The 288,358-nt window shown below is 45.0% G+C and overlaps 2 protein-coding genes and 1 non-coding gene across 3 annotated transcripts; 2 read left to right on the plus strand and 1 right to left on the minus strand.

The window, feature by feature from the left end:
* Window positions 1-30,854: 30,854 nt before the first annotated feature.
* On the minus strand, window positions 30,855-220,534 carry PHLPP1 (PH domain and leucine rich repeat protein phosphatase 1). Its single transcript, XM_066246453.1, has 17 exons — window positions 218,882-220,534; window positions 126,178-126,374; window positions 117,791-117,916; window positions 104,342-104,508; window positions 79,691-79,837; window positions 78,090-78,320; window positions 73,497-73,699; window positions 71,761-71,821; window positions 69,350-69,445; window positions 65,104-65,259; window positions 54,306-54,506; window positions 51,213-51,375; window positions 46,400-46,530; window positions 41,147-41,251; window positions 38,245-38,439; window positions 35,451-35,679; window positions 30,855-32,975 (listed from the first exon to the last, which is right to left on the minus strand). Exons 1-17 carry the CDS (start codon window positions 220,386-220,388, stop codon window positions 31,809-31,811), a joined length of 5,082 nt encoding a protein of 1,693 aa, XP_066102550.1. The 5' UTR covers window positions 220,389-220,534; the 3' UTR covers window positions 30,855-31,808.
* TRNAV-GAC (transfer RNA valine (anticodon GAC)) lies at window positions 79,043-79,118 on the plus strand. Its single transcript has one exon. It is a non-coding gene; the product is annotated as a tRNA-Val (tRNA).
* Window positions 134,389-136,982, plus strand: LOC136315563 (DNA topoisomerase 1-like). Its single transcript, XM_066247263.1, is given in 2 exon segments — window positions 134,389-136,134; window positions 136,136-136,982. Coding segments are annotated over 2 exon segments (1,563 nt in total). The 5' UTR covers window positions 134,389-135,357; the 3' UTR covers window positions 136,922-136,982.
* Window positions 220,535-288,358: the final 67,824 nt, after the last annotated feature.

The following is a 288,358-nucleotide window of genomic DNA, read 5'->3' on the forward strand; positions in this document are numbered from 1 at the left end:
ATGTCTCTTGTTGACACGAAGAAGGTTTTCATCACTCAGGCTGTGGTTGTTTTGCAGGTAAACCTGTTTGTTTGTGACATCTCTTTTTTTCCCCATCCCAAGCTATTTAACACGCCTTTCGCCCCGGTGGCGGCAGGTCTGTGTTCACCTGTCCGGTGCACCTTTATTCTTATTACCCCGGTGGCGGCAGGTCTGTGTTCACCTGTCCGGTGCACCTTTATTCTTATTACCCCGGTGGCGGCAGGTCTGTGTTCACCTGTCCGGTGCACCTTTATTCTTATTACCCCGGTGGCGGCAGGTCTGTTTTCACCTGTCCGGTGCACCTTTATTCTTATTACCCCGGTGGCGGCAGGTCTGTGTTCACCTGTCCGGTGCACCTTTATTCTTATTACCCCGGTGGCGGCAGGTCTGTTTTCACCTGTCCGGGTGCACCTTTATTCTTATTACCCCGGTGGCGGCAGGTCTGTTTTCACCTGTCCGGTGCACCTTTATTCTTATTACCCCGGTGGCGGCAGGTCTGTTTTCACCTGTCCGGTGCACCTTTATTCTTATTACTCCGGTGGCGGCAGGTCTGTGTTCACCTGTCCGGGTGCACCTTTATTCTTATTACTCCGGTGGCGGCAGGTCTGTGTTCACCTGTCCGGTGCACCTTTATTCTTATTACCCCGGTGGCGGCAGGTCTGTGTTCACCTGTCCGGTGCACCTTTATTCTTATTACCCCGGTGGCGGCAGGTCTGTGTTCACCTGTCCGGGTGCACCTTTATTCTTATTACCCCGGTGGCGGCAGGTTTGTGTTCACCTGTCCGGGTGCACCTTTATTCTTATTACCCCGGTGGCGGCAGGTCTGTGTTCACCTGTCCGGGTGCACCTTTATTCTTATTACCCCGGTGGCGGCAGGTCTGTTTTCACCTGTCCGGGTGCACCTTTATTCTTATTACTCCGGTGGCGGCAGGTTTGTTTTCACCTGTCCGGGTGCACCTTTATTTTTATTACTCCGGTGGCGGCAGGTCTGTGTTCACCTGTCCGGGTGCACCTTTATTCTTATTACCCCGGTGGCGGCAGGTCTGTGTTCACCTGTCCGGGTGCACCTTTATTCTTATTACCCCGGTGGCGGCAGGTCTGTGTTCACCTGTCCGGGTGCACCTTTATTCTTATTACTCCGGTGGCGGCAGGTTTGTTTTCACCTGTCCGGGTGCACCTTTATTTTTATTACTCCGGTGGCGGCAGGTTTGTTTTCACCTGTCCGGGTGCACCTTTATTTTTATTACTCCGGTGGCGGCAGGTCTGTTTTCACCTGTCCGGGTGCACCTTTATTTTCACTAATGTCGCTTGGGATGCCCTGCACCTTGAATCTGAAGAATCATGTCTTCTATTAACTCCCCAAAATAAAAGTAAAATAAAATAAGAAAGGAAAAAAAAGAAAGAAAAGAAAATCTCAGCCGTTACCACCTTGACGACTCCCACCCTCCTTTCTTTCTATCCACACTTGATAGCCATTCTTGGTCTGGGCTACACGTTTTCCTTCTCAGTCACGGGTTTGGTGGTGGTGGTGGGGGGACTGGGGCTGGCAATGGGTCCGGGGCTCCAAACAGCTGTCTTCCCCTGCCCCCTAGTGGCCTCGTGGCCAAACGTAAGAACACGCTTCCCAATTTCCTCGTTGCTTCTCTTCTTGCTGTTTTAATTATTGTTCATGAAAAAAAAGGAAAGATTTTCTTAAACTTGTCACAACCTCAAAGTTCTCTATGCTAAAAATGAAATGAATAAAGTGCACTTTTTATTGGAAAATACGTGTGCGGGCAGCGGCACCGTCCTGCACATGAAGAAGCTAGAATTTAGGAAGTGATTGCCTCTCGTTCCCCCACAGGCCATGTGGCCGTCCACCCCTGGCGCCAATGCTTCCTGGACAGCTGTTCCCCACTCGGGGACCCCTCGTTTGACAGCTCCCTCTGACCAGACGTGAAGAATGCTCCCTGTGTCCCCAGCTGCGTTCTACCGCGTGGAACTTCCCAGGTCAGACCTGGGCCCGCCTGTGCGTGACGTGGCCATCCAGTTTCCGGTCTGCTGCCCCGACCGGGGGCAGCCCCCTCCCCCTTCACACGTCTTGGCTCCCAGCCCCCTCCTCCTACCCGAGCTCTGGCATCCCGCGGGACTGACGGGGCCCCCCGAGAACGGGGTCCTGGACTTGAACATGGTGCTCACCATGTGGTCTGAGCCGCACCAGCCAGAGGCCACGCCAGCCACGTCCGTATGAATGCCACCAGGTCTGCATCAGCTCTCTGACCGAACACGGAGTCTGGTCGGCACCTGCTGCCCCCGATCACCTTCACGTCCAGTGACCGAGCCCGGCCTCTCTCCTTCCGTCCTCTTGACAATGGTTTCTGTTTGCAGGAGAGACATGGGAACCTCATTTTCATCCCTGTGTTCTTGTTTTTCTGCCTGGAGACTAGATCCTAACTTGACCACACAAGAGAAATTTCAACCCTAAGGAGTTTGATCACAGAGGAGAGGACTGCCTGGAGCAAAGAGCCAGGGGGCGTCCCTGGGGCCAACAAGCAAAAGCCATGACCTTCTCTGGCTGCCGGGGCCCTTGTGGTGGACGGGGAACTCACCTCACCACCCTCCAGTGAGAACTAAAGGAGGGAGGGGCTTCCCGGGGAGGCAGCAGCCTCCTAACATCGAGTGGACAGCTGGAGGATGCTGCTCAACTTGGGAAGCTTCCTGGTACCCACTGACTCTCAGGAAATCACTCCTCCTGTCACTAGCTGGTGGGGACCTCAGTTCACAAATGCTGTTGTGTGAGAAACGTGTGTGCTTTGCTTTCAGAGTCCTGCTATCCCTTCTGGTCATTTTTCAGGAGAGGTTTTACATACTTGACCTCATTCATTTTCCCTTGTTTTATTTATTTATTTTTAAGGATCACACCAGGAGTTAGTGACAGGGACTCAACATTTACACAAAACGAACCCCTTTAACCCCTTTTCTGTGCCCAGGTCAGGGGCAGTAAGCACATTCACACTGCTGGACCGTCCTCACCATCCTCTCAGGAATAGTTTCCATCTTCCCAAGCCAAAACTCTGTCCCCATTAAACACCCACCCCATTCTCCCTCCGCCGCGCCATCCTGCTTAAGCTTTAAAACAAAGAGATTCTCAGTGAGTTAGCTTTCTGGTACTTATTCTCACGGATGAGCATTCCTCTGTATCACAGAAATATTTGTCATTTTCTACGGGAATTTTCAGGGGGATAAACCAGTGCTGATCCCTCAGTGGGTAGGTGGAGAGAGCTCTCATCCCAAATGGGCAAAATCGCTCCTGCGTTTGCATGGAGAGACGATGGCGGCGTGCCGGGTGAGCTGTCCAAGAGAGAGAGACCGTGTCACAGAGCAGTGTGTGGAGCTCCAGTGTGGCAGAGAGGGTCCCTCTGAGCTGACAAATGGCAGTGGCGGGCACAGCTGTATCCTGCGGGCAGAGCCAGGGCCCTGAGTGCATTCATTGCCATGGGACTAGTCCCAAGACACACCTCCAGCTAAAGATCTCGAGTCCAGAAAATACAGACCATGGGTATTTCCCCCGTCACTGATGCTCAGCTGGGTGGGGCTCCTGCAGATTCGATACATGCCTTTCCTCCCTGCAAAGGCCCATGAGCCACCCCTGGGAACCAGCACCCTTGCTTAGAGCCCCTGGAGGCAGAGCCGTGTGCCTCAGATGCCATGAGATCACATGGGCAATAGCTGTCACTTCCAAACGCACAGGCACCTGGCTCACCCAAGACCCCAGAAGCGTCAAGGTGCCAGTAAACCTCAGTGGTATTTACTGAAACTGAACCCAAGGATGGACCTCCTGACACCCCCAAGGAATTCCCTGTTGCTCTGGCCAGGACGCGGAGCAGGGCTATCTGGCTACATCCCCAAGGGAAGGGACTGGGCTGACTGAGCGTGGGTTCTGGCGCCCCCATGGGCTCTCCGTGATGAGATCTCTGTGGGGTGTGAGACTTCGGAAACGGCGTGACAGCACGGCACATTCCAAGCTCCTGAGTTTAAAGACCATTTAAAAAAATACAGGTGCAGCTTGCCAACATTTTTGTTGGCCTACACACATTCTTCACCAAGTTTCGTCTCCTCTCCAGAACATCTCTTGGTACTGATGTCTAGGAAAATAACTGCAGAGTGCTCCCCTGTGGAGCAGGGCTTGTCACCCTCTCGTGGGCACGGGGAGTGCTCCCCTGCGGAGCAGGGCTCGTCACCCTCTCGTGGGCATGGGGAGTGCCCGGGGAGTGCTCCCCTGCAGAGCAGGGCTCATTACCCTCTCCTGGGCACGGGGAGTGCTCCCCTGCGGAGCAGGGCTCGTCACCCTCTTGTGGGCACGGGGAGTGCCCGGGGAGTGCTCCCCTGCAGAGCAGCGCTCGTCACCCTCTTGTGGGCACGGGGAGTGCCTGGGGAGTGCTCCCCTGCAGAGCAGGGCTCGTCACCCTCTCGTGGGCACGGGGAGTGCCCGGGGAGTGCTCCCCTGCAGAGCAGCGCTCGTCACCCTCTTGTGGGCACAGGGAGTGCCCGGGGAGTGCTCACCTGCAGAGCAGGGCTCGTCACCCTCTCGTGGGCACAGGGAGTGCCCGGGGAGTGCTCCCCTGCGGAGCAGGGCTCGTCACCCTCTCGTGGGCACAGGGAGTGCCCGGGGAGTGCTCCCCTGCAGAGCAGCGCTCGTCACCCTCTCGTGGGCACAGGGAGTGCCCGGGGAGTGCTCCCCTGCAGAGCAGCGCTCGTCACCCTCTCATGGGCACAGGGAGTGCCCGGGGAGTGCTCCCCTGCGGAGCAGGGCTCGTCACCCTCTCGTGGGCACGGGGAGTGCCCGGGGAGCTTGTGAAAATATAGACTCCAGTTGAGAGGGTGCGGGGTGGGGCCCGGGAGTCAGCATGTCGCAGACGTTCCCGGGCAGGACCAGCTGCAAAAGTACACAGGGCCCCCATCCAAAATAAAACATGCAAGGCCCTTTGTTTAAAAATTATGAAGCATTTCAGAATGATGAAAGCAGAGCATCACACTGGAGGGCGACCCTTCGAAGTGCAGAGTCCTTCTTCTGAGCAGGGGGACCCGTGGGACTGCTGAGGGCACACTGCTCCCAGGGGAGGCTGGTGGCCACCAGGGAGCAAGGCTGCAACACTGGGCTATCGGGGCTCCTCCCAGTGAGCCTTCGTTTCCTGTCGCTTCCTCGTGCTCCCTAAGCCACCCCAACCTCTGACCCCAGCATGTAATCCAGCCCCCAGTCCACAGAGTCTAAGTACAGAGGAGCAGCAGCCCCGCCCTGCCTCTGGTCCCAACACTGTGCCCTGCGCGTGGAGCATCACAAGAAGCGCGTGGGTCTCCAGACGAAGCCAACCGGAGCACAGAAGGGGGCTCTGCAACTGCGGGGCCCCGACTGAGCGCCCGCCACCTGGGGCTGAGAGCAGGCAGGGTGCTGTCACAGGAGATCCTTGGAAAGACCCCATTAGGGGCCAGAGCGTGCCCCCACCCAGTCCACATGCCCAAGTCCTAACCCTCGGTGCTATAGAGTATGGCCTTACGTGGAAACAGGGCTGCTGCCGGGTTCATTTGTTAGGATGAGCTCACATTAGGTTAGAGCGGGCCCTACATCCAATATGGCGGGCGTGCTAATGAAAAGAGCGACATTTGGGCTCAGAGACGTAGACACACAGGGAGAAGCTGGAATAGTCAAGGAAGGTTACTCCCCCCTACAGGTGTCAGAGGGAGGCGGCCCCGCGGACATCTGATCTCAGACTCCTGGACTCCAGAACTGGAAGAGAACAAATGCTGCTGTTTTCAGCCACCGCTGGTGGTGCCTTGCTGTGGCAGCCCTTGGAAAGGGCGTGAGTGTGACACAGTTCAGAAAGCCTGTGGTGGCGCAGGCCAGAATTCTGTGCTTTAACTCCCTTTCGGATTTATTTCTTGAGCACTGTCACCGAGATCTCTGCAGGCGGTGGGCGCTGGCATCAGAGCACTCCTCCAGGTCACCTCCCCGCGGAGCCGCCAGGAGGGCATGCCCCTCCTCCAGGTCACCTCCCCGCGGAGCCGCCAGGAGGGCATGCCCCTCCTCCAGGTCACCTCCCCGCGGAGCCGCCAGGAGGGCATGCCCCTCCTCCAGGTCACCTCCCCGCGGAGCCGCCAGGAGGGCATGCCCCTCCTCCAGGTCACCTCCCCGCGGAGCCGCCAGGAGGGCATGCCCCTCCTCCAGGTCACCTCCCGCGGAGCCGTCAGGAGGGCATGCCCCCCGGAGTCCGGACGCCCCAGGTCCCTGCCCCACGCACACAGGTCCTGTTGGCGAGAGAGCATGGACTCTGGCTGGAGGGTCTCCCCAGGGGACAGGAGCCGTGGAGTCCTGCACCCGTAGCTCAAGTCCTGCAGGCACGTGTTATGTGCTAATTCAGTGCTCTTGCAACCTGGGAGTGTGCTGGTTTGAGAAGTTGCACGTCTACAGGAAATAACACAGTGATTCATTTTTATGTTGAAAACTTTAGTATTTGACAGGCAGTCCATCAATATTGCCTTTGGTCCCCGGCTCTCGCCTCTAATGTTTAATTGTAATGTATTGTAGTCGCAATATGTTGAATCAATGGAGATGGAAAAATGAGACACTAAAAAAAACCAAAACAAAAAAGAAGTGGAGAAATGTATCCTCTGTGGTCAATATTAATCTTGCAAAGGATATTTTTTTCTGCAAGGAAGCCTGCCAAGAGCAGAGAAGACAATGAGGACAGTGATTCACCCGTCAGCAGCTGCAGGGTCAGAGGGGACAGACAGGCTCGTGCAACTGGTGAGGAGAAGAGAGCCAAGGAGTTGGCTGGAGGCCCCCGGAAATGCATCCTGTGTGACCACAGGGCGGTCAGGAGGACAGGGCTGGAGGCCATGCTGCTGAGGGAGGAGGGGCGCTCCCAGCTTCCCGCTTCCCACCTCCCACATCTTGGCTCCTGGCAGGGCGCCTACCCTTTCCTGGATTAGCTTCTACGCCACACATTACAGTCCATGTGCCCTCTAGGTCAACACCCTTTCTAAGACCTGACCATTCTTGACCCTCTGTGCTTCCACCGGGGTTGTCTTAATGTGACCTGTCTGTCAGAGCCAGGAGGACTGTGTGGAACCCCCTCCCTAAGAAGATTGGACCCCTGGGGTCACTGACCTGGGACCCCCAGCACTGAGCTCCCCAGACGAAGCAAGCTGAGCCTAGATAGATGCTGTCAGACAAAACCTCCCTAGATATCCTCAATTGTGTCCTGGAATTATCCCAGGTGTTTTATAATTCCTGCATGCCACCATTTCTAGCCCTTCAAAAACGATCTGAGTAAAGGAGGAGGGAGCTGTTTCTGTATTCACTTGACATTTGTGATTTGTCACGTGCCTACTATAGGTCTGGTCCAGTGGGTCGTATCTGGGACACTTCGTGAAGACAGACAAGTTTCTACTCTCGTAAAGCTTACCACCGAGTAAGGGGACGGTGAGCATAGAAATAAGTAATATCATTTCAGATCCTGACAAGGGATATGAAGAAATTAAACTGCAGGGACAGAGTACAGGGGACTCCGAAGGGGCCGCTTTAGTGTGGGTGGTCAGGAAGACCCTTCTGAGGGGTGGTGTCTGAGCCAAGACAGAACAGAGAGGGAGGCAGACAGGACATCGTCTAAGGACAAGCGTTAGGCGAGACAAGACCAACAAGTTCAGGTCTAAATAGGGACGCACAGGGCTTGTCGGGCAGGAAGGAAGCCAGTGTGCTGACTAGTGACACTCAATAGTGGTGATTTTGCCCCCTGGTGGCTACTTGGTGATGTCTGGAGACATATTTGTTGCCATAGCATGGGAGGGTGCTACTGGCAGCTAGTGGGTGGGGCTGGAGATGGTTCCACATACCCTGCAATGTGTAGCACAGCTGCCACAGGGAAGGGTTATCTGGACCAAAATGTCACTGGTGCTGAGGTTGAGAAGCCTGGGACTGGAAGGTGGGCGTGCAGGCAGGAGTAGAAAGGGCCCTACGTGGGGAGGCTTTTGGGTCACATCAGGCTATGCAGGCCCTCGTAAGGGTGTGGGTGCATTCTAGAGTGACAGAAGCCCACTGGGGACTTCTCCCTGGGAGCTTGGCATGGTCCTCTACATTCTGAGATGATGGTTCTGTTGGGAAGGTGATGGGAGTGGTACCACAGTGGAACCTGGTCCAGAAGCCCAAATAGAGAGACAACGGCAGCTTGGACAAGCAGGGGTGATGGGCAGAAGAGGGTGGTTGGGGACCTGTGTTCAGGACGAACTGGCTCTGTGGAGTGGGGAGGGAGAGCGGGATCAAAGGGTGACCCTTGCTATTTTGGCTGATGCAACTGGAGGGTGAACACCCTCTCCAAGACCTGACCATTCTTGACCCTCTGTGCTTCCATCAGGATTGTCTTAATGTGACCTGTCTGTCAGAGCCAGGAGGACTGTGTGGAACCCCCTCCCTAAGAATATTGGACCCCTGGGGTCACTGCAACTGTGACATCTTGTCATTAGAAAGACTAAGAGGGGGCCCATTTGGGGTAGAAAACCAGAAGTTCTGTTTTGGAGATGGAGTGAGTTTGTGACACGTAACAATACCCCCACACACATACACAGACCCACAGCAGACAGAGGGCCACCGCCGCCAGACACGTGGTATTTAAAGTAGATGAGCTGCACCAAAACCCACCAACAGTGAGCCAGTTTATACTAGACTACCTGCACAGTAACACCAAATTCCACATCATTCGGTTTGTGTAGAGACAGTTGGCTATGCTCTCATAATCTATGATTCTTAAAAGAATAACTTTTTTTTTTTTTCCCAAACAGGCAGAAGAACCATGTGATCTCAGAAGACGTCAACAGCTACAGGACGACCCAGCAGAAGCAGGTAAGTATCAGCGCTCAGAGAACTCAAACTTCTTGCTGGTGTTTCAGCTTGACCTACATGAAGCGATTGTTTCCCTTGGCGGGGATACTGTTACTCCACTTCTCCATGGACCACCTCCCAAAGCATCCCCTAAGGACCAGTCACTGTAGAGAGCATCCCTCTGTGAAGCCATCTTTGTTCCTGACCTGGGTGGCCACTCTTTTCTGTGCATTTGAGACCCTTGAAGTGAAGCCCTTCTCACGAGCTAGTGACTAATGTCACCTAACGCTCTTAATGAGTCACATGACTGTGAATGATGAACCCGGTTGGCAGACTAAGTAACTAGAGCACTGGGTGATTGAACTGCCACAGACATAGTCACCCAGCTAATCAAAGGCAGAGGCAGGATTTGAATTCAGGGCTGTCTGCCGCAGAACTTCTGCTCCTATTGTTCTCCCAAGGACTTTCTCCTTCACGAGCCTGTGAAGCCCTTAAGGGATAAAATATGACAAGCCAGGTTCATGGTGACCGCCAACTGTCCCGGGTTTGCATGCAAAGCACCACATCTCCGGAACTAGTCTTGACATTTGAAACTTGGCCATGAAATCACAGATGCTAGATTTTGGTCTTTAGGAATTCAAAACTCATGCTGTCGAAATCTGGTATTGACCACTAGCTACTTTGGGGAATACCGTATTTTGCAGAGAGGAAAAATAAAATCTCAGTTTCCCTTCTCAAGGCTGAGATATTTAACTCTTTAAGAATCAGCCCAAAGTTTAATCAGAATTTTCTTTTTGCAGAACTTCTTTTTTTTTTTTTACCTGGAAAGGTAAAGTACTTAGGGTACTTTTCCCTTTTGTAGCTGACGCTGTGACCTGGTCACTCCCCCACTTCGTATGGGGCTGTACCTACTCTAGCTCTGAGAGCCAGGGCCCCACCAACCCACAGCACAGATAGTCACAGCCTAGCTCCCTACCTCCTGCTCCAACTGCTCAGAAATTTGAATCAATATATATATATTTTTTTCCTGAAGTTGGAAACAGGGAGGCAGTCAGACAGACTCTCGCATGTGCCTGACCGGGATCTACCCAGCATGCCCACCAGGGGGCGATGCTCTGCCCATCTGGGGCATTGCTCTGTTGCAACCAGGGCCATTCTAGTGCCTGAGGCAGAGGCCATAGAGCCATCTTCAGCGCCCGGGCAAACTTTGCTTCAATGGAGCCCCGGCTGCGGGAGGGGAAGAGAGAGACAGAGAGGAAGGAGAGGGGGAGGGGTGGAGAAGCAGATGGGCACTTCTCCTGTGTGCCCTGGCCGGGAATCGAACCTAGGACTCCTGCACGCCAGGCTGATGCTCTACCACTGAGCCAACCGGCCAGGGCCTGAATCAATATATTGATTAAATTAATGGTTGAAATTATTTCATTACTAATAGAAGAGAAATTCACTGTGGCACTACTTATAATAGCGAAGTGCCAGATACCATTAACATAACCACCATTATTGATCTATTGGGCCTGATAGAATATTGCCAGCTTTTAAAAATGTTTTTGCAAAGAGCTTGTAATAACCAGGAAAGATGCTCAAAACATAATGGGAAGAAAAGGATTCTGAATGTAGCATAATCACAATTGCTTATTTAAAAAAAGAAAAGAAAAGAAAACAGTACTTAGCAAAAAGACCGGAAGGGAATAAAGCAATGTTAATGTGTCGGTGAGGTCATGCGTCATCTTTTTGCTTCATTAATGTTGCTGTCTTTTCCAACTGTGTGTGTGTGTGTGTTATTTTATAGTCAGGAAAAAAAAGTGCTGGTTATATTTTAGAGTGTGTCTGCGGCTTCTGGAGCAAGGGAAGGCTTTGTCTCGTCTCCAGCACTGGATAGAGACAGTCAGTCATGTCTAGTGCTAAATAAGAAGGGCACCAATTAAAATGCCAACCAGGCCGTGGTGTTCACAAAGTCGGTGCATCCTCTTATAAATACAGTGTGCTGGTTGCAGGGCGAGTCCCTGAAATACAGTGTTCGTAAGGCAGGGTCTCCCCTTCAAGGGGCTTACACAATAAGAGGTGTCCATTTGAGATCTCAAGGTGAGAAATTAATGTGTAAAAAAGGGTGGACCACATTCTTAAAAATGAATGCTTTTCTCGTATCACCTGTTGAAACCTTTCTCAGGACTAAACAATCAACCACATGTAAAAACGTGAGTGGGGTCCCAACACTTCTGCAAAGCTGAAAGGCTGCATGCAACACCCTCCCCCGTTCCCTCTCTAATGCCCTCCACAGAAGGTCAGGGAATATACTAGAACTTCCCCCCAAATGGCTTGTGCTGGAGCCTTCCCACAGAGTTATATTTCCTCCTATTAAAAAAAGCAGCTCCCTCTCCATCACACTCAACCGGTCTTTGCTTCCACAGTCATGCGACCTCTGCAGTGTGCCGTCTGTTTCTGGCATTCCCGGATCCTCCCCAAGCACAGACCAACCCCTGTCCCACTTGCTGTCCTGGGCAGCCTCCCCTTTCCTGGACTTCACTGGGGCAGCAAGGCCACCTCCTGTCACTGGCCATAGATCCACAGACGCCAAAACAATGAGTCCCAAAGCCTTTCTTCTCTCTCTAAAGCCGTTTTGGAAATCACATCTGTCCAGAACGAAAATGTCCTGAACTATCTGAAATGCTGATTGAATCCCTGAAGCACCTGTCCTGGTGAAATAGGCACTTACATGCCATGAAGTCACCCTTTAATTAAGCTCTGCTTGAGTCAGGAGTCATCAGGGGGATTTATCTACCGCCATAGGGCTGTCCCAGGAGAGTGGTGGAGATGGAACTGACTGGGTCACCCATCCACAGGGTTCAGGGGACTCGCCCACATTGTTCTCAGGATCCAGGGGCAGCACTGACTAGCTCCTGTTCTCAGGGAAGGCTCTGTCATGGGGGTCGTGAACCTCTGTTCTCAGTAAAAAAAAAAAAAAAAAAAAAAAATGTAGAGTCTGCAGTGTTTGTGTGTGTGAATTAATACATTACACCAGTGGTTCTCAAAGTGTGCGCCAGGACGCACTGGTGCACCCTAGAAGATTTCCAGGTGCATCCTATGGTATTTTTGGGGAACAGAGGTCTGGGGAATTGGCTGTAAGCTGACAGTCTGTCCAACCTCCCACCTCACTTGCTTGATTAGGTTGCAAAAGGCTGTTAAGCTGTGGTGCTGGATTGTTTACACTACCCCCCATGTTTCCCTGGAAAGACTGGAGGCAAGTTTCTTCTACCCTTTGTTTGGTGTCAAGTTGAGATGATATATATGGTTGGGGTTTTCTGCATTCAACATAATTAAGAGTAAAAAGAGAGAAATTCTTCAATGTATTGATGAGGAGATGCAAGTTTGCCTTTCAAATATATGCCCAAACATTGAAGAAATCGCTAGGACACATCAGGCTCATGTTTCTCATAAACACAAGAATGAAAAAACTTAACACATTTGAGCTGAGACCTGCTGAGTTTACTAAATTTTACTAACAATGTCTCTCTGAGAGAAGACAAGATGGCGATGGAGTAGGCAGACGTACCAACTCCCACCTCCCAGAACCAAAGTGGATTACAAACTAATTTTAAGAGCTATCATCTGGAAAAACCAACTTTGGACTAAACTAAGAGGACTCTTCAACCAAGGAACACTGAAGAAGCCACACCGAGACTGGTAGGAAAAGCAGAAACATGGAGAGGGCTGCCCAGCTCCTGGAGCAAATGGCAGCCGGGAGAGACTCGCATGGTGGGAAGTGACTTTAGCAGAGAGGGGAGGGTCCTGAACCCCAGCAACAAAGCCCCAGCCTGCAGCCCCAGAGCTTAGCTGGAAACAAGACAGGATACTGTTTGTGAGAAAGAGACTGATTTCTCAGACCCAGGATTTTTCTTAAAGGGACCGCACAGAAAACCTCTCTCACAACCACTCACCCGGGGCTCTTGGGGACGGGGAGAGAGGAGAGGACTGGAGTAGCAGGAAGAGAGTGTAATCTAGAAGGCACAGGGAGAAACATTTTGAGAGACAGCCACCCTAACCCCTGGGATGAGTCACTCCCCAAATCTGAAGTCAATATTTCCCCTGGAAACAGCAATACCAGCAAAGGGAAGCAGGACACCAGCCAAACAAGCTCTCCCATAGCACACACAGCAGAGTTGCTTAGAAGGAGGGAGCTTTCAGGACTACAGTAGTGAGTCTTAGGGTCTGAGCTGCAGCGCCCCCACCCACATGGCTGAGGGCTCGCCCGAGGGTGGAAACATGGTTCTGTTGGCAAGGGCGGAAGCTGGCTGGCCACCACTGGGCCCAGGTGTGAGCTCAGTCTTGCCTGGCTGGGAGGAGGGGGCATGCAAAAGTGGTCAAGCCCAGCTGTGGGCCGCCTGCAATCCAGACTGCGGGGGAAGGGCAGGAGCCCGGGAAGGAGCAGAGACCCGCCCTTGAGCAAGGGCACATGAGCACAGCCTTGCTCCGCCCACAGAACCGAGGCTTGTGGCCTGACTTGGGAGCCGGCTCCTCCTGCGGGGGTGGAGCCAAAAGCCCAGAATAGGCAGAGTCCTGCTACTGAGCATGGGCACGCAGTCCTGCCTGGCCTGTGGAGCCAAGGCTTGCAGCCATCCCACGAATGGGCTCCTCCTGCAAGGGCCAGGCAGAAGCCCAGAAACAGGTGGAGACCTGCAGCTGAGCAAAGGTGCTGGCCACTGCCCTCAAGGCCGAGCATAACGCCACCCATGGGGGCGGGGCGAAGGCCAAGGCCACCAAGGCTTGTACACCCGAGCATGTGATCACAGCCACTCCATGAAGGAAAGGCGGAAACCACAACAACAGCCCCAGTGGGCAGGCACTGGCAATACCCATACCCAAACACCCTAGGCAGCAACAGCAGAGGGAGTGGCGGGCCTGCAGACAGACCATACCTAGGGAACAGAGGCCACACCCAGTGGACTCCAGTGGCCCAAACCTTCTTTTACACAGACAAATGAGAAGGCAGAGAAATGCAACACAAATGAATCAAGAGAAATCCTCAGAAAAGGACCCGAATGAGTCAGATACAAACAAATTACCAGATGCAGAGTTTAAAATAATGATTGTTAGGATGCTCAAAGATATTAGAACAACAATAGATGGTCATTATGAACACCTAAATAAAGAGATAGCAAATATAAGAAAGGACATTGAAATAATAAAAAAGAATCAATAAGAAATGACAAATACAATATCAGAAATGAAGAACACAATGGAAGGAATTAAAAGCAGGATGGATGAAGCTGAGAATCAATTCAGCGAATTAGAGAACAAGATAAATGAAGGCATGGAAGCAGAGCAGAAAAAAGAAAAGCGACTCAAAAAGTCTGAGGAAACTCTAAGAGAGCTCTGTGACAACATGAAGAGAAATAACATTCTCATCATAGGGGTTCCTGAAGAATAAGAGAAAGAATAAGGGATAGAGACTTTGTTTAAGCATATCATAGCTGAAAATTTCCCTCAATTAAGGCAGGAAAACATCTCACATGTTCAGGAAGCACAGAGAACTCCATTAAAGAGAAACCCAAAGAAATCTACACCAAGACACATCATAATTAAAATACCAAAGCTAAGTGACAAAGAGAAAATATTAAAAGCTGCTAGAGAAAAAAAGACTATCACCTACAAAGGAGCCCCCATAAGGATAAATTCCGACTTCTCAACAGAAACACTTGAGGCCAGAAGAAAATGGCAAGAAATATTCAAAGTAATACAGAACAAGAGCCTACAACTAAGACTACTTTATCCAGTAAGGCTATTGTTTAAAATTGAAGGAGAAATAAAAAGCTTTACAGACAAAAAAAAACTCAAGAAATTCACTACAACCAAACAAAGGCTGCAAGAAATGCTAAGGGGCCTGTTGTAAACAGATCAAAGGAGAAAAAGAATATAGCAGAAGAGGAATACAATTTTAAGGAATAAAATGGCAATAAACAATTACATATCAATAATAACCTTAACTGTAAATGGATTAAATGATCCAATCAAAAGACATAGTGTAGCTGCTTGGATAAGAAAACAGGACCCATACATATGCTGTCTACAAAAGACACACCTTAAAACAAAAGATGCACATAGACTGAAGATAAAAGGATGGAAAAAAATATTTCACGCAAATAGAAATGAAAAAAAAGCTGGGGTAGCAATACATATATCAGACAAAATGGACTTTAAAACAAAGACTATAATAAGAGATAAAGAAGGTAACTACATAATGATAAAGGGAGTAATCCAACAGGAAGATATAACCATTATAAATATCTACACACCTAATATAGGAGCACCTAAATATATAAAGCAGACTTTGATGGATTTAAAGGGCGAGATCAACAACAATACTATAATAGTAGGGAATTTTAATACCCCACTAACATCACTAGATAGATCCTCAAGAAAGAAAATTAATAAAGAAACAGCAGACTTAAAGGACATACTAGATCAACTCGATTTAATAGATATCTTCAGAACCTTTCACCCTAAAGCAGCAGAATATACATTCTTTTCAAGTGCTCATGGTACATTCTCTAGAATAGACCACATATTAGGGCACAAAAGCGGTCTCAACAAATTTAAGAAGACTGAAATCATATCGAGCACTTTCTCTGACCACAAAGGCATGAAAACTAGAAATCAACCACAACAGGAAAACTGAAAAATACTCAAACACTTGGAAACTAAATAGCACGTTATTAAATAACAAATGGGTAAACAATGAGATCAAAGAATAAATTTAAAAATTCTTAGAAATGAACAATAATGAGCATACATCAACTCAAAATTTATGGGACACAGCAAAAGCAGTCTTTGAGAGGGAAGTTCATAGCATTACAGGCATACCTCAAGAAGCTAGAAAAAGCTCAAATAAACAACTTGACCCTACATCTAAAAGAACTAGAAAAAGAACAGCAAGTAAAGCCCAGAGCTAATAGAAGGAAGGAAAAAATAAAAATCAGAGCAGAAATAAATGACACAGAGGCTAAAGAAACAATACAGAGGATCAATGAAACCAAGAGCTGGTTCTTTGAAAAGGAAAACAAGATCGATGAAACTTTAACCAGACTCACCAAGAAAAAAAGAGAGAGGACTCAAATAAATAAAATTAGAAACAAGAGTGGAGAAATAACAACTGACACAACAGAGATACAAAATATTGTAAGAAAATACTATGAAGAATTGTACACCAAAAAACTAGACAACCTAGATGAAATGGAAAAATTCCTTGAAACATATAATCTTCCAAAAATTAATCTGGAAGAATCAGAAAACCTAAACAGACCAATTACAACAAATGAGATTGAAACAATTATCAAAAAACTCCCCCAAAAAGAAAAGTCCTGGGCCTGATGGCTTCACAAGTGAATTCTACCAAATATTCAAAGAAGAACTAACTCCTATCCTTCCCAAGCTATTTCAAAAAATTCAAGAGGAAGGAAGACTTCCAAGCTCCTTTTATGAGGCGAGCATAATTCTGATTTTAAAGCTAGGCAAAGACAACACAAAGAAAGAAAAGTATAGGCCAATATTCCTGATGAATTTAGATGCTAAAATCCTCAACAAAAGATTAGCAAACTGGATCCAGCAATATATGAAAAAAATCATACACCATGATCAAGTGGGATTTATTCTGGGGAGGCAAGGCTGGTACAATATTTGCAAATCAATCAATGTGATTCATCACATAAACAAAAGGAAGGAGAAAAACCACATGTTAATTTCAATAGATGCAGAAAAAGCATTTGATAAAATCCAGCACCCAGTCATGATCAAAACTCTCAGCAAAGTGGGAATACAGGGGACATACCTCAACATGATAAAGGCCATCTAGGACAAACCCACAGCCAACATCATACTCAATGTGCAAAAATTAAAAGCAATCCCCTTAAGATCAGGAACAAGGCAGGGGTGCCCCCTTTCACCACTCTTATTCAACATAGTTCTGGAAGTCCTAGCCACAGCAATCAGACAAGAAGAAGAAATAAAAGGCATCTGAATTGGAAAAGAAGAAGTAAAACTATCATTATTTGCAGATGATATGATATTGTATATAGAAAATCCTAAAGTCACAGTCAAAAAACTACTAGACCTGATAAATGAATTCAGCAAGGTGGCAGGATATAAAATTAATACTCAGAAATCAGAGGCATTTTTATACACTAACAATGAACTGTCAGAAAGAGAAATCAAGGAATCAATCCCCTTTACCATTGCAACCAAAAAAATAAAGTACCTGGGAATAAATTTAACCAGGGAGATTAAAGACTTGTACTCAGAAAATTATAAAACATTGATAAAAGAAATCAGGGAAGATACAAACAAGTGGAAGCATATACTGTGCTCATGGTTAAGAAGAATAAACATCATTAAAATGTCTGTATTACCCAAAGCAATTTATAAATTCAATGCAATACCGATTAAAATACCAATAACTTACTTCAAAGATATAGAACACATATTCCAAAATTTATACGGAACCAAAAGAGAACACAAATAGCCTCAGCAATATTGAAAAGGAAGAATAAAGTGGGAGGTATCACAACACTTCCGGATATCAAGTTATACTATAAGGCCATTGTACTCAAAACAGCTGGTACTGGCATAAGAACAGGCATATAGATAAATGGAACAGAACTGAGAACCCAGAAATAAACCCACACCTTTATGGACAACTGATATTTGACAAAGGAGATAAGAGCATACATTGGAGTAAAGACAGCCTCTTCAACAAATGGTGTTGGGAAACTTGGACAGCTACCTGCAAAAAAATGAAACTAGACCACCAACTTACACCATTCACAAAATTCAACTCAAAATGGATAAAAGACTTAAATGTAAGCCGTGAAACCATAAGCATCTTAGAAGAAAACATAGGCAGTAAGCTCTCTGACATCTCTCGCAGCAATATATTTGTCAATTTGTTTCCACAGGCAAGTGAAATAAAAGTCAGGATAAACAAATGCGACTATATCAAACTAAAAAGCTTCTGCACAGCTAAAGACAATAAGAACAGAATAAAAAGACAAACTACACAATGGGAAAATATATTTGACAATGCATTTGATAAGGGGTTAATACCCAAAATTTATAAAGAACTTGTAAAACTTAATACCAGGAAGATAAACAATCCAATCCAAAAATGGGCAAAAGAAATGAATAGACATTTCTCCAAAGAGGACATACAGATGGCCAATAGGCATATGAAAAAATGCTCAACATCACTAATCATTAGAGAAATGCAAATTAAAACCACAATGAGATATCACCTCACACCAGTCAGAATGGGCTCATCAACAAAACAACACAGAATAAGTGCTGGCGAGAATGTGGAGAAAAGGGAACCCTCCTACACTGCTGGTGGGAATGCAGACTGGTGCAGCCACTGTGGAAAACAGTATGGAGATTCCTCAAAAAATTAAAAATCAAACTGCCTTTTGACCCGGCTATCCCACTGTTAGGAATATACCCCAAGAACCTCATAGCATTGTATGAAAAGAAGAAATGCACCCCCATGTTTATGGCAGCATTGTTCACAGTAGCGAAGATCTGGAAACAGCCCAAGTGTCCATCAGTGGACGAGTGGATTAAAAAGCTTTGGTATATATATACTATGGAATACTACTCAGCCATAAGAAATGATGACATCAGATGATTTACAACAACATGGATGGACCTTGATAACATTATACGGAGCAAAATAAGTAAATCAGAAAAAACTAAGAACTATATGATTCCATACATAGGTGGGATATAAAAATGAGACTCAGAGACATGGATAAGAGTGTGAGGGTTATGGGGTGGGAGGGGGCAAGAGAGGGAGGTGGTTGGGGGAGGGGAGGGGCACAAAGAAAACCAGTTAGAAGGTGACGAAAGACAATTGGACTTTGGGTGATGGGAATGCAGCATAAGCAAATGTCAAAATAACCTAGAGCTGTTTTCTCTGAACATACATACCCTGATTTATCAATGTCACCCCATTAAAATTAATTAAAAAAAAAAAGAATTTGTCTCAGGTCTAATTCAGGCAGTTAGAAGAATAGTATAAGGATGCTAATTCTGCTTCTCAGGCCACATCCTGCAAGAAAATTGGCGATTTGGCTCCTCTGATTTTGCCAATTGGATTTAAAAAAATAGGTCAGGAATGCCCTGAAATGGAACTAACAATACAAGGGCATAAATTTAAAGGACTTTTAGATACTGGGGCTGATGTATCTGTTATTGCTAAGCTACAGTGGCTTCCTTCCTGGCCCACTCATGCAGCAGCCACAGAATTACAAGGTATAGGGCAGAGTAAATCCCCTCAACAAAGTTCTAGTTTTTTACATTGGGAAGATTAAGAAGGTCATTCAGGATTTTTTAAGCCTTATGCACTCCCTGGATGGCCAGTTAATTTGTGGGGTAGAGATGTTTTGAAAAATATGGGAGCGTTGCTTGTCAGTCCTAATGGTTTAGTCAGTCCTCAGATGCTTGATTGGGGATTTTGCCCACCAAGGGACTAGGGAAAGAACAGCGAGGAATTCTCACCCCCATAGAAGTGGCACCCAATACCAGAAGGTGTGGAATAGGATATCAAATTTTAGCATAGGGGCCTTGGTAGCTCCTGCTACTCCAATAATGCATTGTGCAGACCCAATTAGTTGGAAATCAGATAATCCTGTATGGGTAGACCAATGGCCCCTTTCTCAGGAGAAACTTAGGGCAACTGCTCAATTGGTACAAGAGCAGCTACAGCTTGGGCACATTGAACCATCTAAAAGCCCATATAATACATTTCCATATTTTGATCTTGTTGCCGCCTTGATTATCAAGGGGCATAGGCAATCCTTACAACTTATAGGTTTTGAGCCTCAAAATTATTGTTGTTCCTTTTTTCAAAGGATCTACAACAATGGCTCTGGGAAACTTCCACTAAATGGCAAATCACTTTTGCAAATCAATGGACAACTTTATACTGAAACAGTCAACTTAAAATCAGCTCAAAGACTAGAATTATATGCCATTATCATGGCTTTTTAGCATTTGCCATATTTCTCCTTTAATCTATATACAGACAGCAAATATTTACTTATGGTTGTTTCCACTAAAAAGACTGCTGTCTTGGCCCTGGCCGGTTGGCTCAGTGGTAGAGAGTCGGCCTGGCGTGCAGGAGTCCCAGGTTTGATTCCTGGCCAGGGCACACAGGAGAAGCGCCCATCTGCTTCTCCACCCCTCCCCCTCTCCTTCCTCTCTGTCTCTCTCTTCCCCTCCCGCAGCCGAGGCTCCATTGGAGCAAAAGTTTGCCGGGAGCTGGGGATGGCTCTGTGGCCTCTGCCTCAGGCGCTAGAATGGCTCTGATTGCTGCCTCAGGCGCTAGAATGGCTCTGATTGCGGCAGAGTGAAGCCCCCAGATGGGCAGAGCATCGCCCCCTGGTGGGCGTGCTGGGTGGATCCTGGTTGGGAGCATGTGGGAGTCTGTCTGACTGCCTCCCTGTTTCCAACTTTAGAAAAAAAAAAAAAAGACTGCTGTCTTAGGGACAACTGTGGATGAACTATTTCAGCAGTTCCTCCTTCTTCAAAGACTTGTATGTCAACATAGAGCTCCATGTTTTATAGGACATACTCAAGCTCACTCCATGCTCCCTGGAGCTTTAGCACAAAGGGAATGCCTTTGTTGATCAAGCTACCCAAAAGAAAATTATTTGGAGCAACCATGACAGATTGAACAATTCAGTCTCATACTATTCATCACCAGAACGCTGCAGCCCTGTGTAAACAGCTTCAACTTTCTTGGGAAGCAGCACGGCAGATTGGTAAATCCTGTCCAAGGGGTCCTATACTACAATCTGTCCCTTCATTTGGAGTTAACCCTCAAGGACTCCTACCAGGACAACTTTGGCAAATGGAGGTTACTCATATACCTTCATTTGGCAAACAGTCCTATGTCCACGTTACAGTGGATACTTATTCTGGATTTATATACATAGTAACCTCTGCCAGAACAGGAGAGGCTGCTAAGCAGGTTATAGCTCATTGTCTGTATGCATTGTTCTATTATTGGATTTCCTAAACTGGTTAAAACTGATAATGCTCTTGCATATGTAGCAAAAGCATTTACTGTATTTTGTCAAACCTTTCGAATTATGGGTATTTCTTAAAATCGTTAAAGTCAAGGTATTATTAAAGCATACCAAGCAAATATTTTAAGGTCAATTTAAAAAAATTTAAAAGGGGGAGTCATATCCTGGAACTCCTACGGGTCTACCATATCATGCTTTTTACTTAAAAAAAAAATTAAATTTCTTTTAAATGCTGATGAACAGGAGATGCCAAATCTTTTTCTCCTGCAAACTACTACCTTCTTTATTTGATCCAGCTAATAACACTGCTTTGTCTTTTTCCAAATAGCTCCAGATATATGGAAAAGCTTTATATAGGCGGATGGGGATCCTCAAACCCCTCAGCGAGATCTTCTGAGCATGGCTTTTAAGGTACCAAAAGGCAGAAAAAGCCCAATAGAGATCAGGTGAACTACCAGCTTTTAGGATATGCCCTTAAAGGTTCCAACGCCCCAAAGAAGTCTCATAGGATTCCATCTGGGTCCTGCTTCAATAGTGAAAAGGAAGGTCATTGAGCTAAAGCCTGCCAGGCTTACATGCCTTTGCTGTGCGGAAAAAGGGACACTGGAAGGTAGGCTTCCCTCTTGCTCCTCTAAGGGAGGGTTCCAGCCCTGCTCCAGCCACCTATGACCTAACCCTACCCAGAATGCTGGGGTTTGCCACTGAAGGCTGAAGGTGCCCAGGGCCGTCGGCCCCATCTACGACACTGTGGACGAGCCTAGGGCATTTCTTTCAAGAAGCAGGTAAACTGATCTCAATTGCACAAGGGCCACTTAACTATGTCTTGCCTAAATAGTCAGGTTTCTTATTCTTCCCTCAAGATCTCTGTTGTGGGTGTTGATAGTCCTATTTTCTGCTGCTTTGTTTAATATATAGTGTTTCCTTTATTCCTTCTACCTCAATGCCCCACTCATATTTCAGGCTGGGACCTACTCCTAATTTAGAGCTCTCTCTCCCCCTTTTGCCAACTTCTATTGTGAATTTACCTTTGCCACCCAGCTTAGTGTATCCCAAGGTTCTCTTTACCAAGCCACAGTCACAGAGCTCCAGGGAAAAGCACCCTGTTCTCATCTCTTCAGGCAGAGAACAAAGGCTTCATCTCCACACATGCTGCAGATGGCTTTTCCAGTCTACCTAAATCATTACCAGCTAGAAGCAGCGGTCATTGGGACTTGGATGTGAGCTGAAAAGTATAGAATTGTGACAATTTCAGTGCCATGTGGACTTTTTCTGGACTCCTCCTCCTTGTGATAGCTCCTAATGGACTGAACTGGGGTTGGGTTGCATTTGCAGGGATTTGGAATGGTGTTGGTGCCAACTTGGACTTGGTGAACATGTTAAGAACACTACTCTTTTATGGATTCTTGTTGTATTGGCCAAGAGTTTGCTTAAAGGCTTTAATCACTGTAAAAAAAATATATATATATGACTGGATAAAGAAGATGTGGCACATATACACTATGGTATACTACTCAGCCATAAGAAATGATGACATCGGATCATTTACAACAAAATGGTGGGATCTTGATAACATTATACAAAGTGAAATAAGTAAATCAGAAAAAAACAAGAACTGCATGATTTCATACATTGGTGGGACATAAAAACGAGACTAAGAGACATGGACAAGAGTGTGGTGGTTATGGGGAGGAGGGAAGGAGGGGGAGGGGAAGGGGCACAAAGAAAACTAGATAGAAGGTGACGGAGGACAATCTGACTTTGGGTGATGGGTATGCAACATAATTGAATGACAAGATAACCTGGACATGTTTTCTTTGAATATATGTACCCTGATTTATTGATGTCACCCATTAAAATTAATTAATTTTTATTAAAATTAATAAAAATTTATGTATAAAAAAGAATGTCTCTCTCTCTATATAAAAAGATAACTTTTTTGTCATTTTTAAATTTTTTAACACCTCTTTTTTATGAATTCTAAAAAGCATAACAAAAAATATAGCATAAAAATGTTTTTTAATGTCAGAATAAATTTAATTTTGTTGTATTTATTTTGTTTAATTACCATAAAAGCACGTTCAGACTTTATATTTTGTTTCTTTTAATATTTGACTTAATTATTATAACATATTTCTCAGAAATTTGTATATAGTGCGCCTACAATTTGTAGGATTTTAAATGCGCTCCAACTTCAAAAAGTTTGAGAACCACTGCCTTACACACATGTCCCACATGGTGAAGATGGTCTCATCATGAAGTGGTTAAAAATGTCAGCCAGTCGATTCCTGGCCAGGGCACACAGGAGAAGCACCCATTTGCTTCTCCACCCCTCCGCCGCACCTTCCTCTCTGTCTCTCTCTTCCCTTCCCGCAGCCAAGGCTCCATTGGAGCAAAAATGGCCCGGGCGCTGGGGATGGCTCTGTGGCCTCTGCCTCAGGTGCTAGAGTGGCTCTGGTCGCAACATGGCGACACCCAGGATGGGCAGAGCATCACCCCCTGGTGGGCAGAGCGTCGCCCCATGGTGGGCGTGCCGGGTGGATCCCGGTCGGGCGCATGCGGGAGTCTGTCTGGCTGTCTCTCCCTGTTTCCAGCTTCAGAAAAATGCAAAAGAAAATACAAAAATAAATAAATAAATAAATAAATAAATAAATAAATAAATAAATAAATAAAATGTCAGCCAGGCCTGACCAGGCGGTGGCGCAGTGGATAGAACATCAGACTGGGATGCGGAAGACCCAGGTTCGAGACCCCAAGTTCGCCAGCTTGAGTGTGGGCTCATCTGGTTTGAGCAAAGCTCACCAGCTTGGACCCAAGGTCGCTGGCTCGAGCAAGGGGTTACTCTGTCTGCTGAAGGTCCGCAGTGAAGGCACATATGAGAAAGCAATCAATGAACAACTAAGGTGTTACCACAAAAAACTGATGATTGATGCTTCTCATCTCTCTCCGTTCCTGTCTGTCTGTCCTTATCTATCTCTCTCTCTCTGACTCTCTCTCTGTCCCTGTTAAAAAAAAAAAAAAAAAAAAAAAAGTCAGCCAGCCCGGGCGCAGACCCCTGCGCTGACACTTCCTGGCAGTGACCTTGGGCTGATCCTTTGGACCCTCTGAGCCTCAGCTTCTTGTACCAATCAGGGTGAGAAGTTGCCAGCCCCCCATAGTAGTGTCAAGACTAAGGGACTCACTACTACAGGTAAGCCTTTAGGGCGGTGTCCGCCACTCTCAGCAGTGCCGGAACTTTAACTCTTACAACGCCCCGCATGCAGACCAACGTGAAGGCAAACTCTGACGTTCCTCTTCCACACCCAGTGCTCCCTCTGGTGTGTCTTGTGGGCTGGACACAGGGGCCCAGGAGACCCCGGCACTCACCACGGCTCTCAGCCAGCTTTGTCCACTCACCTTCCCCCGGGGTCTTGCAACTGGTCCTCGTGGGAACTTCCTCAGTCCGGACACCTCTAGCTCGTTTGCTGAGAAGAGTCCTGCTTGCAGAGAAAACCCCGGTAGGGTGCCTGTTCCAATTTGCCTTTGGCTCTGGGAAGAAGATCAAAGCCACAAACACCCGGGGCCTGGCCGCTGTGGGGAGGGGGGCACAGATGCAGGGAAAGTATAATACAGCTACTTTCCCAGACTGAGGTTTCCGTGTGTCGTTGGGGAACTCCTGCGGGGGCTCAGAACGCGTTGCCCAAGATGCACCTCTGTGGTGTGCAGATAATGTTGAGCTAAAGGCAAACCAAGACCCTGTGGGCTCAAGAGAACCCCCACCCCACGTCACCCCACTACCCTCGAAGAATTGAATTAGGGGCCTTACTCACAATAAGAATCATCAGAGAGATATCCTCTTCTGACTTACCTCTGTGGCAGGGCAAATTTTTAATTACTAAACATCTGCTCTTATAGAATCCTGCAAGGACCCTTCGAAGCTCCCAAAGCACCTTCCACCTTAGCCCTAATGCAGGTCAGGTACACCCATGTTCCCTTTCTGTCTCTGAGCCTCTTCATGTAGGTGGGGGAGGTCTGTTTCCGCCTTGCAGGTGGGGTTCCCATATGTGCATATGTAATTAGACTTGGTTATTTCCCTTGTTCATCGGTCCCCCCTGTAGGTTTCATTATTAGACCAGCCGAAAGCACTTTGAAGGTAGAGGAAAGTCCCCCCCTGCCCACATTTGCTTAATATTTATTGATCGTGGAGTCTGTATGACAAATGACCTGTCCTGGGCCCGATAAGCAATTTCAGAGAGAGATACAGTGAAATGCTTCAACAGTCGAAGTCATTCCCAGTCGCTTAGCATACCCAGAGACCAAGGTGAGGCCAGGGAGGAGGGGGGGGTTGGGGGCTTAACAGGACATTTTCCACTGCTCCAAAGAACTAGATTTATTAACTTGAACCACAGGACATTGTGGACAGGCAACCGATTTTTTAGTCTACCTAAACAAACACTGAAAATGACTCTGTCTCTTACCTGTACCGATGACGTTGAATGGCCTCCCAACAGCAGGACTCAAAGAGCAAGGGGCGGGTCTCCCCTCACGGGAGAGAAGGGGGTTCTGCAGACAGGGGACACCGGAATCCTCCATGCCATCCTTCAGCTACTGCCACCGTCAACGAAGTCATAAAGGTGACCTTTTGCCCCTGCTGCTTATGTCTATTTCCCCACTGGTTCAGAGCCCGGGGCAAGCAGAGGGAGGTTCCGGATGTGGACTGCCCAACGCCCACAGTCCCTCTGGGGCTGCCTGCTCTCACAAACCCCCTGCTGGAAAGTCTCTCCCTGCAGAGCCTGCTTCTCACATGCCACTCTTGGTCTCCTAACCCTCTTCCTAACTCCTTCACCGCTGAAACCATCATGCTCCCTACAAATAGTTGATTCATTGCCTCCGTCCTTCCTTAGGAAGGCTCAGGAAGGGAAATGAAGAACCTGGTGACAGATGACTGGTTCTGCCTGCTTGTTCAGGAGTTAGTGGGGAGCAGCCGACATGGGGGGCAATAAGCAAGCACCCCCATGGGGAGTCCTGGGAGTTAACGAGGAGCAACTGGCAGGATGTGGGTCCCTGTCCCTTCTTTGTTCCCTGGGGGTGGGAAGCCCTGTTGTCCCTCAGGAGTCACAGACAAGTATGAAGGCCACTGGGGGACAGGAAGAACTTCACACAGCACTGATGGGTTCTCAGTGACCACACTGCAGGGCTGGGATTTAGAGATTCTGAACTTGGGGCTGACCCATTGGCCATCTCAGACTGTGTGCCCGGCTATGCCCTGCCCCTCCCTGCCCCCCACGTTCTCGGTCACCTGCCTCTCCGTGGTGGATCATCACTGACTGAGATGTGGTTCCTGACTCGTCTGCACGCTCTCTGCCCACCCCTTCAGCAGGGCGGAGCTCACCCTGTTCACGGAGGACCCTTTCTCTTTGCAGCTCGGGGAAGAAGCTGCGAAAGACCACTCAACAGAGCGACATGGTTTGGGTTCTGCCGTGAAGCAGGAGCTCGGCGACCTCTTGAGACCGGTTCTGCCCTCTGAGGCTCAGCTGGGACGGGAGTGGATGGCCGGCCCGGGCCACGCTGCTGTGCTGTCCTGCGTGGGCCTTTCCTCCCCCACTCACACCCGCTCGGCCTTTGAAGACGTGTCAGAGATGGAGAACGGGCAGGACAAGCCCCACACATCACAATCCAAGAAATACCCAAGATGCACGTTTGAAGAGTGGAGGAGTCATAGCAATGTTGCCTTACATGTCAAGGACATGTAGACAGCATTGTAATCCATGCCTAAAGAAATTTCTAGAAAAAAAACCCTGATGGGTTTACCTGTGAGATAGGATGGTTGCAGGGTACTTCCTCTCCTGAAGAAGGATGCTTGAATGTGCTGAGGGAGGCAAGGGTGTGACACACAGTTTATTTCGATGAACTATTTTTAACCCACTAACATGCTCTAGGAAAAGGAATATTCCAGTAGTTCTTAAAATGAATTGCATAGATGAAAAAAAACCCCACAAAATATTTTGGGTGCATGGTCTATTCCTGGCTTCCAGGGCAAGTTCTACTGATTTAAGAACCTCCCAATGCTAACCGTGGAACAGTTTTCTTAAACTCAGAAAAGCAAATGACCTCTAAAATGAGCCAAAAAAATAAAAAGTCAACATCTGGAGGGGCAACATTTGGGAAACGTACCTTTGGTGTAATTTCAACGGTTCTTTCCATTGGTAAGATTAGTAATTAGGGAAAAGGACAAGTTCATTGGAATAAGACCTAAGAAATAGTAATGAATAGAACATACTTGAAATTTCACTCTGAAAACAGTTCCCTTCCATGCCTTCAGAGAGGTATGCTAATGGGAATAGTTTTAGTCGTAAGCAGATGGGAGAAAATTCTTCAAGTGTCTGCCGTTCCCCCCTTTGAACAGGATGGAACACTGTGTTTCTGGTCTGGGATAAAATGAGGGCACTAATGAAGCGGAGCCCAACAAAAACAGTGCTTGTTTTGGGGCACTTCAATTCAGGGCAGGGGATGGCATGACTTCCTACTTGACAACACAGCCCAGAAGATGAAAGGCACCCTCAGGAACCCATTCTCCCATCAACCTCTGTCTTCTAGAAGAAAGGGGACAACATGCACCCCTCCTCCAAGCCCCTCACCCTCGGGACACTTTTCTAAGTGGTCAGGGCAATGGGCTTGCCAAATTAAGTCTGACCTTGGCTGCAGTTTTGGTATTTGGGTGGTGGTGAGGAAATAAAAACAATTTCAGAGTAATCTTTCAAACACACAGCCATTGGAATCAGCTCACGACCAATGAATAATAGTGAAATGGGACAAAATTTGCATTTCCACAAAAGGTATGTTGAGGGTGGATTTAAAGAAAATGGAATTCAATGGCAAGAAAAGAAATGAGAAAAGCTTATTTTCTTGACCATTACTGCATGTTTCTCTCTCTCTCTTTTGAACAATTCAATAGATGTTTCCCTAAGCATTTTCAATCTAAAAAGGTACTTCTGCTGTGTTCCCAATTATCTTCTTTCTGGCCACCCTTAATGCTTCATTTACAACAATGACAAAAATACTTCCACCTACGTGAGGCTTTGCTATCTACAGATTGCCTCAAACGCATGACCTGGTTTACTCACTGGGGAGGCAGATGGAGCAGATAGTATATTATAAGAACGCTATCTCCCGATGGGTTGGGATGAATTCACAGTGCCTTGCATGAGCAGTCACAGGGGAGTCACACGATCGAATGGGAACTGTTCACTGGGCAGTGCCAGGAATGAGCTGTCAGGTGTTGACTTGGAAGATTCAAAGCACAGTGCAGATTTTTATGTATTTACTTCCTACCATGGGGAGTGGGGCACTGGATGGGTCTTGGGGATACTGACCTCTCTCCCAGGTCAATGCAATGACTCTGGTCTGCGTGTCAATTTCTCCTGGGAGAACAGTGCCCATCCCGGGAACCAGTGGCCATCCATTGTACCACCTCACGAGGCAGACCTCCACAGGTGCAATGACGCACTGCCTCCTCCACAGGGTAGGATTGCTTTCCCACCAGTAACGTAAACTTGGTTTCTTCTGGAAGCCCAGAGGAAGGATGAAGAAGGATCAAGCATTAAGGCAACTTCTACCCAGAGTCTAACCTCACCAGCAGGTGGTGCTGTGACAAAAGCAATCAAGAGAAACAAGGCCACACAGGTTGAGTGTCCAGGCTCCGGAACTGGCCACGGTGCCCTCTTCAAAGGCAGCATTCTGTGGGTACACATGCGGTCAACCTGGCACCGGACAACGTCTGGGTCCTCAACTGGGAGCTGAGGTCGCCAGCAAGGCTGCAAGCCTTCTCAGCGCTTCTGAAAGCTTCTGCTCCAACCTCTCCCGGCCTTTCCTGGCTACCTGCTCCTCCCAGCAGGCGGCGTGCCAGTCTCGCTCGCTCATATTCACTCTGGGGAGAGCCCTTGGCTGCGGGATCTTCAAACACTAAGCACTTTGCAGTTTACACGTATCATCTGATGCTACGGTGATGGGAAGAGAAAAGAAACTCCTCAGAAATTAACTGGGGGGCTCCCACCAAGAGCAAGGAGACTGGAAGTGTCTCCGCCTCTTTGGCCATGTAAACACTCCCGTTCTCTTCAGCCACAGGCCTATCGACCCCAAGTTCCCAAAGGGCAAAGTTTTGTCCTTCAACTCCACAGTCCTTCTATGTCAGGTATGTTCAGTGTGACTTAACGGTACAGTAAACAGAGAAACAGCACTAAATGAGCTGGTGGGCCATGGCACCGAGCCGCACCTGGTCTCCGCCATCAGCCACAGAAGTTAGGAAATGAGGGAGGTCTCCATGGGGCACTGGACGGTCCCATTCACTTCCCCCTGCACAGAGCGCAGCTGTGGGACCCGCTGTGGGCTCCTCCAAACACTGCTGCCTCAGCTGGCCACAATCAGGCAAGTGCTGACCCCTCTGGTGGGCAGCTACAGAAAAAGCCACACTGCTGGGCAGGTGTGCCCCACCTCAGGCAGCACACAGGGGGTTGAAGAACTGCAGACATCAGAGGGGTTGAAGAACTGCAGACATCAGAGAACCGGCCCAGTCTTCAGGTGTGAAACCCGGCGCCAGCAAGGGCTGAGGGAGGCAGGTGCCGGAGGGGCGCTGGGCTCAGGGAGGCTGATGTGGCTCAGCTCTCGGTCTAGAGCCCAGAGCTCAGCCTGCGCTCAACAGGCCTGTTCATTGCTTACTGATGCCTTACTGGGCCGAGAAGAGCTCAATCTACTTTCACGGCCCTCGTGGTTTTCAAAGAGCATGCCGTGCAGGTAAGAAGACACAGAATGAAGCATGGATGTGACCAAGACAAGGCCAGTCCACGGATCTGGCCACCAAACACAGGACCAACAGCCCATTACCACGTCTACAAGCTGAGAGATATTCATCGGAATCACTCAAGGGCAGACCTGAAGGAAGAGAGGAGACAGGTCTATCTGGGAAGCTGGTCCACGTGAGACAGAGAAGACCAACAGGATCTTCAACACTTAGTGCACGTGCAGGGGCGGGGCTATAGGGCGTATTAGGGGCCAGCAGTCAGCTAGGAATACTGGGTTTCCTGGGGGTCTCCATGGCACTGCCATTACTTGCCCCAGCAGTGGAGAGTCAGCCAAGCAGCTTCTGCTTTTCAACTGTTCAACTAAAGGTATATGAAATAAAGGTGCCTTAACTTGTTCTTGTGCTCAAGGGGCCCGAGAGAATCGGAGATGGGGATGGACTTGTGAGAGTTTTTCAGGAACTTCCTCAATGTAACCTCTGCCTGTCCCCCCCCCCTTTTTTTTGTATTTTCTCTGAAGCTGGAAACGGGGAGAGACAGTCAGACAGACTCCCGCATGCGCCCGACTGGGATCCACCTGGCACGCCCACCAGGGAGCGATGCTCTGCCCCTCCAGGGCGTCGCTCTGTCGTGACCAGAGCCACTCTAGCGCCTGAGGCAGAGGCCACAGAGCCATCCTCAGCGCCAGGCCATCTTTGCTCCAATGGAGCCTTGGCTGCGGGAGGGGAAGAGAGAGACAGAGAGGAAGGGGGGGGTGGAGAAGCAAATGGGCACTTCTCCTATGTGCCCTGGCCGGGAATCGAACCCAGGTCCCCCCGCACGCCAGGCCGACGCTCTACTGCTGAGCCAACCGGCCAGGGCTGCCTGCCCCCCTTTGAACACCTCGCCTACACAGTAATAAATGTTTATAGAAGGGCTGTAAGATCGACTGACTGTTCCCATCACTAGTCCCAAGGTCGAGGACCACCTCAGTCAATGGGGTTTAACCTGTTGGTTGTCTTTTTTCCCTTCAAAAAGAAATCAAAGCCCAGAAATCTGAAAACACCAACGTTCCACCTAGTCACTTCCAACCCAACCTGTTGTGACTGTCGTCTGCAAGACACATCTGGCCACTGAGACAAAAGAGGATGGGTGTGGTACTTGTAAAGTCGGTATTTATTATAACAAAAATTATGACATGTTCATGTGGGCATTCTGCTTGAATATAACTCTTGGTGTGTAAATGCTCTAGCTGCACTCGACCCAGTCATGCTGATTGTGGCAGCAGTAAGGGACACAATGGGAAAGTGTCTGCAAAGGTTGAGGGGCCGGGTGGGGGCGGGAGAGGGAGGGGAGGCTCAGAGGCCCCTTTGGCTGCACTTCATGAACTAGGGATGGGTTAGGAGGTGGGCGGGGTGGGAAGGCTCCTCAGAGGGGTGGGAGATGTCAGTTGTTTAGACTGTGTCCTTAACGCCAAAGCTACAAAACATCTGAAGCATCACTATACAACACTGAGCTATTTACAATAAAAATTTCTCAATCAACTGTTCTCTCAGAGAAAATTAGTGAATCCCAGTGACTTAAGTCACCTGACAGAGTAAAGCAACTCCTAGGAGTTAGTCTCCATATTCTACAAATGTCTATCATTTTCAAGACAAAAACAAAACAAAACAAAACAAAAAAACCTTCCCCCCCCGCCCCCTCACCCAGAATTACAATATTATTAAATCATTTAGCACTGGCAGCCTGTCCTGCCTTCCAAACAAACAAAAACAATAAAAAGACATTTTAAAAAATATTACATTATCATTAACTGTTTCTCTATAATATATTAAACCTTTTGTTCTTTGTCTTTACACATCTGATATGTTAGGAAAAGAAGTTAACAAATTTAAATCATATCGGTAAAGCATCACTAGAAGAAAAGTGGTAATTATTTTAAAAATCACCAACAGGAAGAACCTACAGGCTAGCTGGAAAGACAGGTGGGGAGAGTCAGCGAGAAGGGCGTGGAGTAAACCCCTGGTTTAATGCGAGCCTGTGAGACTCTGCAACGCAGTCTTTCACGGTTCCTTTATTCCAAGGCGCACCAGGCGGTCATGGTCAAGGTCAAGGTCATAGCGGCGTGTCGCAGTAGTCTGGCAACGGCTCCGCGGGGCACAGCCATGGGGGCTGCGCGTGCGGCTGTGCGTGAGGCTGCGCGGGAGGCGCCTGCTGCTGCTGGTGGTGCTTCATAATCTCCTTGACCTCCTCCTCCAGCTCGGGCGGGATGATGAACTGATCCTCGGGGTCTGGCTGGGCCGGTGCGGCGAAGTAACCCCCAGGCTTGCGGAGAGGCGCGTCGGTTGCGACCTCTATCACATTGTGGCTCCTCTCCTGCGGCGCCACGGAGCCGTTCGCCCTGCGGCGCCCGATGGTCCCCACGGCGGCCAAGTCCGCCTTCCTGGGCAGCCCCAGCTCGTCCTCGTTGGCGCTGATGACGATGCCCTCGTCGCTGGCCTCGGCCGGCACGTGCAGCAGGGGCTGCTGCTTGTCCCTGTCCTTGGCGCGGCCGCAGTGGATGTCTACCTCCACCTCCACACGGCTGCCGTTGCTAAAGACGCCTTCGATGGGCTCCTCGTCGTCGCTGTCCAGGCCGTTGTCGGAGAAGGCGCTGGAGAAGGTGGCGCTGGACAGCTGGCGCTGGAAGGAGCTGGACAGGCAGGCGGGGTGCAGCAGGCAGCGTGGCTCGCTGGGGTAGGCGGGGCCGCTCTCGCCCAGCGCCCCGGGCGCCGGCTCGTCCGAGGCGGTGGAGCCCACCTCGCTGCTCATCTCTGACGTGGACAGTTCACTGCTGATCTCCGAGGCCATGCCGCTGCTGGACGACGGCATGCCTAGCCCGTCCGCCGGCCGGTCCTTGATCACCATGCTGACGGACGGGGGGAAGATGCCCGGGCTGGGCGGCGGCACGGCCCCACCGGCGCCCAGCTCGCAGCAGCAAAAGCTGTCCTCGGCCACGCTGAGCTGCACCACCACGGCGCTGATGCTATCGTGGCAGCCGTAGCTCTGCGCCAGCGTACACAGCTTCTTGGCGGCGGCCAGGGCGTCGGGCACATTGCGCACGGCCGCCACAGCCTCCTCAATGGACAGGCTGTCCCACAGGCCCTTACTGCCCAGGATGAAGAACTCGTCCTGGGGGGTCAGGGCTACAGACTGCACGTGGGGCCGGGGCACCACACTGGGGTGGAGGAACGTGTAGCCCAGGATGCGGGTGGACTCGGTCACTCCGTTCACCTTGCCGTCCTGGAAGAGGGGGGTTTCCAAGCAGACATTAACACGGAGCACAGGCGGCGACCTCCCTCGGGCCTCCTGCCTGGGCACCCCAGCGCTTGTGTGCCACAAAGCGAGGGACTGCTCACCCTATGATGAGTGGTCAGTGGACACCTGAAAAAGGAGGGACTAAAGGGGCCATGGTCACACTGGGTTCTAAAGCAAACCACCATCTAGCCCGACGCAGCGACACTGGTCACTGTCATCTCCTGTAACCCGCGGAGAGGAAGGGCCTTCCTGCAACAACCCAGTCCTGAGTCCTGAACAGACACGCGAGGCAGGTATGGTCCAAAGTAATGCCCCCAATCTTAGCACTACTCCCCAACAGTACATCAACCACAGGCCCAGAGGAGACACTGTTTTTAAGAAGGTAAAAAAACCCAAAACTGGTGCAGAGCATCTTGGTGTGACTCACTGGGTCGGAATGCCCGTGCTGAGAGGTGGACGCTAAGGCAGAGGGGCCAGTTCCCACCCCTTCCCAGAACCCACGCTGCTGGTGACAAAGTCCCCTGGCTTTAGTTCACTCGGCTACATGCCACTGCGATCACGAGCCCAAGTTTCAGCCCCTTTGTGGGTACAAGACCTTTGCCCGGAACCGGAGGGGAGGAGGGGCTGGCCCCAACCAAGTACCAGCTCGGTTCTTCGTTCAAGCCGAGGGTCTCAGGTCTGTAACTTGCCTCCTCACGCCCCTCCTTTCAACGGCTTTTCCAGGGAAGCTCCATTCGGACAAACGCAACTTTCCACGTGTGTCTGGGACTAGGCAACAGAGACAGTCCCGCACTCTCCCTGGAAGCCAGAGTTTCTTCCGGAGGGCAGCTGTCCCTTTTCCCTCCCCACCTCCTTCCTTCACCTTCACGCAGGGTGGGCCCAGGTGTCTGCTTGGTGTTCTCAGGGAGCCTGCTGCGACCCTGAACCACCCTGCCATGACACACTCACAAGCAGGCAGAGTTCTTAGAAGGAAAGTGACTAAAACGGGGCTTCAAGCATGATTTTCAGCTCCCTTGAGTCTACTAATCTAATGTAATTTGTTGCTCCTTGAAGTGGGTATTTGGCAAAACTGACCCTTGCTGAGCTGCCCAGCCTTTTAGATCTCGCTGCATCAGGACCAAAGCTCACATGTCTGTGTCAGGGGTGCGTCTGCGCGGGCACATGTGTGTGTTGGGGTGTACCTCAAGTTAGAGAAGTAACAAAACCAAAGGGGGTCAAGAATCAGCAATGCAGACAAAAGTGAGGAGGAGGAGGAGAAGGAGAGACAGAGAAAATAGGAGAAAATTTCTGAAGCACAAACACGGGTGCATTTATGTAGCAGAAATCGTTAACCTTTGCATTGTGTAATGTGGGGTGTCTGACCCAATCCACGCTGCCCCACCTTAGCCTCTGCTCCATGACATCGTGTCTACTACCTAATGTAACCTTCTCTGCTCCCAGAACAGAGGCAGGCAGCCGAAATCGACACAGAGACTCCTTTGCACAGTGACCCCAAGCCTTCATCTACCTCCTTGTGGTCCTTAGCAAAGCCTGTCTGGTCTCAGCAGACCTCTTCTCTCCTGCGCTGCCAACTTTCACTGCTGCTTCCCTGAGCTGCACAGGCCTGTGGGCTTCATCGTCCATACAAGACTGGAAACCTCCGGGGGGCAGATGTGTCTGTGGGGGTCACTTCTGTATCCCCCGCCCCCTCAGCTGCCAGGTGCTGATACGGTGTGATGAGCTGGTGACTGGGGCAGGGCAGGGCTGTGAGAGCCCACGCGGAAGGTGAGCTGCTGGGAGTCGTTATCATGCGTATGACTTGTGCCAGGCTTTCTCAGCAGGGCACTACTGACATGTTGGGCCAAGTCATTCTTTATTGTGGGCTGTCCTGTGCATTCTAGGATTCTCAGCAGTGTCCCTGCCCCTACATGCCCAAAGCACTCTCTGCCCCAGTTGTGACAACGAAAATATGTCCAGCCATTGCGAAATGTCCTGAGGGGGCAAAATCACCCTCGGCTGAAAAACATTCACTGCGTGACTCAAAAGGAACAGGAGGTATGACCCCAAATAACAGCTTGTTCATTTCCACTGATACAGTAGCCTTGACGACAGGACAGATCTATTACTGTTCTCACTTCACAGATGAGGAAACTGAGGCTTGTGAAGTTTTCACTGGCAGAGCGAGGATATGGATAGCAGCAGTGGAATCTAAGGGGAGGAGCCATCACCCACCAACCAAACCAGTGCCCCTGTGAGGACCAGCGGGACAGGACTGTGGAGCACAGGGCACAGACCCTGACCCTGAACAGTGTATTATTCTGAGCATCATCATGTCTTCACACCTATCATACACAGAATTTGCTTTGTGACACTAGGAATCTGGGATCTGAATTTTAAATAACTTCAAAGAGCATTCTTTGGAGGGACATGCTCCCTGGCCCTGCCCTCCTTCCATCCTAGAAACACTCTCTCTCTCCTCACCTCAGTGATGATGGCCTTGTGCTGTTTAATTCTCTTCAGTTCCTCCTCGCAGCTCATGACGTACGACCTGGACAGCGGCAGCGGCTTCCCGTTCCGACAGAGAACTGTCTGGCACTTGCCCACGTTAGCAGAGGTCAAGGTGAAGGACCCTCCGGGGTCCACTGGGTCATGCTTGATATGACAGAGGACAGCAGCACCTCCAAGTTTCTGCCCAGCAGTTCCAAGTTTCCTGAAATCCAAAGAGAGGGTGTCACCGCCCCTCGTGGCCTGTCGTGTGTCAGCTTTGTGACAACAGAGGACTGTGCCGCTGAACAGGGCAAGGAGACGGATGCTGGGGCTCGAGTCGGCCTCTTCACCCACGTGGGTGCCACTCCACTTTTGGGGGGGCAGGAGCCCATGGGGCCTGGCACATACCCACACGGGCGGATGTCTGCTCACCACGGGGTGAAGGGCCACTTGTCCACTGCAAGGCCCAGGAGCTGATGTGGCATACAAGAGCCCCTGTCCTGCTGGGCCCAGCCTGCTCTGCCCATCTCAGCGCCCTGCAGAGACAGTGGGCAAGTGACCACTGGAAGCTCTCCCCGCTCCTCTCTCGGCCCTCTGCTCCCAGGAGAGGGACTGAAGGGACCACTTCCTTAGGAGCAGGTGCAGACACATTTACACACCAACACACAGACCCTCGCATCACCTGACCCCCCTGTCCCCCTGCAACACGGATCTCTGCTGGGAGGAGCTCTGACGTATTGGACCATCGTGTTCTTGCTCTAGACGGTGAAGACCTGCTGGACCAGTGATGCCAATGCTAGAATGGTCACAGGAAAGACATTCTAGCAATCAAGCTCCAAAGTGCTTTCATTTGTGACCATCCATCCACAGATCCACTGAATAATACACAAAGCACCAGCCATTCCCAACGATCAGGGGGAGCTCAGAACTGCTATCACAAGCCCCATGGATGGTGGTGCCAGCCAGACCCCTGCTGGACCTGGGTGCACAGGAGCACATGGTTAAGATAGACAGACAGACGCCTGTGTATAGGGCGGACCCCTCAAGTACTGTCAGCTCCTGTCTCCTGTCTCAGTCAGGCAGGTGACCACACTAGCGATGGGAGCCAGGGCTGCCTATGAGCCCATGTCCTACACGAAGAACGTACAATTCTTCCAAGGACCGGAAAGATCACCACATCCCATATCCTGTTAACAAGGAGGGAGAGTCAGAGGCCCACGAATGACTGTGAGGGCCCACGAATGACCGTGAAGCAGTCTGGGTCGCACACCCGACTCCTGGACACCCACAGCCGGATGCGGCTCGCAGCCCTGCCTCACGGTGCTACTTTCTTCCTGCAAAGGCACAGCGATGCTGAGCTGGGCAGAAACAGGGTGGGCTGTGGGAGGGGCAGCTGGTTATGAGAGTTCAAGGTTACCATCCAGTGCTGGAGGGTCTATGACAAGTAGGCCTCTTGGGGGGGTGTGAAGGGTGTGTGTGTGTGCATGTGAGGGTGTCAGTGTGCAAGTGTGCATATGTTATCTCTCTGCTTTTCTGCTAGGACAAGATGGGAGTGAACGAAGAAAAGCAGGCAGATGTCCCCGGCAGCTGGAATGTTCTCTGGAGTCCCACTGCCCGAGGTCAAACTCTGGCTGCACCTTCTCAAGACTCTTAGAGCAACATGTCTCCACTCTCTGTACCTAAGCTTCCCACCAGTGATGTAAGAACAGTACCACTGCCTATCTCACTGGGTACATTTAGAGCATTCAATAAGGTATGCTGAAGGATGGCCAGTACATAGAAAAGACTCACGAAATAGTAGCTACGAGCAGGACTGACCTGGACATGCCCACTGAGACTCTGAAAGACAGAGGTGAGGCTTGCGGCAAGGAGCCTCCCTGGGCTTGCCCTGCCGGCTCCTCAAGAGCTCCTCATGACCCAGGGGAACTTGAAAGGCTTCTCTGGACCAGCATTCCTTAGCAGATCCTTTTTCTACCCCTATTCCAAAGACACTTCCTCTGGAAGACTATCAAGGGAGAGAAAAAGGAGAAAAAGACAGTCCTTGTTCCCATGACCTTTCCAGCACTCTCCACTTAGTGGTCCCTCATAAGCAAGTGTTTGCAGGACAATGTGAACAGACACACTGTCTTTAAGGCCTCCAAAGCCATTAAAGTGACAAAAGAATGAGCAAACCTTTGAATGAGGGAATGCTTATAACATTCAGCCCTAAGAGTTACAAACACTCCAGAATTTCTATGGTGACCTGAGCTCTAGACAACAGCCCAGGAACTCTGCCGGTAGCACTGGCCTGAACACTTCACAAGGGGCAAAACAGTGCGTGAAGAACGCTTTCACTCGCAGCCTAGCAGCTGACCATCCTCCGTTTACAAAGGACTGTATGGTCGCAAACCAGGGGCAGCTTTCCCTGGGTGAACATCCTGCGGTAGGCACCGTCCACGTCAAAGAGGAGTCCACCCACCCAAAAGGTCTGATGCGCCCCTGGAGCGGGCAGGATTTGGGGGGGAGGGCGAAGCGTGCTGTAAACAGTCGTGCAAACCTGAAACTGTGACATGCCCGTGAGGTCCGGTTCTAACAGAAGCAAAATCCCTGTCGTTGACGTGGCCTACGACAAAGCTGTCAACACACCAGCATGTCTCAGGTGGCACGGAGCCTATCCCTGGCGCTGGGGCAAAACCCAGTTGCCTGACTGCACCTCACATGCCCGTACCCCACAGCAAAGCTTGGAGGTTACTAGGCGCCTGGTTTTCTAACCAGAGGGCAAACACACCGACAGGGACAGCCGGGTTACCTTTGCATCACAATGAACGTGTTGACCATGTACTCTTCCTCATTCTTGGTCTTCTGCAGCTCTTCCGCCAGGATGTCGCTCATGGTGCACTGCAGAAGGTAGGGTACTTCCACGTTGCGGTCCCCGTCAAACACACCGTACAGTGCCTCCCGGCTGTCGCAGAAGTTATTCACCGACAGGGCGGCCACACACAGCCTGCCAGGCAAGAAAGTGTCAGTGCTGAGCAGGAGCCTTCAGCGGCCACGGCAACTCACCCAGTCTCCCCCGGAGCTGTCTGCCCGTCCCAACTCCGGGACTCCAGATGGGCTGAGAACAGGTTGCTGGACCCCAGTGAATTCACAGCCACTAACGGTCTGTGAGCAAAGGAGAATGACCAACACACATTTACGCTTCACACATGGCTTCCTGCGCGCTTATCTTCAGATGACATTATTTTTTAATTGGCAGCAAAAAGAGAGAGAGACACGGAAAATAACATGGTTACGAATCCCTGTGTCCATATTCATTCACAAACAGTAATTAAAATAAAGTGCCAACTAAGACCCTGGATAAACATGAAAAAATGTTGGAAAAGTATAAACACACGAAAGGCCTCACATTCTAAGGCCGTCACATATGTAACTCAGGGGATGGATCCTGACGACAACCGTACGAGGACAGGCAGTGTTTTCAGTGCCATCCCCCAGACGAGAAACAGCAGCCCAGAGAGGTTGAGCAACTGCCCCAGGTCACACAGCCAGTGAGCATGGTGCCCAGGTGCACAGCCAGGAAGTCTGGCTCTTGGGTCAGTCCTGTCCAACGCCTGCCTCCATTTATTAAGAAAAATAAGGCATCCCTAGTTATTTGGCAATTAATGGCAAAGTAAAATTTAATAATAGAATATCAAATCATCTTATAATTCTGTCTTCCTTCCCTAAGCTCCCCTTATGAGTCAAAATGGGGGGGAGTTGAAAAAAAAAAAAGAAAATGATGTGTTTTTTTAAAAAGTATAGTAGCGAATTTTCCTTTCTGCCAAAGCTTCCTGTTTGCTTTTCAGTCTAAGGAAGAATTTAATTTGTCCAAGCAAAGCGCCCAGCTTGGCTTTCCCCAAAGGATTCACAGTGACCCAACAAGGAGGCAGCACAGCGTCCCCAGGGCAGGAGAGACAGAGAAGGGAGCACGCACATGTCCCCAGGCTTAGAGGCAGGGACAGCCACAGTTCTGGCCTTCCCCCCAGAGGGCAAGCACCCAAGCTCCTTGTTTACATAACCCTCTAGCTGCAAGTCAGAAAGTTTTAGCTTCCGCCGGCAAAACCACAGGTAAGAGAGCAAGGGACACAGAGCGAGGGCCGGGGTGGCGTGGGCCTCGGAGATACGGGTCGCGTGCTTAGCTTTGACTGGGGTGGCGCTGTGCAGGTGGGTTCCTGTCAGGACGGTCCAACTATCTGGGTGCTTATCCTGTGCGTGTTCCTCCGTGCCAGTGCTGTACTGCATGCAACCACGTCTCCCACAAGGTAAGGGTGGAAGGAGAGACCACACAAACAGGAGGTTAACTGGTCACTGCTTGATTATTACCGACAAGCGGATAACACATTTTAATATGCAGAAATGTACAAACACCAGCTTGGATTTCCCACTGACGTTCATGCATTCGAAAGCAGTTTCCCCCAGGGTGACTGAGAGTAAGATGAAGGTCTTTTAATTTAAGAAGAAAGATCTCTAGGAAGGAACTTCAAGTGCTCCAAAGAATGTACAGCTTCTTCCCCTCTCCCCACAATACAAGGACACACACAGTGCCAAGGACATGGTGATGCAGTAGCCGGGGCCCAGGAGCCCCCGGGGCCGTGCCTGCGACAGGCTGCTGAGACTTGAGGAGGCTTCTCTCTCAGCACAATGCCAGGTCACACCCCCTCAGGCAGACAAGGTCCCTGTGTCAGGTCCACAACATGCCCCAATCCAGTTTCGACCCAAAGAAAAGCGACAGTCAACATGGCGACCACCATTCCACCTTCTATTTTCCATGAAGGGTAGGTGGTCAGCTCGTCAGTGGGTCTCAACCCTGGGCGCACATGAGAATTGCCTGGTGGTGGTTCTAAAACATTGATTGTTAATGGGCCTCACTTGGGGATTTTTTTTTTTTAATTTTGTCATTGGACTAATCAGTGACTGCCATGGTTAGATCGCTCTCTACTTTCGGTCCCGCCCCTGTTCTCAACGTGCTGTCCTTGTACTTTAGTTAATTAATTATGACTTCTAATTTATAAGATGCTTTACTTCTCCAGCACTAATTATCAGCATCTCTCGACAGAAAAGCAAGCAAGCCTGAAGAGCTAGTTTACGATTCTCAGGAAAATCAACATCCGCATCTGAGACAGGGAAGGCTGGTGAAAATGGGAAGAAAAAGAAATTCAGACGAACACATCCTGCTGGCAAAGACAAGCAGCTGACGTTATAGAAAACAGACATCAAACTCCTGCCAAGCTAATTTAGATCGCAGAAATCGCTCCACAGAACAGTCGGCCAATAAATGTAAGTGATCTCAACTATAGACAATCAGGGGTACTTCTTTCATATGATCCCGTTTTGCTAGGTAAACAGGCTTCAGAGAAAGAGAAAGGGGCTTTTCAAAAAGAGCAGGGATGCATTTCAATACTCAGGCCTTCTCCAAACACTGGAGGCTCACATAGATATAATGTGTCAGTTACACTGTATCCTAGCAACATCTCTCCCAAAGAGAGAGTATGTGATGCCAAGCGGGGCTGGGCTTAATGTTCAAACCTAAGTCATGAGGTGGCCTCTCTTTGGGGAATCATGCTCAAAGAAATATCACACGAGGCAAGTGTGCGCCGGTCCCAGCTCCCTTCTGCCCACGAGGGCAGGGAAACGGGCAGTAGGGCTCTGACTCCCAAGCTGCACCCACTCACTTGTTTTTCACCCCCGAAGCTTCCGTGTACCCGTGGCTCCACACAGCTGGGGCTCCAGATGCATCTCCTGCCGACGGCTGATCAATCTTGAAACAGCGGATATTACTAACAAGAGAAAAAGAAGGGACAGGAACCATTAAAACCCAACATGTATAAGTCGCTCCCTCTATCTGAGAAATGAAAAACATCTGCTAAAGCCCTCTGTCCTTAACCATTTCTCACTGGGTTTATGAGGGTCTAAACTATTGAACAATAACTAGCTACTCCTATTCACAACCAAAGTGAAGGGTTGGCCAGGGCCTGACAATCAGTTTTCATCAGCATTCTATGTCAGTGATGAGCAGCTTCCACACCAACCGCACTGGATGGCTGCTCGCCCCTGGAATGAGAAGGACCACCTTTCGGCCTTGGCACGAGAAAAAGAACTCTTAACTATTAAATTAGGTGCATTCTTACAACATGAATGCCCAGATTTAAAAAGGTCAAAACCAAAGGCACAATTATATCGTGTCTGGACGATGTAAGAGACTTCTGCAACATTCATCCTCAAAACCAATTTCTGCCCACACCTCCCCTTGAAATACTTTACAGATACTACTGCGCACTTGCCGTTCTCTGAAGCTTCCGATTCTTCCCTCACTTGCACAGCCATGTGTGGCTAAGACTGACACAGTAAAATTTCGGAGGAAATGAGGAGTACTTCAATAACGTACATGTTGACTACGTATATCTAGACCGGGAGACAAGCTCTCATCTCACCTCCACTTCTATATGCCATAATTGGTCCAATAGGGCCCACAGCAGAAATACGAAAACGATAAACTCCCAAACGTGGTTTGTTAAAAACCAGCCTACTAGAGAGCATTCAGTGTCCCCCAGACAGGAAGTCATACAGATGTGAAGGAGGTTTTTAAAAAGGCTGGCAGCCACATGGTGAATTAAAATTTTTTTATTTATAAATTACCACTAGCACCCCCACCCCCAACCCCGCTGCCCAATCACTGAAACAGGAGAAAAAGCCTATGTCTAATCTCTTAATTTAAACACTTGTCATGATCCCAAGAATTTTAATTATCTGCTGGGATTCATACTGAATACCTCTCCTAAGGACCATTCACTCCAAGAAGTAAATCAATATAGAATTGTATTTACCTCTAGAAATAGCTGGTAGCAATTCCTTTGGAATTTAAAAACATTTTGTTAAAGCAAAGTTTCTACTTTTCATTACCAGCAAACATTCACTTGCCCCTTTATCCTAAAAAGCTGAAAAACATTAAAAATCATAAATGGTGCCAACAGAAAATCTCAAAATCAAACTAATACCTCATTTTACATAGGGCTATATATACCAGGGGTAGTCAACCTTTTTATAGCTACCACCCACTTTGTATCTCTGTTAGTAGTAAAATTTTCTAACCGCCCACCAGTTCCACAGTAATGGTGATTCATAAAGTAGGGGAGTAACTTTACTTTATAAAATTTATAAAGCAGAGTTATAGCAAGTTAAAGCATATAATAATAATTACTTACCAAGTACTTTATGTCAAATTTTCGCTAAGTTTGGCAGAATAAATCTTTATAGAACAACTTACTATAGTTAAATCTATCTTTTTATTTATATTTTGGTTGCTCCGCTACTGCCCACCATGAAAGCTGGAACGCCCAGTAGTGGGCAGTAGGGACCAGGTTGACTACCACTGATACATACCTATCCTCTTTGCAAAGTTTTCAATCCTTCCAGTAAGAGAAGAACTGAAAAAGATGGGCTACCATTATTTGCTTTCTGTGACCTGGTGCCAAATTTTACCCACGTACCATGCTAAGTAAGGCAATGTCTTCTTAAGGCATGCCTAAAGACTCCACTACATCTGTGCTCCCTTTCTGAATTCTAGGGGCAAACTGAAGGCTCATTTCTAAAGATGTTTCCACTTTTTACAGAACAAAGAAATAATTCCATTTCTTACTCTGATTATTAAAGACTACACCATCCTTCAGCAACCCCATAACGCTTCCCTGTGAACCAGCAATGTCTCATTCTCTGCCTAACCGCACACTGGCTGGCTGAGCAGCAGCCTGAAGCGACCTGAACCTGGACCCGCGCGCATCTCCAAGTGAGTCCGAGATCCTGAGTCCGGACCCGCGTGCATCTCCGAGTGAGTCCAAGACCCTGAGCCTTGACCCGCGCGCATCTCTGAGTGAGTCCGAGACCCTGAGCCTGGACCCGCGTGCGCATTTCCCAGTGAGTCTGAGACCCTGAGCCTGGACCCGCGCGCGCATCTCCCAGTGAGTCCGAGACCCTGAGCCCGGACCCGGGTGCATCTCCGAGTGAGTCCAAGACCCTGAGCCTGGACCCGCGCACGCATCTCCCAGTGAGTTCGAGACCCTGAGCCCGGACCCGCGTGCATCTCCGAGTGAGTCCAAGACCCTGAGCCCGGACCTGCGCGCGCATCTCCCAGTGAGTCTGAGACCCTGAGCCTGGACCCGCGCTCGCATTTCCCAGTGAGTCTGAGACCCTGAGCCTGGACCCGCGCGCATCTCTGAGTGAATCCAAGACCCTGAGCCTGGACCGGCGCGCGCATCTCCCAGTGAGTCTGAGACCACCCGGGAGCCGGAGCTCAGTCACATGGGAGGTGCACGGTGCACTCGCCCTGGCGCACGTAGGCACGTAGGACGAGTAGGCCAACCCTCTCTAAGTGCAAGCAATCCACTGGTATGGACACTCGCCCGACTTAATAAATGGCCACAGTCTTCTAGGCGTTAAACAGAAGGTAAGGCTTTTATGTAAAAGTATTTTGATTTCATTGTCTGTTACTTTTTCTTTTTTAACTTGAGCGCACATCTATGCCTCACTTCAGTGGCTCAGGCTACTCCAGTAGCACCGCTCATTACAGTGAATTTAACAAATACATTTGCTCTTATGCCTATATCGCAGTGGGTCTGTCTTTCTATCTAACTATCTACCTACCTACCTACCTATGGCTTTCCATTTTTTTTTCCTAATTAAATCATGGGCATTTTCCATCATTTTACATTGATTCTAAATAAAATTAGAAATGTCCTGATGACTATTTCTGTGCCCAGAATAAACACATTTTTAAAATTAATTTTTGGAATAAATTTGTGTCAGAGAAAACCTTGGTCTTAGTATGGGAATATTTTTAGAAGCTTGACACACAGGGTTGGTGACTTAAGAAAAGTGACATTTGTGTACCCCAGGAGTACCAACTTGAGGGAGAATATCGTCACCATTTAAATCATTAATATTTCCTTGAGTTACTAATCAAGTTGAACACGATCTTTTCCTGTAACTATCTGTATTTCTTTTGTTAAATATTAGTATCTTTCACTTATTTTGTTTGAGCACTTTTCTTACTGACACATGAGAACATTTTCTATTAAATATTAAAACTTTTATTTTCATATTTCTGCTAATGTTTCTTCTTAGTCTGTCCTCCCTTTTAGAGTTGCTCTTGGTGGCTTTTGGAATAGAGATTTAAGCCTTTTGTGCATTACAAGTATTTTCATATATTAAATATATATAACAGAAATATCAAAACCAATCTACATATATTGATTTCTCTTCTTGTGAGCACCCCTCCCTTCCTTTTCTGGCCTAAAAAGTCCTCTTCTGGCTTGTAAATATATTCATATGATTTCTTCTTACTTTTAAAAATTATTTCGTTTTATAGCTTTAACTCTTTAACTTGGCTGGAATTTATTTCAATGTGAGATAAGAATTCAACTTTTATTTTTCTCCGAATAGGTAGTTGCATTTACTAATGAATTTTGATATATTTAACACAGAATTTCATATCATATTTGTAAAACTACTTGAAAGGCACCTGTGTACACATGAAATGCATTTTGATAACCCATGGGCTCTTAACCCTGAGGTGCCCGTTTGAGAGTGTGTGGGCCTCCTCCACGCCGTGTCGGTGAGGGACCTGGGCTTTGGGCAGACTGGGGGCCCAGGCCGAGGTGTTACACACAGACTGATAAACAGTGGAGAGAGCCCTGGTCCCCGGACACTTCCCTAGGGACACTCTATTAGGCCGTATTCATTAGTTATATGTCAAAATCTATGTTCTCAATAAGTATTGAATACTTAAAATATCAACAAACAGGTACAGATTAGGCCAATGCCATCCAGGAATCACCTTAAATGCTTTTCAAATTTTGGTTTTGCACTAAAGGTTAGGACCAAAAATAGTATTAATACTACTACTTCTTTTCAAAATTCTTCTCTTCTTTTACTATTTTTTCTGAGATAACAGAAGATGATTTTCAGCAACAGATATTATAGCAGGGTTTAAGCATATAAGGCATACATAATGACTAATGGCTGTCAGTGTCTAAGACTGTCACTTAAAGATACACAGCCAAAAAGTCCAAAAATTCAGAATAGTTTAAAGAAGAAAATTAAGACCACCATAAAATAGAGAATAACAGTATCTTAACATTTTTTTGTCCTTTTGGGCATTTTTGTAGGTGTGCACAAACTCACACATGCACATATACCCCCCCCCCAATACATAGAAATTTATTTTGCTAAACGTGTAATTATACTAGACAAATTTCTCCATTATACAGTGGAGACCTTCTGAGTTAGTAACATAACTGTGCAACATTGTTTTTAGTGGCTACATAATATTCAACTGTGGAGCATAATTTAATTCTACTGATATACATTTAGAGTTCTCCATAGTGTTCTCCTATAAAGACATCTTTTCTAATAAGGGTTACCTTCAGTATTTTACATAGAGAGCTTGAACCTAATTCTCCATCAACTTAAAGAATAAGACAATATCAACGAACTCTTTCCCAAAACACGAAGAGAACTTCACAGGATCTCCCTATCCCATGCTCCCAGCCCCATTATTCGCCTCTCCCCAAATCCTCCTAAACCATCTGCACCCCACAGCACCCCAGTCATCATGACCAAGAGGACAGTTTGTGCCTCGGTCATCTGTCACTCTCCCATCTTTACCTCCCATTTTCCACCGTGTATTCATTATTCTTGCTTCTTTTTCTTTAGATAGTTTCTAAAAGAAGTTTCTGAAAGGACATGTGAGTGTCCAATGATCAGAATTTTTTTGGACCCCCCATTTTTGGTAGACTACAGACTTGCATATCACGTCCAATGTGTGCAGACGACGCCTAAACATCCATGGAAGCTGTTCAAGGTCTCCCCTTGGATGGAAGCCTATTGTCAGCGAACACGGATAGGGGTACAGTACCTCCCAAAACACTTACTTTAGCAGTTCCAGGGTTTTGTGATCGAGGGCCAGCCGGGGGTTCCCGGTCAGGTCCAGTTCTTGCAGTTTGGGGGGCAGGTTCTCTGGTAAGGTGACTTCACTTAGCTCGTTACAGCTCAGGTCCACGCACTGAAGAAATAGGGGGGACAAGGAGGTGGTCAGGAGGTGTTAGGCACCCACGCTTCGCAGAGCCTGTCCGGCTGCTCACCACTCTCCGCTGCTCAAATGCAGGAAAGGAAGCTTGTCTGCTATTCAGCCGCAGGCTGAGAGGCAGTTTGTTAAATGCAGTTTAAATTTTACTCTCTTTGAATAAGGCAAAAAAAAAAGAAATTAAAATCTCTGGTCTTTATTCTCCTATCTTTATCTTTTTAAGTTCATCTCTACATTTAAAAATTAAGCATTAACTGAAAAATCCTAAGAACAGACTTTCTTACTGCTGCCAATCTCTGCACCTGCTGTGGCCCTGAGTGTTATACAGCGGGTCCTCGGGGGATGACACAGTTCTGTTTCTACGACAGTGACGTGACCCGAATTTTGGTGTAGTCAAAACACACCCTAGTCTAAGTCACTTGCCTATCCTAACACAGCTGTAAAATCATAATCTAGAACATAAAAACACAACAAAGCCACAGATAAAGGAAAAGGACCTAAATATAGCTTACTGTACCCTGTACTGCAGTAACAGAAAAAATGACTCTCATCTCAATTCCTTTAAGTTTTTATGGGAGCAAGCATTGTAAACTCAAAACATCGTTATGTCGAGACTGTTGTAACCTGTGGACCCCCCCCCCCCCCCCCCCGTAGTTACAATATCAGAATGGAACTTCTTAAAGCAAATAAACAAAACTCTTTTAAAATGAAGAAAAGGCAGAGAACAAATACTCAAAATGAGAAGATAGGTCAAAAGCAGCAGAATAGCCCTGGCTGGTTGGCTCAGTGGTAGAGCATCGGCCTGGCGTGTGGAAGTCCCAGGTTTGATTCCTGGTCAGGGCACACAGGCGGAGAAGCGCCCATCTGTTTCTCCACCCCTCCCCCTCTCCTTCCTCTCTCTCTCTCTCTTCCCCTCTCCCTCTCCTTCCTCTCTCTCTCTCTTCCCCTCCCACAGTTAAGGCTCCATTGGAGCAAAGTTGGCCCAGGTGCTGAGGATGGCTCTATGGCCTCTGCCTTAGGCGCTAGAATGGCTCTGGTTGCAACAGAGAGATGCCCCAGATGGGCAGAGCATCGCCCCCTGGTGGGCATGCCAGGTGGATCCCGGTTGGGCACAATGCAGGAGTTTGACTGCCTCCCCACTTCTAACTTTGGAAAAATAAAAAAAGATAAAAAAAATAAAAAGGAGCAGAATAAGGAATCAACCAGAGAGAGGCGAGCATCTGGGCCTATCTGTGACACACAATAGAAAAGGCACGAGTCAGATAAGGACCCTGCCCACCATGACTCTCTTAGAAAACAAGCACAGAAAAGGGCAGCACACTGACCAGCACAGCAATTTCGTGGTATTTGTGAGTGGGAATAACACCTCCTTTCTCACAAATCCATGTAAGGTGTAAACAAGGTCAGCCCTAACACGAGGTGCTGCACTTCTGCTCTGGGAAGGACCCCAGCAGGAGGGCCCTATGCAGGGTGAGAACAAGAGCGAGTGCTGATGTTTCCTGGTGAGGAGCCTGTGGACCCACAACTCAGCAGGACGGAGTGGAGAGCATGCAGTTATCCGGCCTGAATTGGCACCTTCCTTATAATATTGTAAAAGTGCCTAAAGAGCCTATTAAATATCTTAAGGTAGTTTAAAAGCAAATGGTATCCAAGAATTTCAGAACCTTAAAAGTAGCCCAAATCATCTTTATTTGGAAAAATTCTTAAATTCTTTTTTTTTTTTTGTATTTTTCTGAAGCTGGAAACGGGGAGAGACAGTCAGACAGACTCCCGCATGCGCCCGACCAGGATCCACCTGGCACGCCCACCAGGAGGCGAAGCTCTGCCCACCAGGGGGTGATGCTCTGCCCCTCGGGGCCTCGCTCTGCCGCAAGCGACCAGAGCCACTCTAGCGCCTGGGGCAGAGGCCCAAGGAGCCATCCCCAGCGCCCGGGCCATCTTTGCTCCAATGGAGCCTTAGCTGCAGGAGGGGAAGAGAGACAGAGAGGAAGGAGGGGGAGGGGGTGGAGAAGCAAATGGGCGCTTCTATGTGCCCTGGCCGGGAATCGAACCTGGGTCCCCTGCACGCCAGGCCGACGCTCTACCGCTGAGCCAACCGGCCAGGGCTGGAAAAATTCTTAAAAGAACTTAAATCTATAATGGATTGGGGAGAGCTGTAGACGGGTTAAAAGGAGAACCTATATTTTTGGAGAAATATATTTTTAACTGACTAAACAATAAGCTGTTTTCTTTCATACTCTTGTTCTCAAACAGTAGCAGTGATACAAAGTTATATTGTAATTTTGAATAATTACTTATTATTACAAGAGCATTATAACCCCACTATAAAAAGTTAGACAGAAAAGCTTAGAAAACTTACCCCTAAATTTAGGACCCTAACATGATCAATGCTAGTGTTCTATTTTTAAGTTAAAAACTTTAAAAAATCATAAATGTAGGTACAATGTCACTGCATGTTCATTTATTCCATATCTTCATTCCCATCACCTTTCTTTTTTTTTTTTTTTTTTCATTTTTCTGAAGCTGGAAATAGGGAGAGACAGCCAGACAGACTCCCGCATGCGCCCGACCGGGATCCACCCGGCACGCCCACCATGGGGCGATGCTCTGCCCATCCTGTGTTGCGACCAGAGCCACTCTAGCACCTGAGGCAGAGGCCACCGAGCCATCCCCAGTGCCCGGGCCATCTTTGCTCCAATGGAGCCTTGGCTGCGGGAGGGGAAGACAGAGACAGAAAGTGCGGCAGAGGGGTGGAGAAGCAAATGGGCGCTTCTCCTGTGTGCCCTGGCCAGGAATCGAACCTGGGTCCTCCGCACGCTAGGCCAACACTCTACTGCTGAGCCACCCGGCCAGGGCCCATCACCTTTCTTTAATCACCTTAGTAATTTGAGTACAACAATTCACTTTACCTAAACATTCATAACAGGGAAATGGTCACCTTTCTGTTTTGTTTACCCAATTTCAAATAATGGTTGCATGAACAGTGAGCTGGACTTCAATGAAAAGTTGATACTGGTTAATAATGGTTTATGTTGTCAGCAGAGTTAGCATCCATCACAGATAAGACAAGTGGCACAAGTATAATCTACTGGATGACTCTGACACGAGCGTCAGGACTGGCAGTGTGGGTCACTCAGAGCACATGTGGTCGACAGGAATAAATTCAGAGGTCAGAGTACACGTTATAGGAAAAGATTAAAGACATTTTAGAACACCACTAAATCTTAAAAAAATTGGTTGGCAACAGATTTTATAATGCGGCCTGGAGATTCAAACTCAGAATTCTGCAAATGTAAGATTGCTCATTCTTTAAATTAGCAAATTATAAGATGAGTTCAATAGGGTATTTACTCATCGAGATAATCCTGGCGATGGTACAGCAGGTCTTCTCAGAGATGGTGCTAATGCACTAACCCCTGCCCAGGCCCATTTGGTCACCTCCATTAGCCTGTGTCAACATGCCCCCACCCTGGAGGACGGTGACGCTTCCCAGCTTTGCTCTCAGTCCCCCTTCCCTCTGACCCACTCCCCACATGCTGTCCTCAGGGCGCTCTCTGCTGTGGTTTATTCCATCTGATCACATGCCAGCTTCACACTCCTCCGGCCCTTCAACCTGCCACCAGACTCCTTCGGTATGTCAAAGTAGGTACACCTCAGCCAGGTAAATGTATAAAATCTACTGTCGTAAAAAATTATGCATGCTATTTAAAGCATCTTCAAATGTCTGATATATCAAGAGTGTGTGTGTGTGTGTATGTGTGTGTGTGTGTGTAAAATCAGCAAGCGCCTGCCAAGGGAGGCACGGCTAAGTAGGACAACTTTTGTTCCTTATTAGGAGACCAGAATATGCTTCTCGTCCACACCCGTTGTTACTTTTTATTAAGCATAAAACGGAAGATAAGCAGAAATGCTAAGAGGCAAATGAACAACGACATTTGATATCTGTAAAGAATTCTCCCTTTTGCACACACACGCGCAGACACACGCACACACACACACACTAAACTGCTGTCGGATGACTTTCATGCTAGTGAACAGGTTTCGCCGCACACGCCTACCCTGAGTCAGGAGTCAGGGCTGCACCAATTTGCTGTCTTCACTTTCAGGGACTGCTACATGTGTCAGCACCCCGGGGTCCTCCCCCATCACTGGGGATGTCTGTTCTGCCAATTCCATGACGCAGAGATGAACGTTTGGTGACTAATAAGGCTGAACCTACATGGGGACTTAGGCTGGGTTGGGCACTGTAGTGGCGGATGCTACTTAGTGTGGGAGGGGAGGACAGTGGCACCATGAAGCTTCTCAGCCTGCGCTCACACCAGATTCAGTCTTAGAGCCTGGAAGTAAGTAGGATGGTGTATTAGACAGACAGGGGACGTTCGGTGGCTACGGGACTAGCCTCGTGCCATGCAGCTGGGTAAGGGGCAGGGCCCGGAATAAAATTTTCCCAATCCCAGTCCAGTGTGTTTTGATTTAGGTTTTCTTTTCCCTCCCTCTGCTGACTCAACAATGTGCTTGGTGGCTAGACAAGATGGAGCAAGGACACCCGCGTCTCCATGCTGAGCAAGTTCCGCGCTGGTGCACATGCCCCGATGGACTGAATCGGGCCAGGACCCTCCCGCGGCCCTGAGGCCTGGGGCTCCCGGAGGCTCGGCACGCACCTTGACTTCCGGGAGCTGCATGACTTCGGGGAAGACCTCGATGCAGTTGGAGTGGGCGATGACGGTGTGCAGGCGCCTGCAGTTCGTGATGGTCGTCGGGATGGCTTTCAGCTTGTTCCCGCTGATGTCCACTTCTTCAAGTTCCTCCAGCTTTGCCATTTTGCTAAAAAAGTAAAAGAGAGAAAGAGAGAGAAAATCCACAGGGCAGAGAGTCATAAGATAATTATGAAGCAAATCAAAAAGAAGACAATACATAATGAAAATCAAAGGGGGGGGCTAAGCTTCAAAGAACTTTTAAAAACTTGCTTGTAATCGTCATTTCAACAAACAAGGCCATCTTTTCACTATTGTTTTTGAGTATCAGAGTAGTTTAACATCCCCTTTCCTACTGCAAAAGAAAACCCTATTAACTTGAACTTGAAATTGGCAAGAGAAATGGGATGGGTATCCTTCTCTGAAAACACTGTGTGTGAATCCAGCGACCCTGGCCACAATCACTTTGCTATGCAGCTCAGTCTAAACCCCAGTGAAAGTCCTGCTCACAGAGGTCTGGAGCTGGTGTTATCCCAACAGCAGTGCTTTAAAGAGTGTAGGTGGACAGGACAGTGTCCTCTACACTGGCAAGTAAAACTCACGGGGGTACTGGAGACGAGGGTCACAGCTCACAGGAAGGTACGCTTCCCCTAAAACTGCACTTCCCAACCCTGCTGTCACCCTGATGACAAGGTGCTGGCAAGGGCGGGTGTGTGTGTGTGTGTGTGTGTGTGTGCACGCGCGCGTGCGCTGAAAGGTCACCTGCACTGTCTCCGTGCTTCCTGGCAGGGCGCACAGGTAAGCCACACCCTGAAGTCATTTCCTTCGACTCCTCCCAAACGTCCACAAGGAAGGAAGCACTCTGACCTTCCCTTAATAACGTGTCCTAAGGTTATCTTAAACTTTTGTTAAATAATGTATTTTATTGTTCAATCTTAATCTAGAATTAACCTTCATAATATTATAATTATAGGAACTAAATAAAGGAAAATTTCTGAGTCAGGGTGTCTGGCATTTTCTATAATAAATATGGAGGAAAAGCCCCCGTTTCCATAACCCTATAAACCACGCACGACCTGACACTTAGCCATTCCCCTTTCCTGCCGCTGGTGACGCTGGTTTCACAACGCAAGCACAGCGGGGGTGCAACGCAAATCTGTAATTGAGTTACTAAATTGGCTCATTTAGTTTACAGTTATTGGTATCTTCTCTGCTTGCTGTGGTTTTGTCACAATAAACCTTTAAAAACTTAGGAGAAACCCTTTATTACTTCTCTTTCTGTCATCTCTCCCATCTAAAAGTTGTATTGTTTGCCCATCTTGAAAATAAACAGGTGCCCAAGCTACAATCAGAACTAGATTTTTGTCTCATGAAATCCTATCTTTTAATCTGATACATAGACGCCGTGGTGTGGTGTCAGGGTATGCTGCAGACAGCATCACATACACAGACCGTGAAGTAACCCACTTCATGATAGCCTGAATTTGTAAGACTATCATTTGAATAGGTTATCATCACATTTTGAAAAGAAATGTGGAGAAACCAATGGGTAATGGGGCCGAGAAATGATGGAAAGCAGAGAAATCAGAGCTAAGAGAGGAGATAAAGGAGCATATGTCACTCAACATGAAAAGAAGGTGGCCGTTGGCGGCTTTGACTGCTAGAGCATGGTCCTCGTGTAGGCTCGACCTCATGTAGACATGGTGAGTTCCAATCCTGTCCTATAGGGGAGCTACTGTGCCATATCACAGTCCCCCGGAGATAGAAATGATGGCAGGATGGGTTGTGAAGGGATGCATAGAAAATCCTCTGTCCTTTGGGTCATTACAACTGACATGGGCCCCTGGGGTCACCCTCCGAATCTGAGTTTGATAATCATTTCTCCTGCAGGGCTCAGACATTTACCATCTGAAACAGGATAGTGAGTCCCTTCAGATATATTATCTCACGTGATCACCATGGTTTCTTCCCAAATATCATCTTATCATTCTATCATAAAGTACATAGAAGTTCTTTAAAAAATGGAACCATTAACATCAAACGAAGGAAAAAACTACAGAAATAAACATGTCCTACAAAAAAAGCATTGCAGTGCTTTAAGTCGGTGCCATTTGTGCCTTTCCCCTTCAGAAAAGGTTTAAACACACTGCTCGTCCTGACGGCAGCGGAGGGAGCCTGTGCCAGGATTTTGCTTTGGCCCAGGGCTCAGATGCAGTTAGCAGAATACCAGAGGGGTTAGCATCTGCTTCTTTGATGTGTGGGTATGTGTTCCAAGTCCCAACTTGTGAGATGGACACGTGCCACTGGCATGCAAGGGGAGTAGATCCTTCGTGGAAGGCGCAGTGTGTGGTTCGCCAAAAGCCAGACATAACGCTGCTGCTCGTAAAAATCCACTAGAAATCCACATCAAAATATTAAAAATGGGATCTTCTGAGAGCCCGACAACATTGGTAGCGTCACATTGTTTCTATGGTTGCAGAGGCCAACCCTGCTTCTTACACCAGTAGCACAAACACCAAAAAGCTGGCCGCTGATTAAGCACCTTCAGTTTCCTCGTTTATGTTTTAATTACCACACAGGATATTAGGTTAATTTTTTTGCCAAAGTTAATTTGGCTAAGAGGAAGCAAAGGAAAATACACATCTGCTAAACAGCATACCTTGTTTCAAAACGGTAAGACGTTGTAGTGAGTGGGTGGTGGATACACTCCTATTAGGAAAGCCCACCTGTGGATACACTCCTATTAGGAATGTGGATACACTCCTATTAGGAATGTGGATACACTCCTATTAGGAATGTGGATATACTCCTATTAGGAAAGCCCACCTGTGGATAAACTCCTATTAGGAATGTGGATACACTCCTATTAGGAAAGCCCATGTGTCTCCCGTGGGGGAATGCTGCATGGGCTTATAGGAAAGGCCACTGTGAAGAAGAACCAGGGTGGAGCAAGCTCTCCACGGTCTGGGAGGGGAATATGTCAGCTGTCACCTCCCTTTCCACCTGCGACCCTGTTTTCAGAAACGCGCCGAGCAACGTCGCTGCGTGGCCTCCACTTACCTTGCCGGGAAGCTCTGGAGCCGGTTATAGGCCAGGTGCAGGACCTTCAGGTGGGGGTGTCCGGTGAGCAAGGGCATGCACTTGTCGCTGAGGTGGTTGTTGGTCAGATACAGCTCCTGCAGGACACTGCTGGTCTCTTCCGAGAGCGTGGCCGGCGGCAGCATCTCCAGTCTGTTCGCGGAGGCGTTCAGGAACCTCAGGCTACGACAAAACGCAATGAGATCCGCGGGTGAGACTCCAGTCCAGAGTCCTCAGAAAGCCGTTCTTGGGTGGCGACCTAGCACGTGGGACGCTGGGTTTAGAAACAGCAGTTTAAAGACAGGACCTGGCTTTTGCAGGCATCAGGACACCTGGCCCTGCTGTCTATGTTGAACATAATATTATCTATGTGTGTTAAATATGAAGAGAGAGAAATCAATTTTTATGGAAGCACAAAGGTGAGAGGAAGTGACTAATTTAATAGCTGATGGGGAGTGGGAGAGTGTGCTCAAGTCAATATTTTGTCTTTAGGAAGAGAAAAACAATTGATTTTTTTTTGAAAGAGCACCTATAGTAATAAAAACAATTGGACATTAGGTCACAACACATCTAAATCACATAGCAACTGAGTCCTTGTCAGTGTGAAGCCAAAATCACACTTTGCCGACCTAGATTCACAACGGCAGGATGTGATTTGTTCCCATCACGGAACACCGTGAAGCCGGGAAGGTGAAGCGCTCCGATCGCATGGTCAACAAGGGCGAGCCTCACAAACGGAACGTTGAAGGAACGAAGTGGAGAACAGAGGATACACCACGCAGTCGTCACCACAGAGCGTGGCACCGGGCACCCAGGGTCTGCGGTGTTAGCAGTAAGGGAAAGGAAGCGAGGTCTAGAAGAGGGTTTCTGGTTTTTCTAACACAGTAACATTTCGGTTCTTGATCCAGGTGCTGGTTACATAAGTGTCACTTTTTGAAAATTCACCATGTGCTACACCTATGATTTGGCCCCTTTTCTGTATCTACATTAGCCCTCAAACATTTTTACACTAAAACAAATAAACCTATATATAACACATATATATAAACCTATATATAAATATATATATGCACATATATCTGCAACTGGTTATCCAAAGATAGGGTGAGCAATGGCTAAAATATGAAGACTGTTTCTGTACCCCAAATAACTAAAATCGTCAAGAACAGTCATCCTCCAGGAATTGTGAGACACAGACAAAGGCAGAGCTGCAGACCCAGAAGGGAGCCCTGACTGTGGCCAGGTCCACGGCCATTCGGTGGGGAAGGTCCCAGCAGGGACTGTGTGTGGCTCCCGGCTCAGACAAGCCCCGGCCTCACAATGGCTCTCTGCGGTGTCGTCTCCACTGTGGAGTCACAGCCGCCCAAACATGCACAGCGTTCAGCCCGCACGGCTCACCTGCTGCGGCTCGCTGGGTCAAAGCTGCCCTGCCTCCTCCCCTAGAACGACCCTGGTTAATGAACTTCCAGTCTCTTGTTTTAAAATCACCTGGGTCTAAAACTGTCAGCATTCAATTCAGGACTATCCTGCCATATGTTTGGGGGGAAATAAAAAAGAATAATATCTTCTTTAAAAGAATATGGACTATCAGATCCAGTTCTTTTCGATCTTGGCTTAAAAAAAAAAGGCTTTGCTTTCAGGAGTCATCCCCAGAGCTGTCATTCCCTGCTCCCAATCCACTAATACTTCCCAATCTTGCAACTCCCACATGCTTACACACACACGCGCGCACACACACACACACATGCACACACACACACAGATCCACTACTTATCCAAAGAAAAGCAGCTTCCCCAAAATAGAACATTTTCCATTAAAGAAACACGTATTCTGTTGACATTTATTAAAAAAAGAAAAGGAAGCTAGAAAAGGGCTGTACAAACCATAAATAGTCATGGGAAATTACAGTCGTGTGTGCTGCAGAGGAAAAAAGAAAGGTCATTCATGCCGTTTCTGAAATGGCTTTGAACCAGGAAGGAAACCCGTTTCCGCGCCATCGTTCTCCAAAGAACTTTGATACGTCTGTTCCTTAGGTCCCTGTCTATTCATCTGAATTAAATACCCTGCTAAGAATTCTTCAGTGCAGAATTAGAAAAAATTAAAATGGATCGTCCTAAAACACCATGGGCAAGGGCTGGATGAGAAACCATCTGACAACCTCATTCAAACACAACTCTCTAGGAAATATGTATTAGTTATAGAGGCAGGAAAAGGAAGAAAGGAATGAATTCATAAATGTTTGCACACTTGTAGGCCAGAAAGAGAGGGGACATTGTTTTGAAAGGAGAAAAGATTGACAAGCAATGCTTATCTAGAAAATCACTCACACCACCTGCATGAAGGCAAAACAGTGATTTCCAGCCTGACCTGTGGTGGCGCAGTGGATAAAGCGTTGACCTGGAATGCTGAGGTTGTCGGTTCAAAACCCTGGGCTTGCCCGGTCAAGGCACATATGGGAGTTGAAGCTTCCTGCTCCTCCCCCCTTCTCTCTCTCTCTCTCTCTCTCTCTCTCTCTCTCTCTCTCTCCCCCCCCCTCTAAAATGAATAAATAAATAAAAATAATTAAAAAAAAAAGTGATTTCCAAAGAGATGTTTTCATTCACGGTGTTGAAATCTGTCTATACTGCAGCAGCTATGTACTTTTTATGGGAAATTAAGGGGTGGGGGGGAATCTCACATCCTCTCCCTCCAGGAAATAAAACTAAGTTGAAGATACAATGGCTGGTCCCCAAGGGTTACATTTGTGCTGAATCAAGCCTGACTGAGTCATCCTATTAGTCAATGGACAGAGAGCAAACAAGTGGACTAAAAAGATTTTTTATTATAATGGTCTCAGGAAAATTAAATTCAGTACCCATTCTCTTAAAGAGAAATTGCTTGCTGGCCTGACCTGTGGTGGTGCAGTGGATAAAACAATGACCTGGAGCGCTGAAGTCACCAGTTCGAAACCCTGGGCTTGCCCAGTCAAGCAAGGCACATATGGGAGTTGATGCTTCCTGTTCCTCCCCCAACCATTTCTCTCTCTCTCTCTCTCTCTCTCTCTCGTCTCTAAAATGAATAAATAATAAAAATAAATAAATAAATAAACAAAAATGCTCTGCAGCCTCATGGTTTCAGGATACAAATTAAATTGGTTTAATGTGGGTGTTGTATTTCCACTAGAATGAGCAACTGCTTTAATTTTGCAAAAATTAACAGTTTTCCTCAATGAATAGGGTATATCACCCCACCCCTCTTGCTTTCAGTGAAATCCCTAAAGCACTGAGTTTGGTCTCAACCTCCACAGGATGTGATTACCCGTTAGGCTTCATCCTTATAGATTTCCGTAATAACTGCATAAACTACTGTTCAATGTGCCAGGAGAGGCTTCACCCGTACAGCCCTCCTTTCTGTGCAACCCTCTTCTAATTAGGAGAAAAGCAGTAACACACCACTGCTTTCTCTCCATGTGCACTGGGCTTTGTAGAGACCACAGCTCTTTCCTATTTTCTATTTCATTTGATTCTCCCCCCACCCCAGAGAGGCTCCCCCTCCATACTTCACAGAAGACAGAAACTGAAGCTGAGAAACGTCGAATTACTTGGCAATAGTTATAAATAGGAGTTAGTAGCAGAGCTAGGAATAAAACACAGACCTCGTTAGTCTTAAGAGTCCACGATTCTCTAACGGACCTTTCCAAGATTCAAGTGGTAAAAGACAGTGGTAATAATAATAAAACATGGTCCTGAGGACACTTTCATAGGCCCTTCTCTCCAAAACAGCTGAAGGTCCAGCAGGGCACCCGCCGGGGAGCAGGAAGACCACACGTGCAACCACACTTCAAACCCAATTCTTCAAATAACCTAATACACAGCACAGGACTCAACACGTTCCTCAGCAGAAGGGCAGACGTTATAGAAACCAGACCCTGGGGTAGGGCCCTGCCCTAACGCCCTGGGATTGTGACCAACCCATCCCGCTTCCTGGCAATGGCTCTGTCCTTCCTCGGCACGTTCTGCCTACCTCTTGGCTCACCAAATTTTATTTTTTTGGTTTTGTTTTGCTGTCCAGTAATTTCCAGGACACACTTAAATCTTATAGCCAAACCAACCCCGAAACAAAGCACAGGACTTGGTAGCACAACACATTTATCGAGTTGTGGGCACACTGGGCGTTCCGCACTTAAATTACTTTCTTGGAGATCAGTCCTGGGACTCCGGTCTGCTGCAAATGCGAAAGGTTAAGGACACTAAGCCCAGAGAAACTCTTCCACATTCAGACAAACCCCTGATTTTTGGCCCCAAAATGTTCCAGAAGTCTCAAACAAAGCAATCTAAATTCCTTATCATTTGTCTTCACAACACAGCACTCTTGACAATTTCATCCATCTTCATAAGGCTGATCACTGTTAAGCAAGGGCTTTCAACTTTTTTTATGGCAGTAATCAAGGGGACAAAATACATTTTACATGGCCACCAGTACAGTGCACATGCAAAATATCCATGTGTAACCGAAACCAAAGTTTCATGAAGCCATATTTATCCTCCCTCTGACACTAGTATTTTCTATTTAATTTTTAAGTGCTGGTAGAAACCCATTAAATTAATGTTCCACCCTACTAATGAGTTTGAAAAAGAACCACAATTGCTGTCTAGCAACACCACCTAATAGTGGGGATTGCAAGTGAAGAAAAAATGCACATCAGTCCAATAGAATTCACACACTATTATTTTGGAAGGTCTGAATATCTGCCTGGCTCAGGCAATAAAGATCATAAGCCCACAGTGAAAAGGAACAGAAGTTATAAAGATATAAGAATTATTAAATAAGAACTTAAAAATAATTTTAAATTTAATTTTTAAATACTAAATAATAATTAAAATATAATTAATTAACATTGATGCAGCACTGTCAATTAATCTACAGATTTTATCCTAATTTCATCAACTGTTCCACTGATGCCCTCTATCTGGTCCAGGATCCAGTCCAGGACCCTATTCTGCACTTCATTATTATGCCTTCAAACTCTCCTTTAATCAGCCTTATCTGTCTCAAATGAGCTTGACACTTCTGAAAAGTATTAGGCAATTATTATGTAGAATATCTTTCAATTTGGGTTTATCATCCCTAGAATAAGGTGATGTATTTTGGCAAAATACGCAGAAGTGACATTTTTGCCCTCTTATCAGCAGGTTCATGATCCTCGACTTCGACCCCGAGGTAGTCTTATTAAGTAGGTTAGAGGAAGGCCTCAAAATCTGCAGCATTAAAAAATCTGATGGCTGGCCAGTTGGGTCAGTAGAGTTCAGCTAAGGCCAGGAATCTGCATATCTAATAAGTAATCTACAGGATTCTACAGACACTTCGAGGAATATTGTTTTATTCCACTATGGCTCTCAAAACATTAGAACTTCATGAGAGAGCTCTCCATTAAAAAGAAAATAAAATGTGTAGGCAACTCAGCTCTTGAAAATGCCAGCAATATCTGTCTTTGCCAAAAGGCACCAGTTGTCATGGTCAATCGATTATGCTCTCTCAAATTTACTGTTCCCTTTTAGGCCCCTTGATGTTTACACATGTCCTGTCTGAGTCACTATCACTTATGGTCCGTAATGTGACTAACACTCTGGGGATATCTATTAATTACCATGTACTTCCATGTGTGCATACACCCCCTACCCCCCTTTCCCACTCCTGGAAATGCCTCGTAGTGTTCTAACCAGGGATAAAAACAGACTCTTGTGTCTACCCACAACAGCAACCTCTAACGCCCTCTGAAGGGTCCCCTGTGGCTTTGTTAATCTGAGTGATCTCATCAGGAGTGGTTCTCTGACCATCAAACAAGTGTGCAGATGCAAGCTGGATTAGGAAGTCAGACAGCGCCAAGATTTCATGCAGAACAGAAGGACAGTGATACCTCGTCCATCCACTCTGGAGGTCCGTGGGGAACACCAACGCCCGCCCCGGCCCATCTGTTGATGAAATCTGATGATCTGAAATTCTTTTGGGGGTTTCCATCAAGAAAATCTTCAACTCTAAGCAAGAAGAGGTAAGAGGAGCGACCTCGGCCGATAAGATCCAGATTGGAATCCCCGCAGGTTCACCCTGCAGAACCAAATCCCAACTTGACCCTGAGATCAAAATCACAGTCAATTTCTCAGCAACATACAGCCTGTCCTGTTTCACCTATGTCTCCGGTTTCCAAGCTGCCAGCAAAGAGCAAGTCAAACTCAACAAAACCTCAGGACGACCAGGAGAGTAAGCTTGTAAACGGAAATTCCTCACAGGAGTCGGAGGGATTTTAGTAAATTGGTCTGAAGTTTACAGAGGAAGATAAAGATACCTGTACAAGGAACTGTCATCTAATTCAGAGTCAACCTCCCCTTCCCTATTTGGTTCCCAAATACCTTCCTGCTGCCCTGTAAAAAGCACATTAACACACACCCTCCTAAAGTTGCAGTATCTCACAGACAAGGTTGGATAACTAAAATCACGGTATTAGTTTTAGCAGCCAAGATTCAGAGTCAAGAAAAACTCCCACGAAAGCATCTTTTGCTCTGTGTCCAACCATGCATGTTTTCCCGACAGTTCTCTTGAGGTTTCCAAACACAAGTTCTCAGAACACAAACTAAACCGTTTATAACTTACGAAGATTAGTATTCAGGCCCTTTCTTCCGTTATATAACTTTACAGAACTGGTCACACTACTTCATTACCACAGGGAGGGGGGCGGTTGCAAAAGGGATTAGCTATATATTTGTAAGATCTGTATTATGGAGCAAGACAAAGGGGAGGAGAATTGCAGCAAAGTTTCGTCACTTTGCATGTCCTGGTGCTGATCTCCTCGCCAAGGCCAAGTTAAACCCACCCAGGTTTGCTCCTTCTCTCCTACCCTCTCACACCCACCTTTCAGCATGGCTTCCTGTGCAGTCATTCTAAACCCTACATGAGATTGTCAGTGCCTTCAGGGTGACGCCTATGTCCATCGGTCATTGTCTACCCCCTGCACCACTTGGCACAGTGGCCTCAACGTACTAGGTCAGTAAGACGCTGGCCACCGGAACCATGTGAACAAATCACCAGGAACACCGCCTGCAGGAAGCTTGCCACAAGGATTCTCTCCTAAAACACCCCCTTTTAGTATTTCAAACTTCGTGTTTTCTGGGCTGACCCACTGGCTCCCACCCATCAGTACAAGTTTATTCCTTCCCCCAAGTTCATCAAACCAAATATACAGTATCTCTACGTTTTATGGAATCCAAATTATTATTACTATATTTTAGATGTAGGTTGATAAAACCTAAATTTTTTAGGTTTTGAAAAGGAATACATAGAAGTATTAACCCTTTAAGAAGCCAGAAATAGTTTGGTGAGGATCATTGTAAAATGTTGTTTTTCTTGGCTTCCATCAGGTACAATTAATACAAGAACGATGTTCAAAAATGAAGAGCTCACCAGTTTACCCCACCCTCTTCACAACCCTCTGCGTGCGAGAAGCAAACCTCTTCGCTTTCCTGACGCTGAGTCACCACCAGTCAGATCAGTTGTGACCAGAGATGTGGCTATTGCATGGGTTGGAAAACAAAGGCACCACAATATGCCTGCCTAAAAAAGTTCCTTATCTCAGCCTTTTCTGTCATTTGTTTTTCTCTCACAAGATAAAAGCAGGAGGGTGCTTGCTTTCCTAACTTACCCGAGCCCTTCCTTCAGAACTTTCCTGTGGCAGAAAGGCACTGAGCCGGCCTGCCCCCCTCGTGAGACCTAGGGAGGCCCCCACACAGCCCTCTTCTCCAAAACGCAGTTGGCTCCAGACAGGCCTGACTACTCAGACTACGGAAGCTGCAGCCTAGTGGCCAGGAGCTCACACTGTGGCTCAGCCCTCCTGACCACCCCCCTTGATAGCAACTGTCCTCCAGCAGCGGCCAGTTCAGGCCCTGCATTTTCCACGCCGCATGACTAGGAACATCCCAGTTCACGCAGCCCTCCCTTTCCCAACTCACAGGTCCCATCTGGGAAGGCAGGAAATAGGGAACACGGGAAATGGAGATGCAGAGTGATCTGCCCGGGGTCGCGAAGTCAGTCCACGCCATGGTTCTCAACCTCAGGAGTCAGATCACCCATGGGAAAGATGTCCCACTCAACTCCTTGTTAACACATCTAAACACGAACCTCAGGGCACATACTCCAGAGCCGCCACCCGGCACCAAGACTGCGGGCTGACTGCCTCGAGAGAACACAACACAGGCAGAACGGTCCCCTTCAGATCAGACCCTCGGAAATGAATAAAGCACTGCTACTGTTCACTGGCGTGTTCCAGCGCTATTTACCTACTCTGTGAGGCACGAACATATCCGACTGGGCCAGAATCAGAAACGGTTTTATATCAGAGACGCCTAAAACCCAAATCCATGTCCCTACCTGTTTCAACAGCTTCAGTGCAGACCCCCAAGAAAACAAGTGGATTCATTAGAAGCCGCACCCCAAGTTTGCCTCAGCTAGCCTTAGGAAAGAAATACAAGGTCACAACACAACTGCAGACTCTCCCCAGGGGAAGGAATCAAACTCCACAGTATTCACAACAACAAAAAGCACACGTCCAGAGCTACCCACATTTGCATGGTGCACTTTTGTATAAACGCAAAGGCAAGAACAGTTCTTCCAACCATCTGGAAACATACTCATTTTGTCAGGGGAGTGATACACAGGACCGGTCAATCACCATCTAAAACCCCCTTTTCTCACAGTTCCCTTACTGCTCTATAATTATGCCAGTAGGAATCATTGGACATTAAGTGCAGAGAATGAGTGTTTTCAAAAGTGAGGGAAACAGCAGAAAAGGAGAAGGAATGCTAGAAATAGTCCCCTCCTGATCGATTGATCAGAGCGGTAGTTACAGAGGCATACAGAACGTGTGTGAAAATTCACGGAGCAGCAGGCTTCAGCAGTTATACACTCTGTTTTGTTTTGTTTTTTACTCAGTTACATTGTGACAAAAGATTGTTTAATAAGCAAAGGAAAAGGAGTGGAAGAAAACACAAACCCAGGATTGGGGTTAGTACTGAAAATTCCTTAAATTTTCTACTGTTCATTAAACAAACATCTTGTTGAGCACCTTGCTTTACTCATACACGGTGCAAGATGCTGAGGATAAAACTACAGTTAAGACATAGTCACTGGACTCAGAGTGCAGAGTCCACAAGTGGGAACAGCCAAGCAAATAAGCAATTAAACACAGTGTGTGATGAGTAGTTGGTCGGAGCAAGCACAGGGATCTGGGACATATGATCGGGCAGCAAATCAGTCCAGGAGAGCCTGAGTTCTGAGACTGCTACGTCACCCCAAATCACTGCTACGTCACCTGCAGTCCCATCTGCTGAAACATCCCTCTCCAATTTATTTTTTTAAGGCAAAAAGATCCATCACTATTTCCTTCTCTTAGAGAAGTACAAAATTAAACTTGTCTTTATTATGAGGTACACTAAAAGTTAGATCCTTCACAGTGTCTCTAAGGTTACAGTCACTCCCTGACACTAAACATTAGCAGAGATCAGAACGGTTCAGGTCGCCAGGCTGGAAGCATCAGGAACAACGCACACGGGCTGGGAGGCAAGCACGTGCTCCAAGGAGAGGGAAGGAAGTTCTGCATGTGGCAGCTCTTCACAGAAAACAGATTTCACTTAATATTTAAATAAGCCTCCCCCTCAAATCAAAACTACTTCTTTACTTAGTGAAATACATTTAGAAAAAGTGTGTTCAAAAACATAAATGTATTGCAAGGGGGAAACTATGGTAAAGATAATAAAAAGAGCCCTGGCCGGTTGGCTCAGCGGTAGAGTGTCGGCCTAGCGTGCGGAGGACCCGGGTTCGATTCCCGGCCAGGGCACACAGGAGAAGCGCCCATTTGCTTCTCCACCCCTCCGCCGCGCCTTCCTCTCTGTCTCTCTCTTCCCCTCCCACAGCCAAGGCTCCATTGGAGCAAAAATGGCCCGGGCGCTGGGGATGGCTCTGTGGCCTCTGCCTCAGGCGCTGGAGTGGCTCTGGTCGCAACATGGCAACGCCCAGGATGGGCAGAGCATCGCCCCCTGGTGGGCAGAGCGTCGCCCCTGGTGGGCGTGCCGGGTGGATCCCAGTTGGGCGCATGCGGGAGTCTGTCTGACTGTCTCTCCCTGTTTCCAGCTTCAGAAATAGCACAAAAAAAAAAAAAAAAAAAAAAAAAGATAATAAAAAGAAAAAAACAACAGAACTAAGCGAACTCTAGGAAAGCCGACCTCTGTCGCCCAAAGGAGCAGCTGTGTGAAGGTGAGAATAGAGCATCCTGCTAGTTAAGGCAAGTGGGAGCAGGTGCCCGGCCGCATAGGGAGGGTGTGCCCACCGCACACAGAGAAGGTGCCCACTGCACAGGGAGTGGGTGCCCTCCGCACAGGGAGCCAGGGTCCTCCGCACAGGGAGCCAGGGTCCTCCGCACAGGGAACGGGTGCCCTCCGCACAGGGAGCCAGGGGTCCTCCGCACAGGGAGGGGGTGCCCTCCATACAGGGAGCAGGCCCCCACATCCCTGCACAGCTCACCCAACCCCTTCTCTCCAGAAAGCGGGGAAGTCATTGAGGACCCCATGGCGAGTCACGTCTCCATCCCCTACAGAATGACCAGAGAAGAGGCTGGCACACCATTTTCTTCCTAAATCTCAGAGAGACAGATATTCAAGATGTCCACGTCAACAGTCTCCGGTCCTGAGACAAGAAGGCGAACGAGGGGGCATATGGTGAGGTGGAAGGAGAGCCAGAAGCGCCGCGTGGCTTTACCTGTCCGCCTTCATCAGCAGGTGCGGCGGCAGCTCCAGCAGCTGGTTGTGCTGCACGTCCAGGACCTCCACGCAGGTTCTGTCCAGCCGCTCGGGCAGCCTCGCCAGCTGGTTGTGTCCTGCCAGCAGCTTCCGGAGACTGCTGTTACAAAGTAGGCTGTGCAGAAGAGGACAGAGACAGAAGGAAACGTACTCAGAGCTAATTTGGGATAAAGACAAAAAAATGAACAGGAGTAGAACACTTAAAGTGATCTCTCCAAAAAAAACAAAGATTCATTCAGAGCAACTGCAAATTCATTTTAATAGACACTCAAACTTGGAGCTGTTCACATTTCAGTTTTTCCATACTTTCAAAAAAGGCAGAGGGTTGGAAAAAACTATGAAAAGAAATGTTTAACAAAGAAGCTCTACTTAGTAAAAGAGAAAAACATATTTCATAGAAGAAGGTTCTGAAGAGAGCAGTATAATCGTCTTAGGTTCACACAGCAAGCTTTGCAAGACGTAGGCTTCTCAAGGTGGGGCTGTGTCTGGCATCTCCCCGGAACACGGGCTGTTTTACCCACAACAGATTCTACATAAATAGTCAAGCAATCTTCACCTACAGGATCCACATTCAATAAAAGATCCAATTAATCTTTTATAAACATCAACTGAGAAAATGTTACATTTTTTTCTCGGTTGCATTTCACAATCATAATTATTTCTGCCTTTCCTCACTTCCCTAATGTATATTTTTGTTTTCCCTTTGGTGTAATCCTAAACCAAAGTAGACAATTCCTGCTAAAGTAAACAGAATGCATTTCATCCCTATTTTCTGTTAGCCATAAAGCGCTCTTTGGAAGTGTGGCTGTGCTTGTTTTCTGGGTTATCAAAACTGCAACAAATGATGACTACTCTGATGGAAGTACTCCTTGGAAGTCCACTCTATGACCACTCTTGGGACGTCAACAGTTATGGAGAATAAAACAAGCCCTGGGTTTAAATATAGAAATCTGGAGGCTATGGAAAAAGCGAGGTTATAATGTGCGTAAGGACCATGTCAGAGTGAGTCTTGGTTCACAATGCTGTCAAAGAACGAGGCTTCCTCACCCTCTGCCCGGGTTCCACCATGCCGGCCTCACTCACCGACATCCAAAGTTGTTAAAATCACTTTGCGTTACAGCCGTAACTTTATTCACCTCAAATATCTAAACCAGATCGACCCTTTGCTCACAAAGATGCTAGACCTATTTCAATACGGGTCAACATTAATGATATCTCACATGCCTGACTTGGCAGGTTTAGATATCAATGTGACAAGACAGATTATCTGGGACGGTCATTCAGTCACAGGTAACACAGGGTCTCTGTAATGGTCACTAAACCCAATAATTCAGGATTTGCTTCACCAATTTTACTGCCTTGCTGGGCCTGTGGTGTAATTGAGAATTGGGTTATTTATTATTTACACAGACTCTCCCTCTCTCTTTCTATCCTTAAATAGATGGATACTAAAAGACAGGTAACAAAATCTTTATCCTGATTTTTCCAAATGAAAAAGTAGATTGGATAACTATAGGATGAGTATTAAATGCTGATTATTGAATTTAGTTCAATTCTTTTGGATACTGAGCACTAAAATACCTTATTTTCTTTTTAATACATTTCCACTTCTAAGTATTAACTTGTTTTATCAAACCCTGCACACATACCAACCTAGATAAACAAAGCTTGACTAGTAAATCAACTTTTAATGAATCACTGTCTTGCCTGAAATGTTAAATCAACAACAGGGTTAATACAAAGCCTACCACTACACACCACCATAAATGAGAAAACAATACATACTGCTTTTGTCTCATGGGTTAAACACACAGACGCACAAAAAACAAACAACAAACAAACAAACAGTTTAAATTCCCCACAGTAGAGCATTTGGGATTTGCTTTGCATAAGTATCTTTCTAGACCCCCCCCACCAAAGGCCTGTACTAACATAGAACAAATCAAAAATTAACTTTAGGGAGAAATTGGATCAAGTATCAATTATCTTGTATTTATTTGATTGTTGGTTTATGCACGTATGATCTTTGTTATAGCCAACAGAGAAACAAAGACTTAGCTCCAGTGTGCTGTATCTGTTGGACTGGGAAGCAGAACAGAGAAAATGGAAAAGACTTTTTCCAACAAATATTTTTTTCCTATTTAGTAATAGCCTTTTTTCACCTTTGCTGTTTGTTTTCTAACCCCGCCCCACCTGCCCACATAAACACACACACAGGCACACACTGCCGTCCACAGAGCACATCACCAAACCTTCTGCTGATGATGCTGATGAGCTGCGGAGTCACCTAAATGCTCAGTCAACATAAAACTCAAAGCAGAAAGCACTTTCATATGGACTGAATTTACGAGTATAGTGTGTGGCTGAGAAAGTAAATGAACTAGGCTTTATGGGTGTTGAACATATAAACCTAGGTGTCTTTTTCTTTATGAGAACGATATTCTCACCCAGCACTTTCTAATAGAAATATAACATAAGCCACATACATAACTTAAAATTAAAAGTGAAAAGAAACAGATACATTCTTTTCTTTTATTTTTTTTGTATTTTTTTGAAGCTAGAAGCAGGGAGGCAGTCAGACAGACTCCCGTATGTGCCCGACCAGGATCCACCTGACATGCCCACCAGGGGGCGATGCTCTGCCCATCTGGGGCGTTGCTCTGCTGCAACCAGAGCCTTTCTAGCGCCTGAGGCAGAGGCCATGGAGCCTTCCTCAATGCCCGGGCCAACTTTGTTCCAGTGGAGCCTTGGCTGCAGGAGGGGAAGAGAGAAAGAGAGAGAGAGAGGAAGGAGAGGGGGAAGGATGAAGAAGCAGATGGGTGCTTCTCCTGTGCGCCCTGACTGGGAATCGAACCTGGGTCTTCCACTCGCCCACATGCCGGGCCGATGCTCTAATGCTGAGCCAACCGGCCAGGGCACAGATACATTCTTATAGTATATTTATTCAATCCAATATAACCAAAATAGTATTTTAACAGGTGATTAATATACAACATTATGGAGATAATTTACATCCAGTGTGCATTTTGTACGTCAGCACTTCTCAGGACCAACCACATTTCCACTGCTCAAAAGCCTTAGCCAATGGCTGGTGGCCACCATATACAACAGCTGAGCTCTAACACATATATTAGGCTTACCACGCATGCATATTTCATGATCTTTGTTTTCACATGGGAATAGAGGAATATTGATTATATACCTTTAAATATCATGTGCCTAAAGTAAAAGTTAACTCCAAAATAGTGACATATTGCTATGATATTTTCATTGCTATTTTTGACTATACACAGAAACAACCGACTTCCTTGTCTGGGGATTGGCTGAGAACGGTGCAAACAGCCAGACCTGAGTAGTGGCCGCCACTGGTCACAAATGGCTGTTTACATTTAAATTAAATAAAATTTAAGATTCAGTTCCTTAGCCACAGTAGTCAACAAGTGTCAATAGTCATCTATGGCTAATGGATATCACACTGGGCAGCACAGACACGAGACATTTCAGTCACCACAGAAAGTTCCATAGACCAGCATGAGGACAGACTACTTGTCTAGTCATTAACTGCACGGCTAGTCACTAAGAGCCCCCCAAATACTTTGTGCCACAATGAGTTAACTTGACAATGTCTGTATCGACAGATATTAGATATCATCACATGACTGTTTTACACTTGATCTTGGCCAAAAAGGCTGAGAAGCGATATCATATGACTGTTTTAGAAATTGTGGCATTAAAGTGAAAATTATGAAATAAAAACAGGAATCTAGTGTGCTCTTTCTAGGTTTAATGATCTAATAATCTTTTCTCCCTCCCCCCCCAAAAAAAACAATTATGTTCAAGAACAATGAGAAATTCTTTGTAGGTAAGCTAGATGTGTCAAGTTAATGGAGCAAAGGGGAGGACACTGAAAGCATTAGGATATCGGAGGGGAGCCGATCACACTGTGTGCCGAGTCTGCATATTTCTTTGGGCTTATTAAACATTTCTACCAGGAACCACCCACCACATGACTCTGAGAAGTCTGGCGGAGAGCCTAAGCTCCACGTCACTCTTCACTGCACAAGGAAAGTTTGTGACTTGAAGACACCACGTGACATAAAGATACTAAATACTAGGATTTAAAGAAAATCCCTTTTAGGGGTTCCTAAATATAGAATCAGCAACTTTTAGAATTGAGATTCTCTAACTTGACCTGTGACACTCACCGTGCAGGAAGTTCACATATTTGATTATGGCCAATATCCAAAACCTCCAGCCTTCGGCTCTCGCAGACCCACTCAGGCACATTTTCCAAGCGGTTCCTAAATAGAACAATATAGACAATTTTTTCTTTGTCATGTGGCCTAAAATACAGTTTGAAACTCAAAAATAATTAGATGGAATAATCAGAACTTCAAACGGAATACCAAAGTACAGTGAGTACCAATCAAAAGGAGATATGTATTCACCTTAATCTAGAAGCAAGACTAACTGTAGTTAGGAATAAGAAGTAAAGAGAAGGTAGGAACAGACAGTCACACCATCTCTAAAGTCTGCTTATTTATTTATTATTTAAAAATGTCTTTTACGTATTGATTTCAGTGAGAGCGAAAGCGGGGGAGAGAGGGAAAGAGAGAGAGAGATAGACAGAGAGAAAAAAACAGGAACATCCATTGTTCCTGCTTGTGCTCTGACCAGGGATTGAACCAGCAACCTCTGTACTTCAGGATGATGGTCTACTGACCTATCTACCTGGCCAGGGTTAAAGTCTATTTTTTTCAAAGTCTGGCTGTCACAATTGCTATTCTACGAGTCTATAAACCCATGGACGTTTAGGGAGAGGAGGTTTAATATTGAAAACAAACAAGCATATACTTGTAGTTAAGTTGTATATTCAAATGGCATAAAATAGTTTTGTTTTCCAATTTACATTTTAATTCTTAACATTAAAATAATGCTCAGCTCCAGTGGGCATCACGAAAGCCCAGCCACAGAGAAATGGAGAACATGGGAGCAGGAAAGGGACCCTGAACCTGAAGACTTGGAATGACCTGAAAACATTTCCTTAGGCATTAAGTGGTCATTATAATCACCAGAAACAAGTGAACTAAACTAATTGTGCCTTTAATTATTAAACAGATTGACCCCTTCTTACATAAATCTTATTTGAATGTCTTCCTAATCCTTTTGCCTTTAAAAAAAAATATGTAAAATGACCAGGCACAGAGCATCTAAAATGGTATGTCTGTTATGAGCATAATTCTTTAAAAACAGATGCACAACGCTGTAAAAATATTCTCGGGACAATGATTACATTAGAGCAAAAGTGAAAATAGCTGTGATATTAGGGTGATGGCACATATGCGATTTAAAAAGCATGTTCTTTATTTTTGCTATTATATCAACTTTTTAATTAAAATACATAAAACAGTGCATTATTTTCTCTTTAGTGTCTAGATAGGCACATATGTTTTTGGCTTTGGAGCTCTAAAGATCAATACACTTAATGATTTCATTTTATAGCAATTAGCCCCTAACACACCTTACTAAGATGAGAGAAGGAAAGGACCTCTCAGTATAAGCAACCTCAATACAACAGTAAAGCTCTTACTGCGTGGAACTTTGACCTTGAGGAACTTTACGAACCTAGTAAACACTCCATGGCTAATGCTCTACAATAAATCTTTTCAAGGTATTTATACACACTCATCTATGCAAACCCCACTCCAGTAAGGGGAAGATAAAACCAAGGTTGATAGGGGAAAAAAAGGAAAGAAAGAAAAACTTAAGTAATATCTGACTTCAAGTACATTAAACAAAACTGACATGAGTTTAGCAAGAAATTTATTATCATATCTTATACACTGAGATGGGTTAACAGTGGCCCTTTGAAAGGACCATATCCTCCCTCCCAAGTACTGTGGCTCTTTAGAAAATTTGGATATTTCATTTGGAATTACATTAAAAGTGAATTTTCAAATTTAGTGTGTTGAAATTATTAAAGTGTAATTTGTGTAAACACATGCTTTTAGGTCATCAGGAAAAAGTCTAATCTAGGATTTCTGGGAACTGGAGTAAATATGACATAATACAGTACTGAATCTGAACAGTACTGAATTTGCACTATTTACAAGTGAGCAGAGCCTGGTGAGCAGGCTGTATGGAAACCTTACTTTGTTCAGCTTAGGGGCTGCTTTCTAAGGGCTCTTAGCCAGGAGATACATGTACAAAATAACAGAGAGAAAGGGGGGGAAATCAAAGAAAAAATAGCACGATTTTTTAAAAATAAAATCAGCATCATTTCAGGAAAGAAATGAAGAACCACTGGACCTCCCAGCCACATGAACCCCAACACACTTGTCTTCTAAACCCCACGCCTGGTGTTCAAATCGGTGTCCACACCCACCCAACACCCTGATGCAAGTACAGTCCACAATGCAGGTTTGAACTACAGTACACAAATATAGGGTTTTAACTGACAGATATGTATGGGCATTTTCAGAGGGGAAGTAAAAACCACTGAATTTAATTTGTATTATTTACCTGAAAAATACACTTAAACATTCTCATGCCCAGACAGAATGATCTAAGCCATTTTCAAGCAGCTTCTAGGGCACCCCAGGACTTGACTTCTTACCTTGAAACATCCACGTAGGACAGATAATTCGGAACTGGGTAAACATCAAGTTGAACAAGTTCTAGGAGGCAGAAAAAAAAACAAAAGCGTTACCAGTCAAGCAACACAGAGACTCTTTGTGTGTCAAATATCATTATTGTGCTTCTTCTCCGATGTTTGTTTAGGTTAGGAGTACAATACATCCGTCTGTTCTACTCTGAACCGCAGGAAGAGACAGAGGACTTCTAATTTAACCACAAGATCTCACTCCAAGTTTAAAATACATTGCCCGCTCTACTTTCTTCCCTCCTTCCCATCTACTTACGGCGCTCTCCTCTTATGAGGCATGCTACATTTTACCTGGAAGATAAACTGTATGAATATTGCTGTTTTTAAACATTCAGCATTCCTTCCACCAAACCAAACGCGCCCTGGCTTTTGCCTTTGTCGTCCCACTGACACAGCACCCCTGAGTGTCACACAGGGCTTCCTTTACTCCAATCCGAGAACCCTTCCCCCAAAATGTGTGAAATGTGACTCCACTGTCCACCTAGGGCTTTGTTTCTGGGACAGTCATTTCTAATCACAGGGTCAGCTCCTCCCTGGTGGCGACTTTGGGCCCAGCTACCTGGGAGGGGCTGTCAGTCTACCTTGTCCTCATCTCTCGTCCAGTTACCCTCCTCCCATGGGTCTGGGTACCACCTCTGAGTCTCCAATCAACAGCTGCAGTCCTGACCGCACATTCCTGCCAGCTCACGTGACGCCATTGCAATGACCGGGACTCGCAGAGGGGAGGGTGGCTCCCCTATTTATTCTCCCATAAACACATTCTGCCCACAACTTTCTGGTTAACGGACTCAGAGCATCACTTCTGGCACACGCGCCTCCAAAGCTCGCCAGGGCCCCAGGCCAGCCACCCCATAACTGCTTCTTACCACTCCCCAAAAGCACTGAAAGTTCAGAGTCCCATCTTCTCCCTCTGCCAAGCAAACAACATTTAGATGCTTTCTTTATCCACACCCACTGTGAGCCTTCAGTGGCCTAGAGCTGTTGATGGTTTGCTTTCTTTCTCCAGTGAGACATCAGTAAACTCATGTTTAAAGAAATTCCTTATCCTTTATAATTCATACACGATACTGTGCATAAAGCAAGCACGTGTCCACCATCTGTGCACCCTGTAGCAGTCAATACTTGTTTTCATTCATGCTGGTAGGAACTCAAGTCTTCACATTAGCAAACCTATGCCCATATGACCTTTATCCGAACTGCCGTTTTCACATTCGAAGAAAGAGAGCTTATTAAATGAGAAGACTCCTGCTCTGTGGTGTCCCTGTGGATACATACTTTAGGGTTTGCTTAGGTGAGTCCCTTTGTTAGTGGAGCACAAAATCTGAGACCCTGAATGGAACCTAAAATAGATTCTTTCCTTTTCAATCTCTGAGATCAAAGCAAGGTTCCGGATGTGCCGTTATTGACAAGGTCGCCCAAGAAACTGTTTCCCCTCCCCCCACTCCCCTTCTAGCAGAGGCTCCCAATCAAAAGCAGGATCAGCCACAATACGAGTGAAACAAGTTAGGAACTATGAAATCTTTCTTGGCTTCCTTTAAGTACCAAACCAGAATCCTCCTTTTAGGATTTTTGTCTTTGTAAAATTGGACACTTACTAAAAAAAAAAAAAGAAGTATCAAGGCCGAGGTGATGGCGCTGAGTAAATTCTAACACCAGCAGGAACCTTCGGTGGGGTCAGTGACACGTACCATTCGACGCAGCGTAGAGTGCTTTCAGGAAATAGCCACAGACGTTCAGGGTCACCAGCTGGTTCCTTTCACAGTGTAAAACCTCAATGTTGTTGAAAACCATGGCATCGAGGTCCCCGAGCTTATTGTCGCGCAGATCAAGCTGGGTGACGTGCTGGAGAAAGTCGACTTCATCTGCTATTAGCTTCCTAATTACGTTCAGTCTTGAGAGGAAAAGGACACAAACAGAGACTGCGATTACCTGCGATGCCATCAGCACAGAGCCACCCCTCGCACCGCGAGGCAGAAGGGGCCCGAGCCCCGCCGCACAACAGTCCCCGGGGCTTCTCTAATCTCAGCATCGGGCCTTCCTCACCTGGCTGGCGTCTCTGGCTATTTTTAGCTACAACTCCATGAGGCCTTAACCTTGGCAAATACATCCTAAAACATAATTTAGACCCCTAAGGCTGAAGGAGAAACATATGTGTATTGATTGTACCTTAATTCATTTCAAAAGGAAAAGGAAAAAAAATCCATGCATTCATTTATTTCCAAAGAATTTCGTTGAAAGAACGCAAGAAACAAAACCCGGAACTGCCCAATAAGCCCATTTCAACTGCACTGATATTGGAGGGAGGGGCGAGGACGAGTGGGCAGGCTGACAGGTGGCCCGACAGGACAGAGTTAAAGGGGGAACTTGGAAAGAAAAATAAGAAATGGGAGCCATATATGCACCAGATATAGGACTGCAAATATCTGGGTTTTCAACAGGTCAGAACCAAGAACTGACTACCAAAATGATCTCTATATTTAAAATATTGCTTGACAGCAGAATGTAGAAAATACTAAGATCTGGCATCAGGCATGCACCAAGCAATTATAAAAACAAAGGACAAAGACGGGGAGCAACATGCCGAGGGTACAGCCGGGCACAGAGAACACAGGCAGGACCTCAGCCAGGAGACCTGGACAGCTCAGGGGCTGGCGCTGCAGTGGATAAGCTGCTGGGAAGACAGTGGGGACTAGAAACGGTGACAAAGACACTTCTAGCTGCAGAAGGGAGAAAAGAGATGAAAATCTCAATTCCGAGTTTGCCAGGCTGTGCTCCACTTCTTGACAAACAACGAGAACCCTCTGCTTCTCAGGACGAAGCCGACAACATGCTGAGACTGTGCGCTTAGGTTCGCAGAACATGAAAATGAAAGCTGGAGCTTAGGGGAAAGAAAAGCCAAATATTTTCTGTTATGAATTTCTGGCCTTTCAAAACTGAAATGAAAGGATGGTAAGTGAATTATTAATAGCCACATCCCAAAGTCCTCGACACATAAGGGTGAGTGACAGCGACCTGCAAGTGTGGCATATGGCCTCTTCAAATGTCCCCAGGAGGATTTTTTGGCTTCTTTTCTTTTTTATTCCAGGTTGTAAGATTAAAACACTGGCCTCCACCCAGCTATTTGACTATTTCCAAATGCTCGCTAGATTCCAAGATATGCACGTAGAATAAAAAAAAAACACATCTCATTTCGGACATAAAAGACCGAAAGAATTGAAACCGTGTCCAATGTTGTCCCTACTCTACACGTGACATCCCCTTTGTAATGTGGCATGACCATCGTCTTCACATGAAACAGCTATTCCCACTGTCTCAGTGTGTTAACACTAAGATAACGAAAAGGTTGCTTGCATGAGGAGACAAAAGAAAAACTGTAATAAAAAAGAAGTTAATGTTCCTACCATTTGGTGTCAGTTGCCAAGCCTAACCAACCTAGGACTCAAATATCAAAATGTGGATGAACTTTTAAAGAGGCCAACATATGGTTAAAATGTCCTTCCAACAATCCCTTCAACATACACAGCCCTTTCATCTATTTCATGACTATTCAATGAGCATCACTTCGCCGACAGGAAGGCTATGGGGACAATGACGATGGCAGCCTATGGCTCTGTGTTGATAAGAAATTAATAAAAGGAGGAATTTGTCAACAGATTTTGAAATTCGGAGAGGAAAACTCACATATGCTTTCGTACATAAAGTGGAAAGACCCCCAGTGAGTGACAGTCTCCGTAAGTGACGCGGACCCTACGCAGAATGGACAAGAGCAGCGAGGAAAGAGGAGGCGTCACGTCTGACGCCCAAGAGTGTGCAGAATCGGCAGGATGTAAATGGAAAGGAAAGTGTCCCAAGGAAGCAGCGGGACGGCCTCTGGGCTGGAGAGATGGGCACGGGGAGCCTTGTGCAGGGACAGGGCAGGGCATGCGAGGAGTGACAATGTGGCCCCAAGGGCAGGCCAGTCAGTTAACCCTTATCAGGGCGGTGTCTCCCAAGCACTAACACTGGGGGACCAAGGGTCGGTAAGAGCAGTGCTTCCCGGGTTATCTACAGCGAAGGACTGTTTCCTAAACTTCTGATGTCACGGACCGATGTGCAGTCACATGGCACACAACCAGCACAGAAGTCACACCACCAGCGGCTCACCCTGTGAGCTCACCAACGCCAAAACGAGTCTGGCTCCCTGCACAAGGAGATAAGTCTGTTCTGGCATTTAAATATCCTGTAACTGATCTAATCTGAAAAGACCTAATTAGAACTAGACGTCTAAAGAATTTATAAAGCTCTTAATAAGAACAGTTACTTCTGTACTTACTAGACTGATCTTCTTTGTAAGCTGATTCAGATCAAGAAAAAATGTTTTCTTATATGTACGAGCCAGGTGACTTGGAACCCCTCGCACGCTTGCTACCTGAGGTCAGCAAGGCCACCATCACACCGCTGGGTGGCCAAAGAAAAAAAGGCCTTAAATTCTTGAACACGAAGGACGTTTTAAATCCAAGTGACACAGAGGCAAAGAAGGTTAACAATTTAGAAAGTTAGCAAGACAAAGTGTTCAGTTCTCTCCTTTGTCACATTCCAAAAGGTTCTCAAAGTCAGATAAATTATGACCACTTGTGTTCCCTGACTTAAGAAGTCTAGATTTGAAAAACTGCTATCACTTTCCCAGGTGTGACAGGCCTGATTCCTCTCGGCTGAGGACAGGTTAGGCCAAGCAGCTCTCAGTGGGACAAGAATGAATGGGTTTCCGAGGCCTGACCACAGGAAGGGAGAACAGAGATGATGCTACTTCATACTGACGGAACTCGACCGGTCTGAGTGGGGGTCTGGGTTATCAACAGAGAGAAAAGTGGGCTGGAAAGCAAGGGAAGAACCACCTTTAACAAACGAAGAGGTGTGAAGACACCAAGAATAACAGCTGAGCAGGGTCCACGATTAGAAAAGCTTCCTCAACCAGGAGACAATGACAACACAATCACACCTGCTGAGAGAATGAGGCTTGTAACTCAATGCCTTCCAGAACTCTTATGAACTGCAATTTAGAGATGAGATCTCAGTTGTATGAGACATTAAATATCTCACCCAAGACTGAATGTGCTAATATGTGGCCATCAATCCCTATCTAGTGGGAAAGTTAGCTTGAAAAAGTATTGAATTGGGCAAATTAGTATTAGAGCCTAAGCTCCATATGTTGTTTTTGCAGTAATTCAACCCCATGTTAGGCTCTGGTTTTTCCTTAAAATAGAGAAATTTAGAATAGCTCCTCCTGTGTACTGGTTCTTTCTGCAGGAGAAACTAAACCTGCACCTTACTAAGGGATGATTACCGAGCATCTCGGATGTAGCGGGGATTGCACTCGCGGTTTCCAGGCGAGCTTAGTGTGCTTAGGACCCACACTGCAGGCCCCCCACTCTGTACGGGGGAGAGTGGAGGTTCCAGCTAAACTTGCGCCAAATAAGAGATGATGAGAGCTATATTTTTGTAAAGACTAGTAAACTATGCAGAACCACCTGGACAAAGAGATAGAGAATTAAAATAGGCTACATAAATATTAAAAAAGTGTAATTTAATGAATATATTATATTAAGTTAGGGAAGCCAAGAAAGGAAAAAAAAATTTTTTTTAATTCAGTGAGAGGAAGGGAGACAGAGAAACAGACTCCTGCATGCACCCTGACTAGCATCCACCCGGTATGCTCAGTAGGGGGCAAAGCTCTGCCCATCTAGGGTGTAGCTCCATTGCTCGGCAACAGAGCTCTCCTTAGCACCTGAGGCAGAGGCCATGGAGCCATCCTCAGGGCCAGGGGGCAAGTCGCTCCAGTTGAGCCATGGCTGCAGGAGAGGAACAGAGAGAGAGAGAGAGAAGCAAGGCGGAAGGGTGGAGAAGCAGATGGTCACTTCTCCTGTGTGCCCTGACTGGGAATCGAACCTGAGACATCCACACGCTGGGCAGATGCTCTACCACTGAGAGCTAACTGGCAAGGGCTAAAAATAAATTTAAGAAAGGAGATATGCTCAACAATGTGAAGTACCTCAAGCCACAGAAAAGAAAGACCAAGAGAGAAAAACAATACACTTTGCTCTTTCTGATATGGTTTCATTCTCCATAAACCCCATTGTTATTCATTATCGTTCCCTCTGGGCAGAAACAGAAAAATGGGCCCTAATTGCAACTATCCAACCTCTTGCCCTGGCAGGAAAATGTCATCCAAAGGTCTATAACATACTCTCCACATACACACACACAACCACTCTAGTGGGATCTTTTTTGTTACAAATGGTCACCTTAGGTCCACGTGCTTAATGTGAGACATCTTCCGTAGAGCCTGTAGCCGGAGGGCCCCCACGCAGTTCCCCGACATGCACAGTTTGTCCACGGCCGTCAGCCTCTCCAGCACCTCTGGAATGTCCGTAAACTCATTGAAAGACAGACCCAGATAACTGAGCTGATGCATGTTCTCCAACTCGGCGGGCAGGGTCTGCAGAAAGTTCCCGTCCAACAGAAATGTCTGCAAGCTATTAAAGAAAGTATGACAATTGTGAAGAGAAATATGTAAAATTTACATCTTTATTATCAACACGCCCGTTCCATAGGCGCAGATCCTATTACTAGAAAAAGGAAAATGTACTTTCTTTTGCAAAATGTGCAAAGGCAAGGCCTGAGGCAACAATATGCCAGAGAGAAAAGATCCAAGATAAACATCTTAATTGTTTATTGAAAATGAAAATTATGACTAATTTTCACAGGTTGGAGAGGCACAAATGGGAACAACATGAGCTAACGGCAATGTGAATGCTGCAGATGAGGTCAGCCCAAATGCCAACCTCTCATTGTTATTTTTAAAAATTAACTAAGTCTTACATTTCAGCCTCATTCAGACAATGAGCAAGTAACCCCTCCTCCCATGTTCAGACACATTCATCTATAGGGACCCTCAGTTCTAAACAGGGATATTCTTATTTTTCTCACACAATACAAAGAAGTATAAGAGCTGCCTGACCAAGTGGTGGCACAGTGGATAGTGTAGGACTGGGACGTGGAGGACCCAGGGTCGAAACCCCGAGGTCGCCAGCTTGAGCGTGGGCTCATCTGGTTTGAGTAAAGCTCACTAGCTTGAGCCCAAGGTCGTGGGCTTGAGCAAGGGGTCACTTGCTCTGCTGTAGCCCCACGTCAAGGCACATATGAGAAAGCAATCAATGAACAACTAAGATGCCGCAACAAAGAATAAATGCTCCTCGCCCTGGCTGGTTGGCTCAGTGGTAGAGCGTCGGCCTGACGTGCAGAAGTCCCGGGTTCAATTCCCGGCCAGGGCACACAGGAGAAGCACCCATCTGCTTCTCCACCCCTCCCCCTCTCCTTCCTCTCTGTCTCTCTCTTCCCCTCCCGCAGCCGAGGCTCCACTGGAGCAAAGATGGCCCGGGCGCTGGGGATGGCTCCTTGGCCTCTGCCCCAGGCGCTAGAGTGGCTCTGGTCGTGACAGAGCGACGCCCCAGAGGGGCAGAGCATCGCCCACTGGTGGGCAGAGCGTCGCCCCTGGTGGGCGTGCTGGGTGGATCCCAGTCGGGCGCATGCGGGAGTCTGTCTGACTGTCTCTCCCCGTTTCTGGCTTCAGAAAAATACAGAAAAAAAAAAAAAATAATTAATGCTCCTCATCTCTCTCCCTTCCTGTCTGTTTGTCCCTATCTGTCCCTCTCTCTGTCTCTGTCACACATACACACAAAAAGAAATAAATATAAAAGCTAATAAATGAACTTTACACAAGAGTGTTGATCTGAGACCGAGACTTATAGGACCAACATAAGGTGAGTGCTCTCAGGTGCCGTGGCCTGGAGGCAGCCGCCCATGGTTTCCGAGGGACCCTCGCAGCAGGGACCCCAGTACTCACTTGTGCATGACTCCCACGGCGGCTGGAACCTCTCGGAGGGAATTGCAGGACACATTCAGCTCCGTCAGGGTAGGAATATCACAGATCGCTAACGGGAAGTCCCCCAAATGATTATTAGAAAGGTTAAGACTCTTCAACTTGGTGAACCTATGACAAGAAAGCAAAAGAAAAGAGAAGACAAATGTCATGGGTGCCGACGTCATATAGTTTTAGCGCCGCCTTAGCGATGCTCCAGCCCGACTGGGACTCAGCTGCGGGGGCGGTGCAGCCCTCGGAGGTCAGGCAAGCAGCCGGGCTGGGCCGCACCGCTTCGGGCTCGAAGGCCAGTGCTCTGCCTACAACATCAACATTTTATTAAGAAAAACCAAATAGCACTCTGCTTATCACTTCGGCTGGAGTGAGTCTCTGAGCTTCACCTCAGCTGGCTTAATCCATGCCCATGTAAGCACTAACCGGGAGGGTGGGGCACAGGCAGACCTCCTGGGTGTCTGGTCACCCAGACAAGACAGACACTTTTCTGCCTCGCTTCCCTCCTATCCAAACCTGAACAAAAACCCCACTCCTCTGAAGGCAAGCAAGGCCATCACCTCAGATTGAAGCACCAATTGTCAGTCCTCAGCCTCAGAGCAATAGCTCTGATCACCGCACAGGCCTGGAAACCTCTCCTCACCTCGTGTTAACGACACATCCTCCCGCCTCTCCCAGCCTAGCTCTCTCGAAACCTCTCCTACTCCGCCTTCCCTTCTGCATGGCCTCCTCTACACCCCACACAGGTCAGTATTCCTCGCAGGTCCGGTCTGCGTCAGTTTCTTTTCTCTCCCTATGCTGTTTTCCTTGGAAAGCGTCTTACTGCTCCGTGAACAACTCTAACTCATCACCTGCCATCTCTTCTCTCTCAGAATGAACTGACCATCTCCCCCCCACCAGCACTTTCTCCTTCCTGTTCTACGCCTGTTAATAGCTCTTTCATGTTCTCTGTTGTCCTAGAAAACATTAAGTTTTACTTCTCTGTGCACTCCTGTATTTGGCCCATTGCCAACTCCCATACATTTTTTTGATCTGTGATGAGTATCAGATGAGTCATTGCATTATGCTAATTATTTTTAAAACTGCCCAGGCCTAAATACTAGGTAGTATGTACTGTGCTGACAACAGACATGTATCTCAAAAATAAATCTAATTCGATCCAGTCATCATTTTAAAGAAACTGTCATGGGGCCTATTTATTGAATTCTATAATAGAAAGCGTTAAGTTTTGTTGCAAATAGCTACATAAAGTTTATTCTAAACAGAAATGTGCCTATTTTACAAACTGAAAGTGCTACTTTGCTTTTTTTTTTTTTTATTATAGCCATTTTCTTGGACAGTGGATTGTAGACCTAATAGTATTTTGAATGAGAAGAAGAAAAAGTAAGAATTACTGCTAAACCTGAATAGTCACATTCTGTTTTATATTTTACAATGTGATTCATTAGGCCTTCTTAAAACAAGAATGCTTATAATGCTCTATCCTCTATTCTGAATGTCTGTGGTCTACACAATACAAGCTAGAATTATAAGGTCTACCATTCCGGCTGGAGGGTTATGAAAGTATTGCTGGAAGATCCGAGGAGAGGTCCCTGCGACCTTTACAGGAGATGCCTAAGCCCAAAGCTATTTTCAAGACAGCACCAAGATGTCTAAGATGTAATTTGTCCTTTGTCATTCTCATTTCATCTAAGTGTCCAGCACAGATTTCTAGATGAAACTTGCCTTTGTAACAGTACTCCTGATTCAGAGATGGATATGGAAATCTATCCTCTTACAAGCCAGACATTAAAAAAATATATAAAATGATGCTCTTCTCCCAATATTTTTGTTTTAGAAAATAGTTATTTTTTCATAAAAATATTTATGTTAATAAGAATGGGCTTACTTTTTTCTAAATGAATAAATATGTATTAATATATTATTTACATATAAATGATAACTATATTTAGCATATTTTATATATTAATACTATATATTGATTGTATCATTATATGTTATTGTATAATATATAGTATTAATATTATATATAACATATAGTTTACACTGATATATATAAATATACACTGATTATATGTATAAGGTCTACTGGAAAGTTCTGTCCATTTTTGGAATAAAACAAAATACAAATTTTTCTTACCGGCAATAAACTTTATTAAATAATATATTTCCACACCAATCCTATCTTCTGAATATGGTCTAAAATGGTTTGCTGAGCTGAATTAAGCCTTTCTGCGATCTCCGATGTTGTCAGAAAAGGATCTTGCTCCAATATAGTCTTAACAACATTGTCATCGATCAAAGATGGTCGCCCAGAACGTGGCTTATCAGAAAGGTCGAAATCACCTGTTTCGAATTTTTTGAACCATTTTCTGCATGTCCTACCAGAAACTGTACCTTCACCAAACACTTTCAATAAATTTCTACATGCTTCTGTAGCATTTCTTCCTTGTTGAAATTTGTAAAAATACAGTGGCATAAATGAACTTTATCAGTAGCCATGGGTACACTATCGCTTCACAAATAAGACTAATGTGAATCAACTTTGTTTTAGTTAATTTGCTACATCAGTATGTATACATTAAGTGATAAAAATAGAGAGGCGCCCTGGCCGGTTGGCTCAGCGGTAGAGCGTCGGCCTGGCATGCGGGGGACCAGGGTTCGATTCCCAGCCAGGGCACATAGGAGAAGCGCCTATTTGCTTCTCCACCCCCTCCCTCCTTCCTCTCTGTCTCTCTCTTCCCCTCCCGCAGCCAAGGCTCCATTGGAGCAAAGATGGCCCGGGTGCTGGGAATGGCTCCTTGGCCTCTGCCCCAGGCGCTAGAGTGGCTCTGGTCGCAGCAGAGCGACGCCCCGGAGGGGCAGAGCATCGCCCCCTGGTGGGCAGAGCGTCGCCCCTGGTGGGCGTGCCGGGTGGATCCTGGTCAGGCGCATGCGGGGAGTCTGTCTGACTGTCTCTCCCCATTTCCAGCTTCAGAAAAATACAAAAAAAAAAAAAAAATAGAGAGGCACACATGCACCAAATAAACATGTGCTTATGTGTCGAAACTTGTTGTGATAGAAATGGACAGAAGTTTCCGGTAGACCATATATATTTATTATGAGTATGTTCCAAATATTGTATGGGACACACTTATATTAAAAACAGTTATTTGGTCCTGGCCGGTAGCTCAGTTGGCTAGAGCATTGTCCCAATATACCAAGGTTGCTGGTTTGATCCGTGGTCAGGGCACATACCAGTGAACACCTAAACGCATAATACACAGAACAACAAATCAGTGTTTCTCTCTACCCCCCCCCCCCCGCTCTCTCTAAAACAAACAAATAAGTAAATAATTGGGAAAAAATTATTTGCTGTTTTTCTGAAATTCAAATTTAACTGGGTCCTGTTTTTTCCCCTCTAAATCTGGCAACCTTATCCTGAAATAGATGAAAACTGTGCTGTTCTAGTCAGATGAAAACAGCCCTCTATGCTCTAGTTGTTTCCTCATTTGGGAGAACTGGCCACAGTTTGAAAATATGCGTGCAATCACACTCAACTTACAAAAAGTTCCTCAAGGAAGAAAGACCCTAGACATCCCACACAGCACAGTATTTGGATGACCAGGGGGTTCTGCCGAAAGTAAGCTCACAGGTTTATGATCTGATCATAAATTCCTTACTGGGCATGGCCGTCAGGCCCCAGGAATGTCACTTCTTCAGTAAAAGGTTTATCGTTGCCTCAAGCAAGCCCTGTCCATTGTTTTGACCATCTAGGTTAACATACCTTTGAAATGGCCATTTCTGTGACTTCTTGGAAGCCTAGGCACCCTCAGGAGAGCACCTGACGTGTTCGCTGTCCCGGGACCCAGTCCCTACCTTGCTTTCTCCCACCTCCATGCCACCTTACGTTCCCTCCTTAATTCGAAATGTACAATGTCCTTCTCCAAAGCATCGGAGATCTTTGCTGCCTGGAATTGTCATGAATTTGGCTCAAATAAACTCTTATGAAAATTCTTTATAGGTCTGGGAAACGGAAGCACTGACTTTTGGAAAAGTATCTGTCAACAACACGGGAAAAGGTGCATTAATCTGTGCAAACGGATGTCCTCAGACCACATAGCTCCTGAGAAAGAAGAAAAGCAGCAGTGAGGTGAGTGAAGACAAGGCAGTGGACAAGCTTAAACGGAAGAGAGAGAGAGAGAGAGAGAGAGAGAGAGAAGCAAACAAGTACCCTCCATTAGTTTCATATATGTATATCTTTTGTATTTTAAAATGGCCATCAGCTCTAAATACAGGGTGGGGCAAAGGCAGGTTTACAATCGTTCTTATGAAAAATAATATAATAATCAATAATAATACAAGAATAAACTCTGTAAACCTACTTTTGCCCCACCTGTGTAAAGAAATGCAATTAGTCTTTGCATCCAGTCAAGGACAAAAGCACCACCGGGCCTTGTAATGAAGAGAGCTGCCCACAGTCCCAGAGACTCAGCGAGCCCTTTGGAACGAGGAGTCTGGGCTCCCTCCCCCTAACCCTGCCCTGTCCCACAGGATACCATAGATATTAGGTGGCTACTGAGTAGCTGAAATGGCACTAGTCCAAAGTGAGGTGTTCTCTGAATATGTATAACATACATCCTGAATTTCTAAGATTTCGTGCAAAAAAATGTCAACTCCTTAATTTCTTATGATTGATCATTTTGATATATCGAATGAAATAGATATATTAAAATCAATTTCACCTGTTTTTTTCTTACCTTTTTGACTGTAGCTACCAGAAAATTTTAAATTACTTACACGGCTCCCATTACATTTCCATTAAAGAATCCTTTTTCCATACTAACTACCCAAGGGACACCGATCTGTTCTCAAGGGCTTGTGTGGTTCTCTATCCACCCTCCCATAAGAGAACCCAGGAGTGGACAGAGCGTGGAAGTGTGGGCTGCTTGTCCACCCACAGCCCTGCAGGGTGAAGAGCGGCAGTGACAATGGGAAGAGAAGGGACTGGCTGCTGGGCCAGCCCTCCCATGCTGCCCTACCCAGTGCAGAGATCCGGGCTCTGCGGAGTTGACACTGGAATCTATGCTTACAGGCCTGAAAGTCTGAAACAAGTCACAGTCACCCCAAGATGCACTGCTGTGGCATGCAGATTATTCTGCCCCTCCCTTAGCTATCCAGAAGAACTTGAATGAGGGGCCTTGCCTGCAAGGGAACAGCAGCGATAACATCTTTTGACTTGTCTGTTGAGCAGGACAACCTTCTGTTTACTAAGCATCTGCTCTTCTTATCATCCTGCAATGACCCTTTGAATGCCTTACCTCAGGGGTCCCCAAACTTTTTACACAGGGGGCCAGTTCACTGTCCCTCAGACTATTGGAGGGCCAGACTATAAAAAAAACTATGAACAAATCCCTATGCACACTGCACATATCTTATTTTAAAGTAAAAAAACAAAAAGGGGAACAAATATAACATTTAAAATAAAGAACAAGTAAATTTAAATCAACAAACTGACCAGTATTTCAATGGGAACTATGCTCCTCTCCTCTCACTGACCACAAATGAAAGAAGTGCCCCTTCCGGAAGTGCGGTGGGGGATGGATAAATGGCCTCAGAGGGCCGCATGTGGCCCGTGGGCTGTAGTTTGGGGACCCCTGCATAACCTCATCCTTGTCTCAGAATGTCATTTATGACTATTTTTTCTTTCTGTCTGACTCTCTCATACATGCAAGGTCTCCATACATTTCTGTGTATTAACTCTGGTTGTTTTCTCTTGCTAATCTGTCTCTTTTCTATTTGATAAGCCCAGCAGGAGGCACCTTGAGGGTAGGGAAAGTTTCTTCCTCCACGACAAGTCATTAGAAAAGTATACTGCTCACAAAAATTAGGAGATATTCCAAATGAATATGAAGCGATAAAAGATCCCTAATGTCTGTGAGCAGTGTATATTCGTCAAGGTAAGAGGAGGGGTTGTATCTTATTTAACCGTTTGTTAGCTGGACTTTAACTTACACATTTAGATATACACTACGAGGCCTCCATTTATGCTCTTGCCCTAGACCTGTACACTTTAAGGGCTGGTTCTAAGAGTCTTAAATTTCTCTCACTCCTTCCTCGCACATTCTCCACCTCCCTCATAGTCCTGCCTGTGCCACCCATCCCCCAAGCTCTTCCCAGAAAGGAACACAGTGTTCAGCAGACTTGTTTAGCAAACAAAGCACTGATTGTTTCTGAGAACTGAAGTTCTTGATCAGAACACATTAAAACTCATCTGTTTTGGAAACTCTACCCCTTAACCTTCTTAGAGATCCACTTTTCTTTAATAGGCAGGGTAAGCAGTCAGATTACAGGCTTCTGCCCATTCAAAAACCCCTTCTAAGAAAGATAAGAGGGAACATCTACCTAGAATCTGCTTCCCTCTGGTCTTAAACTGTGTGAGATGGACACCTGGGGGCAATGATTTCAATTAAAAGAGATATAAGGAGGAGAAATGCACCACCATGTTTATGGCAGCATTATTCACAATAGCAAAGATCTGGAAACAGCCCAAGTGTCCGTCAGAGGATGAGTGGATTAAAAAGCTATGGTACATATATACTCTGGAATACTACTCAGGCATAAGAAATGATGACATGGGATCATTTACAATAACATGGATGGACCTTGATAACATTATACGGAGTGAAATAAGTGAATCAGAAAAAACTAAGAACTATATGAACCCATGCATAGATAGGACATAAAAATGAGACTCAGAGACATGGACAAGAATGTGATGGTAACGGGGGTGGGGGGGGTGAGGGGTGAAGAAGGAGAGAGGGGGAGTGGGGGAGGGGAGGGGCACAAAGAAAACCAGATAGAAGGTGATAGAAGACAATTTGACTTTGGGTGAGGGGTATGCAGCATAATCAAATGTCAAAATAATCTGGAGATGTTTTCTTGGAACATATGTACCCTGATTTATCAATGTCACTGCATTAAACTTAATAAAAATAAGATTTAAAAAAAAGAGAGAGATAAGAGATGGAAACAGGGAGTGGATGACTACTCCTCCCTTTCCCCTTCCATCAGAAAGAATGCAGAGGAGAGCCAGGTGACAACACACTCCCAGAGGAAGAAACTAGAAACCTTCATGTCACTTTGTCATGCTAACACACGTCATAACAGCTGAGCCAGATAAGCTAGCCAAGATGTCTTAGGTCAGCCTGGACAGCTTTAAAAAATACATATTTGGTGATCTACTTTAAATAATTATATTTTAAATTAATATTATAGTTCTTAAACCTTCAAATCAAATCCTTCAGATGAAGTCACATTATATTCATTCAGGCTACAGATATATCCTCATAGCTGTTCAAAGTTGGTACGCAAAGCATCACAAAACGTAAGATTAATAAAAGTTATTTTAATGATGAGTGCAATAACTATAGTAGCCAGTTTAGCAATAACAAAGGATGATTCTTTCTGATGCTATAGAAACTAGACAAGGATAACCTGTGTTTTAAAAAAAATGATTTTTACACAATTGTTACACGTGTGTACACACTCACAGTACCAAGGCTAAAGAGAGTTACCCAAAGTGGATGTATCTTCCTTATTTGTCAAAAGTGAGAACAGAAGGGGCCTTTAAAATCATTTTCTTGGCCCTGGCCGATTTGCTCAGTGGTAGAGCATCGGCCTGGCGTGCAGGAGTCCCAGGTTCGATTCCCGGCCAGGGCACACAGGAGAAGCGCCCATCTGCTTCTCCACCCCTCCCCCTCTCCTTCCTCTCTGTCTCTCTTCCCCTCCTGCAGCCAAGGCTCCACTGGAGCAAAGTTGGCCCAGGCGCTAGGGTTGGCTCCATGGCCTTTGCCTCAGGTGCTAGAATGGCCCTGGTTGCGATAGAGTGACACCCCAGATGGGCAAAGCATCGCCCCCTGATGGGCATGCCGGGTGGATCCCGGTCGGGCGCATGCAGGAGTCTGTCTGACTGAACTCCCTATTTCCAGCTTCGGAAAAATACAAAAAAAAAAATATATATATATATATTATATATAATATATATATATATAATATATATATATTATATATATATTTTATATATATATAAATATATATATTATATATATAAAATAAAATCATTTTCTTTCATATCCCAAGCTAGCAGATTAAACGACCTGGCCCAGAAAAATTGTATGATGCTGCATACAGCTCGAATCCACTGCCCTTAAATGTCAGAACTGCTTCCCATCGAGCCTGCTCTTCTTTTATTACATCTTATTAAAGGCTTTAAGGTAAGCAGGTATCAATTACTAACAATTCTATGTCACAGGTCAAAGAATGGCCTCAGAGCAGTGTCTGAAGACACTCCCCCCCGCCCGTAGGTGGCAGCATCACTGGCAATGAAGGACAATGGAGAGTTCGAACACTGCACACTGCACACGCACGCTCAAACCCAGTCAGGCACAGCCCAGTGCTCCCAAACCAACCGACGGCCGGGAAAGACTGACTGCACTTTCCAGAGCAAGCGATAGGCTTTAAGAACAGAGATACGACTCACATGCGTTTGTTTTATAACAAAGCTCATTCATGCAAATGGAAATGAAAAAAAAAAGCTGGGGTAGCAATACTTATAACAAAGCTCAGAGTAGGGGGAAGGAATCAAGTCAACACTTATCCGAAGTCTAACAAAGAGAATCTTAGTTAATGCCTAAAACGAAGTTCCACTGTACAGTACTACAGTACTGCATTTGCAAATGGCAATGGACATTGTGTGTAGTGCCTTCAGGACTCAGGTCTGACTTCACCCAAAGCCCCAAGCCATCTGGTGTGAATAAATAAAAATTATACCTATTTTTTTGCCTGACCTTTGGTGGCGCAATGGATAAAGCATCGATCTGGAATGCTGAGGTCACTGGTTCGAAACGCCAGGTTTACCCTGGTCAAGGCACAAATAAGAAGCAACAACTATTCTGAGTTGAAGCTTCCTGCTCCTCCCCCCTTTCTCTCTATCTCTCTGAAAATCAATAAATAAAACCTTTAAAAAAAAGTGCACAATTATTTATAAGGGTGGAGTCCTTGAGGTGACAGAAGGCCAAAAGTGGGAACCAAGAAAGACAGCAGCACAAAGGGACGGAATCACTGCTCTGCTAAACTGAGGATACTTCCTTCATTCACGTGTGTTACTGTCTTGATAGTATAAAACAAAAGTTCAGCAACAATAATACTATATCCAGACACAAAATGTGCTACACTATCCAGGGGTTTGATCTATTAATGCTCTTACCTTTTCCTTTCTCCGGGGTCCCAGCCATAACTCACTGACCGCAAAGCAGGGAAAACAGCCACCTACAGCCACCACCCAAGGGGCAGAGCAGCCACCACCCAGGGGGCAGAGCAGTCCCCAGGCTTCTCCCTGCACTGGTCCTGCTCACCTCACAGCCAGGCAGTGGGACATCGAATAAATCTACTTTATAGTCTGCTGGTAGCTTCAGATGGATTTTTCCCCTTCAGACATTAAATTTCCAGCTATAATGTTCCGAACTACTCCCTTGAGCAAATTATTTAAGGCTACAAAAGGGAAGAGTGCTTAACTTCTTACATGAAATCAGAAGGTTAAAATGAATCACAGTGATACTTCTAACATCCCTATCTTTATTGGGAAGAGATATAGGCTTAGTTCATTTTGTCTTTAAAAAAAAGAAAAAACAAAACAAAAAACAAGGTTGGCTCAGTGGTAGAGTGTTGGCCCCCAGCATGTGGAAGTCCCAGGATTTGATTCCCAGTAGAGACACACAGGAGAAGCAACCATCTGCTTCTCCACCCCTCCCCCTTCCCCTTCTCTCTCTCTCCCCCCCCCCTCCTCCCTCCCTCCCTCCCTCCTGCAGCCATGGCTCACTTGAGCAAGTTGGCCCTGGGCACTGAGGACAGCTCCATGACCTCACTTCAGGTGTTAAAATAGCTCAGTTGCGGAGAGCTATTTTAAAATAGCAGCAGATGGACCTCATTGCCCCTTAGTGGGCTTGCCGGGTGGATCCAGGTCAAAGCACATGCAGGAGCCTGTCTCTTTGCCTACCTCTCTCTCACTTAATAAAAAATAAAAAACAAAAAAATAACCTACCCAGAAAATGAAGAAGAGCCATGTTTTGCAAGGCAACAAAGAAAAAGCAAAGTTTCTAAGATAGCAAACTCAGGGAAAATAAACAAACGTGTACCTCTCCCTCTTGGGCTCCTTTTATCAGGATCATGGAAATGCTTTGTTTTTTCTCCTCTTTCTGCATTTATCCACTCACTCTGCCCACACTCCAAAATTTAGTTATAGAAGTCTTTCTGCATCTGAGCTAAAGGGAATGGCTACACATACCTGTGTATATCTAGGACACAGAACCAAGTACATAGCATGATGACTATTTGGAAACATAATACTGACTGGCTTTTAGATCCACCTGAGTGTTTAGTAATTTTCCTTTCAGGAACTTAGGATATAACTGGTAAAATGGGACAGTAACATAAAATAACAGTATGGGGTAGAAATAATTCTATTTTAAAACATATTCCATTTGTGCTTAAAATGAGTGTTACACATTACATTCATGAAGAAGAAACCATACTTGCTTTACTCAATGAGTCAGAGAGAAAAAAAGAATCAAGATTCCTAGAGTTATCATTCACTACAAGTGGGTCAATTAATAAACGATTCCCTAGGTGATGGGATTTCCATCTCATAGGAACAGTCCATGTTTTTGCCCTGTGGGAGGGACATGTTAATACAGATCTGAAATTATTAGGCTTCGCTGTTAAAAAGTGAAGGACCTGCTGGCATTGTAAGCCTCCCTCTGGGCTTAGTCCCCTGCAACTCATTAATTATGCAAAGAGGCTCCTGATAATGGTTCCGAGTGGCCGCACCTTAGTGGAGTGTGGGCCAGCTGTCAGTGCTCTGTAATACTCCCTGCATTAACTTTTAAGAGAAAGATAGTTTTTACTTGATTATGAAAATATCACACACTCATTCTAACAAGGCAAACTAGGGAAGTATACAAAGAAAAGGTTAACAGTCTCTCCAGCCTCCTTCTAAATCCCATCCTCCTGGATAACCAGCGACAAGTATGCGGTATACATCCTTCCAAAGCTTTCCTTCCTATAGAACACATATGTGCATCAACAGGAGACAAGCTCCCTCCCTATTTTTGAGTAGGATCACACCACACACGTTCCTTCTATAACTCTTCTCATCTAATACAAACAATTCATCTTTCTGAGTCAGGACATGAAAATCTAACTCACTCTTTTGACAGCTGCATAATACACAGAGTACAGATGTACCACAAATTATTCTGTCCTTCCACTGACTGACGTGAGGTGTGCTAACAGTTTTTATGCTGTGAGAAGTAATTCAGCACATCTATTTGTGCAGCAGTGATTGTATTTTACAACACTTATGAGCGCCTGAAGCCTTAGCCATAATTCTGAAATCCGACAGGCTCTGAGAAGTCAGAGATCTTTCATGCTCCCTGTGGTGGCAGACAACAATGACCTGGACTGAACGAATAGTGATGTTCTCCTCTTTAGAAATATGCCTGTGTCTGCTCATGGAGTGCTGTCCCAACCCTGCTGGAAGTGTCACATGAAACATATAGTATATGCACCATTATCATCTTCGGTAACCTGTTGATCTCTGTATTCTGAAACGCAAACAGCCTCAAGAGTTTTGGATAAGGGGTTGTGAGCCTGTGTTTCTAAGAGTGTAACGGACTGGTCCAAGAGTACACGTCACTTAAATTCACGTGCTTCAGAACTACCCCAGAGTGGCTGAACCGCAGGAGAGGGTTTCTGCCCATGCTGCCTTCACTGGCATTTAACGTCAGCGCCCTTCCTGTGGCTGCCCCTCTGATGGGCAACAGGTGAGGTGAGAAGTATCAAAGTCATTTCCATTTATACTTCCCAAGGAAGCCCCTCTTTTTCTGTGAAGTTCGTCTTCTCTGAAGTGCACATCCACACACTTTGCCAGTTTTTCCACAGGTGGCTCATCTTGTGTTTACCAGTCCGTAGGAAGTCCCTGGGTGCCCTGTTCCACACGAAGGACCCACCACTCCACGGGGCACACGGCCCCGTCAGCTAACCGCTCCGTCTTTCCCACTGTTGATGGTGATCTGGGGCACACACTAATTTTCATTTGCTCATACTGGCCATCTTTTTCTTTATGGGGTCTATGTTTTTCACCTTGCTGGAGAAGGCCCTCTTATTTCACCCCAAAGTGGCACAGATGACTTCCTATAGTCCCTTCTAATATTGGTGCATTTTATTTTTTATACTTCAATCTTTATTTCACCTGATATTTATTTATCTTTCTACATAGAATGTTATCTTTTTGTGTTTTTTCTGGTAGCTAATTATGCCAACACCATTTATGACACAACGCATTCTTTTCAGAACCCATCCAATTTAAATACATTTCGTTCATACCATCAGCGGAAGAGAGAGCCAAAAGAGAAAGCTGGTGCTGTTCAAGTAAAGAGACAAAGAAAAAAGTTTGGGTGAAAACAAGTTGCATTTACTTTTTGTTTCTCTTTCCTCTTTTTCCCCCCAAGAGAATTGATAAGATCAAGTGCCCATGTTGGTGTTCTTTACTTAGGAACAAGTCTACTTGTGGTTTTGAGCCAGTAAAATGCTGTAAAAATGACTCCTTTACCTTTAGAGAGACAACTCTGGGGATGGGCATCGAAGTACTCTCTGAAATGTGCACCAAGCGTGCTTCCTCTCAAGAGCAAAGTCAGTGACTGAGAGCTCTCCGTCAGTACCTTGCTGGACTTCCCTCGGCGCTCTCCAGAAGTCCTGATTCCCTCAGGGTGGAGCTGTGCTGGCTGGTGAACTTAGTCCCACAGTCATGTTCTAACAGTCCTGCCCCGATCCAGGTATGACACAGGGCAACCTGTGTGTGCTTACAGTGGTTTTGTAAGAAAGCCAAACAATTTGCGCAAGACCAAAGAGGCTCTCTCCCGTAGAGGCAGAAGGAAAAAAAGAATGCGTCCTGCCCTCCTCCTCCTCCCAGGCTTGTCGGTGGCTGCAGTGGCTGCGGTGGCAGGAGAGGCAGGCGAATGAGGGGCCTGTGCAGGGGGCTGGGAACACCTAGCTTTGGGAGGCATGACTCAACTCCCTTCTGCACAGCTTTCCCCACCCAGAGCGGCCCTGCCCTGGGACTGAACTCTCACCACTGACTTCCCCGTTTCTTGGTGCAGCGCTTTTATTTTTCCTCCCTGCTGTCCCTTGACAGCTTCTGAAATGCATCCACGTGAACTTGTGCATGCCATTCTGTTCCAAGGCCTGAGCAGTCCACCACCCCTTTCCCAGTGAGCACCTGCCAGGGTCTTCGGGGAGGTTCAGCCCACACAAATGCTAATGTGGCACGTTACCAGCTCAGGCCAAAATAAACAGAGGCCATCCCATCTTAAGTCTAAGCACCATAAATGACTCTGCATACAAGCAAAATAAGCATAAACCTTCTCCTATGACCAGGGAAACAAAAATAAACACATGCATATTTTACTTGGATAAAAACGAAAATTTACAGCCACTAAAGGATTTGAGCAAAACAGTCTTAATCGCTGCAGATGTTAAAAAGCAGAGTAAGTATACCAAAGCAACCACTGATAGACATCATTTCCCCAGAATTATAATCAAGGAAATAGGGAACGCTCAGTGTTGGCAATAATTATAATGGACACATTGCTGTCAAGGCAAATTACAGCATTCCCTAAAGAGAGGAAGTTTTATTTTAATCCGTCTTTTAAAATAATTCAAACAGGAGGCACTTATTGGTCCCCTACCTTGTGCCAGACCTGAGGCTAAATTAGTCCTATGGATACAACAGCCAATGCGGGAGAGGGGAGGGGTGCGTGCAGGAGCAGGTTCCCACGAATCAGGCAAGTACATTGTATAGAAAGCCACCCCAAATCATAAGACAGAAACCACGTGGAAACCGGCCACTAGGTGCACAGTAACCTGGCACTATCCAATTGGTGAAAATGATGAGTCACAAGCAGCATAAATCTGTAATTTTCTGATTCCTTTTTATTTATTTATTGTTTGTTTGTTTGTTTGTTTTAGAGAGAGGAAGAGAGAGAGAGAGAAAATCAATCTGTTCCTGTATGTGCCCTGACTGGGGATTGAACCAGCAACCTCTGCATATCAGGAAGATGCTCTAACCAACCTAGCTATCTGGCCAGGCCTTGACTCTTTGAAAAATTGGCAACATAGTAATCAAAAAGACAAATAAATATATTATCATGTTACAGTTAAACATATCTCTCTTATGAAATATTCTTTTTTTTTTCTTTGAAATGGATTCTCTATTTGATTTATCCATGGCTACATTTGTTTTTTCATTTTCTCACCAACAGAGACTTCCATAGTTGGCCAATTTAATTGCAATACTATTCAAGAAATGTTTAATAGTAACCACCACACTAGTAGGACAAATAATAAAAATGCAAAGAGAAGATTTCTGTAAAAGGGAGAAGACAGATTGTTTCCACTCCTCTTTTCAAAGCAAAGCAAAGAAGACCTGCACACTATACTTGGATAAACCCCTGCCCAGTCATACAAGGATATATAAAAGTGAAAACCGGGATATTCGATTATCAAAGGAGAAAGTGAGCTTAAGTGAAAGCCAGGAGAATAATTATGTCACGGAAATGTGCTATGAGTAGCCTAAGCTTGTCTCACGGACAGACCGGGGATAGTTACACAGGAAAAAGTCCAACACTCAAAACTTGACTTATTTATAAAAGATCTGATCCTGGGATGGAAACATTCATTCCCCAAACACTTTCTGAGTTTTCATTGTGCACAGAGGTGTGTAAAGCATGCGAATACGAACTAGGCATGGTTTCTACCCTCCAACAACTTAAAACAGTTTAGGAGCAAAACTGGTATAATATAAAGCAGAAGATGAAACTTACTGGGGAAAACGTAGATCATGGGTGCTTCCAGAAGAGAACACTCACTTTTATCTAAAGGATATGAACAGAGTTCAATAGGCAGATGGGGAGGGATGGAAGAGAGAGCATTCAAAGAAAACCGGGTGGCGTGGCTGTTTCTCAAACTTGAGCATCCCCTGTTAAAAATGCAGATCCCTGGGCCCCATCACCAGAGGTTCTGACTCAGCAGGTCTAGGATGAAAGCCAGGTAGCTGTTTCCTGGACACCCCAGGTAATTAGGAGGCAAGCATGCCACAAATCATACTGTCAGATACACTGATCTGGAGAGCAAAAACTCCGGCATGTGCCTGTGAAACAGTAAGCAAACTATATTGTTAAAGCAAAGATCTCCTGTGGTTGGTTGTAAAGGATGCTTACAAACTAACTTCAGGGCACCTCAAATTCCAGATGGACACTGCTATTTACCTGTGAAAATTTCTGAATAGGGGACTAGGATGCAAGGACTTGTGCATTACATAAATAACATCTCCTTTTCCCTTGCTACACTTTCTATACACACACACATATGCACACGTGCACGCTTCTCTCTCTAGGTGGGGTGAAAGTGTGCAATCTGACAGAAAACTTTAAAAACAACTATTTGGAAAGTCAGACATTCCCTAAGGTTCTCTTGTTAGTTATCTGTCCCGAAGACACCACCAGGGAGGGGTGGGTGTGCCCTACTTTAGAGAGGCAGTCAACCATCCTGCCAGCTCTGGTGTCATCATCCTAACCCACCCACGGGAAATGACAATAGGCACGTGACTCCTCCCATTCCAAGCTCCGTTACTATGGAGAGCCTGGTGAGTGACATGAAAATTACAGGCACTTTTAGGAAAAAAAAAAAAAAAAGAAAGAAAAAACCTCTCGTGGGTCTTTAATTTCCAAAAGTTACACGTGTGAGTTGTCAGAAGGAGCTCTTGAGTGGGCTGCGTGTGACCCGGGGCTGAGGAGGGAGGCAGAAAGAGTAGCATTACTGCTTCCCATCAGTGTCCTCCCACTGGCGACCAGGTTGCTATGTCAGAAGTCATCAGCAATGGCGTCAATCGTGTTCCTAAGTCCTGAGGACACCGCCCAGCCAACACCTGCAGAAGCGTCTGCTGGCCCCTCACTGCATGCTTGATCACTGTCCCCTACGACTGCAGAGTGAGAGGTTGGTTACTAGGCAGAACAGCCAACACCTACAAGTTAAAGTAAAGCTTGGAGGGCACACAGCAAGAAGACGAAGACAAACGGAGGAAGGCCCTGGCCAGAGGACAGCACCCTCTCCAGAATGAAGCCAAGGCTTCTGACCAGCCTTCCTCACTTCTTACTGAAGAGGGGGAAAATGTTAAAGAACAGCTTCAAGGATCCAAGAAGTCAGGGCAAGCTGTAATTTAGTCCCGTCTGGCTGATAAATAAATCTTTTGTCTCCTTTTCGACCTCCCCCTTCTAAACGCACAGTGCATGAGAGGAGAAGAAAATAGGCTATTATTGCTAGAAGTGAGGTTTGGGCCCGCTCAGGGGAGGACCAAAGGCCACGGAATCTCATTGCCCCAAGCACCAAGTAAAAGGCTTTCTTCCTTTGATCAAACGCTCAGGGAAGGAAAATGGAAATTGTGTGAAATGGAAAGCTTCCCAAGAGGATCAAAATTCCATCTGAAAGCTAGGCTGTGTAAGAAAGGAACTTCCAGTGTGAGGAGGGAGGAGGTAACTGGACGAAGGGCATTCTGTCCAGTCCATGCAAGTCCTCTCACGGCTGTCTGGCACCCGCGGCCCGGCCGTGGGGACTCCTTCCGAGGTTCTCCGGTTCGCGGGCAGCAGCGCCCAGTGCTTCTCTAACCCCCAGGCTCACACGCGCCCGTCCCGTCTGCAGCTCCTGTTTGCTCGGACTGCCTGTTGTGTACGGCAGAACATCTCCCAAGACGCTGCCACCGTTCTGACTGCCGCAGCTGACATCTGCCAGAAGGGCTGCAATCATGTCAGCATCTTGTCCTGAGGCAGCATCACTATGTTCCATTTAAGGCGAGTTTTCAGGGAGTATCGATCCAAACAAAAATCACAATCTCTCTCGAAAACCCTGGAAACACGACCTCTGGGTAAGGGGACATAATTAACATGAGGAACTTGGTAGCTCTGGGATGCCAGGTCCCCATAAGAACAGAGCAGAAAAGGAGGTCATTTGTTTTCCACTCTGCGGGGATTAAACACACAGAAAATCTAGCTTTCTAAGAAGAGAGGTACTTAATTAGTACCAGGCAGAATTGTGAGCGTCTCGGCGCTCACTTCTTCCAAACCTCAATTCTCCAGCACCCACAGCCTCCTCGCACACCAACCCGACCCCATGCCATCCCTCCCACTGTCCTCCACCAGGAACCCTATGCCCCTCCCCATCGCCCTTACTGTTTTCAGCTAAAACAGATCTCACATCTCATCAGGGCTCAAACCACTTCTTTCCTCCAGGTCTTGAACTCGCTCTCTTGACTCAAAGGTAATCTTTCTCTTCCTTCAGGGTTACTTCCTGCTCAGTTTATACCATAGCCCATAAAGGCACCATCACAGACTTACTCTTAGTCCCCTGAAATGGATCTCTGGTGCCACGATACATAATGAAGTTGATCAACATTCGTTCTAAACCACTGCTGTCTCCATAAATCAGTCACCTCGAACACTAACTACATGAAACGGTCTCACTGTCCAAAGCATTTCTGGATGCTCTCTTCCAAATGAACCATATTCTCTTGATTATCATTAGCGGTGGAAAACCCAGCAATTGAATTCAACAAATATTCACTAAGGAGCTTGCAATATATGTATATCATTAAGTACAAAGAAAGCTAACAATTCAGAAGGGAGAAAGGTCCCATGTATTTGAAATAACCCAAAGCTTAGAGAAACAAAAGTGGAGTCTGCTCTGAAGGTGGGTGGGGTTCCCCAGGTGGAGCCCCCCCCCCCCCCCCAGCAGCTGACACGTTGCAAGCAGCGCTTTCTTTGCAGGATGAGCAAGAGGTGTGTTCACAGACAGACCCACAGACAGACTGTCCCTCCCCTTCCCTCCCCTTCCCCTCCCCTCCTCTCCCCTCCCCTTCTCCCCCCTCCCTCCCTCCCTCCCTCCTTCCTTTCTTCCTTCCTTTAAAGCTAATATCTCCTTTTCCAACCTGAAATCCTTTCTTAACGACTCTTTTCCTCTGTAATGTTTTTCTGAATCATCTCACTATGCAGGCTGTCTTCTCATCTTACCTCTGACCAAACAGAAATACAGGAAGTAATAAATTGCCATGCTTGCTTCCTTCTACAAGTTGCTACAAATGCCTTTTGCAAAGAAGCAGGGTACCCTTAACAGAGCTGGAAAGAACGATTCCCACAACCGCTCACTTGGCAACAGGTCCTCCCTCTGAGGAGGAACTGATTTCTGCCCTCTAGGCGTGCAAAGCCAGGCAGCACAAACAGTACAGAAACACAGAAGACAGTTCAGTAAAAAAGGCAACGGGCTGAAGTCAACTCCTCCCTTGGGGTGTCAACACTGAGAGTCACTTAGGCCAAAATTAAATGTGCCCTCAGATATTCCAAAGCTGAGGCAGCACTGCCATTCCCAGGCATTATAGCCTTACTAAAAATGAGCTCTTTTTTAAACGATTGCATAAATTATTGTGATGCTCTGAAGGGACAATAATAATAAAATAACAACAGAATTCAGTATCCAAAGAAGAATGTTTAAAAAAAGGAAAAAAGAAAGAAAGCACTGGTGGTGCTTCTTCCTTTTACTTTCTTTGTGCCTATTTTAGAACGACATATGGTAAAAGCACACTAATAATTTTACAGACATACATGATTTATCAAGTAATTTGAAATATCAATTTCTACTTAAATTTAAGTTAGTAATCCTCCTATTGAAAAAAATAGGCCCTGGCCGGTTGGCTCGGCGGTAGAGCGTCGGCCTGGCATGCGGAGGACCCGGGTTCGATTCCCAGCCAGGGCACATAGGAGAAGCGCCCATTTGCTTCTCCACCCCCCCTCCTTCCTCTCTCTCTCTTCCCTCCCGCAGCCAAGGCTCCATTGGAGCAAGGATGGCCCGGGCGCTGGGGATGGCTCCTTGGCCTCTGCCCCAGGCACTAGAGTGGCTCTGGTCGCGGCAGAGCGTCGCCCCGGAGGGGCAGAGCATCGCCCCCTGGTGGGCAGAGCATTGCCCCTAGTGGGCGTGCCGGGTGGATCCCGGTAGGACGCATGCGGGAGTCTGTCTGACTGTCTCTCCTTGTTTCCAGTTTCAGAAAAATACAAAAAAAAAGAAAAAAATAAACAACCCCATTCCTAGAACTTGCTGGGCCCCTCTGGCCGGGCTCCGTTCGTCTGTCCCAATCCACCCAAACAGCAGGCGCTGGAGGCAGACTCCCTTCCTGGGTTCGTGGAGAATGTGATAAATAACCACCAAACACAACTGAAACATAACCAGTTTCTGATAACAACTATTTTATCATTTTCAACCCAGAATGAAGCAATGTAAGTGTGTGAGTGTGTGTTTTAATTGCCATCAACTTGTCAAATACTTGTGTCAAAATAGAGGCTTATCTCTAAACATGGTAGGTAGAAGCGATGAGTAAATTAAAAAAGACCTAAGATGAAGATATTTGAAGTTCAATGCAGGTGGCAAACATTCCAGATCCCTGGACCAAGCTACCGGAACACAGACATGCCAGTCATTGCGGTCAAACACCGCTGGTCTCCACGGTGCTGGAGAGCCCGGGAACGACTCTGCTCTGTGAAACCTGACTCTCTAGACCCTCAAGGCAGCACCAACCGCCCAATGACACTGCGACAAACGCTCAATTTAACTGAGCTCAATTTGTCAGTATAGCAAAATGTTTAACCACCAATATATCAATAATTTAGTACAAACAAGGTCACACTGCTAGCAAAGCAGTATGAGAAACAATAAAATTAAGGCATAGAAAGGTCAGTTACATTTCTTAAATTTAAACTGGCAAAAAGTTGTTGTCTTCATTGACGTCAAGAGGCATTTTTATTAAATATAATTCTGCACTGCAAATAACAGCAACCTTAGTACTAACACCATTTGCGACATCTCAGTGGAGACACAATTAATAGAAGCCAAATACTGATATGAGCGAGGCAAATAATCCATTAGAATTATTAGTGACATGATCAGAGAAGAACCTATGAAAACTATCAAAAATTACTAATTTTTGCCTCTTCTCTCTTTTGAAAACTAACTTGAAGCGTTCCAATGCCACTAGAGGAAAAACAAACAGTGGTTGTTCCAAGAACAATGTTTTCCCTCCGAAACTGCTGATCTGTGTGTAGACATCAGCATGCCATCTTCCAGATTTAGAATGCTGCTGCAAGTACCAATGCAAAGCCCCTGTGAAAATAGCTCATTTGTTTAAAGTCCGAATTTGCAACAGGAAGAAAAATAAAAGGGATATGTGGTTAAGAGAACAAGTCTCAGAACTCCTACCTGTAACAAAGTCATTGTATTTAAAAAACTTGCTCCCTGAATATCTACCCTAACCCTGTAATCTAACTGATCATTCCTTAAGACGTCAGTAAGAACACAAAAGTAAATTATCCTTTGGGACCTAACATATTCCTTGTGAAACATACACTAGAGATGAGTACTAATTCCTTGAAAATGTAAATAAAAATAAGCTATTAGATAAATGGCATGGTCTCAAAACTACGTGCTAACTGTATGAACATAAAAACTACATTAGTGCTTTCTGAAGTATGAGTTCTTAGAATGTAGAATTCCAATTCCTAGCATGAAATGTGTATGTGCATGCTTATGTACACTTGCACACTTATTACTCTGAAAACTTAGCAAGAAAGTCTTCATTGGATGATGGGGGTGGAGGACAGAAATCTCACAGTAGGATGTGGTGAAAGAGAAATAGGTGGCCAGCACAGCTCTGTGCGACGGGAGGTATAGCAGTCGCGTCACCAGCCGCCCAGCCCCACGTACCCGGTCCTACTGGCTGAGCCCTCGCGTGCTTAAAGCAACAGAAGCCAAACCAGAAACTCTGGCTGCAGCAACACTCTATTTGTTGATGTAGGGACTGGTGAAACTGATACATTCATTCTCATTGTCAACCCAAATCCTGCACTTGTATTTGTGCCTTTCCTACGTCTTTGCTATACTTCCACAAGAAGGCTTTCAACAGGCTATATAAGGGGGTGTTAGACTCTGTGTCCCCTCCCCAGTTCCAGAAGCAGATAGTTGATTCCCCAGGAGAAACCGAACCAGAGAGTTCTGGGCTCAAAGACACCAGGCATCACAGAAAATCCTGTTCTACAAATAAGGAGCCTTGAGGTTGCAGATCTCTTCCCCGTTTGGCCCCCTGAATCCTGGCATGCGCTGCCCAGGTAGGAGGCCAGAGGACGCCCCCCCAGCAAAGCCAACACGCCCTACAGAAAAGATCCACAGATGTTGTGTTTGGAAGTGTCCCAATGAAACCACACAGCTCACCCGACATCCCTCGTGATGAAGCTGTATGGTGGAGAAGCCCTGCCCACGGTCCCAGCACACAGTCCACTCGTAACTCACCAGGAACTAGGAACAGAGAGCAAATGATCCCCAAGTAGTAACTCGGTGTCTAACATAAAAGTCACACACCTTTACAAGCATGGAAAAAAAAAATCAAGACAGTGCAAGAAGGAAATAAATGAATGAATGAAATGTTCTCAGAAAGAGAAAAAAGGCACTCATGGGGGGGGGACCCAGAATGTTACTAAAATGCAAATAAATTAAAACAGACAAGAATGAGCTCTTGAAAAATAAGGACAGCAGAAATTCAGCAAGGTTAAGACAAAGGAAAGAAAACCTGTCAGGAAGGAGGTAGGGCCTTAAGACAAGAGATAGGAAAATGAGCGAGTCAGAGGGCACTCCGAGGTCCCGCCTACCTAAGGGGACTCCATCTGGGTATCTGCTTATTTAGTCCACAAGTGCTGGCTCCTTTGGGCACATCTTATCCCCTCCCCCCACTGCATAAATATGCAAGCACTTTTATTTTCTTTTTGTTTAGATTTTAATTTATGGATTAGTATGAAATATACAAATAGAAAATAGGAATGACCATCCAAGTACCAGTTAGTCACCTCTTCCAAATATTAATATTTGTGTCATATGTGCTGTTAATTTCTTTCATGTTAGCTATTCTTTTTTTTTTTTTTTTTTTTTTTTTTTGTATTTTTCTGAAGTTGGAAACAGGGAGGCAGACAGACTCCCGCATGTGCCAGACCGGGATCCACCTGGCATGCCCACCAGGGGGCGATGCTCTGCCCATCTGGGGCGTTGCTCTGTTGCAACCAGAGCCGTTTTAGCGCCTGAGGCAGAGGCCACAGAGCCATCCTCAGTGCCCGGGCCAACTTTGCTCCAATGGAGCCTTGGCTGCGGGAGGGGAAGAGAGAGACAGAGAGGAAGGAGAGGGGGAGGGGTGGAGAAGCAGATGGGCGCTTCTCCTGTGTGCCCTGGCCGCAAATCGAACCCAGGACTCCTGCACGCCAGGCCGACACTTTACCACTGAGCCAACCGGCCAGGGCCTTTTAAAATTTTTTTTAAGAAAGAAACATCACAAATATAGTTGAAATCCTCTTCAAACCAGTCCCTAAATCCACCCCCTAACTGCCTCCCAGAAGGTAACGGTGAGCCAGGATTCGGCATTTAACATCTCCACCCACCTAACGTCTAAAATGAGAGCACAGGTATGGGTGAATTCTAAGGCCCCTTTCTGTTCTAAGACACCAGGATTCAATCGTAGGAGACAAAGTTCTTGATGTTCTGTAACGGAAGCACAGAAGCCTACCCTGCTGTGAAACACACCAAAATATTTCAAAGTAGTTTCAAACCTTAAAAACAGACTGAGTCATCATGTGACCCTCTGGCAAAAAAAAAAAAAAAAAAAAAAATCGCAGTAAGTTTGTGATCGTAGTGTCAGTAAACATCAGCAATGCACAGGGCATAGGGAAGCCCAACTTTAAGAATTTAGCCGACCTTCTGACTGCCTCTGTCCCTAATCTAATGAAGGGCCACACTGTCCCAGCCATCCCATCTTCTCCTCTAGCAGGTCGTCAGAGCAAAAGGATTTAGGAATATTTGTAATGTCAGTGTTACTTAAAAACATCTGTGATGATGCAAGAAAGTTATCTGCATTCAATCTCGACCTATGAGTACATGTCGTTATTTTCTGGGCGATAAAATGGGAAGTACACCGAAGCCCTTCTGGGTACTCAGTAGAGGGTCACCTCAGGGAGGACACTGGCCCGAGGATCGATGCTGGGAGCCAAATGGGGCGGGGCGCTGTGTTGACAGAATCCCACCTTTACTTGAAAGAACAACTGACAAACTTGTGTTTAGACTTGGGTGCTGGGCAGACATCTTCTCCACCATGAAGGGAGAAGGTCAGTTCAGGAAAAACAACTGACAGGGTTTGCTGCCAAAGGACAGCCTTCTAGCTTTCAACTGAAAATCAAACTTTTGGAATTTGAGTTTCCATCAGGAGCCTGACAACATTCCAACACATAAATATGTTTCTGATGAGAGGAGAGGTGATATTAACAACTGTGATTTCTTGAAACTGCATAAGGAAATGTGTTAACATTTGGAATATCTGTCGTACCCAACGAACCAGTCTTTTCTAAATGACTAATACCTAATGCAGTAAGATGGTACACAGGCCAAGACCCACTACTCAAAGTGCAAGAAAACCAGTGGGTCCTAATGTAAAACAATTTTACAAGTTCGCTCATACGGTTTTTGATTCCACTTTGGAACTAAAGTTGAAGACATGATTGCTTGTCAAGTGTTGGGATAGTATCACAAGTATATTCACAATGATCAGGATACTCTTCCCTTTTCCTACCTATCTGTATAACTTTATAATAAACACTTACTGAATTATTCCTCCTGGGTGTTTAAAAACCTTACACACATAATCACAATGATTAATTACCATAGTTTAAGCTCTGATCACTATCAGTCATTTAAGAACAAATGAACAATTCATTATTTAAGTTATATTCTTCTGTAGTATTTTACAACAAATATGTATGTTTCAAAGGCTTCATTTAACACAGAATCAAGACTGATCATTGCTCCAAAAAAAGGAAAAGGAAATAAATAGGGTAAATTTTTAAATGTGTTTTAGATACATACAAATAAAGTCCCTTTTCTCTAGTGACAAAAGGGTAGACCCTGTTCTTTAACATGTGACTCTTAAAATCTACACACTAATCACCTATATAACCTAGAAAGTGTAAACTAGATTTATACCTTAGTCTTTAAATTTTTAAGGAAATGTCTTTTCATGGAAAAACCCTGACCTTTTGTAAATTTCAAAAGAAATAACTGAGTCTGACCAAACCCCTGTTGTCTAGCCGTCTCACAGCCAAAGGTCATTAACTTTACACTGGCCCACTGGTAAACTGGTTAAGAAAAAGGAGTGATTTTAAAGAGAAACGTTCTTCTCAGACAAATCTATCCTATGAATGAATATCATAAGCCATTCATTTTAAAGGCCGAAACCTTGAAAAATATTTCAGAAGGAGAATGGAGAATGCCTTCACTAAAAAGGTCCTATTATCCTGCCCTCTGAAAGGGAAACTTACGCAGCATAGCTTTGTAAGTCAGAGTACTGGAGACACTGCCAGAGGCTGGCACCCCCTTCCCTGCCCCAACGCTCCACGCCTGCGAGCTCACCTCTGCAGTTCGCTGAGCCCCCTGGCAGATGGGAGACTGGGGTTCTGCCTTAGGAAGTTCTGTTTTAAGTTGAGATGTGTGAGGTCTTGGCTATAGAAGAGGTTGGCAGGCAGGTGCTCCAGGCTGCAACAGGAGAGGTCCACTGAGCTAATACGCTGGGATGCGACCTGGAGGGAATGAGAACACAGTTCCATTTTAACTCCAGCCGTTTACCCAATCACTGCTTCCCAAGGGTAGAAGGAAGATAAGCCCATCTGGGAATACAGCCGCACAATGCAGTATTAGCCCAAACGTAGACCAACAATGTCATTACTTAGTATAGAGCTGACTCAAGTATATACTATAAAAGCAGAAAACAGTGTCCCTGCCTGGAAGGTACTTCTAGTAACCGAGTACAGGGGCAGGTTACAAAGAGCACAGATTGTCCTATCAAGTTCAGTGCTTCTGGGAACCACCTCCAACTGCAGGAGTGATGTTCCTGAAAACATCCATGGTAAAGAATTCAGCGCTAAATAATCCAAGACTTTAGAGTCAATACAGAGCTGGGAGACAGAAACCAAGATCCAGACTGAACCTTTGAAAGTCCTTGTATATTTTGATTTAAAAACAGCACAAATAAAGAAAAGCACCGCCAGTGGTCTTGTACGTAATCTTTAATAACAACGGTAGCACATAATCAGATTCCATCACCGGATCAGTTGTAAACCTCTGGTTGTCTCTCCCACGAAGTTTCTGGAAGATGCTTCAAAAGCCACTGAGCTTTGCTTCATGTAGGTATTTGAAGTAAAATTCATTTTATGTCTAAATGGTTTATCCACATGCTGTTTAAATGAGCCCTGCCAGGGCGAGAGTCCGCGGGTTAAAGACCACCAGCAGGCCGGAGTTGGGAACGCAGTCGGTGACCTGTCCTCTCAAATGCTCTCTCCAGTATTCCGGGTCACGGGGCAGCTCAGGCCACGGTGCCTGGCTCCCGCTCCACCTACACACACCTTGGCACCTTCTCTCCTGACAGAGGCCGTGGGAACGTTGTTCTAAGATCTGGCTGATGCCCCCTCATGCTTTTATCTTCACCAAAGCTTTATCTGCGATCAGTTTGATGTCCTTGTCTATTACCAAACTCAGCTTTCTCTTTCCTAATCACAGAAGGTGGCAGAACACAGTCCTCAGGAGCGTGACTCTGGTGCAGTCAGTGTGTGGATCCCAGCCCACTCCCCACTCAGGGGCTGACAGGACGACGTTCTCGTCAGCACAATGGACATCAAGGTGACACCTGCTTCTACATGCCCGGCACAGAGCAAGCACTCAGTGAATGCAGATGGCTATTCCCCTTATGACAGCCACTTCCAAACGGAGTGGTTCACGTCTCACATCTACTGCCCTCCAGATTCTCCTGAAGGTGACGAGGTACTCAGAATTAAATCTGCATAAAACACAGTCTACTGATGACGTGTTTGAGGTTACAAAGAAATGACTGTGCACATGTGACCGCTAAGGAGATGTTGGTGTGAAAAGGGCCTGGCAGGGCCTACCTTGGAGGATTTTACAAAGGAAGTTGGAGTTTGCATTGCAACGATTTCATCTTTCTTTTAATTTTCACTATGCAATACGAAAAAGAAAATCCCAGAGTGAAATCATCCAAATAATCCAGAAGATGTGACATCAGCCAGAATGCAATGGGCCCAAAAGGCAGATGTGAACGTGCCACAAGTACACAGGGTTCCCTGGCAGGAACCTGTCCATAGGAAGTGAGGTTGCAAGCTGCTCCTGGTAAAATCACTCAATCAAAAATGCATGTTAAGTGTGTTGTGCCAGACCTTCTATTTCCCAAGGAGCAGCAGTTCGAGACAGACCCAGGTTCTGCTCTGAAGGAGCACTCCTCCTGAGAAAGGGGGCAGTTATGATACCATGCATGATGGTGTCCAAGGGGCATGATCTAAGCAGTCAGGAAAGGGCTCCCAGAGGGCTTGATATCTAAGCTCAGATTTGAAACTCAAAGTGGAAAGATGAGTTTTTAATCTGCCTCAAATCCTTTCCTCACGTCCACCTTCCTGTAACGTTCCTTCAAATGCATGCGATCCTGCTGAGGGCTGAAAACGAAGTACGCTGACCCTCTGGCTACAGGCGGAGGTACTCATTCGTGGCGTGAGCAGTCAGAGCACCCCATCTGCCAAACCCCCAGATGGACCCAGTGGGCACTGGCACGTGACCCAAGCTGGGCTGATCAAAGGCCTGCCCTGGGATATGGATAGTCTGAAGCCAGGAGACAGGGAGGAAGCTGCAATTGAAATGAATAAACTAGATACATATGCACCAACCTGAATTGATAAAAAGGCAAGCTGCAGAATATTACATATAGTATAATACTATGTATGAAAAACATTTCTAACACACACACACACACACACAACTCCACATATTCTGTATGGACAGTTATATGGACAATAAAACTATAAACTATCCATTGGTCATAGACCAAATTAATAATAATGATCTAGATAGGCAGGGAGGGAAATGAAATTAGGAATGAGAAGGTAAAAGACTGGGAGTTTACCGTCATGTTTATTTCCCCCATAAGAAAACCCAAAGCAGCCCTGGCCAGTTGGCTCAGTGGTAGTGTCCATCTGGTGTGTGGAAGTCTCGGGTTCAATTCCCAGTCAGGGCACACAGGAGAAGCACCCATCTGCTTCTCCACCCCTTCCCTCTTCTTCCTCTCTGTCTCTGGTTTCCCTCCCTCAGCCAAGGCTCCATTGGAGCAAAGTTGGCCCAGGTGCTGAGGACTGCTCCAAGCCTCCACCTCAGGTGCTAAAATGGCTCCAGTTACAAAGGAGCAACGCCCCAGATGGGCAGAGCATCGCCCCCTGGTGGGCATGCTGGGTGGATCCTGGTCGTGTGCATGTGGGAGTCTGTCTGACTGCCTCCCTGCTTCTAACTTCGGGAAAAAAATAAAGAAAGGAAAGAAAACAAGAAGCTAGGAAGGAACTATGTCAGTATGCTCTGGAGAAGCTGGCATCAGTAGGCAAAAACAAGAGGGCACAGCATTCGGGGAGCACCCTGAGCTCTCCGGGGAGAGGGGAAGGGACACAGATGGGTGACTCTCTCGACACAGATTGATCATTTGCCTTTAGAATGCCGGCACTGCGCTTGGTGCTGGAGAGATGCACTCCTGGCCTTCAAAGCCCGGGCTCTGGGGGACACAGACAGCACCCAGCTGTGCCTGGGGACGGCACCAGCATGGGAGTCCCCTCTCTTGATGAGAGGAGCATGCATTCCCAGGCACTTGTGCAGAGACCGGCACATCCCCAGGAGGTATGGGCAGAGCCAGTAGCATCTGGCCAGGGAGCCCTGTGTGCAGCCTCCAGTGGCCACGGAGGCCTGGCCCCTGGCTCCCGAGAGCCAGCTCCGGGCCGGCACCGACAGCACTCCAGAACCATCAGCTGGGTCACTCGGACAGTTATTTCCCCACCACACACATAAGCCCCATTGTGTTTCTCAGTGACAACAGAAAAACAGAGCTCCCGCCTTGGGTGGAGATCACATCTAAACTCAGAGTTCCTTCCTCGTTTCCTTATTGGCAAAATATGTGTAAACAAACTCTTTAGAAAGTGGCTACCTGAGAATGTCCCTGAGATCCGTCATGAAGCATTCCCTGAAGGCGGCACCTCCTTGGCGCAGGGGAAGGGCAAAGATGGCTAACCACAAAAAACATATGCTCTAGCCCAGGGGTCTCAAACTCAACTCAGCATGTGGGCCGCAGAGCAAGATGCTAGAGAAATGAAAAATACAAGTAGGCCCCTAGGCTTACTTAATTTTATCCAAGATATTTTGAACTTCGTGGATTAGTCTGCGGGCCGCACAAAATTGTTCGGCGGGCCGCATGCGGCCGGGTTTGAGACCCCTGCTCTAGCCTGACCTGTGGGGCGCAGTGGATAAAGCGTTGACCTGGAACACAGGTCTCTGGTTTGAAACCATGAGCTTGCCTGGTCAAGGCACACATGGGAGTTGATGCTTCCTGCTCCTCCCCCCTTCTCTCTCTCTCTCTCTCTCTCTCTCTCTCTTTCTTCTCTCTAAAATGAATAAATAAAAATCTTTAAAAAAATAAAACTTACACTCTAACTTTCTATTAAAAGAAATAATATAAATACACATTTAAATGATTCGATCATCGGAAATAGGCCACTTGTTTTGTATCTAAAATGTAAAACCCTTATTGCTCAAGTTCCAAGTCTAACATGACAATATTGATAAGTTTAACATATAGATTTCATTGATATTTTTTTCAATTATTCCATCATTCCCTACTTTATAAAATTATAAATAAGACAAGTGGGTAAAAGAATTTAGTTCCAGAGTAGTTGTAGAAAATTCAATACTCTGGGTTATAAATGCAGAGATTTCCGGAGAAAAGTAAATATATCATGGAAACTAAATTCTTAAGGATATATATATTTTTAGGGTTGCCTAATACTCAGATTAGAATGATTTAACTTCAAAATATAACATTAACAGATGGAGAGATCTGGTTAATCACATAGGCTAAGTTCCTGAGATAGAATCCTTGACCAGTTTTTGAAGAATTAGACACAGTAGACCCCTCAACATTGAAACTAATTTAATCTGCCCTGTATGTCTCAGAAGGCATCTCAGATATCTTAAACACCTCTTGGCCATCACTTAAGATCAGTGGTCGATGTACGGGGACTTTGCCCACGTATCCGTTTGCACCATCCCCCATTCCACAGATTGCTCAAATAAAACCACTTTTTATTCTCCTGCTGAGCCGCCTGGATTTTGCTGACAACTGTGAATATGACATATCTCCCTGGCATTCTCAGCAAATCTCAGTTGTCATTTGAATATTGGTTTGTTTTGTCCCTTCAGGCCATCACTTAAAGAAAAAGAGCATGGCAATAAAACTTCTGTCTAAAGCAGTGCTGGACCCTTTCTACCTCGGTTTCCTCACCTGCAGAATGGAGAGCATAACGTCTCCTCGTGAGATAGATATTCCTTTTGTTTTAAAGCCCGGACCACTAGAGCTGTTATGAGCACCCTCCTCACTGAACTCATTGTAGAGCATTGGGAACAGTGCTCAGCATATAAAAAGTTGCTAAAATGTTAGTTATTACTATTGGCATTATCATAATGCCCCTACAGGATCAATCTGCAGGCAAAATGGTTTTATTATTAACAAAATATAAATATATCTATCAACTAGTTGGTGGGAGGGAAGAAACAAAACAAAAAGCCTTTTTACTTTGGTGTTGACCTCATGGATGAGTAACTAATTCCCTGTGGACATCACGGCTAAAGCAGGGACAATGGTCACATACTCTGTGCTCATCAGATGGTATCTGCAAGTTTATCAAGAAACCTGAGAGCACCCAGAAGGGAGTGCAACCCAAGGGAGAGAAGAGATCTGGCAACTAAATGACAAAGGAATTGTTGGAATTACCAGACGCTTCACCTGGAAATAGAGTGCTAAAGTGTGGGGGAGAGCTGGGAAATAAATCACAGTAACTGCAGCCTTTAAAGGGTGTCTAACAGGAGAGGGAATAGAATTCTCTTCTGTCACAGCAGCGCAGGAGCAACACGAGGCTCAGTGAGTCAAAACCCTAGGGACATGGGCTTGAGCTCCCCACGAGAAAGAGCTGTCCCATCTGACACCTGTATGAGACATTAAAGGAGGGAAGGGAGTCTGGGAGTCCACAGGTCCTTTCCAAATCTGAGATTCTAAGTCTCTGAACTACGATGGTGGCAAGGGTTTAAACTTAAGCTAAAGAATACTTTCAAAGAACTTACCAAATAGTTGTTATGGTAATTATTCCAAAAACTATTCTAGGAATATTATTATTACCTTTTTGACAACCACCTTCTGAGAATCCCCACCTTAAAGTTAAAATAACATGTTGTCACTTTAAAACAACCTGTAAGTCCTTCACTTGAAACCTAAAATGCATTTTATTAAAGATAATAATCTACAAGTAAAATCCACATGAAGAACACATTTCTTTCATTTGCTGACAACCGGACCCTAGAAGTGGAGCCCAGCAGAGTGCCTGGCACGAAGAACGGGCGGGCAGAATACGGGCTCTCTCAGTCCTCCCTTGCTCTCCCTGTCTCTCCCAGCTGGGGGGTGGGGTGGCTGGGGAAGCAGCACCTCTGTAATCTCCATGGAGCTGGGGAAGGGAAGGGGGTGAGGAGACAGGAGGAGGTGGATGGAGAGACACGGCAAACCTTCCAGTCAGCACTGGTTCGCAGAAGCACACTTCCTTTGTTATAACAGGGTAAGCAAACTGTCTTTTTTTATTTATAGAATATTGGATTAAAAATAAAACAAGAAAATGAAATGAAACAGTTTTAAACTGAAATAACTCAGAACTGAAGAAAATAATCCCTTATTTTTTTTTCTTTTAATTTAGAAAATTAAATTTACTGGGGTAACAGTGATCAACAAGAGCACATAGGTTTCAGGTAAACACTTCTATACCATTTCAACTGTTGATTGTGTTGTGTGCCCATCACCCAAAGTCAAACTGTTTTCCGTCACCATATGTTTTCCCTCTTTACTCCCCTCTCCCGGGTCACCACTTCACTTTTATCTGTGTACATAGTCTCATTTTTGTCTCCCACCTCTGTGTGAAATCATAGAGTTCCTAGCTTTCTCTGAAAGAAGAGGAAGGACTAGCAATGTGCAAATAAGATGACACACAATTACGACTGTAAAGAGATCACTTGATTATTTCCACTTATCTAACTTCATCAAGGTTTTACGTATAACAAAAGCAAGATTTCATGCACTCCAAAATATCTCGAGCTTCAGTTCAAAACAGAAGTTTTATAACCTGGTTTTCATGTCTGTAATAAGGAAAGGCTTCATAATACGAACGCTCATGTAACAAGTCCATTATTACATTGGCAAGTTAGTTACAGTGTTTGGTAACTAATATTCAACTCTCTCAAGAAAGGGACAAGGAACCACCAGGGAACAGTCTGGGTGGCGCTGTCTTACTTTATCTAGCTTCTTTTTTTCCTCTTGTTTTTCACACTTCTCAGACTTCTGGGAGATGACTGCATTTTCACACCGTATGCAGTTATGCCGTGCACACACTTGACTTCCCCTTGACACGTCCTTCCCCTCCTGTCTTTCTGCCGAGCTCCTGGCTAGCCTCCAAGATGCAGCTTGCCTCTACTTCCCTGCTGGCTCCCTGTGCTGAATGTCTCAGACACTCCATTTCCCAAACCTTCCTCCCCCAAGCCTCCAGGCAGAACTGGCACAACAGCCATCTTCTTAAGCTGGGGTGACATTTCATAAACTGAAATCCACATCACTCAGTCTTTCAGTCCTATTCTACTTCAGACTCCACCGCAGACAAGTTAGATTATCCTGGTCAGATGCCCCTTGCTTCTTCACCTAAAGAATGGGCAGGGTGTAAAGTGTGGGCTTCCCCAGAAAGCCCTGGAAAGCCCTGGATCCCTCAGCAGAACAGTACTGACCCAACATAACCAACTACGGCACACTCCCTCAAAGGCAGGTGACAAACCATGGCGACCAAAAGCAGCAGGCTCCCTAAACCACACTTCCAATGAAGAGGCCAAATACATGTGACAGATGACTAAGTACTCTTTCAGGGCTCCCAGCCTCTCCAGCTCATGCTGCAAACCTATATGCTGGAAACCTCGTTCCTATGACAGCAGATCGAGCTGACTGAAGTGGTTAGTGAAGAATCCTTTGAGTAAAATCTGAACAATAAAAGAGTGTCTCTAAGCACATGAAAGCAAAAGTTCAATTGTGACTCATCACATCACTTATTTCAAGGGTGATGTTTACTCATCATTTCACATGACCTTGAACTTGGCATGAAATGCGGCCCTGATTTGCCTACATGATGCATTTTCAGGGAGAACCCAATATATCATGACAACCAAAAGCTCACTGCAGTGACTTTCTTTTTTTTTTTTTAAGTGGCCTAAAACTGAAGTCCTCTATTTAATACTGAAAGAAAGACTGCAAGAGACAGAACCATGGTGACACCACAGTCACTGCCAGGATGTCAGCCACCGAGCGACGAGGAGAGAGACATGTGGACAAGCTAAAGGTCCCGTGAAGCCTGGGTCTGCAATGTTGGGCCATGGAACATGTGCGTGGCTGCCAGCCTCGGCCTCCTACATCACTGCCCTCCAGCCACTTTGAAAACATGCTGGATGCTCACATTGAACAAACAGAGCCCTTTGACACTGCATATCCTAGGACGTCTACTGAATTTTTAAAGCATGTTGGGCATAAATATTTTAGGGAGGACTTGACAATCAACACCGTCATCTTCCCGAAGGAGCTCTTTCCACAGAATCCACCCAAAAACAAAAAGTCTAAAGAGACTGCCTCCAGTGTTAGTTTGGCAAGAATACTAAACGCTAATATGAAGTTTAAGAACTAGTAAATATATAAGGACCCATATCTTGATAGGAAATATCTAATTAATAACCTTTTATTAATCTTCCCCAAATCAAGTGAAACAAATGAAAACAAAGATGAACGAACACTTTTCTTGTAGCTAAGATACAGAAGCATAAACTGAAAATAATGTTTTAAATTAATTACCTAATTCATTTTAATTAAAAAAAAATTAGAATTTGGGTCTTTCAGTCCCCCCACCCTGACTGGGGCAGGGATGACATTAAACATCAGAAATGAGGTATCTCTGCTGTTAGTTTTCCTGTCAGGTCCTTACCCAAATGAATGAATCCTCATTCAAATATCAGGAAGTACAGACAATCCCTTCTGTGCATGTTTCGGTTCTCAAGAAGGAGAAAAAGAAACTATTTCCATGGTTACCCTGAGTGTGATTAAACTAGGTATCCCCACATATTGGAAGAGCAGAGGATGAGGGGAAGGGGCAGGGGAGCTGGAAGAAGTGGCCCCCGCTCGCCAGCCTCTGCCACCTCGAGTTTCCCATCAGCATATGTTCACTGATGGAGCGAGGTTCTCGTCCTCTTCCCAGCAGCCCCACTCGACTCCCCCAGGATGCTGGACTTAAGGAAAAGACATTCTCCTGGGACTGCCCACCACGTACAAAGTTTACAGAAGAGCGTGGCCATATTTTATGTAGGATTCATATACCAAAAGGGCATTCTCTCACTTATCTCTTCTATAATATCTAAGCTCTTTAATCGACCCCATACAACTCATTTCCCCTTTAATTCACTAACCATAACAACTTCTAAAATTATTGTGAATCTGGTTTATGAGACGGTAGAAACAAAAGATGCTGCATCTAAAATCTGCTTTTACTAGAACGTTTTGCCCTTAGTCCCCCCATTCCTGACTTCTCAGGAAATCTTCACTCTCACCAGTATCCGCCATCCATAATGCCTCTACCCCCAGGGCTGCTGTCGTTGTTCAGAGAAGCAGACCCCTTGTTCGAATAAACTAAGCATATTTGTGTCTTTATCTGCTTAACATAAACATATACACATAATACTTGAGAAAAGACTGGCCGATCAGTGATGATGGTGGCAGTGGTGGTCATAAAATTATTTCATTTATTTATGTCTTTTTGCATGGACTTTAGCCAGGCACCCTAGAGTATGCACATGTATTTGACACAAGCCCTAGGAAGTAAGTACTATCATTATTCTCTCTACTACGTGAAAAAGCTTAACTTTAGAACCATGGGTATAGTCACAGGACTGGTGGATGGTAGAGCCCACGGCTGCCTCACTTTTAAACACAAACTCTCCACCCCCATCCCATTCACTTCCCCAAACATTCAGAGCCTTTCAGAAGGGAAAAGAGGTTAAGGTTCTAATTCATTCTAGTTGTTACCAGTTAACTACTAGTTAACTATTGTTATTATTAGTCAGCTAAGGCCGGTTGTTAATACAAAGTCCCCTCCTGGAAGCACTCCCCCGCACGTGTTGAGTGTGAAGTGCAGACTGTCATCTTGTGCATGTCTGTGTGTAGGAACTACCTTCTGTATACAGCTATAGTGCATTTCAGCACATGCATATCAAACGCTTTCTAACAGCAATACAGTACTCAGTGGAACAGGACACGTACACCAACATCCCTCTCTCCCTGGGGAATCCTGCCATAATCCTGTTCTCCTGCTTCCCAATCCTCCGTCATCCTCCACCTTCCTATTGAGAGGTGTGGATAATGGCAGCAAGAGCCTCAGCACAGGTGTAGATACCATTACACCACGGCGGGAAGGAGTATTAACACAGCCAATGTACGACATCTGCAATCACCAGCCACAAGGTAGAAGTCAACATTTTGACACGCCCTTGAAGAGGAATTTCATGTTCTGCCGCTCAAGCTTCCCACTCTGCTGCCTTTCCGGAAAGCTCCCGGAAGTTAAGAACTGTATTTTGCCATAGTTTCAAAGGTGAAAATATAGAGAGTCTAATGATGCTATGATTTCTGGCTGAGGCTGCAATTTACCCAGTAAGTCAAAGTGAGATCCTAGAAGCTGCTTTTTCATTCTCCATTTCCCTCATGCTGTGTGTAATTTATCAGTAATCCTGTCACTCGATCTCCAAAACACCTCTATCCACTTCTCTCCATTTGTACCTTTGCCCCCTGCCCTGCCCAGCACAGGAGCCTCTCTCCTTGCCCGCCACATATCCATTCTGCACACAAAGCCAATGACAGGTGATTTTCCAAATGAAAGCTCTCTAATGACTTGCTGTTGTGTCAATAATAAAACCCAGACTCTTTACCCTGTTCTACAACACCAGACCCCTGCCATGCCTGATTTTACCTCCCTTCCTCCCAGTTCACAACTCTCACATGGCTTCTGCCAGTGCCCAGAGAGCTCCTCCCACCAGATCTTCAAATGATCCGATTCTTTTCATTGAAGTTTCAGTTTAAAGTTCCCTCCTCAGAAGAGCTATTTCTCCTCCATCATTCTCTGTCATAGCACCTTATAGTACAGAGCTAGGATTATTTGATGTTCTCTTTTTCATCGGTTTACTTGTTGATTATGTATGTGTCTCCCCAATGGAAGCCCTACCAAGAGAGGTGAACAGGACGTGTTCTTTGCTGTATCCTCAGGCATAAAATACACACCTGACATATAGAAGGTGCCGCATAAATGCTTGCTGACTTCTGAACAGTGACTAACCATCCCTGCGGATATTTAACATACAACACTATCAAACTTGATCCCTATTAGTCTTTCTGTTAGTACTGTTTGAAGCAAAACAATCTGCTGTTGGCAAATGTGATAATTGACATACACTTTTATTTACATATTTATCCACGTTTGTTTAAGAATTTATGCCTCTGACTTGCTCTGAAAAGAATGCCAAGCAGCTGACTAATTACATTGCATTTACTCTGAAAGATCAAAACATCTCTATAGAGGACGTCGTATAAAATGCTTGGCCAGCCTGACTAGGCGGTGGCGCAGTGAATAGAGCATCAGACTGGGATGCAGAGGACCCAGGTTCAAAACCTCGATGTCGCTGGCTTGAGCACAGGCTTATCTGGTTTGAGCAAGGCTCACCAGCTTGAGCTCAAGGTCACTGGCTCAAGCAAGGGGTCACTCAGTCTGTTGTATCCTCCTGGTCAAGGCACAAATGGGAAATCAATCAACGAACAACTAAGGTGCCACAACAAAGAATTGATGCTTCTCATCTCTCTCTCTCTTCCTGTCTGTCTGTCCATATCTGTTTCTCTCTCTGTCTCTGTCACACACACACACACACACACACACACACACACACACACACACAAAATGCCTGGCCAATACTCCTCAAACTGTCAAGGTAAAAAAAAAAAAAGAGGGAAAAAAAGAAAAGAAAAAAAAAACTGTCAAGGTCTTGAAATCATAAAAACTGAACAACTGTCACAGACCAGAGAAGACACAGGACACATGATAACCAAATGATGTATGGCCCTCTGGTTTAGACCCTAGAATGAAAGAAGAATGGGAAATCTAGTGAAATCCAAGCAAATTCTGGAATTTTGAGTAAGGTACTAATGTTGTTTTCTTAGTTTTAACAGATGCATCGCATGTTTGGGAAACCGGCTAAAAGGTATTTAGAAATTTTCTGCACTATCTTGAAGGCTTAGAATGCTGTACACAGAAAATTATTACAAAATAAAAAGTTCACATTCAAAAATCAACATCTCCACATACAAAGAAATGTACTGCACATTGGCCATAGTTTGCATTTTGTCTGAATAAAGCAGAGTATTAGCTGTTGACTTACTGCTTTGAACCTGAATACTTACTTAAATATAAAAGCACAATAGAATTCAATACTTATCTCCTCACATTTGCAAGTACAAGAGTAATTTTAAAACAATTAGACAGATGTACTATTGCCTCTAATATCACATTAGTTCTACATGCAAGTCTGAAGGAGACAGGTATTTTCCCATTTCCTGGGGTGGGGGTGCTACCCTGCACATTTAGGATCCCCATTGGCCTGCTGGGCTGGGAGAATTGTCTAAGTCCTTCAGCTGGAACTTTGCCCACGCTTCTTCTCTGAAAGGCGCAGAAACCACTGTTCCTAAGGGTGTCCATCGTCAGAGAACAGTCTTCACCTGAGCATTCAAATGCAACCAGTATTTCAAAAAGACTTCCTAGACATTATTCTCTCCTTTTTGGTGATCTGTTTTGCAGAGTTATTCACTTGACAAATAATTACATCATACTGCAGTCTGAATCATACTGAACTTGGATAAGAAAATGGGTTAGAAATTCGAAAACATGAAAGCAAATTCCACAGTAATGCTTTTGTGCCCCAGAGAGGTTTCATCATTTCACAAGCACACTCAAAAGTGCGGCATAACTTCTACACACAATTCCACAGATGTGATATAAAAACACCCACACACACAGTACTTGTAACGCTAATATTTATTGATCATGCTATGCTGTTTTACATCACACACACACATACACACACACACACACAGAAGTATACTGTTTCATGGGACATGTGATCTTCTTTTTTATAGGGGACTTTATAAAATAGCCAAAATAATGAAGATGAAAAAAGAAACTAAACCGTGCAAAAGGCAGAAGTTGAAAAAGAAAACGGGGGGTTGGCATAAGACCAGACTCTCAAGAGAAGACATAGTTGGAGGCAGAGGGGAAATTTGTGACAATTCTCTGGGTATTTTGTGGTTTTGCAGTTGTCCTCACTGAGCCAGTCTTTTAAATAGTCTGAAGCTCACATTCCTTATCTATCATAGTAATGCCAGTCTACCCACCAATTTTGTTTTTTATGTATAAACAAAACCTGGCAAATAATACATAATTTTTAAAAGCTACTTTTCAGCCACGATGAGCTTTTAAAGAAACCAAAAACTGCTAACTGCTGGCAGTATCTGAACAAGCTTTTTTGAGTGTGTAACTATATTTTGGAACTGGGTAAAGCTGAAAGCAACTCTTTAGCCAACAAGAAGCTGAACAGAGGAACTCTTGGCTAAGAGCTTACCTTGGAGACTTGTCGCAGCCACCTTAAATACTCTGTGAACGTATCAAAACAGATGTAGTAAGTCTGGCTTTGGGGTCCAGAAGAGCTAAATGCTAAACAGTGCTGGTGCTTTTTCACTTCTTCTACCTATAAAAGCAAACAGAGAGGCAAAAACAAGTCAGAAAGCAGAACCATCTACACCTTGCCTTAACCACGCCTTAGCTCAGCGAGCCTGCATAGATTTGTATCTTTCCCTATAAATGTTTCTCCTGTTTCTTCAACACACATTAACTCCGTGTGAGTCTGATGCACCAGTCTGAGTCACAAGAAAACCCCAAAGAGGGAGTTTCACCTTCATTAAATTTCCCCAAATAGCGAAAGTCCTCTTCCTCTTTAAAACTGAAAGACTCCCTTGCTGATCTTTCTTCATCCTCACAGTAGGATGCTGCGGTTCTTTCTTCCTCTTGGGAGGATTTTTACTTAAGAATTTTTTTTTTCTTCAAGTGGATTTTTACTTAAAGAACTTTTGTATTACTCTGAATCACAACCTTTTTTTTTAAGAGCTCTTCAAGCATGTTAAACTGATTTTTAAAAATTTAATGTAAAATTGAGGTTAACCTAAAATAAAACACTCTGCAGGAACTTTCAGGTCCTAATAATGCAGTGATATAGTCAAATCAAATTTCCAAGCAACTTTTAAAGCAAATTTCTGGCAAATTTTTATAAAAATGTGTTTTACCACCACTAAATCAAAGGAGAAAAGGGGGAAGGGGCGGTAAATAATTCAAGAAATTGAAAGAATATTTTTTTAATTAAGTTTATTTTTTTATTTATGTATAGTTGATATACCGTCTTATATAGGTTATGTTAGTGTCGGGTATACACTATAGTGATTCAACATTTTTATACCTTACAATGTGATCACCCCCCTAATTCTAGTAATCATCAGTCACCGTGTAAACATAATATTTTTTAAAACTCTCAAAATATCAGGCCCACAGAGCATTATAGTTGAGTTCTACCAAAGTTACAAGAACTAGATTTTTCCAAATTTGTGCAAACTCATCTACCAAACAAAAAAATGAAGAAAAATGCCCCAACCTATTCTATGAGGCCACCATAACCAAAAACAAATCAGAACAGTAAAAGAAAAATTACAGGCCAATCTCAGTTATGAACAGTTATATTGAACAAAATGGTGTATCAGAATTCAGTAATATAGGCCCTGGCCAGTTGGTTCAGTGGTAGAGTATCAGCCCAGCATGTGGAAGTCCTGGGTTCAATTCCCGGTCAGGGCACAAAGGAGAAGTGACCATCCGCTTCTCCACCCCTCTCCCTTTCTTTCTCTCTCTCTCTCTATCCCTCTTTCCCCCCTCTCACAGCCATGGCTCTTTTGAGCAAGTTGGCATTGGGTGCTGAAGATGGCACCATGGCCTCGCCTCAAGTGCTAAAATAGCTTGGTTGACAAGCAACAGAGCAGTAGCCCCAGATGGGCAGAGCATCACCCCATAGGAAGCTTGCCGAGTGGATCTCAGTCAGGGCGCATGTGAGAGTCTGTCTCTCTGCGTCCCTGCCTCACAATAATAAAAAATAAAGAATTCAATGCTATAGAAAATATCAGGAACAAGTTGGCTTTAACATTATTATGCAAACTATAAAATTATTAGCCACATGAACAGATTAAAGAAGAAATCCTATGACCATGCCTACAGCTGCAGGAAAATGCATCCAATAACATTCCCCACCCATTCATCATGCATGATAAAAAAAAACCCAAACTCACAAACTAAGAACACAATGCCCTCAAGTTGACAATGGGTATTTATCAAATACCTAAGGCAAACTTCAATGTTAATGAGATATCAATCTCTTTAAAATCAATGATTAGACAAGTATGTACTATTTCTTTTTGATACCACACTACAGTCCTGGTCCTTATAATATGACAAAGAAATATATTAGCCTGACCAGGCTGTGGTGCAGTTGATAGAACACTGACCGGGGACATGGAGGACCTAGGTTCAAAACCCCGAGGTTGCCAGCTTAAGTGAGGGTTCATCCGGCATGAGTGTGGGCTCACCAGCTTGAGTGTGGGGTCACCGGCTTGAGCATCGGGTCATAGACATGACCACATGATCACTGGCTTGAGCCCAAAGGTCACTGGCTTGAAGTTCAAGGTAACTGGCATGAGCCCAAAGGTTGTTTGCTGGCTTGAAACCCAAAGTCTCTGGCTTGAAGCCCAAGGTTGCTGGCTTGAGCCCAAAGTTTGCTGGCTTGAAGCCCAAGGTTGCTGGCTTCAGCCAAGGGACACTGGCTCAGCTGGAGCCCCCCAGTCAAGGTACATATGAGAAGCAATCAATGAACAACTAAAGAGCCACAACTATGAGTTGATGCTTCTCATCTCTCTCTCTTCCTGCCTGTCTGTCCCTCTCTCTTGCATTAAAAAAGAAAGAGGCCGTGGCCGGTTGGCTCAGTGGTAGAGCGTCGGCCTGGCGTGCAGGAGTCCCAGGTTCAATTCCCGGCCAGGGCACACAGGAGAAGCGCCCATCTGCTTCTCCACTCCTCCCCCTCTCCTGCCTCTCTGTCTCTCTCTTCCCCTCCTGCAGCCAGGGCTCCATTGGAGCAAAGTTGGCCCAGGCACTGGGGGTGGCTCTATGGCCTCTGTCTCAGGCGCTATAATGGCTCTGGTTGCAACAGAGCAATGCCCCAGATGTGCAGAGCATCGCCCCCTGGTGGGCGTGCTGGGTGGATCCTGGTTGGGTGCATGCGGGAGTCTGTCCAACTACCTCCCCGTTTCCAACTTCAGAAAAATACAAAAAAAAAAGAATATATATATATATATTAAAGAAGAAATAAAATTCCATTGTTTGAATATGACATGATTAGTTACATAGTAAACTCATAGAATCTATAAGCATTATATTTTTAGCAAGGCAGCTGGATATAAGATAAATACTCAAAATTAAACTGTATTTCTATACACTACAGAGAAAAAAACTTAATGCCATTTAAACTAATCTGTATTGACAGAAATCTGGCCAGTTTCTTGGGGATGGGGAAAAGTAAGAGGAAAAGGGTGGGGGAAGGGGTGCAAAGGAGCACAGGAAAACTGTGGGTGATACAATCATCCCCGTGCCTGTGGCGACAGTTTAATGGTTGTCTGTGGCTATCAAATTGCAATCATTATACAGTTATATGATGGTTATCAAAATGTGCACTTTATTGTGTGTCGACTATCCCTCAGTGAAGTCTGGTGAAGGTGTAGAGACCCTAGAACACCTGTACACTGATGCGAGTGTAAATAGTACAATAACCATGGAACACAACGTGGGATCACTTTGTAAAAGGGAATGTGCATATGCCCTACAGCCCAGTGACTGCACTCCTAAGTGTGTGTCCAAGAGCAGTGTTTCTCAAGGAGGTCACCATAGGAATTGTGGGTTGAACACTTCTTCATTGTAGATTATAAAGGTATGTCTAATACTTTGCCTGACATTTTACTCCCTGAGCCCCCTGCCCTGTAAGAGCCAATAGTGTCCCCTTGCAGCTAAAATATTGGTACCAACCATGCACTCATCTACTTCTCCATTTCACAGACCCCTTGCAATTAAGGTAGAGTCATGTGACTAGTTCTGCCAAACAGGCCATGGGTAGAAGTGGCACATGTCACTTCTGCAGCCAAATATACATGCGCTAGTTAATAACCCTCTTTCCTTGCCTAACAACAAAGGAAGCATGCATGTTCAAAATGTTACTATTGTAAGAGAGCAGAGCCTCCATCAGGCTGGGTCCCCACACAACCACGTGAACACAGAAATCGCCACAGATCCACAATGGACATACGCTGTGAGTGAGAAGTAACTATTATGATAAGTCACTGAGATTGGAGGGTTTTGTACCACAGCATAAATTAGCTTACATCAACTGATAGGTTGACTTCTTAATCATTTGACAATTAAAAACATGCACATATCACCAAATGTCCCCTTCAGGCACAGTGACCTACTGGAGAATGACTTTCCTAGAAAAACTACTTGCATACTAGGAGGCATAGCTAAATAAGACTACTTCAGCAGCATGGTTTATAATAACAAAAAACTAAAAGCACCCTGGCTGGTGGTTCAGTGGATACGAGTATCAACCCAACATATGGACATCCCAGATTTGATTCCCAGTCAGGGTACACAGAGGAAGCAACCATGTGCTTCTCTCCCCCTCCTTCTCTCCCCTCTCTCCCTCTTCCCCTCCTGCAGCCAGTAGCTGGATTGGTTCCAGCATGGCCCCGAGCACTGTGGATAGCTTGGTTGGTCCAAGCACGTCAGCCTCAGGTGCTAAAAATAGCTCAATACTCGAGCATCATTCTCAGATGGGATTGCAGGGTGGATACCAGTCGGGGTGTATGTGGGAGTCTACCTCCCTCTTTGCCTTCCTCTCACCTAAATATATAACAAACAAAACAAAATACTAAAAGCAATCCAAATGTCCATCAACAGGTAAATTACTTAAGAAATTATGGGAATTTAGAACATTTACATACTGGAATATTATACAGAAATAAAAACCACATACAGCAAGCAACATAGAACATAATATTGAGTAAAAAAATTCACTCACAGAAGACTAACACAATATGATATTATTTTATTATTTTTTTTTTTTGTATTTTTCTGAAGCTGGAAATGGGGAGAGACAGTCAGACAGACCCCCGCATGCGCCCGACCGGGATCCACCCAGCACGCCCGCCAGGGGCGACGCTCTGCCCACCAGGGGGCGATGCTCTGCCCCTCCAGGGCGTCGCTCTGCCACAACCAGAGCCACTCTAGCGCCTGGGGCAGAGGCCAAGGAGCCATCCCCAGCGCCCGGGCCATCTTTGCTCCAATGGAGCCTCGGCTGTGGGAGGGGAAGAGAGAGACAGAGAGGAAGGAAGTGGGGGTGGAGAAGCAAATGGGCACTTCTCCTATGTGCCCTGGCCGGGAATCGAACCCGGGTCCCCGCACGCCAGGCCGACACTCTACCACTGAGCCAACCGGCCAGGACCCAATATGATATTATTTTTATTCAGATAAAAACAAGCACAACACAGTTACATGATAAAACTTTTTTAAGAACATTAAGAAAATAATGGGCCCTGGCCGGTTGGCTCAGTGGTAGAGCATCGGCCTGGTGTGCAGGAGTCCAGGGTTCGATTCCTGGCCAGGGCACACAGGAGAAGTACCCATCTGCTTCTCCACCCCTCCCCCTCTCATTCCTCTCTGTCTCTCCCTTCCCCTCCCACAGCCAAGGCTCCATTGGAGCAAAGTTGGCCTGGGCACTGAAGATGGCTTTATGGCCTCTGCCTCAGGCACTAGAATGGCTCTGGATACAACAGAGCGACGCCCCAGATGGGCAGAGCATCGCTCCCTGGTGGGCATGCCGGGTGGATCCTGGTTGGGCGCATGTGGGACTCTGTCTTGACTGCCTCCCCGTTTCCAACTTCAGGAAAAAAGAAAAAAAAAAAAAAAGAAAAGAAAAAAAAAAAAGATATATATATATATATTAAAAAGAAAAAAAAAAGACAAGAAAATAATGGACACATGTTCTAGGATAGTAGATACCAGTTGGGGGACTCAATGGGACAGATATAAAGAGAACACAAGTAGAAACACTGGTATTGATCCTGCTATTTTTCCTGAGTAGTGGGTCAACAGTTATTCAATTTATCATGCCTTATAATTTAGCAAATATTAAATAAAATTAATTAAAATAAGGTAGCTAAAATCTTTGTTAAATACCATAGAACAAATTAAATATAACATAATTGTACAATGAATAAAAACTTCTCTATTACACAAATATTTTCCCAACAATTAAATTTCAAGAGCACTTTAGCCAACGTCATATTTGGAATTCTACATTTGAACATGTAAACAGAGGAGCACTCTCAAGCTAGTGTGCCAAACTTGATTACCACAGCAATTATGTCTAAGTTATGACCAACCTAACACCTCATTACGAACGCTTCCTTATATAAATCTTAAAAACCCTTCCATTTACTCTCAGTTTTTTCCTTTAAGAGTACAGCAGAAATGAAAAAAGGAAGACATTTAATGAAAACTCAGACTGCAAAGAGTGAATTACTGTTCCTAACTCGGTCAACGGGTTTTAAAAGACTTAATTTTCCAACGTACTCAATTATTTTTAAAGGCATAGTGCAAAACAGGTTTTACAAGGTTTGTTTGTGAGAAAAGAAAGCTATTAACTTTCAATTCACTCAATGGTAGAAGTCCAACAATACCAGGCCTGGGAAACAGGACAAGTCTCCAGCTCCGAATGAAAATGCTAATTATAACTGGATCTTCTGACCTTATCTGAACATTCCACTGCTGGCCTGCCTCTGCCTCTCTGAGCACAATGATCTTTATGACCATCTCCTGCACATGCCAATAGGGTTTTCATCCTTCACGTTCTACCATAATTGCTACCTCCCTCACCACTAAATGCCGATCCCCCCAGAGAACGCAGAATGCCTTCCCTGCCCTACCGTGTTCCTATTTGCATCTCTCTTAGAGCAGATATTGTGATGCCCATCCTTCATCTCTGGAGAGTAAATTATAAGCTATTAAAAGGCAAGAATGGCGACTTACCCATCTCGGTATTTCTGGGACGCCAAGCAGAGTGGCATCCCCACAGAGGATATTTAATAAATAGTTATACTAAATTTGCCTATGCAAACCTGTAATGAGTGAGTCCTAACGCTCACTAAATTTTCAGTAATCCATCCAAAGGACAAAAGTCTTCAGTAATAAAATCTTCAGTAACTTTTTCAGACAAAAGTTAAGAAGCGGCCCTGGCCGGTTGGCTCAGCAGTAGAGCGTTGGCCTGGTGTGCGGGGGACCCGGGTTCGATTCCCAGCCAGGGCACATAGGAGAAGCGCCCATCTGCTTCTCCACCCCCCCCCTTCCTCTCTGTCCCTCTCTTCCCCTCCCGCAGCCGAGGCTCTATTGGAGCAAAGATGGCCCGGGCGCTGGGGATGGCTCCTTGGCCTCTGCCCCAGGCGCTAGAGTGGCTCTGGTCACGGCAGAGCGACACCCTGGAGGGGCAGAGCATCGCCCCCTGGTGGGCAGAGCGTCACCCCTGGTGGGCGTGCCGGGTGGATCCCAGTTGGGCGTGTGCGGGAGTCTGTCTGACTGTCTCTCCCCATTTCCAGCTTCAGAAAAATACAAAAAAAAAAAAAAAAAAAAAAAAAAAGTTAAGAAGCAGTGGTTTCAAGATGGATGACTGCAATGGATCTAAATACACCTTGCAGCCTGGCCAAAATTTATTTTGAAAAGTGATCAAGTATATTTAAAAATGATCAATTACTCTTAGGACCAAAATGTGTAATAGCAGAGGGGTATACAAACTGATGTGGGCTATTTACTCATAAGGAAAATGTAGTTTACACGTACGGATGAAGAACGAAGTGGCTGCAGAGAAGGGGAACAACAAAGCCTTTATTACCATACACATCCATCTCCCTGCTATTCTTCCTGTCTTTAGCTTCTCCACATCGTGCCTTCTTTCCCAAGCTCGTTGGGGGGTGGGAGTGGGGACAAAGGAAATATTTCTTAATATGTCCCTGATTTCCAAATATCCACTTCTTTGTCCATATTTGCCTTCCCATGTATTAACAGATTAACATATCATTTAAAAATCAGAAAATACATAGAGTTATGGTCATGCTACCCCTACCAATGCTTGAAGTTTATAAATAAACCCAGGGAAAAAAATGTAACACTTTCCCAAGCAATCTAGTTCTTTTTATGTTACAAATGATAGAAGTAAGATAACATGCCCAAAGAAAAGCAGCCCATAATTCAGAAAGATCTATTAGCTGTATCACAGGTTTTCTCCAAAATGAGTAACATTTCAGGTTCAAAAAGTATGACTCTTTAGAGCGATAAATTAAAAATGCTAACCCCACCAGTCACTAAACACAAACAGGTATGGCAAAGTGGGATCAGAGATTCAAGCTAGAGAGTCTAACCTTCAGTAAGCATGCCTGGATGACCCTACAGTCATGGATGTAAGGATCACTGTGTTATAAAGCATATGCTCCAGGTATCAAAAGACATCTACACAGAAGTAATAATGTATCATCTGCAGCTAAACTATAACACCAAAATTCCAGCTGCTCTAGTTTTGGTCCTGTAGGTAAGATGCATCACTTCTGAAGCAAGTAGTAACATCACAGCCTCCCGCAAGCCAGGGGCATCGTTATTTGCTGGGATCCCACTAACCACCAATGCCCACTGGCAGAGAACAACAGGAACTGAGTGAGACCTTAGATGAGCGGAAAACCATCTGCCCATGATTACAGAAGTGGCTCAGGGGAAGCTCTTTTATGGCGCTGGGAAACCTACTAGCATCCCCGTTTGTTTTAAACTTACTTTTCCACCAATTAGTGGGAGCACATGCATCTTCCCAGTCAGGCTGTCTTTCACAGACGAGACTATCAGGCAGGTCCCACACAGGATGACTTGGCGTCTGGTCCATCGGTTCACTGGCAACTGCATTTTGCCCTTTCGGACATTATACATTCCTGAGAGCTGAATCCGCTCTGAGCTACCGGTGCTGTGAGGTTTTCCTGAAACAAACGCAGGCAAACATGTTAGTCTTCACGGAATAAGTCTTTCCCTACTCATTGGAATACCAGACAAATATCCTGGACAACAGAGCATAATTATAGAGAAACAATCTAATTTGCAATGGAGAGAATCTGAAACCCAAAGTAATGCCAACTGCAATAAGCTCTACCACCTACCCTCGCCGTACATGTAAATAAAAAAATGCATTATTGTATTATTTTCCATATGAACAACTTTTAACCTACTTTTGCCCCACCCTGTATTTACTATTCAGGGGGAAATTAAAAAAATAAATGGGTTTTCTAATAAGAAGACTGTAGTCATAAGCTCTGTCCTCAAACATAAGGTTCTATGAGAAAGCAATCAATGAACAACTAAAGTGTTGCAACAAAAAACTGATAATTGATGCTTCTTATCTCTCTCCATTCCTATCTATCTGTCCCTCTCTCTGACTCTGTAAAAAAAAAGATAAGGTTCACACTGATCTAAGAAGCATGGCGTGCTGTGAGCCTGTGACTTGTGCAAAGAAATCTCCGTTTTCCAGCAGAGAACATGAACTTGGCGGAACAACATTAGACAAGTCCTACCAACTGAACAGGAGAATTTCTGTGATTAACACATGAAGGAATTATATCGACCAGGAGAAAAGCCCTTCCCGACTCTAGACAGTGAACATATAATATCCAAGAGTACTGAAGACCACGCTTGGAAATAAACAAGGGACATGAACAGGATACGAAGGAATAAACAAGGTTTATGAACAGAACCCAAGTCAGAAATGGTATATTTATTTGGAGGTTTGCCTAGTTGCCAAGGGCTAGCAGAAGAAACAGATTCAAGAGAAATTATATTCTTATGACTATTAAAATTACCCTAAGTAGCAAGCAGTTTGGGGAGAGGTCTCATAGCTACTAAAGAAGGAAACAGGAAGAGCAGCAGCACCAAAAATAAATCTCAATTGGATCCCAAGAGTGAGAACCTCCCAACACATACCTCTGGGCAGAAATGTTAGCAAATAACAGAACCAGCAGATTTAAATTTCACTTCCTCTTTCTCCCAGTCTATCAGAATGTCTTATAAAATGAATACTGCACACCACATACTTTGCCAGGGCTGGGTCAGCGTGAACTGTGATAGTGGGTCATGTACTTGAACCTGGCACCCAGCAACGGCCACACAGCCAGCCACAGTAGCAGACCCGGGACTCCACTAAGCTGTTTGTCCACCTCATGCTAATGCACCCACAAGGCGGGGGGAAGCCCAGGAGACTTCAAAATAGACGTGAGTTTCCAAAGGCTGCCAGCAATGGACTGGACCATTGTCACTAGCTTGTGCCATCTGCACCCTGAAGAGGAAGATGCCCAAGCTCCTAGACTAAGAACTTCTTTCTATATGACAGACGCTCTTCCTCTGGGGAAGACGGGTTAGAGAGGAGACTCAAAGAGAAAAATGAAAGGTAAGTGCAAGACTAAAAACAAGGCACAGCGCGGGCAAGTGGATTTCCAAAATCCAATTTCCACGACTAACACTCTTAACAGAGAACCTGATCCAAATATGCACATGCACACACTTCCACACAGACTAATGTATGCAAAAACACAGGCGTTTTATTCAGCTAGAGCAGAGAGCAGCTTCAAGGATACTTGTCTGTTAAACTGTCACGTTCACAGACCTGTCACATTGGGAGTTTTTAGCAATTGACAACAGGGATGCATAGGGAACAGCCCTTCAATTCTCCAACTCTGCAAATATCCCAGAGAAAGTCCCAGAGCAAACCCCCAGATAGAGCGGACTAAGGTTAGGAGGGATTTATAAGAGAAACGTAGGAGACGCCAACAGAGACAGGCCTTTTATTCCCCAGTTGGAAAAATTCCCAAGGGGCCTGAATGGTCCTAGAGCCCAATGGTAAGGTCAGTCTGTCCTTGGAAAGCCCTGGACATCCCAGCCTGAACCAAATCTCTCCTGTTCTGTTCTGACTGAATTTCAATATCCTTGCTGTCTGTTGCCTCCCGGGTGTTCCAGATCAGACATACCCTCCAAACTGAGAGGGCTCGGTGTGTACTGACTGGGCTCTGGGGAATGTGGACAGGAATGAGCAGTCCACACCTGGGCAGTCACCCAGGTGCACCCCCTTTGTGTCAGACTTCCTTATATTGTGACATAATGAACTATCTGAGCTCTCCCCAGCCATTTTCAAACTTCTCAATTCAGAGGAGTTCCAATTGTCCTAGGGCTAGATCAGGGGGGTCGGGAACTTTTTTTGGCTGAGAGAGCCATGAACGCTACATATTTTAAAATGTAATTCCGTGAGAGCCATACAACGACCTGTGTATATTATGCATTATCCAATAAAAATTTGATGTTGTCCTGGCGGACAGCTGTGATTGGCTCCAGCCACCCACAACCATGAACATGAGCGGTAGGAAATGAATGGATTGTAATACATGAGAATGTTTTATATTTTTAATGTATTATTTTTTTTTATTAAAGACTTGTCTGCGAGCCAGATGCAGCCATCAAAAGAGCCACATCTGGCTTGCAAGCCATAGTTTCCTGGCCCCTGGGCTAGGCTTTCATGAATATCAACAACATATAAGTGATCAATGCCTGTCAGTGTAAAGTTGGATCAATTGTTATAACTTTTATTTCAGAACTGTTATGCTAACCCTGGTTGGGAAGTTCAATCGGTTAGAGTGTTGTCCCCATGTGCCAGGGTTGTAGGTTCGATTTCCAGTCAGGGCACATAGAACAATCAACCAATGAGTACACAAATAAGTGGAACAACAAATCGATGTCTCTCTCTCAAAAATAAATGAATCAATCAATCAATCAATTAAGAAGGGAAGTGTTACACTAATTCTCTACAAGTTTAAGGCATTTTCTTATATAACCCAGGAGGAAACACAAAGGCAAGTATTTCAAGGTGAGATAGGGACCTGACCACAACAAAAGGTGACTTAAAACATACGCCTTCTCTTTCTTCCTCCCTTGGCACCCAGTAATTTTACAAGACTGAACCCCCATAAACCCACTCATGGAAAAGAAGCTCTGATCATTGCCAAGTCCCTTGTGCCCACTGTGATCTCTCCCTCTCCCTCCACCCTGACCAGAGCCTTCCATGCTCAGGTAACCACTGATCAGCTTCTGTCACTTGTTGTCCAAACTGTTCCGTGTGCCAGGAGCTCCCAGTATTTTTATTATTGCATAGTATCCACTATGAACATAACAGTTTAACCATTCAGCAGCTGATGGACTTTTGGATTATTTGTTTGTTTCTTTCTTTTTTCCTATTTTGACTGAGACATTGATGTAAAGCTCTTGTGTGAGCATATGCTTTTCTTCTCTTGGGTAAACACGTAGGACAGGAATGGCTGGGTTGTGCCATTTACATCCCCACCATCGGGGCAGGAAGTCCCAGTGGCTCTAACCTCTTGTCAACCCTGTTAGCTGTTCTAGAGCACAGGTGGTGGTATCCTCCTTACTGATTTTTCTGAAGTGACTAATTTAAATCTTTTGTCCAGAATATGTCCTTTGTCAGATACATGACTTGAAATATTTTCCCCTAGTCTGGTGTGCTTTGTCATTTTCCTGACAGTACTATGGGAAAGCAAAATTTCTTTTTTTTTTTTTTAATAATTTTATTTTTAATGGGGCGACATCAATAAATCAGGATACATATATTCAAAGATAACAACTCCAGGTTATCTTGTCGTTCACTTATGTTGCATACCCATCACCCAAAGTCAGATTGTCCTCTGTCACCTTCTATCTAGTTTTCTTTGTGCCCCTCCCCCTCCCCCTTTCCCTCTCCCCCCTCCCCCCGTAACCACCACACTCTTATTAATGTCTCTTAGTTTCATTTTTATGTCCCACCTACGTATGGAATAATGCAGTTCCTGGTTTTTTCTGATTTACTTATTTCACTTCGTATAATGTTATCAAGACCCCACCATTTTGCTGTAAATGATCCGATGTCATCATTTCTTATGGCTGAGTAGTATTCCATAGTGTATATGTGCCACATCTTCTTTATCCAGTCATCTATTGACGGGCTTTTTGGTTGTTTCCATGTCCTGGCCACTGTGAACAATGCTGCAATGAACATGGGGCTGCATGTATCTTTACGTATCAATGTTTCTGAGTTTTTGGGGTAGATACCCAGTAGAGGGATTGCTGGGTCATAAGGTAATTCTATTTTCAGTTTTTTGAGGAACCACCATACTTTCTGCCATAATGGTTGTACTACTTTACATTCCCACCAACAGTGTATGAGGGTTCCTTTTTCTCCACAGCCTCTCCAACATTAAGCAAAATTTCAATATGAATGAAGTCCAAATATTTATCACATATAATTAATGCTTTTTGTGTTTTAGTTAAGAACTCTTTGACAAACTCAAGGTCACTAAGACATTCTCCTATGTTTTCTTCTAGAAATTTTATAGTTTTAATTCTTACATTTAGGTCTATAATTTTAAGTTGTTTTTTTTTTGTTGTTTTTTTTTTGTTTTGTTTTGTTTTTTTGTATTTTTCTGAAGCTGTAAACGGAAAGAGACAGACAGACTCCTGCATGCGCTGGACCGGGATCCACCCGGCACGCCCACCAGGGGCGACGCTCTGCCCACCAGGGGGCGATGCTCTGCCTCTCCCAGGCATCACTCTGTTGTGACCAGAGCCACTCTAGCGCCTGGGGCAGAGGCCAAGGAGCCATACCCAGCACCCGGGCCGTCTTTGCTCCAATGGAGCCTCGCTGCAGGAGGGGAAGAGAGAGACAGAGAGGAAGGAAAGGGGGAGGAGTGGAGAAGCAGATGGGTACTTCTCCTGTGTGCCCTGGCCGGGAATCGAACCTGGGACTTCTGCACGCCAGGCTGATGCTCTACCACTGAGCCAACTGGCCAGGGCCTATAATTTTAAGTTTTTATACATATCAAGAAATAGGAATAAGTTCAAGTAGGGCGGGCAGGGTTGTTTTTTTGTTTGTTTGTTGACAAAAGACTACCTAAAATTCCAGGACCATTTGTTGAAAGATTATCATTCCCACTAACATGCTTTGGCACCTGCATTAAAACCCTTCTGACCTAGTTGGGTGGGTCAATTTCTCTATTATTTCTGTTCCACCCATCTATTTGCCTTCCGCTACTGGGTCTTTATTATCAGTCTTGAAAGCAGGTAGCATGAGCCCTCCTGTGTGCAGAATGACTCTTTCACTTCTTCCATCGCAAATGTGTGTGCCTTTTATTTCTTCCCCTTGCTTCACTGCACTAGCTGGAACCTTTCATATGACACTGAAGTCACCCATTTGAGGCGTTTCCTTTTGCCCATATAGGATTTTAGTGCTACGTAAACTTCCTTCTCAGCACTGCTTGAGCTGCAATCCACAGATCCTGGTAGATAGTGGTTTCAGGCTCACTAATCTTTGACTCTGCAGTGTGTCATCTACTGTTAATTCCACCAAGTGTTCTTGTCATCTCCCGAAGTTCAAAAGTGTGACACACATACACTTACACACGCGCCCACAAAATGAAACACAAAATAGTTGTTCACATGTCTTTGTCAACTAATTCTATCACTGGTATCATGTGCAATAGTTTTGTTTCATTGAGTTTTCTCTTCATTATAGGTCATTTTTTCCTGCTTCTTTGCACACCTGGTCATTCATGTTGGATCCCAGTCATTTAAACTTTTAAAATCTTGTGGAGTGCTGGGTAGTTTTATATTTCTATAAATATTATGGAGTTTTTGTTCTGGGACACAGTTAAGTTAGTTGGAAATAGCTCAGTTCTTAGGAGGTTTGCTTTCTAAGCTTAGCCATATTAAGACCAGAGCGGCCGTAAGCCTGGAGGCTAACAGCAGTATTAGCCAGCAATCCCCTGCTGAGTATTCTGATACCCTGTAAATGATGAGATGTCCTACTGTGGCTGGTAGGAGCAAGCTATTCCTGGTCCTGACTGAGCTGCTCAGTGGTCCCCTCTGCTCCTTCTCTGCGGTCTTCTTCCCCCCAGCCGTGAGGAAGTTCTCTTACACACGCACCCTGACCATAACCCAGCTGAAGGTTCATGGATGACTCCCCGCACTCCTCTGGGACTGGCCTCAGACCAGCACCCCTCTTCCCAGCACTCTGCTTGGTAACCCCGAGCTGCTTAGCGGCAGTGCCTGCCAGGCTGCCCAGGCCCCTCCTCTCTGCTGCTGGGGCCTGGGGCTCTCTCCCACCAGTTAGTTGGGACATGTTTAGGGTTCTAATCTGTTCCCCCTCTCAAGGAGTACACTTGCCGTGGGATTTTGTGTCCTATGCTGCCCGATGCCCAGTGTCTGATTTTTAATAGTTCCAGGTGAGAGTATATAATCGGTCCCTGTCACTCTATCGTGGCTAGAACAGGTGCCATTATTTTTTAACTTAACTCAGTCTTTACACCAACTGTTTTTTCCTTCAAAGTGCTGAATATCAATGTATTACTATATTCAGACATTCCAAGAAGCCCGGTAGGACCAATGGATTGGAAGAGCTACCAGCCCTTGTCCGAAATGGCTCCAAACTATAGTATTAACTTAAGTTCTTCTCTTCTTTTCCAATTATTGACTTTAGTGAGTATAGAAGCAACTTCTAATTTGCTGCCTAACTTTACGTTCAATCCAAAAACAAAGGGCCTAACGTTAGCTCTCTGCCCTTTTTCAAAGTAAAAACCTGACCTTTGTGGTTAGTTCTGCTCTCCATTCACAGGTCCTTCTTGACTTCCATCTAAGTATTAGTCTAAGCAGTTTGGACTTCTGAACAGTTCATTTCTGGCTGAGTGTCCCTGTCCTACCTTCTGGAAAAAGAAGTGTAAACAGAACAATCATGCATAGTTCATCTATCTCTCTAACCTGCCACAAATATGAGAACTTCATGCTTAATAGATATAACTAAGATAACTGGATTGACCTATTCTGATGGGAAAATCCTGGCTGAGAATTCTAAATAAAATAGCCTTCTTTGTCAACTCAAGTGGGAGGAGGGCAGATTAGTATAACAACTGCTTCTGACACAGTGGTTCTAAAAGTGTGGTCCTAGGACCATAGCACCACAGTCACCTGGAAATTTGTTAAAAATGCATATTCTCAGGCCCCCACCCTGGAACTCCTCCGAGTCTCCTAGGGTGGAGCCCAGCAGTCTGTTTTCATAAGCCCTATATAAACATGGGTCTGGAGCAAAGAACAAAGAGTTCATTGTGAGGCTCAAATTCTTGCATCTTTTAAAATAAAAGAGTCTGGGGTTTTGCTCATTTCTTCTTTCTTCTCTCTTTCTTCTCTTCTGAGGCTTTAAAGTCTATGCTGAACTACCATTCCACAAAATGAGAGAACTTTAGCTTTTGGTGGAGGGGAGAATATAGTAAGAAAATCACTAATTTGGATATCACTAACTTACAATTTTGACCAGGAACTTTTAAAATGAAAGTCTACTCGTCTTATCTATAGGCAGGAAATATGACTAAATAAATTAATAAACATGATTAGATGTGTTTATTTACAGAAGTGAAATGAGTCTGCTCTGCTACAATGTGTTTCATGAATACCAATTAGCTCATAAATGAGCACACAGAGGAGAGATGTCGGCATCCTATGAACATCGTTCTGGTTCACAAGGGATTCACTTTGCGCAAGAGGAATCGGATTAAGGGCAGTCAAATTCTAACTTTCAAAAACAAAGGAAAAAGCTCACGGTCCAGGCCCTATCTCAATGCCCTGAAGCTAGCATTTCTATTCTTTTATTGGACATTTTTAATATTCTCAAGGCAACTCAACTTCCAGCCATACCACACTGCCTGCCCAGGCTGTCCCAAGCTGTCTCCTGAGGTCCCTATTAGGATTTTTGTTAGTGCTCTGGTTATAGAGACGCATGGGGTTCGCATCCTGCCCTTCACCAACTCCATTTTCTCATAAATCCTTTTCAGAATTTTCAGGAACATATACATAAGTAGCCTAAACATTTGGTTTAACTAGAAGACCATTAAAAAACAACAACAGGTCGAAATGCGAACTTAGGCTGTTACACAACTGCTGGGGTCTGCTCTCGAGGCCTGTGGCAGTCTGTAAGCGTCGCTGCCACTGTCGCCGCCTCAGCGGTTCCGGGAGTGTCAGACCCGCCGCTGCCGGCGCTGCCGCCGACCAGCGCCTCCGGGAGCCTCGAGAGCCCCCGTCCGCCCTCGCAGGCCGGTGCGGCCGCCTGCGTCTGCTCAGCGCCCCTTGCCACCCGCCGCTCCGGCCGAGATGAGTGGGGACCACCTGCACAACGACTCCCAGATCGAAGCGGATTTCCGATTGAATGATTCTCATAAACACAAAGATCGGAAACACCGGCACAAAGAGCACAAGAAGGACAAGGAGAAGGACCGAGAAAAGTCCAAGCATAGCAACAGTGAACATAAAGATTCTGAAAAGAAACACAAAGAGAAAGAAAAAAACAAACACAAAGATGGAAGTTCAGAAAAATATAAAGATAAACATAAAGACAGAGACAAGGAAAAACGCAAGGAGGAAAAGGTTTGAGCCTCCGGGGACGCAAAGATAACAAAGGAGAAGAAAAACGGCTTCTCGAGTCCACCGCGAATTAAAGATGAACCTGAAGATGATGGCTATTTCGCTCCTCCTAAAGAGGATATAAAGCCATTAAAGCTTTATATAAGGCCTCACGATGAGGATGCTGCTGATTATAAACCTAAGAAAATTAAAACAGAAGATATCAAGAAAGAGAAGAAACAAAACCTAGAGGAAGAAGAGGAAAGTAAATTGAAAAAACACAAGAATAAAGATAAAGATAAAAAAGTTCCTGAGCCAGACGGCAAGAAAAAGAAGCCGAAGAAGGAAGAGGAGCAGAAGTGGAAATGGTGGGAAGAAGAGCGTTATCCTGAGGGCATCAAGTGGAAATTCCTAGAACATAAATGCCCTGTATTTGCTCCACCATATGAGCCTCTTCCAGAGAGTGTCAAGTTTTACTATGATGGTAAAGTCATGAAGCTGAGCCCCAAAGCAGAAGAGGTAGCCACGTTCTTTGCAAAAATGCTCGACCATGAATATACTACTAAGGAAATATTTAGGAAAAACTTCTTTAAAGACTGGAGAAAGAAAATGACTAACAAAGAGAAGACTATTATCACCAATTTAAGCAAATGTGATTTTACCCAGATGAGCCAGTATTTCAAAGCCCGGTCGGAAGCTCGGAAACAGATGAGCAAGGAAGAGAAACTGAAAATCAAAGAAGAGAATGAAAAGTTACTGAAAGAATATGGTTTCTGTATTATGGACAACCACAGAGAGAGGATTGCCAACTTCAAGATCGAGCCACCTGGGCTTTTCCATGGCCGTGGCAACCACCCCAAGATGGGCATGCTGAAGAGGCGGATCATGCCCAAGGACATCATCATCAGCTGAAGCAAAGATGCCAACGTTCCTTCTCCTCCTCCAGGACATAAATGGAAAGAAGTCCGACATGATAACAAGGTCACCTGGCTGGTCTCCTGGACAGAGAACAGCCACGGTTCCATTAAATACATCATGTTGAACCCCAGTTCACGAATCAAGGGTGAGAAGGACTGGCAGAAATATGAGACTGCTCAGCGGCTAAAGAAGTGTGTGGACAAGATCCGGAACCAGTATTGAGAGGACTGGAAGTCCAAAGAGATGAAGGTCTGGCAGAGAGCTGTAGCCCTGTACTTCATTGACAAGCTTGCTCTGAGAGCAGGCAATGAGAAGGAGGAAGGAGAAACGGCGGACACCGTGGGCTGCTGCTCGCTCGCTGCGTGTGGAGCACATCAACCTGCACCCAGAGTTGGACGGCCAGGAATACATGGTCGAGTTTGACTTCCTGGGGAAGGACTCCATCAGATACTATAACAAAGTCCCTGTTGAGAAACGAGTGTTTAAGAACTTACAACTATTTATAGAGAACAAACAGCCCGAGGATGATCTCTTTGATAGGCTCAATACTGCTATTTTAAATAAGCATCTTCAGGACCTCATGGAGGGCTTGACAGTCAAGGTGTTCCGGAAGTACAATGCCTCCATCATGCTACAGCAGCAGCTGAAGGAGCTCACAGCCCCAGATGAGAACATCCCTGCGAAGATCCTATCTTATAACCGTGCCAACCAAGCGGTTGCGATTCTCTGTAACCATCAAAGGGCACCACCAAAAACGTTTGAGAAGTCCATGATGAACTTGCAATCAAAGATTGATGCCAAGAAGGAACAGCTTGCAGATGCTCGGAGAGACCTGAAAAGTGCTAAAGCTGATACTAAGGTCATGAAGGACGCAAAGACCAAGAAGGTGGTCGAGTCAAAGAAGAAGGCTGTGCAGAGACTGGAGGAGCTGTTGATGAAGCTCGAGATTCAGGCCACAGACCGAGAGGAGAATAAACAGATTGCTTTGGGCACCTCCAAACTGAATTACCTGGACCCGAGGATCTCAGTGGCTTGGTGTAAGAAGTGGGGGGTCCCCATTGAGAAAATTTACAACAAAACCCAGAGGGAGAAGTTTGCCTGGGCCATTGACATGGCGGACGACGACTATGAGTTCTAGCCAGTCTGGAGGAGCAGAGTTCTGTGCAGAGGAGCAGCGGTGTTTGGGGAAGATGGACGAACCGTGAGCCTCACGCCCTCACCTGTGGGGGCAAGACGGCGTCTTAACAAACCAACATCTTTGAGAAAAGATAAACCTGAAGATGATATAAGGGAGAGCTGAGCCAGTTGTCCTATGGACAACCTATTTGAAAATATTTCAGATATCAAAATTCTAGCTGTATGATTTGGTTTTTGTTTTTATTTTCAAGAGGGCAAGTGGCCGAGAATTTGTCAGAGTTCCGCCAGGCAAATTCGCTGTCTCACTGATGCATTTGGATTCTCTTAGCTACTGTATACAAAGTCCGATTATATTGGTGCGTTTTTACAGTTAGGGTTTTGCAATAACTTCTATATTTTAATAGAAATGAATTCCTAAACTCCCTCCCCTTTCCCCCATTTCAGGAATTTAAAATTAAGTAGAACAAAAACCCAGTGCACCTGTTAGAGTCATCAATATCTATTGTCATGGGAATCGATTTTCATTAAACTTGAAGCAGTTGTGAAAAAAAACAACAACAACATAGAAGTAAAATTTGGTGGCTGCCAATTATACATCTTTGCTAAATATATCCTAGTACCTATCATTGCAGTAGTTTAAAAATAGGTCCACAAATTCCTTTAAATTCTTCCCTGCAAAAGGTAGAGTCTGACTCCACCCCCCTGGTACAGGGACGGCAGTTAGTGACTAACTCTAACAAACAGAAAGGGGCCGACTTGAAGGCTGCTTGGGACTCTGAAACCAGGTGGAAGGGGCCATGTAGCTTCCTCCCTGCTCTCTTGAGGATCATTTGCTCTGGGGGGCCGGCTGTCATGTGACCAGGACCTTATGGGAACCCTACGAAGAGGCCAACAAGATAAGGAACTGGATCTTCGTGCAAACAGCCAGCAAGGAAGCACGTCCTGTTCCCAGCAGCCACATAGACAAGCCATGTATGAGGCCGACTGTCCAGCCCCGGTGATGTCCAGCGAACTCGGCCCCTAGGACTTCTCCAGCCAGAACTACCCGCCTAGACACTCCTTTAAAAAACTCTAAGATAATACATGCGTGGTAGTTAAAGTGACAAAGTTTTGGCAGAATAACTAATACAACTTTACTATGCTGGTTTCACTTGGTTCCAGTTACCTGAACATAGTAAGACACGTTAACCTAAATTTTCTGCCTGGCCTATGGTGGCGCAGTGGGATAGAGCATCGACCTGGAACACTGAGATCGCCCGTTCGAAACCCTGGCCTTGCCCTGTCAAGGCACATATGGGATGCTTCCTGCTCCTCCCCCTTCTCTCTCTTCCTCTTTCCCTCTCTCTCTCTCTCTCCTCTCTGAAAAAAAATTTTTTTTGCTCTGGCCGGTTGGCTCAGTGGTAGAGCGTCGGCCTGGCGTGCGGAAGTCCCGGGTTCGAGTCCCGGCCAGGGCACACAGGAGAAGCGCCCATCTGCTTCTCACCCCTCCCCTTCTCCCTCCTTTCTGTCTCCCTCTTCCCCTCCTGCAGCCGAGGCTCCATTGGAGCAAAAGATGGCCCGGGAGCTGGGAATGGCTCCTTGGCCTCTGCCCCAGGCGCTAGAGTGGCTCTGGTAGCAACAGAGCGACGCCCGGGAGGGGCAGAGCATTGCCCCCTGGTGGGCATGCCGGGTGGATCCCGGTCGGGCGCATGCGGGAGTCTGTCTGACTGCCTCCCTGTTTCCAGCTTCAGAAAAATACAAAAAAAAAAAAAAAAAAGAGGGGAAAAAATTTTTTTGAATAAAGTCTTAAAAAAAAAAGAACCTAAATTTTCTAAAATAATCTAGAAAATACTTGTAGGGCTTCACAAACTAGTGAAGGTGTACAATGATCAGAAATAGTCAAAAACAGTAAGAACAGCACAGTGAGCAATCATAATTTCCGAAACATCATAGAATAAAAATATTCATGATGGTAATGGCACCAAAAACTGTCTGATCACTACATAGGCATTAATGAAATAATTTATTATATCCCTGGAGCTGAAAATTATCAGGAATGAGTGAAAATATGTAACTCTCACCTCATTCCCTCCACCTTTAGAGGTTAGGCTGATAAACCACTAAAGCATGTTCCTTACTGCATATATAAATCCTTAAATCCTTCTTGACAACCTCCAGCAACAGAAGGACTGAATTAAATTATGTGCCGAAGGTCATTTTAAGAGCTGGCGGAAGGATTTAAATGACCTATAACAAGATCTACAGATCTGAACTGGCACCTGGAAATTTTGCCTCAACAACAGTGTGGTGACTGCTGGGAGGGTGGGGGGAAGTGGAGGAGGGTAGGGGGAGGGTGGGGGGGAGGGGAGGAGGTGGGGGGAGGTAGAGGAGGATGGTGACTGCTGGGAGGGGGAGGGGAGGAGGGTGTTGTAGCAGTGATAAATGGTGATGGAGGGAGACTTGACTTGGGGTGGTGAACACACAATACAGAGTACAGATGATGCGTTGTAGAACTGTGCACCTGAAACCTGTATCATTTTGTTAACCAGTGTCACCCCAATCAAGTCCATGAAAAGGAAAAAAACAAAAAGACTAGTTGCTTTTAACTAATGAAAATGATAGCCAGTTGCTAAATAGATTTGGGGAGGGTTAATTTATGTATCAGATCAAAAATATAATCAACTGCCCAGTAAATCTTGCTTCGTATTGACAGCTACTCCATTTGTTGAGGTTTATTCTAATCTACCAAATTACTACAGACTCTTATCCCTGAGTAATGTCATGCCCTGAACCTTTCTCTGATCTCTAAATTCTTTTTTTTAATTATTTTTATTTATTCATTTTAGAGAAAAGAGACAGAGAGAGAGAGAGAGAGAGGGAGAGAGAGAGAGAGAAGAGAGAAAGAAGGGAGGAGGAGCAGGAAGCATCAACTCCCATATGTGCCATGACCAGGCAAGCCTAGGGTTTTGAACCGGCGACCTCAGCATTTCCAGGTCGACGCTTTATCCACTGCGCCACCACAGGTCAGGCTGATCTCTAAATTCTTGAATACATACCACTAGAGCTTATAATGTCCCTTATAATATTCATTAAAACAGTACCTGGCAAAAGTGAATTAGCCTTTCAGGTCCTTACAGATTCTGTAAACAGAGCCAAAGTAATTTCAAAGGGAGAAAAAACCAAAGTAATGTACTATTGCTGACAGTTTTAGCAATACAACTATTGCTAAGATAACTTAGCTACAGTAAAATTAGCCATAAACTTAATAACAAATCACCATCATGAAGATGGTTACCAAGACTGGACACTGTGTGTTAATATATAGCAAACCATAAATAAATTAAAATGCTTAATGGAAATGCTGAATGAAGACAGGTTACAGCAGAGGGCCTCGAACGTTAGCCGGCACCAACCCGCCTGGCCAGCTTGCTGGAAACAGACGGCGTGCTCCACCGCCCAGAGCTCTGGTCCAGCGATTCTGGGTGGGGAGTGGCGATTCTGCCCACACTGCAGGTCTGAGGGCCACAGTCTGAGACCAATTGAGTTACAGGACCAGATTAGCGATGTCTTTTTGACTTGGTGGACCATCAGCACTCGGTTGATTAACCCTGACCAAAGAAACAAGTGACGCAAGTTGGGGAGAAGGCACCAGGGACTAGATTAATTTCTCAGGCATCTTTAAAGTGTCCCCCATCCCATCATCAAACTAAAGTCTCGGTTGTCTAAATATCTGATGCTCACACCTCTTCTTGGGATGTGTACTAAGAGAAAGTATTGTTTTGAATGTGGATTTCATTATAATTTTACTCTCACAGACACCACAGCCCTTCCCTGCTTTATGAGTTCCTTCAGCTCAGTTCCAGGAGCAATATATAGTTAGCAGGCGTGGCCTGCCTCTTGTTAACTTTGTATTTGGCAAAGAAAACACATTTGAAAAATTTCATCCAATCGACCTTCAGTTGTCAGTTGATGTCTTTGCCATCTGTTTCATCCCCAAAAATGATCATCTCATTTCTCCTGGCCATAACTTCAGACCCTATGGTAAGAACCTTTTCAACATTCTCTTGAGTTTTCTTTCTCATTTGATGAGCAAATTTTCCTTGGCTAGAAAAAAATCACTGAAATAGTTTCACTAACTTTCTGTTATAGTTTCCATTATAATGGATGGCAGACTTCTTCAGATACAACTTCTACTTTCTAACACCCTTCACTTTGGTAGACTTCCGAATTTTCACCACCTGCTCTCCTGGCTGGCTTTGTGTTGTGGTACTTCTCCACAAAGAACAATGTCAAGAGGTATATGCATTAAATAGCGCAAAACATCAGGACTGAGGGGTAACAGCTAAATTTTGCTGAAACGATGACGCTAGTCCACAGGGTTCAGAAATGACTAAATCTTCAATCTGAGAATGGCTAACTAAGGTGCACCCCTACTTACTCAAACTGCTCTCAATATAACATGCGCACTACCTTCTTTAGTGACTTGCAGCAGGGGCGTTGCACCCTGCTGTGGGTGTGGAAACCAGGAGGATGAAGCCAGATGGCTAAAAACCTCCAGCTGAGTCAAGTTCTCACTGTGAGACACTCTGAATAGCATGTGTGCCGTTCCAGCCAGGAACACACGCATTCACAAGTAAACAGCAAAATAAAATTTCTAAAGTCAAGCATGAATGGTTTTTGGATACTCCACACCACTATTCTCTCTCCTAAGACATAGTAAATAAAATAAACCAACAACAACAACAACAAAAAAAACCAACTACATTTTCTTTTCTTTTGCTCTGAAGAACACATCGACCAAGATAACTTGAGAAGGTTACAGTGTCTACACTATCACATTGGACACATCTGATTCATGGCGGTTCTCTCCTTAAAATAGGGTTAGAGTTCACTTTCCTCTTTAAAATATATACTGATAATGTTTCAATTTGACTTAAAAAAAAGAAAGATTTTATTTATTGACTTTATGGGGGGAGGCGGTGAGTGAGAAGTACCAACTTATACTTGCTTCATTTTTTAGTTTTTGGTTTTTTTTTTATTGCTTCTCATATGTGCCTTGACCTGGCAAACCTAGGGTTTCGAACCAGCAATCTCATCATTCCAGGTCAATGCTCTATCCACTATTCCACCACAGGCCAGGCTAAATTAGACTTTTACAAACCAAGAATAAAAGATTTCAAGAGCAAAACAATTGGACCTAAGGTCGCTGGCTCGAGCAAGGGGTTACTCAGTCTGCTGAAGGCCCGCGGTCAAGGCACATATGAGAAAGCAATCAATGAACAACTAAGGTATCACAACAAAAAAGTGATGATTGATGCTCTTCATCTCTCTCCGTTCCTGTCTGTCTGTCCCTATCTATCCCTCTCTCTAACTCTCTCTCTATCCCTGTAAAAAAAAAAATGATGTGCACATAATGAGTACAAGAATGTAAATGATTTGTAAATTTAAAAAGATTGCACAGTCACCAAAATGTTTATAGTACTACAAAGAAAGTAGGATTATGGTTATTTTGTTGTTTTTTGCTTCCTTTCCCTTTAATCTTTGAATAATGGTACTGTATTTAAAGTAATAATTGAAAATAATTGAAGTGGGAACCTTGTGGATTTTGTATGTGCTTCTGGGAAGGTTTAGAATGAAGACCCTGATGTATCCGACAGGTAAATCACAGGGAGGGGCGGGTGATGGGAGATTTGGTAATATTTTTTAGAGATTCCTAATAAATTGAGGAATAGTCCTCTATTTGGAATGGGTGAGTTGTTTGCACAAAATAGTTCCAAAAGTCAGTTTTAGAACTTTTTAATCTAGACTCAACCTCTTTAATGTAGTCAACCTCATAGGGGAGAGGGTTGTCAACGGAATATTATCTAATGCAGTAGAGATGAGTGGGAAATACCATTTTGAGCTTTGCTCAAACCAGATGAGCCCGCGCTCAAGCTGGTGACCTCAGGGTGTCAAACCTGGGTCCTCCGCATCTCAGCCCGACACTCTATCCACTGCGCCACCGCTGGTCAGGCACGTGCACATCATTTATATGCTGCTTTACCCTCTCCCAAGTATATCACACACATTTTCCAAGTTGTCAGTCTTTAAAGCTTAAAGACTTGGAAAATACTCCACAGGCTACCAGGTGTTTATGCGTTTCTTCATTATTGATGATAGTTGCCTAATTCTCATTCTATAAATTGCTAAACCAAAGTGCAAAATTCCTTAACAACCCCTGATCCCTTTTTAATATTACCAGTTCTTCCTAGCCAGTTCTAAATCAGCTAATTAGCATGCTTTCAAGACTGAATGTTTTCCCCAGAAAAAAATGAGTAATCTTTCTGAACATCCTAAGAGCATATGAAAGAAAAAAAATTCAATAAGCTATATCAGTAACAAGAATAAACCCACATCCACGACCCATAATGTCAACAGGTTTCACATTGTTGATACCAATGGCTATGTTTGCATAAAACATATGAAGCTACTACTTTTTAAAGACTGACTAAAAGGAAATAGAATAACAAAGTAAAAGGAAAAAAAAACCCTACAATTTCTCTGGTGCAAATTTTTGTATTTGTACATAGACAAACAGCATTCTAATTTTATCCAGCATTTTATACTGTTTTTCTTTTCTGCGTCCAACTCTACCCCACCTCCCCCTAAAAGAGCAGCTTCTCACCAAATGGGGAAAGGAAGAGGGAGAGGTCACCATGACATTCATCACTAGCTGATTGTACCTGTAAGGAGTGGTGGGACACTTAGCAGTGAATAAAAATAAAACATTTTCCAAACCGGTACAATGAAAATAGCTGTAACTGACTATCATGAGTCTTACAGTGCCTGCCATCATAAAAGCATACTGAATTAGTCTTTCAGATCTAGGATACCGATTGAAGGCCTTGGTGACCAAATATTTATTTTCATAACAAGTCTTTGAATCTCCAGAGGGTTCTAGAACCCCAAACTCCAGTTTTCCTGGGGTTTAGACTTCTTCCAAAGGACTGTAGCCCTTGTCTTAGAGATTCCAGAGCAGGCCAAAAGAAGATATATCAGGTACAGCTCTCTCTGTGTGGGTCCAAAGCCTAGCCCAGAATCTGGAACAGACTAAGCGCTCCACAAGTATCTGTTACATGAATGAATGCACTCCTATGTCTGGGCCAGAGGAAACAGCCACTTCTCAAACTACACAGCAAATCACTAAAACTATACAATCCAGAGCTACATGTTTGGAAAAAAGATAGGGTTGGAGAAAAAATAAATGGCTCAAGACAAACTTTCCAGCCTCTAACCACCATGAGTTTATATTACTAAGGAAAACATTTCTCTAAAATCATCAGCCAAATATGTCCAGTTTCTTTTATAGAAACATCTCAAATCATCGGCCAAATATGTCAAGCTTCTTTTATAGAAACACAAGGAATGTTTCTTGTTTGTTTTAAGGAAAGAAAAGGGGATATTATCGATGGACAAATGAAAGTCATTCAGGAGAATTAATGATATTATCTATAGTTTTGAAAAAAATAACCTTTCCCTATTTTCATCCTAAGTGTATTAGGAGTACAATTTATATTTTGTTTTGCATACTCACAACCATAAACCTACTTCTGTCCACCCCTGTCCACACACATGCAAAGTATACAGCAGCAGAATGAGTGACAGATGCCCCCATGAAGCGTCAGAAAGAAGGATAACTGAGAGGCGTGTACTTACAACAGGAACAATGCCCACTTATCACTTTCATGTCTTTGGAAATTAGACACACAAAATATGTCTCCAAAACTTGCTGACAAGAGAAAAAGAATATCCGCTATCTCACTGTCCAGCCTATAAGGTGCCAAGAACAGAAACTTTCCAGAAATAGGAATTTCCAGGTACTGTGGAAGCTTCTATCCGAAATTTAAAAGCCAGTTCCTCATTTTCACAGTGCTCAAGAAAAGCAGTATGTTGTATTGTAATGGAACTTGATTCCTGGTCATAGTTTTCAAACCTAAACTATCAAAGAGAAGTTTTCATTTCACTAGGGCAGGCCCTGGCCAGGTCAATCCATTGGTGGGAGCATCGTCCCAATATGCTAAGGTTACAGGTTCAATACCTGGTCAGGACACATATAGGAAGTAATCAATGAATGCATAATGAAGTGGAAATCCATGTTTCTTTCTCATTCTCTTTCTCCTTCCTCTCTCTTTCATATCAATCAATAAATTAAAAATTAATTTTAGCAGGGCAACAGATTATAAAACGGCATAACTCAGAACATGGGAATTTCAGATGACTGACTTAGGACACACACCAGAAAACCTAAATCCTACATCCAAAATAATAAAATAAAAGCTTCAAGACTACAAAATATAGTAAAATAATTTTTAATAATGAATGCACCGAATGCTATCTTGCATATAACCGCATATTTCACATAGGTTATTTTGGTAGAGGCTGACGGCATGTTCAACAATTCCACTTTGTCTTCCTGAACACACACAAAAACTACATTTCTCAGCCACTCTTAGACTTCAGCAGGAGCCGTGCAACTGGTTCTGGCCAACAAAATGTGGGCAGAAATATTCATGTCCCTTCCAGCTGTGCCTACAGCACACGAGCTCCCCCACGGGCTCCGCATCCACTGACCCGCGGATGAAGACGGCACAGGAGAACTCTTTAAAGGACACTTCAGGGGATGCCAAGGCACGAGACAGAGGGAGCCCAGATCCCTGAGTCACCTCGAATGGGGCTGTCTAATTTGATCATGAGGACAAAAGAAACTTGTATTAAGTTCAAGTCTAAGATTGGTGTGGTTGGTTGTTGCAGGAGCTAAAATGGCCCTAACATGGTTCTAGTCAAGTCAAAATATCACCCTGTCTGGAAGTGAAATAAACTGCTCTCATATCCCATGAGCAAACTTCTAGAACTGGGAACATCGATATGCATGAAAAAATTCCGTCCTTCTTCTGACGTCCAAGGGAAAGGGGCTGTGAGGCACTGTGCTCTGTCACGAGAGGGGCAGGCCGATGTGATGCTAGGACACTTCTCATGGACATCACACTGGCCGCCAGTTCTCAAGACGGAGGACTCTGAGCAGCAGTTTGAAAGGCAGGTAGAGTGGCTCACAGAGTAGCATACGAAAAATCTTTTCCTGAAAAATTAGTCTTGGGTCACCCCATTAAAAAAATAAAATTATAAAAAAAAAAAGAAAAAAAAAAAAAAGAAAAAAAAAAAAAATTAGTCTTGGAATCCTGAACTATCTGTATTAGCAGCCTACGACTGCCATAACAAGCCACCACAGAGTAGGTAACTTAAAACTACAGGATGTACTTGCTCACTGTTCTGGAGTCTACAAGCCAGAAATCGAGGTGTCCGTAAGTGCCGGCTCCTGGGGGCTCCAAGGAGGAGCAAGCTGTCCCATGCTGCTCTCCTAGCATTAGTGACTGCGGTAACCCTTCATAGCCCCTGGTTTGCTGCAGAATAATCTGAATCGTTGTCTCTGTCCTCACGTTGCCTTCTTCCCTATGTGTACCTCTTTGTATCTCTCAAGGACCTCATCTTAACTAATTACATCAGCAAAGACCTGAAAATCACATTCTGAGGTTCCAGTGGACAAGAACTGGGGAATGATACCACCATACTATGGACCTTGGCTCTAAACAAGCCTAATTTCTTTAGTCTTAGGATTTCATTGTTTTAAATTTGATCATTAAATATTTACAGTACTACTGTTTGGTGCTGTCATCACGTATTTTTGATACAATGTAGTGAGTATATTCAGTTTACGATAAAAGCCATGATGTATCAGTGTGATAAGATGAAGTAAATCTTTTTGGCAGAACTCTAAAAAACCTGCTAGGTACCTATGACATCTTGACTTCTAAGTTTTAAAGGCCAATACTCTTGCAGTCAAAAGTGCCATGTCTCTAAGCACTGCATCTGGAAATGCAAAATACTGAAGACACACAGGCACTCTGTGATTTTTGTTGGTCGTAGGGCGATGACTTGGCTCAGGTCCAATAATCAGTACACTCATAGACTAACCAGTGTTAGCACTTCACTCTAAGTTAAACAAACCTTGGTGTTTACTTAACTGTCTTCAAGAGAAGCCCTTACAGCTCAAAGAGGACTGAAACCCAGAAAATTAACCCTTCAGACTATCCCAGTCTTACACCTTTGTCAACGATTTTACATATATATTTTTGCTACCTACTCACAACTCCAAGCAAAGCTAGCTAGCCCCCATCGGTCACATAAACCACTGGCGGAGGGGCTAAAATGCCAACCCAGGTACAAACAGTTGGCACATTAGTTTTAACACACTGACCAGAACATACTTATTTAGCACACACATAATTATTAACCTCTCTCTGTCTTTTGTTCGTTCAAGAGCAAAACTTGTGCCATTCACCTCAGTGTTCTCAGAGGACCTAGACCAACAGTCAACAGGCAGCAGACATTCAATAAAGCCTAAGCAAATCAACTGAATTAACTGGAGATAAGAAAAATTCAATTTATATCTGGTATTTTCCAACAATAAGCTGGATATTTTTTAAACTACCTCAGTTACCTAAAATATAAAGATTATAAAAGCTGAGGAAAAACAGTTTAGCTGATAGATTATTCAGAAAAAAGTGTAGAAGTACAACCATTCAAGTCTATTTATATAACTTGTCCTTCACACACACAAAATTCAAAATATAACTTTTTGTATTTAAGAGCATAAAAAAACTAGTTATGAATACAGAGAACACTTTCTAAGACACCACAAATACAACAGCATCCATCCATATTGCATGATGAAGACCGTCAATACTTTGACTTTCCCTGCGTTTCACTGTTAACAATGACAAACTCCTTTAGGGTAGCATTATTAACTTTTTAGTTATAGGACTAGCTTTTTTTTTTTCACCCCCAGGTTCAGAAGAATGAGTGTCTGTCATTCACCCAGCTCCTGTTTATTAGCCTCTGCTTATCTGCATCTGTGCTTGAGGGTTACACTGGAGCCAAAATTTCCCCGATCCTGATGAGAGGACACAACACAACGTTGCTCACCTCTGAAAGTGAACACACGCTGGAGCCGCCCTAGTGTGTCAGGTTACACAACAGGACTCTTGGACACACTGAACTCACCCACTCCCTTCTTCCCACACAGCAAGAATAGAATTCTGGAAGACACCACTTAATCAGGTATTCCTAAATGCTCACCTCAGAATAACCCACATAGACAAATGTCTTAGTTCTATTTCAGTTTATAAACTATGTGAGTACAACGGTGGCATCTTCTTGTTCATGCTTCTACCCCAGAATTCCTAAGCCTTACGACAAATGCTCAATAGACACAATTATAATTGACTTAAAATTTTAACCACATCCCTTGACTTTACGTCCTCAAAGTTTTAGAGCCATTACAGGGGAGGGCAAAAGTAGGCCTACAGTTGTTCAAATGGAAAATGATGCAATAATTAATAAATAAAAATACAAAAATAAACTGTTTCATGTACTCCCAACAGTAAATGTACTTTTATCCCATCCTGTATAATCAATGGGAAATACAACTTTCTAGACAAACTAAGATTGATTACGATTAATAAGAACTCTCACCATCACTATCTCATATTTTGCCAGGTACTATGTTATACAGATATGACAGTTTCCTTTTCATATAATAACAAAATAAATAATGTTGTGGCTGCATACTATAATTCCTAGAGATGATTAACTTGAAGGAAGAAAACCTGATTAATATATTCATCTTACACTAAAGATTTCATTATGAAAGGGAATATGGACAGTTTTATTAATAAAAAGGATTTTGAAGTAAAAGCTAACAACTTTTGGGTAAATAACATACTGCTTTAAACTAATTCCTGATGAACTGAAATGTTCACATCAAGATTTTTATTTCTTGGAGTTTCCTCCAACAGCGCCTGAGGGTCCTTATCTTATCTTCTTAAAACAACACTTCAGCTCGCATAATCCCAAACAAATTTACAGGGAAAATGAAACTATACTTAAAAGCTTTAGAGTTAAAGAATATAATCTTACACTGAGATCTGATGGCAAAGCTGTTTAGATAAACAGAAAATTATGAATTTCAAAACAGCTCTTAAGCTAATCCTCATAGACATTATTTCAACATTGCAAACAACATTTACACAGTCCAACTACAGACAGAAGTAGTGTACACACAATATACTGCAAAAGTCTTAGTTGTTATTTTTATTGCCCTATAAAATGTTTGCCTTGAAAATACTACCTTTCAGAAGAGAGGGGTTTTCTCAAAATTTTATAACCAATACCATTGACATGCCCAAAACACCAAAGAACAGGCTATTCTGAAAGCATAATATACTTGTTCACCAGACCCTCTGCTGATTTTCACACCTTATGCCTAAAAATGGGGAAAGCAGGGGAAAAGAAAAAAGTATAAATAATAAATACTAGAAAGAAATAAACATAGAAGGAATAACTTTTTTTTCTGAATCTATCAACAAATCCTTTTTGGAATCACCGTAAGAAATCAGTCCAGAAGAAAGAAATAGAAAGGAGTCAAGCAGTAGAAATGACTGGTTTTTCTGATAGTAAATTTTATCTACTTATTCTCCATTCTTCTATGTATGCAAAAATAGATCCAATGATGACCACAAAGGTACAGGATAGTTCTTGTGTTCAACAAAAAGACGTGACTTCCAAGGGGACAAACACTATGTAGAACTTCTGAGCTTAAGTCTTTGTTTGCTTTCTCCACTGATTCATAAAGAAGATGGACAGGCAGAAAAACCAATTTGTTTGCAATTTAGGATATTATAAACTAGCAGAAACAGAACAACCATTATTTCCATTAAGAGTTTAAAGTCACTTGAAACTGTTTGCAGAAATGACTGAAAGATAAAACATTTTGAAATACTTTATTTTCTGTGATTTGAAACTTAAAAAAAAAGGAAAACAATTCTGGTGGCCCATATGAATGGAGGAAACAAAAATTTTGACTGCTACCTCATATCACAAGCAGACACTAACACTGGAGAATGTCTCTATGACTTTAACATAGGCAAAGATTTCTTAAATAGAACACAAAAAGGAGTCATCCTTAAAAAACTGTGGACATATGAAAATACATTAAAACTCAGAATGTCTGCCATCAAAAGACACCATTAAGAGAGAGGAAAAAGCAAGACATGGAATGAAAAGACAACTGCAACATATCTAACTGGTTAAGGGTTCATATTCAGAATATATAAAAAGAACTATAAATTACTAATAACAGTATTTTTAAAGACAACCAAGTTAAAAAAAAAAAAGAACCCCCTACCTTTCTCTCACACACACATATATATATATATATCTACAGAGCCAATAAATACCTAAAAAGTGCTCAACCTTAGCTATTGGGAAACTCAAATTAAAATTAAAATGAGGTCACATTACACATCAACCAGAATGGCTGAATGTAAGACCAGTATCAAGTGTTGGCAAGGATATGGAGCAACACACTCTGACACATGCTGGTAGAAACATTAACTGGTGCAGCCTCCAGGGAGCTACCGGCAAGATCTACTCAAGTTAAAACTCAAAGACACTATAGGACTCCACCATCCCATTCTCAGTTTACTCCGCAAATTCATCTTCTGCCACTCACCGTCGACCCAGTCCCTACAGGCTTCACGCACTTGCCTTGCCTGCAGCCCTGCTCTCCTCTCGGCCGAAATGGCTTTTCTGAACTCCTATCACAACCCCATTTTTCACTTAGACTCTACAAGACTGGACTCTCTGACCCAAGAGGCATAATTAGTAGGTTCCTGCTTAGTTTATACTCCTTAGACACCTTCAGAAGTTCTCACTTGTCTGACCAACTAGGTTCCAAGTTCCTACAGAGGGAAGACTCATTTATACGTTCTCGGGCAACGGCACAGAGCAGAAAGACGAAAACATTCACATGGACATTTTAAAAAGAGAGAGAGATTGAATTATTTTCAAATTAACCAGCATACAAGTCCTTATTTTGTCTAACATGTTGAGCCCTAATTAGGAGATTAGAAATAGTTATTTTGTCGTTCCTGTCATGCTGCCCTCTGTCCCTACTAGAGTGAGCTGTAGGGTGTTAGACGAACAAACACTGTAACCGCCATGCTCAGAACAGTTTCAGTCATTAGCAGAGTCCCGGCCTACTTGGGAAGGAAGGGGTTACTGGCCTCTTGCTCAGGATCCACTCTGTGTGTGCCCCCAGGTAATTGAAGCTGCCCCTTCCCCAGTGGGCCCCTCCAAGGGGACAGAGTCTGCTCTCATCTGTTGCTGGGTTGGGTCAGCTGCTCTTCCACTGCTGGGACTCCTCAGCCCAGCAGACTCGCCCCTCTTGGTCTCCCCTGGAGCACGCAGTCCCCCTCCTCAATCAGTGGTGAATTCATTGTTCTTTTCTCGGGGACTTTCGTCCCATCAACTGGAGGAATGGGTAATTCATCTCTCTCTCTCTCTCTCTCTCTCTCTCTCTCTCTCTCTCTCTCTCACACACACACACACACACACACACACACACACACATTGTGTCCATTCCCCCCCTCCCACCTTGCCTATGGATGCCAGCACCCACTCTGGCAAGGAAAAGTTAATTAGGGGAATAAGTGAAAAGGAAAAGAAGACGGGGAGGAGGGAGAGAGCAGAAATAAAAATAGAAAGGGTAGCCCTGGCCAGTTGGCTCAGTGGTAGAGCGTCGGCTTGGCGTGCAGGAGTCCCGGGTTCGATTCCCGGCCAGGGCACACAGGAGAAGTACCCATCTGCTTCTCCACCCCTCCCCCACTCCTTCCTCTCTCTCTCTCTCTCTTCCCCTCCCACAGCCAAGGCTCCATTGGAGCAAAGTTGGCCCGAGTGCTGAGGATGACTCTGTGGCCTCTGCCTCAGGCACTAGAATGGCTCTGGTTACGGCAGAGCGATGCCCCAAGATGGGCAGAGCATCGCCCCCTGGTGGGCATGCCGGGTGGATCCTGGTGGGGTGCATGCGGGAGTCTGTCTGACTGCCTCCCTGTTTCCAACTTCAGAAAAATACAAAAAAAAAAAAAAAAATAGGGCACAAACATAATACGAAACAAAACACAGAAAATAGTATTCCGGGGGCCGAGGACTGAGAGCTGCTGCGTGCATGAAGAATGTGGGCGATACGAAAGGCAAGAAGGAAAGAGAGATGGAAGGCGGGAAAAGCCAAGAAATAGGTGAGGAGTGGCCAAATGCTGGAGGAAGGGAAGTGACTACGACTAGGTGAGAAGGAAGGGGAAGTAAAGACATAAAAATGAATGGGACGTCCCCACAGCCTCATGGTGGGGTGACGATGAAGTCAGACTGTCCACCTCCCAGCTCTAGGCTTCGGAACCACGTGGCTCTGGCCAGCTTCCATCACTCCTAACAACAAAATTTCTGTTGTTATTCCACTTTGTTTTAATGTTTTTGTCAAAGCTGTATTCATAGCACCTAGAACAATGGCTGGCACACAGTACAAACTCAAAACATAGTTACTAAATAAATGAATGGACTTAACCTCTGTAACTCAATTTCCTTAACTCTAAAATGAAGATTACATCAAACCAGATTGTCGTGTGAATAAAGTAAGACACATGTCAAGCGTTTAGAACGATGTCAAGCATCACAGAAACCATTCAATGAGGTGCGCTTTGTAGTAGTAGGCAGCAATGTAAGTGCCCAGGGAAGCACCCCTCAGTCTGTCTGCTACAAGTAACATTATCAATAACATCATTTTTAAATATTTTCATTTTATTTTATAAGGTACACATGCTGTCAATATTTAAAATCAGGATATAAAACTTACATAAATATTTTTAAAACTTATGAAGCTGTTTAGTCTTAGTAAGTATAATCATCATTGAAGCGAGTACAACTTCATTTTATTAATTGTTTTATGAAAGTGAGAACTACAGCATGATCCTGTAGGCTCCTTCAGCAGTTCTTGTGACGGCACAAGTCAGCTCACTGCACAGACCTGGGATCCCATTTGTAAGGTAAACCTTGGCACACTCGCCCCAGTAGCTGATCCCAAATACTAAATTATCTGAGCACTTTATACTCACTTTTTAACACATCTGTCTCATCCAAATGAGTAATTTTGGTAGTGAAACTGTATGTTATATAAAAACAGTTTTTGTTCGATGCACCTCTTTGGCTCCAAACCAAACCTACCGTGTAAAACATGTCACATTGGCAAAGCTACAGTGAAGATTAATTGCTCTGGGTAATTACATTAGAAATTAGCGTTGACTCAAACCCTCTTTCATGCAGCTTACTGTGCACAAATACCAAGACGGAAAACGTTCGGTTAAGTGAAAACAGACAGTAAAGAGACTTCATAAAATAAACTCTAGCGGAATTTCTCCTCTCTGTTGGTACATCTCCTACCACCAGGGACAGAAGATCCTTACTTGCGAGGACTGATGTTATTGGTGTTTACAAGGACTCACTGCTAAGTCAGGGCAAGAATGCAGCCAGCAAAGCCAACTCAGCACCCAGTACCTTGAAAGCACTCTAGAAAATAAGACCCTTTAGCCTGACCAGGCTGTGGCACAATGGATAGAGCATCACACTGGAACACAGAGGACCCAGGTTTGAAACCCTGAGGTTGCTGGCTTGAGCAAGAGCTCATCTGGCTTGAGCGTGGGGTTGCTGCCTTGAGCGTGGGATCATAGCCATGTTCCCATGTTGCTGGCTTGAGCTTAACGTCGCTGGCTTGAGCAAGGGGTCACTCGGTCTGCTGTAGCCCCCCAGTCAAGGCACATATGAGAAAGCAATCAATGAATAACTAAGGTGCTGGAAGGAAGAATTGATGCTTCTCATCTCTTTCCCTTCCTGCTGCCTGTCTGTCCCTATCTGTCCCTCTCTCTGTCTCTGTCTCTGTCACACACAAAAAAAGAAAAGAAGGCCCTTTATCTCAATTTATTATTAGGATTGTTAAGGAAATAAGACAAATTCTCTAAACAATAAAACAAAGGATTGGAAGGAAGGCAAATATCAAAACCCAGAGAGGCTTTTACAGTAGAGACCCCTCCCTCTTTTTAGATGCAACCCTGGAGGAATGCCTCATCCTTCAGATACCTCCACCCCACCTCCCTGAGAGAATCACTTTCATTGTGCAGAGCTGAAGATGTCAGTGAAAGACGTGAGAGTTTGTGTGCACTACACGTGATCAGTCTAGAGGCAAAACAACAAAAAAGTTGAGGCTACCGCTGGGCAGTTACCTAATATTCATAACTTTAGAGTCAGTTTTAAAACGTGAAAACTGCACCTGCTAAAAATAATGCACAAAAGCTATCGCATTGGCCCGAATAAATCACATTTAATGCAACACGAACTCTGAAGCCTTACGTGATTTGCTCTGATTGTGGTGGCAAAAGGTGGGGGAGGCTACTTTGAAATCCCATAACACGTGCACAGCAAGCCCTCGGAGGGTGTAAACAGAGAAATCAAATGCGGACTCAGGGGGTCAGACTTACCTACAAGATGAAGCGTGGTAATAAATAAGAGGAGCCGACAAGCATTCCAGTTAATCAGCCGTGTGGCTTATTCCCTTGTTTCCTCTAGGTCTTTGGTCAACTTGCAGGGAGGCCTGCAAGGACCACCCTTCCTCATCCCACACCCTGCCTTCCCCCAGCGGGAGGGATGCCCCCCCCCCCCCCCCCCGCCTCACTGCTTCTGTTCTCCACAGCATCTACCACTCAGCAGTGTATCAGGGACTCCTGTGTCATGCTTATCACCCTCTCCCCCAACAGGAAGACAAGCTTTACGGGGGGACACACATCTCTATTTTATCCTGCACTGTATCCTGAGCACCTAGAGCAGAGAAGTCCTTCAATGCTTGGCCCCGGGGGGGCCTCGAGAAACAGTCATAAACGACTGGCTGGAGGATCTAAGACATGTTGTATGATGATAAACGTGTTCCAGTTACAAAAAACAACCTCTGAACCAGGCCAGCTGGGAAGTAAGAATCGCATTCCTTAGCTTTCTTCACCTTTAGTATTGGAGGATTTAACGGAAACAAGTGGGTGAAGATCAAAGTTAACTACCGTTCAGGATGAGCTGTACGGCACTTGGTCAACACTGCGCTGATCACCAGCCTATACAAAGAATTCTAAGAAATGGCAGTTTGGGCCTGGATCACAAAGGAAACTGAAAACAGAATTTCTCTTCCCAAGTGAATAACAACTCAATGACAATATGTAACACATAAACAAACAGTAATCAACAGTTTTCTGCAAATTCTTAACAAGTTCATTTCTATCTTCTAGCAGATGGCTGACCAAAACTGTGCTTTGTTGATGTTTTTAACAAATTTTCACAATGAATAATCATGTTCAAATGCTTTCTCTTCTCCTTGCTTACAGGATGTAGTCCCTGGCATACGCTATCCCAAGGTACCTGACTGTACTCTGGAAAAAAAGAGCTGTGCTTTTTTTTGTAGTTTGTTTTGTTCTGATAACCTTCAACTCTTCCCCACTTCAAACATTCAAATACTTCCATCCATAAAGGTCAGCCAAGTTCACAAACTATCTGGCAAAACAACAAAATACAAAGAGCCCAGGGACCTTGCCAGGGAAAGGAATGAAGGTTAAAGCGATGTTTGAACGATCCCTTCCTTTTCTCCACTCGGTTCAAAGTCTTTCTTTGAACTATTAATTCAGGGTGGAAACAATATAGCGCAACAGTTCAAAGGCAAGGATTCTGGAGCCAGGCAGCCCAGGTCTGACCCAGGACTGCCAGCTACTTCCTCCATTGCCCTCTTGGGCTGAGCGCCCCCCCCCTCCGTACAATGGTGAAACGGCACCTTCCTCATGGGCACGCTGTGTGGCGAGGAGGCCGCCGTATCTGTACAAAGCAGTGACTGACATTTTGCAGTCACCGTTATTAGCGCCTCTGAATATTCCCTCTAAGTCTTACAAATTTGGAGTTTGCTTTCAACCATGTACTTGAACAGAATCTATTAGGACCAGCAAGCTATAATCACAAGCTACATCCTGCTTTATAAACTGTGGGTGGGGTGCCGGGGCAGGGAACCCAGCTGCTAAATGAGAGTCTCCCCTTCCCCTTGGAGCCAAGTTTCTAGGAAGAGCACCTGCCCCCACCTTTACCTCCGCGTCCTGGTCCCCGCTGTTCCTCTCTCCCTAGCCCCGCCCAACCCATCCCAACTTCTGTGACACTTCTCTCCTCTGGTTTTCTTCTACTTCTCCAGATTGTTTTTTGATCTTCTTTATGGGGTCCCCTCTTGTGGAAACCGTCATCATTGAGTTATTTTAAATATCAGGGTGGGGCGGTGTTTTATTAATGTAGTGGTTTCCAAGTCTGGCTTCCCTGGCTCCTTTGTTATCTAAGCCAATCATATCTGGGAATTCACTTGTAACTCCCACATCTCCGGATCAGCCCAATCTCTCCCGAACCATTACACATCAGTACCCAATAGGCCACTGGACCTCTCTACTGGGAAGGCTCACAAGCACATAAACTTGAAATCCAAATCAAACTCAACCACCTTCTCACCTCCAAAACGCTGCTGCTCCTCATGTATTTCCTCCCTGGCTTCCCCTGTTTGTTACTCAAATCCAAACCCTACTAGTTATCCGGATGCTTTGGCTTTTCCATGCCAAGCTGGTCACCTGGTGAGCATCTCTCAGTCTCCCTAATCCAGCCTCTCCTCCCTCCACTCTCCCTGCAATGGCTTTGGTGGGGCCCTCAGCCGTCTTACCTGATGACTACTGCATCGGTGCGTCTGTCCGCCTCACTTAATCTAACATGTCCCATCCCTCCACCCTGCTTGCCAGGAAATGTTCTAAAATGCTAATGTTGCCCATTACACTCCTAACACCCTGTAATGATTGCCCCATGGCCTTCAGAACAGTGACCATTACATCATCAACAACAACAATAACAGAAACTAACATTTATTGAGCACTCATGCTCAGGCGTTAATCTAATGCAATCATTATGACATTCTTATGAGGCAGGTACAATTAATTATTAACTCCAACTTACTGATGAGGCGATAGAAACCGAAGGAGTCATCCCAGGCCCAGAGCCAGGTACGGGTACAGACAAAACCAGGACCCCCCCCAGAGCCAGGGCCTCCACCCACGGGTAATCACACGGCAAAGGGGGTTCTTCAGGACCCTGTCCCTGCCGGCCACTGTATTCTCACCATTCTGTAGGTCCGGTTTAACTGTCCACCCCACTAAGCACACTGGACTCGCGTGCAGGGCTCCCAGCACGTCAGTGTGCTCTCAAGTCTCAGCGACGTCCCTCTGCTTGGAACGTTCTTCTTTACGTCCTTCACCAGGATGACCCCCCTTCCCATCAGTTGAGACCCACGCTCAAGGATGCTCCCCAAGACTGGATGCCCACGCACCTCTGCACCCACGGTACTTAGAGAATGAATGTGACTTACCCTCAACGCTGTGCCATGGGCAGGTGCTAATACTTCCATGTCACAGAGGAAAAATTTTAAACTGCACCTTCTTCTTTGTAAGTAATAATTATTGTAAGTCCCTTCAAAGTATCTGAAAGCCATCATTCTTAGTCCACAAATTCTGATCCAATTAATTCCTCATTAAATAATTTTTCAGAACTGATTTTTCTATGCAAAAAGCTAGCTGGCTTCAGGTCATCACGGTACGCCCCCCCCCCCCCCCCCGCAATCAACCTTCACGGGACAGGTTTTCTAACGGAACTACGCCCCTGCCGCCATTATTCCAATGAGTAATCTGCCCCTGCCGCCATTATTCCAATGAGTAATCTGTATTCTTAATGGCAGGGGAACTTCTTTGTGTGACACTTGCAAAGCATTGAATGTAGGAAAAACCTCACACTTTTAAAAGGGAGACTTAAAAATGTAGAAATTTAAAACAAAAAGCCTTATCAGGGTTGCTGAGTTTTTCTGTGTTTTTTTCTGTATTTTTCTGAAGCCGGAAACGAGGAGAGACAGTTAGACAGACTCCCGCATGCGCCCAACTGGGATCCACCCAGCACGCCCACCAGGGGCGACGCTCTGCCCACCAGTGGGCGATGCTCTGCCCCTCTGGGGCGTCGCTCTGTTGCGACCAGTGCCACTCTAGCACCTGGGGCAGAGGCTGAGGAGCCATCCCCAGCGCCCGGGCCATCCCCGCTCCAGTGGAGCCTCGGCTGCGGCTGCGGGAGGGGAAGAGAGAGACAGAGAGGAAGGAGGGGGGGAGGGGGGGAGAAGCAGATGGGCGCTTCTCCTGTGTGCCCTGGCCAGGAATCGAACCCGGGACTTCCGCACGCCAGGCCGACGCTCTACCACTGAGCAAACCGGCCAGGGCCCTTGCTGAGTTATTTTTTTAAAAATTCAAACTCAGAACTAGATAGGAAAAGGAAAGACATTTTTTAAAACTTGCTTGTCAATGGATGCTACTTTGCATCAGGTCTGGGGACACCACTATTTAGAGAAGCCATCAGAAGACACAGATGAAACGTGAGTGGGAGGAAAGTTAGGAGGAAGGGAGAGGAGAGTAGAAGGGCCACACACTGGAATTCAGTGTCCGAGGGAAAAAGTGACACCATCTAAAAAATATATATAAAAACATCACTCATACGGAAACAACATCAAGCAATAAAATCGACTGTTTCACCTCACTGTCCACGGAGCACAATGCGACAGCAAGTTGCAGTTTTGCTCTGAAAATCAATCAGGAGACATTCAGTCCGTCACACCTGAGAAAATACTCTGGCTCCAGCCGTCTGAGGGACGGGAGACTGCAAGTCTAGAAATAAAGCTCAGCGGTGCTATCCACTCCCGGCGAGTTCAGCTTCCTGTTTCGGCAGCGGCCACTGGAAATAAGATTGCCGCACAGAAAGACGGGTCTGATTTAATCACTCTAATTAGGAAAACGTATGCTAAAATTTGTACTAACAAAATCTTCCCCTTGGCTATAGGAACCCAAGTGGATTCTATCCAGACTAGGGGAAAAAATAGTTATTTTTATTTCTTTATTCAGAAAGAAAATGCCTCACTCCAGGAAAAAGTAGTGTGCTTACTAATTAGCAGGGTAGTAATTAAAAAAAAAAAGATATTAATCCAAGTCACCTAAGGTCTGACTTCTCTCGCGTCTACCAATTTAACCATTTGGACTCATCGCCTTTAAATAACAGCATCTGCCATTATTCATGAGCCATTTCAATAAAAAGCACCATTTTCTATAAAAACAGAAGTCTTACCTATTCACTTCAGATGGTTCCTAAGAGCCTATTACAAACAAATCCAGTCATAAAAGTGTTCCAATAATATAAGGTGTACTATCTCGTTTTCCTAGGAACATTTCATAATGCTTTGATAATTCAGATCATTTGTCTAAACTTCGTGGAAATAAGAGCAAGAACCTACAAAGTTGTACAGAAAGAGCTGTCATGTGGCTGGCAGGAAATCAGATTCCCCCTGCTGTCTGAGTCGGGAGCAAAGCGCACCTGGCTGGAACCAAGAAGAGCTAAGCAAAACCACAAGGCAAACATGGTGGGCAACTCTTCATTTTGGGTTGACAGCAATTATTTTTTAAAAAGTTGTATGAAACTAAACATCATGGCGTAGAATGGAGATTGTACATGACATTTCAAGAAAAAACAAACACCTGAGGCTTTCCGGCAACGTGGGACTAGCATGTTTCCCTCAGTTTCTGCTCCCACACTCCCAGAGCATAAGCGGGTCTAATTACTGACTTTCTGCTTTTAAGTAAAAACTATGTATCTGAACAAAGTCTGTTTTCAAGCAAATCCAATCATCCCACAAAACTCAAAAGAGCTACAAACCAACCAGTAATTATTAAGCACTTTCCCAGGCAACCAGGAAAGCACGCCTGTCTTTGCTTGTCTCTGCTGAAAGGGGCCTCGCAGGACACCAGGCCCTCAGCCCAAAGGCCGCCAGGTCTCTGGCCAGCCCCTCAGGTCAGCACCCTGGACACAAAGCCCGCCTCCCTCCCTGCAAAAGCAGTTGCCCACCCCGTTTCTGTGGCAGTAAACCACAATTCTCCCAGACTCAAAAACTGCAAAACCTGGAGTTGACTTTCAAATCCGCCCTCCCTCTGGCCAACCAGGTCCAGTTAGTCGCCCTATCTTGCAGCCTTCATGGTCTCTCTCTTGCGTCCATCTTGTCTTCTCTGCTCCTCATGTCACTGCCCAGGCTCAGGTCCTGGGCCTCACCTGCCACAGCTACCTGACTACTTCTTCGGCCCCCACACACTCCCCAGCCCACTCGTCACTGCCGAGACTTGCTGTGGGTACCTCCCCTTGGCCCACTTAAAGCCTCTCATGCTTTGATGTTTTCTGGAACACTTTAAAGTCTGTCATTGTTAACAATGATATCTTGGCATTCTTAAGCCTAAGGATCACATGCTATTTCTAGTTTACTGAGCTTCAGAACTTATTCTAAGAACGTACTTTTTCACCGTAACTTTCATCTCAATACTTTTGAATATAACATAACTTGCCCTGCCTTGTCAAAAATCAAATAAATGGTGACTGCTTTTGCTTGACGGCCTTGAGTCATCATCATTAAAGGCTATGTAGGTGTATAATACGTGATATTCATTAAAATGTCCTCCAGAACGACTGCAGTCCCAGGCTGGCTCGCTCCCACTTTATGACTGCTCCTCTGATATTCCTCATGCTCTTGCACTTAAATTTGTCATGCCCATTTGGGCTTCGTAAAGGCCTTTTTTGGCTAGCCTCCTGGCTTAAGGTTGTATTTGCAATTGATAACAATGCTTCATACCCAACACCAAACTGCCTATATCTAACTTTCTTATTTAGAAAGGCTTCCCTCTTTGAAAAATCACCAAGGCAGTGACTCCATATTATGCAATCTGGGTTTCCCGTTATCCTTAGCTACTGTTTTTATCATTCTCTAGCTCATGAAATCCCTAGCCTCACAGAGAATTTATTTTAAAGTGAGCTGAAAAATCAGACTGATACAGAGGACTACAGCCATAGCAGAAACGAAGCAGAACAGCCAGAGAACTTAAGTTGTTGCTAAGAAGAGCATCAAAGGTTTGTATGACACATGTACCTGCATAGCCGCATACACGTACCCACAATGTTAACACACACTCACACACGCACACACATGTGCGCGCGCACGCACATATGTACCCACATACCCGCACACACGCTCACACATGCACACACACACATACACACACACACATGACTGGCCTCAAGTACAGCCTGGAACTCTCTACCCTGGTCAGTCAGAATCCTGCAGCCACAGAAGCCACTATGCTCAGCTCCTAATGGGCAGAAGGGATTTTCAGCATAAAGAAGCCAGACAGCAGGTCCCTGGTCCCCAGAGACAAGACACCAACCAGCCACGTGGAGGGTCCGACACAGACGGGGCTGGTGAAGAGTGGCGGGCAGGCCCCTCGTGCTGCCGATCTTTCTGCTTCAGCCACGCCGGTCCCGCCTGAGAGCTCAGGTGTTCTTCCCTCTGCACAAATCCTTTAAAAACAGCCTAGGACACTGCAGTAAGAACTCAGTATTTTACAACACCTGAGAGGTACTTGTGTGTTCGTGTCTTCAAACACAAAGGTAAATAGGTAAAATGGCTACTCAGCCACCATCTTTCTTAAGCACAATACAGGCCTGAAGGAGGGAGAAGGACTTGCCTACTCGGTAATATGGCTCAGCCCTCCCTTGCAGCTGGGTGCTGATAAGGGGCAATTGGATCAGGGTGCAGACAGTTTTGAGGGACCGTGGCACCACTCCCAACCACAAACAGAAGAAGGGATCTTGCAGCTGCCTTTGCTCAAGGCCCTTTGACAAATCCATATAACCCCTGCCCCAACCCTCCCTAGGGGATGATGCCCTTTGCTGGTCTCAGCCCAACTGCGCCCAGGCGTTTTTAAAATAAATTTTCCTTTTGGGACACACTAGCCTCGTGTTTTTGGTTCGGCACACGGTTTCTGCCTTTCAAAAGGTACTGTGTTTGCTTTCACGCAAAAAAACAACTAATTTATTATTTGGTCAACAGACAGCTATACCGGCATGCACATGCATGCGCACACACACGCCCATGTCAGACTTTACAAGCAACGATTCCCTCAGGACAGCATGCCACCTCCTAACACAGAACTGTTCACAGCTCGGTGTTCCCGTGGGACAAGCAACCATGTCTCGCACAGACTCACCAACGCTTGAGGGAAGTTACACTGAGTAGCTCAGACTGCTCAGGAATGTTCACCCTCCTCGCCCACGTGCCCACGTGTGCTCATGGGACCCGACACTGCAGCAGCCCTCCCTGGCTGGGTTACAGCCTGGACACAAGCCTTGATGTGGCCGTGGTTACTCCAGCTTTATGGGCTTCCCTGCCGCAACAGCAGCCGCGCTGGTGATGGGAGTAAAGCCAGCCCCCCGCCACGGGCTAACCTCGGGAACAGAACCACTGCAGGTCCTATACCCTCTCCGTCTCTGCTGACACCCAGATGGAGGGGCCTGAAGGAACTGGCTCCCTCTGCACCACACAGAAAGAGACAGATAAACACAGAGAGAAAAAAACGTAAGGTGTCTGCACACAATCAGCCATGCTAACAGAAGGCCAGAATGGTATGGAAAATTCCAGACAGACCGAGAAAATCAATCTTTAATGCATTGTGATTTTTCTGAAGCTTAGGCTAGATTTAATATTAGTTTGCAGTCTGTGAACATATACACTATCTAATGACTGCAAGAGGAAAGAGGGGGCAGGAAGGGCTGGCCGAGATATTCTGGGAGTTTCTACTTGCCTAATATTCCATATACAGATAATTGGGATTAACCATATTTCAAAAATTCAGAGCAGTTTGCTAAGCAAAAACACAAATAGGAGAAAGGAAGGGAAGGAGAAAGGAAGGGAAGGAGGGAGGAAGGGAAGGAAGAAGAGAAAGAAGGGAGGGATGAAGGGAGGGAGAAAGGGAAGCAGGGGGGAGGGAAGGAGGGAGGAAGGAAGGAAGGAGGAAGGGAGGGAGGGAGGGAAGAAGAGAAAGAAGGGAGGGATGAAGGGAGGGAGGGAGGGAAGCAGGGAGGGAGGGAGGGAAGGAAGGGAAGAAGGGAGGGAGGAAGGAAGGGAGGAAGGGAGGAAGGAAGGGAAAATCTAGTAAACTCTTTTCTCTGGAAGCCAGAATACTTTTTTTGCATAAATATTTCAGGTTTATGCATTTAGTATCAAAAACAGAAGCTGTGCCTTATCAAAGCTTGCATGAAAATTTTAAACTCGAGTGATGTTTTTAAACACATAACATATAACAAGTTTTAATTACAATTTATGAGGACATCCCACAGTAGACTAAGCAAGAACATCCCTTAGGTTAAAAAATAAAAACAAAAAACAAAACCACCTATTACTACCCATCCATTTTTGAAATTTCACTTGAACCCCATAAAATGATGCTGTTATAAATAGCATACAAAAGGAGAAAGCTTTTACCTTTGGCCAGAAGGCACAATTCCAACATGAAGGGAGATGGGGAGGGCTGATTTCACATTGGGCCGGCCATGGTAATTACGGCTGGATCCCACATCCACCGTGGTCCCGTCTTGTCCTGGCCATCTCTGACAACAGCCACACACCCCCTTCCCACTGTTCCTGCTGACTTCACCACCGCAGCTCCCAGCACGCCCAGCAGCCAGCTCACACAGGAACACACAGGTGTGCCAGCTACACAGCCCCCGGGCAGCGAAAGGTAATCTATCTCCCAGGGATGCTGCCCGGAGTTCTCAGCCACAACCAGTTCAGAAGAAGGAGTTTAAAGGAAAACAACAGAGGCCTCCTGGCTGAGCTTGGGAGACCACAGACTCAAACAGAAAGTGCTGCTGGCACAACTCCTTCGTTGACAAATTACTGAAAAATATCAAGTAACATCAATCAGAAGAAATGGTCATGACAGGAGCATACTGAATGCATACTATACCACCCGGGGTTGGTAAAACCGGAAACATTCTCCCAGAGACAGGCGAGTGGATAAAAACTGACCAGAGAAAACACTCTTAACCAACTTCCAATGAACAAACCCACAAAACTCACCCTACGTCTCCGTCCCTTCAGTGGGGGACACCAGTGAGTCCAGGACACTGGGAGGCCCCCACCGGTCCAGAGACCACGTCTAACCCCACCTACCGAGTGCCGGTTCAAACCACAACCACACAGTGCAGTTGTCATGCCGGTTGTACTTGCTGAAATTATATTAACTTTTTTTTTTTTTTTGTATTTTTCTGAAGCTGGAAACGGGGAGAGACAGTCAGACAGACTCCCGCATGCGCCCGACCGGGATCCACCCGGCATGCCCACCAGGGGCTACGCTCTGCCCACCAGGGGGCGATGCTCTGCCCCTCCGGGGCATGGCTCTGCTGTGACCAGAGCCACTCTAGCGCCTGGGGCAGAGGCCAAGGAGCCATCCCCAGCACCCGGGCCATCTTTGCTCCAATGGAGCCTTGGCTGCAGGAGGGGAAGAGAGAGACAGAGAGGAAGGAGGGGGGGTGGAGAAGCAAATGGGTGCTTCTCCTGTGTGCCCTGGCCAGGAATCGAACCCGGGTCCCCCGCACGCCAGGCCAACGCTCTACCGCTGAGCCAATCGGCCAGGGCCTATATTAACTTTTATGTAGACCAAAAGGAAAGGTGACTCCAAGTGATTAAAGTATAGCAATTAACACAATAATATTAAAATAGGTTTGGGGGAAAACTGCAACTGGAGGGTGGGGAGAGACACGGATAAAAATCAAGTAGCCTGGTTCTGAGGCATAAACCAATTTCTTCCACATCTTTATTGACACTTTTTAGAATAGCCATCGTAATGAGCATGAGGTAGCATCTTCCTGGGTCTTGATTTTCATTTCTGTGATGACAGGTGACACTACACATTTCTTATGTGTATGGGTTGTTTGTCTATCTTCTCTGAAGAAGTGTCTATCCAAGTCCTTTGCTTGTTTAAAATGGAGTTTATTTTTTGTTTGTTGGTAAGGCTGATGTTTGAGTTCCTAGGCATTTCTCTCTGCTTCTTCCAGAAGGAGACAGCTGCACCTGTGGCAGGTGCATGTTCTTACCCACGTGGCACACACCTGGATGCTCACCGTGCAGCCCCTGCGCCCGCCACACAGTGCACAGCTCCGGGCAGAGGCCCCGTCGCAGACTGCGCCGTGGACAGCACCCCAAGAGACCGTGCACAGTGGGCACATCATCTGTGTGCACTGGCCCTGCTTTCTCCGCTCAGGGCCTAAACCTTAAATGCATGGCCCCCTGCTAGCAGGGCTCCGCACTGCCAGGCACTCACTGGGCTAACCACAAATGCCAACTTCTTCCCACGCTACCTCGCAGGGGATCCCTATCTCTTCCTTTTTATTTTTCCCATCTGTTCCTCCAAAGGAACAAGTTTGTAGTAACGTGTGCGTGCGTGTGCGTGTGTGTGTGTGTGTGTGTCATTTCTCTATAATTAAACCGAAGTTACAGAGATGAATAACTGCCCTGTCGTTAGTACAATTCCTAAGTGCCACAAGGTATAAAATACTTTAAAAAGGGGGCCGCCCTGGTCAGTTGGCTCAGCGGTAGAGCGTCGGCCTAGCGTGAGGAGGACCCGGGTTCGATTCCCGGCCAGGGCACACAGGAGAAGCGCCCATTTGCTTCTCCACCCCTCCGCCACGCTTTCCTCTCTGTCTCTCTCTTCCCCTCCCGCAGCCAAGGCTCCATAGGAGCAAAGATGGCCCGGGCGCTGGGGATGGCTCTGTGGCCTCTGCCCCAGGCGCTAGAGTGGCTCTGGTCGCAACATGGCGACGCCCAGGATGGGCAGATTATCGCCCCCTGGTGGGCAGAGCGTCGCCCCTGGTGGGCGTGCCGGGTGGATCCCGGTCGGGTGCATGCGGGAGTCTGTCCGACTGTCTCTCCCCATTTCCAGCTTCAGAAAAAATTAAAAAAAAAAAAAAAAAAAAAAAAAGGGAGCCTGCGTTGGAATCTTCCAGACTTGCGAGGAAATCCCAGCTCTGTTACTTACTATAGATGGAGTAACATCTGTGAATCTTCCCATTCTCACCCATAAAATGTGAGTACTACTACCGACATCACAATGCGGTTGTGAGGGTTACCCTGCGGTAATGTATAAGGCCCGCTGTGCTTCGGTTTTCTTTCTGCTATGTGGGAATTCCTTTTCTTCCTTTCTCTCTGTCTCTGTTTCTCTTTGTCTCTACCAAGCCAGAGCTAAGATGGGGTGGAAAGCCAGACAAAAGAAGGTGAGAAAAGATATATCTAGGAAGTGAAAATCTCCCTGGAAAAAAAAAGTTTTAAACCATTATTACCTATAAATTATTGCAGTTACTAATTAAAGCACGTATTGATCAGGCACTTAGCTATGGACTGAAAACATGGAGATAAAATTCAAGGACGAAGTTCCCTTTACCCTGCCTGTTCCCACGCCCAGTGAGAGCCTGGCTTCCTCATCCCTAAAACATACATGCTAGACAGCACACTCTTCTCCAGCAGAAGCCCCGAGCCCGGTGTGACTGGTAATAACCCAGGGAAAAGCCATGCCAGAACTCCGGCAAACAGCACAGCAGACAGCCGACGGATGGCAGAGGCCTTTGGCATTTGGGAAATTAGTTGTCAGTCACGTTCTCCCTTCCTGTAAGGTGTCTTTTTCTTCTTCTTTAAGTCCATTGCCACTTTCCTCTCTCCAAAGGGATGCTACTTATCTATAAACAGTATTAAAATGTATAATCTGGATAGGTCCGTCCTGCCCAACACCACCTCTAGTAGTCACAGGACCAAAGTTAAAAACCAACATTATTTTCTCTCCTTCTCTCGGTCCCAAAGCACTACTTTGGGTTTTTGCTTCTGCCAAAACAAACAGAACTCCTGCTTCGCTATCAACAGTGCTCTTGCTTTTCCTGGGTGGCGCTAAATACAACTTCTAAACCATACAAGTAATTAAATGTTAAGAACATTATCATTTAAGGCAGTGGTCCCCAACCTTTTTTGGGCCACAGACCGGTTTAATGTCAGAAAATATTTCCATGAACCGGCCTTTAGGGTGGGACGGATAAATGTATCACGTGACCGAGACAAGCGTCAAGACTGAGTCTTAGACGGATGTAGCAGAGGGAATCTGGTCATTTTTTAAAAATAAAACATTGTTCAGACTTAAATATAAATAAAACGAAAATAATGTAAGTTATTTATTATTTATCTGCGGACCGGTACCAACTGGCCCACAGACCGGTACCGGTCCAAGGCCCAGGGGTTGGGGACCACGGATTTAATGTGATTAACAGAGAAACGCAGGAGGAATCTTAACACCGCTTCAAACCTTGCACAAATTCTCTCTGTCCTTCTCATGAGGGTTCTAAAGGGGCTCAAATGGTGCCTTCTCTGCTGTGACATCACCATTGGCAGCCGCAGCACTGTAATTGTTTGGAGAGAAGCAGCGAGCATCTCTGAGCTGCTATCACACGTGTCTCTGCTCCCTCCCTCCATCCCAAACACTGTATTTAGTGAACAACACAAACAATACATCAATTAGAGTCCTTTAGAATTGAGAGTCCCACAGAAAAACATACCAATTATCTGGTTTCCCATGTTTTGCCACAATACGGTTTTGGAACTATGATTAATTTGCCTCAAGTTACAAATAATGAGTTTTCAAATTATTCTCCCCTCCTCTGGCACTTAGGTCATATTAATCTCTTTCCACAAATATCTATAAAGTTTCTGACTTCGTGACTCATTTTGCCCTAAATAGGCCATGTTTCCATTTCTTGATTACGGCAGCAACGTCAAAAAAGAAACTACAATTACTAAATTCAAAAAAAAGAGCCCTATAATCTCCTGTTGACTACAGTGTTGGTAACAGGCATTCTGCACTCTGCTCTTGCTCATCCTGAAGAAGTCAAATTAAGACTTTTTCTTAATTTGGAATGACAGTCAAGTGTGAGCCCAGTAATGTGCCATACACAGAATCAGGCTACACTCTGATGTGTAAACCACACCGTTGTGTAAACCACACTGAGGGCACTTGGTGGCGATTCCCTCATTTCTTGAGCTCACAGACTAATTCCTGGCTTCAGCTGTCTCTGACTTCGCACCACTTGAAAATACAAGATGGCCTGCCTTTGAACTAACATAGCCCATAAACCTCACTTCTTTCTAGAGATCGGGGCTTGTGGGTGAGGCCACAAATAGTGTGTCATGACATGCCATTGTATACCAATTTCCCTCACTCTCCTTCTGAGGCAGGAGCTAACACTCGAATTCTGTGCCTGCTCTCTCCTGGAACTACCCTTCGGGGAGCATATTACCAGAGAAAGTGTGCTCTCTGTGAGACAATGCTTTCGCGGTGCAGTTCTCAGCCATGGAGCTATTGACATTTTGGCCTAGGTCACTGTTTCCACGGAGGCTGTTCTGTGTGTATTGTAGGATGTTTTGCTGTCACTTGACAATAGATGTCAGGAGCAACCAAAAATGCAACCAGATGCTGTCAAATGTCCTCCAAAAAGCAAATTGTCCCAAATTGAGACCACTGCTTTCAAGACAGCCCACGGTTGTTGCTTCTATATAAAGTCTGGAAAGGAAGTATAAGCAAAGGATGATAATAACTTCAAGATTCTTCCTATAATCTCACATTTTAAAAATTAAAAACCTTAAAGACCATGAACCTGGCCCCAGAGTACTAGTGCGTCAGCTGCTGAGGCTCGGCTCTGATTGGCTGGCAGACAGCCTGGAAGCCTCACCTCACCACTGCCATCTTTCTTCTTATTCTCAGGACCCTGAATGAGAGAGAGGATAGACACAAATATTGAGAAGTAGGACTTTCCTAAGAGACTAGTATAAATATTTTTTCTTTCCATTACAAGGACTGTCATGCCTATATAATCACTCATTTCACCCTATATGAAAGATGATTTAATTAAATTAAGCCAAGTTACTGAGTTGTATATTCTAAAACACAAATTGGTAGCTGCTCTAAAAGAGAAAAAAAAATTGCATCAAGAAGATAAAACTAAAGAAAAGCTGTCTTCAAGGCTTCGAGTGTCCCCTTGATAATGGTTGTATTCATGGGTCAGAAAAGATACTCATTTCATGAGCGCAGCACAATAGCTTCTTGTTGCAACAATCATTACAATATAGCACTTATCCAAGGCTCGTGGGGAGCAGTGTCAAAATAAAATAACTACAGGTGATGCACCTTACTTTTATTTTATTTTTTCAACTCTTAAATATTCTACCTTAGTCAAGATTTAGCACTATTATCATATCTTTCCATATTATTCCATCTTTTGACAAGAATAATGTTTTGGTCCTGACCAGGAGGTGGCGCAGTGGATAGAGCGTCAGACTGGGATGCAGAAGGACTCAGGTCAAGACCCTGAGGTCACCAGCTTGAGTGTGGGCTCATCTGCCTTGAGCAAGGCTCACCAGCTTGGACCCAAGGTCACTGGCTCAAGCAAGGGGTTATTCGGTCTGCTGAAGGCCCGCAGTCAAGGCACATATGAGAAAGCAATCAATGAACAACTAAGGTGTTGCCACGAAAAACTGATGACTGATGCTTCTCATCTCTCCGTTCCTGTCTGTCCCTATCTGTCCCTCTCTCTGACTCTCTCTGTCTCTGTAAAAAAAAAAAAAAAGAAAGAATAATGTTTTATTGATCCCTAAACTATTTAAAAGATTCTCATAAACTTCCACCAAAGCTACTTACTTATGAGAACTGAAATCAACCCAAACCATGTAAGTGTTCAAAATGTTACAAAAGCAAAGAAATTAATTTTTCTCTAGCATTAATGCCAAAAATTAGGCCACTGGAAGTCAAAAAACAAAGAGCACTCTGCTCCTAAAACATCTGAGTTTAGTCTGTCAAAAACCCACTTCCTTGCCCTCTGCTGTACCATTAACAACACTAAAAGTCATTATCCTTGTTATTTGCACCCTCAGTTGCATGTCAGTCAAGGACCAATTTTAAAGTCAGTGTAGAACAGGATCAATACCATCTATTATGGAAATTATCTTTGTAAGCTCTTTCATTTATAAATTCTTTGACATATGCAACATTTATAGTTTATACAAAAGATGGAGAGCATCTAGCTGAATCCATGGAAATTGAGTTCGTATATCTGTCTGCACCATAACAAAACAGTGTTAAGCAAGAACATATAAATGGCAGAGAGAGCTCCATTATGTATCATTCACTTCCTTATACTAAATCGTATCATTTAGGCAATAAAATTGTGTGCCCATTCTCACTTATTCTACCAATGGTCAAATATCCTAATCCAATCAAGTAAAACGACTACAGCTCATTCCCAACGTCTAATACACAGTTTTCGTAATTCCGTGGCTACATGGTGGTCTACACCTGGTGCTTCTGTTCCTTCCTTGTGAGTCTCACTGGGTCCAGTGCATGAGGCTTGCCATGTGCTTGCAAACACAAGCACAAATCAGGCTCCAGAGACAACAGCTCAGTCAGACTCATGTGTATTTGCCAAGACAACCCCTCCACCCACCCCCATACACACAACTGAGCCAGATGCGTATCGGTGTATTGAAAAGGAAGTAGGAAGCAAAGTGTTTGTGTAAACACGCAACAGAGGACAAACCTCTTCTGTTTCTGAAAAGCATGAAATCATAAATATGGCTGAAAAGACATCATTACAATAGGCCTTAGGACAATAGGGAATTCATGGTCATATCAAAAAAAGGATGTAAAACAACAATAAAAAGTCATTGAACACCTCTCCCCCTACCCCAACAATGCCACCAAGCACAATCTGTGATGGGAGCAACTGGTACTTTCTCACAAAACACTTGCTAGTGGTCAAAACAGTTTCTTAGGAGATCTCCAGCCCAATCAACAGAATTCGTAGCTGAAAATTTCCCCCGTGTTCTCTAAGCTAACTAAAATCGGGTGGTGAAGGTACTTTTTAAGAGGATACAAAGTAAATCAAAGTTCTTTACATTGGGCTATGTGTCTAATGAACAATCAGTATAAAACCTGGAGCTTAAGAGGCACACCAAAAGGTTCTTCTTTAAATGTAATAAAATTAAAATCACACACAATTGAAAGACATTTAAAGGTTAGAATGGTTAATAGTGTGGTAAAAGAATAAAATAAAAAATAAAAAAATAATTATCCCATTCCAGGTAGGGGATGGAGCGACCCACCTCTAAATACACTGGTTTCCATGTGGAGCCAGGAAAAGGGGCATCAGCCCCGAGCACAGTGAGCACCGAGTCACAGAAACAGGCTGCAGCAGGTCCTCAGAGAAGAAGGGCCTAACTCAGGCACCGGAAGCCAGATCTCCGTGCCCAGGGACACGGACCCAAGCTAGCCAGGGACAAGACAGGGCATCTCCAAACAAGAGAAGTGGGATCTGTGCATGCCCAGCAGACAGCCAACTGCCTACCACTCTAATCTGCGAGCCTCCTGCCAGCAGATTAGGTGAGCAACACGCATGAGGGCAAGAGCCGAATGGAGCTCTGAGAGCATCAAACGCCATCCAAACTGCACGGAAGTGGTGCCCATGTAGACGGACATATGACCTTTCACAAAACCACTAATTACTGAGGACCTACGAAGTACTTTATGTCCCTGGCCTAATTTGATTAGGACCTCACAAATATCCTACGAGGCAGACAGTAACCACCCCTTTTATAAATAAGGAAACTAAGCCTGACCAGGCAGTGGCGCAGTGGATAGAGTGTTGGACTGGGATGCGGAGGGCCCAGGTTCGAGACCCCAAGGTCACCAGCTTGAGCACGGGCTCATCTGGCTTAAGCAAAAAGCTCACCGCTGGCTCGAGCAAGGGGTTACTTGGTCCGCTGAAGGCCCGCGGTCAAGGCACATATGAGAAAGCAATCAATGAACAACTAAGGTGCTGCAATAAAGAACTGGTGATTGACGCTTCTCATCTCTCTCTGTTCCTGTCTGTCTGTCCCTATCTATCCCTCTCTCTGACTCTCTCTCTCTCTCTCTCTCTCCCTGTAAAAATAAAAAACTAAGAAAACTAAGATTCAGAAAAGTTACATAATTTCCCCAAACACAAAATAGCCTTTAAATGGTGGAGCTAACCTCTGAGTCAAAAGTCTTACTGATTCTAAAGCCGGTGTTGTCACACTGACAAGAATAAATGGCCCATCACTTCTAAATGCATGTTTTTCCCATTTAAACACACAATCCTAAAGGCTGTTATGGGCAGCAAGCTGTGGCCAAGGGCTCCAGCTGCATTTAAGCACTTGCCATGTTTCACACGTACCAGGAGACTAGGAAAGACTGAAGATAACATGTAATAAATACCAGGGAACCCAGTGCCCACAAGGTAAAGAAGGGTAGGGGCCCGATACTGCTGAGATGTATCACTATTCGACATGGGGGTCCTAGAATGCTCCGAATCAAGATGTTGCCAGCAAGTACAAATCAAGAACTTGACAAATGACAGCAGCAGTTCTCAAAGTGTGGGTCTCAGACCAACGGCATCAGCATCACCTGGGAACTTATGAGAAATGCAGGTTCTTGGGCCCTGTCCTGACCCCACTAAGGAGAAGCTCAGGGTGGGGCAGCAGTCTGTGTTTTAACATATCCTAGAAGCAATTTTGATGGCTATGCTCACGTCTGAGGACCAGTAAACAACAGAAGACAGAATGAGATTATACAGTATTCTACAATATTTCTCAAAACGGATAGGTCTCTAACGTCAATGAAGACTTACATGAACCCTAGGTAAAACTGATGTGCGAGAGTGAAACACATTGATCCCAGTCAATTATAAAATTCTTAAATGATTTCCAAAGAAGGAAAAGACTAGGATCCTTGCTTAATATCCTAAGATAAACCTTGTTTATCCATTTAAATAAAACTGTCAATTTAAAAATCAATACCTCCAAATACAGTATCTTACCACAGCTGATAGCAAAAAAATCAAACACACAAACAACAACCAAGTAAAATAAATCAGACCACTTGTGACTTTCAGATATATTAATGTTCCATTAAACAAATATGACTTTGCATTCTTGCAAAAACTTAACGATACCTAGACAACTATCACGCGTATCACCTACCCATAAAACCTCTAAAAACTCCCAGCAGTGAAAAAAATGACTGGTACATGTCTGGGATTACATAATTATACATTGTTAAAAGAGGACAGACATTTAAGATCATTTCATTCAACCCTATTATTTTATAAATTAGGGAAGTGAGGACCAAAAGTTTCATGTGGAGAGCTGGCTACTGGCAGAAATGAAAACCAGAACCCAGGCCTCTTGACCTCTAATCCAAAATGTTCTCAGTCTACCACCCTGCCTGAGCCACTGTAATTAAAAAAAAAAAAAAGAAAGAAAAGAAAAAGAACACACAATCTAATGACATTTCAGCAATTTCCAAAAAGCCTCTAGACTATAAACTTAAAAAAAAAAAAAAAAAAAAAGGAATTATTCAGCTATTTCTCTTAAAGAACTGAAAAAAAAAAAACAACCAAAAAAAACTATGACCCAGCAAATTGAATAAAAGATAGGAGCTTGTATCTGCATACCAGCTCCGGCCACGAGAGACAGTATCTGTTTCCACCATAATTGAATTCTGTACTATGTAATGAAAAGATCAATTACTGAGTAAACAGACAACCCTACGAATTAGTGCCTGTTTAGTCACATATGGTTTTTAACTTATCGCTCTATTTCCGTGAGAATGATTAAGGATTACCTTTATTCCTCTAAACACTTACAAAGCACCCACTACCTGTCTCCACGCACAGGGTTACAGCTGCTAGTGACTCAAGCAGCAAGGCCAGGATCCCTTGAGGGTTACTGACCAATTACAGGGATAGCGACAAGTATTATAAAGACAATAAAAATAGTGCAATCAAATATGGTGACTGGGGAGGAGGCTACACCGGTAAAGACCTCCCTGAGGAGGTAACATTTGATCTGAGACCCAGAGAAGGCATCTGAAGGCCTGGAGGAAGAGGATTACAGGCAGAGGTGACTTCAAGTACAAAGGCCAGAGGAGGGAATGAACTTGCATGCTCAGAGGGCACGGTACTGGAGTCAAGCTAATGAGAGGAACAGGAGATAAGGGTGAGAGGCAGGCAGGAGCTTGTAGGCCTGTAAGGGTGTTTGGATTTCATCCTAGGTGCAATGGGAAACTCCTGGGAGGTTTTTTCATAGGAGCACAACAGGATCTGATTACTTAGGAAGTAAAGAGAATCATTATAAATTCTAAACACATCTTTGAGTATCACCCCAGCAATTCTCATTCCCTAAACTAAAAATGTACAAACACACAACTAACTTCACAGGACTGTAAGAGTCAGAAGGTTTAATTTAAAACATTTCCAAAGCATAGTTTGAATACACTAAGAAATGACTCAAAATCTATATCATATTATCAAGCTATAAACATTAAATCAGTGCACTGACACATAGTTACTCCATGGACCACCTTATTCTATCTCCTGGATAGTTAACCAGTGTACTATCTAGAATAGCCATCAGAAAATAGTTTCATGAGATGCCTTTTAGAACTCTAACACTACCTCCATTTAAAAATAACCCTCCAAAGAACAAACTGAATTTGTACACATGCCTCTATATTTCTAAAAATATGTAATCTTGCTACTTACTAATCTGTACCTAAAACCAAAACAGCAAGTCCCTAATAGAATACCCACGGTATTCATACAGCATGTCGAAATTCAGAAGCACAAATCAGATCCTCATCATTCTCTTGAACCCGTCTTCACTGCGAGTTCATCCAAAATTACTTCCCAATTAAACTAAAGGCTATGTTTAGTCTTCCAGATTATTTTCTCTAAATTAGGGCCTCTAAATATAAAACTACAAGATTAAAAAAAAATAATATAGCATCCAAAAATTATTGGCTAATTATCCCCCCCCCAAAAAAATGGTATACAACCCTTTGTCACAATAGTCTGTGTAAAGTGTTTGGCAGAGCATCAAAGGCAATGTATTGAAAAGATTAGGCTAAGAAAAATAAAAATAAAAACAATAGAATGTGATAACTGTAACAACGAAAGCTTGCCTAAGTCCCCCAAGTCAAACTCCTATACACAGAAAACCGGCTGATTCGCCTCATTCTCGAACATGGAAATTCCATCAGGTGACAACATCCCAGAGATTTAGGCGATTGGGGAGAAATGAATAGCTCTTGAGGATTTTTCAGCAGGGACTAACAGGAAGAGACTGAGATTTAGAACAATCAGCTGTGGCATTAAATGAGTGGATTGGAGAAGAAAGATACCATACATGGAACATCAATGAGAAGGATAATTTAATGCGAAGGGCAAAGGCAATAATGAAGACTTAAACACAGACAAAAGGGTTTAACAAAAAGAAAGAGTTCTTACTGAGAGGTGGGGGGAAGTCCTCTCTAAAGGAGAGATTTACAACACAGGGTATCTAATTATGGGGATTTGAAGACAATAAGAACAAAAATTGAGATTTCCCAAAGAAGGAATTCTACCTAAAGACTGTAAAATAGAAATCCTGCCTGAATTTCCAACCTGCCTACAAGTTTTAGACTCATATATATAACATCAACTCCTGAGTTTCCAGCTCATTGGCCTGCCCTACAGACTTCTAACTCAAGACTGCAACATCCACTCCTCTGAGTTCCCAGGCTACCAGTCTGCCCTCAACGTTTTGGATGTGACAGCCCATACCATCATGTGAACCAATTCCTTAAAATAAATCTCTTTATAGAGCTATAGCTATATATAGCATATATATCATTGGTTGTCTTTCCCTGGAGAGCCCTGACTGATACAGCTCATGAGTCCATTTATATAAAATACAGAAATGCAAACCAATCTATAGTGACTGAAAGTAGACCACTAGTTCCCAAGGGCCAAGGGGAGAGGAAGGATGAATTGACTGCAAAGCACTCTGGGAAGACTTTTCAGGGTGATGGAAATGTTTTGTATTTGACTAGGCTGATGGTTTCATAGGTGTTTGTTTATATGTCAAGATGGATTGAGTTTCATACTTTATATGGGTACAGCTTACTGTACTTAAATCATACCTCAATAAATTATACCTCAACTGGGCAAGTGGGTGACTGTTGGTGCCATTAGCTGAGATCAAGAATATAAGAAGTACATGCCGAAGTGGATTTAGCTGTAATCATGTTAAGCTATGGTTCTGCTGGGATGTTCTGTGGTAATACAAGAAAGCCAATGAACATGAGTCGAGGCTTCCAAAGATATAAATCTGAGCTAAATGCAGCTGTGGGAGTTGTCTGCACAAAAGTAATAAGAATGATGAGGGATAGATTGGATGAGAACAAGACAGCAGTGAAGAAAAGGAATGCCTCATGGTGTCCCATGGATTATGCCACTCAGTGTCTTATGACCTCAGTGTAGGGAGAGCAGTTTCAGTAGAGTAGTAGGAAGAAAGTTGAATTGAGTCAGTTTTGGGAAGGAAAGGAAAAAAATTATAAGTGACAATAGGGCTATGGGTTATTTTTTCAAGAAGCTACCTCTGTTAAAAATAAAAAGGTTAATAAATAGGGTTGTATTTATTTTATTTTAATTTTTTTGTTTTAATTTTTTTTTTTTTTTTTAGATTTTATTTATTCATTATAGAGAGGAAAGAGAGAGAGAGAGAGAAGGGGGGAGGAGCAGGAAGCATCAACTCCCATATGCGCCTTGACCAGGCAAGCCCAGGGTTTTGAACCGGCAACCTCAGTGTTTCCAGGTTAACGCTTTATCCATTGCGCCACCACAGGTCAGGCGGGTTGTATTTATTTTTTAAGAAGGTATTTTTGTTTTGTTTGAATTTTTCTTTTGCTCTTCATTTGAACTGACATGTTCATTAGTTTTTGCTTGTACATAGAAAAATAACTTGAATGCTTTTATAGCCTGAATCAGTCCATGATGTAGGAAGATTGGTGAAACAAAAGAGGAAGGCCAGGTTTCTAAATGGGAGATCAGAAACACGGGGACATGCTACTTAATCATCTCAATGGGTACCACAAATTCTCAAGACAACTCACAAATGTACTGCGATTTTAAGTGAGTGTGTGTGTGATGTCTCTTAAAAGAAAGGAATAGGAATCATTATGACGTTAGCAAAGTCAAGCTCAGGGAAGAGATAATTTATCAAGTGACCTTTGTATCAGAGGCTTTCAGACTTATCAGGGTATAAACACCACAACTACGCAATCCATTTGTAGGTGAATGAGAGGCTCAGAGACGTCAACTGACGCTCCCAACATCGAGAATCTAGTTGGCAGCAGAATAGGTTCTAAGTGAAGGTGGTCTGACTCCAAAGAGCTTGCCCTTCCCCATGCTGTGCCACGTGGCTACCAATGTAGAAGTATCATAGAAACAAGACCAGTTTGATTCAGCTTCAGCGAGTATGTAGGAGGAAGAAAACTGCTGGGACCACACCTTACGAGACCTTGAAGCTAACCATGCTCATCAGATTTTGGACAGTTGGCAGAATCAGCCCAGAAACGAATCAATTTCACACGAAGGCTAGGGCATGTTCTACCCAAACCACGGCAGCATCAGGTACGGGTATGGCTTTTCATTACTTGGAGTTTCCTGTGAATTAAAATACTCTAAATTTTGGTTAAGAACATGCAAATAGAATAGCCACCTCCTCCCCAAAAATTTTTAATAGTACTTACGCCCAAATATGGCAACTTGTGCTGACAGAGTGTGAATAAAGAGGACACACAAATAAACAAAAAACAAGGAAACTTCACACAGAGCCAAGTTCTTACAGACACTGGTCTCTGAAATCCACTCCTTTTCCACAGAGACAATACAGGCAGGTTAGATTAAAGAAGATAGGGGTACACAGTTATATAATCAACAGTTCAAATGCTATAGAAATGTCCATCTGAAACCTATGTACTCTTATTGATCAATGTCACCCTGTTAAAGTTAATTTTCTAAAAAAGAAAAAAAAATTAAAGCAGATAGGAAGTGCAAAAAAAGAAAAAATTGCTTATGTACAAAGCTCCAGTACCATGGAAACTAAAGCCAAAAAGGTACGCTACAACCCAAGTGACCATTAAATCTTGCTCATGCTTCTGCAATAATCATTTCCTTCTCTCTGCTTCCACAGGACGCCGCACACAGCCTGCTGGCCCACTGGCCTTCATCACCGGCCCTGCCTGTGCGAGCCCCTTCTGCCAGAAGTTCTATTGGTAAGAACTTCTATTGGTAAGTTCTATTGGTAAGTTCATATTTCATGACTTATGCTAAGAAATCTTCTAAAGAAGAAATAAAAAATATATTTATTATTTTTAAAAACAGAAGAAAATTCACTGTATCTTGCAATTATAAGATGGGTCTAATGGACTATTTTGTAAATCTATGCCACATTATGGGATCTTGATCTCATTTTTTCCTATATGTTGAAACATTTTGTATTTGCAAGGTGTTTCACCCTCACAAGTCACCAAGATTATTTTATTAATAATAATATATTATTCAATTATCCCCTACTGTGTTTTTAAAAAATAAAACAAGAAAATAGGAGGATGGTGGATCACCTAGAGCAGTGGTTGGCAAACCATGGCTCGCAAGCCACATGTGGCTCTTTGGCCCCTTGAGTGTGGCTCTTCCACAAAATACCACGTGTGGGCGCCAGGTACACACGGGGGTGTCGGTCGGTCAGACCCAAATTAATAACAATGTACCTACCTATATAGTTTAAGTTTAAAAATTTTGGCTCTGAAAAGAAATTTCAATTGTTGTACTGTTGATATTTGGCTCTGTTGACTAATGAGCTTGCTGACCACTGACCTAGAGAAAGATAATATAATAATGAAATAATTGTTGCTATTGTATCATCCTTCCATTTTTCTCACTGCATTGTCCAAAACATTACATGATCTTTCAAGAAAGTTTTAGATTGAAACACTAACATTGTTGTCTGCCTTTACCATTCACTGAACACAGTTGAGAATTCAGAATTTGTCATGTCCTGCCCACAACAGCAAAGGGCAGAAAGCTGAGAAATGAAGACATGTATCATGGATGGAAGACTGAGACAAATTCATATTACCTCCACCTCTCCTCCACTCCACATCTCCAATACCACCCAGGACAGTCATCCTATTCTGCACTTTCAACCAAATCCAACCCTGCCCCTGGCTGACTTTTTTTTTTTTTTTCTTTAAGTGAGAGGAATGGAGACAGACTCCTGCATGTGCTCTGATTGGGATCCACCGGGCAACCCCCATCTGTGCCCGATACTCAAATAGTGGAGCTATTCAGTGCCCAGGGTCGGTGCTCAGACCAGTCAAGCCACTGGCTGTAGGAGGGAAAGAGAGAGAGAAGGGGGAGAGAGGCAGATAGATGGTTGCTTCTCCTGTGTGCCCGGACCAGGGGATCAAACCCTGGACATCCACACATAGGGCTGATGCTCTGTCCATTGAGCCAATGGCCAAAGCCAAATTGTTGTCTTGATGTCTATAAAATAATTTAATTGTAATTCTGATTCCTAAAAGTTTACTAAGATATAAATTGTTTGCTTTTATCCTAATTAGAACACAGCTTCTGAGACTTTAAATCCTTATATTTGCTTTCTACGGGTTTTTTTATCTCCTTTTTCAATTAGGTAATCATATAATTTTATCTCCTCCCACATACTTGCTTGATACTGTCACTGCAAATGCCTATAGTAGCCTCCTTCCCAACTGCATATTTCTAATATAACCACATAACCAAGTTTAGCAGAATCATATTTAAATATAATGAAATCTGAGCCAGATAAGGTTTAGTGACGTCGATTTGGGATCTTCAGAGAAATTCCTGCTTATTTGACTGTTTCTGCCTGTATTACAGCTAGTAAGGGGTATTGCTGAGCCTTCAGCTGTTGTGCTGTTCCTGTTGTTTGGAGAGCAGTGTAATTATTAACCTCGAACTCCAATAAGTTCTATAACACAGCCTCCTCCGTCCTCACTCGATTTTATCACTGTTGAAGGAAGAGAGAAGCCCAGGTGGAACTTCCTGCCCCACAGGTCATGTCTGGCTCCACCTTGGGTCTTTCCCACCGCCGCCCCTCTCTCTGGTCCCCAGGGGGCCCGCTCTCAGATGTGGAGCGGCAGGGATGGGAGAGAATGTGTCGTTGTCATCTCTTCGTTTTTGCTCTTCTTGTATTGCAGCCGCGGTAATGTTTCACTCAAGCTGTGGTTGCTTTACTACTAGAATGTGGTTCTCCAACATTTAATTTGACACATCTCGAAATAGTTTCTTTCTAAAATAGAAATTCAACTTATACAAAACAGGGCTTCTCAGCAACACCTTTTTCCCAGGGATAGAGGTCTGATTGGGTGCTCATCACTCTCCCAGGGTCCTAGAACAACATGAGCCTCCCATCAACTCTCTTTTCTACATTCTGTGAGGTTAACTAGGGCCAACCGAATACTGCATCTTAGCTTCTGTCCTTCTAAACCATCATGTGGAGCCAGAGGGCCAGGTTTGAATGGGCCACTCCCTGAACGGACTGGTTTGTGCTACTGTCCTCCACTAAACCCGACTGGGGGAGGCTCAGTTTCGCTCACATGAGAGCAGTACACTCTACCTTCTCCTCCGTACCCACAAACACATGCTACCATGAGATTCAAGCAGCTGTCACCTACTTACCTACTTAGAAATGCAATTGCACATATATATATTTTCAAAGAGAGGTCAATTCCTATGTTCTGAAACTCTGTGGCAGGCAGCAATTCTCATGAGTCATGACTTAGGATTCCATACCTGTGCCTCAGGCCTGACTCACCTGCACTCCAAACCATTAATGCCTCAAACCATTCAATCAACTTCACCGGAAACTCTAAGAACTGAATTGGGCTGTCATATACAGCTAGTGCTCGACTTACGACCACGATTGGTTCCAACAGACGGGTTGTAACACGATTTGGTCGTAAGTTGAGTAGGCTATATGTACAATACTGTGAAATGATGTTATAAAAATCTTTAAGTCATATTTTATCATAATTTTCTTTCACTATTGTTATATAAGGTCTACTGGAAAGTTCTGTCCGTTTTTGGAATAAAACAAAATACAAATTTTTCTTATCATCAATAAACTTTATTAAATAATATAATTGCCATTATTATTAATGATTTCTTGCCAGCGTAAGGGCAATTTGTATATCCCATTTTTGAAAAATGTTTTATCTTTTGATGGGAAAAATTGAACCAGTGCTTGTTTGATATCTTCTTCATTTTTGAATTTTTTGCCCTTCAAAAAATTTTGTAGGGACAAAAACAAGTGATAGTCGGAGGGTGCTAAGTCCAAGGAATATGGTGGATGCGACAGACATGCTTCTGTAGTATTTCTTCCTTGTTGAAATTCGTAAAAATTACAGTGATGTATATGAACTTTATCAGTAGCCATGGGTACACTATCGCTTCACACATAAGACTAACGTGAATCAACTTTGTTTTAGTTAATTTGCTACGTCAGTATGAATGATAAAAATAGAGAGGCACACATGCACCAAATAAACATGTGCTTATGTGTCAAAATTTGTTGTGATAGAAACAAACAGAACTTTCTGGTAGACTTTATATATCATAATTTTCTTTGTTCACAATGCTTGCACTGCCAGACTCGGAGCAGTCGTGGCTAGTGATTGTGGTCATAAAGTCGAATGGTTGTAAGTTGCATAGGTCATAAATCGATCGATTCCTGTATGGCACTGTATCTTTTCATATATGGAGGAAAGGATCAAATCCAATAAAAAAAAAACCCTGCAAATAATTGTTTCTAGTCTTTTAGAGTCACGGATTATGCTCCCAAATTCTAAGACTTTTTCAAGTCAGAGTCAGAACTGTGGATTTGCACCCATAATCCAGCGTGAGCACATATCCCACCATGAACTTTAGGGATTAACAAACGACATGGTGGCATGTTTGAAAAGCTGAGACAGACTTGATTTAGTGCTGTCCTTTCAAATTATTTAACTCTCCCCGTTCTTGTTGGAAAATTAATTTTCATGATCCGATATTTCCTCGTTCCTATATTCTTGATCATAATATTATACTTGAGAGGCTAACACCCATGTTCTGTTTGAAGTGAGGCCGTTTTTATTTGCTATGTTGACTCACGCCCACCCCACACCACTCCTGCTTCCCAAACAAAATCCAAGGATTTGGCAGGAGTGGGAGGCGAGAGCTCAGGTTTAATCTGCGGATGGCAGTTAATTATAAGAGTAACAGGTCCCAGCCTGTTCCTGCTTTCCCCTCCCAAGAATACTTACAAATCTATACATTGGTAGACAGTTTATTTTTCAATTACTTCATTCTATGTCTCTTATCCTCATATTAACATCTCTCAAAGTCAGTGGTTAGGAACTTGATTTTTGAGGTCAAGGTTTTGTGTGGAGGTGGGAAAGACTTAGTACTTACCACCTCTATTCCTAACTCCCCATGCTGGAACCAGTGAGAGACATACAGGGGAGCCAGGCAGATGGAGAGGAAATATCAGCTTTATTACTAAGAAAGCCTACACTTGAAAAGGCATCTTAGGTCAGTTAGCCAAATAGTCCTCCTCATAGGTCAGCTCAAAATTAGATCAACTTATCTACCCACTTACAGGTCCAGCTCCGCCCACCGTGGACCTTCCTGCGGAGGCCTGCCCCATGAAACCGACAGCATGGCTGGGCAGGGCAGAAGGCAGGCTCTCTGCAGGAAAGGAGCTGACCTCGGCATGCCCAGTGCCTCCTCCCAAACTCCAGAATGATAAGTCACTTCCCCTCCCCTAGGGAAGAGTAAGTGAAGGTTCCCAAAGAGGAGCAGCTCTTTAACAAATGCCCATGCCACACGAGCAAACATGAAACTGGAAGAGGGGAGATTCTCACCCAACATGCAGCCACAGGAACCTCAAGTGGCCCCCACCCCAGCCCAACATTCCCAGATTCCCACACATGGTTCTAACCTTTCCTCTTCCTTCACCTCAGTCCTATTCACTGCAACCCTCTGTTTTTGTAGGAGCCTTTACAAGTCACTTACCCACTTTCAGCAGGTCCATGTTACCTGCAGAAAATTACAATATGCAGGTAACAAGACATGAAGGGGCTCTTAACTCATCCTGCATTCCCTTCTCTGGGTGGAATATTTCAAGACTCACAATTCACTGATTTCTGGACCCAAAGAAAGGTGGACACATCCTACAAGTTTTCATATTTTCTTCCCACACCCAAACGTATTTATTTGTATTCTCTCTATGATACAAGCACCCCTCTTTGGAGGCCACCACTTCGAGCAAGGGGAGGGACATCAGAGCTGAGCTATAAGAACTATCATCACTCTGGTGGCACTATAGAGAGGAAAAGGTGGAAACCCCTGAGACCTAAAACAGGACAGATGCAATAAACACGACAAGGCTATGCATACAGTGACAGAAGTGCAAGCCACCGAGTTTAGGGAAAGGTTAGATTTGGGGATGTTTGGGAGAAAGGAAGTAAAGGAGAAGACAGAATTTTAGAAGAATTTTAAAACGAAAATCCTAAATGGCTCAGAATGCAACAACATGAACAACAAAAACAAAACAAAAAATAAAACCCCACAAACAGCAATTGGAGGGAAGGATACTTCGAAGATTTGAGAGACCTCGAGAACTATTTCCATTTAAGGGACAAGTGGAACAGAAACTCACGATGAAGAGGAGCTGACAATGGCCAACACCACTGGAAAGGGACAAAGGCCACCTGTAAGGTTTCAGGTCAGCCAGGCGAAGGGAGAAGCATCTAAAAAAGATAAGATGATCCCTGTCAAATACTGTCAATAATTAAAGGTGACAGGGACAAAGACAGTAGTGGACGTGGCAAACAATAACAATGAAAGCTGACATCTACCAAGTGCTTACCACACACGGTCCAAGAGCTTTACAAGTATTCACTCATTTACGCCTTCTAGTCTTATGAGTAATCGCTAAGAAAATTACTTCCATGATCAGGCAGAGGCACAACCCAGACTGGATGGGGCTGAGAACAAAGGAGGGCTGACAAAGAAAAGGACAGAGGGACAGAAGACAGAACGGCAGGTATGGGTGAAAGTGTTTCTGTCTGGAGCCGTTTTTGTTTTTTGTTTTAAGATGGAGGCTATGTGAAGCTTTAAACATTTATCAACTGAAGTGACAGAACTTCAGTCTGCCCAACAGGAGAACATATCCCAGTGTCCCTGGAAAAAAGTCACATGCAGAGAGAACAGGGACATGCTATCAGGAGCCCAGGGAGCAGGCATTTCAGGACGCACAGGAGAGAATGGCACGGCACATGTCACAGCGCCACAGACGGACAGGCTGCCTCAAGCAAGCAGAGACACTCCAAGGAGAGGACTGAGGAACGGCAGCCCCTGAGGGGAGGGATGCAAGTGGCAGCTATGCATAGTCTCCATCCCCTTTCTGCCCCAGCACCTGGGTGAGGCGGAGACCACTGGTTCAGGACAGACTCCAAGAGGCAGAATGAGGCAATCCGTGATTTCTTGCAGAGGAAGTACGTGTACCACCCAGCCGAACAAGAGACCGTGGCTGCGGATGGGAGTTTGTGTCCAGGGAGGGCCCTGCTTGTAACCTACATGGAAATCACTCGCGATCTGCCTCCTCTCTTGGCTGGCACCCTGCTCTCCCCCTGACTTCCAAAGAGGCCATGCACTATGGTTACTTAAGCACACAAAGTTCCAGAGAGAAAGAGGGCTCAGAGAGCAGTGGAGGTGAAGACGGGTGGCAAACAAGTTCCTGTGACCACGTCAGGAGGAGTTTGGCTGCCCCGGCCAGCGCCTGCCTAAGCAGCTGGGAGCTCATGCCAACCCTGGGGGGAGAGCCGCTGGTGGCAGAACAGACAAGTCACGCTGGGGAAACTTCTGGAGGGGCCTACTAGTCGGCTAGGCAGACACTTAGGCTGGTAAAGTTTTGTGGATTTGGCTGTAGAGTGGTATTAGAGAGTGGCAAAAAGTAGCAACTGTGTTTTAGATGGATCTCACTGCACATTTAATATTTCCAGGGTAAGAACACCAAGACCTCTTTCCCACAGACACCTCTACCCACAACCAGACTGGCAGAACTAGAGTCAATATTTAAAAACGAATTACAGATATGCAATATAGCGCGTTCCCTCTGAACAATATATATCATCTTTGGATCCCTCCTAAAACTCAGGCATAAAATTAAGGGACTATTCTGATGTTTAAAATTTAATTTCAAGGCAGAAATGTATGTGGAGGTTCCGTCATATCAAGAGAACAAAAATGATTTCTAGAGGGACACTTTTTAAGTGAGTGAGGAGTTACAGAAGGAATACGAACGGAACAGAAAAGAGCTGAGTCATACGAATGGAACAGAAAAGAGCTGAGTCACAGTTTGGGCTCACCCAAAATTCAATTGAATTGCAGGATCCTACACGATGGAGTCCCTTCTTCTCTTTTTTTTTTTTCCAGAGACAGAGAGAGAGTCAGAGAGAGGGATAGACAAGGACAGACAGGAACGGAGAGATAAGAAGCATCAATCATTAGTTTTTTGTTGTACACTGTGACACCTTAGTTGTTCACTGATTGCTTTCTCATATGTACCTTGACCGCAGGACTTCAGCAGACCGAGTAACCCCTTGCTCGAGGCAGCGACCTTGGGTCCAAGCTGGTGAGTTTTTGCTCAAACCAGATGAGCCCACGCTCAAGCTGGCGACCTCGGGGTCTTGAACCTGGGTCCTCCGCATCCCAGTCTGATGCTCTATCCACTGCACCACCGCCTGGTCAGGCCCTTCCTCTCTTTATATCCTCACCTCTGTCAATCAATGAGTTGGACTAAATTCAAAAAACAACAAAATCATAGCTCTACAAACACAAACAATTAACTTTCTATAACAAAAACGGGTTTCTATTTAGCTGAACTGTCAGGAATACTCTCATAGCATGGACAACTTATTAATTAAAAATCAGTATTAACTATTATTAAGGATAATACTGCTTAAGTAATCAGTAAGTAAAAACTATTAGATCTTTATTAGGTTTTAGATTTTCTGATTATAAATGAGAATAGACTCCAGAATATTTTCCTGTTAATATTTTCTAAATCCTAAAAAAAAGTATACCGAAACACATGCACTATCCCTATTTCAAATTTTCAGAATGCCTATATTTATCTTAAATATTTTTGATACCCTCATGCTCTTAGTAAGCCATAATCTTTTAGCACCTTGCTCAGAAGACTGAGCTTTCTAGAATATGAAAAGAGATGCTGTCTTGCTTTTAAGTTTTAACTTAAGATTTGTTCATCTCTGGGGAATCTGCCTTGTCCTCCTTAAAAACACCAGAGGGATACCCAATCCAAAGGATGTCACTGGGAAAATTTCATCAAGTGTTGCTAAGCAGACCATCAACAATCACAATCACAAACAACAACAACAAAACTTCTGTGTACATCTTATTTTACAGTCACCCTTCTTTTCCCTACAAAATTAGATTGTGTTACCTAGTGGACAATGTGAAAAATTAAAATAGTAGAAAACATATTGCTGGGGGAGAGGGGAAGTGGAGCAAGAAAAACAGAGAAGGACAGTCCAGGGAGGGTCCCCACGAATCCACAAGGTGGGGGTTACACCTACCACACACATGAGGAATGTGTGATGGAGTTCAGGGAGGTGACAGAAAACTGTCCAAAGCTAAATAAATGGTAAAAGTAGAATTCAAAACCTGGCCGCCAAAATCATAGTTTTTTTCCCACCCATTCACAAGCGCTAGGATGCACAGAATCAGCAGCAACGGAGGTAAAAACCTAACACCATAAGCATGGGGAAGCCCCCGCAGCACTTAAAATCCACCTGAAGCAGGGGTGCAAGGTGACCATGTCTACGGGTCAGGCACATATCAGCAGACGAAGCAGACTCGATGGGATGGGAGAACAGGAGACAATAGCGTCAGCTAAAGAAAGTCATTTCGTGCAGAGGTGTTGCCAGACCTTCTGCCTCATCTCAAGAGACACTAGAAATAATCTCATTAAACATAGATGAACAAGTGATGTTTAAAAACGAAACACTATACGTACTACTGAAACAATATAAACCTGGGACCACCTGCATCCAGCCATCTGGAAACGCCCATTGGCAACTACAGTACTATCTATCCCGAGGCACCGCTAACCAGGGGCAAAGAGGCGCAGGTCCCCAACCAGTGGAAGATGTTCAAGTTAGATGATTTAGTGTATCTGTTTAACCTAAGCTGGCATTTGTTCTTCTCAATATTTTGGTTTTCCGTTTCCCAAAGTGAAAGGAAAGAGAACAAAAGAGAAAGGGTAGGGGGGCAAAGTGTATAGTAACGATTTCAATGCCCAGGCGTTTGAAACCTACTCCTAAATGAGGCCGGCAAGCCACCTGTTTTGAAACTCTGGCGCGTCACTAACTCTGAGGCCGCTGAGATTGATTTCAGTAGTGGGGGCCATCCCAGGTTCATACCGCCTTCTCACTAAGTTTCTAATACGTTTCAGAATTACACTGACTGGCCTGAAAAAATGTACACAAATATATACACACGAGATCTGGAGCAACGGGCCAACACGAAATTAAACAGAAATATAAAGGACTTTCCAATATGGAAATAATCATTTTTATTTTATAATTTAGAGGTAGATATTTGAGAGATTAGAATGCTCACAGCCTCACCAGGGCAGGGTAAAAACATCAAAAGGGGCAGGAAAATTTGTAACAATTTATATATTTCCCAGTTACTTCACTACTTTGAAGGCTACTCACTTTGAACACATGTACTCGCAGTGGTTCATTTTTTAAAAACCCCAATGAGAAAATCAGAGTTCAATCCCCCTTCTTGTAGACCCCAAAAGGAGAGCAGGCTAGGGGTTATAAACAAATAAATGGGGTAAAACCATAAAAGGCCCAGGAACCAGCAATCATCAATGGGGTCCACACATCAGGGTGAAAGAACTAATCTCCAAACCCAGTACACCCCACTGTGGGTTTGCCAGCAACGTGCACAGTCAGTCATTTTATCAGATCTCCTGCTTCGCCAACAACTCACAGCCAAGGACAATCAATGTGTTACGTTTTAAGCAAGATGTCAAAATTAAAACAAGTATTTCACATGCTCAAGGGATTTTTAACAAATATTAAGGCAAAGATAAAAACAAGAACATTCCCCGTACAGGTAACATTACACAGGTATCGGACACAAATTTTTTCTTTTTCTCCCTGGGTTTAAAAAGATTTGGAATCAACAAGAGCCTCCACTCTGAACAAGGATGTCACCTTACAGGCCTCCCATCACTGAAAGCACCGTGTGAAAAGAAATTAATTTGCATTTGGTTTCATATAAAACTAGCAAGGTTTCATTATTCTTTTTTTTTTTTTTATTTAAATGGGGTAACATAGATCAATCAGGGTACATAGGTTCAGAGAAAACAGATCAATCAGCATACATAGGTTCAGAGAAAACATCTCCAGGTTATTTTGACATTTGATTACGTTGCATACCCATCACCCAAAGTCAAATTGTCATCCGTCACCTTCTAACCTTCTATCTGGTTTTCTCTGTGTCCCTCCTCTCCCCCCACTCCTTCTCGCTCTTCCTCTCCTCCCCCCCTCAGTAACCACCACACTCTTGTCCATGTCCCTGAGTCTCATTTTTATGTCCCACCTATGTATGGAATCATACAGTTCTTAGTTTTTTCTGATTTACTTATTTCACTCTGTATTATGTTATCAAAATCCATCTATGTTGTTGTAAATGATCAGATGTCATCATTTCTTATGGCTGAGTAGCATTCCATAGTATATATGTACAACATCTTCTTTATCCAATCATCTATTGAAGGGCTTTTTGGTTGTTTCCATGTCTTGGCCACTGTGAACAATGCTGCAATGAACATGGAGTTGCATGTGTCTTTACGTACCAGTGTTTTTGAGTCTTGGGGGTATATACCCAGTAGAGGGATTGCTGGGTAGTTTCATTATTCTTAAAAGGCAAGAATTTTTAGAGATGGTGAGATTTTATTTAAAAAACAAAAAACAAAAATAAAAATACCTCTTAAGGAAATACTTCCTGGGCTTTTACATGCAGAATGCAAAGGTGGTCATTAACCAAAATTTTCTTTTCTGCAATGGGTTTACTGAGGAAAATAAAAAACTTAAAATGTTTCATGTCTTTCTTAGACCAATTCACTAATAATATCTAGAAAGTTAAGATGCCAGAGGCACCTTACCTCAGGGGGAAAAAAAAAAACTAGACTTTTTTTCCTTTGTTTGGCTTGACTATGGATTTCTGTAAATGCCCCCAAATGCACTGTGGCATAAAAGTTCTACTTTTATCTTTTTTTATATATAAAAAGTTCTAATGGTCACCAGCCTAAAAGAATAAAAATATGGAAAGTAAGAGTTCTGACCTTCCTCTCACTTTTTTGAACAAGATACAAACTATATCAAAAGAGAAAAGGAACAACAACAACAAGAAAAGCTGCAGGGCAAGAGGAGACCACGGCCACGCTGCTGGGTAGCACACTGGAGGCAAGTGACCTTGAGCAAGGGCTCCAGCTCCCTGTTCCCATGTTCCTCGCCTTGAAATGTCAGTTTACTGCCCTGAAGAAGGTCTCCCACTTGTCTTTTTGTAAGCTATATTACTAATTCCTACATGCCAAGGGTATGACTTACTTTGGTAAACATACCCTAAAGGGTAAACAAACAAACAAACAAAAAGTTTACCACTACAACCAAGTAATTTTGCTATCCAAGGCATAATAAATTTTCTTTAAATAAGGGGAAGGCATGTCTAATTTTCTGATAGTAACAACAGACTTGTCCTCTGCATTTGCAGAATAACTTTTCAAGTATTGTACTTGAAGGAAAAGGTATTTTTACACAGGTCAGCTCGTGGGGCAGGAATGTGGGCTATCTCCACCATTCTGGGGTCCAGGAAGTTTTGTTTAGAAGTATCTACAATCTGAAACTTTTACAGATGAACACTAACGGGACACATTTCTTTCAAACCCTAAACACACAAATGAAACAGGCCTTGCTCAGAAAAACCAGTACCTTACAGGTCCAGAGCCCAAGAGGCAAGATGGAAGGCTTCTGTGGAAAGTGCTCAGAGGCTGATCTGCTCACACAGGTGTATCGGCAGGTGGAAGAGCACGCTGGGAAGGGTATGCAAGCTAACAGGACAACCTGGGGCCCAGCAAGTGTGAAGGCAGCCGGGACCCCCTGCCAGCGGAAGGACTGTGGGGCTGCCCCAGGAGTCCTGCTAAAAAGTTAGAAGAAAAAAACCAAACACAGAAAGCTATCAAGGGACAGAGCACATCCCCACCAGCACACTGCCAGCCTCAAGGGTCAGCACCCTTCCCCAGGGCTAGACCGAGACTGAAGCTCCACTCTGTGAGCACAGAAAGAGACAGGGTTCCGGAGGTTAAAATGGGGCTCCTCCACCCGAACAAGTGGGAAGACATGTCACCAGCCTCGCTCACAGGAGAGATAAGGAGAAAGTGGAACACACCTTTTTCAAAACCTCAAAGACACACCACCGGGTTTGAAACCCAGCAGGACACATCACGACAGCGTTACTAGGGTTCCTCTCATAGAGAGTAAGAAGTGAAACGAAAACTAATTAAATTCACACTACAGTTTTCCCTCATCTAAGCACAAACTGAACTGTTCCAGAGATGCTAGATGCAATGGCTCAGTTCTGGTTTGCGTCTGGTAGGTCTGTTTGCTCGGGCAGGAGCTCCGTAAAGTGATGACAGATGACACATTGCAGGCCAGTGCTCTCCTCCAGTGGCATGCCTGGCACCTACGACACTGCCACGTGCCCAACACTGACTTCCGTGAACACAATCACATTCTGTACCTGCTGCACTGTTGGCAAAAGAGGGTTTAAAGTGAGGGTCCCCCCTTGTCCACTCGAGTCTCCTTTCTCGGTGCCACCTTACACCGGAAGAAATGGACCTCTCTTGGCACCCCAGAGACAAAAGCCTCAACCGCTTGTACATGTGCCGCTGGAGGCTCACCCCACGTCCCCAGTCTTAGTGTTGTTTACAGATCGACCTCTCCTGCCTGCAGCCATGGGCTTCCAGGGCAGGGTGACCCTCCTAGCTCCAATAAGCAGACTGTGCTTTCAGAATAGAGAAACCAATCATGGTACGTGGTTTACAACGGACATGTGACACTTCTTCCCTGCAAAAAAATGAGACATTGAATGGGGGTTTCAGGAAAAGAGCTTCTAAGAAAAAGGATCAGTTGCTTCTCGGGCCCTGGGTCCTCCAGCCCTCCTGTCATTTCTGGATGTGCCCCTTGGACCTGCAAAGGTAACTTCTGATCAAGAGGGAGGCCTGCCTGAGAGCAGAGGCACAGGTCACGGCTGGCGGAGCTGGGACAGAGGCCCACCGGTGGCCGGGCAGGGCCCTGTCACTCAGCCACAGGAGCTGAAGCCCTTCCAAACTTGCCCTTTCCCTTTGGCGTGGCACCCACAACGCTCCAGACAGCGTCTGCTCCATCAGCCTGGACCCGAGTCACCGGGGTGGGCAGGTCCCTCTCACCCCCACATTTTATTAAAAAATAAAAACAAATAAGAGAAACATTAATCAGAGTTTCTAGTTAGCACACATTAAATATATATATATATATATATTTTTTCCCCCACAAATCGTATTTCTGTTTGTCCTACAAAGATGTAAATAAACAGGGGAGGGGAGGAGAAAGCACTAAGGAAAAATAATAGAGAATTGCACCTGAAGAAAGAAAAACTTCTAAAAAGCCTCCTGTAGTAATGCTCCGTTCAATCAAACAAAAGTAGTTGCAAATGATCTTACTAGCACAACATAAAGCCATTTTCTATCCAAACGTTTCTCTCTTCATTCCCCATGGGAGTCACTAGAAGGAAAGGAGCTTATTTATGAAGACAACTGGCACTGTAACGTAAGAAGCCAAAGAAAGGAAAAGAACAAGCCAGTGGGCTGATAGAGGATGCCTACCTCGGACTTGGGACATTCTGTCTAGTTACAAAAGTAAAACACTTTTCAACATTTCCATGTCCACACAGAATCAAAGGGTTATAATGACGATCATCTATTCAGGGGACAAGATAAAATGTCTAAACTTCTACAGCCTACCAAATATAATGATTAGTTCATTTGACTACATTGGATATTTCTAAATGCTCGTATAGTACATTGCACACATCATTAAGTTACCCTTGCAACAAATGAGAGGGGAGAGGGAGACAGCAACCCCCCTTTGCCTTTGACACAGCAGTGGAGCAGTCCCACATTCTGTCCCACATTTGTCAGAAGGGCCTTACTTTTGACACTGTGTCCCAACCAAGCAGACGGAGGTGTCTCAGACACCTGTTAATCCATTCCACCATCAGTCCCCTGAAGCTCCATACCCCTCTCTGTGTCACTGTGAAACTCGGTGTACTCATCCCTCTCCCCAGAAAGCCTTCTCTGACGGCTGTCCTAGGACACCAACACCCTGGCATAAAAACAGTTCAGGAAAGACGAGTATGGAGGCAGCAGCCTGCGCGCCTCTAGGAGCGGTCACACGTGCAGTCGGTCTGTGCCCACATTCCTGCGCGCACACCGACACACCCTACTGCAACCCCAACATCCACACCCGCCGACAACAGCCTGGCACTGTCCCCACACCACGCGCGGTGTGCCAGGGTGATGGAGAAGGCCTGCGGCCAGGATGAAAGGGATGCCGCGGCAGACCAGGGACAGCTGGGCAAGCAACCGGGCACACGTGCGAGGCGGTTCCTGAGACAGGGCGCCCTGGTAGAGCTGGTGAGGGCAGGAGGGCAGGACCCAGGCTGAAGGGCAGGTGTGACTAACCAAAAGCTTTTCCCACAAGCCCTCCAGCCTGGGCAGCACGGGGAGGCGAGAACTCTAGGCTCCAAAGAGCTGACTTCAAGGGAAAGCGAAAGCCTCAGTCCCACAGGGTCAGACATCACCATGGTGGCTTTTTCTTTGGCCTATTTTTACAAAACTGTCCATTTCTCCAAGCAGGGTGGCAGAGGAAGAAAAAAAAAGAGCCCAACTTTTAAAGTCATTATCTTGAGAAAAGCACTCTTTCAGGTATCAACTGTTTGGCAAGTGCGTAAACAGTAGTCCGACCCTGTCATATGCTGGGTAAGGTGAAGTTCAACCAGAGATCTACAACAAGGGCACGGGCATGGCAGGTCCTGTCTCACTGTTTATGCTGCAGTAAATAACCTGGCAGGGCACCTGAACGCAGCCACACACATTTCCTGACATAGAACTAATCCACTTTCAGTGGCAGTGAACAGAGACTCCGACATCTGTCAGGGGACAGGACCAGACGCCAACAACACACGCACAGAGCCTGCAGCCTATAGGACACTGCATGGGTTCAGTAAATGATGATTATTATCATTACTATTATTAGAACAAGCCCTCTGTTATTTTCTTCTAATCAAATGCTCCATTAATACCATATTATAAAAATCTTCTTACATGACTTCTATAGACTCAGTTGATTAACAATTGAAAAAAAAAGCCTATTAAAAATAATAAAACGTTTAGAAAAACATGAACATAAATATCTTAAACAATTGCATTTTAACCTAAAACATAAATGTGTATTCATTTATCAACCTTCTGATGGTGGAGCCAAGTATGAACTCATGGCTCTTGCATAAACCACTTACAATGCGTGCTCTAAAACATTCAGTTTCTGTTTCTTTAAAGGGGGAGCCGTTCATTTGTTCAACAAATGTTGAGTGCCCACTACAAGCCACGCACTGTTCTAGGAATTAGTAAGGGTTCTGGCTTTTACTCCAAGACGGAAATCGTTGAAGAGGTTTGAGAAGAGTAACATTTCTAACTTGAATTTCATCGGGGTCACTTTGGTTGGGAGGGTAGAAACAGGGAGAGGGGATAATAAGAAACTCTTATAATAATAAATCCAGGAGAGAGATGATGCGACTCTGAACTGAGGAGGTGGCCATGGAGATAATCCAAAGCCTGGACATAGATATTTTGAAGACAGGGCCAATATAATATTTAACTCAATTGGTAGGGAAGGACTGTAGGCATTCCAGACAGGAGCCTTCTCCATCTCGAACATTCTTGACAAACAGTGTTACAGAGAGTAGACAGGGGGGTCAATGAAGAGACTTTCTACCACAAAACAAATCTCACTCCATCTGAGAATACACCCACTAAGTGGTTTAAATCTGCTAAGCAGTTCCTCCTTAATCCAAAACAGTATCTACACGGACCAGTTAAAATGATAAAATATTTATATGTTGTCCAGTCCTTCACGATGCATTTCCTCTTCTTCAGTAAGAGATCATCTCCAAATATACTATTGTGGTCAACAAGCTCAATATATCCAAAATGGAAGTCAGTGGCTCCTAAGACCTGTTTCTATAAAAATAACCATACCCATCTAAGCATGATACCAAAAAGGATTCTAGTGCATTTGATTGTAACTTTACTGAAAGCATCTCTGCGTCTTCTGTCTTTAGGTGCGAGGCGGCAGGCTCGTGAAACAGGTCAGCTCTGGACTGGACGCCCTCACCCACGAGACTGGGCCCTGCAGCTGGCAGCAAGCAGCACACAGCCCCGGAACACAATCCCGCCTGGAAGGGGTTACATCAGAGTCCTGACCTTTCTGGGCCTCAGCCGTAAGTGAACCCAGGGACTCCCCTCGTCGCCCCCTCCCCAAACTAATCTTTCATATTCTTCATTTCCACGGAACTAGAACCCAGTTTCAATTTTTTTCTCTCTTAAGTTCTCATCGCACCTTCACCACAACCTTAGGGTCTTTCACTAGCAGCTGCGAATGTGATCACCTCTGTCCCCTTTTCCGTCCCCGCCGCCTCCTCTCGCCAGTGAACTTAGCCACCCTTCGAACTGGTTCATGGCCCTGCGTCTGTCCCTTACACTGCCCGAAGCAATCTTCCAGTAGTGAACGCCCACCAACAAGATGCCCCCATGCCGACAGAATCCAGTCCACGTTCGCCGCAGCTTGCCAGACAGGGTCTTTCCTCGTTCTACTTCTACCGAACCGAGTCCAGTCTCATCTCTCTCCAGTCCCTTCAATGCTGTCCATCTTCATTCTGGTCACACAGAACTAACCACCTGTCCCAAAGTCCCAAAGTCCACACACTCTTTCCCAGGGCCATCATGCGAGCTTCCCCTCCACCCTGGACGACGCTGGTCTCTGCACTCCATCTGGCAAAATCCCGCCACCTTCCAGACATCCTCTCAAAGTTTAATTTCACCTCTTTCACTTAATCTAACATCATGCCGCCGGGTGATTCACCCCATCCGTGTCCCAGAGCACCGGGTACAGATGTGCAGACATCCACCACAGCACCCGTGCGCTGCACCGTGATGGAGGAGGCTGAGCAGCGAGCCTGGCCCTCTGCATGTCTGTCCCCTCTCCACAGGGCCCGACCACACCTGCGATGTAGCAGAGGGCGCACACGAACGGCAAACAAAGCAGGCTTCGGCTCTGCGGGCTATTCCAGTTTAATGAGGACCTCACAGGACACTGTCTTCCCCCCAAAATTGTTTAAGTCTTGGGAATCTTACTGTTCTTCCCATAAGAGCCTCTACCTTTAAAAGTTCTTAACAGGAAGGTATACACTGTGGGATTAAATCCAAGACCCTTACTTTCAGTCCCTGGGCTTTTTTAGATCTATGCTTTTGAACTTCAGCACCACTGACAGACTAAAGCCAGATAATTCCTGGTTGTCGGGCCATCCAGGGCATTACAGGATGTTTGGCAGCAGCTCTGGCTTCTACTCATAGATGCCGGTAGCTGCCACGCCCACCGCCATCCACCGAGTAGTGACAATCAATACACTCCCAGACATTGCCAAATGTCACCTCGGGGCCCAACTGGACTCGGGTTGAAGACCACTCTTCTAGACAATGATTCCTCAGAGTAACAAAATATTCCAATTTTACATTTGAAATTGAATGACTTCATTCACTGTGAGGAAAATGACAACCTTCAGTGAAACAAATATTTTCAAAAATTCTGGCATTCATATAAAAGTATTCCACTCAAAACAGGAGAAGCCATTTTCTTTGTAACTTCTATTTCCCAAGTGCCTGGCTCACGGGTGCTTAATTCATTTGAATTGAATTATAGATATCTCTGAAAGCAACTGTCCCATGAAAAATCTTTTAGCAAGACCATTTTAGTTTAAAGATGAAAAAAGATTTTAAAATTATTACCATTCAGTGTTCGTTCAATTTCACTAAATTGAAAACAAAGGGTGAGCGAATGTGAGTAGGAGAACAAAATTAACACTTCTCTGGATCGAGGGCCTACTCCAGGCCCTGGGGACACAGTGTGGGTCAGGCAGGCAAAGCCTCTGGCCCCATGGTCCTTCCATCATCATCAGACAAGAAAGCCACCAGACGTGTTAGTAGTCCAGTGCCCACCCTCAACTGGACCGGTACCAGAAAAACCATACTTCACGAGGTTACCAACTGATACTTAAGCACCGTCACTCATGGAAGCATGTATCCTATAAGAAAAACATCACACCAGGAATAGCTATAAAGGATTACAGTACCTGTTAGCTGACATCTAGTTTCTCATTTATCACAAAACATTTACTAGCAAATATAACTAATGATAAAGAGAAAGGTAATGCAAAAAGGGGGGGGGGACACAAATTTAAACATTAGGGTTTTATCTCAAGTTATTTTCCCAAAGCAGGGAAACAACAATGCTTGGGCATACAGAAACAAGACCGGCTTCTCTGGCGTAATTTTAAGGCCTATTCGCTAATATGCTGGACAATCTGGGACAATGTTTATTTCAAATTTAACTAGAAACATTTTTTTTTTTTTCTGAAGCTTGAAACGGGGAGAGACAGTCAGACAGACTCCCACATGCGCCCGACCGGGATCCACCCGGAACGCCCACCAGGGGCGACGCTCTGCCCACCAGGGGGCGATGCTCCGCCCCTCCGGGGCGTCGCTCTGCCGCGACCAGAACCACTCCAGCGCCTGGGGCAGAGGCCAAGGAGCCATCCCCAGCGCCCGGGCCATCTTTGCTCCAGTGGAGCCCTGGCTGCGGGAGGGGAAGAGAGAGACAGAGAGGAAGGAGGGGGTGGGGGGGTTGGAGAAGCAAATGGGCACCTCTCCTATGTGCCCTGGCCGGGAATCGAACCCGGGTCCCCCGCACGCCAGGCCGACGCTCCACCACCGAGCCAACCGGCCAGGGCCAACTAGAAACATTTTTGTTATCAGCTTTCCATAGTGTATGACCTAATTATATGCTTAAATGTAACCAAAAGTTGCAATACATTATCATTCCCACCTCACTGAAAAGCAAAATTCGCATTACTCCTCTCTGTGAAAACTATTCAGTATTCAGATGCCTACATCCCATTCTATAACTTGGTTTCCTGTGTATCCGGTCAAGGACTCCACCTGTCAGAAATTCTTCCTATCATATTCCTTAAACAGCTAGGCTTTTTTTTTTCTGTAATTATAATCTTTGAATATTGATTTCTCAGTACAACCACATTCTTCACTTTCCTTGAATTTTCTTCCAATTATTCATTCCTGTTTTCTACTGAAGATTTTACAGAGAAGAGGGGTTGTTTGATTTCATTTGGTTTTTTTAATTAATTGCATGGTCAGCTTCAAAAAGAACTGAGACAATAAGAGGTCAGAAAATTAAAATACCACATACCCAAAAGTCCTGGAAAAGACACTAAACATGTAACAAGAATTGAATGTAACCTTGACCACCACCCCCCCCAGACAACTTCTCCATTTCACTCAACGAGATCGAGCTTCCCTTGGGTTACAGGACTACCCTTTAACCAAGGCAACATCCTCACTATTCAAAAGTGGTGCACTACTTATTTACTCTCAAGAGTCCACCGATATTCGTCATTCCTTTATTTTCGACCACCAAACAAAACAAAACCTCAAATCATTCTGGTCCCCTTCTTTACGGGCATACCTATGAAAAAAGCTGACAACATAAGCAACAATTCAGCATCTACTGGTTAAAAAAAAAAAAAAAAAAAAGTCACATATTTGAAATCCTAAGACCTAAAATAAAAATTTTGTGGAAGGAGGGGATAAAAAGCACCCCTTGCCTCTTTATACTCCCGTTTAGGTCTGAGATATTCACTTCAACTGCCCTCCTGCTTCTCTGTGCCAACTCCCAACCTGACAGCTAATACAAATACAACTGTAGGAGCTCTCCTTTGCCCCCCAGCCCCCAGAATGAGTCCTTCACAGCACATTCTGTCAAAAGAAGTCAAGTCCTTCGGCACACATTACCATCTATTCTTCCAATGCCTCCTACCCTCATCTGACCTGAAATGCTTTTTCTGGGTGTTTTAGTACAATACTATTTGAAATTGGATACCAGAGGCAGAGGCAATTCTGTCTGTGATTTTTCAGGAGTTAACAATCCACCGAGTCACTTGAGAATTTCCTTTCCAGTTATCTTGAGTTTGCGTTTTGTTTGGGATTTTGTTTTGTTTTGAAGGAGCAGAGCAGGAAACGGAGTGTGTGTGTGTGTGTGTGGGGGGGGGGGGTTGATGTCCACACAGTCCTTTGCACCCCCCTCCTAGCCTTCCCCTCCCCCCCACCATCAACCCCCAAATGAATGTGAGAACTTCCTGCAGTGAGAACACCATGAATAGGACCTGGCATCTAGACAGGAAAGATAGTACAAGGCTATGAATGCCCTGAATACAGCTTCTATGCAGCCACTAAATTAAAGGAATTCAGGAGCAACACAAAGGGCCCAGCGATTTAATATATTCAGTCTTTTATTTTACAGTATAATTAAGCAGCATACAAATGAAGCCTTTTCCAAGGAGCTGGACTGCCTTAGCCAGGCCAGATGACCCTCCCCTGCAGACTCCCCACTTCTCTGCTCAGAGTGATGTTGCTCCTACTCTTAGACACACATTTCAGAAGGAAGCTGGCGAGATAGAATCATTTAATCCGCCCTTCTTAAGAAGTACAAATTATTTCTACCTAGAGGTCAAATTTCGAGGTACCTTCAACTTTTTTACTCCTTGACAGATTCCACTCCAACGTGCTAAGTGGATCTCAGGACAGAGACCCAGAGCACAGGGACATCAATGGGCACTCTGACCTTTACAAGGAACATCAACTGTAGACAGTAAAAGAGCCCCCACCCCAGTTTGGAGAAAAACATATAGCAAAAAAATGAAAAGTTAACTATCATGCATAAAATGTAACACCACACAGGTAAAAGGCATTTCTGTTGCTCTAAGTCAGGGCTCACAAACCCATCCCCCCTTAGGGACCCGGCAAAAAACCCATGTGAGTAAAGCATTGGGGTAACTTGGAAAGGACAGGCACCACTAGTCAGCGAAACCCAGGGGGGCATCACCATGGAAACTCAGTAGGCCCTGATTCTCTGATTTAAAAAAAACACAAACTTTTAATAAATAAGTTTTAAAAAATAGACGAGAAAAAAGAATAGAAACCTTGATCTTTATAGGAGACTTCCCAATGTTTAACTGATGGCAATTCATTGTAAAATATTTCAAACTGTGTCCACAGAACAAAGCGTGTGTGAGCCACATGTGGCACATGGGCTTTGGCTACAGACCTCTGTTATAAGTCCTCCAAAAGATGATCCAACTACTTAACCCTCTCAAGCACGATAGTGACAGGTAAGCAAAACTCCTGAGAAAAAGACACGCCACAGGGATATAGTCACACAACAATCCAGGCTGTGGGAAACTCCACAGGACAAGTACTGTAATCTGGTTTAGTCAACAAATCCACTGCCAGGGAAAGAGAGGAAAAGGGTAAGCGTGGAAGTGGGAAGGGGAGGAAGAGAGGGCGAGAGGAAGGCCAACCTAAAATTAACAGAAATGTCAGACAGAGAACATTAACGACAAGGCTGGGGCCACACCAGCGTCACCATGCAAAATGAAAATCTGGGGCGGCTGGAAGTTTGACCTCTGGCTAGATTCTTTGTTGAAAAACAGGAATTCGTGTTGATTTTTTCTTTTTTTTTTAACAAAACAATGATGTCATGGTTGTTTTCGAAAGAAAGTGTGCTTATGTTCTAGAGATACTTAGGTGTAGAGGAATGTCCAGATGAAATGATAGGCTGGCGAGGACTTGCTTCAAGATAATCTGTGTAGACGAAGTGGCTCACGACAAAACAAGACGGACGGCCAACAGGTAGCGGCTGACGCCGGGCCGGGCCGCGGCTGCATGGGAGTTTGGGACACTCAATGCTGTCTACTTTTTAAACTGTTTTAAAAAAAGAAAACCTACAAGGAAAACTCTTTTGATCTCCTTCCTGTTTCCTGTCACTTGATCTCATCAAAAGTAGGAGAAGGATTCAAAAACTAAGAAAAACCGAGAGAAGAAGAGGAACAGAGAGTTACAGCTTCAGTGGTAACTATAAAGGCACTAAACTGCCCTTAACTGGGGAATAACTGACTTTGTGCACCGATGACCCTGGGACCTCGCTTGTTTATGGATGAGAGCGCGCAGAGGGAGCCCCCACACAGCTGCAGTCTCCCTGGATGGCTCTCCAATAGGACAGAAACACCAGCGGGTGCTGCGTTCCAACTTCCTTAAGATGGAAGCCACCGGCTCAAGTGCCCAGAGGCCATGCCAATTTGCTATTTTTTAATTTCCTCAATCAAACAGGCCTGATCTTGATTGCCAGGGGTGGGATAGGGGTCTCAGAGCATACAACGGGGAATGTTTATATCATATATGCGTTCATGACAGGGACTAATATTTCTTTTCTAAGAAAGAGAAAATGAGTAGACGGGGAGGTGGGGGAAAAGAGGGTGAAATCAAGCTTTCTGTAAAAATTCATGTGGGGCCATTTAGAAGGCTGTGCCTTTGTTATCAGACCATGGGTCCCAGTGCAGAGTGGGTGTAGCCAGGTGTTGTGGCGGAGGACTGGGGGCGGGGGGGAATACCCGCAGGGAGGGTCCACAGGAAGGGCAGAAGCGTGGCTGTCCTTAGTGTCCAGAAGAGAAGGCTTAGCAAAGACAGAGAAGACAAGTTGCTTTTAGCCTCCCTGTGTCCCTCCTACTGATAGATAAAAGGGAAAAAAAATGACAGTCCTTGAAAGAGACAAATCTCTATGACGTTTGATAACTCAATGGAATGATTTCCCATCCTTCTTCTACTTCTTGTTTTTTGTTTTTTTATTCCTATTATTCTTTAAATGATTTCCTAAACTCTAACTATGGCCTATAAGGCCCTTGCAGCTATACATTACCAAAAGTGCATATCCACCTATTTTGTATGCACTTGACGCGGGTAGAAAACAATGATGACCAATGATGCTCTGGGCATAGCAGAACGTGGCCACACACACCTGTGACTGCTCTCCAGCCTGGCCCCACACTGCTCTCAGTTCCGTCCTGGACACTGCGCTCACAGCGGTCCTTCCTCCAGCTCTGTACACATGCGGGGCTCCTCGCCTAGGGCCTTCACACAGACTCTTCCCCTTACTGAAACACTCTTCCACGCACCCTGTACTCCAAGACCCAAACCCACTCTTTATTCTTCGGGTCTCAGCTTGAATGACAAGTATTTACTGCTATAAAAAAATATATATGTATTTTCATAGTGGCACACATCTCAATGACAATGAAGTGATTATGTATATGCTTGACAAGTCTTCTCTGCTGGGAAGTCATGAGGGACTGTGCCTGCCTTGGTAAAGACTGGCCTGTAGCAGGCACAAGGTTCAAGAACTTAGACAGAAATGAAGGACGAAGGACGGTCCCTGTACTGTCCTACACTGCCCCAGGAGCATCCGTGTCCTCATGTAGTTCAGCTTCAGCTTCTACAAAGGCAAAGTTCTGTCTGACTCATCTTTCTCCTCAATCTTCAAAGCCCCTTATACTCTGGGAAGCAAGCATTCTACAACTATTTGAATTAACTAAGTGGATGGGGGGGGGGGAGACAGTACCCCATATAAAAACAGTTTCTGTTACAAGGATCAGTGACTTTTGAACATCAACAAAATTTTGTACCAACAACCGCCAGCCCAATAAACATGAAGTTCCTGAACAAGTAAAGCAACAACAAAAATATTGCCTGACCAGGCGGTGGTGCAGTGGATAGTGTGTTGGACTGGGACTCAGATGATTCAGGTTCGAAACCCCAAGGTCACTGACTTAAGCACGGGTTCATCCAGCTTGAGTGCACAGGCTTACCAGCTTGAGTGCACGGGCTTACCAGCTTGCACACGGGGTAGCTGGCTTGAGCATGGTATCATAGACAAGACCCTATGGCCACTGGCTTGAGCCCAAAGGTCGCTGGCTTGAAGCCTAAGGTCGCTGGCATGAGCAAGGGGTCACTTGCTCTGCTGTAGCCCCCTAGTCAAGGCACATATGAGAAAGCAGTCAATGAACAACTAAGGAGCCACAATGAAGAACTGATGCTTCTCATCTCTCTCCCTTCCTATCTGTCTCTCTCTCTCTTAAAAAAAAAAAAAAACCCACAAGAGAAAACATAACAACTCTACTGCCATCCTACCAGGCTCTCCAAATCAAAAGCAATGGCCCACTGACAAATAATACTGCTGTTTAGCAATTTACCATGTTTGATATGAACAGTTAACAATTATGGTTCTTTCTCAAGAGCATCTACCTTGGTCCCCAAAACAACTTTATTAAAAACTTACAGAAAACAACTTTGCAAATGGAATATAAAATAACAAGACAATCTAGCTACCTTAGTAAATATTTGGGTAACTGTATTCTTAAGAACAATCTAACTGCTAGGTTTTCATTTGTTTCCATAACCACTATTTGAAATCTTAGCAACTAGCCCAGGATTAAGCACAAAACAGAAATTCAATGTTTACTACAATTAACAATAGGAAGAATGATAGGTTTAACATGGTTTCTTAAGAATATTTACTATTTAACAATAAACTGTCTCCTTCTATACAATCTGCTTTATATCTATCTAAACTCACAATTTATGTCTTCAGACTTTATAAACAAGTCATTTTGACAATCTAGTAATGGAAACCAGCTCTTACCTCTGCCAAGTATAATCAATAGGTCAGGAGAAGAAAAAAAATCAAAACTATCTAAATTTTGATTACTCCGTACGATTCTATAAACAGACGGGAAATGGGATATAATGGAAGGTACCATCCTAGCTTTGTCATTTACTAGTTGCAATTTTTCCAAAGGTTTTTTCTCTTGACTGTCATGTCTCTGTACCTACTATCCCCACCACTCCAGAACACCAGGCATTTAGAGATCAGAAGGAGGGTATTAAAAACTGTGAAAACATGCCTGGCCAATGCAAGCAGCGCCAATCCCAGGAAACAGAGTTAGGCAGTCTCCACCTCTAGTTTACTACTCTCCCCTTCCAGCACAGCAAGTGCTTTAGAATAGTCCAAGAAAGGACCACCCTACAGAAAATTCATCAAAGGCTGAAGTCACAGTCATAAATTCCCCAAAGATGGCCTGACCTGTGGTGGCGCAGTGGATAAAGCGTCAACCTGGAAATGCTGAGGTCGCTGGTTTGAAACCCTGGGCTTGCCTGGTCAAGGCACATATGGGAGTTGATGCTTCCAGCTCCTCCCCTCCTTCTCTCTCTCTCTCTCTCTCTCTCTCTCTCTCTCCCTCTCCTCTCTAAAATGAATAAATAAAAAAAATTAAAATTAAAAAATAAATAAATAAATTCCCCAAACAGGATATAAACTATGATTCATTAGCTGGCTCACTCAAGAAAATGCATATTACAATAAATATTGAAACTTGGCTTCTCCTTACCTTCTAATTCACTAAGAAAATTGAGACTCAACTCATGTACTGTTGGTTAAATGACTCTATCCATCCTTCCTAATAGCCTCAAAGAAATAGGTGCCCTGCTTCCCATTCACAGAACACTCGCTGTGGGTGTTCATGATTTCACCTCCTCTTTCTTCTGGGACTTTCCTGTGTTTATTTTCCCCTCTCCATTCATTGTCATCCTTAGCCTCTCTTTCTCTTTAGGATACAAACAATGTTCAAGGTTCTTCAGGACCACTTCCCTTCTTTCTACTGAGGTATAACTTACATCTAGTAAAACATACAAACCACAAGGGCACACCCAGTAAGTTTTCATATATGTATATATCCAGGAAACTGAAACTCAGAAAATGACAAAGGACATTATCAATAGCGGATGGCTCAAGCCCCTCTCATCAATATACCCCTGAAATAATAATTATTAGGATCACCAGATATTAGTTTTGTCTATTAATTGACTTCCATGTGAATGTAGTCATAGAGTATCTGACTTCTTTTACTCATCATAATCTATTACCACTTTTAAAATGTTTATTTATTGATTTTAGCAAGAGAAGAAGGGAGAGAGAGAGACATCAATCTGTTCCTATATGTGCCCTAACCAGGGATTGAACCAGCAAACTCTGTGCTTCAGGATGATGCTCTAACCAACTGAGCTATTCGGTCAGGGCCTACTACCATTTTTTAAACACAGGCATTCTACAGAGCCCTCTCTTCACTCTAGCCACTCTATGTATCAATTTCATTCAACAGACGTCAACTTCTATGTAAACACAGAATGACCCCTGAGCTCTTCAGACATACCTGGATGTCCTTCAGGCACCTTGAATTTAACACCTCCCAAATATCTTCACCATCTCTCCCGTCACCCTGGAGCCAATCCCTACCCCTGTATTCTGGCTGCTGGTCAATGGGATTAACAATCAACCAAACCAGAAACCTCCAAGTCATTGTGACATACAACACCCTGACAGTCCCATCTTCACTACATCTGACCTGAAATAGCAGCAACACGCTTCCCAACATGGAAGACATACTCCAATGAGCTCAGGCACGAATAATAAGTTCTGAACTACTCCTTCTCCCCCAACATGGCATCATTCAGCAAGACCCAGGAATTCTCTGTTCTAAACCTCTGGCCTCAGCTCTTCATCTGCTCTGACCTGGCCTAGATCTTCCTCCTCTAGCCCCTAGGGAGCCCCTTGGTCCCCCCTGGCAGCAATGCCTTATTCCATCCACTCCTGCTCCTGGCTATGCTTTGTAATATTCAGAACCATCTCCCATCTCCCCCAACTGGGGCAGAGTTGATTCATTCCCTATTTGGTACAACAACCACACGGTACAAACCTCAGAAGCAGAGAACTCTGTATTGCTTCTATTTCTGCTACTAGGTTGAACTTCTTGAGGCCAGGCCACTCTTTCTTTGGAACCCCAGTCCCTAACAGGGTGCTTTAAATACTTACTAAAGGACCCCCTAGGGTAATCTTCAAACCTCTAGTGCTGTGATGACGAATCTTTTTATAAAAACGCCCACTTCTGCAGTGCTGGTCAACCTGGTCCCTCTCGCCCACTAGTGGGCATTCCAGCTTTCATGATGGGCCAATCATGGCACCGTTTGGTTGCTCTGCTACCACCCACCATGAAAGCTGGAATGCCCACTAATGGGCAAGAGGGACCAGGTTGACCAGCACTGCAAAAGTGGGCGTTTTTATAAAAAGGTTCGCCATCGCGGCTCTAGTGGCTCCCTCTCCAATCCATCCTCCAGCTGGCTACTGGTTAATGCCTATAATACAAATCTCATCATGCCTCCCCTTACAATTCCCCCATGACTGCTTATCCAATCAAGTCCTTACCATGCGAGGTCTTCCATCAGCTGGGCCCAACCTTGTATTAATACTTAGTCTCGTCTCCTACCACTTCTAGTCTCAAAACCTGAAACTTCACCACTAGAGCTCCTTGCCATTCCCTTTCATTTGTGCCTGAGTTCCTGACATGCCCAGTACACGCAGCACTAGACCCCATTCACAAAGGGAAGCCTCCCAGGAAGCCTTTCCAAAGCACGCCACTTGCCAGGAGTGTTGTTTGTTGGGCTTCTGGGTTCCCCTGGTACTTGGTTAAATGCCTTCCTTAAGGCACTTCAAGTTTTATTACAATTGTTTATGTAAATTTCAACACACACACACACACACACACACACACACACACACCAGATAGGAAAGCCTTGTCATTCAAAAGGCATTTTATTCTGAGAGCTTCGCACATTTAATATAAACATTCTTTTTAAACCTCTTTACTTCTCTGCCCATGGCCACAGCGAGTGCTAGCATTTACTCCCAGCGTGGAAAAAAAAAGGCTCTTACAAGAAAACCAAGTAAATAATGTTTACAGCACCTCCCTGAGCGTAACCGCATGTAGGGCAAGCAGCAGAAAGCAGGAAGGGCCACTGAGCCCTGCAGCCAGGTGATGAACCAGGTCCACTGAACCGTTAAATGGACGGCTATCTTCAGCCTTGGATGCATTACCATTTCAAACTCCTTGTCAGTGAAATCATCCTCAACTGCCAAGTAATTGTAAATGTCAGGAGCGGGAGACAGGCTTTTCATTCATTCCTGCTTTCATTCATTCTCATATCATCAACTCCTAAGGACAGGGCCTGGTCCTCAAGCTTTACTGAATTAACCAGTCCCTGTACAACCTCGTTTCCTGAACCTATGATTCTCCCATCGCTCAAACAGCAGACAGCCACCTTTGAGTTTCTACCGCCAAACAGCCCGTTAGCTACTGAGTCCTAGGATAATGTCTCATCTGTCCCCTTCCCTCCCTCCGCTGTCTAGCTCAGGCCCTCAGCGTCTCACTGAACCACACAAGCTTCTATTTTAAGTTTCCCTCCCCTCATTCCAACCGCCTGACTCCTGACTGTCCAATGCTAGCCCTTCCCACACGGCACGGTGTAGGTGCATGTCGATGCGTCCCCTGGGGATCTTGCGGAAATGCTGACGATTTAACTAAGTCCAAGTGGGGCCTTCCACGCTGCACTTCTCACACGCTGCCAAGAGATGCTGGGGATGCCGGCCCGCAGATCCACTCAACGCTGTCCCGCAGTGCAGTGCCCTGCAAGCAGCCAGCAAGCAGAGGACAGACGGCCGACCATCCATCACAATATATAAGCATGGGTATCTGTGCCAGGTAAGAAACTGGACTAGATGCCCCCTGGTCCCTTCCTGAGCTCAGACTCGATGCCCTCCCTGGGACATCCACAACATTCCCACCCATTGTTCCACCCAGGAAGTCCAGAGAAGCTACAACCTAGCAAGAACCACTTCAGTTATGACATTTAGCAGGTAGGTTCCTACAGACAACTCTGGTTTAGTCTACGCCAAGATTACAAGTGTTTTTCAAAGATACCGTGCAAGGGGTAAGTATAGTTGTGCTTATGACGGTACCTTAAAGGCAAGTGAACACCAGCACTCTCCTTTATTCATCTGAATTATCTGGAGGTCAATGCCACGTGGGTTACTCTATCAGTTCCTTAGAACTAAATGGTCCATTAACCATTGAGTTCTGTCATTGGGTTGGGGAGAATCTTACACACCAGTACAGAAGGAAGCAATACACTCTATTAGCAGCTGAAAGCCAACTCAGGATGTAAAACAATCATCTCCAATAGATCACAACAAGATGATCCCTACTCTCAGAAGTGGACTTTAGTGTGGTACTTTAGAATAATAACAATTCTAAGCAGCCCTAGGATTTATGTTTACAAAACTTTTGTTAGCATGTATTTATTTATCAATAAGACATTATCATATTTAGGTTAAAAAAAAAAAACACAAGTGCCTCTTAGGCCTTGGTTATAGAGTAATGGATTTGCACAAGGGCCAATAACGATTGTCCTTATCATTATAATTGATGCTACCATTTCTGCTAACTCCCCCATGCAAATCAGCCTCTCCAGAATCATCAATGCTCTAGAGCAGTGGTCCCCAACCCTTTTTGAGCCACGGACTGGTTTAATGTCAGAAAATATTTTCACGGACGACCTTGAGGGTGGGATGGATAAATGTATCACGTGACCGAGACAAGCGTCAAGAGTGAGTCTTAGATGTAACAGAAGGAATCTGGTCATTTTAAAAAAATAAAACGTGGTTCAGACTTAAATATAAATAAAACGGAAATAATGTAAGTTATTTGTTCTTTCTCTACAGACCGGTACCAGTCCGCGGCCCGGGGATTGGGGACCATTGTTCTAGAGAGTTAACTGCGATCTCCTAGAAATTCACCACACAGGGTAACAGGTGCTATCAACAGCGGAAAATTCACAGCCGCAGGTAATTAACCCGGATGTCGATCAGTTTAATTAGAAGTATTTTCTTTTTTTTTTTTTCACTTTTCTGAAGCTGGAAACAGGGAGAGACAGTCAGACAGACTCCTGCATGCGCCCGACCGGGATCCACCCGGCACGCCCACCAGGGGCGAAGCTCTGCCCATCCTGGGCGTCGCCATGTTGCAACCAGAGCCACTCTAGCGCCTGAGGCAGAGGCCACAGAGCCATCCCCAGCGCCCAGGCCATCTTTGCTCCAATGGAGCCTCGGCTGCGGGAGGGGAAGAGAGAGACAGAGAGGAAAGCGCGGTGGAGGGGTGGAGAAACAAATGGGCGCTTCTCCTGTGTGCCCTGACCGGGAATCGAACCTGGGTCCTCCGCTAGAAGTATTTTCATTGGAATCAGAATCAGGACTTAGTTTAGTCAGACAGGATCTGAATCACTTTCTTTTTTACCATGCTGTTCCTCATTACTTAACAACTAACATAGAAAGCAAAATGAAAATCTTCTTACCAGCATTACCATTCACGCTGCTCTATGAGACAGTAATTCAGAGACATCTGCCTCCCACTTAAAATAGACAAATAATAATAATAAAAAAATTAAAACGGGCCACTAGTAAAGACTGGCCTTGCCATAGGTATGGAGCAGGGTTTATAGCCATAGATAAGTTAGTTCTGCTTATAGGAACACTCAGGAGTTGTGTTTCCTCCTGGTCTACACAAGAGGCTTCAATTTTTTCCTTCATCAACAAAGAGCCCAGACAATAGACGGGCAAAGTTTATAGGACGACCCCCACATTATTACCAGTTCGCCCACTTCCAACCTTGACATTAACGTGGTTGCCGTAGGACCCTAAGCCAAAAGGAAGTACCTGTGTCCAGAAGGTAAACACAGCTTTTCCCGTAAATGCCAGCAATCCAAGGAGAGCAAAGCCCTCACAGGCCTGAAAAAGTGACAGAAGAAACTGTCTTTCAAGTAGGCTGTGGGCCCCCTCACCAGGGTCCCGGGCAACCTGGAGCATGGACACATTTGCCCTTTCTTGTCAAAAATACAAAATTAATACCGGCTCACCCAGAACTCAGGGCCTCACGAACTACGACACCAAATGGAGCTCAAAGGCCTCCTTGAGGTGGCAAGGGGCCAGGTGAGTTTTTTTGTTGTTTTTTTTACAGAGACAGAGAGAAAGTCAGAGAGAGGGATAGAAAGGGACAGACAGACAGGAACAAAGAGATGAGAAGCATCAATCATCGGTTTTTTGTTGCGACACCTTAGTTGTTCATTGATTGCTTTCTCATATGTGCCTTGACCACGGGCCTTCAGCAGACCGAGTAACCCCTTGTTCAAGCCAGCGACCTTGGGTCCAAGCTGGTGCGCTTTGCTCAAACCAGATGAGTCCACGCTCAAGCTGGCGACCTCGGGGTCTGGAGCCTGGGTCCTCCGCATCCCAGTCTGATGCTCTATCCACTGTGCCACCGCCTGGTAGGGCCGAGGTGCGTCTTAAAACAGTATCCTGCGCTCACCAATTCCACCCTCAATCTGACTAGACTTTGAACTAGTCATCGATGGGGGGCCCTCAAACAACTCAGTTGCCAGACTTATGGCAACAGCCTCCTCCTCCTGGTTGCTCCTCCCGGTTCTTCAAGGCTTGGCGCAAGGGCCCAGGGGACTCACCCCCCACGTGTCGAAGACCTGGGGCTGGGGAGCGGGAGAGGGAGGGGATGTTGTTACTGCTGCTACCAAACCTGAAACTCAGGGCCGCTGTCAGAACACCTTTCTCCTCCGCCCTGTAATGCAAATGCTGGCTGTTTCCACAAACATGCCCTCCAATCTCTAAGCATTTCAAGGATCCTAGAAAATACAAATGAACCACCTGTAAACCAAAATCTCCTCAGGCATAGTAGATACTCACAGTAATTACTGGATATAAAGGAAGGAATGAACGAATGAGTGAAAGTAGGGAGTCAGCCACTGTCAGTGAGCAACAGCCTATCCCAGCTTCCCTAGTGAACCCTAATTAACTCTAATGAACGTTTGTGGCAATTTACTATTGCTAAAAATAATAAAACCACAGTACATTTGCTCAACATCTGACAGTTTACAAAGCACTTTCACACATACTACCAAATCTGAGCCTCACCAAGTTCTTTGAGACATATCTTTTATCACCCCTTTTCCCTCTCTCTCTCTCTAAGAAATAAGCCTTAAGCAGTTTAAGGACTTGTGTGTAGATATACCAGAGAGGATACAATAAAGTGGGCATCTCGGGCATCTCAATAAATAAGTGAGGTCTGTGTACGGAAGAGAACAAGTCTGCTCCAATGGTAGTGTTTACTCTGCCCACAAGGAGATCCCTACAACGTAAAATGGAATGTCAGCTGCCCCCAGCTACACCCCCTTTCTAAGAGACCATCAAGAGAAATTTCTCCTCGGCATCAGCATCTGGAATACAGATTCTATATGCCAGATGCAATGTATTTTTACCCTTTGTACTTATGCACTTGAAAAAGTTCCCTTCCTCATATTAAAAATGAACAGAGTCATCGCATATGAAAAGATGCTCAACATCATTAATCATAAGGGCAATGCAAATCAAAACCACAGTGAGACAGCACTCCTGCACCAATCAGAGTGGCTCTTATCAAAAAGTCAGCAAGTAACATGTTGGCGAGGATGTGGAGAAAAGGAAACCCTCCTGCACTGTTGGTGGGCGTGCAGACTGGTGCAGCCACTGTGGAAAACAGTATGGACATTTCTCAAAAAACAAAAAAATTGATCTACCATACAACCCAGCCATGGCTAAAATCCACTTTGAGTATTTAGCTCATGAAAACGAAAACACTAACACAAAAAGATATATGCATCCCTATGTTCATTGCATTATATACTAGGCAAGATACGGAAGCAGCCTAGGATTCCATCATAGACGATTAAAGAAGATGTGTTACAGACATGCGCGCACACACACACACACACACACACACACAATGGAATATTACTCAGCATTAAAACACAATGAAATCTTAACACCTGCAACAACCTGAATAAACCTAGAGCAGCGATTGTCAATCTTTTTCATCTCATGGCACAAATAAACTTGTTGCTATAATTCTGCAGCATACCAAAAATACATGTTTTGCCAATCTGACAAAAAAAATAGGTACAATTTTAATTCATTCACACTGGACAGCTCTTGCTGTGTTATTGGCTATGTTATTTTTCTATTTGACAATCTAAGGGAAAAGAGGTCAGTGACCCTAACAGGTATTGCAGGTTTTGAAAATTCTTATGGTACATTGGTTGAAAAGTTGCTAACCCAGGGGGCATTATGTTCAGTGAAATAAGTCAGACAGAGAAATACAAATACCATGTGGTTTAACCTATATGTGGAATTAAAAAAAATAAAAACAAAAACAGATTCAAAGAAACAGAGATCAAACTGATGGTTGCCAGAGGGGAGTGGGGTGAGGGTGGGTGAAAACGGTGAAGGGAGTATAGCTGATGATGCTGTGATAAGTCTGCATTGTGACAGATGACTACTAGACTTAGTGTGGTGATCACACACATACTGCAAAGTATAGAAATGTTGAATCACTACACGTTATACTTGAAACTAATATGATATTGTATACCAGCTATACTTAAACAATGAGCTGTCACCTTTGAGAATTAACTCAGCAGATAAGGGAAGCTAAAACATTTGCTTATTATGGTAAATGATTCAATTAAAATGAAACTTAAAGGAAATATCTGTCTCCCCTAAAAAATATTCACACACTGTGTTTTGCTAACAGGAGCAAGGTACTTCTTTCTTCCCCACCCTCTCTGTTTTTAGAGAGAGGATATTCAAAGCAGTAGCAGATTGCATAGTGAAGACTTCCACAACCAGTAAACATGGTTGACAACAAAAGTTAAAAAAACAAACAAACTGGTTCCATGTATAAATTTTTGTTCTTTGTACCACATGTCAGAAATACACTGACTGTAAAATCCAGATGATTATTATATAGGCAATGAAAACAAGTAGCAGATCATATTTTCTTTTACTATATTTAAAAACATGCATATTTGAAAAGAAGCCCAAACATTCTAACACATTAACCGGAGGCAGGTGTAGGACAAGATTCCTTCTCAACTGTTCTTCTCCAGTTGTGTGAGTCAATAGAAAGAGGCAGCAATAAATGCAAAACTCTTCCCATTGAAAAGAATGCAGAAAAAATAAAAAATAATAGATTTTTTATTCATTATTGAAATGGTCCAAAACCAAATTACAGTTGACCCTTTAACAACACAGGTTTGAATGTGGGGGTCCTCTCGTATGCAATTTTCCAATAAATACCATATTATAAATACTCAATCTTCAACCGAATGACTTCACACAACTGGAAATGAGACTTACTTTTATAAACTTCACTTGGAAAAGCATATGACAAAAATTCTGTATTTTTTTGTTTGTTTTTTGGTAAAGTATTGACATTTACAAACTCATAAAATATGTACAACCTACAAATAGAATATATCACTGTATTTCCAATAGAACATCTAGGCTTCAAACCCAAAGGCCCCTGCACCTGTACCTCAACACATTTCATCATTAAATGCATTTTACGATGTATTAAAACAATTTCAAATGTAAAATACAACAGAGGGACAATTATTTTAGCATGAATGTGGCATTATGGGATGACCATGCTTTGTTTTATTTATCATACTAACAGATATACCTGGCATATATATAAAATACTATGTAGATAATATATAACAAAACCTTCCCATCTCTAAACCAGAGTGTAATAACACTCTGTGATCCAGTAACTGTCATTAGGCTTAATTCTAAAGTACAGTTATTATATCACTTAAAAGAGCGGCTATTTCATCATTAATCAAACATCCTAATGTTCTTTATAAAAGGTAGGACTTTTTCTTTTTCTTTTTTTTTTTTTGTAAAGGCTTCATTTTTCCTAGGCTGTTTTGGACATTTTGATAACATCTTTCTCTTTTTCAAATGTCAGGCATCTGTAAAGGAAAAGCATTTCTATTGAGTGGCTTCAGGATCTCTCGACTTCCACATTACAATTAAACCCTTCTCTCGTCCAGATAGACTGAACTATGTTCAACCCCGGCACAGAACAAAATCATTAAATCTAAGATGCCTCATTTGACAGATGCCTCATTAAATTCATCTCAAAGTTGAAGTAAGAGATGCCTTTGAAAAGGGGGTAGGGAGGAACACCTGTTAACTCTAAGAAAACTTTGAGAACTGCTCTCTCAAAATCCACACAGAGTTTCACTCAAGTCAAATAGATTATATTAATAGTATGTGGCACATCTACAATCCCCTGTCATGGGAGAAATACCTCTGTGCATATGTGTGTTTAACACATCCCTGGGGACCCAAACAGCGTGGAAGGCTGAAGAATCAGGGCACGTACCACCAGCTGCTTAACAAAATTCCAGAAATTCAATTCAACAAATGTTTAAACTAAAATGTCAAGTTATTATGCTAGGCTTGGATCATATACAATGTCAATGAATGCTATGTTACCAAGAAATCAAATTCAGTGTTCTAAGAGAATGAGAGAAAAACAAAAACACCTTATATTATACTTTAAAGATAATAAGCTTTGGACAGCCAATTATTTAAGGAGGTTGAATTAGCAATCTTACAGCAACAAAAGGATACAACTTTCAAAGCAGAAACTTTACAAACTCATATACACACATCTTCTTTCCCTACAAGTATTTCAATGAACATAAGAGATACTCCATTTTAGGAATAACAATAAAATTCAGGGAGAATAACTGACTCTCTACCTCCATATAACATATAAATTATAAAAACTGAACAACAGCATAGTAACACCAATAAAGCAATTGTGATCACTAAAGTACAAGTAATTCTATTTTAAACTAGGTGTAAGCAAACCTCTCATGATAGGTTTTTCCCCCCAATAGTTTATAACTACAACTGTTTTAAAGGAACTCCAGCCTCAAGCATCCACTTTTCAGGTGAAGTGTTACCTAATCCTTTATACCCAATGAAGATTTACAGTCTAACAAGTGAGGCATGCTTGAATAAGAAGACAGAGAATCACCAGGTAAACTTTATTTCATATCACCTTAAATGCAGTATGCCTATTTGTAACCAGGATATTTAGAACACTTTAGTACTCTTTCTGCCTACTTACTTGCCAGTCTTGGTTCTTTATGCTTTTAAAGGCGGCATGATAAAAATAGAACCTTCCACATTTCACAATGAATAAACACCTTTTTGAACTAGAGGATAATGTCAGCTCATTACCAACAAAAATAGCATATTTTCTAAATGCTTTTAACCAAGTGGAAACTCAAGTGTAAATGAAATTCAGCATCGATTCATGGAAAGTGATATGAATTGCAAAACAATGTCCAAGTCCTCTCTTCTCAGCTCTGCCAAGGACTGAAAAACCACAGAGCAAGGGTGGGGCCTCTCTGTGCATCAGTTTCTCCATCTGAAGAGAGAATTTACATAGACTCCTCCCTAATAATGTTTCTGAAAGGACAAATGAGATAATTTATGTGAAAGTCCTTTAAGATTTCTGAAGAAAATAAAAACCAACATATTAATAATAGATATTATCAAACCAACGTTATCAAACCAGTTATAAAGGAAAAGACATCATGGACTTTACATTTAAAAAAACAACAAATATAAAACTTAAATATTTTTTTAAAAAGGTAAAACCTTTTGTTCTTAAAATGAAAAGGGCTGTTTAGGCACACACTGGTGTCACGTGTTCATACCACGTTACTCAATACTGCTGTAATTATAGTAATAAGAGCCAGCTCATCAATATTACAGCTTAATGCTGAACCACCCCTTCATGTAAAGTTTGATCATTCCCAGAAGAGAAAAAGAGAAGAAATATGAGAGGGGTGAGGAGATCACTCTCAGCAATCTCAAGGAGTCACACATTAAAATATCTTGTCCAGCATCCACTAGGCACAGTGGACATGTTCTCTAGTCTGTCAACATCTCTTCCCACTATTAAAATCTGAACTGAAATAGCTACATTACTACAATCTAAAAGGTGGGAGCAAGTCAAAAGTACACAAAATACAGTTTAATACTGCACTTCACTACTGTCTCAGACACCCCAGGGAGTCCAAAACACAAAAGTATTAATGTTTTGCCTGACCAGGTGGTGGCGCAGTGGATAGAGCATCAGACTGGGATGCTGAAGACCCAGGTTCGAGACCCAAGGTCGCCAGCTTGAGTGCAAGTTCATCTGGTTTAAGCAAAGCTCACCAGCTTGGACCCAAGGTTGCTGGCTTGAGCAAGGGGTCAGTCGGTCTGCTGAAGGCCCACAGTTAAGGCACATAGGAGAAAGCAATCAATGAACAACTAAGGTGTCACAAAGAAAAACTGATGATTGATGTTTCTCATCTCTCTCCGTTCCTGTCTGTCTGTCCCTATCTATCCCTCTCTCTGACTCTCTCTCTCTCTCTGTCTCTGAAAAAGAAAAAAAAAAAAAGTATTAATGTTTTGAAGTCCACAGCTTATGCCTTGTGACCTAATTTCTTGATTCTTTTAACCTAAAATTACTCAGCCTAAGGTAAAATTTAAAATAGCTGATTTTTAAAGGAAATTAAATGTTAATGTACTCACCATACTTAAGACAAGTATCTTCAGATAAAACCATTTAAACTTTTCCAAATTTTAAATCAACCACAAAGAAGGTGGTTGTTTGAAGGTGCAATTACAATTTTCACACTAAATTTTTACTAACAACCTTGTAATCAGAACTCTTTGTCCAACACCACCTATTGCCTTAAAGATTTTTATTTTACTTTACCTAAATAAATACTTAAATATTCAAAGCAGCCACAAATGGCTGTCACAGCCTTTTAAAAAGAACTTGAGCCTTGGCCAGTTAGCTAAGTTGGTTAAAATGTTGACCAGAAATGACAAGGTTGAGGGTTCGACCCTGGGTCAGGGCACATCTGGGAAGCAATCAATGAATGTAAAACTAAGTGGAGCAACAAATGAATGCTTCCTTCTTTCTCTCTCTCTTTCCCAATTAAAAAAAAATCAATAAATATAAAAACCCTAAAAAAGTAATAACTTGAGTCAGGTAATAAATACTAAAACTTAACTGAAAGGAGACCCTCAAGAGAAATAAAGTTCTTTAGTAAACGAGAACTTCTCAAAAAACACAGGTGACTAAATAAATTGGATAGACAGGAGATAACAAGCTGAAGTGAAATATAGGAAGAAAGTGTCCTCCATTCCACTGCAACAGAGGAGTTTTTTCTAGGAATCTCCTCTTAGGTTGGTGCAAACTTGGGCTACATGGGAAGAGAGTCCTAACAATGTTTCCATACATTAGTGGTCCCCAACCCCTGGGCCGCAGATCAGTACTGGTCTGTGGGCCATTTGGTACCGGTCCGCAGAGAAAGAATAAATAACTTACATGATTTCCGTTTTATTTATATTTAAGTCTGGATGATGTTTTATTTTTTAAAAATGACCAGATTCCCTCTGTTACATCCGTCTAAGACTCACTCTTGACACTTGTCTCGTAAGTTTGACAATTATATTTAAAAGTTATATTTTTATGCCGGTCGCATAATTTTATTTTGTGCATTTATCCATCCCACCCTAAAGGCCGGTCCGTGAAAATATTTTCTGACATTAAACCGGTTCGTGGCCCAAAAAAGGTTGGGGACCACTGCCATACATAATAAGTGAGACCACCTTACAACAAGGCCCTTTTGTCAATAACTAAACTTCCTTGCAAAAATTCTAGTGGATTCATTTTTGCTACTTTGTCTTATAGCAAGTGAATATCAACACAAAGATACAAAGTGTTTGGTATATTAACCATAGGCTTAAAATAAGTGCAACTTTGTATTTAAAAAATAATCAATTAAACATCTTTATAACAATCAGGCATCATCTTCAAAGAGAATGATGGTTTCATATTCTAGAATAGGTGATACTGTCTGTGGCTTTCCATTAGTTATTTTGATGAGCACATACACACATACGTATTTACGGTGTTTTTGCAGCAATAAATAAGTTCATAATGATGTGACAATTACTGCTTTTCATGAATAAAACAAAAGGACCACAGAAATTAACCAGGAAGATAATTTGTCACTTTTATATTGACATGTTTAAAAAAAGAAAAAACTGTGTATCATTCACTTAAAATATTTTAGACACATTTGAAGAAACAATCAAGGAGATATCAAAGATTTAAATTTCACGGCCATGACACCCAAAACCTTCCCATGAATATCTGTCATGCTCAACATATCCAACCAGGAGGAAAACAGGGGAAGCAGGGCTCTTCCTGTTCAAATTATGTTCAATACTGCTTATTTAATATATTCCTTGCATATGTATACATATACACACACACTCACATTTCCTTCTTCAATGTAATTAGTTTGGTTATATGGCTATTTGTCATTTTTGTGTTGTTAACAAAATATCCTCATGCCCAGTGCGATTACTATTTAAATACTTTTGTAATTTTACAAATTGGATGAGCTGCAGGAGAAAAAATATTGTTGCCCCTACATAAAAAATAAAATCACCTCTTTTTCTAGGCCACAAACTTTTAAGAGCATGCCAACCCAGCTGGGATATTATCTTCAGAAGCTGCAAATACTATTGTATTGTGATAATGGTGTTTTTTTTTTTTTTTTAGTAAGGCTAAAATCCATCAGAAATCCACTTGAATCACAGAAAAACTTCGATTAAACTCAGAGGAACATCTCAACAGGAATGCTACTGGTCTTGAGTATTTCAATGTGGGAGAAAAGATTTCTCCATTCAGACTGATTGCACTGCCACAGGTTGAGCCCAAAACATTAACTAGTATGAAAGGCTACAAATCTGTTACAAATCTGATTATTTTCCCACCACCTAGAATAGTTCTGAAGTTGGGGAAGATTTAACTCTCCTTATTTAACTTTGTTACATGCTAACTTCATAAAATTCCTTATCACTGAAAACATAATTCTTCAAACCAGGGAGGAAGAAAAAGACGCAAACACCTTACAAAGCTCAAATATAAGAACCGGGATCTACAGCTCCCTAATTTACTACTGGCCAAGTCTTTAACCAAAAGGAAAACATAAGTCACCCTAGGCAAGAATCTGATATGCCAATTACATGTCAATAAAGCTAGAATAAAGAACAGGAAAAAAATTTTAATTTTAAACTTAGAACTGAACAAAAGAACAAGGAGGATTTTAGAGAACACCTCTAGATATAGTAACTACTTAAAGTCTTACTGCAAGTCACACTGCAATGGTCAGTTCTGGCTAAAAGGCTGTTAAGAAATGGGAGAAGTAAATAGGCAAAATCATTTCTCATGCAAGAATCAAACTTGCAGAGGAATCTGAAACAAAGCAAAAAGCACTGGGAAAAAGTGTCACTCAAGGATCCCATCTGTTAGGTTTCTAACGAGGACTAAAGTGGGCAAATAAGCACGACAGAGAACTGAACAAGGGCCAGGTGACAGGTCAGGAGCTGGGGGAGGGGAGGAGGGAGGCGGTCTAAGGCGCCCAGAACAGCCGACTGCGGACGGCAGACGTAGGGAGAGTTCTGGAGCATTTCTGATGGCCACTTTCCACTATCGATATTCAGTACACGTGACACACAGTTTACCTGAAATCCCCAACTGCCCCCCAAAACCACATGCCCCCCTGTAAGAGGCCTGAAGGAGTCTCCGCTCCCCGTATTTCCTGGGGGTTCGGCCACGTCCTCCACTGGGCTCCCCAAGCTCTGCGCTCTCGAGACCCGCCAAACCCACGGAGTGCACTGCTCGGCTGCGTGTCGCACGGGTCACCCGTGGGAACCGTGAAGAAGTAAAGACGCCGGGGACCCGCGTGTGCTCCGGGGTCGGCCTCCTGGAGCCCTGGCGGGGCGGCCGCGCAGACGGTTCCTACCTGCGTAGAAGCGGATGAGGCAGCCGACCTCCGAGTCCAGGCCCTCCTCCCGCACGCGCCACAGCTCCCCGAAGCCCAGCTGGAAGAGGTAGTCGTTCTGGATCTGCAGCGGCTTCTCGTCCGCCTCCAGGCGCCGGGTGGTCTCCCCGTGCAGCTGCACGTACAGGGTGGGCGGCGGGGGCGCCTTCTCCGCGGCCGCCCCGCTCCCGCCCGGGGCCACGGGGGCCGCCGCCGTTCTCTCTCCCGGCGGATCGCGGGCGGCCGCGTCGGGACCGTCGACAGCGCCCGGGGCTTCCGGCCGCAGCGGAGGCGGGGAGGCGGCCGGGGACGGCGCCCGGGCCCCCGCTCGGGGCCGGGTCTGCGCGGGGCGGCCCGGCAGGCAGGGCTGGGCCGGGGCTCCCGCTGACGGCGGGGCCGGCTCGGCCTCCAGCTCCTCCGACGACGACGAGGAGCCGCCGCCGCCGCCGCCGCCGCTGCTGTCGGGGTCCAGCCGCTCGGACGCGCTCTCGGCGCTGGGGCTCAGGCTGAAGCTCTCGGCGTCGGAGGCCGGGCCGGCGGCCGCCCCGTCCAGGGGCCGCGGGGCGCCGGGCCCGCCGGGGCCGCAGTCCGGGAGCGCGGGGCCGAGGCGGGAGGAGCCGCGCTCCCAGCCGCCCGGACCGCCCGGCAGCCGCAGGTCCGCGGGCGGCGCGCGCGCCGGGTCCCCGACGGCAGCCCGCGCGCTCTGCCCGGGGGTGGGGCCCGGGGCCGGCGTCTCGGCGGGCGCGCCCCGGGGCCCGGGGTCGGGGGCCGCCCGGCCCGGCACCCTCAGCACGCCGCCGCCCCGCGGGCCCGGCTGCAGCAGGCGCGCGGCCACCTCGCCGGCCGTGGTGTCCAGCGTGCAGAGCACCGGGCGCAGGTAGGTCGAGGCCAGGTGGCGGTCGAAGACGTGCACGCAGCCCCGCCGGAGCTGGTGCCGGACCCAGTCCCGGTCCGACGGCTGCAGCTGCAGCAGCTGCCGGTGCTTGAGCAGCAGCGTCTTCCTGTCCAGGCTCCGGGTGCACAGCGGCGCCGAGGCCGAGCAGGAGGCGGACAGGCCGGCGGCGCCGAGGGGCTGCGAGGCGGCGGCGGCGGCCGAGGACGACGACGACGACGACGATGACGACGAGGACGAGGACGAGGACGAGGACGACGAGGCGGCGGCGGCCACGGACAGATTCCTCTTCAGCCGGCCTCGCCGCAGCAAGAGCGAGTTGGCGCCGCCGCCGGCTCCGGGCACCGGGGCGGCCCCGCCGGCGGTGGGCTGGGGCGCCCCGCGCCGCCGCCTGCGCCCCGCGCCTCCCGCTCTGCCGGGCAGCGGCCCCGGCTGCGCCTCGCCGGCGGCCTCGCCCCGCGCCGCACCGGCCGGAGCCGCGGGGATGAGCGCGGGCTCCGAGCTCCGGCCGCCTCCGGCCGCCGCCGGGGCCGGCGACCGGTCCTCCCCGCTGGGCTCCGGGAGCCGCTGCGCCGTGGCCGCGGCGGCGGGCTCCATTGCAGTGGGGCTCCGCGCTTCCCCCCCAGCGCCGGAGGCGGCGGGCGGAGAGGGAGGCGCTGAGGCGGAGGTGGGAGACGGCGGCGCGGGGCGCGGGCAGAAGCCAATGGCGTTCGGCGCGGCCGTTCCAGGGGATTATGTGGCAATTCGGAGCATTCCGTCGGTGTCTCGGCGTTCCATCCCGCGCGCCCGCCTCGCCGCCGCCGCCCCCCCCCCCCCACACACACACGCCCTCCCCACCCGGGTCGCGGACTCCCGCGCGCAGGCCCCGCCCGCTCCCCGACCTCCCGCGGGCGAACCGGCGGCGAAGCTGAGCTCATTGAATATTAATCGCGCGGTGGGAGCGGGAAGACAGGAGGCGGACGCAGTGGGCGCTCAACGTGAGCCTCATGAATATGCATCAAGGGCATGACGGCATTCCCAGGAGGAGTGGGGAGAGCTGAGGGACGGAGAGGAGGCGGGGCTTCAGAGTAAACAAACGTGACGCGTGCGTACGAGGGCGGGGCGGGGGCAGTTTCCCGGGAGTTTCCTGCGTTGGTTTCAGAGAAGGCGTGGCCGAGAAGAGAGGAGCGCGGTGCACTGTGGGGGTTGTAGTGCCAGCGTTGGGGCGGGCGCGTCGCGGGGGAAAGAGGCGAACTTCAAGCCCCAGAGATCCCTACATTATGCCCCTCCCAGCAGCCCGCTGCTGGCAATTGACAGTGGGTATTGTGCCCTCTGCTGTTGAACTCTGTGCCCCCGGAGTGTTCTCGTTCATTAACTTGTACCCAACCCTTTCACTCAGATTTCCCAGAAGACTTTCGTTTTCCCTACTAATTGAAAGCAAGGGTTTTGAGGAACTCTAAACGGTACAAAGGTCCCCAGTGCTAGGTCCTCGCCTTCATCCATGGTATGACATACAAATACACAAACTAAGCCACCTCACTTTCCCCCTGCTTTTCCAGGATGGTCTGGATAGTGTCTGGATAGTCTAACTTTGACAATTGTTAAATGTGCTTAGTGGAAATCTTGCCACCAGGAGCTGATCCTCTCCCATGCCAATACCGAGAGGAAAAGGGCCTAGCAAAGCGTCTCATTTTTTCCCCACTGATCTTCAAAAGTTTGGAGTAACTTAATGTCACGGAAAGCAGAAAGAAGAAGCAACATTGGAATGGAGATATAATTGAGATATACGATGGACTGGTCCTGTGTATTCATTCTTTCATCTCTTCCTTGTTTGTTTTTTTCTTTCAATATTTGGAAAAAAATTACTACTGCAGTGTTTAGTTGTGGTCTGAATAGTTGCCCTTTCTTGTCAATTAGAACAACATTGTAGATTAGACTAGGGTGGCTTCCCATTTAAAAGAATTTGGTAAACTTTTTAAACTGAATTACCATTCCCCCAAGGTTGCTTTAATAAATCTTACTTTGGCATGTGAGACTTTTTCAGCAGTGTACTATCCAGGACCTTAAAACTTCAATAAAATTACTAAACTTTGAGGAGGGAGAAAGGAGAGAGAGAGAGAAGCAAAACTGAAAGTTGTAACTGAAATGATGGAATTGGTCATATCAAGGAAAGGCGTAATTAGCTTATCTACGCAATCATTGAAGAGGAATGAAATTAGCTACCAGAACAAAAAATTTATCTAAGGTATTTCTCTTTTTATTTTTTTTATTTTTTTACAGAGACAGAGAGAGAGTCAGAGTGAGGGATAGACACGGATAGACAGACAGGAACGGAGAGATGAGAAGCATCAATCATTAGTTTTTCGTTGTTCATTGATTGCTTTCTCATATGTGCTTTGACCATAGGCCTTCAGCAGACTGAGTAACCCTTTGCTTGAATAAGCGACCTTGGGTCCAAGCTGGTGAATTTTTGTTCAAACCAGATGAACCCATGCCAAGCTGGCGACCTCCAGGTCTCGAACCTGGGTCTTCTGCATCCCAGTCCGATGCTCTATCCACTGCGCCACCGCCTGGTCAGGCTAAGGTATTTCTCTTGATTCTTGAAATTCCTGAAAAGGATTTTCTGTGTTTTCTTTTAATTACTTCTTGGTCTCATGAAACTAATTTTGTTGCATTTCACTTTGATTAACAGCACAGAGTTCCATTTTTTAAAATTAGGGAAAATGCAAATTCTTCCCAGAGAGATAAGATAGTCAATTCACTTAACAAATAATTATAAACATGTTATATACCTACAAGTCACTAAGTAACAGCAACTGAATAAATCATACACTGTCCTTTCCTAATAGAGCTTATAAATTAGAAAGGAAGATATTTAACAAATGAGATGGATATAGGGAAAAGGGAAAAAAATAAGTTTCCATAGGAAGAGACAAAAGTAAAACAAGGAGACCGACCTAGTCAATAGAGACCTACCTTTGGATGAAATTTTCTGGAATGACTAAAATGGAGTACTTGCTGAAAAACCAGCCTCTGAGAGAAAGCAAACAGGCAGAGAAAGAGGTGATGATATTGAAGTTAAATTTTAACTGCACTAATCTTTACGTTGCCTTGACATCCGCTAATACAAACTATTAGTTCTAAAAATAAAAAGAAGGGTATTTGAATTTAGCCTCCCTTTAATAAGATTTTTAAAAAGAGCCATTATGACTGGGTTGCTCAGTGGATAGAGCATCATTTTGGTGGCCAAGGTCATGGGTGGAACCCTGGAGAGGACACATACAGGAAGCATTCAATGAGTGCACAACTTAATGAAACAACTAGGTGGAACAATAAGTTTATTCATTGGGAAAAAACTTTTTAAAAAGAGGATGTTAAATATCAGTACTATGACTATATTCATTAGTGCCTTAGTTGGCTTCCTGCAAACCTCTAATTTTTGTTCTATCAAGAGATGTAGGCCCTGGTTAGTTGGCTCAGCAGTAGAACATAGGCCTGGCATGTGGAAGTCCTGGGTTTGATTCCCAGTCAGGGCACACAGGAAAAGCAACTATCTGCTTCTCCACCCCTCCCCTTTCTCTCTCTCTCTCTCTCTCTCTCTCTCTCTCTCTCTCTCTCTTCCTCTCCCATAGCGATGACTCCAATGGTTTGAGCAAGTTGGCCCCAGGCACTGAGGATGGCTCCATGGCCTTGTCTCGGGTGCTAAAGTAGCTCAGTTGCCAAACAACAGAGCAGAGCATCACCTGTTAGGAGGCTTGCCAGGTGGATCCCAGTAGGGGTGTATGCAGGAGTTTGTCTCTCTGCCTCCCTGCCTCTCACTTAAAAAAAAAAAAAGAAATGTATATTAACTCCCATTTGTCTGCTTTCTAGAGTTATATTTCTTTAGTTAATATAACAAACTCAAGTTGTTTTTTTAAATCATACCTCACCATTGACTCAATGCCCATTAACATCCTCTCTAAGAAATTATAAACAGTACAGAGATTCTTCAAAAAATTAAAAGTGAAACTACTTTATAACCCAGAGATTCCACTTCTGAGTATATAGCCAAAGATCCAAAACATTAATTCGAAAGAATATATGCATCCTTGGCCAGTTGGCTCATTGGTAGAGCATCAGCCTGGAGTGTGGATGTCCTGAGTTTGATTCCCAGTCAGGACACACAAGAGAAGCACCTATCTGCTTCTCCACCCCTCTGCATCTCGTTTCTCTCTCTCTCTCTCTCTCTCTCTCTCTCTCTCTCTCTCTCTCTTCCCCTCTTGCAGCCATGGCTCAATTGGAGTGAGTTTTCCCTGGGCACTGAGGATGGCTCCATGGCCTCACCTCAGGCACTAAGAACAGTTCAGTTGCTGAGCGATAGAGCAATGCCCCAGCTGGGCAGAGCATCAGCCCCTAGTGGGTTTGCCGGGTGGATCCCAGTAAAGGCACATATGGGAGTCTGTCTCAGCCTCCCCTCACTAAATTAAAAAAATAATAATAGTAATATATGCACTGTTATGTTCATTGTAGAGTTATTTATTATACCCACGATATGGAAGCAAACCAAGTGTCCATCAATCTATGAATGGATTAAAAAAAGTTGTGGTTCAAATGTTATAGAAATGTTTACTGAAACCTATGTACTCTTATTGATCATTGTCACCATGTTAATTTTCTAAATTAAAATTTTTAAAAAGAAAAAAAAAGTTGTGATACATATATACAATAGAATATTACTCAGCCATAAAAAAGAATGGAATCTTACCATTTGCAACAGCATGGATGGAAGGTGTTATGCTAAGTGAAATAAATCAATCAGAGAAAGACAAGTGCCATATAATTTCACTTATATGTGAAATCTAAAGGAAAAACTAAGTGAACAAATGAAATTGAAATAGACTCATAAGCAGAGAGAGCAGACCGGTGTTTACCAGAGGGAAGGGTGGGTTGGGGAACTGGGTGAGATGTGAAGGGATTGAGAAGGACAGATCTGCAGTTACAAAGTAGTCACAAGGATATAAAGTCCAGCATAGGGAATCTAGTCCATAATATTGTAATAAATATGGATGGTGCCAGGTGGGTACTGGAAATATCAGGGGGACCACTTTGTAAAGTATATTTGTCTAACCACAATAAGAAATTATATACTGTGCTCAGTCTAGCTCTGGTTCTTATCATTTAGTTTGACACAGTCACCTTGCCTTTTTATCCGCTAGGAATTTTGCTTACTCTTTGAAGGCATTTATAACCAAAACACCTCCTCCGAAGAGCGGTGGGGAACTTAAAGAAAAAGCATTGCTCAGAGAATTTAGTATCCAAAGTATTGGAGGGGAGTGGGTATGCTCACCTACCAGACCTGGTATGAGGGATGATTAATTTGGGAGGAGGGAGCAATGATAAGTAATGTTAAAGTATCTCCACATGAAGAGAAAGGAAATGCCTTCTAGCCTCAAAAAGGACTGTGCTGGGAATGTGGGGTGGGGGGAAAGAATGTACGTATAATCTCTGCATTAAGAAATGATTGCATGCATAGTGTTCATAATCTGAAAGACACCATATTCCCTTGTACTCAGAATGACGAAGATCAGAGTTGGAGGGAAAGAAAAGCCAAACCCCACAGTGGGTTCCACCTGTGTGGGGTTCCTTGTTCCACCTCCAAACCTTCCATAAAGTTACTCAGCTTGAGGTGAGAGGAGAGAGAGAAAGAAAATAAGAGTTCATAAAGAACAGGCAGGGCCTTTGACAGCCGATCAACTGGAATCTCGTAGTTGAAATAACAGACCTTGAGAAGGGCCAGGAGACTTGTACTTAGAGCTTACTAGTATTGTGAAATGTCATTCAGACCGTCTGAGCCAACACACATCATACAATCTTCTAAGTAAGAAAAGGATTTAGCCCCACAGATAGCTTGGTTGGTCTGAGCATCGTCCCAAAGCACAGAGGTTGCCGGTTTGATTCCCAGAACATACCAGAACAGATTAATGTTGTCTCTCACTCTAAAATAAAAATAAAAAAAACATAAATAAACATTTCAAAAGGGGGGAAGGTTCAGTACAGGACAAATGTTTTCCAGACACCCACGAAATAGCTTCTCCTCCTTAGAACTAGAGTAGGGAATAGGCTAGTATCCTAAAGCCATGTGACTCTTGAATGACCCTCCCTCCTTGAAAGTGTTTCAAATGGACAATCTAACACCATATTTCTTACTAGCCAAACAGTTCAAAGAATCACATCTTAAAATGCTGAAAGATAATCCTGAAAAGAAATAACAGATGTAAAAGTTGCAAACCCTGATGCCGACTTGTTAAAATATTTTCACAGTTCAGCATAGAAAAAGAGAACATGATTTTCAGTTTACTGCCACAGATTATTTTATGCTGCATGATTTATTACTGACATGCTGTGTTTTGCATCTAGGTTAATCATGTTTGCATCCTTAGATCCAAGATAAAAGAAATCGTCTTTGGAATTCTTTTTCTAATGTAAGCAGTTGGAATTTTAATGGAGGCATGAATTGATAGCTGGGATGCTTTCAGTCTGAATTGTTAAGGCCTCAGCTGTGTCCAGAAATAAACAATGTAATACATTTAGTTAGTACATTATGAACAAGGAATCTAATTATAGTTTCACATTTTTATATCCCTTGAGCTACTAGTGGTTTACCATGACTAAATTGCTCACTATTTACTCATTCTTTTTTATGAGGAGGGATCCATTTAGCAAATTACTGCTCTAGTGCACTAAATGAGCCCCAGGTGGTCAAACTGAATTCATGTTTTCTGCTCGCTGGCAGGATGAGCCCTCCTGAGCTCTCTAAAGCCTCACTTCCCCTCCCAAGAACTCTTGGAAAGCTTAGAACGACACTACAACCTCAGGTAGTCAATTTTATAGTACAGTTTGACAGCTTTTAAGATTTTAGTGTGCCCATTTTAATCCCATAATCCTTTGTTGTTGTTTTTATTTCTCACATCCTGCCTTGTAGAAATAAACATGTGTAAACACATCAGAACAATGAAATATTAGACCAACACATTAAGACCATGTAATCCCAGCAGTTCTGGTTACAATGTGAATTACCTAGGACATTCATTCAACAAGTATGTATTGAACTTTTATGTGTAGGTACTATTTACCCTCAGTAAATAGAATGGACAAAAAGACCTGCCCTTAGAAAACTCAGATATAGGCATTGTCATTTTCTTTTAATCTTAAGTTAACATTGACTTCCTCTCTTTTGTATAAACAGTTCTTGTTTTAGGCAAATGGGGAATAGGAGAATCTAGATATATAAATTATGTATTAAAGTATGGATATTTCTTCCCAGACTATTCTTTATTCTTTTTCTCATATGTGGCTTTATCATACAATTGCTTTAAATACTGGGCTCCTATAATATTATCACATTTAACATATATTAATTTTTAAAAATTGATTTATACCCAGATTTTTAGAAACCTATTTTGGGTTCTAACAAATACCTAATATCTCTTTTCATCAAGATTCATAGCTAACAAAAATCCTTCCTCTGTCCTACCAAAGCATTTCCCCTAAATCTTCCATGGCTAAAAATAGAAATGTATCCTCTAAATAATGATTCGCTATACTTATAGTCATGAAGCAGCATGAGTATTTTCTTTTTTGCACCAAATAGAGAGATTATAGGAGACACAATCAATTCCTAGAAATCTCGCCCTTTTGCTTCTATTTCACATGACATCCACCGGTCTATACTAGATAATACTGTATTCATTTCTTAGGGCTGCTGTAACAAAGCATTGTGAACTGGGTAGCTTAAAACAATAGAAATGTATTCTTTCACAGGTCTGGAGCCCGGAAGTCCAAAAATTAGGATGTTGACAGGACCATGCTTCCTCGAAGGGGCTCATAGGGGTGGTGGTGGAGGTAGAGGTAGGCCCTTTCTCACCTTATCCACATTCTGGCAGATGCCTGCATTCCTTGGCTTGGAGCAGCATCACTCTAAGCTCTGCCTCCTGGTATCCACCCTCACAAGGCTTTCTCCCTGTGTCTCTGTGTCCAAATATCTCTCTTCTTATAAGGATACCAGTCATTGAAACAGCGTCCTCTAATCCAGTATGACAGCATCTTAACTTGAATGCATCTGCAAAGACCCCATTTCCAAAGAAGGCCATGTTCTGAGGTGCCAGGTGTAACATCCACCAGGTGCAAGAACAAACGTCGGAGACTTTCAGGAGTATAGATGTAACTTTATTGGCCAGTTTTACCTGCGCAGGGGCAAATTCCCGAGGTGTCCAGAGACACTGTGCTCACAAGGAGCTGAGGATGGGAATCACACCTAGCGCTCACAGCTAAATCTTTTTATCAATATAAGCTAAGCAAGCAAGCCTAATACAGAAGCAGATGTGGCGGTAACCTATTTGCTAAGGGGGCTGCACATAGCATAGCAACAGGGGCTGGGGTCTAGCTCATTGGCGAATTCCAAACCTAAACTTCTGATAAGGGTCTTTTAACCAATAGAATGCAAACGTTTGTCTCTTTTTCTTTTTCTTTTTTTCTTCTTTCTCAGCCTCCCAGAGTCCCTATCTGTCTCTGCTTCTTGAACGACCTTGGGCATGTTATTCCTAACAGAACAGGAGCAGGACCTGCCTGTAACCCTTAAGTTCCCTGTTCCATTTGTGCCCTGTTTATTTTCTGATCTTCTCTTGGTCCTTACACCAGGTAGCTGTGAATTTTGGGGGGACACTCCAGTACACTAGGTGTTTTATATTGCTCCTCAGGAGTGACAATCTGAAAGTTAGCACACTTCTATATTTGAGGGATTAGTAAAATTCTTCCCTTAGAGCCCCCCCCCCCCAAATTGGTGACCAAACTAGTGTTGTTAACTTTTTACTCATTCATGCAAATATTTATTCTCTGTTCTGTCAGTCACTGTGCTAGGAACTGAGCCTATGGTAATGAACAAAACAGTTGTAAGCATTACTCTCAAAAGCATTTTAATACCATGAAAAATACTATTAAAGAAAGTTCATTTTAACACACACAAAAAAAGTAGGAAATGCAAGCCTTAGGATCAAAGGTAGTCCTTTTAAATGAACAAAGTTAACTTTTTGGAAAAACTCCTTCCATTGTCCTATCTCTCTCTCTCTCTCTCTCTCTCTCTCTCTCTCTCTCTCTCTCTTTCTCTCTCATAACCAAACCAAGAAAAATACATTCCAAACCATCACCAGAGCTCAAACAGACAATTTGGAGTCACAGGCCTGGAGCTCGCCAAGGGCTGCCGCCTCTGGTGCTCTTCCATCCGTGTGTCTGATAAGTGCAGACTGTGACTCTCAGCAACTGAACAATTTACATCATCTGTTGCCATGTGGGTCAAAATATTACCAAAAAAAAATTACCACTGCACCAGTGCCATAGAATTTGTATAATTTTATACCTGTGTGATAAAAAGAAGATGCCAAGAAAATCAGGCTGAGAGGCTCAGGCTCAGGCGGGCAGATTAATGTCAGGGGCAACAGTGATGACCATGGCAGAGTAACCTTCTTGGTCTTCTGCACATTTCGTAGTTTAGAAGGTGGCTCTGGGTAATATTTGGGGGGAGTTTGATAATATACAAAGTTGGAAGGCAGAAGTCCTCATTCTAGTCCTGGTGTTATACTAGGTAAGTCTGACCTTGGGAAGATGATATTTGACGTCAAGGGGGCTGAGTTACTGATTTTTGAAGTGAAGGGCTTGAACTAGGTAGCGTCTCTAAACTGTCCTCCAGCTCAAAAAATTGTTCTGATTCTGGATGAAAGCAAAATTGTCCAATTTGGAATATTGGCAAATATTTTTGTTAGTCACAAAGCAGGGATCTTCACATTTAGATGCTATTCATTTGAAATGAAAAGGCTTTTAAGACTGATTCTTGCCATTTAAAATCATTCTTAATGCACTTAAAATAACAGCAGGTTTATCCTGACATTTAAGAAAACTGTTGGGTTTTCAGTCCTTTGAAATGTGAATTTGTCGTGAGTGGGAACCAATCCATGGTAGTAAGATCCACAGCATCAGGTGCCCAAACTCCAGGGTCCTTATTAGTTTTCCTTTTTATGGTCACAGATGGATAGAGATCTCATTAGCACAACGTAAGGCCACAGAAGCTAGCACACCAGCCCCCGTGAGCACACGTGCACCAGGAAACATGGTAAGGCATGTTGACAAGAGCCACAGTTCACATGCAAAAACCTGGAATCAACCCAAGTATCTGTCAACAGTAGGATGGATAAATACGTGGCAGCACAGTCCTAGGTCGAAATATCAACTCTGCAAAAACAATGAATAAACAAGAGCAATACTAGGCAATAACGAACGAATCCTAAAAGCACGCACAATAAAAGAAGCCAGATGCAACTGAATCCTTACTATGTGACGCCACTTATATCAAGTTCAGGAACAAGCCAAATGGATCTATATTTTTTTCAGGATACAATTTAGGTAGTAAAACTGAAATGAAAAGGAAAAGAAGTAAATTGCACAAACCAGCCAGGTGGGAGAGAGTGGGTCGTGTCTGGGGAAGGGTGTGTGGGGGCTTCCAGGACAACGACCGTCTCTGTTTGAAAAGTAATGCACCTTTGTATTTTATACATTTTCCTGTTTGTGTTATGCTTTATTAACAAAGAGGTGTTTTTTTAAAAAAAAGATCAATTGTATGGTTTTGTTTTTTACAATCTGAACATATTGTATGTTTTGTCAATAAAGTTACATTGTTTCTCACCAGTTGTTTAATTCAAAATTCTATTTATAATTTAAAACAGTTGATAAATTGTAAATCTAATGTAATTTGAGAGAGAACATTAAACATCACCTTAATGTTAAGAGTAATAATTTTGCCTGACCTGTGGTGGCGCAGTGGATAAAGCGTTTACCTGGAAATGCTGAGGTTGCCGGTTTGAAACCCTGGGCTTGCCTGGTCAAGGCACATATGGGAGTTGATGCTTCCAGCTCCTCCCTCCTCCTCTCTCTCTGTCTCTCTCCCTCTCTCTCTCCTCTCTAAAAATGAATAAATTAAAATAAATAAATAAAAATTTTTAAAAAGAGTAATAATTTCATTATAGAAAGTTTAGACCAGGGGTCCCCAAACTTTTTACACAGGGGGCCAGTTCACTGTCCCTCAGATCATTGGAGGGCCAAACTATAAAAAAAACTATGAACAAATCCCTATGCACACTGCACATATCTTATTTTAAAGTAAAAACAAAACAAAACAAAATGGGAACAAATACAATATTTAAAATAAAGAACAAATAAATAAATAAAATAAAAAACAAGTAAATTTAAATCAACAAACTGACCAGTATTTCAATGGGAACTATGGGCCTGCTTTTGGCTAATGAGATGGTCAATGTGCTCCTAGAGGTGCCCCTTCCAGAAGTGTGGCAGGGGCCGGATAAATGGCCTCAGGGGGCAGCATGCACCCCAGGGGGCCGTAGTTTGGGGACCCCTGGTTTAGACGATATTGAAAACTCTCACGATGCAAGGATGAACCAACCAGATCTAATAACCCAGAGTTATTTTCACATCTTTCCTCCCAGATTTTTTCTATGCATTTTAGTGGAGTAGAGATCAGAATGGAATTGCAATTTTTTTTTTTTTTTGTATTTTTCTGAAGCTGGAAATGGGGAGAGACAGACAGACTCCCGCATGCGCCCAACCGGGATCCACCCCGCACGCCCACCAGGGGGCGACGCTCTGCCCACCAGGGGTTGATGCTCTGCCTCTCCGGGGCGTCGCTCTGCCGCGACCAGAGCCACTCTAGTGCCTGGGGCCGAGGCCAAGGAGCCATCCCCAGCGCCCGGGCCATCTTTGCTCCAATGGAGCCTCGGCTGCGGGAGGGGAAGAGAGAGACAGAGAGGAAGGAGAGGGGGAGGGGTGGAGAAGCAGATGGGCGCTTCTCCTGTGTGCCCTGGCCGGGAATCGAACCCAGGACCTCTGCACGCCAGGCCGACGCTCCACCACTGAGCCAACCGGCCAGGGCCAAGTTGCAATTTTTTATCCTGCTTTTCTCACTCAAAAATATGCTATAAGCACTTTTCCATGTTATTTTTTAAAACTTACCATGAACATAAGTTTAAGTTTCTAGATAAAAAATGAATCATTTGGAGAGAACCATAATTTATTTAAGTTCTTCATGAGGTATGAATTAATGATTAGGAAAAACACTATCATGGCCCTGAGTGGGTTTTTCTGTTTGTTTTGTTTGTTTATTTTAGAAATTAAATTGAATGAGGTGACACTGATCATCCCTTTAGTGTTCTGATGTTATTTTTTAATACTATTCTATTTGTGGAAATAAGAACATGCTTATAGCTAATTTTGCTACAGTCATCTTTCCTTCCCTATCCATCAACCACAATTTAGCAACAGTTATTTACTTTTTTATTTTTTTATTTTATTTTATTTTTTGTATTTTTCTGAAGTTCGAAACGGGGAGGCAGTCAGACAGACTCCCACATGCGCCCGACAGGGATCCACCAGGCACACCCACCAGGGGGCGATGCTCTGCCCATCTGGGGTGTCGCTCTGTTGCAACTAGAGCCTTCTAATGCCTGAGGCAGAGGCCACAGAGCCATCCTCAGTGCCCGGGCCAACCTTGCTCCAATGGAGCCTTGGCTGCGGGAGGGGAAGAGAGAGACAGAGAGGAAGGAAAGGGGGAGGGGTGGAGAAGCAGATGGGCACTTCTCCTGTGTGCCCTGGCCAGGAATCGAACCCGGGACTCCTGCATGCCAGGCCGACGCTCTACCACTGAGCCAACTGGCCAGGGCAGTTATTTACTTTTTTAAAGATTTTTTAAAAATTTACTGATTTTACAGAGAGAGGAGAGGCAGGGAGAGCAAGAAGAATCAACTCATAGTTGGTTCAGTTTAGTTGTTCATTGCTTGCTTGTTGCTTGTCATATGTGCCTTGACTGAGCAAGCCCAGAGTTTCGAACCAGCGACCTCAGCATTCCAGGTCAATACTCTGTCCACTTTACCACCCCAGGCCAGGCCAATTCAGCAATGTTTAAATCAGGCAGTGCCTGAAGTCCTTTTTAGATGAGCTTATGAGAAAATGAAAATGAGAAGATATTTACCAGGTGCCTATAATGTGCCAGGATAAGGTGGCCAGATTTAGCAAATGAAAATCCAGGACAGCCAGTAACCACAATATTTGAACATACTTATATGGGGAAAAAATCATTTGTTGTTTATCTTAGATTTGGATTTACCCGGATGTCCTGTATTTTATCTGGCAGCCCTAGCTCAGAACACGGCCATGCTTGTCATGCATATTTTCTAACTGAATCCTTTTGACCCCTTTAAGAGTTAAATAGGATGGTTCCCATTGTAAAGAAGAGCTCAGAAAAGTTCAGCATCTTTTCTAAGGTCACACAGCTTGAAAGCGGCAAAGCAAAGGTAGAAACCCAAGCTGTTTGACACCAAGATTAGGGCTCCAGATAGGGTAGTCTACCCCTAAGTGCAGCTCCCCGTCAGTGAGAGAGGGTGTCACTGGTTTTCACTGGCTGCCACTGTTTCTTCTTAAAAACTGCTCATCATTCCTGCCTGACCAGGCAGTGGCACAGTGGATAAAGCATCAGACTGGGATGCAGAGGACCCAGGTTCAAAACCCTGAGGTCACCAGCTTGAGCGTGGGGTTGCTGGCTTGAACATGGGATCATAGACATGACCCCATGGTCACTGGCTTGAGCCCAAGGTCGCTGGCTTGAGCAAGGGGTCACTCAGTATGCTGTAGACCCCCGGTCAAGGCACATAGAGAAAGCAATCAATGAACAACTAAGGCGCTGCAACAAAGAATTGATGCTTCTCATCTCTCTCCTTTCCTGTCCGTCCCTACATGTCCCTTTTTCTGTCTCTTACTCTTAAAAAACATTTTTAAAACTACCAATAAAAATAAAAAAAACAAACAACACATGATTACTACCCTGGTGACAGGGCCACTCTACTGAATGTGATTTGAAAATGAGGCCCAGGGAGAGAGCTTTCCACTGATAAGAGAGCAGCAAGGGGTGGGCTCGACATCCCTGGCGGCTTTACCCCCCACACATCTGACCACAAATGAGACAGTGTTGTTCTAATCGCTCCCAGAAACACCAAGTGTTTATTTGTTTATGATAGACTTTTTTTCCCATATTTTGGATTAAAAATAAATAAATAGACCTGGCCGGTTGGCTCAGCGGTAGAGCGTCGGCCTAGCGTGCAGAGGACCCGGGTTCGATTCCCGGCCAGGGCACACAGGAGAAGCGCCCATTTGCTTCTCCACCCCCTCTCCTTCCTCTCTGTCTCTCTCTTCCCCTCCCGCAGCCAAGCCTCCATTGGAGCAAGGATGGCCCGGGCGCTGGGGATGGCTCCTTGGCCTCTGCCTCAGGCGCTAGAGTGGCTCTGGTCGCAACATGGCGACGCCCAGGATGGGCAGAGCATGGCCCCCTGGTGGGCAGAGCGTTTCCCCTGGTGGGCGTGCCGGGTGGATCCCTGTCGGGCGGGGCGCATGCGGGAGTCTGTCTGACTGTCTCTCCCTGTTTCCAGCTTCAGAAAAATGAAAAATAAATAAATAAATAAATAAATAAATAAATAATGCAAAGGGCGGGCGAACCTTCCAGAACTGCTCCTCTGGAGACTTGGGGGTCAGGACTACAGTGTGTTATCTTCATCTCCTCCCGTCTGGGCATGTTCTGTCCTAGCTGACAGCGTGGCGCCAGCCAGGGTCCCGCAGCAGCAGACCGGTCCCTCTTGCTTCTCCTCCGTGAGCCCCTCGGCCTCGCTGCCCCCTTCCCCGCACCCAGTCTCCTTCCAGACAGCTATCTGGTGAGTTCCTGACACTAACCACCTCCATTTAGCAGGTGAGACTTACTAAGGCCCTGAAATAAGGAGGCACCAGAGGGAGCAGCATTAGAGGGGAGGAGTGTTAGAAGGGGGCGGGTGCTGGAGAGGAGGGGTGGGGGAAGGGTGCAGACGAGGGAGGGGAGCAGGCCGGGGAGGGGAGCGGGTGTCTGAGGGAAGGCAGTGTCCAAGGGAAGTGGATGTTGGAAGACAGGTGCCTGCAGGATACCAAGTGGAGCTGAAACAGGAAAAGATGATTAAGTCCCAAGCTCTGGATGTGCTCCTGAAATGCCCACGGGTGTGACTCTGTGACAAGTCCAGGTGAGTTTTGTGTTAGGGCTTTAGAGAAGGACACAGACCTCCACAGTGCCACCCACAGAGGCCCCCAGTCCTCACTCCAGGAAGATATATCCGGCCAATGGCATCCAGCTCTGAACCCAAGAGGATGGAGGGAGGCTCTCTCTCCTGCACAGAGGGAAGTGGGTGGCAGACTCACACCCAGCATCTGGCAGCAACTGGCAGCTACACTTCCCCTCCTGAGGTCCCGAGAGCCCTGGCCTGTGTCCCAGCAGCCCCCGAAGCAGCTCAGTGCCCTGGCATCCTGGCCAACGTGGCACACTTACAAAGCTCAAGCAACTTGTAGGCAGAGAAGGTAGTCAGCCAGAAAGCAGGTGGTAACTCCAGCACCAGCTCATTAATTACATGCCTCAAGAGGAAGGTGACCAAAACAAGCATAAGGGTTCCTTCAGCTGGACGAAACCTTAGACAAGCTTACTCCTCACTGCCGGCCCTGACTCTCTTTCCTTAGAGCATTTTCTCCAGAAAACATATACTGTCTGTTCTCTACATGCTCTGAGATGCATGTGAATCTTTTTTTTAAAGCCTCCTGCCAGTTTTATAACCCCAAAATGTCTTTCTCAAGGACCTGGGAGCCACCTCTTTGAAATGTCATCATCAAAGGAGATAGGATTGCTATCTCCCGGTTGCCATGGGAGATTAGGAGCCTAATTTCAGTGGGTGTCTTGATCCAAGTTGCAGAACTACCTCTTATCATAAAAATAGGAGTTTTCCCTTTGGATGCAGTCAATTAACTAGCGCAGATGGCCTAACACCCTCCAGTACTTTTCCACTTGCTCACTCCAGCCTTTAAAATCCCTGCTGTAGCCTGACCTGTGGTGGCGCAGTGGATAAAGCGTCGACCTAGAAATGCTGAGGTCGCCGGTTCGAAACCCTGGGCTTGCCTGGTCAAGGCACATATGGGAGTTGATACTTCCAGCTCCTCCCCCCTTCTCTCTCTCTGTCTCTCCTCTCTGTCTCTCTCTCTCTCTCTCTCTCTCTCTCTCTCTCTCTGTGTCTTTCCCTCTCCTCTCTAAAATAAATAAATAAAAAATTAAAAAAAAAAAAAGAATTGTATAAAATCCCTGCTGCCCCTGGTTCAGTGGAATTGAGCTCACATTGAATCCTGGGGTGTCTCCCTTATTGTGATAGCCTTAAATAAAGTCTTCCTTACCTGTGCAACTTTGTACATTGAAATTGCCCTAGAACAGAATTGGACATAGATTCAAAGCTGCAAAACTGAGCACCTAAGAGAGGGGACATCTCCTCCATTAGCCTCACTTGACTTGAAGTTGGCCACATTCAGGAAAAGTAACATATAGGAGAGGCAAGGTCTTTGAAGGCTAGCAAAAGAGCTCACCACTCCTAAGCTACAATTAAAATGCTATGGGACACCATATCCAACGGGTCTCTTTGAGATGGATCTTAGATTGACATGTGAAAGATAAAATTACAAAACTTCCAGAAGTGGCCTGGGGATAGGGAAATGTCTTAAGACACAAAAGCTCTAATGTAAAAAGAAAATAGTATATTAGACTTCTTTCACCATAACTTCTCATCCAAAGAATCTTAAGAGAATGAAAATGCAAGCCAGAGTCCACAGAGAGAGGAACAAAGGATCTATGTTTGGAATGTATAAAGAACTCCTACAAATCAATAAGAAAAATCCTTTCAAAAATAACAGGCAAAAACCATGAAACAGTTACATAAGCACATTCCAAAAGAAGATATCAAAGAGCCAGCCAGCGTGTGAAAAGGTGCTCATCATCCTTACTCATCAGGAAAATGCAAATTAAAACTACATAAGATACCACTACACACCTTAGAAAGGCTTAAATTAAGAGTGACAGTACCAAGTGGTAACAAGATTGTAGAGCAATGAGAACTCTCCCACATTCCACTCTGGAAAACTGTTTTGACAATATCTTTTGTGGCCAACATAGGCCACATTCCACTCCCAGCCATAGTCACCAAGGGGAATGAATGAATACGTCCACCAAAAGATAAGTACAAAAATAAAAATATGCATAGCATCTTTATTCATAGCCAAAAGTGGAAAACAACCCGAATATCCATCAGTGGGCGAGGGGATAAATAGTGGTATATAATTACACAATGGAATACTACACAGCAATGAAAAAGCACACACTACTGAAACATGCAGTAATGTGAATGAATCTTAAAGACATTATGTTAAGCAGAAGACAACAAAAAAGAACATAGATTATATAGATTATATGACTCTGTACATGAATGAAATCTAAGGTAGGCAAAACTGCCGTACAAGCTAGTCACCAAAGACAGATACTGCATGATTTCACTTATATGAGGTACTGAGAACGGTCAAATTTATAAAGACAGAAAGTAGAATTGTGGGTTCCAAGGGTTTGGGGCCAGGGAAAATGGGAACTTGTTTAATGGGTAGAGAGGTAGAGAGGTTTGAGTTGCAAAAGATGAAAAGAGTTCTGAAGATTGGTTACACAACAATGTGAATATCTATACTTAACACTTAAAAAAGGTTAAGATGGTAAATTTTTTTTTAAGGTGTAAAGTTTAAGGTTTAGCAAATTTTTTTTGTGTGTGTATTTTTTTTTATTTTTGTATTTTTCTGAAGCTGGAAACCGGGAGAGACAGTCAGACAGACTCCCGCATGTGCCCGACTGGGATCCACCCGGCACGCCCACCAGGGGGCGATGCTCTGCCCACCAGGGGGCGATGCTCTGCCCCTCCGGGGCGTCGCTCTGCCACGACCAGAGCCACTCTAGCGCCTGGGGCAGAGGCCAAGGAGCCATCCCCAGTGCCCGGGCCATCTTTGCTCCAACGGAGCCTTGGCTGCGGGAGGGGAAGAGAGAGACAGAGAGGAAGGGGAGGGGGGTTGGAGAAGCAAATGGGCGCCTCTCCTATGTGCCCTGGCCGGGAATCGAACCCCGGTCCCCCACACGCCAGGCCGACGCTCTACCGCCGAGCCAACCGGCCAGGGCCAAGATGGTAAATTTTATGTTATGTGTACTTTTAACACAATTTCTAAAAAAGAATAGACAAAACTAATCTGATAGAAGTCAGAATAGAGGTTAACCTTGGGCTGGAGCAGTAACAGTAGGGAGTTGATAAGAGGTTTTGTCTTTGTTAGATTGATGAAATAAGGGAACATTGGATTTACTGACCACATTCATTACATAAAACTCTGGGCTGTGAGATAGGACCCAGGCGGAGTGCTGGGTAGGGTAGGCACGCCTAGGACAGGGCAAAGCTGGGGTGATTCAGACAAAGCCAAAATAGGCAGCAAAATCTGGAAGAGGGACTAGAATGGTGTACTTCTTGCAACTTTGTCCATGAGCCATAATTTCTACATTTTTCCCATAAAATAAATGTTCTGTGCAAAAGCATGTGGACCAGGGCCTGTCTCCCTTGTTTGAGCTCCATGTGAACCTGCAGATCTGGACTTAAAAATGAGTTCTATTGATTTACTTTGATCAATACAATATCATGGTGCAAGTTTTGATAATCCAATTATTTAGATTAACTCATTCAAAAAAGTTTGATTGAGCACCTACTATGTGCCAGGCACATGGCGAAGAACAAAGAATACAGTGATGACCACATCATCCACAGACCCTCCCCTCCTGGGTCTAGTAGCTTTGAGAAGCAGCTTCTCAAAGTAGATTTCAGCTCTGTCCTTTAGAGTCACATAATCTGGGGATACAAAGAAGGACAATGGAAGCAATGAAGGCAGGAAGGAAGGAGGAGAGAAGGGAGGAAGAAGCTGACTATACCATTAGATTGGAGTATTATATGTAGTTTTTAACAGTAAAAATAGAAAAACTCAACATCTGACAAAAGAAGAGGTTTTTTCCCCCCTCCATAATATTGAAAAGAATGAATGAACATTTCCTAATTTTACCTTTTCCATATTCTGAAGGCTGACACTTTCATGTTAACATACATTTCCTAGAATTATGACCTCCTTTGCATCTGGTGTTTAGAAGTGTCAAAACCTAACTGTGAAATGAATGTATGTTAGACTTAAATCAGACAAAAGGCGTTGAATGCTAGTAGTGTGGGAAAGCTTATATTTATATTTTCCCAAATATAAGCACATGAGTACTATTATAGTCAAAGTGGATTGGTAAGATTTGTAATTAATGGTGATACCAAAACACAGCAAGAAGAGAAAACAAGCTTTAGTTAATGTATTAAAATATTTTTAAAGGTTGGAGACTCATAACCCAAAATTAAAAGACTCCGGGAACCACACAGAATTTTTAGACTAAATATTAATTTATAGTATGTTCTGGTAGCTGCAGTCTATATCAGTTCTATTTTAAGTTAGTTACAGTTGCAAAATAAACATAATTTTTATACAGGGTTGAGTACAACTGAGTTGGGTTTATTAATAATATTAGGGGAGAAAAATAAGTACTTTCAAACAAAAAATCTTAAGCCTGCTATAAAAAAAATATGAAAGGACAACATAACACAACTTGAGCTGTTGTTCTTTTATATACATAATAAGACAGCTCACATTACATTTACATCTAAAGGTCTGTTGAATTATAGACATTTTTTCAGAATAAATGTTTTTTTCTAATCTGTCAAACTTTTTTCAAGGTGGACTATAAACAGAGAATAGCATGTATTGCAAAAATAACACCTGTATCTTGATAGCACATTCCTGCTGACGACACATCTTCATGTCCGTACATCACCTCCCCTGGTTCTCCCAGCAAATCTGCGAGGGAGATAAATGACAAACATCATCAGGACACAGGCAGTTCTGATTAGGTGGCCCCACCCAGAATTTGAGGACAAAGTCTCCAAAAATAAGCAATTATTGAAAGCAGGCATTTGCAGAAATAGCTCATACTAAGAGCTAAATGTACTGCTTTGGAGACCTTGGATTGAACTACCCAAGTTCAATCAAAGTGATGCCAGTTGTGCCGCAACCTTGCCAGCTGTGTAGTAACCTGTTTGAAAGGAGCCTGTGTGAGGAGGAGGACTATTACGATGTGAAGGGAACCCGAGAGTAAGAATGGACACACGTTGTCTAGGAAAAAGTGATCCCCTCAACAACGAAGGAACGAACAAGCAGTGAGTGAGTGAATGCACAGAACAAATGAGAGGGAAGATTAAGATCCCGCCTATGGTGTGCACAGTCCTGCACACTTTCTCTCTCGTCTTCTCTTTCTCAAGAATTTACTGGAGAATATGATCCAGAGAAATAAAAGAAGTGCCAAGAAATAGGACCCCAATTCAAAGAGGGGAGGAGAAGCCCCACCCAGGTTGATGGGAAAGGAAGACTCCAGATGTGTGTCAGGCCTGGAGGGGGGGGTGCTTCCATGAGATAAAACCGATACCCTGTTGGGGTTGTCCAATACAATGAGAAGACATTTGCTTTTCCAGTGAAGAGGTTGGGGCTTAATTAAGAAGCATTAAAGATACAGCCATGTGAATAAAAAAAAAAGGGGGCAATTATTAACATGAGGGAAAACAAAAATTTAGAAGAAAGAAACGTAGTTTTAAAAATTACTACCTCATTCAGCAGTGTGGCCAGAGGCAGATTTAACTGCGGGCACAGTGGGCACATGCCCTGACGTCTGAAGGGCCCAGCAAAACGCCAACTTCATACTTTTTTCTAATGACACCAAGTTTGGTTTTATATGTGCAATTTCAACATTAATAGTACATAATATTTTTATTTATTTAAATATATGATTAACATGTATTTTCATTTTTCGTGTCTTTCTCTTTTTTAAGGGGCCCAATATTTTCTTTTGCGCCCGGGGCCTCAACCGACCTTAATCAGTCTCTGAGTATGGAGTTACATAATCAAAAGAATTGCAAAATGACCTAGCTAAACACTGTGATGTAACTGTTTGGGGAGGATGCATGGACAGAGAGATCCGTGGACAGTAAGGTGTTGGCAAGAGAGGTGACTCCCACAATGGTGACATGCAGCCAGGTTATCTTTGTGATAATGAGGAGACACAAAAGAAAAATGCAAAAGGAAATGCCGTTTGGGAGAAGGTAATGGGGAGGAAGGAACTGCTCGTTGGACTCATTACATATGATAGTAATAAGAACAAAAATTAAATTTTAAAAATCAGAATGACCATACTTTTCATTGGCAGGAGGGCAGATGGGGAGTAAGTCAGGATTGTAAACCAAGTAGCTTCTCCAGCAGAAGCAAGCTAATCAGGTGATCAGAAACAGGAGGCCAGGGCCAGGCCGGTTGGCTCAGCAGTAGAGCATCAGCCTTGGGTGTGGAGGTCCCAGGTTCAATTCCCCGCCAGGGCACACAGGAGAAGCACCCATCTGCTTCTCCACCCTTCCCCCTCTCCTTTCTCTCTGTCTCTCTCTTCTACTCCCACAGCCAAGGCTCCATTAGAGCAAAGTTGGCCCAGACACTGAGGATGGCTCCATGGCTTTTGCCTCAGGCACTAGAATGGCTCCCATTGCAGCGGAGCAACGCCCCAGATGAGCAGAGCATCAACCTCTAGTGGGCATGCTGAGTGGATCCCAGTTGGTTGCATTCAGGAATCTATCTCTCTGCCTCCCCGCTTCTCACTTCAGAAAAATAAAAAAGAAAAGATAGAAAAAAGAAATAGGAGACCATGCTCAGGATGCAAGGTGAGGTTTGGAACAAGAGAGTCTTGTCATTATTTAGATCGGAAGGGAATTAGCTCTATAGGAAAAAATGGTGTTTAGAAGAGAAGAGGGATTGAAGACAAACATTTCATAGATGCCATTCCAAGTGTCAGGGGAGAAGGGGAGTCCACTCAGGGAGCCACGAAGATAACCAAGGAAAACAGGAGTGTCAGTAAGAAGGGGAGAAGAAGGGGTAATTAAGGTCAAGTGTGTGGGGTGGGGTAGGAGGTCAAAGAGTCCCAGCCTATTAGAATAAACAATGAAAATTTTCTAAAGAGGGTTTTCTCATCTAAGGATTAAGTTCACACCCTTTAATGAGCATTAAAGAAAGGCTTTGGTTTGGGGATGATCTTGTATTTTTCCAGGACACCACACAATGACGATGACCCTGTTTTCAGGAAATACACAGTAGTCTTTCATGGCGCAGTCACACAAACCCTGCTCGAATAAGAAAGTGACTCTTAGGGCACATTGTCATTACCATGCCCATACAGAGCTCTGTCCCTGTTTGTTTGTTTTTGTTCCCCCCCCCCCCCCGCTTTTATTTTCCACACAAGGGATGGCATTGTCTGTGTCAGAAATGAGCATTTGAACTAAAGTTCATGGCTTGGCCGGGCACTTCCTTTTGGCTGCATTTCCCTGGCGCTCCGCTGCTTGTCACAGGCCGGAGGGTTCCTGACACCCCAAACAAGAGGGAAGCACACACACAAAAACAAACAGAACAAGGCTGCTTTTCCTCGCTGGCTTTACAAAAGTAGTGTTCAAAATACCAAATGTTACATTAAATCTCAGCCTAAGATGAAAGCCAACTTGGTGAGAGAGATGTCCCTAGTGCATCTTGCTGAGCCACACTCAGGGCTTGGCTTGGGGACTGAGAGCATATAACTGGTAGCAAATGTTTCCTAATCTCCCCACCAATGATATTCTCGTTCTTGTATAGACCACCCTGCACACTTCTGCACCCCGACGGATGCGAGGCAAACAGCAAGTCTGGTTTTGTGTCATTCAGAAGCCACTGTGACACAGTGCTGCTTATTTTTCTGTCTGCTGGCATCCCTTCTAGCTTCCAGATGCTCCCATCTCAGACATACCAGGGGACAAATGGTTAAAAGAAAGGTATGAATGTGGAATTGAGAAAGCTTCACCCAAAGCCTCCAAACACACTTGGTGAGCAATTTTTTTTTTTTGCGCCAGTATAGTTAGCAGTCTTTCCCCGGACATATCAACCAAATGAATAGTCTCAGAGGGCAGAGCAGCAGTTCCCAAGCCCCCAGGTCAGAGTTGCTGGAGAAGCAGGGAATGACCCACAACACTGTTGTGACATGCCTATTTCCCCAAACCAATCACAGGAAAATTACTTCTGCAAAGCACAAAAGAGCTGAAACATCATTTCAAGAAGCACTGTTTTGAACACCAATGAAGGAGTGATGAAATTGACACAGATTAACGAGAAATTTGCAAATCTTTATGATGCGTGACAGACAGCCCTGAGATCAAATGAAGATTCACCTGTGGGCACGGTAGTCCTACACTAAGGCCAGCTTTCATTGCTTTCACTCATTAAAATGTTTCTCAAGCAAAAGGCACTATGATGAGATCAGTTTCAAGAGAGATGTGAACATCTGAAGTCGATTGACTTCAATGAATCAATCATAGAGCTGCTCTGGAAATTTGCAAGAGAGAGAGAGGGGGGGGGAGACTTGTCTAGAATCTAGCCATGTTCTTTTCCAGGGTCAGCAGAGGGTCTTCAGGGGTGTGGGCAGGCTGTTGGCCAAGAGGTTTATTTCCAGCCCAAGTAACCAGCCTTGCTGTGCAGATGCCACAGGTATATCCTTGCTCAGCAGGTGTCCTGGTTCATTTCCACATGTAGTCTTCCTAATCAAAGGTTACTTGCTGGGGTTGAGCTAATACAGGCCCTGAAACGTAGTCTCTCCTGCAATGGAAAAGGTCAGATCCTTTACCCAGTGACTATTTAAATAAAAAAGAACTCCTCAGTTGAAGAAGTCAGTCCCACCAAAGCCAGAGAGAGACATTTTTTAACATCTCAGATCTGGGAGAGCAGGATTAGCAAGGAGGAAGAGAAGAATGTTTCTGGGGGGACATTGGCTTTTAGTATCCATTCAGAGGGGCTGACAGCTGCTCCACCAGGCATTATGAGGGTCCACCTTAATCAGATGACCTGAGCTACTGCTTTCCATTTTTCCGCGATCCCTGTAATGAAGCAGAAACCAGGGTCACAAACTCTAAGCTGCAACACCTTTGCTTTTGAGGGGGGAACTGCATATAAGAATTGTGGGACCACTCATCACTCAGCCAATTTAAAATCCCTAGTAAACACAACCTGGGGCACATTGTGGCAGATTGATTCTGATGCAGCTGCCTTCAAAGCAGGCTGGGGCGGGGGAGAGGCGCAGGAGGCCAGGTTCTTAATGAATGTTTCTCTTCCCTTTTTTTCCTTTGGCTCTGAAAAATGAGAATAAAAATCTCATTTTTAAAGCACTGGATGAAAGAAACACGTTTTTGAGGAAATAATAATCCCCTTTCTCTATCCCAGTCCCTAGCCAATTAGAAAAAAAAATCTCTATTAGCACACTGGAGCAGTTTCGTGCGAAGGCCCGAATGCCTTTTGATCGTCGGCTTACGGACTGGCCAGATGGCGTGAGAAGCCGGAGGCCTGGCGACAGTGACCAGAGGGGGCACCTGGGCGTTTCCGCAGGCCACGGAGGGCGGAGCGATTCAGAGCATCTCTAAGGCGAGAAGGGCTCGACTTCAGAGAGCTCATGACCTGGGTGCGAGCCTCCAGCAAGGGCACCACACCCACCGCCCAGCGGAAAGAAGGGGACACTCACTGACTGAGAGGCCCGGGTCTCCCACGTACTCATTCCACGGACGGTCAGCTCAGCCTCCTGCGTTTCCTTCAGAAACCAAGAGCTTTGTTATAGGAATCGCTTCTGTGAGGCCGTTGTACCGGCCTGAGAAGAAACCCTTCCTTATTCTCAGCCTGCATGACGTTATCGGTGTGGAACAGAGAGGTGGGTATAGTAACGCGAGCACCTGCGCGGCAGTCACCATTGTTCAGAGGAACGGCGAGCGCCGCCCTGGGAGACAGGCTGGGCAGACACCGGTTGACAGCTGTTCCCATGGAAAAGAGTACCAAGATTAATGAATAATAATACAAGAAGAAACCGTGTTCCGCGTACTCACCTCGTGTATTACTTCCCCTTTGCAGGATGGTGTAGCAGGTACTCCAAAGAGTGCAAATAGATAAACAGGGGCTCTCCACCCACTCTCAGTTATGTGCATTATCTTACTGATAAGTCAGAGCTTAAGCCCTTTTAGTTCTTAGAATGCTTTTATTTACTAATTCTATCTCGGAAAGGCAGACCCGAGCTCCGCGTGTTTGGCCCTTTGCTGTCCGTTTCTATAAGTAACACTGCGAAGGAAAACTCTTCTTTTCCCTGTCGCTGCCCTGAGAATCCCCCGGTCCTGAACATATATTCCATTTGCCCCCTGAAATCTGCTGTTCACCCTTCTCCACCCCACTCTGTGCCCCAAGGAGCTGACCGATGACATCATGTCAGTGGATCCCTTCCCCACTGCCTTACGTCTGTGTTCGCCGATGCAAGCACCGTCCGGGACCAGAGGACAGAGTATAGGGTCAGCACGCCCCCTCCTCCCTCCGACCCGTCTCCGGCTGTCCCAGGTGGGCAGGGCCCACCAAAGGCCCCAGCTCTGGCCAGGCAGCCCTCTATTTGGGTTCATAGCTGCTCTGTCCCCTCGCCTCAGGGGTCCGAGGGGTCTGCAGTAGCTGTTAGTGTGTTACAAATGGCCGCAGTCTTAGTGACATGAACAACACGGGTTTATTATCACACATTACCCTCCGTTCAGGCTGCTAAGGAGACTTACAGACAACAGAATCTAGTTCTCACAGGGCTGGAGGCTGGGCGTCTGACAACCGGTGCCAGCAGGGTCGGGTTCTGGTGAGCAGTGTCGTCTAGGTCCAGACAGCTGCCCCCTCGTTGTCCTCTCATGGCAGGAAGCAGGGAGGAGAGCCCCCTTTCTAAGGGCACTCATCCCATTCATGAAGGTTCTCCTCTCAGGACCCAGCTCCTAATGCCCTGACTCTGGGGGTTAGGGTTGAACATAGGAGTTTTGCAGGAAACCCATCCAGTCTGAACACAGAGTGCCCATGGTTCAGCAGTCTGGACGTGGCACAGAAGTGTCCTCTGCTCAGAGCTGTGAAGGCTACAGCGTAGGTGTGGGCTAGACTGTGTTCCTTTTGTTCCTTTCCAGGGCATCTGAGCTCATGTGGTAATGACAGGACTCAGTTGCTTGTGGTTGTGGTACTGAGATCTGGGGTTTCTTGCTGGCTGGCAGCTGAGGGCTGCTCTCAGCTCTTAGGGGTCCCCCCATTTCCCTGCTGTGGCCCTTATACACACGGCCACTCACTGCCCCAAGGCCAGCAGGGGAATCCCATCAGTGGTCTGCGACAACAGTGTCACTCAGGTCACTCTGTCACAGGTGCCACCCATCACCTCTGCTGCATTCCGCTGGCCAGAAGCGGACCACAAGGTCCACGCACACTGAAGAGCCAGAGAGTCTTCAAGGTTGTGACTCATTGAAGGTCATCTTAGACCTCCGCCTGCCACTTGGTAGTAAGTCAGCCCACCCTTCCTAGCCTGACTTTGTCTTCCTGAAATCCCGCCTGTGCCTTTGGCAGTGAACTGTCAATTAGATTCTCCTCAAATTACCCCACTAGAGTGTTCCATCTGTTCCTGCCAGGACCCTTGTGATAAAACCCCTTCTCTGCAGGTGGTCTGTTTGGTAATGTGCTCTTCTGGGAGCCAGGGCCAGCTGGGGGCTGGGCTTGTGGGAGCTGAGACGGAGCTGACCTGCTCAGCATGGCAGTGAAGACAGCGGCCGTGGTCTGCCCCTGCTGCAGGCTCAGGCCGTCGGTGAAGACAGGGGGTCTCCATAGCCGGGAGCCTGCAGAGAAGCTTGGGAACAGATGACTGATGGGGAGTTCGAGGCAGGAAATGCTGGGTGGCGTGCCACCTAAACCCTCTCACAGTCCGTAAGCTTTACGTCGCTAGCTCCGCCTGGGGTGGCCCCTTCTCTCCAGGAAGCAGAAGGAAAAGCAGAGCTCTGAGCTGTGTCCAGGCGTGGGCACCTGCACTCCTGTGACACAGGAAGCCACGCTGCTTCCCATCAGTACTTGAGAGACGAAAGCATCATCTGAAATTCCACTGGGTGGTTTCCCAAAGATGAAGTCACGTGAGTCATCAAGGCCATTCTCAGAGACAGCGTGTGACAGTGGTCTTAAAAGCGTGGTCCCCAGACCAGCAGCACCAATGTCACCTGGGGCATATCTGAGAAAAGCCAAGCCTCGGGCCCCCAGACCTACTGAATCAGGAGCTCTGGCAGTGGTACCCAGCAGTCAGGGGCAATGCTGACGCTTGCTGCTGTCCGAGCACCTCTGGTGGGAAGCCGAGGGTTAAGGGTTTAGTGTCTTTCACTTGTGTGTAGAAGGGTAGTGCCCTCTAAGAACAGAGAAAGAGAGAGAGAGCCGGACAAAGAAAGGGAGGGAGGGAGGGAGGGAGGGAGGGAGGGAGGGAGGGAGGGAGGGAGGAGAGACGAAGGCAGGGGGATGAGGGTTAGAGAGAGAGTGAGAAGCCTGGGGCAGGTGCTGCCTGTACGTTACTAGGCAACGGTACGGCTTTAAGTCAAACCTTCTCCATCCCGGTCCTTTGTGCTTATTTCAGTATTGGAGTTTACAGTTTTAGTTCAGCAGGTTCAGATATTGGAAGGCCCATTGTACAAGGATGGTTTAGATATAGAAAACTAACTATAAAGACAATTTTTAAAAAATTACCATTTGGCCTGACCTATAGTGACACAGTAGAAAAAGCGTCGACCTGGAACGCTGAGGTTGCTGGTTTAAAATCCTACACTTGTCTGGTCAAGGCACATATAGATGTTGATGCTTCTTGCTCCTCCCCCTTTCTTTCTTTTTCTTCTCTTCTCTCTAAAATGAATAAATAAAATCATTTTTAAATGATCATTTGGTTTTTCTCTAATTATTGCACTTTAGAAATGAGGTTAAGACAGATGACCTCTGCTAATCCCTCCCAATTTAGAATTCCATAAAGTCCAACTGTGACTCTTAAAAAGACTTTAAATACCATGACTTACGAGAAAATCAGATCAACCAGCAATGCCATGTTTCCCATTTGGTACGTTTCTCATGATTGTGTCTATTGCCCCTAATTCCTCTTTTGCCAAGCCTCTCTCCCAACAAGGGGGGAGACCTGTACATAATTTATTCATTCCGTGAACTTTGAGATCAACGATGTGGAAGGAATGGAGCCAGGTGATGGGGATAGAAGGAGCTTCCGGCCCAGTGAAAGAGAAGGGCATGGAGACAGATCACCCCACAGAGGTGCAAGGGTGTCATCACAGGAAAGGGCCCAGCTTGCAGAAGGAGCTCAGAGTAGGGCCCTTGAATGTGGGGCCAGGGAAGACTTGAAGGATGGTGTGCGTAGGCGTGATGGAATGGGAGAGGGTGGGAAGGCACAGAGGTGAGAAAAGGCATGGTAAATGCGGTGGAGGGCTGAAGTCCAAAGTTGCCTGAGGCAGAGGAGGCGTGTAAAGACCTGATGACTGAAGAAGCTATAGGAGATAAGTAGCCACCAAAAAAACAAACACAGAGGGGTGTGGTTACATTTGCATTTAAAATTAATCGCTTTGGCAGTTGGGGAAGGAATTATGGCATGATAGGACAGAGCAAAAGAGACTGGTGAGGATGTTGGCACGATGGCCCAAGAGGAGATGACACGTGCTTGGACTGGGGCATTGGTAATGAGGATGGGAAAGGGGGCCAACCTGGGAAATACTGCGTGTTTGTCTTCGTGTTGATGATGAAGAAAGGGGTTTGGGATGACACTTGGGTTTCTAACCCAGTGATAGGTGATGCTACCATCTGTGATCAAGAATGTAAGAGGAAGAGATGGTTTAGGTCTGTTTTGGAACATGTGAGGCGTTCATATGTTCACCTCGTAGGGGATAGGATATCTGAGTCCTCTTCTTGAGGGGAAAACCAAAAGCCCCAGAGAACTAGATTTGTGGGTCGTCAGTGCACAGATCATGTTGGCACAATGAGTGTGAATGAAATCACCCAGAGAGAGTGTAACAGGGACTGCAGATGGAGGATTAAGTCTTGGGGGACATGAGACTAAAGAATGAATGGGGGAAGTCAAGCCTACAGAAGAGAAAGATCAATCATAAATGTCAGGAATCACAAACCAGGGCGTGTCACAAAAGTCAAGGGGCCAAGCATTCCAGGAAGGATGGCTACGTTAATATGAATGGTGCCTCAGAGAGACGCAAGAAGAGGACTGAAAACACTCTGCTCAAGCAACAGGGACGTCACATGATCGATGAAGAAGCAGAGTTTTAATAGAATGCAGGGGTTTGTGGGTCAAAAGAAAGTTGGAGAGAAAACATGAAGACAACTCTTTAGAGAGAAATGGACCAGTTGCTTTTCCTTTCAGATGGGTTAGACTAGAATCATTTGTCAGCTAAGGGAAGACACGAAGGAGAAAGGAACAGTGAGGCAATTAGAGAAAGGAAGAGATGGAACAAAATGTGGCAGGAGGGTAAGTGACATCACAGAAATGGCAAAAGCATAGAAAGATCTATACATTTCTCATAGACGCCTGGGCAAGGGATGGAGGACTGACGGGCAAGGGGAAGACAGGCCCAGCAGCCTGGGCAGGAGGAGGCTGAGGAAGATTCTTGAAACTTGAAAGGGCGACCTTGTATACTGGGGAATCTGGAATGCAATACACCTGCCGAGGGCCAATGCATCACCAGAGAAGGCCCAAATGGACCCTATGCTTGTACCACTGGTTGACCTTTTCACCTCCATACCAGCAGGAGGTGAAGGCTAAGGTAGAGCCAAAGAAGGACCCCAGCCAATCTGCAAAGAGCAGGAGGGTATTTACATACTTATTTGGCCCCAGGTGTTTTGTTTATAGAACACTCTATAGACATTTCTCCCAAGTGAACACAGAACATTCTCTAAGACAGAACATAAGTTAGATATATTAGGTCACACACACACACAAAACCTCAACAGAATTTTTTAAAATTTTATTTAGAAAATCAAATTTAATGGGCTGACATTGATCAATAAGAGTACATAGGTTTCGGGTCAACATTTCTATAGCATTTGAACTGTTGATTATGCTGTGTGCCCATCACCCAAAGTCAGACCATTGGCCATCACCATATATTTGTTCCTCTTTACTCTCCTCTCCCCACCCAGTACATTTAGAAAGATTGAAATCAGACAAAGTAGCTGTTCAAACCACTATAGAATGTTGTTAGAATCAACAGAAAGAAAACTAGGAAATTCACAGATTCATGGAGATGAAACAGCACATTCTCAAACAAGCAAGTGTTTAAAAAAGAAATCACAATGGAAATAGGAAAATACTTTAAAATGAATGAAAACAAAAACATACCAATACCTCTGGGATGCAGAGAAAATAGCACTCAGAGGGGAACCTACAGCTGTAGATGCCTACATTAAGAAATGAAAAAAAGATCTTAGAGCGATAACCTAACTCTATAAAGAAGCAAAACAAAAACAAACAAACAAAAAAAAAACCAAAACCAAAGTCAACAGAAGGAAGCAATAAGTAGATTAGAGCAGAAATAATTAAAATAGACAAATAGGAAACCCATAGACTGAATCAATGAAACCAAAAGTTATTATTGGAAAAAGGTCAACAAAACTAACAAACCTTTGGCTAGACTGACAAAAAAAAAACAAAAACAGATTCAAATAACTAAAATCAGAAATAAAAGTAGGCACATCACTATTGACCAACAACTATTGAGGAGGATGTGGAGAAAACAAAATCCTTGTACACTGCTGGTGGGAAGTAAAATAGTTCAGCCACTGTGGAAACATTTTGGTGGCTCCCCAATAAGTTTAACAAAATTATTGGGTGACACTGCAATTCTACTCCTATGTATATTTCCCAAAGAAGTTAAAACAAACACAAATAAGTACTGTACGAGAATGTCCATTAATAGCACTTTCCAAATAGCCCAAGTTGAAAACAGCACACATGCCCATCAATGGATACATGAAGAAAAAATTCTGATGTATACATATAATGGAATATTAGTCATAGAAAAGGACGAAGTACTAATACATGCTACCATGTGAATAAATCTCAAAAACATTACGCCATGTGAAAGAAGCCAGACACACAAGGTCACTTATAATAGGATTTCATTTCTATGGAATATTCAGAAAAGGCAAATCTGTAATGCCAGAAAGCTGATTGGTGATTGCTAGGTGCTGGGAGGAGAAGAGAGTGTCAGAACATAGGTGGAAAAGTTGACCTTGAACCAAAAAAAAAAAAAAAAAGAAGAAGAAGAAGAAGAACAGATGGATTTTAGGTGTAGAACACTGCATAGTTGGGAAGGGTACAAAGTTAAAGGGAAAATTTTTTTTATAATGACCTTAATTTTCACAATGAAATAATAAAAAGAGAATTTGTCTCCTTTGGTATTCTTGTGAGGATGGGTAGACCTCCTAGACCACAGTAATGACTCATCACAGAGCATGTTTGAGCAACTCCTGAGCAGGATGATTCAAATTGCAACTGTTTCTTATGGTGTGTTTTGAGCTAAAAAAAAAAAAAAATCTCAAGTGTATTTTGCTTACTCCAAGGCCTTGAAAGCAAGCAACCACTGTCTCCCAACGCTGCAGTCACAGGGTCCTGAAGGCTCTGTTGATCCTCAGGCCCTGGTCTAGCTTCCGGTTAAGGCATCAAAAGCTTCTAGAATTGAAGATGGCTGCTCTCCTACCAGATCCCCTCTGAAAATAAAGAGGGATACTTTGTGGCCAGAAGTTAGGTTGGGTTGTAAGACCTGTTTAATTTCTCTCAGGAAAAAAGTACAAAGTTAAAAAAAAATAAAGCAATCTCCCAGTGCTGGCAACAGCAAAACCAACCCTCTGCATAGAAATGTTCACTCTGCCACAAGTGCAGATGCTCCAAGGAGTTCATGGACTCCAGTCATCACCATCACCATCATAACCACCATCCTCACCATCATCACCATCATCACCATGGCCATTATCATCATCACACTTGGCCAGCTCACATAAGTTTTAGAATGAGCAAAAGAGATAGATGAGTAACTGAATAAATGAATGAATGATTATTATGATTATAAATATTATAATTAATCAAAGCATAATAATGCCCAGCTCTTATCCTGGGCCAAGCTGGCAAGAGCTTTATCCCCAAAAGATGCCTAATTTAGGAACCTATAAATCTCAGAAAGTTTCATTAAAGATGACTAATTACATTAGCTGAGAATATGATATTTTTCTCATGTCATCCTGAAATGACAAGCACCTCTAACTCCATAAGGCCTGAAGGTTAATCATAAAACTAGGGGCCCAGGATCAGAGGGAAAGAAGCAGAATTCTTTCCAGAAACCGACCTTATTTGGATATAATGTTTCTTCTACAAAAGGCTCTCAGTTGGCCGTGAACCTGTCCTTTGACTTCTCTCCAGCCTTGGTTCTTTTTTTTTTTTTTTTTTTTTTTGCATTTTTCTGAAGCTGGAAACAGGGAGAGGCAGTCAGACAGACTCCCGCATGCGCCCGACCGGGATCCACCCGGCACACCCACCATGGGGCGAAGCTCTGCCCACCAGGGGGCGATGCTCTGCCCATCCTGGGTGTCGCCATGTTGCGACCAGAGCCACTCTAGCGCCTGGGGCAGAGGCCAAGGAGCCATCCCCAGCGCCCGGGCCATCTTTGCTCCAATGGAGCCTTGGCTGCTGGAGGGGAAGAGAGAGACAGAGAGGAAGGCGCGGCGGAGGGGTGGAGAAGCAAATGGGCACTTCTCCTGTGTGCCCTGGCCGGGAATCGAACCCGGGTCCTCCGCACGCTAGGCCGACGCTCTACCGCTGAGCCATCCGGCCAGGGCCAGCCTTGGTTCTTGAAGCATGGAAATTCAGATTCCCGAGTCTCTTAGGTGGGGAGGGTGTGTTGTTCCAGGAGAGTTCTTTGATTAATTGGCAAATTTTATTCCCTTGTACTTACGATGCATGGGTTCATGGGGCGCTGTATGTGTGAATTATAATGTATGCTACACTGTTTACAAACACTCAGCTTTTAATTGGCCTCTGCATCAGCCCCCCAAAGATACCTCTGCACCCCCATGCCTCTTCCTTCCAGCGGGGGGCCTGCCACCATCCCTAGCTCCTTCTCTTCCTGCCTGGGCTACTCTCTGCCCCAGGCTCTGGAGTGCTGCGGTTACTGTGGTAACAGTAAGTACATTTCTGGCACTTGTGGGTTCGCCTACGTACCTACTCACCATGACTCATATTATTTCTATGGGAAAATACTTTCTGCGGTTTAGACTAACAATTTACAACTTGCACTGGAATATTTATATTGCCCTCGTAATGCCTCTTCTTGGAGTTTCATGTAGATAAATGCGCATAATCCTCAAAACGAACCAGGGAAAATCCATTACCTTACCCACCCAGAATCAGTTTTCTCGTCTGTAAAATGGGACTGCAAGGGCCAAACAAGATCATGTGGAATTGCTTTGGAAGCTGTAGAGTGATACAAATTCCAACATTTTGACCTATAGTGCCCTTGTACAAGCAAGGACTCTAGAGTAGGACTTCCTTGGTTCACATCCTGGATTTGAACCATTCTAGTCCACAGTAAGTCCTCACTTAACATCATCCATAGGTTTAGCGACTTGAAGTGAAATGGCGTATAATGCGAAACCAATTTCACCATAGGCTAATGGACATAAACAGAAGTCAGCTTCCTACAGCATCTTGTCAACGTTATAATGAAACAAAGCTGAACCAAACAGTGTTATCCAGAGACCTGCCCTATCTGAAGGCCATTCATCCTGTGTGAATTCTTCTAACCAGTTACTTAACTGCTATGTGCCTCACTATCCCATTGGAGGTAATTACAGGAACTGTAGGACGTGATGGGTGTGAGGAGTAAAACATTAAAAGTGCTTGGCACATCCTGAGCTTTATGGAAGCGTCTGCTCTCATCCTCATCACCTTTATCTTCAGCAGCAGTGTCTGTGAGAGGCAACGTGGTCTAATGGAAAGACCATGGGCTGGCAGTCTGGGAGGGCTGAGTACAGTGAACGGTTGTTATTATTGTAACTGTATGCTGCTGCTTCATGGGTCATTCAAGAAGAAACTTGGTAATTATTTTCAATATTAGTTTATTTAGGCTTAGGCATCTCTAGGTAAACTGTGAAATAGATTAGTGTTTGTCTTCATAACTTCCTATTGCCTTTTTTTTTTTTAAGTCCACATGGCTATGATGCCGACTAAAAGCCAGCGCCTTCTTAGCATGGATTCTGATAAGGATTTACCCAGGCTTATCTTCGCACCAGCAGTGGGCAACTTCTGGTTCGCTCTGCAGACTGAATGTGTGCCTTCATCTCCTCCCCTCTCCAAGCCCACCAAGAGAGCCATAAAGAAATCAAATAAAGGAAGCAAATGGGAGAAGAATTGCAAAAGTAGCCAACAAAATTTTGGAAGATGCGGTGTGTTTGGACAGAGGGGATCTAATTTTGTTTTAGCTTCCTCCATTCCGCTGTGTCTATACCTGCAGAAGCCGACAAAACGCAAGATGAATCCACGGTGAATCCTTAAAAGACTGGGGATCTTGCAGGCTGAATGCAGGGGTCAGGATGAGGCCGAGACAAGAGGATTCCCCCATAAGTCCGTAGAAGAAGGAGCTAGACCCCCCCCCAGATATTTTTCCTTGCCCCCACACAGTCAGGGGTTACTGCTCCTCCATCCATTCAGCAGATGACAGATTTGCTATCTGAAGAGGGTGAACCAGAGATGTTCTGATCTGGGGGACAGGAAGCACAGCAGAGGGCAAGGATACAAAGCCTTACTGAGCAGAGTAAGGCTCCCAGAAGTTGTGTAGGATAGATAGGCTACTCCCTCGTCCCGCCCCCAGCCCCAGAGACAGTGAGACAGCCAGCGGGCACAGTGCTTTCTGGGCGGAGTCCCCGCAGTGCGGACACCAGGGAGCCATCATTCCATACATCACAATGTGAAGGGTGCTCCCAGGAGCTGTGCAATGAGAGGGCCCTGAGGCTGGTTAGCTGCTGCCCACCTTCTTCCCATCTCTGGCCTTGCAACTCAGTTTCTATCTGGAAGGAAAGAGGTTTAATCATCCATGCCAACTGTGATTCCAACCTACATCTCATTGGACAGAACGGTGTCACATGGCTGGGGCTACAGGCCAAGGTGCTGGGACACTCCAGTTAGGCATATGCCGTCTTGTGTGGTACATTCTATTAATAAGAAAGGAGGAAAGATGCATTAGGCAGGCAATTAGCAATCTCAACTACAGAAATGAATATTGTCTCTAGAAATAAATGACATGGCTTCCTACCTTTTCAAGGGTCCACTGAGCTCCTAGAATAAAAGAAACCCCACAACAAACCATAGCATTGTAAAATTTAAGACGCCAGGGTTTTGTGTTTTTTTAATCCTACAAGCTTTCAGAGAGAACAAGCAGGTAGCACAGGGACCAAAAGAAGAAGGGTTGGTTTCCTTGGCAGCACGCACTGGAAGTGGCCTTTTCAGTGTCTGGGTCAAAATGTTTGTTCTCACAGTCACCATCCACCATGGGAGCTGTCCTTGTATCCCTGGCCACAAAAACCAGAAGACAGAGACCTGCTGAAGAAGTAGCAGCATCTCTTTCAAGTTAGTATTTATTTTAAAAGTTATTTTAGGTAGTTATTCCCAAAGGCAAGAATTTGCCCTGTGGAGCTGTCATTTACATATCACTCTGTGAACCGTGGCTTTGTGTTTATGGCAAATAACTGTTCTCCTGAGTTAATTTTGTTCCTTTTTGTTACAACTTTTTTTTTGCAGATATGAGAAATGAGGTGATCGCTGTTTGTGTTGGCCCTGTCGGCAGCGGCAGAACTTTGCACACTGTTAATGAGGGTGGTTTTGCTCCGGTGTCATCAGATGTCTCAAGAAGAAAAGCAGTTCAGGCCGGTGACAATGGCTCTTCCTTGAAGGAGTTTCAGACAGACAATTCATGGGATCAAGGTACAGTTTTGGAGTCTCCTTTTATTAGATGTGAAGTGCCTGACCTCACTGCCAATTCTGTTATCAATCCAGTGTAAGAGGGTTGCCATTAGAAATAAAATGATTTGATTTTGCAGGGAGAATGTAACTACATCTTTCTGGAGGAATATTGCACCATGGGAAAAATAATACACTTACTCTTAAAACCGTTAAGAAGCCAAATGGTCTTGGCAATGATTTCTTGGATATGACACTAAAAGCACAGGCAATAAAAGCAAAAAATAAACGAGTGGGGCTCCATCGAACTGAAAAGCTTCTGAGCAGCGCAGGAAGCCAGCACAAGGCCGGAGGCCGCCTGCAGAACTCTGCGCACCATAAGTTTGATGATGGGTTCATTTCTAAAATATGTAAGGAACTGGTATGACTCAGAAACAAAAAAATTTTTTCTTTTTCTTGGGCAAAGCATCAGTCTGTTTTCTGTATTTCTGAGTCTGTTTCAATTTTATTTGTTCATTTATTCTCTTCTTTAGATTTCACTTATATTTGGAATAAAATGAAATCATATAGTATTGGTCTTTCTCTGACTTAATTCATTTTGCATAATGCACTCTAGGTCCATCCATACTGGGTGAAAAAATGAAAGGATTAAAAGGTACAAATTGGTAGCTATAAAATAGTCACAAGGATGTAAAGTACAGCATAGGGAATATAGTAAGTAATATCATAATAACTATGCATAATGCCAGCTGGGTATTTGAACTATCAGAGGAACCCTTAGTAAAGTATGTGATTATCTACCCAGCATGCTGTACACCTGGAACTAATACAAAATAATATTGAATGTAAACTGTCATTGGAAGAAAAAAAAAAGACTTAGAGATGAAAAATAATTTATTTTTTAAAAATGGGCAAAGCACTTGAATAGACATTTCCTCAAAGATGGCATCCAAACGGCCAATGGGTACATGAAAAGATACCCAACATCACTCATCAGAGAACAGCATCTCCCACCTGGACCTCGGCAAGTCCTTCCTGACCACCGCCCTGCTTCATGTCCTTGCTTCTTGCACAACCCGTTCCCCTTGCTAGAATGCCATTTAAAAATGCAAAGCGAGGCTTATGGGTCCTCTGTGCCTAAAAATTCTCTCATGAGGGAATAAAGTTTGCTTTCTACCCCAGCTACTAAGGTTACATGATGGAGCCCCTGTCCGCCTCTCTACCCCATCTTCTGCCCCTCCCCCCACTCCCACATGACATTCATCCTGGCTGACTCGTGGGCGAGTCCTGGGACATATTAGAGTCTTTCTCACCATCAGGACTTGGCACTGAAGGGTTCCTTTTGTCTGGGAAACCACTGCCTCGGATCCACAGGTAGCTGCCGCCAGCCCCTGGGGGAGGGTTTCTCTCCCGGACTATCCGGTGAGTGCTACATTCTGACATATTACCCCACTTAATTTTCTTCCTATCACCACCGAGAAGCATTGCTTCTTTCAGTGAGTTTACTTTTATTTTTTTGTTTGTATTTTCCACTAGAATGTCAGGCCCACAAGAAGAAGATTGTCAGATTGAGCAAATAAAAATACAGGGCACCCAGTTACATTAAAATTTCAGATAAACAAAGAACAATTTTTATTGTAAGTATGTCCCCTGAAATAGTTGGGATATAGTGATACTAAAAAATTGCTTCCACTGCTTATCTGAGATTCGAATGCAAGTGGGCAGCCTGTACTTTATCCGCAACCCTAAGAGCTGAAACCTTGACTGCCTCATCAGCCGGCACACATGGCAACATCTGATATATGGCCGGCACCCCACGAGATAGTCTTGAAATAAAACAGTGATGGAATGAATGAAGGAAGATAAAGGTCTCAATTTGTATGATGCTCAATCTAAAACTTCACCCATCAACGCTGATGTATAAAATGAACTGTTGCAATAACTAAAACTAGTTTTTAGATCAGGGGTCCCCAAACTACAGCCCGTAGGCCGCATGTGGCCCCCTGAGGCCATTTATCGGACCCTGCTGCACTTCCGGAAGGGGCACCTCTTTCATTGGTGGTCAGTGAGAGGAGCATAGTTCCCATTGAAATACTGGTCAGTTTGTTGATTTAAATTTACTTGTTCTTTATTTTAAATATTGTATTTGTTCCCGTTTTGTTTTTTTACTTTAAAATAAGATATGTGCAGTGTGCATAGGGATTTGTTCATAGCTTTTTTTATAGTCTGGCTCTCCAACAGTCTGAGGGACAGTGAACTGGCCCCCTGTGTAAAAAGTTTGGGGACCCCTGGGATGCCCAATAGCTGGTAAAACATTATTTGTGGGCGTGTCTGCGAGGGTGTTTCTGGGAGGGGTTAGTGTTGGAATTGATTAACTGAATGAAGAAGATGACCCTGTCCAATCTGGGTGGGCCTGCACCAGTCCATGGAGGGCCCAAATAGAACAAAAATGTGGAGGAAGGGTGAATTTGTTCTCTCTCTGACCTTGGACATGAGCACTCCTGGTTCTTCAAATTTTGGACTCAGATATGGACTTCTGCCACTAGCCCCCTGATTCTTGGGCCTTTGGACTTGGGCTGGATTACGCTGCAGGCTTTCTTGGCTCTCCAGCTTGCAGAAGGCTGGTCGTGGGGTTCTCAGCCTCCATAACCGCTGAGCCAATTCCTATAATAAATCTCCGCTGGTGTAGATCTATATATAGCCCATCGGTTCTGCTGCTCTGGAAAGCTGTGACTAATACAGTTATCTAGACTGCAACCCAGTGCTTCTCAAACTTCAGCCTATATCCGTCTTCCCCCAGGAGCTGAGCCCGGGCTGCAGAGACCCTGACTCAGGAGGACTGGCGTGGGGCCTGAGAATGTGCATCTCCATCACATTCCCCAGGGAGGCTCATGCTGCTGGCCACGGCCACATTTTGAGGACTACTGGTTGAGCTCACGAGCTCACGAGCTTACCGCTGAGGTCTCTGCCTGTTTTTTGAACAGCCAACCTTCACTTGAATTTAAATTTACAGATACAGAAAAGAATACTGGCATGTGTGGAGACAGAAAATGGACTGATCCTCACTCTGTGAAGCAGAATTACCTTCCGCATCCTGCCTGGGTTTAGCTTTATGCAGCCGACTCAATGTTTTTTAAAAAGAGCAACCCCTAGGCTGAGAAATGTCGAGGCACACAAGGATGTATTTAGAACCAGATAACACACCTTGAGAGGAAACTTATACAACAATCAGAGCCTCCCAGTCCAGGTAGAAAGCAGAAGAGTCATATGACAGTGTCTTAAAAACTAGCCAAACCTAAAGAAGTCCCACAGGGCCCCATTGATGTTTTCCAAGTTAATTAAATTTATTTAATCAGTTGTTTCGGAGCTAGTTTTCTCTCCAGGATTGGTAGCCCATGAAGACAGATGAGGAGGACAAAGGCACAGCTCTACCAGGTGACAACACGAATTGTGTCTCCATATAATTTATGGGTATTTGCGGACTCCTGAGACCCCTTCATTTCCATAAAATGATCCCTCCCTCCTGTTCCTGAACCACTTTAGCTATTTACTTTGGAGATATGTTTTCCCCCCATTATCTCATTTTCTCTTGGTCTCCTGTGGCCATAATAATACTTTATAATAGATTTCTGTGTGCTTACACGTCTTTCATTTTATTTTGAGTCGAGAGACTGAACTGAGAGGCTGCCTCCGCTTCAGTGATGGAAATAATCATGCCTGCTCCTTAGGCAATTTTAGCCACAGCCTCATCTGCCCCCTCCCTTCCATTTCCCCCCATGTCCAACCAAACGCCTACTCCCATTCCACTAATTCTATTTCCCTTAACATTTTTCTCCCCTCTCACTCCTATCCCCCTCCTTGGTTCAGGTCCTTACAGCAACTCCCTGAGATTCCAGCTTCACTCTTTGCCAGAGCATCCTGTTCTTCTTGGTCATTAACTCATTCAATTTCAAGTACTGGGTACTCATGACATGTCAGATTGTGCAAAACACAGAGAACCAAAAGGGAACAAGATGATGATTGTCATTTCTTTTCAAAGCAGTTACCTGGTTGTCTCACCCCGGAGAACCACAGTGATTGCTACACGCCCTGAATTCCCCTGGAGGTTTTTTGTTTTTGTTTTTGTTTTTTGTATTTTTCTGAAGCTGGAAACGGGGAGAGACAGTCAGACAGACTCCCGCATGCGCCCGACCGGGATCCACCCGGCACGCCCACCAGGGGGCAATGCTCTGCCCCTCCGGGGCGTCGCTCTGTCGTGACCAGAGCCACTCTAGCGCCTGGGGCCGAGGCCAAGGAGCCATCCCCAGCGCCCGAGCCATCTTTGCTCCAATGGAGCCTCGGCTGCGGGAGGGGAAGAGAGAGACAGAGAGGAAGGAGAGGGGGAGGGGTGGAGACCGATGGGTGCTTCTCCTGTGTGCCCTGGCCAGGAATTGAAGCCGGGACTTCTGCATGCCAGGCCAACACTCTACCACTGAGCCAACCGGCCAGGGCCTTCCCTGGTGTTTTGGTCTTGCCTGATCTTTCTCCTCCTGGGAAGTTCTCTGCATCTCCCTTTGTCCCAACTTCAAGGGTTAGGGTCCCCAAATTGCCTCCTTTCTACTCTCTCTTTTCCTCTTCTCTACTGAACATCATTGTCCCCTTTAACATCAAGCTCATTAGAGTCATTTGGACTGAGACTATTGTGGCTTCCCATGGTATTTGTCATTGGGGAGTTTCCTGAGAAATAGTGCCTCTAGGCTTTTAGGGGAGGCGAAACTTTATCTCTATGCGTCTGGGTTTCTTGGCTGGGCCTCTTGATGAATGTGTGAAGCTCACATCACACAGGACATACCTCAAGAAGAAATAACTCAGAACGGTAGCCTAGAATTTCAGCTTAAATAGCATCTTCAGTAAAGAGGGATACATTTGTAGTGATATGACAGGACAAAGAGGGCTGGGCCTGGGATAGTGAATTGTGGAGCAGTAACTAGGAAGATGAGGGTCAGTTAACAAGGTTTGTTTGTATAGATTCTCAGCCCAGTTCCCCACCTCTGGTGATAAAAATGTTTGCCTTCCTCCTGGGACAGAGTTGGTACCTTTCATTGTGGAAGTTTCATCCTCAGTTTCGGGAGAAAACGGGAGTCAGAGTTCCCTTCTTGTACCGGCTCTTTCCCAAGTGCCTTTAACTCAAAATAATCAAGACGCCAAAGTGGCTTAGTTTAGCATTACATGTTCTGAATTCCTTTATAGTTAAAAGATTAAAAAGGGGTCAATGGTACTTACTATAACCCACTCCAAGGTAGCACAGAAGTCATTAGTACACAGCATGTGTCTGGAAAGAAAAAGGTATGGTGGGCACATCTTTGTTAAAGGGCATGGAATGCTGATAACTGATGCCCCCCCACCCACTGAGCAATTGCATATGTCCTCTGCCCCCTCACTTTGGAGAACTCAGTATATGACAAATGGCACACAAACAGCATTATAGTCAATCATGTCATAAAACTGACTCAAGCCAAATAATTTTGCAACTGACAATCTGTTGTCTTATTTTTGACTCTCCCCAGAGAAGTTCCAATGTTGCATTTTATCTTTTTATTTTTGCTTATTATAAAACCTCTATTAAAACAACATGAGGCCCTGGCCGGTTGGCTCAGTAGTAGAGCATCGGCCTGGCGTGCAGAAGTCCCGGGTTCGATTCCTGGCCAGGGCACATAGGAGAAGTGCCCATCTGCTTCTCCACTCCTCCCCCTCTCCTTCCTCTCTGTCTCTCTCTTTCCCTCCCGCAGCCGAGGCTCCATTGGAGCAAAGTTGGCCTGGGTGCTGAGGATGGCTCTATGGCAGGGGTCCCCAAACTACGGCCCGCAGGCCACATGCGGCCCCCTGAACCATTTATCCGGCCCCTGCCGCACTTCCGGAAGGGGCACCTCTTTCATTGGTGGTCAGTGAGAGGAGCATATTGACCATATCATTAGCCAAAAGCAGGTCCATTGTTCCCATTGAAATACTGGTCAGTTTGTTGATTTAAATTTACTTGTTTTTTATTTTAAATATTGTATTTGTTCCTTTTTTTTTTTTTTTACTTTAAAATAAGATATGTGCAGTATGCATAGGGATTTGTTCATAGTTTTTTTTATAGTCCGGCCCTCCAACGGTCTGAGGGACAGTGAACTGGCCCCCTGTGTAAAAAGTTTGGGGACCCCTGCTCTATGGCCTCTGCCTCAGGCACTAGAATGGCTCTGATTGTGGCAGAGTGATGCCCCAGATGGGCAGAGCATTGCCCCCTGGTGAGCGTGCCAGGTGGATCCCAGTTGGGCGCATGCGAGAGTTTGTCTGATGCCTCCCCGTTTCCTACTTCAGAAAAATACAAACAACAGCAACAACATGAAAGGGGATGTTGAAAGAAAAAAAGAACCTACCTCAAATCTAGCATCTGAATATATCTGTTCTGATTTTCTGCATTCTCTTCCAAACTCTGGTTTTTTTAGACATTAGTTTATATATATAATATATACAATATATATAATCTTACTCATAGGGCAATAACAATCTTGTACTCTGCTGTTTCCAATGAATATTATATTATCAACCTTCTCCTGTAGTGTTACCATAATTATAACATTCAATTGTAGCATAAAATCCTGCTGGATAATTTAGATTGCTGTTCTCCAAATATTGAATAATTTATATGACCTCTTTTTCACACTTACCCTTTCTTATAGATCCACTGCAAAAGAAAAAAATCTTTAAGTGAAAATATTTCAAAATTAGCAAAATATTTCTTGAGATCAACTTCCAGGAGTGAATGGCATTATTATGTGAAAAGAAACAAACATTTGTATGGTTTCTGAGACCGCAGCCAAAGAGCTGCCCTAAGGGATGTTACCAGTTTAAGTGGTAAATCTGTACAACATACTGTCAGGCTGCCCCATAACAAAACAGGAAATAGTCCATTAAGCCAGAGTTCTCTGGTAGAACTTTCTGAGGGGCAGACCTCATATATGAACTGAAGAGTATTACCTTCCTATCTACTTATGACCTGCCAAAGTACAGGTACAATTTCACAAACCTATGACAATGTGTCTTCTGTTCCCAGGCAACTTCCGAAATACTGTATGGTTATATTTTTTCCCTTGAAGATTGATGTTGCTGGATATATCTGTATACATCTCCATTGTAACTCACGCAGGTCCAAAACACTGGGCAGGGAGCACATGGACCGAAGGGGAGGGTGATGTTGAGAATCCACAGCAACTTAAAGCCACCAGATTTTATAAGATTGGCAGGAATTAGGGAGGTTCAGTACGGAACAAAGCACTAATCGTTGTCTTGAAATTGCTTCATCTCTTAAATATTTTCTTTTAAAATCAGACTTGGCACAAAAAGCATAAGGGTATGTAACTGACAAGGAACAATCTAATTTTTTAAAATCTTTCCAGGCCTGGCTGGTTGGCTCAGTGGTAGAGTGTCTACCCGACATGTGGATGTCCCGGGTTCAATTCCCAGCCAGGGCACACAGGAGAAGTGCCCATCTGCTTCTCCACATCCCTCCCCCCCCCATCACTCCTCTCTCTATCTTTCTCTTCTCCTCCCCTCCTGTAGCCCTGGCTTGATTGGAGCGAGTTGGCCCTGGGCACTGAGGATGGCTCCATGGCCTCCACCTCAGGCACTAAAAAATAGCTCCAGTTGCAATGGAGCAGGGACCCCAGATGGGAGAGCATCGCCCCCTAGTGGGCTTGCCAGGTGGATTCCCAGCAGGGCACATGCACTGCTTCCTTCCCCGCAATAAAAATAAATAAATAAATAAAATTAATTTCTCCAGTGGGGGGAAAGAAAAGCATTGTGCCTCTCCCTATCTGTATATTTCACCCCCTTCTCCACCTACCCCCACCCTAACAATTAGGTCTCTTGGGAAAGAAGCTAGTGTACTAGGTGGTGTTCTTTGTGATAAACATTCAGATCTTCACCCCCCCCCCCTCACTCTTTCATGGGTATATGTGAAAGTGAAATCAATACTAGATGTGAACACTTTGGGGTTCAAGTGTAAACATTTATTACTATTAATTACCATTAACATTTCAAAAACAGCAAGAAAAAAAGGCGATGCCACTGCTAAAAATAAGAATTAGGAAAAATTTGCTAATGTAGAGGTCAATTCGAGAATAAAGTTAAGCATGGTTTTGAATGGCTGGTTATAAATATCAGATTTGGCACAGGTTTGGCATTGGTATTAAAAATGTTGCATTTTTAGATCAGTCCGTGTTCCGATTACGCATTTTGGGCTTCCTGAGAAGACAAAAAATTTTAGTAAAGAATGGTGAATATCTTTCTTTTCCCCCAAAACATTCTTTTCTCCTTTCAGATAACTATGTATGAAATTGCAGCTGATACATGTTAACACATGGTTGAGACAGACAGACAGACAGACAGTCAATCACTAAGAGCCCATTAGTGAATCATATTCTGAAATCCATTCAATTAACAGCCTTTGAATGCTGCAGTGCTTAGCTCCCTGTGGTTGGCGCTTTGGAGGATTAAATTAAAAAAAAACTATCATTTCCATTTTCAAATACTTCTTCTCACAAGAAAGAATTGGCTGTTTAGATGATGTCATATATAAATTACTCGTTGCTATATAGAAGGCTAAGGGAAGCCTGGTCGTGTCTAGAACCTGGAATTGAACCAGCTGATGAATGAATGGTCATTATTGTTTTAAATCCCCATTGTCGCATTCTGAGATGTTAAAACAGGGTTGCAGGGAACATTCTAAACTGCCATTTGCTTATTTTATGTAATTGTTGGGGGACACCAGGAGAGCTTCTTTGAGCAACAAACACTCTCTCTCACTTCTTTGCCACTCCCTGAAATATGGAGGTGTGGGGTTCCTTTGCTGGCAGACCCTGACCTCTTTCAAAATGACCAGCCTAACTATAGAGTTGAGCTGAAAGTTGTTGACTGAAATGGGCATTTTGGTATGACTGGGTTTCATATTTGGGCTTAAGAGGCCATTTGTTTCAGAAATGGGGGACCTCCCCAGAAAGCTCTGGCTCACACACAATTTGGTCTAGGGTCAGCATTGTAGAAACACCAACAACAAACCTTAAAACAAACAAATAAAAAACCCAGATAGATCTGAAGTATATATGTCTGTGAAAATGTAAAACAACATGACACTCCACAAGAGGACTACATAAGTGGGGAAGAAGAATGACTCTCCAGGAGAAACATCTAGACCACTCTACTAAGGTGGAACTTGAACCATCCAGAATCAAGCAGGCCCAGGAGAGAGAAGGGCAGCAGAAGAGACAGTCCCTGAGAAGCTGACTTAAGTGCTCTCCTAGCTGCTGAGGGTGGTATTAAGTGGGTCAAGCTGCTACATCCTTGAGTGTGTGGGTTCTATGGGTCTGCCCCTTCTTGTGCAGGAAAGAAAGAGAAGGTGTTCAGATGGCCCAGCGACTTTCATTCTACAAACCTGCTTTTCCATAAAATAGTTGCAACAGAGCATGCAGTCTCTCTTTTTTTTAATTTTTTTAAATTCATCTTAGAGAGAGAGAGAGAGACAGAGAGAGAGGAGAGACAGAGAGAGAGAAGGGGGGAGGAGCTGGAAGCATCAACTCCCATATGTACCTTGACCAAGCAAGCCCAGGGTTTCGAACCGGCGACCTCAGCATTTCCAGGTCGACGCTTTATCCACTGCACCACCACAGGTCAGGCTTAATCACCTTGTCCCCCTCGGATGCGCTGACTCCGGTGGCATGCCCCTAGCCAGGTAAGCCGTCGTGGTCCCACCCACCTCAGGTCAGGAGGAGTGACCAGCTTTCTTCCCGAAAGGATCTGTTCCCAGACCCTGAACTTGCAAAGTCTGTGGTTACGGCACCCCCAGGAATGATTATGAGGACTTACATCTTGTGAAAGAGTCAGAACTCCCTTAAATTCCTTCTTGAGAGAGCTCCTATTATGTGGGGAAGTGCCGACTCCACCCTTGGGCTGCTTCCTGCTTGGCAATGTAGAAAGAGAGCCGAACAAGGAGCTCTCCTAGCCCGTTAGTCACCTCTGAAAGGTAATCAAAGGGAATGCCTTTCCTCCTATTATTCCATTGTTCAGTTTTATGGAGGACTGCCTCTGAATACAGATGTTGTCAAAGAAGCCAAGAACCTCATGTAAACAAGAACTTCCAAATAGTACTTGTTCAAATGATCTGATTCCCATGGCTAGCGCTGACCAGGCCTTGGGTGATTTAATTCACTTTAAGAACCTCCATTTGCAGGACACCCAAGTAGACCGTAGGGGCAGTAGCTTTAAATGTCACATAAATGTAATCATACCATGTGTATTCTTCTGTGTCCGGCTTCATTGCTCAGGCTCGTGTTAGTAAGAAGTTGTCGTGTTGTATGAAGCTATAATTGATCATTTCCATTATAGGAATATACCACCTTTTTAAAAATCCATTCTGCTCAAGGTGGCTATTTGGGCTGTCTCTAGTTTGGAGCATGTATTAGCTTTCTATTGCTCCAACAACAAATTACCAGTAATTCAATGGCTTAAAATAACAAACACAATTATTACCTTGTAGTGCTGGGGGTCAGAATTCTAAAATGGGCCCACAGGGTTGTGTCATTTTTGGAGGCTTTAGGTGAAAATCAATTATCTTGCTTTATTTTATAGCTTCTAGAGGCCACATATATATATATATTTTTTGGCTCATGGTCTCCTTCTCCCTCTTCACAGCCAGTGACAGCGTTTCTTCTCCACTCTGCCCTCTGCTCTCATCCTTACATCTTTTCTGATTCTGTCCTTTGCTGTCCATCCTTCTTACAAGAGCCTGAGTGGTTACATTGGGCCTACCTGAGTAATTTAGAATAATCTCACCACCCATGACTTGATCACATCTGCAAAATCCCTTTGCCATGGAAGCTTGCTATTCATAGGTTGCAGGGACGTGGTTGTGGAAGTCTTTGGGGGTCGTGATTTAGCTCACAACAGAGTGTTATGAATAAATCTGCCATGTACATTCATCTACATGTCTTTTGGTGGGCACAGTCTGTGTTTTAGGGGGTGTATACCTAAGAATAGAATCACTGAGTTATAGAGTATGAATATATTCAGTTTTAGATTCTGCAAAATGGCTTTCCAAAGTGGCAATAAGTTACATTCCTAGCCAACAGCTTATGAGAGTTCCAGTTGACCCACATTCTCTCCAATGCCTAGTGCTGATATTTAGCCGTTGTGAGTATATAGGGGTATTTCGTGGTTTTAATTTGCACATGTTTGAGGACCACTGAGGTTAAACAGTTTTTCATACATTTATTGGTCACTGGATATCCTCTCTTGCGAGGTGTCTATTTATTTTATTTTTTGAGTCTTTTGCCCATTTTTCTATTGGGCTTTTTCTTATTCTTTGGTAGGAGATCTTTATATATTCTGGATCCAGGACCTCTGTCACTTAGATGGGTAATAAATAATTTCTTCCCCTCTGTGGTATGTCTTTTTAGTCTCTTTTTAAATTTATTTTTAATATATTGATTGATTTTAGAGAGAGAGGAAGGAGAGAGAAAGAGAAACATCAATTTGTTGTTCCACTATATTTATGTATTCTTTGGTTGATTTTCCTTATGTGCCTTCACCAGGGATCAAACCTGCAACCTTGGCATATTGGGACAACACTGTTGTTACCAACTGAACTACCCAGCCAAGGGCTCTTTTACTCTTTTAACAGAATATTTTGACACATATATTCTTAATTTTAATGATTTTAATGTAATCTAATATCTATAAGGAAATCTCAAGAAACATTTTTAAGTACTTAGAAATGAATAAAAATTAAAACACAGCCTGACCTGTGGTGGCACAGTGGATAAAGTGTCAACCTGGAAATGCTGAGGTTGCCGGTTCGAAACCCTGGGCTTGCCTGGTCAAGGCACATATGGGAGTTGATGCTTCCAGCTCCTCTCTCCCTTCTCTCTCTCTGTCTCTCCTCTCTCTCTCTCTCTGTCTCTCCCTCTCCTCTCTAAAATGACTAATAATAATAAAAAGACAAAACATCTGCTATTAAAAAAAAAATTAAAACACAGCATATCAAAATTTATAAAGTGAAACTGACAGTGCTTAGAGGAACATGTACAGTACTAACTATTGGCACTGTTGATTTTATTGATTATAGGTCTATCTTCTATCTTACTAATTTCTGCTTTTTTCTTTAGTTCCTTCTTTCTACTGTTAGATTATTTGATTGATTGCTTTTTTAATTCTTTTGATGGATTCTTAGATCATTGGTTTACTAGCTTTAAAGTTTTTTTCTAATATAGGCATATTAAAGTTACAAATGTCCTAAACTTGGCTCTAGCTGCATCTTCCAAGTTATGAAATATAGAAATTTAATCATGGCTCAAAATACTTTCTAATTCTCACTGTGATTTCTTCTCTGACCCATGGGTATTATCAGAATATTGATTAATTTCTAAACATATAAGGATTTTCTCCTTAAATTTTTAGTTTATTGTTAGCTTCAATTCATTATGGTCAGAGGAAGTACCCGGAAATTGGTACTACAAATCCTCAGGACCTTGGTAATGCTTCAATGCCTTAAAAATATTTTCCTATTTATCCCAGCTTTTCTAGTCTCAGAAACAAGTTTGATCCAAAAAACCCTATTTAGCTATTGCCAGAAACATAACAACCACCAGTGATCATTTCATTAATGGCGATGCCACCACGACCACAGATCATCAGTGTCCCAGCATAGAAGGGAAAGGTCGGCACTGCAGTCAAGGTCAGAGTAAGCAATTTGATCTCAGAATTCTATCTCATTTTTCCCCAAGCTTGTGCTCTTGCCATGTCTAACACACCTTGAATTACGTTTATCACTGCTTTCAAGGTCCTGCTGAAAGACACCACGGTGTCTATCTAACCTTAGTCCTCCTATACCCTAACCCAGGGGTCTCAAACTCGCGGCCCATGGGCCGCATGCGGCCCGCCGAACAATTTTGCGCGGCCTGCAGACTAATCCACGAAGTTCAAAATATTTTGGATAAAATTAAGTAAGCCTAGGGACCTACTTGTATTTTTCATTTCTCTAGCATCCTAGCTAGATATTAGCTTAGTTAACAGCAGTTGTGATGCGAACTACAGTTTCTGGTTGTTTTGTGACACTGAGTAAACTGCATGTACGATTGTGCTTGTTGTACTGATTTTTTTTTGTTTTCAACTGCAATGAGAAAAGTGTTGTATAACAGTTGCCTTTTGTAGACCTAGTGCGGCCCGCCGAATGGCTGTGATCTTGCTCTGTGGCCCACATGCTGAGTTGAGTTTGAGGCCCCTGCCCTAACCTGGTCCCTCCTCCACATGTTTTCAGGACTCTTCTCCCTCTTATCTGCAAATACCAAATGCACGAGGCATTGTGCTCCTTTGTTATGTTATCTTCAGCCTCTTCTCACTTAAAAAAAAAAAGTCTGCCTTTTGTGTATTTTTATCTAATGTATAAGAAAATGCATAAAGGCCCTGGCCAGTTGGCTCAGTGGTAGAGTGTGGCCTGGCATGTGGATTTCCTGGGTTTGATTCCTGGTCAAGGCACACAGGTGATGCAACCATCTTCTTCTCCACCCCTCCTTCTTCACCCCCCTCTTCTCTCTCTCTCTTTTTCTTTTCTCCTCTTACAGCCATGGCTCGATTGATTCAAGAGAACTGGCCCTGGACGCTAAGGATGGCTCTATGGCCTCTGCCTCAGGGACTAAAAATAGCTTGGTTGCCAAGCAATGGAGCAATGCCCCAGATGGGCAGAGCATCGCCCCCTAGTGGGCATGCCAGGTGGATCCTGGTTGGGCGCATATGTGGGAATCTGTCTTTCTGCCTCCCCTGCTCTCACTTAATTAAAAATGAATAAATAAATGACAAAGAAAATACATACATAAAAAAAAAAGATCACCTTCATATCTCTGAAATTGCCCCAAACACTAGCAGTGGCCCATGTCACATTTTTGGAAACTCTGGTTCTGAGCTGGTGTGAGAAGCAAGGGCTTTATCTCTCAGGGTTGGTGGGGGGTCAGGGATAAGGCTCACAGTGACCTGTTGGGGATGTCCTCAGAAGGACTTCCAGTTCTAGTAGAGTTACACTGCACAACCAACTGCACTGTCCTTTATATGATGAGATCCTCATTCCAGCTTCAGCACCTCAAAAATGGCATATAACTCTAGAAACACTTGCTTGACTTTGGTATAATTTTAAAAATCAATATATTATTCTACAGTCCTCCTCCAAAGCTGGTGAATGCAGCCCCCCTTGATGATGGGTGGCGCTCACAGACCGGACACATCAGTCATTGTAATACTCCTATCAACGGGCTCTGCAGCACAGCTTATATGTGAGAGGACCCGGGGGTGGGGGGAGGCAGCCTGCAATAATCGCTGGGTCCTCCAGACCCAAGCCAATCAACCAAATAAACGACAATACCCTCTTTGGGTAAGAGTGGCGTTAGTAAAATATTTTTAGTGTGATGGGCTTATTACTTCTTTCTAAGACTTATTTAATGCCAGGCAAACTAAAATCTGTTTGAAAGGTCAAGCCCATCAAGAGAAGACACTTTACTGAACCCTTTGTCGTCCATTCTTAGACTCAGTCCCTCTGTTGCTCCTAAGGCTAGGACCTCTCCTTTCCTTGGTAAAGATGGACATTATTAGCTGGTCTCCGAGTCTGTAAAGTAACTCCCAAGGGGCTGGACTCCACAGTTAGTAACCTGTTCCTCAGCCTTCTCATCCAATAATCTTTGTTCCTCTAACCTTTCCTCATCGGCCCTGAGTGAACGCTGAACGCTGAACTCTAACCCTAACCCTCATCCCAGAATCTTCTCTGCATCTGTCTCACCCCAAAGAAGGCAGCAGGAAGTCAGCACTGAATGTGACGGTGGAATTGTGGGACCAACCAAGGGATGGTGGACGGTCTGACCCAGAATTACACACGCTGTGAGGACGGCTGATTTGCTGCATGTTCAGAAGTTAATTTATCACAATGAGGAGAACGCAGCTCCCATGGCAGATGCCTGTCAAGGCACAGCCAACACCACAGTGATGTCATCCTCAGGGGAGGAAAACAAACATCTCGGGCTTGAGACCAGCTCCCCAGGGAGATGAGCCAACAGGGCATGGGGGTCCTTGCCAGAAAACCAGGTCTAAGCAAACAGAGCTAAATATGAATGAGTCCCTTTCTTCAGGGAGCCGCTGAGCCCTGGGGAAGCTGAGAAGCATCCCATAGGCATTGTGGAGACACGACCAAGACCTGCAGGGGTGTCTTACACAGCCCAAGCTGGAGGCAGCCGCACCAGTTGACAGCGAGAGGCAATTTCCTCAGTCTCTTTCCTTGTGGGAATGTGAAGACACAGGTTCTGCCTTGGCTCCCAACTTCTGTTAGGGTCATTGTGGGGGAGGGGGGTGCCAAAAGAGAACACTCTTCTTCCTTACCTGATGTGAGCTGATGGAGAGACGGAGCAACAGGGAAGGAGGCTCCCTTGCCTTTCTTAAGCTGATACTGAAGACATAACTCGCGTCAGGGAGCAACGAAACTTTGCGATGCTGACCTTTCTCAGAAACCTGGACCGTGGGCAGCTCCCACCCCGGTCCCGCCTTCTCACAGCCCAGCCCTCCCCTCATGCCCTCTGGTAGCCCCCAAAGAGAAACTCAGGGGGGGGCCAAGCCGGTCCATCGGTTTGCTCTCTCCACATCTCCTGTCAGCCACATCACTCAGTCTTCTCTGAGCAGAGGGAGGGATGGCCCGGTGTTACAGAAAAAGTGTCCCCTCCTCCGGAAAGAACCATCAGATGTGGGGAATAAGTGTACCCCCAAATACAGCTCTGATGACCCAACTTCTCTATGGACCTCGCTCCCTGGTTCCTTGCCATTCCACATCCAAATGCTCTTGACAAAACTCCTCTTTTACAGGTATGGTAAAGGGGGTGTGCATGCATGTACACACATGTGTGAATCTGCATGTGCGTGCGGGCAGACATGTATGTGGTTTTGCCTGTGGCACAAGCATGTGCACATGAGTATGTGTGTGCACTGGAGCTTGCATGTGAGCATGTGGGTGTGAGTGTGCACCCACTGAGTAAATGTGCAAGTGTAGGGGTGCATGGGTGTATATATGCCTAATGTGTGCATACGTGATAGACATGTGTGCCTAGACAGGAATGTGTGTGGGTGTGCCTATGCAGGTATACTTGTGTGTATGTATCATGTTCTGGAAGCAGGAACTTGGGTACACATTTGGACAGTTTCATTTCAATATACATTCCTTGCCTGACCAGGTGGTGGTGCAGTGGATAGAGCATCAGCCTGGGATACTGAGGACCAGGTTTGAAACCCCAAGGTTGCCGGCTTGAGAGTGGGGTCACTGGCTCAAGCGTGGGATCACAGACATGACCCCATCCATGGTCACTGGTTTGAGCAAGGGGTTGCTGGCTTGGCTATAGTTCCCAAGTCAAGGCACATATGAGAAAGCAATCAATAATAACTAAGGTGCCTCAACGAAAAATCGATGCTTCTCATCTTCTCCCTTCCTGTCTGTCCCTCTCTCTCCCAGTCTCTCCCTTTCCCTTGCACAAAAAACGACAAACAAACGTTCCTTGGGTACTTACAATGGCCAATGACTGTGACAGCCATGAAGAGGAGCATTAATTTCTCTAGACCTAAAAGCTTACAAACTGATAGGAAAGACAGACATAAGCAACCACATGTGCACCAGATCAAAGGCACTGCGTGCCATTGTAGCACAAAGAAGAGGAGCATTGTTTTCACCTGTGGGAGGGCAGGAGTAGTTGAGGTCAGCTTGAGAGGGTCAGGGGGGTCAGGGGGCAGTCCAGGCAAAAGCTGGCATGAGCTCAGGCCAGAGATGGAAATTCAGGGTCATTTGTTGTGCCAAGGCAGAATTAATATGAGTTACTGCATCAGATCAGCTCAAGGGCAACATCTGGCCTTTCTTCACTGTATTTCATAGGGTACGTGGTGATGAATGACGAGGGGTGGTCAGGTTGTGGGGATCTTGGCTGTATTAAGAAACATGAACTGGCCCTGGCCGGTTGGCTCAGTGGTAGAGCGTCGGCCTGGCGTGCGGGGGACCCGGGTTCGATTCCCGGCCAGGGCACATAGGAGAAGCGCCCATTTGCTTCTCCACCCCACCTTCTTCCTCTCTGTCTCTCTCTTCCCCTCCCGCAGCCAAGGCTCCATTGGAGCAAAGATGGCCCGGGCGCTGGGGATGGCTCCTTGGCCTCTGCCCCAGGTGCTAGAGTGGCTCTGGTCGTGGCAGAGCGACGCCCCGGAGGGGCAGAGCATCGCCCCCTGGTGGGCGTGCCGGGTGGATCCCGGTCGGGCGCATGCGGGAGTCTGTCTGACTGTCTCTCCCCATTTCCAGCTTCAGAAAAAAAAAAAGAAACATGAACTTACTTTCTTAAGGCAAAAGGAGGCCATTATGTTCCAGTGGCAGAGGGGATGGCCAAGGTAGGGTTGGAAATTTCAGGGGGAAGAGGTTACTGCATACATCTGAGTGAGCGACAAGGAGAGCCCAGACCAGGTAACAGAACGGAGTGGTCACAGAGGTGACACTTTCACAGATGCACTCTGCAGTACTCTACCAGGGTGGGTGAGGAGCAGGTTTTTAGATCTGGTGATTGTCTGTATAATGATGTCACCCGCAGGAGGAGAAAGAGGATAATGGGGTAAGGAAGACGACATTAACTTGGAACTGCTGTGTCTGCCTTGGTAATCGACCCGAGCCAAACTCTGGAACCCCTAAGTCTGCACAGATGTTGAATTTCGGGAACTGTGCACACATGCTGGCTAGGCATCAAAGAATGGCTGTTTCTCTTGTCGAAATGTCTCATCTTCCAGAGAAAACAGTTTGCTTCCGGAGGAAGGCAATTCCTCTCCCATCTGGAGCCTTTTATCGTTAATGACTTTGTCTCTGCAGCTCTAACTCAAGAAACGCTCAGTTAGAGCCTGAAGCCAGAGCTCTGAACAAGCAAGCCACCTAGAGCAGGGAGACAGTGCCTTGGTCCGCTCTGCTCAGGGCTTGGCAAGCCACAGCTGGACACTGCGGTGGGCGTGGCCAGTGGTGTATGACCTGGCAGAGTGAGGAAGGGACCTAAACCATGTCGGCTGTGACTGGGCATGTTTGTGGGTCCAAGGAAAAGGCCACTTCCAGGAGAAGATAGGCTATTGGGTGACTCCAGTTGACAGACAAGCCTGCTGGGGCCCTTAGGACACAGAAGTGGAAGCCTAGGACCACACAAGTGTCACACCATTCTGTAAGGATGGGGAAAGGGTCTTGAGCTGCAGAGTTTGGCAAAACCAGGGGCTAAAGACAGCACAGAATTGGAAAGGTCAACAGGACAGCAACTGAGGTGGATTCCAAGAATGAAAACAGGCTGGAGCAGAAGTGTCAGGATCCAGGCAGCTAAAAGCCATGACAGGGCACTCCCACATGGGGGCCTGAGGACTGAAAGGGACTGGAAACTCAAAGGTCCCATGAGGCAAAGAAATACGGGCTAGGGGCTGCCCTGGTTCTGAGTGGGGTGCTGTGATCTGAGAGGGCTGGGAAGGTCCTGGTTCTGCTGGCCTCGATGAGACGGGAGAATTAAGTCATAGCCGTCTGGGAGACAGAATGAGATGTGATGTCTCGACCAGTAGGTAACCAATCGCTATTGGCTGATAGATGACTTAAACAAGCCTTTTAAGAAGATAATTTCCTAGTTTCTTTCTTGTCTCTCCTTCCTTCTTTCCTTCCTTCCTTCCTTCCTGCCTGCCTGCCTGCCTGCAGCTGTTATTGGCTTAGCAAACTAAAGCTCTTGCTACTACTTCAGCATCTTTGCTAAGAAGGGCATCGAAGCCGCTTGCTGTCAGCCTGAGCTCACACATCCAGATTAATTCCTCAGATGTCGCCTTAATTTCTCATAAAGCCCCCTTTCAGTCAGAACAAAAAGCAGGTAACTCACTTTATCTGTGAGCCTTTTTGACAAACCAAAATTCTCACCTATTCCAATTTTCATGGCAACTCAAGATGTTGCCAGGAGAAGAAATGTGGACTTTGGAGACACACACGCAGTAGGCACTTTGCTCTTCACTGTTACGTGAGGACCTCACCTCACCATCTTGGCAGCTTCTGCCTGGGCTCCTCGGGGGTGACAGACACATGGTGGAGACTGTGTTCCCCGAACTTCTCACCGGTTTTAAAGAAGTGGGTGATTTCCACTTTAATCTGTAGAAGCATCAACAATGATCTCCAAAGGCCAAGAGCCTAAGCAGATACCCAGAATGTCGGAGTTTGAAAGGACATGTGGGATCACCTACACTCCTGAGCCAGATGGGTAAAATGGGGCTCAGAGCAGTGACTCTTGCCCTCAGCTCAACTAAGCAGAATGTTGGCTCTTGGAACTGAGCTCAGCTTCCTTGCTAACAGAAGTACATACACTGGACCCAACTTTTTAAAGAAAATGAATGCAGCCTGACCAGGCGATGGCACAGTGGAAAAAGCATTGGACTGGGATGCGGAGGACCCAGGTTCGAGACCCCGAGGTCACCAGCTTGAGTGCGGGCTCATCTGGTTTGAGCAAAGCTCACCAGCTTGAACCCAAGGTCACTGGCTTGAGCAAGAGGTTACTGGGTCTGCTGAAGGCCCACGGTCAAGGCACATATGAAAAAGCAATCAATGAACAACTAAAGTGTCACAACGAAAAACTGATGATTGATGCTTCTCATCTCTCTCCATTCCTGTCTGTCCCTATCTATCCCTCTCTATGTCTCTGTAAAAAAAAAAAAAAAAAAAAAAAGCAAAAATAAGGGGGAAAGTCTTAAACAAGTACCTATGGCCTTTGCTCCTTAGACCAGGTTATCATTCTGCTAAACACATTTGTGCACCCATAAGACAAGGTATTCCCAGGCATTCTAAATACATTTCTCAAAGGATTATTTGTGTTCTTTTTTCCTTCTTTTCTATGCAAACATGACAAACTGTTATAATCTTTTTTTTTTTCTGAGCAAGCAATGACCTAGCGCCCAGCATTGTGAAAATTCATGTCTGTAAGTTTGTCCCCCTCGCTTTCTCCCTTTCTATTCTCTGGAAAAGGGAGACTTACAGACACTGTGCTGACAGTAGGGACGTAAGCTTTGCCCCGCTCTGCTCTCCTGTTTCTGTCGCTAGGGTAAAAGACCATGTGCCATTAAACGCTCTCTCATCTGGCTGGTTTTGAAACTTCTCTGAGACCCAGTTTTTACACTTGAGCAATTAATTCTCACCAGCACTTGGGAGCTGTTGAAATAAAGGTGATTTCAGAGAGAGTAGTTCGTGACCTTATGCCTTTGTGAACTACGCTGAGCACTGACCGCCTGCATTACTGGGGAGAGAAACGTCTATTAAAATCTCTTGGGTGAATACTTCGACAAGCTGATTTTGTTTTGCAACTAATCATTTGGTGCATTTTTGAAGGCCCGATGAATGATGTTGCCTCAAATATTCATATTGTTATAACCCTGGGTAACATGCTTTTCCCTCAAATTCAGAGCTTTCCCACAACATTTCAACAACGCCATACCTGTAACATTCAAAGTCCGGTAAAATCCGGGGGGGGGGGGGGGGGGGGAGGGAGCCAACCTTGTTCAATATTGCTGAAAAAGTATCCAAACTGTAAAAGTAGCTATAAATTAACCTAACCCCCCCCCCAAATCACATGAAGTTTTGGGGAAAATTTCAACTTTAATAAAGGATATAAAAGTCCACCTAAATAAATAGAGAGATATGTTCTATATTTACATATGAACCAACTTAGCCCAGAATAGATGTCCATTTTTCCTATGCTAATCTCCACACCAATGTAATTTTAATCAAACCCTCAAGATTTTAACAGCTTTATTGAGATATAATGGACACAGAACAGCCTGTAAGTTTGAGGTGTACAGTGTGATGATTTGATTCACATATGTGTATATTGTGAAATGATTACCACCGTAAGGTTGGTTAATACACCCTTCATCACACATAACTACCATTTTATTGTTGTTATCGTTAGAACATTGAAGCTCTACCCTTAGCAACTCTTGAGTATACAATACAGTACTAACTACAGTCACCACATTGTACCTCAGTGCCCTGGGACTTAATGAAGTCAAGGTGATTTTTTTTTTTTGTATTTTTCTGAAGCTGGAAACGGGGAGAGACAGTCAGACAGACTCCCGCATGCGCCCGACCGGGATCCACCCGGCACGCCCACCAGGGGGCGATGCTCTGCCCCTCCGGGGCGTCGCTCTGCCGCGACCAGAGCCACTCTAGTGCCTGGGGCCGAGGCCAAGGAGCCATCCCCAGCGCCCGGGCCATCTTTGCTCCAATGGAGCCTCAGCTGCGGGAGGGGAAGAGAGAGACAGAGAGGAAGGAGAGGGGGAGGGGTGGAGAAGCAGATGGGCGCTTCTCCTGTGTGCCCTGGCCGGGAATCGAACCCGGGTCCTCTGCACGCCAGGCTGACGCTCTACCACTGAGCCAACCGGCCAGGGCCAAGGTGATTTTTTTAATTAGAAAAAGTAATTCTAAAATTTACAAAGAAGAGTAGAAATTTGCAAATAGCCAAAAGAATCCTAAGAAAGCAAAGCGAAGAAGGACTAGCTCAATTATATAGAAACCTAGATTACACAGCATAAACACAGGAGATGAAAACAGATAGAATGGACAGTTTGGAAACAGAACCAGGTTTACAGGGAATTGGTATATGATGGAGCTGGCATTATAGATCAGAGGGGAAAATAAGTTTGTAGTAATAGATCTGAGAAAATGTGGCTCATTCTAAAAAATTTAAAATCTATTTTTAATAATGATATATAATATACAATTATATTGATGTATTATGTAATAACAAACATAATTATTTATATAACTATAAATGAAGTGTTTTAAAATTTAAATGGCTTACTTAAATTGATTGAAGAAATGCCAAATGGTTTTATGACTTCATTCACAACTATCATCTCTTCTCTGGGCCAATGAAGCCAGTGCTTTATAGGAAACATAGGCATATAAATATCTTTATATGCTTGGAGTAGCAAGGTAAATTGGGAAAATCAAACAATAAGTGGAGCCCAGAGGACGTTTAGGGAAATGATTCTCTGTATGATACTGTAATGATGGACACATGTCATGGTATATTTGTCCAAACACATTGGATGTACATGACTGAAAATAAACCCAAATGTAAACTACGTACTCAGGGTGGTATGATGTGTCAGTGGAAGCTCATCAGCTGTAAAGGGTGTACCGTTCTGGTGGAGGATGTTGGCAGTGGGGCGCCCTGCAGGCTCTGCGTGATGGGGGCAGGCGATATGTGGGAATCGCTATACCTTACGCTCCATTTTTCTTTTCTTTTTTTTTTTTTTTTTTTTTTAAAAAAGCAGTTCCATTTTTTTTTTAATTTTTATTTATTGATTTTTTTAGAGAGAGAGGAGTGAGAGAGAGAGACAGAGAGAGAGAGAAGGGGGAGGAGCAGGAAGCATCAACTCCCATATGTGCCTTGACCAGGCAAGCCCAAGGTTTCGAACCGGCGACCTCAGTGTTCCAGGTCGACGCTTTATCCCACTGCGCCACCACAGGTCAGGCCTCCATTTTTCTATGAACCTAAAATTGCTCTAAAAAAATGAAGCATATTAAAACAGACAAACACACAGTTTGCAGCTCCTCCCATCAGGAGGTGGAGGGAGTTTTTCCCCCATGATCTGAGGCACCCTCGCCCTGCCAGCCCCAGGAGGCAAGCCCAGTGCAGAAGAGCCACTCGCCCACTCACAGCACTTCATCTCTGCTGGCTCAAACCACTAAGCCTTGGTGTGGTCAGTTATACAGCAAAAACTAGCTGGGTAGGGTGGAGCCTGGAAGTACAAACTTCAAAGAAAAAGAATGGATGGATTTTATGATGTCAAAAGGTAATCTTTCTCTTCAAAACGAGACTGCCTAGACAAAGGTAACAGATAGGAGATGTTGTAGAAGAAGACATATTGCAAAAAAAAAAAAGAACAGAAAATTAAAATCTAAAATCTCTAAGGAACTTTTGCAAATCAGCAAGAAAAACAATAGAAAAATGGAAGAACTATGAAAAAGAAATTCACAGAAGTAAAGCCAGGATGGCAAACAGATAGATGAAGAGACCCTCAAACTCATAAATAATCAAAGCAATGCCGATTGTGTTAAAAATGAGACACTACCTTACAACCATTAGATTGCAAGAAATAAAGTTGTATGGTCCTAGGTGTGAGCTCAATTGGTTAGGGCATCATTCCAATACACCCAGGAAGCAGGTTCAATCACGCCCAGGTCAGGGCACATATGAGAATCAAACAACGAATGCGTAAATAAATGGAACAACATATCAATATTCCTCTCTCCCCCTCCCCCTCTCTCTAAAATCAATCAACAAATAAAAAAGTTTAAATAAATAAATAAAACGTTGTATAACATCAGTACCGACAAGGAGGCAGGCACATGGAGCTCCTTCCTGCCAACTACAGATGGGTAGGAGTCACCTGCTGCCACGATTTCTGGAGGTCTGACGGGCAGCCTTTAGTGAAAACATGTATATGTATATGTATATTCTCTGTGACCTGGAAATGCTGCTCCTGGGAGATACTGACCCCAGAGAAACTGCCCTGTGCCCAGAGACTCATGTCAGCGTGTCTGCACGAGAACTGATGGGAAACACAGTTGTATCTGTCAGTGGAAGAATGGGTAAGTAACAGTGGGACATGCACAGGATGGAGAAACTAGACAGCACTCTGAAGCAATCAATCAAACTCATATCAACATGGCTACTTCTCAAAAACAACACATGCTGAGTGAGAAAGTGAGTACAAAGAAATCAGAATGGGATGATGAATAGCATGCCAGTTATGCAAATCAAACCTACTGTATAGGTATGAAGGGATGGAAGGTGAGTTACAGGAACACGTATCTGAACCTGGAGTGGGGGTTTATGAAGGAATAACAACATGGGTAACAAAGGGGTTAAAATAAAATAAAACCATTTCAGAAAATTAGTTTTACATGTGTGCTTACTGCTTACAACTACATGAGTCTTCCTGATCAAGTGGTGATTTGGAAAGCCACATTAAAAAGATATATAGAAACAAAATGGAAGAGCCTCTTTTATGTAAAATAGAATACAAAATGCAGAATGAGCCCCCAACATCGGCAACATTTTGCTGGGACCACTAGCCTCACTATTCACCTGTAACTGGAAATGAATGCTCACATTTTGCTGGGACCACTAGCCTCACTAGCCTCACCTGTAACTGGAAATGAATGCTCACTGGAAAACAAGACAAGATAAAAAGCATCTTTTCTCAAAGGAAGAATCCACATGGGGAAAACCCCAACTTTGTGGCTGAAATCACATATTAAAAGGCCAGTGGTTCCCTGCCCTCCTACCCATGAACTGACCTGTACAGTAACATTCTGCTCCATGACCACGTTGCAGGAACAACCACTTCTTTAAGTAGCAAATCGACATCTATGAAAGGCCTCCTACTTTAGACCACTTCTGAGAATACTTTATTCCATCTAGCTTACATCCAAAGGTGAAATCAAGACTGTTTTATATATTCTTACCTGAAAACAGCCACTCATGCACTAATCAAGGTGATGTCCCCTGGAGTTGAGAATTTATCCTGGCCCTGAGCTTGCTACTTGGACTACATCTCTTTGAATTTTTCACAGTCGTTCGAGTGTGTGGAATGCAGATCCTTCTCCACTCCCCCCCCCCGCCCCACACACACACACACACACACACACACACACACACACACACACACAGAAAGTAACCCACGAGGAGACCATAGGTTGAGTGTGGTGGGCTGGACAGAGGCAGTGTGTTAGCTGGGAGGACAGCCCTGGGCACGTGAGCAGACAGAATCCAATGTGAGGGTTAACTGTATGTGCTCATGTGCCTGGGCCATGGTGCCCAGATATTTAGTCAAACATTACTCCGGATGTTTCATGAGAATGTAGATGAGATCAATATTTAAATCAGCGGGTTTTAAGTGCAGAGATGGCTGTCTATGATGTGGGAGGCCTCTTCCAACCAGTCGAAGGCCTGAGTGGAACAAGGACCAACCTCCCAAAGCAAAAACTCTTCAACCTGACCGCCTTCAAATGTGAGCCACAACACTGGCTCTGGAGCCAAGCCAAGTCCTTAAAATAAATCTCTCCACATATACACCTGATGTTGGTTCCATTTCTCTAGAACATCCTCATGTACCAAGGCATGCCCCTCAGGGGCCTGATGAGAAAAACACCAGCCAAAGACGGGTTGGCGAGTGGCGGTTGGTGACAAGTGACAGCGACCTCAGAACAGCATTCTGGACAGAGACGCTGGGATTTCACAGAGGCGGTGCTCAGTTCCAACAAACAGAAGTGTTTACATGAAGCAGAAAACATCCCTAAAGCAACAAGAACCCACCACCAGCCCCAAACCATAAGGATTCACCAGATGGCTCAGCCTGACTTTCCAGAACAGGAGACAATTCCATGAAAGAAAATAAACTGATTTTTACAATTGGAAATTTCATAGGTTTTTTTATTGTTGTTGTTTTAATTTGTTTTGTTTTGCTTTCATGATGTGTGAAAATCCTAAGTGGGTAAGGTAGGCCTCTAGGATGAACATTATTGAAACCCCAGGGAAAGGACACTCACTGGGTCACTCAGCCTGGTAGAATAATAGAATCACAGGGAATTATTATCCTTGTTTTACATTTCTAATATTGTCGTGAAGTTATTTGACCAACACATAACCTTTTCTAAATTTAAGCGCCCTTTGGGAAAACAAACAGACCTGCTAATCTTCCCTTCCCATCATGCTCTGGGGCAGCCTGCCCACCCCCCTCGGAGCATACCATCAAAGCACTCTTTCTCGGTTGTCCTCAGGTTTAACTACGGGCACAAGGACACGGAAAGATCATCAGAAGCATCATAGATGGGTGGAGGGAAGAAGAATCCTACAGTTGGAAGGAGCCATGGAAATGTCTGCCCCCTCCGCTCTTGGGCCACACCTCAGCCCTGGAAGCCCTTGGGGATCTAGCGTGCTGAAGCCCTCCTAGCACAATGCCCCATCTGTCTTAGAAACCCATTCTAGTGTCTAAGAATACTCTCAGTCAGGAAACTTGGTGTGGTGAGCAAGCTCGGGCTCCGCTCACACCCATTTCCTCTGAGCTCGGGCGGAGATGGGCAGGCAGCAGCTGGACACATGTCCTGGCCCACCCTGTGGACACACCTGAAGGTTGTCACCCAAACAGCTTCCCCCTCTCTGGGTTAAATGATCCCTTCTCATTGGTCTCATTCTCTGAACGAGGCCTACCTGTGCCCAATGATGAACCAATAAATAGTCCAGTAGAGGATTGGTCACTATGGGCTCTAATGGGGCTGGCCGTCCCAACGTCCCAGGGGCTTTCCAGAACGCAGGACTTCCAGCGCTGAAACCAGGGACGTCCCAGGCAGGCCCAGATTCACTGGCCATGCTGGCTCTCTAGAGAGGAGACATGTCTCAGCCCCAGATTTCAAGGGGACTGCTGAAATCACAGATTGGGATCTTCCTTGGCTCTGACCCTCAGAGCCTGTGCAGAGCCCGACCCCTCTCAAATGCATGGCCCAAAAGGTGTCTCTGTTGTTGGAAGGGATCTGGGCAGTGATCCAATTCTCAGTTAATGACATGCCACTGTCTGGGGACGAGAAGATCATCCTGAGTGCCTCATGTGGTCGGCTCGTAGCACAGACCCCAGCGGGAGGGGGCACAGCAGAGAGCCTGGCCCGCAGCACACAGCACCTGTGTGTCCTCCACCACCGGTGCCTGGCTGAGCAGGTCCACGTGCAGACGCAGCACCTGTGACTAGGAGGGGGCACAGCAGAGAGCCTGGCCTGCAGCACACAGCACCTGTGTGTCCTCCACCACCGGCGCCTGGCTGAGCAGGTCCACGTGCAGACGCAGCACCTGTGACTAGGAGGGGGCACAGCAGAGAGCCTGGCCCGCAGCACACAGCACCTGTGTGTCCTCCACCACCGGCGCCTGGCTGAGCAGGTCCACGTGCAGACGCAGCACCTGTGACTAGGGGGAAAAAATCAGGAACGAAGACAGGAACAGACATGAAGCGTGTGAGGAGGAATGGGGCAAGGAGAATGCCAGAAAGGAGAGAGGGGAGAGAAAACAGCCAAAAAGCTGTAGGAGAGGTAAATGTCACTTTCCCCCTCTGCCCTCCAGGGTTCACTGGCCGACCCCTGTAGGTTAGAATGACAAGCAGCTTAAACTAGAGGAACACAAACAGGAGAGTAGAAACATGTGTGTTGCACACACAGTGGCAGTACCCAGTGATGAGTAGTTCAAGGGGAAGTGTGAATTTGGGCTCCCATAGCATCTTCCTGAAAGAAAAAGAAATGTTGGTGGCAGTGACAGGACATAGGACAAGGTCTCTGAGTTTCTAGGGTGGAAGCGGCTGAGGGAACTCGGGGAAGCTAACAGCTAGTTGGTGAAGCCCGTTACGTAGGTTCTTGCGAGGGGGTCTCCACTAGGCTCTAGTGTTATTTCCAGCAACGAGCTTCTGGCCTTACTGGTAGAGACGGAAGGGGGGACGTCTTCACAAACATGTGGCCTGCTTTTAGGGGCGCAGGGGTGAGCAGGGAGCTCTTTTTGTATCTGCTTCTTTTTTTTTTTTTTTGTATCTTTCTGAAGTTGGAAACAAGGAGGCAGTCAGACAGACTCCTGCATGTGCCCAACCGGGATCCACCCGGCACGCCCACCAGGAGGTGATGCTCTGCCCATCTGGGGCGTCACTCTGTTGCATCCAGAGACTTCTAGTGCCTGAGGCAGAGGCCATAGAGCCATCCTCAGCGCCCAGGCCAACCTTGCTCCAATGGAGCCTTGGCTGCGAGAGGGGAAGAGAGAGACAGAGAGGAAGGAGAGGGGGAGGGGTGGAGAAGCAGATGAGCACTTCTCCTGTGTGCCCTGGCAGGGAATCGAACCTGGGACTCTTGCACGCCAGGCCGATGCTCTACCACTGAGCCAACCGGCCAGGGCCTGTATCTGCTTCTTCTCGGTTGCTTTCAGCTCAGAATAATCCTTATGCCCAAGTGGCATGTTTCGAGGGCAAGGAGAGGGGTATTCTGCTACCCTTCAAGAACTGAAACAAAAGCAAGAGGGAGACTAAGGTTAGAAACATACTCAAAGATGATGACACATTATAGGACTGTACACCTGAAACCCATATAATTTTATTAAGCAAAAAAAAGGAAAACATATTCAAAGAGGGGAAACAGGGTGGAGGCAGGGGAAGGAAGAGAGTGATAAGCATCAGGAGAAACCTGTGTTGGCATAAGAAGCGGAGGAGACACCTGCCTGCTCCAAGTTCTTGTTCTTGGAACATCAGGCAAACTCAGCGGGTGAGAGACCTGCCCAGCCCTCTTCTCATTCTACTTCTCTCACACCTTTTAGGAGAACGGTTCTCAGACTCTTGGATTCCATGGGCCAGAAAAATAAAATCGAGAACTAACTCAAAGCTGCAGAGAACATGGAGCTGAAAGGACCCTCTATTTTGTGTATTATCTCCAAAAGCAGGGGACAATGTGCAGTCTCCGAGGGAAGAAAACTCACCGGCGGCCAAATGCCAACACATGCCCTTGTGCCGTTGCCCTTAATTTCTCCCGTTTCGCTAAGGAATGCTGAGAACTTAGTCACAGATTGGTGCCAGGTGTCAGCATGGCTTTGGAGAGGTCCATTTATGGCCTTCATGTTCCAAATAAGGAACCTGAGGTCGGGAAGTGTTAGGAAACTTTCCCACAGTCAAACGGGAGAGGGAGGTTTTAATGCAAGTTAATCTGGCTACAGGGCCAGCATTTGAAACCACTACGCTGAACTCCATACATGCGCTCCTGGACAGAGCGGGTCTTCCGATTTTCTGGGCCACTTGGAAGTGGTTCGACAAGCTCTACACCAGTTTCGGTTATGCCTCCAACTCAATGAGAGGGGAAAATATATACAAGGGTCTCCCTAGACTGCCTTTCCTGAAACAGAAACACTTAAAGACATTTACACGCAGTGATGGGTGTACCTCCTCTGGCCTGGCTCCCAGCCAGGGTCACCTCTGGGTCCCCCTTCCCCTGCCCTGACTCGATGTCAGCTCCTCATGTTACACCCAGGGTGGAGCCTGTGCTCTCCAGTTGCTATTCCTATCTGTGTTTGTTCAGAGACTTCCTTCCTGCCATCCTTCTCACTTGACGATTCCTTCTTGGCACTTGGCCTTGATGCCTAACCCCAACTGCACTTCCCCATCAGCACCGCAGGGGATATGGTCTGGTGGAAGTTTCTTATTTTGTGTTGGAGGCTTGGTGCCCACCGATTGATACTCAGACAAAGGCTGCTGCCTTTGAAGTCATCCACAGGGGAGGAAATGCCCGGTCCACAAGAAACTGGGCTGTGCTCCTATTCAAACCAGGACTTGTTAGTGTGTGACGCTTTTGTCTGTTCAGCACTTGCTGATTGTTTTATTAGCAACCCAATAATCAGGGCATGTTCATTATGGCTCTTCTAGAAGCACGAGGAACAGAGTGTGTGTTTGTTTATGGTGCTGTTGTATAAATCAGAACATCGGCATCAGAGCTGGAAGTGGGTTCAAAACCAGCTCTGGCATCATCCCAGACAGAGGAGAAGTCCTCCCGGGTTTAGTAACCTCCAGAGAAGAATCTTCCACAATCAACTCTTTTAGCCTATTCCAATGTTTAACCGTCCTCAGGATTACAAAATTTTTCTTCCTTTCACCCAAATCCTTTCTGCTATAGTTCAGACTCGTTTCTCATGGGTACCCACATTACTTTTTAATATAAACTTCTTACCTGAAGGAGAACATTCTTTTATCTTTCCCCTTCCCGGTCTTTAGAAGCTGACCTTTCCACCCTCTTTCACGTGGTCCAAGAATTGGAAAGGGACTTCAAATATGTACACCTGCTGTAGTCATCCTCAGAGCTAGCATTTCCAAATCACCTGTGAGTCAATGCAAGGCCCACGTCTCACCTCAGCTGTGATAAATCAGTCTTTGGGAGCAGGGCTCCGGAATTTTTAATAACCCCAGGTGATTCTGATATTGACACGGTTCAGGCAGGCACACGGTAATCCCTGGCCCATTCAGTTCCTCCTTCGATTCCCTCATGGCATCCAGATGGATCAACTCCAGTGCGTGTGCAATCACTCCGCCCCAGGAAAGCCCTCCCCTGGCCAGAGCCAGCCTACCAGAAGGAAGTTTTTCCTTTTGCTAAGCCAAAATCTGCCTCCTCGAAGTTTCTATAAATTATGCTAGGTGTGGCCTCTGGGGCCAGAGTATTTCTCATTCCTTTCATTACCTTTTGCAACCCCAGTAATCTACAAATCACCTTTACTGGCCAAGATCAAAGAGGAGACAAAATCATTCGTGTCTATAGTAACTGGTCCCATGCATGGGGAAAACAACGCATCCCCTTGTCCAAAACTCTGCTTTAGTCATTCGCATGTCAGTGAAATAGGAGCTGTCAGAAGAGCTAGCTCATGGTGCCTAGGCTTTGGTGTGAATCAGAATCACCCAAATGGCTTGTCAAAGCAGACTGCTGGGCCCCACCCTCAGAGGATCTGATGCAGCAGGCTCGGGGTAGGGGCCTGAGAATGTGGTTCTTTAATTCGGACCGGCTGCTGCTGCTGCAGCTGAATCCACAGACCACGCTTTGGGAACCAGTAGGCTGATTAAGCAGGTGTGGGTTGGCATTCATTGTCCCGGGGAAGGAGGACCCAGCGCACCAGCCTCAGCTGGGGAAGTAGCTGTAAGCTTATGCTCAGGTTACCACTTAGCATCATGTCCTCGGGGTTCATCTGCGTTGTCACGTGTGTCTGCCTTTCGAAGGCCGAATAACATCCCATCGATGCATCCATGCCGCTTGGGTTGCCTCCTCCTCCTGTCTCCTGCGAATAAGGCCCCTATAAACACGAGGGTGCAGATATCAGCTCCAGGTGTCTTCCCAGTTTTCTCGGATGTATCCAAAGATGCTCTTCTGCTCCCAAAACAGTCCCATCTCATTCCTGAGCCAAACGTGGTGAAGGCAGAACATTGTTTAATAATCTGGCAGGTTTTTGAATAAAGTCAGGAGCTCAGGGGTGGGTTTTGGGGCCTAGTAATAAATGCTAAGTTTTGTAATTGAGTCTAATTCTTCCTACTAACCCCCCTCCCCCCACAGAATGTTTCTCCCACAAGCGCAGGACCCTTATCCCTGTTACTGCTGCGTTCCTAAGTGCCCAGGACCCTGTCTTGTCCGGCCAAGCAAGGAGCTCAGTGTATATGCTGAATGAGAGGGCCATCCTCTTGGCCAGGGGCCCCAGTAGAGATTTCTGGGTCACAGAATCTGACATTGAGAGCCTAATCCCCAATGTGATATTTCTAGGAGGTGGGGTCTTTCAGGGTGCTTAGGTCAATGAGGGTAGAGCCCCCATGCATGGGATTCGTGTCTCATGAAAAGAGATCCAGAGGGCTCCCCTCCCTGGCCCCTTCCTTCTACCACGTGGGGACAGAGCAAAAAGCCTGCTGTCTGCATCCCAGAAGAGGCCTGCCGCCGGAACCTGTTCGTGCTGGCACCCTGACTCCGGACTTCCAGCCTCCACATGGTGGGAAATAAATTTCTGTTTCTCTATAAGCCAACCAGCCTGTGGTATTTTCTCCTAATAGCCTGAACGGACTGGGACAGAGCTCAACTCGTGCCATCAGCCCACCCACGCACCACGGACCACGCACCTCGCACCTCGTGGCCATTCACGTTCCCCTTACTCTCCCGGGGATTTACTTCTCTGCCCCACGTCAGGGCCCCCACTTCACCCTGACCGACCTTTGGGGTGCTCTGTGTTGCTCTCCTTTCTTTCCCTCTCCTCGTCTCCTTGCGCTCTCTCCTTCCCTCTGCCCTCGTTCCGGAACTCCCAGTTGGAAAGAAACAGAGAGTGGCGCTTGTAGCCTATTGACATCCAGCCCAGGGAGTCAGCAACACCGAAACAGACACCAACGCCCCCGCCCCCAACCTCAAATCCCACGCCAGCCTCCCACAGCTGCACTGGGGCGCCAGCCGCCCAGCTGCTGCTCATCTGCTGTCGTCCCCCTCTTCCAAACATGGCTTCCAGGATCAAAGGCACAGCCAGCTGTCAACGTTAGGGCTCCTATTTTCATCTATAGGAGAGTGACGGCTGAACGCAGATGATGCGGACGCGTAAACAACGACGCGGGGGAGGGGGGCTGCTGGGCTGCCTCCCTCCAGCCTCATCCTTCTTCAGAGGAGCAGGGACCAAAACAACCTCCAAGTCTTTAGGACAGAACAGACAAGGAGCACAGAGCACATCCTCTCGGCCGTGAAGGTGGGCATCAAGGGCCACAAGGAGAGGGGATGAGTTGACTCTCCGGAGGAGAAGGGCAGGGAGGGTGCAGACTGCTGGGGACAACGGAGCCGCCTTGGGAGTTAATTATCCCCCCCTCCACCCAGAGGGTTGTGCAGGGTGGGTTTCTTTTTTTGGTTTTTTGTTGTTGTTGTTGTTGTTGTTTTTTGTTTTACAGAGACAGAGAGAGGGATAGACAGGGACAGACAGACAGGAATGGAGAGAGATGAGAAGCATCATCATTAGTTTTTTGTTGGGACACCTTA

The sequence above is a fragment of the Saccopteryx bilineata genome, chromosome 11 (genome assembly GCF_036850765.1).
Source record: "Saccopteryx bilineata isolate mSacBil1 chromosome 11, mSacBil1_pri_phased_curated, whole genome shotgun sequence".
Classification (NCBI taxonomy): domain Eukaryota; kingdom Metazoa; phylum Chordata; class Mammalia; order Chiroptera; family Emballonuridae; genus Saccopteryx; species Saccopteryx bilineata.

What these genes read in the sequence shown, in the direction of transcription:
- PHLPP1 (XM_066246453.1), bottom strand. Translation starts at nt 220,388, where the DNA reads ATGGAGCCCGCCGCCGCGGCCACGGCGCAGCGGCTCCCGGAGCCCAGC. An exon ending in CCTCATCCGCTTCTACGCAG is followed by an intron (nt 126,375 to 218,881) that starts GTAGGAACCGTC and finishes CGTTTGTTTCAG; the next exon opens with GAAAACCTCACAGCACCGGT. An exon ending in TGCAGCTCCCGGAAGTCAAG is followed by an intron (nt 46,531 to 51,212) that starts GTGCGTGCCGAG and finishes CTATTTCTTCAG; the next exon opens with TGCGTGGACCTGAGCTGTAA.